General features: G+C 40.4%; 4 protein-coding genes and 1 pseudogene across 8 annotated transcripts; 3 read left to right on the forward strand and 2 right to left on the reverse strand.

Moving 5' to 3' along the window:
• Positions 1 to 45,658: 45,658 nt before the first annotated feature.
• On the forward strand, positions 45,659 to 47,209 carry LOC118705532 (annotated as a pseudogene).
• A 9,500-nt stretch (positions 47,210 to 56,709) lies between these two features.
• Positions 56,710 to 179,537, forward strand: LAMA4 (laminin subunit alpha 4). 3 transcript variants are annotated; one of them, XM_036414187.2, is made up of 39 exons: positions 56,710 to 56,873; positions 57,087 to 57,428; positions 91,849 to 91,950; positions 100,181 to 100,305; positions 106,491 to 106,571; positions 109,709 to 109,923; positions 112,026 to 112,121; positions 114,034 to 114,185; positions 115,979 to 116,089; positions 119,535 to 119,646; positions 122,608 to 122,775; positions 124,902 to 125,095; positions 125,610 to 125,726; positions 129,216 to 129,364; positions 132,940 to 133,081; positions 133,930 to 134,026; positions 138,780 to 138,896; positions 140,430 to 140,609; positions 141,821 to 141,960; positions 144,763 to 144,936; positions 145,849 to 145,994; positions 146,495 to 146,657; positions 147,495 to 147,628; positions 148,124 to 148,295; positions 150,508 to 150,639; positions 151,738 to 151,880; positions 153,994 to 154,132; positions 154,555 to 154,692; positions 156,966 to 157,099; positions 158,329 to 158,493; positions 159,254 to 159,407; positions 165,726 to 165,913; positions 167,598 to 167,787; positions 168,558 to 168,713; positions 170,158 to 170,317; positions 172,568 to 172,698; positions 173,780 to 173,873; positions 174,365 to 174,484; positions 179,112 to 179,537. In XM_036414187.2, exons 2-39 carry the CDS (start codon positions 57,234 to 57,236, stop codon positions 179,255 to 179,257), a joined length of 5,472 nt encoding a protein of 1,823 aa, XP_036270080.1. In that variant the 5' UTR covers positions 56,710 to 56,873; positions 57,087 to 57,233; the 3' UTR covers positions 179,258 to 179,537. The 3 variants fall into 3 exon arrangements, with proteins under 3 accessions (XP_036270080.1, XP_036270082.1, XP_045428575.1); XM_036414189.2 differs by having other exon boundaries at positions 112,026 to 112,100; XM_045572619.1 differs by having other exon boundaries at positions 56,711 to 56,852.
• A 2,596-nt stretch (positions 179,538 to 182,133) lies between these two features.
• Positions 182,134 to 191,574, reverse strand: FAM229B (family with sequence similarity 229 member B). Of its 2 annotated transcripts, none has more exons than XM_036414968.2 (4): positions 191,430 to 191,574; positions 186,787 to 186,886; positions 184,498 to 184,636; positions 182,134 to 183,754 (listed from the first exon to the last, which is right to left on the reverse strand). In XM_036414968.2, exons 3-4 carry the CDS (start codon positions 184,620 to 184,622, stop codon positions 183,637 to 183,639), a joined length of 243 nt encoding a protein of 80 aa, XP_036270861.1. In that variant the 5' UTR covers positions 184,623 to 184,636; positions 186,787 to 186,886; positions 191,430 to 191,574; the 3' UTR covers positions 182,134 to 183,636. The 2 variants fall into 2 exon arrangements, with proteins under 2 accessions (XP_036270861.1, XP_036270860.1); XM_036414967.2 differs by having other exon boundaries at positions 186,730 to 186,886; positions 191,430 to 191,570.
• An 18-nt stretch (positions 191,575 to 191,592) lies between these two features.
• On the forward strand, positions 191,593 to 205,492 carry TUBE1 (tubulin epsilon 1). 2 transcript variants are annotated; one of them, XM_036414966.2, is made up of 12 exons: positions 191,593 to 191,741; positions 191,975 to 192,048; positions 193,524 to 193,576; positions 194,832 to 194,889; positions 196,402 to 196,517; positions 198,932 to 199,053; positions 200,594 to 200,781; positions 200,987 to 201,162; positions 201,962 to 202,102; positions 203,539 to 203,679; positions 204,318 to 204,492; positions 204,797 to 205,492. In XM_036414966.2, exons 1-12 carry the CDS (start codon positions 191,717 to 191,719, stop codon positions 204,953 to 204,955), a joined length of 1,428 nt encoding a protein of 475 aa, XP_036270859.1. In that variant the 5' UTR covers positions 191,593 to 191,716; the 3' UTR covers positions 204,956 to 205,492. The 2 variants fall into 2 exon arrangements, with proteins under 2 accessions (XP_036270859.1, XP_045428936.1); XM_045572980.1 differs by lacking the exon at positions 191,975 to 192,048 and having other exon boundaries at positions 191,674 to 191,741.
• A 1,140-nt stretch (positions 205,493 to 206,632) lies between these two features.
• CCN6 (cellular communication network factor 6) lies at positions 206,633 to 217,569 on the reverse strand. The gene is made up of 5 exons (XM_036414385.2): positions 217,113 to 217,569; positions 214,248 to 214,539; positions 210,413 to 210,655; positions 207,574 to 207,767; positions 206,633 to 206,977 (listed from the first exon to the last, which is right to left on the reverse strand). Exons 1-5 carry the CDS (start codon positions 217,158 to 217,160, stop codon positions 206,696 to 206,698), a joined length of 1,059 nt encoding a protein of 352 aa, XP_036270278.2. The 5' UTR covers positions 217,161 to 217,569; the 3' UTR covers positions 206,633 to 206,695.
• Between the last annotated feature and the right edge of the window lie 70,789 nt (positions 217,570 to 288,358).

The following is a 288,358-nucleotide window of genomic DNA, read 5'->3' on the forward strand; positions in this document are numbered from 1 at the left end:
TCAAAGGATCAGGGTAAAACTTTAATGTTATTTCTCTTGCCAAGAAACTGCTGAAATCAATCTTTATGAACCCATAAAGATACTCAAAAATGATGACCCAACAAAAGAGTAGATGGTCAAATTTATGACTGAGCATCCTTTTTAAAAAAAGTAAATTTATATCCAACTGCTTTTGATATTTTTAAAGAAAGAAGCCTCAGAGGCTTACTTTATAACCATGTTCAAAACTGCCACATGTGAACAGACCTAGTACCCTGGGCTATTTGACCAATTAAAACACAAAGGTTCTCCACTAACTCAGAGACAGTCATGGAATTTTTCTTTCAATTTTATGAATCAAGGCCTTACTGTGAAAAGACAGAAAGGGGATTTCTTTATGAGTCATTTCCCTATCATCATGGTTCATGACTTTTTACAATGCAATTATGGTGGCACATATCATATCATAATTGTGATTCTAGAAATGGAAATGAGAGGTAACTGAAAGGACAAAGGTACTCAAGAAAATGCAAATGCCATTTTATTTGCAAATTAAATTCAAACTAAAATAAAGTGGGTGTAGAAACTGATTGCAAAATTAATTGAGAGAAACAAATTTGGAATACTTCTGTGAGGGGCATCTGTAAAAAGATGTTATGCTCTGAGTTACTTTTCAGACAATAAAGTTCTTCTTCCTGTAAGCTAAAACTTGAGCAGAAGCCAGACTAAAGACAGATCTTTAGAATATGTCAGCATAGCCAGATTTATACTTTGAGTCCAAACTGGGAACTTGTTGGCTTGCCTGGCCTTGAACCACAAGCAATAGGGAATTTGTCTAATGTGAGTGCCTCAATATTTAGGCTAGAGTGTGTTTGTTTTGTTTTATTTTGTTATTTTTAATATAATTTTATTGATTTCAGAGAGAAAGAGAGAGGGAAAGAGAGAAATAAAAACATCAACAATGAGAAAGAATTGATTGGCTGCCTCCTGCATGAACCTTAGTGGAGATCAAGCCCACAACCAGGGCATGTGTCCTGATCAGGAATCAAACCATGACCTCCTGATTCTTAGGTAAACACCCAATCACTGAGACACACCAGGTAGGCATGAGAGTGTTTGTTTAACATTTGCCTTCTCTCTCTCTCTCTCTGTCTCTCTCTCCCTTCCTCTCTCTAAAAAATCAATAAACATATCCTCAGGTGAGAATTTTTAAAATAGTCAAGCTGTAAGGCTCTACATTTGCTTGGCATGTCTCTTAAACCTCTTTTTTTTTTTTTTTTTTTTTTTTTTTTTTTTTTTTTTTTTTTTTTTTTACAATAGCCCACTACCACCACCACCTGATTTCCAGGACACTGACATTCTGAGAAGTCCATGCCAGTTGACTTGTAGAATGTTCCTCCTTCTGGGTTGTGTCTTCATCATTAGGTTCAGGTCAAACAGTGTCATCGATTTTAAAAGTAGACCACAACAGTGTTTACTGCTCACTGTAACTTTGAAGGATAGACAATTCTTAAAAATAAATTTTTAAAAAAATATGAGTTGATCTTTTTCAAATATTTAAAGTATCAAAGAGAAGTATTGTTGATTTGTTTTAGTACCAGATTCTTTAGGTTGGGTTAAAACAGTATAGTCATGCGATGTGTGTGAATGTTGAAATTTCTGAGCATGTTTTCAAATGATTCACCCACATTTACCCCAAAACCCTCTTTTCTTCCTTTACTGGGAGATTTTTGAACTTGAGAATTTAGAAAGGGATTGTTCATTATCCAAATTCTTTTTAAAAGAGAAAAAGGAGTAGGCGGCACTGTAAAGGAAGGATCTTCATTGCTGGGATAAGGGACAAAATTTATGACTTTCCCACCGAATCCTCGGCCAATTTTGCCCGTCTCCAGTCCCCACTTCTCCAGAGATTAATACATGTTTGAATTGGAGTGGTCATTTCCTTCCTTCTGCTCAGTGCCAGCTCTCAGAGGAAAACATCCATTTTGCTCTTTGATTCTGGTAGCCCAGAGACGGCAATGAAAGAACCTGCTGCTCTCTTGACAGTAAGGATTTTATTTGGGGGGCTGCAGGGCAGGAAAGAGAGTTGTAGGATGTGTGTGCAGCAAGCGTGGGTGTGAGAATGATTTTCCCCAGGACCACTTACTTGGCCTGGAGCCCAGAGTGAGCCATTCATCCACCTTCAGTTGCACCATGCAGCAGTGATGGCCAGAGAAGTCACTAAATGGCCCTGCCACTTGCTGCCAGTTTTTATTGTGTTTGTCTCCTTGATGTGGGATGTCCTAGAAATGGATGTAGTTTCCAGCCTCCTCCTGCAGTAGGAGGAAAAAATACATCTCTCAGTGAGTCAGTAATCCATAGGAGAAATAAACCAAAACGTGAGTATTCTACCTAAAAAGCCAGAGATGGATCTCCTCTCAAATTCCTATGGTCCTCTATTAACAGAGGCAAAGATGCTCTCAGTTGCTGATCATCAGTCCAATTTCCAAGTCCTGAGTGAATAGCAAAGATGAAAGTGCACTTGGTATAGACCTGGAACCTATCCAGGCACCTGATGGTCAAGACTAGACCCTAACTTACTCCATTTTGGTCTGAAAATGTTTACCTTTAACATTCAGCATCAGGTTGCAGGGAAAAGAAACATGATATAAATCACATAAATAAACCTGGCTGAGCTTCTTAAAACATGAAGCCAATGGACTGGAACCGTTTCTAATTAAGGACACATGAGTTGAAAGCCTAGGGTTTTGTTTTTGTTTTTTGTTTCTTAGTTTTGGTTTTGTTTTACATTTTAAACAAGGAAAAAATTTTGATCAGGCTACATGGTGGATTTACCCAAGCCTCAGGTGGCCAATTGTCCTGGGCCTAAGGTTTTTCTCAGGACAAGGGGTTTATGGGGCTAAAACCAGGATAGTCCTGGTCACCTGGCAAGCCTGTGCACAGCACCTAAAACATGGGCTACTTTGTCTTGTCCTATGGATCTGATATTCTGACCAAAGAATTTAGAGAAACAAAGTACTCACTCTTCAGTGTATAACAAGTCTTTAAACAATATCTTAATATTCCAAAAGATTAATGCACATTTAGGGGAGTCTATAAACTTCTGATTAAAACTAGTTAAGTTGGGATTTGGGGTGAAAACATTCATCAGGTATCTGAAATATTGAGACACAGGTTTTAAATTTTCTAGAATAGCCTAATAAAAATAAAAGAAATATCCAATTACAACTGTACAATTTTACCCATGTATCTAAAATTTATGAGCATATGAGCAGTGATTTGCACTAATTTATGATGAGCTCCACACATAAATATGAAATCAACCTAAATTAGTTAAAATATATATTGTTATATTTGTATATAGGAGCCAATAAATTCCTGGTAACTGTATTAACTTATCAGAAATGAAGTTTGAATTTACCTATTTTTAATCTAATAAAGGCTTGCTTTAATTATAAGGATGAGTTTTTAAAAATGTTGTGATTCCAAAAATTCAAGTGTTTTTGCAATTTTGCACATTTTTTAATCTTTTTATTTTTGCTTGGAGGTTGTGACTTAGGTCAGTGGCCTAGAGGACTTGAACTTGAGAAAGAGGCAAGCTTCCTCTGAGACAGGCGGGCAGATTCTGGGAATCAGTGAGGGTGTGGACAGATGAAAGCGTGTAGATACAGCTAGTGGTGGATGAGGGGCTGCCCTGGGACCTTACTGTCCTTGGTGTAGGAACAGCAAGGTCACCGCTGAGACAGAGGAAGAGGGCACTCAGAGGGGTTCTGAAGAGAAAAAGGAGTGTGTGTGGGAACAAATGAAAGCATTGGCTGGAACGCCTTAGGATGCACCTGAGACTGGGGACCAATGACTGGCAGTGCCCTTGATCTGCTAGGGGGCATGGCTTTCCATCCTGAGTGTTCACTCTTCTGAGCTCCAGAGCAGAGAAGGGAGATAGACTCAGGATTCCATTTTGTGCAGAAGCAGTGAAACAATTTAGTGATGAAGCAGTAACACCACTGGCAAAAATCATTAAGATTCTCCACTATGCTATTTAGGCCAGAAATGAAATGAGGCCCTTGTACCAGCTCTTGGTGCGGTCCTGTCTCCCTATCTCATACTTTCTAATGCCCCCATTTAAGACCTAGTCAGCCAGAAGTTAGACCCTATGCCTATATTTCCTAGAGAGTGCAAGTATTTCACAGATTGGAAGCTTGATCTACAAACACTGCTCCTGATGTATAAGGATGGACTTTTAAATCAGACCCTTATAGCAAAACATCAGAAACCAGGAAATACATGCTAACCTCTACCCATCCTGCAAAGAAAACCAATGGGGATGCCTCTGAATCCTAACCAACACATGTAGTGTGGTCCTCAGAGGGAATTTATCCCCTGACTGTCACAGTCTAGAACGTGTCCAGTTTTGACAGTCACTCTAATGTAACAATGCCCTCTCTTGGTTCATATCATTGACAGAAATGTCACATTTCCTTACCTGAGATAAAAGAATCTTCAAAGTGAAAGACAGCTTTGAGATTATTTAAGTGACCTCTTTTCATTTTCAGAGAAAGAAACTGCAGTCCAAGGGGGTTAAAGCATTTTGTAGCAAGAATCATGATAAGAATCGCATCCTGCTCTTATACCCTTCCATCCCTGAAGTTAGAACTCAACTCCTTTTTTTGGTGGTGGTATTTTCTTTCTTTAAAATTGTTTAATGACTCTTCATCTGAAAAACTTGAAAATAAGCATTTTAGTAGCCACCTAGAGACATCACTCTGGAAGCATTTGCTGACAAATCAGACAAAGAGATTGTAGCTTGCAGGTTTAATATAGCTGAAAGCAAGGATGTATAAAGAGGCAGAATATCAGACTAACACCCTTATTCCAAAACTTGCTGAGTGACTAAATTATTAAGTTAACCTCTTTATGTGTCTATTTTTTTGTTGAATAGGTAGAATAATACCATTTTACAAGGGTTTTCTAAAAATGTATATGCAAAATCCCTAACAGAGAATCTGAAATAATGCAGGGAATCTTTAAAAGAACAGCTATTACACAGTTGTTATGAAAAGACTTTGCTTCAATTCTCTGTGATTACAGAGAAAACAAACAGAGCTAGCTCACTTCCCTGAGCAAAAGCTGTCAGGGGGCTCAGAGCTGGCTTCCTGTGAATCAGCAGGGAGAACTTCATCTCTGAGATCATGTTCTTTACATTTGAGATGCAAAGACATCAAGTCTGCAATATCTCCAAATGCTAAGGTTTGAGTTAAAAAAGTTTTATTTGCCTTTAAACCACCAGGTGGTGGGGGGTGCTCCCTGCACTGGCCTGCCTCTCCTCTCTCCGCATCTGGCGTGAGGTACTCCCAGCCCACCTCATGCCCTAGGAATGCTCACCTCTTTCACACACCTGGCACCATTGTTGATTTTTATCTGTCTTCCTCTATGCATCATGAGTGCCTCAAGGGCAAAAAATTCATTTCACTCCTATTAGTATTCCCAGTCTTTAGATAACAAATAAGTGTTCGTGATTAAAAAAAAAAAAAAATTAATAAGAGCAGTTCCTGCTCAGCCTTGCCTGGTGCTTTGGCTCTTTGGAACATTCAGCTTCAGTTCTCCATTAGCTAATGGGCACTTTGGCTGATTGAACTGAGGCATCTGCACAGAGAGGGTTGAAGAAGGCGGGCAGACCAGATGGTTGCACCCCCTGCTTGTCTTCCATCCAACATGTCCTGATCTCCAGCCAGTTCCTTGAACGTCCTGGTCCAGTGAGAAGCAATGTTGAATAAGAAAGGAATGATGAATGAGAAGGGCTGCTTAGGCCATATCCCAGTACAATTTGGGTATGTATAATAGTGTTGAAGAAACTCCAACCCCTGACTATGTCAAAAGCTCATTAAGTTACGAGGCCAGCGTGTGCAAGCTAACTCAGGATAAGTTAGCCAGAAATTAAAAATAAAGACAAATCCAGTTTCCCCTGTGAGCGGGTATGTACACTTAGAAAATCTTCACATGCCTCAGCCGGTCAGTGACTGCTCTGAAAATGTAGAAAGGGGGATTCTGCTCTCAACTATACACAGGGAGCCAGATAATAAAGGGAGAGATGCAGAGTTTTGGTCTTTCTTGAGGAGGTAAACTGAAGAGAAAGAAATTCTCACACATCATGCTGTTGTCCAAGGTGGATTGGACGACTGTGAACTGTTCTGGTTCACAATCTACCCAGAGGCCCTTCTGCTGCCACACGTGTGCACCTTTGGGATTTAGCCCTTTTAGATCCTCTTTTTGGACCAAGTTTCACCCACACCCTTTCAGGCAGCGGGGGAGGACTGGGGTTGGTGCAGTGGACTATAGCCTCAGGGCATGTGATACAGCTGAACAAACCCAAATAAAGTGTCAGGGGCTTCTGATGAGGCCACAACACACACTGTAGGTTGCTCAGGTGGACGGGGTCTGCTCACTCTCTTTCAGCAACTTGTCTAGGTATTTGTCTCCTAATCTACCTAATCCCATCACGATCCAATTTTATATTTACCTTATAGTAATTTTTAAGCACTTTGGCGGTATTGCTCAAGGGATACTTTCAGAAGCCTTCTAAATTTTCTAAAATCTATAATACAGTTAATTCTAAGTAATTATTTCCTTTCTCTTTCCTCAGTGAGAGGCTAGGAGATGCTTCCACACCAACTTTCAAATGAAATTGGCAGGTGGCCAATTAGGCTCACTCTCACTAAGAGGTTTGTTCCCACAATCCTGCCTTTGTCACAGCCAGTGACATTCAAATTGATTACAAAGTTCGACATGCCATGAGTCCTCAAAGGTAACTAGTGAATACCAAAAACTTCAATGTCCCAGCCTGCCATGGTCTTGAGCAATTTTCACCCAAGGCAAAATGTCTGTCCCTGTGTCTCGTGTATCAGGTACTTCTGCTCATCTTGCCTTCTGGATTCACTTATTGATTCATTATTCAATAAAACACTCGCTTGGCCCTGACCATGCGTGTAGTCCACAAGATACAAATTCAATAAAACCACAATTTATCCTTAACAACTTCACAAAGCACTAAAAGAAGATACATAAAAATGTATTACAATAAGGTGAACAAATTGCTATGGATCAGATTGTTTTGTTTTTGAAGGATAACCTTTTTCTTAGTTATGAGCCCACAAATAAAAGAGGTTTTAAGAGCAAATCCTGGACTTAGAGCAGATTTCTTCCTGGAACTATAGTATTTTAGAGAAATTGAGAATTGGGAAACGTTCACCTTTATGGCATTTACTATCATTGAACAAACCCTGTTGAAACATCCTTTATTATAATGTAGTCAAATCTGTCTTTTCCGTTGCAATCTCTTTCAGTGAAACATCAAATCTTACTTCATAACTTTACTTAATGGCATCTCATGCTTCAAAGAGGTCTAGAAGGATGAGGACTGAAGAAGAACTATTTGGTTAAACAATTAGAATGTCTTTGATTGCATTTAGAAAGCAATTTCTATAAACTTGTCAATTTGGATCCCAGATTGTTAGAGTACAAGCAACAAATACAGTCTGATATTTCAGGAGACTCTGTGAGAATGGAGTAAACACTAGCAAAGTGTATGGATGGGAGGAATACTGACCTCAGGTGGGGATACTGACCTCAGTCTTTTACTCTGGCAGATGGCATGCCTTCAGAGAGATGGTGTCCTTTTCTCATGGTGGCTGTGACCTTCTTGGGTGGTGAGTTCTATCCTCCATGAGAAATCTCATGACCCCTATTAGGATATATCTCAGGAAGAAAGGAAGTTATGCATCATCAGTAGTGGTAACAAATGAGTTTGGACCATTTATCCACATCATTTCATTTTAGCTTTAAGTGTCAAAACAAGATAAGTAGAAAATTTCACAAAAGAAGAAATGAATTTCAGAGCATTTAAGTAACTGACTAGGCCCAGTGTGGTTCCTCAGTATGAAATACCAGACTACATTCTTATCTTCAGATACATATAGTCTTGTGAGTGACACAGGTATATTAAAGAAACAACTAAGAGTTCCCCACAGAATACATACTAGGATCAAATTAAATACAATAAAATACTATAATGCCTGGAACTATTAATAAATACCAAGCAGGTAGCTGAGAAAGGGTCATATCAATATTGGCTGAGTATTATATATTTTCCTTATAGTACATTTTAAATCACTTTTGTAGTATAAATCATTGGTATTGCTCAAGGGATACTTCTGGAAGCCTTTATAAGATACTAGAGGCCTGGTCCATGAAATTCATGCACAGGCAGGTTCCCTAGGCCTGGCCAGTGATCAGGGTCAATCTGTGCGGCGATCAGCAGAACGATAGGGGGCTTCCACTGGCACCAGCCTTGGCCAGCCTGGGGCCTGCAGGCTGGGGACAGGTCCTATGTTGAGTGTCTGCCCCCTGGTGATCAGTGCCAATCATAGCGACCAGTTGTTCCCCAGTCGTTCCTCCATTAAGTCAATTTACATGTTAGACTTTGATTATATAGGATAATGGAAATATTAGTATTTCAAATGAGAGTTGTATTTTGGCAAGTAGAGAGAAAGAAAACATTTCAGACAGGAACATAATGAGAAAGAATGAAGGTAGAAATGTAAGGCCTGGTATGGGGGGGAAAAAAAGGGGAGGTAATGAAGAGGCTGGCCTGTAGAAATAGCCTCGTTAGGAGCAGGATATTAGGCTGAATAGGTAAAGCCCAAATGTTAAGGACCTAGAATAGCAGTGTGAAATGTTTAAAACTGAATATCAGGTGATGTAGAATCTTGCAGGTATTTTCAAAGAGAAAGGAAATGATTGAAGAAGTGCTTTTTAGGAAGAGTAGGTAACAAGATCATGCAGAGCAGAGAGAAGGAAAAGATGCTGGAGGTGAGAAAGAAGTTAAAATGCTAAAACCACCATCTACATGTCTTTATATAGATTGGTCTTTATGATGATTGTGGGATAGAAGGCACAGGAATAAATTCAGAATCACCGATGCTAAAAATTTACTTCTCAAGAACAGTCCCAGGGAGTGAAGATAGTCTGATGCCAGTGAACAAAGAGAGGCAAAGGGAATCATTTTACATATAGTATTACATTTTATATAATACTAGAGGCCGATGCATTAAATTCATGCAAGGGGCTCAGCCCCTGCCACTGTGGCTTTATCTGGATTATCATCTGGAACGTCATCCTGAAAGTCGTCCAGTCTAATTATCATATTACTCTTTTATTATTATAGATGTACTTTTCATATAGTATAGTAGTATAGTTTTTCCTATATTAGATATATTAATTATATTATATTATATCATACCCTGTTTCCCCGAAAATAAGACAGTGTCTTATATTAATTTTTGCTCCCAAAGATGCACTAGGTCTTATTTTTCATGGGATGTCTTATTTTTCCATGAAGAAGAAAATGGTACACATTTATTGTTAAATGAAAATAAAGGACATTTATTACCTGTATACGGTACGGTAGTACGATAGTTGTCAACACAAACCAGACAAACTGTGAGTCCTACAGTATCAAGAATTTACTCATTTATTCAATGACAATCATGTCATCATCTTCTGGAACATCATCATAACAATCCAATTCCTGAATTTCCCGGTGAATTTCTTGTGACTCCATTTCTTTCAGAATCAGTGGGCCAAATCTCTCATGTTTAGCCTAGGAGGGCCTTATTTTCAGGGGGATGCCTTTTTTCACTCAGAAGGAAACCTGTAAGTAGGTCTTATTTTTGGAGGATGTCTTATTTTCGGGGAAACACGGTATTATATTATATTTATTATATTAATATATGCCTACATACCACTGTGCTTAGGTTGCAGGCACCCAATAAAGTGCTGTTCTCTGTTCCCCCTCCAGGGCTCAGGAGATGACACAGCTTAAGAGTGTAGAACCCTAGCCAGTTTGGCTCAGTGGATAGAGGGTCAACTTGCGGACTGAAGGGTCCCGGGTTCCATTCTGGTCAAGGGCACATACCTGGGTTGCCAGTGTGGGGAGCATGCAGGAGGCAGTCGATCAATGATTCTCTCTCATCATTGATGTTTCTATCTCTCTCTCCCTTTCCTTTCCTCCCTGAAATTAATTAAAAAAAAAACCACACACATATTTTTTTTAAAGAATCTAGACATGATAATTAGATTGTGAGAATAAATGAGCCTTCAGATACAATAAATGTATTGATAGTTGTTGTTTTTTTTAAATTAAAGGCCTGAGAAGTAGGATTCAAGGAGCATTCACAGTTAATGAATAGAGGAAAATAACAAAGGTGATTAGAGGGGCAGGGGAGAGTGTAGTTTCCTCTGATAACGGCACAATTAACTCCTAAAGCATTAGCTTTAAAGCCTCAAATGCACTGTAAAGGGTGTCAGCGGTGTAGTTAATCAAGAAAGCTGAGTTATTCTGCCAAAGAGACCCATTTGAAAGTGAAATAGAGGTCAAAATCCCACTCTGACATGGAAATTGGAAACTGCCAGATGTTCCAATTGCTGTGGTATAGTTCAAAAAGGACAGACTTGACAGATTATGAACCATACCAGCTGGCATTGTAGAATTTATGTTTTCTATGTTATGTGACATGCACAATCATAACAGAAACATTAACAACCTGAGTAGGTTCAAGGCAGGGTACAACACAATATAAACCAAATTTTACTGTAATAAATATAATCAACAGCAGAGGGCACTCTTCAACGGCTGGCAAACTCAAGGTAGACCAGCTCCAAAAGGAGTTTTTTATTTTCTGGGAACCTCTGCTAGAATAGAACATTTTCATACACAAGAAGAAGGGAGAAAAACACCAAAAAAACAAAAACAAAAAAACCATGCCTTTGTAAATAAATCATAAACACAATAGTTATACCCCCAGGTCCTAAAGCTCCATTATTTACATTTTCTTCCGTGCTTTTTGTTAATGAGAAACTTTATCTGAAGTTATTAATACAGTAAATCAGGGTGGTCTGGTTAAAAAATGCCTCAAGACAGTAGAGTAATTTCTAAGACCTTTCTAATGTACTTCAGACTATTCACCTGATGACACCGACAGCATTCCCATCAAATTGCAATTTCTTGGCTTATAATATCTGTATCCAAACACACAAAACAGAAAAACAAGAGAGCTGTGCTCTGCAACCAGGGCTCTAACAAATTGGTGCTGGGAGAGAACCAACAGCTGGTTAAACACCAAGATGTTTTACAATGAAATCAAAAGCCTATTTATAGTCTTTAATTTTTAAATTAAAGTATTTTGAATAATTTACAAACCACACTGGCAGATCTACTACTCAAGGCAATAGACTATGTAGTTTGTCCATATTTTCAGCCAGCTAGTTTCAAATTATTATGAAAATAATGTGTAAAAGTAGGCTTTGTCCCAAAATGTTGCCATTTGATTTGTATCTTGTCTTTAGAAAGCACAATGATTTTTAAAAATATATATTTTATTGATTTTTTACAGAGAGGAAGGGAAAGGGATAGAGAGCTAGAAACATCTATGAGAGAGAAACATTGATCAGCTGCCTCCTGCACATCCCCCACTGGGGATGTGCACGCAACCAAGGTACATGCCTTGACCGGAATCAAACCCGGGACCTTTCAGTCCACAGGCTGACACTCTAGCCACTGAGCCAAACTGGTTTTGGGAAGCACAATGATTTTTCAAAGAACAGTTTCAGCCAGTCAAGTAGAGCACTCTTTTGAATACCAATGTATTTTTATTTAAATGCACTTTTTTTTTTTTATGACTTCATTAGCTTCCACAAGGTATATCATTAGTCACCCCAGGAGTCAGAAAATTTTACTCCTTCAACTCTGGGGCCAAATCCAGCTCACTGTCTACTAGTATTTTTGTATGACCAAGCTAAGAATAATTTTTACATTTTTAAATGGTTAAAAAAAACACAACCATATATATATATATATATATATATATATATATATATATAAAATTTTGCAACATAGAAATCATATTAAATTCAAAGTTCAGGATCTATAAAGATTTACATTTCATTAATAGAAATATTGTACATATTTATTTTCTTTTTTGTTATATAAGTACCTAATGACATCCTCAATTTTGTTTCTTAACCTACATAGCTTAAAATATTTTATTTATTACCTGCCTACATAGCTTAAAATATTTTATTTACTACCTGGCTCTATACAAAAATATTTGCCGAACCCTGACTATTCCAAACCCCAAGACCATTATTTAATGATTTTAGACTCTTTATAAATAATTAAAGACTTTGACCTTTTAGTATTAGAAGCAAATAGTCTATAGTAGTGGTTGGCAAAATTATCTGTACTTTAGAATCATCTGGGTAGCTTTAAAATATATTGACACCTATATCCCAACCCCACAGGTTGCGACTTAATTGGTTTTGCTTATTTCCTCAGCATTAAAAGTTGTAAAAGATGCACAGGTGGAGTTTGGAGCCACATTAGAATCTACCCAACTTGACCTGGGTCCTCCCTTCTGCAGACAGCCCTGTTGTTCCTCTTGCTGATTCCTTAGCATGTGGCCCACCGTAGCTGCTCCAAACCCTCCAAATTCTCCAGAAGCTTTTTATTTTCACTCCCCCTGCTCCATTTGTACTAACAAGTGACCTTCTCATCAACTTGACTGAGAAGATCAAAGCCAATTCATCACCGAGTCTGAATGTATTACTTTCTGAATGAAATTCCTTCCTTAAGTCCATTCTCATCTGTCCACCCCTTCTATAAGTAATACTCTGTAGTGGTTAAAAAGAGCTCTTGAATCAGGCAGACCTGAGTTTGAGTCCCTGTCCTTCTACTTACAAGATTTGTGACCTTGAACAAATTATTTAATTAATTCAACCAATAATTTCTTCATGCATACGTAGTATTAAAAATAAGGACTACCACTACTTAAAGTGTGGTCCTCAGACTAGCATTGTCAGCATCTCCTAAGCACTTGTTAGAAATGCAGAATCTCCTGTCCCACCCAGAACTTCTGAATCAGAATGAGATTTGCTATTGATTGGTGTACACATTAAAGTTTGAGAATGATGGTGGTAGGCTGAGTCACTGCACAACTAGGCTGAGTCTCTTCTTGGCCCTTTGACTACAATATCTGAAGTATATAATGCCGGCGGTGGCCTGGATGGTGACTTCTATGCATAAAATATAGGTTTTCTAGAGTTTTGTTTTTTGTTTTTTTAAAGCTGATCTGTTGGCCATGAACAGGATAATTTTAAATTAGAAAAACTAGGTTGGGGAGAGGAATGGTTGCAAAATGCAGGGTCATTTTGATGTAACTGAGAAAATGATACTCCCTCTGAGTATTCATGACCTCATGGAAGCACACCTGGTGAGCTAACAGAGTTTTGTGCAATTTAGAAAAACATATTCCTCTAGGCTCCTGCTGCCCTGTTTCAGAGTGCAAGGCCAAATGCAACAGGTCCTCAGCCAGGTCTCCTTAGGCAGTATGTGGCAACTTCAGAGATAAGATATGAGGAGGTCCTGAGTTAGGGAGTTGTCAATTGGAATGAAAAACAAGACTGGATTCCAGAAAATGCCAAAATGATGGAGGGAAATTGGGAAGAGGATAAGATAGAAAGTAGGCCTGAGGTTATTAAGTAAGACTTCTGAGAAGAGGTAGGATCTGACTCAAATCTCAAAGGTTTGTATAGCTGAGATATGAGAGAGGTAAGATCAAATATTCAATGTCCTGAACAGTATTGGGTTATGAGCGAGACAATATTTACTCAAGGACATCAGACAATGAGGGGAAAAAAAAACAAACGGTGGACTATTTGAGGAGAATACTGAAGGGTCTGAACTCATCAGGCTATGAATATGAAACCATTTTATTTTCTTCCAATAACTGTACCCAACTTTTCTAGAACAAGACTCCCACCCCAACAACAACATCTTAGCCCTACTCCACTTCAGTCACTTTATTTGATTAAGATTTAATGTTATATCCAAGTCATCACTTTCTTCTCCTTTTTCCCAGCCAGGGGCATGGTCTTTAGCAGATGCTTTGCCCCTTCCTCCTCTCCACTGTAATATGTCATCTAGAGTTGGGGTAGGACAGAGTGAGGTTGCATATCCTGCCCCCTTAATCACCATGCCCTGAATGGCTGTGGTTCCACATGCTTTCCCCTCACCAACACAATCCCTCTAAGTCACAACTCAACACTAGCAGTGCCTTGCAAAATGGAGCCTCATCTCTCGCTGGCCCTGGATGGCATTGTGTATCACATTCTTTTGTCCCTCACTGTGGTATTCCTCTAGGTCAGGAGGCAGTAAGATTGCATAAAAACCAAACTCTAACTTCCTTGGCCAGTTCCTAGCCCTGAAACACATACATATGGGAGCCACCTCAGTATCTCTTGAAAAAGGGTACATGTCCAACCAATGTACTCTTCCCCATCATGCAAGTGCATATGCATGCACATCTGTGAGCATGTGTTCACAAACACACACACACACACACACACACACACACACACACACACACAAAATTAGAAGCAGAAATGAGCACTTCATTCCCTCAAAAGCTTTTCTTGTCAGTTTTCTTATATTATCAGGGGTGAGGAATAGTGGGGTGGTATTGCCACGTCTGCTGGAATAGTTCTTCTCAGTGAGCTCTGTAAGGAGATAGCAGCTCCCAGTATGTGCATTTCTTAGAGTTTAAAATCTGGGGTATATTCTCAGCTTGGGGTTTTACTGATGATTCTGGACAATAGGGAAAATCCCACTTCGACTTAATGTTGCACTGTTATAAAATCAAGAAATGAATTCTCAAAACAGGGAAGATGTTTGCCCATCATCAAAAAAGATATGAATTTAAATACCAACACCACGCTCCTTCCATTGGTTCTTGATAAATCAATATACCTATCCATAACTTGAAACCTTTGAACTACCTGACTGCAGAAAAATTAGAGGAAACAGCCATATTTTGTAAGCACAGCCATCGGTTTTTCCCAGTGAATACTACAAACTGATACAACTAGCCATAGTACTGAATGATAAGCTAACTTACTCAACAGTTACAAGCGAATCAATGCGTTGTGTTGGTTTAAGAGAAAAAGTAAAATCCTCTCCCCATTATACCCTGTTGACAATGAAATGGGACCAGGTGTTAGACCAGTGGAGTCAGACCAGACCTTGATTCAGTAACCTCGGTACTTGAGTTCTGGCTAAGAAAGAATTCCACGTCAAAACTCAAAGTATAAGAGAAAGTTTATTTAGAAAGTCATAGAGGTAGAAGTGAGCTTTAGAAGAAATAGGATCATGGAACAAGTTACAGAGGCAAAGATGGGCTCTTGGAGCTTAGGACAAAAAGAGAAACAAGGAAAGTACAACTGGGGGCAGTGTGTGTGGAAAGGCATAGGTGTGCTCCCTGTAGAGAGCTATGCTGTGTCCTCCATCTGAGGGCTTTTAAAGGGAGGGATTTTAGGGGATGTCCTAGGGGAGAATCTCAATAAAATAATAATCAGCTTTCCAAGTGTGTCCTTCCAGGCTCATGATCTCCACTAATTGGTGGTGCCAGGGCAGGGGGTCATTAGTCAATATATCTGGTCCTGATGTCAGCCTATCATCCTGTGTCTGGTTTTGCTGCTTTTCTGGGCCTAGAGCTGAAACATAACTGAGACCTAGATGTATTAAATGCAGATCAGAACCTCATTGTCCTGGTGGCTTAATGCTTAAGGGCTATTCTCCCGTCCGTGTCCCCCCCCCACCCCCCCATTCATTCTTCCTCTAAGGAGGTCTAACTCGACATGACTGACAACATGCCAGGGGAGGAAAGGTCAGGAGGCAATAAGAATTGCATAAACAGCAATATGCTAGGGGAGGAAAGGTTACCCTGGGAGCAAGGTCCTTTTTCCCCATTTTTGCCCATTGCTAAGCACCCAGGGCTTTCTGCCTTGGTGACCTGCTTGTACCTGGCCCATCATCCTTGCTCTGCTCATGTGTTACTGCCTACCTCAGTGTTAACTTGTTGGACACTGAGCAAGCATTTAAAGGGCATTGATACTTTGAGCAGCTAATCAATAAGGAAGAACTTCCCTTGGGAACACTGTTCCACTGACATCAAGACATTCCAACCTATAGCCATGGACATTTCCAGAAAGGCCAAGTTGGAGATCATCTTAACTAAACATTTATTTTGCAATTAGGCCAGGTCTATACAAGCAAAGGGAGAGAGAATGTTCTACCACTAACTGCAGCATTTGGTTCATCTCCAAGAAGCAAACCAAAATCACTTGCAGACATGTTTAGAGGTAGGGAGGACACTGAGCATTTACATCCTTAAATCAAGTTACTGAATATTTATGCAATTTTTTATTTTACTGGGGATTAGAAGGTCTGCCTGTGTAGAGACACTACTCTGAGAAAGCCAGTGGAGGGTGGTGTCCAGAATCTGGTTCATAAATACTCCTGGGTCAGATTAAGGTAATTCTGAGGCAATGTAAGTCAAATATCACTTCAGCAGGCAAGGATTTGTAACCACTTGCTCTGTACAGAGCTCTGTGCAGGGATTGTACTTTATTGCTCAATATAATTTCTCTGTGAGCCAGAAATATTTTCTATCCATGTTTTCAAAAAGCACAGTGGACAGATATGGTGGTTTGGCCAAGTTCTTGATGCCTTGTCCATCCCTGTCATTGCACTGGTCCATGTTGTGCAGGGCCAACCATCGGTGCTTTCCAGAGAGGAAATCTGCTTTCTCCTTCTTGATGTAATTTATTTCTAGTTAGCACCAGCTAGGAAATTCTTGCTTGCTTCACTTAATTGAGCTGTCCAGTCCAGTCTAGATTTTTTTTAAAAAGAAGAAGGGAGGGAAAAAGGGGGGGGGAGGAAACAGGGCTAAGGTTAATTCAACCCCTATGTTTATAGCTTAACCCATGGCCTTTTGAAGTGGAATTAATATGCCATTTTACAGATCTCCAATTTTGCAGAGGAAGGCGCTCCAGAGGACTATTCAAGCATTACCGTTAAAGAGCCATCATTAAGGATCTCACTGTGGTTAAATGATGCATTTTCCTCATTTTTATATGTATCCTCTTCCCCTTGACAAGTAGTGATCAGTAAATATTTAATAGATCAATGAAAAATAAATGTCCTAGGGCAACCTGAGTCTTATGCTCCTGCCTGCAGGAACTAAGACTCTTTGGCAACTGGAGAAAGGAGACAAAGGGCTGGTCTACCCAGGTGAGATATTTTTGGCCAAAGGATAACTCATGGATTTAAAACATTTTAAATTAATGCAGAAACAGTAAAAGTTGCTATTGCTAGATCTTTCTTATACCCTAGCAACAAAAATTCAACTTTCTTTGTATAAATAACTTAGTCCTGTTTAATATAAACCAAGTAATCAATGATTTTATTGAAAGATATTTTTTTAATGCGGGAAATAGGAAAGAGACAGATTTCTTCCTTTAGAGCTAACCTGAGAGTACAAAGCCATGGAAAAGAATATGCCTCTTACATGAGAGGTGGCATTATGTTTGAACTAAGCCACATATAAGACATCAATTTTCTGCTAATGCCACTGAGAAAAGATTAAGAGCTTCCAATGGTTTGGGGGCAGCTCAGTGATGACCAGGAGCCTACAGTCCATTTGCCAAATTTATCTCAGAAATGGAAAAAGAATGAAGTGAAACAACAAAATTTATGTGCCCCCCCTCTCCTCTCCCTCCTCGCTCACAGCTGAAACACCAAACCCCAGGGTGAGAGATTAATGCAATATTATTCTTCAGGTGTTTTGTTTTCAAATATGTGCTTGCCTGCTCCAGGGGCACTGATATTTAGGAGAAAATGCAACCATATATAATCCAACTAACAGGCATTGCTATGGTGTCTTTGCTTTTCTTTAAAATAATTCAGCATAAGCAGGGTGTGCTGAGTAAAGCCTTAAGTATCCTCTGTTGTGCCAAGCAGAAATTCACACCCCAGGGATGGTTAGTAAGCTAGTTAGTTAGTAGTTAGTTGTGAGGCCCATACTCCAGAGGCCAGCACAAGTTTTCAGGTTTCTTTCACTCTGTCCACCCCAGAGGCTGGGAAGTTAGTATAAAGCATATTAGAAATGGGCTGTCTGTTATTAAATTAATGACACTAGATATATGGAAGAGATCAAATGAAATAGTTTTAAGAAACTTCCTACTCTAGAATAAGAATTTAACATGACTTCTCTTGTCCTATATGCAGCTGAAAGGTCAAAAGACTTCTGGTTACTTAATGTCAATCCTCAGGATAACGAAATCCTGCATCTGGGAAATCATTGTCTGCTTCCACTAAACCTCCCATGTCACATGTAGTTGATTCACCTAAAGACACAGAGCTAAGACTGATAGGGGGTCTTATAACCTGATAGATAGAGCACCTGCATTAATCTGAAAAATAATCATATTATTTTAAATCCTAGAACACATATACTTATGTGACTAGGAAGGGGTAAGTTTCTTATATGTGAATAGAGGATTAAGTTTTTCTTGAATTTCTTTTCCAAGGCCTCTGCGAAGCAATTAGGGAGGTGACTCAGCTGTGACTCCAGCAAGCAGAACTGATAAGCACATTCAGACTGAGCTACCAGGAGTCAAAACATCGCATCAATATCATCTCATCACCTGATGACTGAAGGACAATAGCTGACATCTGTGGCTGCACCTAGCCTCTTCTCCTTTATAATCCTTGCTGTAAGACAGGATTTGCATGCTTGTAAGCACCCTGTCTTCTCGGTTGGCTAGCCTTCTCAATAAACGCCTTATATGATTCAACCCTGACTTCGTTATTGGCCACAGCAACAGACAAACCAAGCCCAACCATTGGTTTCCAGGTAACAGGACTTCTTCAGCTTTAAGAGTAAGCTGGCTTGGCCCCACTGAGTATCAAATGGTAGTAAATGTCTGTATGTGACTCAGAATTTTCTTTGAGAATTTCTTTATCATCAACTTTCATCAGAGTGGTGAGATAGGAGCCATCATCAAACTTCTGGAATGTCCTATTATCCACCAAAGGTGACTTCAGAGTTGTGCATTTCCAAAATGATCTGGGTCAGTTTATAAGAGATAAATAATCAAGTTTAATAGGAAGAGCAGCCTCTGCTTTCTAATTTGCTTTTCAAATGTTGAAAAGTACAGCTCAGAAGAGAGTTCCTTGAGCTCCAGGCCTCTCAAGCCTGAACACTGACAATCCTCGCTGCTGATTACAGGGACCATCCCTGCTGTGACTTCAGTCTAGTCCTCAGAATCACTGACACAGGTTGCTTCATGCTACATTCACCAGTTGCTTCCAGCTATGAATGCTGCTTTTAGCACTTTGGCATTTGCTTTGATTTTCTATTTGCACAGTTTATATGTTCCCAGGTGTCCATATATTAATATGCCTAGAATATTAATGCAGAAGATTAGTCTAATGAGGAAGATTAGTGAACATTTCATACAGACTGTATTCCACTAACGTGAGCACTGGCTTCCAGGAATGCCAAACATGCAATCAACAATTCAACCTTAAGCCATATTAAATACAAGGTATCAACGTAGTTTGTGTTCAGCAAATACATTATCAGCCGAGACCAAATCATCTCAAATGGACCAAAACTTTGGGATAGAAATGGCTTAGACAAAGAGTATTTGATTCAACATTTTGAAGCTATGAGGATAGCAAATTGGCTCATCACAACTAACCTTTTCTAAGCATATTTCTCGAGAGAGTCTCCAAACATTTTACCAGAGTTTTTATTGCTTAATTTTTAAAACATTGTTTTGCTCACTTATCAGATGAGCAAACTAAAGAGTAAAAATTCCTATGTTCAGTCCTCCACAAGTATACACAAGGACAAAGACCATATAAAAGTAGTGTCTCTGAGCTTATTTTGTTTAAAATCCAAAACATATAGGTAGATAGTCTTTAAAAACTAAGAGCTACAAAGATTATAAAGAAAAATAGCAGCAGATTGCCTCACTCTCGCCTATACCTACATACTTTTCAATGTTCACCTACGTCTCATTCTTTTAACTATTTCTTCTAATATTCATACACACTTAAAAATAATATATACATGCTGCCATTCTTTGTTTATACCATAATCTATTGGTTTCCTATTATGGAAGTTGAAGTTTCTACCAGACTCCTGATCCTTCAATAAGATTAAATTTATGCAAAGAAGTCAGAATATGAAGAGAAAAGAAGGTTTGAGGAGAATTCTTTGGAGACATTTATGCTAGACCACCATTTTTTGTTGTTGTTTTTTTTCACCCAAAGGGTAGGGATGCAATGTCAGTTTCAACTTCCTTTGCTTGAAGTCAAAAGACAATGGGCTTCAAAATGATCATCAGAGGGACTCACACATGGTCCCTGCAGTGGGACACAAAAAACATGTCTCTAACTTCTGTCCAGGAAATCCTGAGGGGAAGAGCAGCCAGCAGGCTGCTTTGGCAGTGAGACATAGAAAAAGCTGAGTCTATATTGGGAAAAAATTGTGCTCCTCTCTGACAATGGGTCAAATGTCTGTAAAACTCAGGATCAGGTGTAGAACCTTTGGTGGTGTGGTTAATACAATCTAAGGTGACCGCTAATGAGTCACAACCCTGTACAAACCCTCCCATAGAATGTGGAGAGAACCCGTGTCTTGCTTCTATCTAATAGCATATAGCGAAGTACATCATTACCTCGATTATGTAAAGATGGTGGGATAGTGACTCCTGTCATTTTATGACTCCCTCTTTGTAAACTGGAGAGGTTCTCCTTCTCTCTTTGAAAGAGTCATTGCATGCTGCTAAGGGCCTATGGTAGGGACACATGGCAAAGAACTGCAAGTGGCTTCTTGGAGCTAAGAACAACCCCTGGCTGATGGCCAACAAGAAAACAGGGATTGCCATTTTATAACCACTCAGAACTGAATCTGCCAACATTCACGTTAGCTTGGAAGAGTACCCCGAGCCCACCTTGGCCACTGCTTTGTGAGACCCTGAACAGAGGACCCCACTGAGGTAATAAAGGTGTGTTATTTTAAGCCACTAAGTTTCTGGTAATCTTTTAAAGCATCAATAGAAAGCTAATATAATCAGAATGCTGTTCTGAGGTGATACCAGAACAGATCCTGTCCAAAGCACAGGAGGGCTGTGGGGTAATCATCTAAAACCAGAAGTTTAATGAAGATTCTTAGTGTCCCGCCATAGGACAACATGCTCTGCCCATCATGGCCAAGGTACCTGATGACAGGATCTCCAGGTCAGGGCAAGAGAGGTGAACTGCCTGACAAAGTCTAGAGAGCACAAAGCTACCAAAGGCCATGCATTTCCTAAGCCAGAAGTGTGTTAGTAAAACAGCTGTCCAGAGGGGGAGAATTCTGATTAATATAGTATTTGTCTATTTCTGTCCTCTAGATACGCCTACCCTACTGATCTTAAGCTACCAACAGTTTAACAACCAGCTGATTATTTTCGGGATATTTAACAGTTGGCTCTTCGGAGATAGCACTGTAGCCCTCACTGCTGCCCCTACTTCTTCCACCCCCTCCCTTCTACCCTGGATGGCTCAGCCAGCCAAAGGAGAAGGGGAGTGAGGGGAGAAAGCAGAAGCCTGACAGCAACAACAGGTCTCCAGTGGGGAGGGGGTGAGAAGAGACTTAACCCTGAAGGGAGATTGAAGTATTGATTAGTACCTCTTACTGAACTGTTATAGAGAATTGAGATGCCTTGTTTGTGACTTTAGAAAATGAAGAATTGCCTATTATACAAGGGTGGGTTAAAGGTCATGGATCAACCCAGATTTTCATGCACAGACTCATATGCACCTGCTAACCTCTCCCCCACCACACACACACATGAATACACTCATAATGTGCTAACAAAAATAGATTTTCTCTGTAGGTTAACTATTCACAATAGTGATAAAAAAAACAACAACAACACTGCTATCATTTTGTGCTTCCTTACTATTTCTTAATAGTCTCCTCTTTTCTCAAAACGAATGGGGTTTCTCATAAATTCCAAAGCTCTAAATATACAAATGAATTATTAAATGAAAAGCCAATTTCCTGAGGATCCAAGATGGCTACTCGGGTAGACACCTAACCGCAGCAGCACACAACAATTTCAATGGAATACAACTAAAATGTAGAGTGGACATCGCCCAGAGCTACAGGTAGTCGACTGACTGAAAATTCTACAAAAGGAAGGAAAGAGAAAATCAGAAGGAAAATCAGAGGAGCTGAAAAAAAGCCTAAGGTACGGAGACATGCTGCGCACTTGCATGCACGCACACGCGCCGGAGAGGAGGAGAGGGCTGGGTGCTGCCTGGCGTTCCCTAGCAGGAAGGAAATAAAACCCCCAGCCTGGGCTAAACCCCCGAACCGGCAGCACTGACCCCCAGACCCTGGGGACCCAGGCCCCGGTGGGGGAGACGGGGCTGTGAGGCGGAATCCCAAGCGAGCAGCGAAAAGCAGGGCCCCCGGAGTCGCGCGCACATTGTGCGCAGAGGACTGAATGTTGACTCTGATGCTGGATTACCCTAGTGTGAAGAAACAAAGCCTCCGGGGCGCTGAGCCTCAGTCCGGACTGCTCTGAACCCCAGTCCTGGACCAGACCCTGGGGACCCAGGCTCGGGCAGGGGGAGACGGGGCTGTGAGGCGGAATCCCAGGGGAGTGGTGAAAAGCAGAGCCCCCAGAGTCGCGCGCACTGCGCGCAGAGGACAGTCTGTTGACTCTGATCCTAGACTCCCCTAGAGGGAAGGAGAAAAAAAAAAAAAAGCTCCAGACTGGGGGAATGCGACAGGGAGCAGGAGCCCCTGCCGGACACCAGCCAGCCTGGCGCCGGCAGAGAGCCGGGTGACGGGGTCCCCCGGGGGGGGGGGGGGGGGGGGGTGCCCCCGAGCCATCGACCTCTGAGCGCGGGCAATGGAGCCAAGGCCGGGGGCTGCTTCCTGGGCGGCGCCAACCCCAGCAACAGGCTGGAGCAGCGCGGGAGCCCGCGGAGAACAAAGGGGTGCCACAGGCCAACCTGCTGAGCTCCCAGGACAAGGAGGAAGAAACCAAAGTTCTCAATGTGAAGAAATCAAGTGAGAGCAAAAGATAGTAAAATTACTTAAGAAAGAATACAAAGAAGATCTTGAAAAATCAAAGACTAAGTCAGAACTCAACTCACCAGCCAACATTGCAACATAAATGCGTTTAAAAAAACAAAAAAAGGACAGAATGTTGGAACAGCAGCGGCCAGGCCTAGAGTGCCCAGGCACAAAGCAATGGCAACCGGGCTCAGAGCAGCAACGGCCAGGCCCCAGAGCAGCAGCAGCCAGAACCAGAGCAACAACAGCCAGCACTGGAGCAGCCAGACCTTGGGCAGTGGCAGCCAGGCCTGAGGCGGAGGCAGCCAAGCCCAGGGTGGCCAGTCCAGGAATACCCAGACCCGGAGTGGCCGGACCCGAAGAAGCTGGGCTCAGAGCAGCTGGGTTAGGAGCAGCCAGGTCCAGAACAGCAGTAGCCAAGCCCGGAGCATCCAGGCTGGGAGCGGCCAGACTCGGAGCAGCCAGGCCCGGGGCAGCTGGGCCCAGAGCAGCCGGATCTGGTGCGGCCTGGCCCGGAGCAGCAGCTGCCAGGCTGGGAGTGGCTAGGCCCGGAGCAGCCGGGTCTAGTGCGGCCAGGCCCGGAGTAGCAGCTGCCAGGCTGGGAGCGGCCAGACCAGGAGCAGCCAGGTCGGGTGCGGCCAGGCCCAGAGCAGCAGCTGCCAGGCTGGGAGCGGCCAGGCCCGGAGCAGCAGCTGCCAGGCTGGGAGCGGCCATGCCCGGAGTAGCCGGGCCCAGAGCAGCCGGGTCGGGTGCGGCCAGGCCTGGAGCAGCACCAGCCAGGTCCAGAGTAACTAGGTCGGGAGCGGCAGTGACCAGACCCGGAGCAGCTGGTTGTGGAACGAACCAGAGCAACAGAGGCCAGGCCTGGAGCAGCCAGGCCCGGAACAGCTCGCTCCTCGCCTGCCCCTGCCCCATGGCTGCCTCTCAGACATGGCTGGAAACTTTTGCAGGAACTTGAGGGTCTGCTGAATCAAGTAATGAAGGCTTAGATCTGGATGTGTTGAGTTAGTATAGGGCTGGGGTGTTGACTGTGAGTGCCTTGGGTGGGGCCTGGATGAGGCTGGTTGACCTATTTGGAAATGTCTTTTGTGTGAAATGTATCATTGGGCATGTGGTGGTATTATTGATATGAGAAAATGCTAAGTAACTGATTTACTATCTGAAAAGGGATTTACTATCAGGGAAAGGGAGGGAGGAAGACTGAACATAAACTGCACCTATAAATGAGGACAATGGGGGACGGGGAGGGGGCGGAGGGTGGGGTGGGAACCTGGTGGAGGGGGGAAGAAATGAGGAACCTTTGTAACAATATGAACAATAAAGATTGATTTAAAAAATAAAATAAAATAAATAATAATAAAAAAAAAAAGAAGAAGAAGAAAAAGAAAAGCCAATTTCCTAACATGCTTCTCTGTTTGAAAGTGCTGCCACTGTGTCAGGAAGCCCCCTACCTAGCACTGCTTCCCTGGTTAAGGCTCTCAGGAAGGCAAGCTGCTATAAGGCATCTCAGGAGACACCAGGGGGGGAAACCACCAGATTTCAAAGGCAGTGAGGTCCGAGTGGCTTTGCACACTTAAAAAGACCTGACAGCTAAATGGGAAGAAACATGGGATAGAGCAAGAATAGTTGCTTCAGGAAACTCACAGGATGCAGAAGGGGAAAGACATTTAAACTTTGGGTGAAGCTGGACCTCTCGGGTCAAGATGAGTCTATTCTATGTCCCCTGGATTTCCACTCCCAAATTCTCTGGTGAGTTCCCTGGGAGCAGTTTGTGCAGTTGCCATGGATTACCCACCTTTTGAAACATTCGCCAAGGGATTGGAGCCCTGAAATTTCCTTCCACGTATGCCGAGTTCTGGAAGAATATCAATGTGAATTAAACATCAAACAGCTGGACATGAGCTGTATATGGTAGCTGTTCTTTTTTATTTTTTTATTTTAATAAATCTTTATTGTTCAGATTATTACAATTGTTTCTCCTCCCCCTTCACTCCATAGCTCCCCTCCACCTGGTCCCCACCCCACCCTTTGCCCGCACCTCCTTCCCCCACCTCCTTCCCCCACCTCCACCCCTCCACTGTCCTCATCCATAGGTGTATGATTTTGTCCAATCTCTTCCTATACCCCCCACACAGGCACACCTTTCCCCCTGAGAATTATCAATCTCCTCCCATTCTATGCCCCTGATTCTATTATATTCACCAGTTTATTCTGTTCCTCAGGTAGCTGCTCTTTGTACACATTATTATGGCACTTCTCAAGCAGAACCCCTGCCTCCATTGATTCCATTCGAGTGCAACTCTGGCAAATAAACAATGCTCGAAAGTAATAAGTTTCATTGATATAGGTTTATCTTCATAGAATTTGGGGCTGTCCTTACTTTTAGCTGCAGACCTTAATGCTCACTTCACTAAGAAAACAGAAGCAATTAGAAGAACATCTCCACAGGCTTCTACCAAAATTTCTACCTATATTCTTTGTGTTCTCCCCTCCTCCACAGATGGAATTTCCATTCTCCTAAGCATCAGCCCTTCTCTCTGTGTTTGCTGGATCCCAACCTTCCTGCCTAACCAATGTTAGGATGTCAGTCCACCAATTCTTTTCTCAATCACCTCAACCATTAATGTTTCACTAACTGTTGAATAATTTCTATCAGGATTCAAACATGCTATAATTTGTCCCATCTTAAAAAGAAAAAATTGCTTGTTCTGAACCCACTTTTACCAACTCCCTTCCTATGCAGCACATTTTCTGTCTGTCTCTACTTCCTTTCCTCGTTGTATCTCGGATCCACTCAATCAAAGCTTTTGCCCTCATCCCTCCACTGAGAATGTTTTTGAAAAAGTCATCAGTAGATTCCAAGCTATGAAACCCAATGGTCAGTCCTTATCTGTCAGCGCAGCATATGACATGGTTAATTGCTCTCTCTTCTTTATGTGGTTTCCAGGATTCGACACATTGAGTTGTCTTTCTCCCTCACTGGTCACTCCTTCTCAGTTTCCATGATTGGCTTTTCTACTTTTCCCTAAAGACTTAGAATTGGAGAGTCCCAAGCTTAGTCCTTGAACTCTTCCCTTCTCCATCTACCCCCAATCCCTTAGATGCCCTCATTTATATATATGTTGATGACTCCCAAATGTAGATCTCCAATGCAAACCTCTCACCAATGCTAGGCTTCTATAGCCAACTGCCTCCTCTGTATCTTCACTAGGATGTCTAATCTCTCAAATTTAACATCCAAAATTGAACTGACCTTCAACCAGCTCCACTTTAAGTCTCCTCAATTTCATTTGGTGGTGGGGGCAACTCAATCCTATTTGCTAAACCCAAAAACAGTGATATCATCCTTGGCTCTTCTCTTTCCCCACATGCCCCATACAACCAGTCATCAGATTGTGCTGGCTTTACCTTCAAAATATATCAAGACTCTGACCACTACTCATCAACCCCATTGCTCCTAAATAGACCTGACAGCTAAGTCACTGTTCTCTCACATCTGAATTACTGTAATAGCCTCCTAAATAGTCTCTTGATATCCACTTGCTGTCTAGTGTATTTTGCAATATAGCAGACAGAGCAATTAATTTGAAACATAAGCTGTGTAAAACCCTACAGTCCTCAGCATTCTCCTGCAGGACAACTACCTCAAGGGAGGCCACTGCAGGCTTTCCAAGCTGAGACCAGTTTCCCAAGTCACAGAGGAAAAGCTGCTTCTTCAGGTAAAATAAGCAGAATTTAAATGTCCAGTTTCTTTATATATACAAATACACTTAGAATTTAATTTACACGATCTCTCTGTTTTCTATCTTTTTTTCAATACTTTTTTTTAGCAGTACATTTTTCTTTTAATTTTCTGTCACATGTGACCAATTTGGTTGGGGTTTAGTCTGTTTATTGAAATAACTTTAGAGTGCTGCAGTTTCACAAGAAGCTTGCAAGTACAAGGCGACCGTATGAAAATCCTGCTTGAACTGTAACATGTATAAATTTTCACTTCAAAGCAAATGGAATGTAAGATGAAGATGTGGAAATAATTCTCTCATCTATAAATATTTAATAAGCTTTGGGGCTCATGGTTGTCAAGTGGCAAACTTATAATATTCTGTATTTATAAATAAAAATCACAAGTTTCATGCAATTTGTGCAAAAAGCTACTCAGCCTAACAATTAGGCTATGGTCCCTGGGCAACTGTTTAGTATAAAGACTTAGAAGTCGGTATGGGGAAATGTCATAGGCATTTTGTTTGTCCTATAGACAAATGATTTTGTAACACTTGGAGTGCATGAGACACTCCTGCGCCACAATTATGCAGCCTCCTTGTCTCAACAATAGAGCCATTGCATCAGAATCTCCCAGGTGGGGCCCAGGCATGTAGACTGATAAAGCTCCAGATGAGTTTTTCAAGATAAATTGATAAGCATTGCACAGACAGTGGGAAGCCATGCTTTTCCCCCTCTATTTTAGCTTTTATTCTAGAATAATATTTTACTTATAGGAAAGTTGCTAAAATAGTACAGATTCCCATATGCCTTGCTCCCAGCTTCCCCTAATCTTAACACTTTGCACATCCTTGAATGCTTGTCAAAACTAGGAAATTAACATTGGCACATTGCTATTAGTTAAACTACAGACTTCATTCCGATTTCACCAGTCTTTCCAGAAATGTCTTTTTTCTGCTCCAGGATCCAATCCTGGGGACCACTTTGTGTTTACTCGGGATGTCTCCTTAGTCTCCTCTAATCTGTGAAACTTTCTTAGTCTCTCAAATTTTTATGACCTTGACACTTTTGAAGAATACATTCAGATATGTTGCAGAACATCCCTCAATTTCAGTTTGTCTGATGTCTTCGCATAATTCAGAGAAAGTATCCCAGAAGTGACATGCCCCACTCATTGCACCATATGAGGACATAATGTCAAAAATCACTTATCTCGCTGGTGATGTCAACCTTGTTAATGTAGTTAAAGTGCCATCTGCTAGGTTTCTCCACTCTGAGAGACAACCTATCTTCTAATGACAATTTGATTAAGTCTAGCCCACACTGAAGGTGAGGACAAGTAAGCTGATTTCATGGAGAGGGAAGTAGTTATCTACATCTATTCTATTATTAGGAATTCTTCTCCAAGAAAGATTTGTTCTTTCTTTTTTTTTATTTTTATTCAGTCAGTTATTTATACTAGTATGAAATTAGGAATTTATTTTTAATTTTTAGAATTATAATACAACTTTTTTCCCCCCCTTAAATTCGACCAACTGAGCCAGTTGAATCAGCAAAGACCAACGGGGGAAAAGCAGTCCAAGAGCTAAAAAAAATAAAAAATAAAAAAAAGCCAAATGGGAGTGGTATCTAGAAAGTAAAAAGTGTAGAGAGCTCAGGGAAGGAGTGGTCAACTCTGTCAGTGCCATAGCCACAAATGAGGGGGAGGTGTCTAAGGACAGAAAGAGGCAAGAATGTTGAAGTAACATGTCAACACATCTTCCAACAATGATAGGTGGTGGGGGAGGGGGAGAAGAGAGAGAAAACATAGTGTGGTATTTTGAAGATAAATTACATTGCACAAGAGGTATTGTCTCTTTCTTTCTCTCCTTATTAAGAACACAAGACTGAAGGCCCAAAGGCAAGACTGAAGGTTACTGAAATATGACTGGGCCAGTTACCTTTATAGCCCACAGGCCTAGTGAGGAATTATTGTGAAATGTGAAGAAAATGGGAGTTTTCAGTGTGGGTCAAGTGTGGGCAGAGCTGACAAAAAATACTGTGAGCCTTCCCAATTTATAGGTGGAGAATGCAAGAAGAAATAATAAAGAAGGTCATTTCTTTAAAATGGTGTTTTTGGGTAACTATTATATATAATTAGAGCAAGAGTTAAAAATTCTGGCATTACTTAAAAAATACACACACACAATTACACAACTTTTTACCCATGCTATGGTTTCTCAACTCATTCAATCTATAAAGCCCAAATGATTCAAGAACAATAAATAATATATTGTGTTTCCTGTAGGTTTCAGATATGTAAGAACCTTGAGTATGGACAGAACTCCAGTTAGCCATTATAATGCTGTGAGAAAAATCTAAACCTCAAAAGAAAAATCTACATTTCATTCTTCGGGTGGGAGTAAATGTTTTAAATTCATCAAAACAACTTCAACGTTGTTTATGCTACATTTCATGGAGGAATGTATTAAAAACATAAATAACACTGCACTGAAATATAATGGTTTATTTATTGAACCACTCTTTAAAAAATAATGTTAGTCACAGAAGTTAACTATTTCCTTTTAGATTACAACCTGGTATTTCCTTTCATGTGAACAGCTGCATTTATTTACAATTAAACATATTAAATTTTTTTAATTAAAATAAAAACACTGGTTTAAATCCAATTTTGAATGCATACATAAATTCTACTCTGTACTCTGTATTTAGTATACTACTATACTATACCATACATATTACACTCTACTCTGCACCTATTACAATGTAAGTATATTCTGCAGAAGAGCCTTCATGGTGAGGAGTGACAGAGTCTTGAGTCACAACCCAAGTTTTGTTGCCAAGTGACAAAACACTTGCTTTCCTGGATTTTGTCAGAGGACATTTTTGCACATTTTTTGATTACTCTCCTACTAAAAACATGTGTAAATCCAGTTTCATCTTTGGAAAGCAGAGAGATAGAATCTGTTGATGAGTAGACGAAGGAAAAAGAAATGTATGGACTTACTGAAGATAACGAACAAAAGAACCAACATTAAGATAGAAACTCTCACTTCACACCAACCAGCATAGAACAGCGGCCAACAGCACAGGCTCAGGATTCAGAGCCCTGGGCTCCGATCCAATCTTTGTCACTTACTAGCTGGACCCCAAAGGCATTATATAACATCGTATCCCCATCCTAAAAATGGGCTGACAATGAAGCTCACTTGCCTAGTAAGGATTGAAGGAGTTAATATAAGTAAGAAAGATGCTTAAAACAGTGCCCAATAGATGTAAAGTCTCAAGAAGCGGTAACTGCTCATATCATCTGCACTTTTTCATATTTAGCCTTCAAGCGTTTGAATTTCTTAAGTCAAACCTGGTGTGGAACTAGTGATCAAAAAGGCACATAACCTGGGCAAGATCCAGATTTTAAGCAGCCTGAAGATTATACAATTCGGGAGACCTCTGTAAGAAACTAGAACATGGAACACAATTATAAATTATGAATGCAGCAGAGCCCCTGTTGGGAGCTAGGCATGTGAGGAGCCTGAAGTTCAAATTTCATTAGCATCTTCATATATCCCTCTGCTGCCCTCCAAGGTCACGTTATAGAATACGGCACGTTGCTATGACTTGGAAACTCTCCGTACTCTTGTAAAACAGAACAACTGTAAGAATTCTGAAAATCAGCCACAACGTAGCCCTGACTCCACTGCGAGGTTCTTAGAGGCCCTGCAGCTCAAGGCTGAGAGACTCACAGGATGCTTGGCGTTGGGAGAGACCTGCTGGATGTTTGTATGGTGAGAGTTGGCTTTCCCTGCAGGCCAGAGGCTAGCTCTGAATAACTGGGGCCTGAGAACCAGGCAGAGCTGTGAGGCTGCCAGGGAGCAGGCCCTGAGCAGCTGCGTGCGGTGCGTGTGTTTAGAGCCAGCATTCTCAGACAGTTTTCTGGGAGGGCTCAAGTTACCCGAGCCTGAGTGAAGTTAGCTGTTACTTATTTCACAAGAATAGAGCTGAGTTGAGGGGAAAGGGAGAAGGATACAAGAGAGAGAAAGCAAAAGGTATTTCCTGTCTTTCTTCTTGAAAGGCAGTGAGGCATGTTCCCTCATGGCTTTCCTGTGACAGGATAAAACTCCCTTGAGGCTGTCACCAGCTAGCCGTGAATGGCGAGCCAGGCCATTGGAGGACAGGCCCATATGGAAGCAAACAACCTGGGAGAAGCTTCTTTTTTGTCCCCCCCACCCCCTTAGTTTTCCTTGCAAACCATCCATAACCCTTGCAGTTGTCATTATTTATCTACACTAAGCAAGCTTAATCATGAATACTATACTAACTGAGTTTCCTTTCCTTTGGAGGAAGGGGGGCAGTCAAGAACGAGGTGGTCTTGTGGAAGAAGAAAAGAAGAATATTGCAATGATCTTTAGAGCTCATCTGGAAACTGTTTCTCCGTTGAAGAGGCAGTATGGGTCAGCAATTAACATGGCCTGGCTCTAGCTGCATCCTGAACAATGGGTAAACCTTTCTCAACCTTAGTTTCCTTGTAAGTAAAATGAGGAGGAACATGACGCCTTCTCAGGGGAGTGCCGGAAGATTGAATGAGTCAAGACAAACCAAGCACCCAGCAAGGCACCTCGCGTCTACTCAGGGCTCTAAAAGTGTAGCTATTATTATTATGACTATCATGCATGCATGATGATATTTTCTTAACCCACTACATCAATTCCTTCATGGGCCAGAGGAAATATGGTCTAAAGTTTTCTTGAAGGATACAAATACTAAACTATTTTTTTTTCTTTATTGTGGACTTTCATCCCTCAAATTGTAGACTTGTTCTTTTATATATTTTTTAATGTGAAAGGTCACCAACTCAAAGTCCCCAAGTTGACATTTCTATAGAAAGCTGGCGATTGCTGACTTTTTAAAAGAAATATGCTTTAGATAAGAACATAATGTTTGGAAACTTGTCATTGACATCTTATTAAAACAGTACTATATGTTGAAATTTCAGTCTGCCCGAAAGCTAGTCTTGGAAAGACATCCAGACCAGTTGCAGAAGAAAGCATGGCCCATCGCTCTGGGGAGTTTATAATTTAATAGTACAACTGGCTGTACACAGAGCCACATAAATAAATGTAACAGAAGCACGTGGACGGATATTTATACACAACTGAGCACAGCTGCATAGGTTTACACAGGTGCTAAATAATATATTGAGAAGGAAGAATTAAGAAAGTGGTGGTTGTTACAGTGCTTGGCAACTAGAATACAGAGCAATGTAATAAGTTTGAAATTGCACAGAACTACACACACACCTGGTCTTCAGAGTTGCCAAATAGTATATAATATGTTTGAGCTTAAGGAAGTTTAGAGAGTAGTGAAGAAAAACGGAATTCCAAATTATGGGAAGCGCAGGTATAAAGGATTAGAAATGAGTGGAGTTGGAGTGTTCTGTTGAAGATTATCTGCTGCTAACATTTGAGCACTTTCACTTGCTGGGACTAGAGTTTTATAGGAACCATCTCCTTTAGCTCTCACAATAACCCGAAAGGCTGTGTCGTTGTTACTCACAGATGAGGAAACTGATGCTTAGAGACATTTATTTGACCAAATGTAGATCTAAGAGTTAGCAAGTGCCTCCACTGGGACTTGAAGCCAGGTCTGTCTGATTCCAAAGGCCCCTCTTAACCTATTTTTCTACTTCTTGCAGAAAAGATAAGATAGGCAAAAGGGACTGTTTTAAAAAACAGACAATGGGATGAAAAACTGGGGAAGAGGAGCCTTGGATAAGAAGAAGCCAGCAAGAGGGGCACCAAAGTCACATCCATCTTCCATCTACAGCCTCACTAACACAGTCTTCCTTTATTATTAAGCAAGTTGCTTTTACCTGAAAATGTCGTCTCCCTAGCAAACACCGTAGCATTACACCACACAGTAAAAAGCAGGCCACCTCAAATATGCATGTAGATAACAAGAGAGAGTACTGGTTTCCATTTGGTCACCTGGCCAATTGGTAACTAAACTAGAAAAACAACTGCTGCCTACTAACTACTCTACCAGGCAACCGCCTCTCAGTGCGTTCCCTATACAGCATTCTCTGAAAACCTACCAGTTAGGATGAGTGGAGTCTCTGGGGAAGGATGGGTCTGGATTCAATGGAGTCCAGGTTTGAATACCTATTGGCTTTGTGACCCTTAGTCAAGCTTTGTAAGTGCTCTAGGCAATATCTCTAGCGGAGGAATAACAATCCTATCCTATTGTTATGGAATGGATTAACTGAGATGATACGTGTGCAACATTTAGTACAATGCTTAGTGTAATGCCCCTAATAAGTGTTTGAGCATATTAGCTGTTGTTATTAAAGAGATGGTATGACATGTAAAGCTCTTTATAAGCTCTTCAAAGCATTTTTTCTCTTTGCTACTGAAATCAGCAATGTTATTCTGATGCTCGGGATATAAAATTCTGCCATGTAGTGTCTTTGTATTAGGCAAGCACAGTTTTGCCATGGGTGGCACCACTTATGGTGGTGGGATAAAGATCCAGTTAAGTACATACAGTTTATTGGAACTCCAGTAATCAAATCCTGCAGCTACAATTGTTGTGGGGAAGAGGGGAAACCACTGCCAATTTGGGCATTCCTCTCAGGCTTTTTGTCTCCCTCTGGCTTCCTATGATGCTCACCCAGAAATAACTGCTACCAGGGACTGCAGAGCAGTTCAATGTTGGGGTGCTATTGGGTCAAAATGATGTGGGACGTATAATCTATGCAGCTGCTCATCATTACCCAGATAAGCTACAGAAGCCTCTCAATTAACCTTCTTGTGTCATACAGCCAATCAGGACATGAAAACAAGAATTTCTCATTTACTGAAATGATATTTAGCTTGTAATTGCTGTCTGGGAATGTTGAACCAAGTAGAAAGCATTAAGAAAATTGCCCTCCTCCCCACAAATTTAAGCTTGGTGATTATTTCACACACACACACACACACACACACACACACACACATACACACACACACACACACTATGAATTTCATTTGATAGCCTTCAGAGAAAGAAAGCATAGTAAATAAAATGCAGCATTTAAATAAATAAGGAACCTATTTACACATCACCATAATAACTTTATAAGACCAGTCAAATGATAGCATTTTTTGAGATCTTACTACATATATGTCACTGTGCTAGGCTGGATAGACAATATAATATTAAGGGTGAGAAGATTAAACTTCTATTAATGTTGCATCTAGAAGGCCCTGAAATATTTATTTGGATGAATTAGTTTCACTACATATTGACAATTATGAGATACTGTGATTATACTTAAACTAGTGGCCTAGTGCATAAAATTTTTGCAGGTGGGGGGGGGGGGTGTCCCTTAGCCCATCCTATACCCTCTCTAATCTGGGACCACTCGGGGGATGTCCGACTGCCAGTTTAAAACAGCAGTCAGACATCTCTCTCACAATCTGGGACCGCTGGCTCCTAACCACTCATCTACCTGCTTGCCTTCCTGATTGCCCTAACCACTCTGCATGCTGGCCTAATATATAATCCCCAACAGCCCCCATTCTGGTCTGATCACCCTTAACTGCCCCCCACTGCCGACCTGCTGCACCCAACTGCCCTTCCCACTGGCCTGCTCACCCCCAACTGCTCCCTTCCCTGCTGGCCTGTTCTCACCTAACTGCCTCTGCCTCGGCCCCACCACCATGGCTTTGTCTGGAAGGTCTTCTGGTCTAGTTAGCATATTACCCTTTTGTTAATATAGATCTCTAATCTAGCTAAGGAATCAAAATATAAATGCATGAAATTTTAAATAATACCACTAATGAATAACAATATATACTATAATTTTTAAAAATTTAAAATAATAGTAGACCCGCAGGAAGTTGCAAAAATAGTACATGGAATTCCATCAGCCCATTACACAGCTTTCACAGTGCATTTGATATGGTTGTAGTACAATATATTCAGTTTTCACCACTTTTTACCTGACACTCATTTGAGTGTGTGTGTGTGTGTGTGTGTGTGTGTGTGTGTGTGTGTGCGCATGTAGTTCTATACAAGTTAATACCATGTACAAATTTGTGTAACCATCACAAAGAAAATCTTTCAGGCTACCTCTTTGTAATAATACCCATTCATGTCCTCTGGTAACTACTAATCTGTCCTCCATTTCTATTGTTTCTTAATTTCAATATTACGTAAATGGAAACAGATAGTATTTGACCTGTTAAGATTGGCTTTTTTTTTTTTTCTAAGCATAATGCCCTTGAGATCCATCTAAATTGTTGCAGTGTCAACAGTTTATTCTTTTTTATTGCTCAGTAACATTCCATAGAATGCACATATCAATATCTGTTTAACCATTTTCCCATTAAAGGACCTTTGGTTTGTTTTCAATGTGGGGCTATTAAAACTGAAGCTGCTGCCGAAACCGGTTTGGCTCAGTGGTGGAGCGTCGGTCTGCGGACTGAAAGGTTCCAGGTTCGATTCCTGTCAGGGGCATGTACATTGGTTGCTGGCATATCCCCGGTGGGGGGTGTGCAGGAGGCGAGTGGTCGATGTTTCTCTCTCATCGACGTTTCTGGCTCTCTATCTCTCTCCCTTTCTCTCTGTAAAAAATCAATAAAATATATTAAAAAAACAAAACAAAAAAAACCTGAAGCTGCTATGAGCCCTCATGTATACGGAACTTTGTCAGTTTCCATTCCCATTTCTCTGCGTTAAGTGCCCAGGAGCATAAATACTAGGTTGCATGGTGTGTGCATGATTGATAAGAAACTGCCATACAATCCTGCCAGTTACGCAGGAGAGAGCCAGTTGCTCTGTGTGCCCTCCAGTGTTTAGGTTTACTACTAGTTTTTTTTTTTTTTAATTTTTATTTTAGCTATTCTGGCAGATGTGTGGTGATATTTCAGGTTCTTAATTTGCTCTCCCTCAATACACAATTCCAATTTAAGAGATGTTGCAAAAGAGTCCATTGATTTCCAAATTATATGGACACGTTTTCTCTTGCATTTTGGTAGCTCTCAGTATTGACTTTATGTAGAATCACCTTGGAGGCTTTAAAATCATCTGAAAACCCAGACCATACCTCAGACCAATTAAATCCAATTCTCTCAGGGTAGACCCAGGTATCGTTACTTACTTGTTAATATGCACCCAATGTTGAGAACCAGTATGGAATCTAATTACTACATAGACAGCAGAAATCTAATCATACTTTGCTGACTCCACACAATCTGTACTGCAGAGAAAGCCCCATCTCATCGTCAGGCTCCTCCAGATCTTACTCCCTGCCTGTCCCTCAAGCCTCATCAACCTCCACTTTCTGTCTCCCATTTTAAGTTCTGGTAGTAATGAAGTATTTGTAGCTTGTCAAGTGTATCATTTCATTTTATGCAGAATTTCTGCAGTTAGAACCTGAGATATGCATTTTTAGCAAGTACTCCAAGTGATCCTGATACATAATATCTGAAGATATTATTGCCACAAATTACAAAGTGAGTTAGTTATTTGTTGATTCCTCTATTTTTCACTTATTTACTCATCAAACAAATATTGAGTACTTCATATGAACCAGACACTGGAGAGAATAGCTTCTGGCCAGTGGTGGAAGGTCCTGGCAGATGTGACAAGTGGTGAATTAGGACAGGAGTTCAGGGAGCTCACAGGACTGGCACTCCACCCAGTTACAGAGTCAGTAGACGTAGCTTGAGGGTGGAAGGGTAGGTAGGAATTAGCTGGGAAAGAGAAGCAGAGGAAAGGATAGAGTTTTTCTAAACAAAAAGAGCATGCTTAAAGGCTAGTAATAAAATGACATGTCTTGTTCATAACATTTTTAAGACCTTTGGTATGGCTGGAGCAGGAAGGGAAATGAATAAAGGTTAACACTGAATGTTCCAATGCCATAATTTTATTACTTCTCTAATAAGGAAAGACCAATACATAAGAATCAATGGCTGTGAAAGGGTTAAGTCACTGTTCTAAAACAAACAGGAAGCACTAATTGCAGCTTGAAGGGTTTTTGAAGATTCCATTGGAAATAGTCCTCACTTCATTAAACTCTAATTAACAGTATTTTTTTAAGCTTCTGACCCTGCCCTGGGATGGTTGGCCTCAATGTCAGGGTCAAGAGATTTGCTTCAGGCACTTACTTCAGACCCTAACTTTTATGGGAACTAAGTATTCTCTCTTTATCCAAGTGTTCATCTCTGCCCCCTATATGACACTAACACTTCACTTTTCAAATACATGTTGGCTGTGCGGCTGAACATCCCTAGCAGATGTCATTCTGCTGCCTGCAGACTCAGAGAAGCTGCCCTCCCAGCAGTGAGGGCATAGTGGGGATTAAAACATAAGATTTAAATCAAATCACTTCCAATGGCTAAAATTACCACAATACTTGATGGGAACCAAAGGAGACAAATTCTTCCAATGAATTGCTTTAAAATGTACCAAGAAAACTAAAGAGGAAAATAAAATAAAATTTCATTCTCAAAGTATAATTTTTATATTTTTGCAGGCAAGTCCCATCTCACTGGGGAGCTTCATTGTTCCAATATGAATTTAAGTTCACTTGAGGATATTTTAACTTTATTCATGTTTTGGCAAAGTTTATGAGCTACAGATCATTTCCTGAGAATAAGATATTTGGACAGTCGCTGCCAACACTGAGGTAAATTTCACTTTGTCAAGCAAAATTGACCAGGCTTACAATTTAAAATAAAATTATTTCATTTGCTCTGAAGGGACTTTTCTCCTTCCTCTGGATTTCTGGAAAGAAGAATCAAACCATGATGTCCACTTATGGGAACAATTCTGCATCTGGAGACACTGATGGGGATGTCACCACTGACCAGCTACAGATTAGGACTTGCCACTACCATCCCCATGTGAACATAAGAAACGTCCAAACCTATAAGATTTTTTCTCGGTTTATTTGAGCCGAACTGATGGCAATTGCTGGAAAACAAAATCTCAGGTTATTGAAAAACCTTGAGAATGAATGAGAGTTTTGACCATTTATTTTATATACTAGTAACTAGAGGCCCATTGCAGGAAGATTCCTGCAAGAATAGGGCTTCCTATGGCCTGAGCGAAGCAGAGAAGGGAGTGAAGCCCATCGCCTCCACTGCCCTGCCCTGCTTTCTGCTTTCCCTTCCTCTTCCTTATACACTTCCTTGTTAAGTCTTTGCTCCAAGCCTGCATATGCAAATTAACTGCCATCTTTGTTGGGTTAATTTGCGTACTCCCTCTGATTGGCTGGTGGAATCGCAGAGTGATGGTAAATTAGCATGTTTCTCTTTTATTAGTGTAGATTATAATCAAAGGAGGAGGTGTAAGGAGGGTTACATGAAAGCCATTGTTGATAGATTAGAGAGACAGGAGAAAACAAAGGATGGGGGAGAAGGGTTGAATCTCTGAGATTGGATAAGAAGGAGAATGAAGAGACAAATGCTTTTCTTACATTGGTGGGTACAGGACAGTTAACAATTAACACAAAAACCAATAACAATAAAGGGTTTTGTGGTCTCTGCTCCTGTGCAGTGATTGTGCCTTGAGGGGTCTGGAAAAAGGAAACTACCTGACATTCCAAAGGGATGTTATCATAGATGCAAAAATACAGTAGAAAGGTTCAGTTACAGCAAAGATTGGCCTTTGTCAAGACACATTCTGGCTGAAACCGGTTTGGCTCAATGGATAGAGTGTCGGCTTGGGGACTGAAGGGTCCCGGGTTCGATTCCGGACAAGGGCATGTACCTTGGTTGCGAGCATATCCCCAGTAGGGGGTGTGCAAGAGGCAGCTGATCGATGACTCTCTCTCATTGATGTTTCTAACTCTCTATCTCTCTCCCTTCCTCTCTGTACAAAATCAATAAAATATATTAAAAAAAAAAAAAAAAAAGAAGACACGTTCTGGCCTAGGATGACCTAGGACATCACTACTTGCCTTGACTCACTTTCAGCTAGAAAGTTTTAATTTCAAACCATCCTGTGGTTACTTTAGGTCTCTGTAAGGCCCACCATGCAGGTCTCCCCTGAAATTACCAAGTGCTGTATGTGGCCCCTTTTGGTCCACACCACAAAGTTTTAATGACGCACCTTTCTGGACATGAGGCCATGTAGACAACATAGCAATGGTTCAGATATTGTAATGAACTTGAGGGTATTTCAGAGGATCACAGAGCAAAACATCTGGAAGTCAGGGCTATCTTAGAAAATCTAGGGCATCTGATCACTGCTGCTGCCCTGGATTGATTTACAATCTAAACCATGTTGACATGAGTAAAGATGAGGTGAAATGAATATTAATCCTTGAACATGAAGTAAGAATGGTTAAGAATTTATATTCTCAACCAATTATCTTTTTTCCAATTATCTTTGCAAATCTTTTGAGGGCTCAGAACTCTGATGGAAGGGGAAATCAAAAAGGCCTTACTAACGAGCATCTCAAGCTACTCATCTTTGCCACATTATGTAACAAAATGAAAAACAAAACTCTCTTAACCAGAATTGAACCTTGGAAGGGTGTGTGTGTATGTGTGTGTGTGTGTGTGTGTGTGTGTGTGTGTATTGGGAGAGGCCAGAGCTTGAATATAATACTAAAGAGATTCTACCATGTCCTTATCACATATTTTAAGCCAATATTCATTCCATTCTTGACTGCCCTTTTTGAAAGAGAACTCTCTGAGAGGCCAGCTCTAGTACTTCCCCGGGGACAGTCTGAGAATAGTAGGGTCTTTCTCTCCTGATATTAGTCCATGTTCACCCAATTTTGGCCCTTTGGTTAATGGAGTATTCAATATGAAAAATAAATAAGAATATCACTGCCAACCTTGTGCATTGGTCTTCCCCAAACTACTACATTTTCTCTCTTCCACCCATCTCAAAAATTAAATTAGACAGGCAGAGGAGCAGCAAATATCAAGCTACCTTTTTCTTCTCTTCCTACCCCACTGCCCTCACCCTCAACAGTTCTTGAATCTTCTTCCTCTGCCCCAAATGTGTCTTGTTTCCCTGCCCCCTCCTTGTTGTCCTCTGGCAGCCAAAAATATTTAATATGATTTGAAGAAATAACACTATATTATGAAAACATCCTTCTCTTAAGACAGCTGACAACATATGCTACTGCATATACTCATTTTTTAGATTGCTATGCCATTTTTAGGGCAGAGAGAGGGTTTGGATGCAGTCTTCATGTTATTTTTCAAATTACGTGTGCTGTGGGGAAAAGGCAAAACTTAACATTTTCCATTTTTGCAAGTTTATGAGGATTAGGGAGTATTTTCTCCACCCCATGATTTAATATGACTTTGAAAATTGTTTATTAGCTTCTAACAAGATTTTAATATTATAAAGCCCTAATAATCTCTGAAAAGCAAAAGCAAAATATAGCTTATTAATAGGATTCCTTCCAGGGAATGGCATAGGTACCTTGTCAGGGTCTGGCTCAGCAAAGATGGGAAAGTTTACCCATCAATGTGGCCAGTTCAAGTGTTTAAGTGCCATGTCTTTCTGCAAGTGTGAGCTTTCTTTGCAGCTCTGGTATGAATTCCTGGCATGTGTATAAGCTGGCTGTTTTCCCTGCCCTTCCCTCCCTTTCTCTTTTATAACCCTAACTCCTCTCTTCCACAAGATCTAAGCTGCAGGATGATGAAAGGAAATGATTTCATCTGGGTGGAGAGGGAAAAGATATAACTTTAGTCCCAAATCATGGAAGTCAAATGTGCTACCCAAGAAGAGCAGCTGCTGGGCTGAGGCTGTCCCTGTAAGTGGCAGGGCCCTGCTGTTGCAGCCTCTTCAAGGGATGGAGCAGCACAGTGCAGGGAGAGACATGGCCAAGACTTCGCAATTCTCTCTCTCCTATTGCCCCTTCCTTTTTTATTTTAGCAGGAACATTTCTCTCCAGAGGTCTAGAGTCCTGCTCTGGCTGCCATATCGCTCATAAACTGTAGAGAGGGGTAAAAAGACATGGAATACTCTCCGCCTTGGACTATGCAAAATATCTGTTGCTTAGATCTTTGCATAATGTGCTGACGCTGAAAATGAATCTAGAAATAGATTCAGAAAATAAGCTGCTTTTAAAAACTTGGATTTGATTTGATCCCAAATGAGAAAAGCACAGTCAATCCTTGGCACGGAGTAGAGGAGAGGGATATTATAAGGCATGTGCTAATTAGACTTATTCTTTTTTTTCTTTTTTTTCCTTAAGATATTATATGTGTACATATCTTACCAATTCCCTCCCACTCCCATACTTGCCTTCCCTCCCCAGAGTTTTGGATCCATTGGTTATGCTTATATGCATGGATACAATTCCTTCGATTGATCTCTTATCTCCCTCATATTTTCCTACCCTTCCCACTGTAATTTGACAGTCTGTTTGTTGCTTTACTGTCTCTGTATCTATCTTTTTGTTCATCGGTTTATTCTTGCTCATGTCATTCTTTATCTCCAGCATGCTTCACAGAGGAGTGGGACACACTGAAGTGGTCTGGGTGTCAGGGTCGCAGGCACACCCAGAATGGATGTTGCTAGGCTTCCGATATGCAATAGACGACATGGAGTCATCCTCTGGGCTCATCAAACCAACCTTGTGGAGAGTGCAGATTTGGGAATAGCTGTGAACTTACTACCTAAATATCAATTTTGTTCGTGTGTGTCAGGAGATCTTTTAGTATCTGCATGTATCTCTGTCCTCATAAAAAAAAAATTCAAGTGTTTTTAATAGTTGGATGACCAGGGTTTTCATTATAAAAATTCACCATCTGACCTACTACCTCTTTTTCTCTGTCTTCTCACTTACCTCCTGTGCTTTTTAATGTTCCTTTGGAGCCAGAAGAGGAGACAGTCTTCACAAGGAAATGAAAGAGCTGGCCAGAGATTTATGCCTGAGATGAGCTCATTGAATGTAGTGATTTGAGGTGACTAGGGGCCTTTCAGAAAGCATTATGACACTAAGGTGAAAACCTAAAACTCATGCAAAGGTGTAAGAGTTGAAAGAGTGTAGAATAAGTGATGAACATGAGCAGTGATTTTGTCAGCTATGAAGGGAATGGACAAGATAGATTGATAACTTAATAGCAGAATAGAAGAAATATTTACATTTTTAAGATGTAAAATGGCTTTACCATTTTATAGACAAAGGAAGTGCTTACAAATGCAATAAAATGGGAGATAGTTGATAAAGAGTGAAAGAGGCTGGAGGACTGAGATCAGGAGTCTGGCTGCTATTGGTAGCAGATAAATTGATATACCTAGTGTTTTTAGAGAGCAATGTAGCACTATCTATCAAACTTTTAAATGTATATACCCTTCAATGCAGCAATTTCACTAATACAATTCTGCCCCACAGAAAAACTAGTGCAAGTATACAAGAATATTCATTATAATATTAGTTATAATGGAAAAATATGGAGAACCTAAGTGTCCTTCAACAAAGGAACACTAAATGAATTATGGACGGCCTCTTCCATAGAATTCCATACAGCTATTAGAAATAATAAGCTATATATATATATTCATATATATATATATATATATATATATATATATATACTGAAATAGATTAAAACTTAAAATATTTTTCCACTGCACTGTAAGCTCTACTGGGGCAAGAACCATGTCCGTTTTCTCACCTTTGTATACCGATATCCAACCACAGAGCTTTACCCACAGTGGGTAGGTGCTCAATAAATAGCTGTTGAATAGAATAGTTGTTGAGTTTTAAAAACATGTTGCAGGATAACATTTATAATGTGAAAAATTCATGTTTGTTTTATGTATTTATATATTTGTTATATGTATATGTATATGTATATGAATATGTATATGTATATGTATATGTATATGTATATGTATATGTATGTACAGAAAAATTCTGGAAGAATACTCAACAAATTAAAGTAGTTATCTTTGGGGAGTAAGATTGGATTGGAAATGGAGGAAAAGAAGTACATCTGCTTTTATTCTAATTACTCCTCTATTCTTAAATTTTTATGTGCATTCATTTATTGCTCATTTAATTCTGTCAATAAAATATATAAAATCACTAAAGAAAATGGTGAGTTAGTGAGTTAGCCTAGGCAAGGTTCAAGAGCTGATTTTTCCTGAAAGACAATAGAGAATGATGGTAAAGTTACATAAAGGAAGAAAAACTAGGAAACCCAATTCTTTGTCTCAATAAAGTAGGAGCCTGTGTCAGCCTTGAGAGTGAGAGCAGGGGTGACAGACGGGCATTTGAGAAAGGTGGAGAAAGTTCAGAACATCTATTCAGTTTTAGAGTCAGGGAATCTAGCCACTCACTTTGCCAAATAACACATGGTTTGTGAGTGACAGTGTCAGTTCAGTCCAGTACAACAGCTTCTAAAAATATGCAAAAAGGATTCAAAACAGATGAACTCATGGATTGCTGTGCATTTCTGAGGACCCTGATAAGAAAGGACTTATGACATAAAGTCTCCCCTATACTATGGCATTCCATGTTAATGCCAGGTACTCTGTGAGCTGGAGTAGAGGAAAGGAGAAATAGGTGCCAAAATGGCAAACTGATGAGGGAAAATGATGATGAGTCCTGAGGGGCAAAAAATGTTTCACAGCAATAAGTAAATAAGCAGAACAAGGGGCTGGAACTTTTCAGCTAATGAGAAAAATTCTGAACTTAAGAAAATGGCAGTAAAATGGGAGACTAACTGTTGCTCTAATGATTGATAGTTTGGCCTTTAGGCTGATTGACTCAAATGAGTGACAGGCCACTTGGTTGCCCCATTTCTTTTTTTAACTTATATTTATTTTGAAAGTATTACAGATGTCCCCCTTTTTTCCCCACTGACTCCCTCCACCCCACACTCACACACACACCCCAGACCTTTACCACACTATTGTCTGTCCACTTTCGTTCAAAGAATCATAGCTATGCTTCTTTACCTAATGTTACGCTTAGGTAAGTAGAGTGAGGTGTTGCTCCAATTGTAAAGGCAGTACATACTAGCTTAATAAAGCATGAAATAACATCAGTGAATCAGAATGTCTGCTGGTTCCCAGAATTGTTGGGATGAATCCTGACCTGCTACTTTGAGCAGGTTTAGCTACAGTATCAGAACTTCATTAAAGCAATGGTTAATCAAGCCTAAATCTGCTGTATAACCTGCTGATATTGTGCCTTCTGCCCAACTCAAAATGACTTCTCCCAGACTGATGTCCTACCATGATGCGGCAAGGGAATTGCCAGGATAGTGATGGGGGTGGAGGGGACCAGAGCATATGTTATTGTCCAAGAAAGGATCTGGAACAGCTGTTTAAGTTATTAAAAGGAGATGGAACTAGGAAGATGGAAGGCACAGACAATGCTCTTCTGATCTCTCTGAGTTTGCTTTGTGTTTTAATTCTTCTGGTCTTTTGCTTTTTATATTTAAATTTCTCTTTATTTTTTAGTTTACCCACATGTCTGCATCACATGTAGATCAGAACGGCTGAGTTTGCCTGTGTCTTGCTTTGGCTATATGTGCTACTTAAAGTTACCAAATGGTCTCAAATTCATTACTATTTTATCGGGATAAATAATATTTTTCATGAAGACTGAGTTCCATTTAGTCTATGTAATAGATTACATAAAATCTGAGTAAATAAGTAATCCACAGCCCAAATTTCATAATATTGTTCCCCTATATTCCTCAACACCCTGCACACAAACAGATGTTCCTTGTTCTACTCAATTCAGTCGGGCTTATGTCTATACTTGGCCTTGGACTTATGATCATCATATGTATTTTGTCATAGTTTGCCCTTTTGCTTTTTACCAATTGTATTTATACATGTATCATCTTCCTCAAAGAGCAAGGATAAAAATGATTCACAGCTAATAAAAAATAGGGGCTAAAAGAAATGAATGAAATTCAACTTTTGACCATTATAACTCAATAAAATGTTTATTGAGTGGCCCTTCAGGTGACCTAAGGGTTGGGAGCAACTACCCTTTTCTGCCAGTAGAGTCACAACTCCCTGTTGCACTGTCCTGTGACGTTTGCCTGGTCTTTTTCCATCTTCGGCACTACATGTTTTGATGGCCTATTGTTCTAGGGAGGCCAGTGAAGGGCTGTATAATAAGAGGTTGAATCAAGGGCAGAAGACATATTTCCAAATTCTTTTCCTTTTGTGGTCTCTAGCAGCATTATTTTTTCCTGGGTCACAGTTCTGCATCTGGCAGGGTTTAAAATAATAACTCAATTTCTCTTTCCTTTGTTGCATTTGATTTGTTACATGACAATTCACAGATTTTCCTAAGGCACCTAAAATATAGCTTCAGGCACAAATTACCAGGCCCTGTGCTTAATTACTCCAGCAGGGAAGGCCATGGAATTCCTCTGAGTGTTGCTTTCTGAGCCATCCATCTGTTCTTGGCCATAGCCTTCACAGTTGGAGAGTCTGGGGATGCTTCTTTTCCTAGAACATGAGAGCCTTGAAGCTGAATGGGACCCTAGGCTCATCTTGTCTCACATTTCATTTTATTAAAGCTTGACTAGTGAGGGTCAGCCCTGGGATAAGAATACCAGGCATCATTTTCTCTTTCTTGTGTTCTTTCCCAGGCCCTCCAAGGAGTTGATGCTCATCACTCATCATAATAGTTGGTTAAAAATCACACTAAACCTTTCCCTAAAGCTCTACCTCTGTATTAAGCACAGAAATGTCATAGGGTCTATCTTCAGTAGCCAGCTGGAAGAAATGCTTATTTCAAGGTCTTCGGTACAGAATCAGTTTCACCCTGAAGATTTCTTCTCTTAGAATACCAGCCTGAGCCATGGTAAGCCCAGTTCTTAAATTGTCTATGCTCAGGTATCCTAGTTAATAAAGAAAGAGAGAAAAGAAGCCTTTGTTTTTATTCAGTTGTTTAATTAATTAAATGTCTCCTTCCAGAGCAGCAGGCAGCGAGGATGGCTGGGTTCGGTGAGCTCGGTCTGTCCTTGTGGCTCATGGAACAGTGTCAGCAGCTAGGTTTGAAGCAGCTCACACTCGTGCAGCTTGGCTGCATCCCTGCCATCCTGGAAGAAGCTCTCTGAGGATCCCAATGGCATCTTCTGCCTTGTCCTGACACCCACCAGGCATGGTGGCCCAGGCACTGGAGCTCTCCCGAAAGCCCCACGCCAGGCCGTCTGGCTGACCACCTCCAAAGCTCCAACACATTCAACATCAAGAAAATCAACTTCCTGGTGATGGACGAGGCAGCCCGGCTGTTGGAGCAGGGCTGCACTGACTTTACTATAGACCTGGAAGCCCTTCATCAGCTGTGTCTGCCCACAGTCAGACGCTGCTCTCCAAACCACCCTGACTGACACATTAAGGGAGTTGCAGGGCCTGGCCACCAACCAGCCCTTCTTTTGTGAGGCTCAAGCCCCAGTGCACACAGTAGAACAGCTAGACCATCGCTACCTGCTAGTGCCTGAGAAGGTCAACGACACCTACGTGGTCCGCCTAATCCAGAAGTTCCAGGATGAGCATGAAGACTGTCCATCATCATCTTCACCAACACATGCAAGACCTGCCAGGTCCTGTGCATTATGCTACACACGTTCAACTTCCCCACTGTGGCTCTGCATTCTATGATGAAACAGAAAGAATGCTTTGCTGCCCTGGCCAAGTTTAAGTCCAGCATCTATCGGACTCTGATCGCAACAGAGGTGGCTTCCCGGGGCCTGGACATTCCCACAGTGCAGATGGTCATTAACCACAATACCCTTGGCCTCCCAAAGATCTATATCCACCAAGTTGGCCGGACAGTCCGTGCAGGGCGGCAGGGACAGGGACATACACTAATGATACAGTATGACCTCCACCTGGTTCATGCCATCGAGGAGCAAATTTAGAAGCTGGAGTAGTTCTTGGTGGAGAAGGTTGAGGCTGCAGATTCTCACACAGGTCAAACCTGGTGTGGAGGGAATGTGTGATTAAACTTGAGGCAGCCAACTTTGATGGAAAGAAGGAAATTAACAAGCGGAAGCAGCTGATCCTGGAGGGAAGGGATGCTGACCTGGAGGCCGAGCATAAGGCTGAGCTGGCCAAGATCAAGCAGAAGAATTGGCACTTCAAGGAGCAGGTGGAGCACATGTTGCAACGGCAGAAGGACAGTGGGACTGGCCACAGGGGCCGTCTACCTAGGGCCCAACTTGAGGCCAGCTCAGCTCCAGGGCCTGGCCTAAGGCCCATTCTGCCCTTACCTGCCCAGTCTAAGACTTCTTCATCAAACTGAAGGTTGGAGAGTTGGAGGGCAGTTTCCCCCTCCCAAGCTGCCCAGTCCTCCTCAGTGGAGCAATGGATACCCACATTGTGCAGTACATGGGTGCTCTATCCTGTGGCCCCAGCTGGCCACTTCTTGAAACCTTGGCCAAAAGCCAAGCTATAAAGGAAAGAACACTGGTCACGTGGTAGGGCCACCTCCATAGTGACTCTAGCCCAGGGTCACTGAAGGGGGTGCTATGGGCCCAAAAGTGAAGGTGTGTCATTTGCAGAAGATAACAAATGGGTCTTTTGACTTAAAAAAAATAATAATAATAAAATTAAAATAAATGGCTTCTTCCAAACATGCTCCTCTTTCCTCCTATCCCATAATCCATTTTTTGCCATCATTATTTTTATTTTCTAATAAATACTAAATAAGAATAAGAATAAGTGAATTATTTCTCAAAATCTAATAGCAATCTTGAATGCTGCTCTTTTGATATCCTGTGGCTCAGCTATGTCTTAATTCAGGTTGTACAAGTAAAAATGTTATAGATCGATGACTTCACAAGCCAGATGTAATGGAAATAAATCATGCCTGGCAGAGAACTTAAAGATCAGCCTTCGGGCCATGGTCTACTACTTATTAATGCTTCCCTCTCTCTTAGCTCCAACTGGGATGATGCCACTCATTTCACAGAGTTGTCAGGAGAATTACTTGGGAAAGTGTAGGTGACAGTATCTATATATTCAAAAGGTTGAAAAAATGAAGACCAATGTAAAATGCCAGGGTACTAAAAAACTTTAGTAACTATAGAGTATGAATTTGAGTCCCTAAGAATACTAGATAGGATATTGTCCCTTAAATTATGGTCTAGTTGCCTAGACTCACTTCTAGATACTAATCCTACCAAGTTTTACTATGTCGGAGTCTACAAATAAAATTGAAATTGAGAATTGAGTCAGTTAAGGACATAATTCATACTAAAATCACTTAAGACTGAAAGAGCCAAGTAATTAAGGATAGAGTAGTTGGGGCCATGGATGGTGCTAATGGTTAATATGGAACCTTTAATAAAGGATTCAATGTTATCTTACATTGACAATGAGACCATATCCATGTGATAGCCTGAATAGCAGCCTCCATGGGAAATGTTAACAGCTATTAAATACTACATTGATAATAAAGCATCTGCAATTTTTTCATAGCTCTGAATATTAAAATGACTGAAATAAAAGTGAAAATACAGGATTACGCTATAGATAACAGAATTCTATTAACTTTCTATAATTATTAACTTATCTCTATGTCTTATTCTTCAGAATATATTAGTCATATAACAACAGCAATAACATGAAAATTACTAGTAATAACAATTGCAGCAAAGAGACCCTAGCACAGGTGCTGTGTGGAGGAGATATGAATGCGCATGGAAAATAGGAGTAGTTACCCAGAGCTCTCTTTAAATCCAATAGTTTTCATCAGCATCTCTAGGTCTCAGTGATGTCAGGATGAAAATTCGTCTAGAAATTCCCACAGAGAAATCTGACTTTATTTAAAGGCGAGAACCTACGTTTATAGGTTAATTTATTAGTAAGAAACTACATGGATTACAATCCCAAATACCGTAATTGTTTCTTTATATATATATATATATATATATATATATATATATATATATACACACACACACACACACACACACACATATTCCTATTTAATAATTAGAAATAAAGGAGGCCTGTCCAGCCAGTGTTGCTCAGTGGTTGCACATCAACCTATGGACTAATCAGGAGTCTTCAAACTACGGCCCGCGGGCCAAATGCGGCCCCCAGAGGAGTCTGATCTGGCCCGCCAGGTTTTTTGGGCAGTGAGCGCAGCCGAGGTGTTACAGTAGGAATTAGTAGTTCATATAGTCCGGCTCTCCAGCTCTCTGAGCGACCATGATCTGGCCCCCACTTTAAAAAGTTTGAGGACGCCTGAATTGGTCACGGTCGATTCTCGATCAGGGCACATGCCTGAGTCGTATTGTCAGTTCCCAGAGTGGGTGTGCAGGAGGCAGCCTGTCAATTATTTTCTCTCATTGTTGATGTTTCTATCTCTCTTCCTCTCCCTTCCTCTCTGAAATAAATAAAAATACTTTTAAAATGTAATAACATAAAAAGAAAAGAGGCCTTAGGAGCTGGTTTAATAGAAAAAAAAATATTTTTATTAAAGAAAGAAAATACGTATGCACTTACCTTGAGATAAATATAATTAAGGTTAGTGTGAGACTTTTGAGAAAACAAATGAGGACTAAATAAAGAAGAAAAGAAAGCAAGACTGAGAGACAGAGAAAAAGAGATTGACTAGGGGTTTATTTAGAAGTAGTCAGAGTAGACCCTGGGGCCAGCAATGCATGAACTTTACTACGGGATAAAATGTGTAATGGATAGAAGTTGTCTCACAGGACGTACTGTTAGGCAACACCTGCCGCTGGCAGAGGACCCCAGCGTGCTGTGGTTTGGTAAATGTGGAACAGTGTGTGTTGGCTGAGAAAACACAAGGAACAAACGTTGCTTTCTTTCCAGGCCTGTCCTTCTCCTGGAACAGGAGGGGATGACCCTACCGAAGCTAAAATTCACTTCAGCGTCAAATTAAATATTAGTTTTACGAATTGAGGTGTCTGTGTTGCATCTGTATTGTTTCAGGGATGGGGAGTCATGTTCAGGGGACATAGTGACAGTTCATAGTCTGTGTTTGTCACCTGAGGCCTAGACTGTTATTGTACCCATCCCCAGCTGGTCCCCCAGGCTCCAGTCTCTCCACTCCAGTGCGCCCTCCACGTGGTTATCCAATTAATCCTTCCTAGTGCCTGTGCTCCTCGCTCTCTTCTAGTAGTAACCTATAGCGTAATCAGCACCTTACCTACCTGTTCCATGCTACCTCCCACTATTTACCCTTGTCCTTGCCTGACTATACATGTGTTTCCTCACTCAGATGCCTATGTCTATGTTGTTCCATTTGCCTGAAATTCCCTCCCCTAAAGCTCCCCACTTGTCTTCCTATACCTAGTTTCTATACCTGTTCGGAGAGCCAGCTCCAGTCTAAATGTAAAACCTTCTCTTCACACTGAACTCACTCAAAGGAATCTTTTCTTGCTTCTATCCCCAAGTACGATGGATATGTGCTTATCTTGAGTACTAAGCTGAATTGTACATGTTGCTGTTAACCGCTTATTATAAATCTTCCTTATTAGATTATAAGGCTGTCCCTAGTATAATCCACAGTACCTGGTACATAATAGACCCTAGTAAAATGACAGTTTGTGCATTGTGCATTATGTACAATAGTATGGATATATAATGTCTTTTTTAAAAATATATTTTAAAAAAGAAACTGACCTAAGAGGAATCTCAAAAAACAAAACAAAACAAAACAAAAAAAACGTCCAAAACAAAACTCTTGATTGTCTCCATTCTCCACCAACCTGTTCTTCCCATAGTACTTCCTATTATAGTAACGGCAAATCCATCACTCAAGTTTGCTCAAACCAAAAACATGGATATTAGCCTTGAGTATTTTCCTTTCTCATTTCCCATATTCAGCAAATCTTAATTTCCTGACTCCCCCTAACTGATTCCTACATTCAAAATAAATCCAGAATTTGATGGCTCTGTACACCTAATGCTAATATCCTGGAGCAAGCCACCATCATCTCTTACTTATAATATTGCAGTAGCCTCTAACTGGTCTCCCTGCTTCCTCTCTCATCTCCTTCCCTACAATCTATTCTTCACATTACAGACAAATTAAGTTGGATCATGTCACTCCTCTGCACAGAGCACTTCAAATACATCTAATCTTACTCAGGGCACAAGCCCACATCTGTATCATTATCTCCATGGTCCTACATAATTTAACCACATGGCCCCCTGCCTTTCACAGGGATGGTTCCTGAGCGTGGGGCATACAGAGCCAGTGTGAGAAGAAAGGGCTTGCCAGCCTCCTGTTGGTCTCACAGGAGGGCCCTCCAGTCCAGGTCCCTCCACACAGATGGTCTCTCAAAATGCAGACCTGTATGCTGGGAGCTATTCACTGTATCATAACGGAGTTACATTGACCTAGAGGGAAAGTTTAAAATGTTATGTATATTTGATTAATTTTTCTAAGAAAATAATGGATGAAAAATATATAAAAATGGGTGGAACACATGTATATTGATGCAACAGAAGTCTGAAGGTATTTACACCCAAACATTTTTAGTGTTGAAAGTTAATACCCCACAGTGGGGTAACCATTATTCCCTCTTTTTTAATATCCAGAATTTCTGACTTTCCTATCATTATAATACCAAGTACATTTAATATTTTTTAAATACAAATATGATCATGTCATTTCTGGGCTTAAATTTCTTCGCTTAAAAAAAAGGAACAACAATTTTATGATGAGATTAATCAGAGAAGCCAGATTAATCAGAGACCCCCCTCCCCCCGCCCCAGCCCCTACTCCCAACCCCCCATATGGTCTCTAACTGACAATCAAGTGGCAGGAAAGTGAGGTGGACGAGAGTGTCTCCTTTTCCGCTCACTTGCTCCCCTCCGGCCAAGCTTCTCCTCTATGAAAGCTCTGGCTGAAGGTCAGACTATGGATGAGCAACAGCAAGGGTGCTAGGTGAGGAGGTGACCACTTAACAGTTGTTCTTTGCTGTACACATGGTGCTTGTAGTAATAATGCCATACACTTCCAAACTAATTAAGAAGGTACATCTCGTGTTAACTGTTCTTACCACAATAAAATTTAAAATTTATTTGTTAAGTTTAAACAAATTGTTTTTCCTCCCATTCGGTTTGTCAGGCTTGTGTCCAGGCTGTAAATGTGACTGTGAAGAGCTCCCCAGTATTCAGATTTGCATCTTGGGAGGATCTCTTGGTTGCACAGAGGCCTGGACTACAGAGCAGCCCTGAGACCTGGAGGAGGCTGGGAAGCCCTTTCTTCTCACACAGGCTCATCACCGGGCCCCGAAGGCATTGACTGTGCCCTGTGAACAGAGGGGGTTCAGAGAACATTTGGGAACCACATGGCTTCCTCAATCCTCCTGTGGTACCAGGTCCCTCTGTATAAGCAGTTCCTCCTGGAGCACCCTCCCTTGTCCCCCTTTCCTGGAACTTTTCCTGACTCACCCTGAGTCCAAGTAAAGAGCTTGTTCTGTACATTTTATTAGCAGCATGTCTGGACTTCCCCTTTGAACTCCTGTTAATCACTTTGCATTCTTTGCAGGGTCTATTTATGATCTGTCCCACCAGACTCTTAGCTCCTTGAGAGTTACCACTGTGATTTTCATCATTGTACCCTCATCATCCAACCTGCAATACTGAGTTCAATAGGAACCGATTAAACAAATGAATAAATGGATGGAAGGATGGATGGGAAAGATGCAAGAAGAACATGCTAAAAACCAAAGGAGGCTGTGACAGTGTCACAGTCAGGAGAGGAAGCATGGAGAGCTACATACTATCCACATCCTGAACAAAAGCCTGAGGAAATAATGGGCAGAAGAGCAACTGTTAGGCGGTTCCCATCCTCACCCTGCACCCTTGCTGTTGCTCCCCCTCAGAAAGCCTGAACTTCTACCGAAGTCCTTCCCAGAGAAGCTCAACCAGAGAGGAGAGGAGGATGAGCAAAAAAGAAGATGCTCTCTTCCACCTCACTTTCCTGCCAATTGATTATCAGCGAGAGATCTCATGGCTGGGAATCGCTCCTGCTTGCTCCTCTGGCCCATCTATTGTTGTCACTAATACACAACAATCCTCCGTCTTAATTGTGTCCAAGATTAGCACCTAACCCTCCAAAATAGCATCTGACATGACTTTTATTTATAGAAGGGCACCCGGGATGCATTACCAACACCCTTGCTAAATTCTTGGAGGCTGTGGACAGGCCCAACAGTCAAGTGCTGAAGGAAATGGGCCAACGTGATATTTATCTGCTGATAGCTGTATCGGAAAACTCAGAAGGGAATTCCAGAACCTTCTTTTGATAAAGCCTTCAAGCCACCAGATCTGCTGCTGCCAAAACTAAAAATAGCTTGGTCTAGCAGGAAAAGCATTGGTCGAGGCGTCAGAAGATGTGAAGCCCTCGTTTTGCATAAACTGCCTTCCTGTCCTTGTCATTTCACCTCTTAGCCTCTCTGAACATAGGTGTTCTCTATGATGCATTGGGGAGGATGGAGCAGACTTCCTGGGTCCCGGGGTAGGTAGGAGTCCCAAAGGAGATAATGGACAAGAAAGTACTTGGTGACCGCCTAGCCTCAATCTCAGGGAAGAGAGAGGGTTGTGATAAGAAAGCAGCCACCCTGGAGACACTCCCCAGTTGTAGTGTTAGCAAGAATGAAATCCTCCCCCACTCAGGCCTTTGATGGTCTGGGGGCAGCTCTTTGCTGTAAAATAGTCAGCCGTGCTCTCTCCTGCCCTGCCCCGCCCTATTACTCTATGGTCTGTGACTGCCTCATTCATGGTTAACACAGGGAAGGCCCACGTAGCAGCCACAAATGCGAAAGGCTATTTTCAGCAAATGGGAGGTTACCCAAGTCACAGAATAAATAAACATGGCTATTTTTTCTTTTTTAAAAATGGTTATTCTGTTCTTTTTTAAGACTTTAAAAATACAGTAGAGTGAAAGAGTATATGTTGAGCACGGACTATATGCCAACTTGTGTTAACACTTTATATTATTTCATTTACTACTCATAATTAACTCAGTGGAAGAGGCATCAGTTTCCCCATTTTACAGATGAGGAAAGTGACATTCAGGGAAACTAAGTTAAGTGTCAAGGTCTCAGGACTTCTTTAAGCCAATCTAAAATTTATCATTTCATACAAAATCTATGCTCCTGTGTATTATGCTGTTTTGCCTCAAAAATAATGATAGAATCCAAGAAGGAAGAGTGAGAAGCATATATTTAATAAAAAATAAAAAGTTCATAGGACCAAGCCTCTCACTTAATCCAAGCACCACTTGGTGAGCAGGGAGAGGAGGCCTTGTGTCAAATAAAAAATAAAAAAAGTGTATGATTAATTGATGGTTAATGAAGAACAGGACCTAGTCCTTCAGAAAACAAATGGAAGCAGTTTGTGCAGTGAAGAGGTCTATCTCTGATGTCAGAATATGCTGTATACATTTATCATCATCATTATTACTTACATTACATTATTTATTTTATTTTATTTATTTTTAATAACTTTTTTATTTTATTGATATTTTACAGAGAGGAAGAGAGAGGGACAGAGAGCTAGAAACATCAATGTGAGAGAAACATCGACCAGCTGCCTCCCGCACAACCCCGACCGGAGATGTGCCCGCAATCAAGGTACATGCCCTTGAGCAGAATCGAATCTGGGACTCCTCAGTCCGAAGACCAAAGCTCTATCCACTAAGCCAAACTGGTTTTGGCAACTTACAGTTCTTTTAAAGGGACAGTGGGGCAGAATAATTGAGAATTACTTTCCCTTTCAGACTCTAATCATCGTGTCTCCCAATAAGCTTTGCAAAGGCCCAACTGTGGATGTAAAAGAAGTGACATACAAAAGCTGACAAGCATGGTGAGCCCTACTAACTGAGAAATTGAAAGCAGCCACATAGGATGGTCTGAAATGAAAATTCCTCACTGAAAGCAGGTCAAGGCAGGTAGCCACATCCTAGGCCTGCAGCTTCCTTGACAAAGGTCAGCTTACCTGGGTGAGCCTGTGTATTGTCTTTTTGCATCTAAGACAAACATACCTTTGAAATGTCAGAGTAATCTTTCCCAAATACTCTCAGGGAACACCCTGTGCCAGAGCAGAGACCACTGAATCCCTCATTGTTATCTTATCCCCAAATGCCAATCCTATGTGATGTAAATTTTATTAACTATCCTGTATGCACCACTGTAAAAGTCGTATGTGTCTCTCCATTTTACCTTTCATCCAATCCCAGAGATTTCCCTGCCTTGCTTTCTCTGGGCCCCTTAATCAACCACCAATGGATTTCATGTAACCCTCAAGTCTCTTCCTTTGATTATAAAGTACAAAATAAGCTGCAAAACTGCCATTCTTCAGAGTATTTTCTCAACTCATTGAGATTTTTGCTTCCCAGAAATTGTCATCAATTTAGCTCAAATAAATTCACCAAAAAAAGTTCTACAGGTTTGGATGTTTCTTATAACCAAACCATGTTTTTAAGTTCTTTCACTTAATCAAGTGGGTTAATCAGCTTATATGGAAGAAAATGATCATACTTTGGCTTACTAGTTCATTGCAATACTATTTTTATATCTTAAAATGAAAACATTACAACAGTTTTGGAATATTTGAAAACTTTTGGCTCGTTCCAGCTTTGGCTCTTTTGTATCGCACCATTTTATTCTTTAAAACCAGTGGTTTTAGCATCCGATTTACTGGATTCTGGTAGTACTTTTACCACTTAGCAAACGTGTATAACAATACCTATCTCATGCGATTATAATGAAGATGAAATGAAATAAGATACTTTATGCAAATTTAGGGCCACATAGAAGGGATTCAACAATGGAAGTGCCATCTCTACTTCCTCCAAATCCATGGCCTTTATTTTGTGAGTTTCAAGCAGTATAGATGTGAAAGATAGTTTAGAATCAGTGAAGCCTGAGTTCAAACCTCAACTCAGCTTTTGCCCAACTCTGTGACCTTGGGCAAGTGTCCTAGTCTCTCAGAACTTTCTTATTTTTCAGGAATGCTGTGAGGTTCACAAGTAAGCTGTGCAAAGTATCTGATGTCTAGTTAGTACAAAATTGTTGCCTTTATCCTTAAAGAAAATGACTGTTGTTCTATAAAACAAAGCTAATGATTAGGTTTTGTGAAAATGCTCTATTGCATAATTGTGGGTGATTTCAAACACCTAGAAACTTACCTGGGCATCGTTTCCTGGTTGTTTCATCCAATCCTTTTAAAGTCTTATTTCTGTCTTGTGGGAATGTTTAAAGCTCTATCATGAGGACCATGTGAGTAGAGATACCTATCAGCTATAGTGGCCATTAACCCAGCCACGGGGGACACCCCAGCATAACTAGAGCCCAATTTCTCCCCCACAGTCTTGGAAAGGTTACAGACAGATGTGGTAGGCATGAGATTACAGGCCGAGAGGAAGAGGTCGGGGCTGTGGGCCGTATATTTGACAGCCTCAGACACTGCAAGCCTTGTTCTGGGGCCCTTACAAAGCACCTCTTTAGGATGAAAACAAGATGTTCTTTGTAAATAAAAGTTCATGCATTTGAGTAATGAAGTCATTTTCCAGGGCTGCAGTGAAAAGATATTCTTCTCCAAAGCCTCTGGGTGAGCACTGTCCGGAGGAAGCTGGGTAGCCAGTCAGCCCCCAGGGATGATATCAGCACAGAGTGCAGCGGCCCAGCTCTGACCACTGAGAAACCTTGCCCGGTGGGTGCCCATCCCCTCTGCCATCTGAAATCATCTCCCTCAGCTCCTGCCCCCAGAATCCCTTTGCACCCACTTTCCTGCAAACGAGGGGCCAAGAGGGGTACATCCAAGATCTATCTACATATAGAGAAAACATCCAGTCACCTTTGGCTAAATAACTAAGAGATGTGAGCAAGCAATGGCAGAAGCTGAATCTTCACCTGGGTTCCCTGGACGGGCTCGGGACTGAGAGGGAGGACAGCCGAAACAGGGTGTGTGCAAGGCCGGCTGGGAGGGGGAGGGCTGGGAGGGAGAGGTAGAGAGGGAGTGGTGAGGCGGGCGTGGGAAGGCAGCCAGGACCTCAGCCCTCAGTCCAGCTCCGCGGGGGACAGGAGGTGGTAGGGCCTGCGGGCTCGCCCGGTTCAGTCTGCCTTTTGATGCTCAGCTTTGAGTTCCATCTCCTCTGCATGTTCTTCAGCCAGAACCTCTGGGAGAAGAGAAAAAGTGAGAGAGGCAAACCGTGGGGTAAGAGAGGAGAGAGAAGGAGGAAGGGAGGTAGGGGGAAAGGAGGAACGAAGGGAGGAGAGAGAGAGAGAGAGAGAGAGAGAGAGAGAGAGAGAGAGAGAGAGAGAGAGAGAGAGAGAGAGAGAGAGAGAGAGAGAGAGAGAGAGAGAGCGCTCTCCCTTACTCCCTCACTCTCTCTCCTTTTTTCTTTTTTTTCTTTCTTTTTTTACTAAGTTGCTGCTTGGCTGCCTGGGGTTCCCACATCTGACTTCTGCAGACGAGGCGGAGAAGGTGAAGGGAGCAGGCATCTCTGCACCGCGGGGATCCCGGCCAGGAGGAAGGTTCGCGGCGCCCAAAGCCCCGCTGGATGCCAGCGGCCAGATGGCGCGGAGCTCGGCCTGGCGCTCGGTCCTGCGTCTGTGGCTCCTCTGGGGCGCTGCCTGCTCCCGCGCGGCGGCCAGCGACGACAACGCCTTTCCCGCCGACTTCGAAGGGGGCTCCGCGCTCGGCAGACAGGACCCGCCGGACACCAGCCCGCCCCGAGCGGCTCCCGGGAGGCCGCCGCCGGCTGCAGAGGTACGGTGTCCCTGCCCCGGCCCCGGGCACCTGCCCGCGGCTGTCCCTCCCCACTTCCCTCCCCTCCTCTCCCCCGCCCGCCTTCAGCTTCACCTGGATGAGGTCAGTTCAGACACTCCTGATAAAGAGTTTGCTTTGTCAGTTGCATTAGGACGTGGTGAGCTGCGAGTTGGGGCTTTGGGGCGTGCCACGGTTCAAAGTGGCAGAAGTGCCTCCTCTGAGCCAGTCTGCTCACACTGCTGCCACTTTGTGCCCTGGGTGCCCGGGAGGGAGAGTGGTGATAGCCAGGCCACAGCGCTTGGTGCCCGGTCCCTGCACGGGCTTCCTGCTGCTCTGTCGCGCTAGGACAGTGGGAACAATCAGCAGGACCCGTCCTTTTGTCACAAACTGAACGGAAGATCCTCCCTGGAGAGGGAAAGGGTGGGTGAGGGTGATGGTCACCAAAGCGGTGGTAAAGAGACTGCTGGCAGATAAAGACAAGCTATGGATGATATGTTTACCCAGAGTTGCTGTTTATTGTGCTAAAGTACAATAGTTTTTATGTTGCAGACGTAAGCAAAGGGTAGAAATTGGGTAAAGGAAAGTGAACCCAGAGTAAGTGATTGAGGAGCGCCCCTGAGGCGAGACAGACAGAAGGACGACAGCATGTCCAGGGTGTGGGAGATGCTCAGGAGGAGGGAAATGAAGTCATTGAAGTTCATGGGAAAGGAAGGAGCAATGGACCTAACAGCACACAGACACACACACACACACACACACACACACACACATACCCTATAGCTATAGCTACAGCAACTATAGAACCAACGCTGTTATGTGGATTGACACCATTCCTAACGGAGTGGAAGTCTGGATTATTGCTATTAAGTCTACTAATTGTCAGGGTAACTTGTTATGAATTATTCCTGATGAAATAAGGTGCCTAAAGATGCCCCTTCTCCAGGAGTGAGCCCTACCTACACCCAAGAAAGGGGGGAGGGTGGGGAGGAGTGGAGCATAGCAATGCTTTATTGTGGTGCGAATAGCAACCTCAGGGAGAAAGGGGCTGAGCTTCTGGTCACCTTAGCACTCAGACCAGGGCCCAGCAGAGACTCCTGGGAAGTCAGTCCTAGGAAGCATCCCTTCTCTGTAGGCTTGGATTTCAATGCCGAGAGGCATTGTCTCCACCTGTTGCTTTGAGCATGGAAAGTCCCCGAAATGCTTAACTCAAGAATAGGGTTACCAGAAAAAAAATGCAAGCTGCTCAATTACATTTAAATTTCAGATAAGCAACAGATAGACTTTTGGTTATGTCTCCAGTATTGCATGAGAAGTATTTAAACTAAAAAATTATTCATTGGGTATCTGAAATTCAAAAGTATATGGACATCCTGTATTTTTGTCTGCTAATTCTAAAGAGAAAGGCATGCTTTTTGTAGCTTTCTTCCCACAAAGAAACACACAAAATAATTATTGGATTTTTAGGGAATCTTACGTTTATTGTTAAGACCATGAACAATTTTTTATATACCCGTTTGTCCAGTAAAATATAGGAAGGCGGCACACCAAAATGTTTACTTGCAGGCTTTGTGGTCTAATGATCTCAAGTTCAAATTTCAATCTGCTCCTTACCTCGGGCAAATATAGATGCACAAGTTGCAGATAAAGAAACTGAGGCTTAGAGGAATTACTGATTTCTACTTCACATTCAGTTATTGTGCTGAAACCAGATAAAACATATAGAGTGCTTAACACAATGCCTGATATAGTATAAATGCTTTATATACTGTAAGGGTTGTTGTTATTATAAAATACATGTATGATTGGATAAAAAAAAAACACACACACTTATCAGGGAATAGTTCTGAGAAATTTTTTTTTTTTTTTTTTTTTTTTTTTTTTTTTTTTTTTTTACGGTGCTGTTTTAGTTAATGTTGCTGTAGCTCTGTCTATATTCTTCCAGCCAGAAAGAACACCCTATAGTGAGTTAAATTTGTAATGCTGTTAGTCTCATACGTTCAGGGTACCAGAGCCTTTGGTTTAGGGAAACAGACAGAAAAGATTAGTCATTCCAGAAGGGTCAAAATATATGAGGTAGAAAGGGAGAGATTGGAATAATTACGTTTCCACTGCACAGTTCCGCATAATGCCTCCAGTTAGCCTGCAGTCCCGCAGAATCCCAGCGCCCCCACCGACGAGTTTCCCATGCTCTTTATAGCCAGGATGGAGACTTCAAACCAAATACATTCCCGAGATCTAACAACACGGTACAACCACCCTTCTCAGTTGGTTGAGGAGATTGTATTTATATCTACAGAGAGAGAAGGAGAGCATGGACACATCTGCTATGTTGCTCCTGAGAGGTTGGATATGTGACTGGAAGGATATTCTAAAAATAAATTCGCTTAATTTCAATTGGATTTGTATGAATGGTTATTCCTCAATTGTCCTTCAAAGGGAAGGAAGAAACGTATGAAGGCCAACATGCGGCAGTGGGAGGCACTTGGCTGAAGGCCTTCCTAAAGCTCCCAAGCTCCTCAGTAGCAGGCCTTGTGTCCTCTCCGGCCCTGGTCCTCAGCCTGGGACACGGACTCCAGCACACCGTGGTGCACAGTGAGCGTTAGGGGAACAAATGCATGAAATGAGCATTGAATAAAATGTTGGAGAGCACTGACTGTCCGAGGAGAAAGGTCCTTCCTTTCCTTCCAAAACAAGCCCCAGCTCTACCTGGGAGGCAAATAATTTTTTTTTAAAAGAGCACCCAAGGGCAGCTATGTGCTCACTGGGAGGATGTTCTCGCCTTCTGCTTTTTTACAAGCAATTCACTGAGTCCGTTATTGGTGAGTGTATGGTGAGAGCAGTGATTCTTAGGAGGTGGGCATGGGCAAAGGGGAAACTAGGCAATTTAAAAAAGTTTATTCAGAATTCTGATATTTCACATTTAAGGAAGTCTTTATTTTGTCATAGCAAGGCTTGGGGATAGCCAGTAAAACTAAGTCTTGGCAACTGGAGGAGTGGAGATGGGAACAGTTCCCAAGGATAGAATGTCAGCGTGTCCTTGGATGAAATGACATTCTGATTTATCAAGAAGAAGCAGGAGTTAAACAAGGTCAGGAATATTAGGCTAGAGGTCCAGACTGCATAGCTGGAAAGAAGCCACGCAGAGACCCAGAAAAAAAGGGTGGAGACTTTGCTGGAAGAGCAAGGTGGGAGGCGGCGGGAGGCCATGGTGCTGTTACTGCCTTTGGTAGATAATTGAGAAAATAAGGGACATAACTGACGGTATGAGCAAACTTTCCTGAGAGGGGAAAACCGGAATTCATTTCCTGGCAACTGACTGGGTGTTGCTGTTGTTGTTGGCTTCCCTCCAAGAAAATCTGTTGGCCCCTGATTTTCCCCACACTAGACAAACGTACCTACTGAAAACAAGCACATGAGCCAGACTGGTTCTGAGGGACTTTTCCTCTGGACTCTTTCCACCATTGATATGCAATTCCCGTTCTCCAGCACGTAAGTGGGCGCCAGGCCACTAAAGGATTGTAGAATGTTTATTGAAAGACATTTTAGATCTCTCTCACTATCTGCTTTCCTTTTCCTTTTCTCTTGGCCCCTTACTTTGAAAAAGGACATGCAGAATCATACTAAGACCTCCAATCACTGGCCTGGGCCATCACTCTATACTGCTGTTCAGCATAGTGATTAGGTCATTTGAACCCTCTACATTCAGTCATTATTTCACTCACTTAATACTCATCCAATGAGCAGGTTTGAACCCTTACTGGATAGAGAACAAAAAATTAGGTTCCTGGAGGGACAGAAAGAAGGCAGTCACATCCCTACTCTCAAGGAGTAAGCATTCTAAGGAGAAGAAAAAAAAATAGATAGTCACTGTATAAAGATGAATGAATGAATCAACGTTCTGTAAAAGTGGCTACAACCTAGTGCCATGATAGCAATATGGAAAAAGTATTGCTCTTAAGATAGACCAGTAGGATACAATCACTTACTCACCAAACACTGAAGAAGATTCCTAAAAACTGAAGAATTACTAGAATATAGTGATGGCAGTAGTAATAATAATAGCATGGCTTATAGCTAACACCCATTGAATATTTACCATGTGCCAGGCACTGGTCTAAGCACTTTTCAGGAGTTATTTCCTTTAACCCTATGACACTTAATGGGACTAGTAAAGTTATTTTCTCATTTTGCAAACCTGGAAACTGAGGCATAAGACACTTGCCCTGGCAATCCTACCTAGTAAGTAACACAGCTACAAAGGAGTTTATAAGGGTAATTTTGATTATGCAGCAGTATCTATAAAAAGGTATTTAGGTAAGTAGAACTGTCTGCAGGCATAATTTTAGCCAATGTTTTGGGAATTTCTTAAAATGAAGATATATAAAAAGCTATTTACGTAGTGCTTGCTAGATGAGTAGCATAGGGAGCATAAAATTTTAGGATTACCAAAGAATTGCAATAACTTCCCTTCCCTGTCTATTAACTATTTTTTAAACTACTACTCGAATAAACAAAACAAAAAAATTAATACTTGTAGACTTCTACAATGTCCCATGAACCTACATGCATTATCTTATTTAGTACTCAATAGTGCAAATTATACCCATTTTACAGATGAGCAAATTGATGGAGATGGTCTACAACATAGATTACTGGACTAGCCTGCAAAAGACTTGTGCTAATGCAGATGTTAATTTTATGGGGTTTCCAAATTCTATTCTCTTTCCCCAGCATATCACTAAGTTTTCCTGATAGATTTCTTTCTTTTTTAAAAACTGTAGAATTTTCTTGTACCTTGTTTTGCTTTTATAAGCATGTTCTAGTATGTTTCCTCTACATGATGCTACAGTCTACGTTAGAAGCTTGTGATTTAGATTAATAGGTAGAGAATTAAAAACAAAAAAAAACATCTTCAGCAATATACATACATGATCTATCTTACAGAACTTTTATAAAATTCCTGGAATATAAATGCAAGCTTTTGCTGTAGTACCAGAGTTTTCTGCTTTAACCAAAAGAAGGTTTTTAGTTGTCATAAAGTTTATATAGCATAAAATTTATTTAGCATTTTAACCATTTTAAGTGACATTAGGTCCATTCACATTGTTATGCAACCATCACCACCATCCATCTTCAAAACTTTTTTCATCTTCCCAGACTGAAACTCAGTACTTACTAACAACAACTTTTCATTAACCCCTTTCCACAGGTTCTGGCAACCACTATTTTATTTTCTGTGTCATGAATTTGACTAATCTAGGTATCTCATATAAGTGGAATCTATAATATTTGTCCTTTTGTGCCAATATTTGTCCTTTGTAAGCTTTATTTCAATAGCTAATATAGTGTATTCAAGGCTCATCCATGTTTTAGCATGTGTCCAAATTTCACTCTGGGTTGTTCTTACCTTTTGGCTACTGTGAATAGTGCTGCTCTGAACATTAGTGTACACATATATGTTCTTTTGGTATATACCCAGAAGTGGAATTGCTGATCACATGGTACAGAGAAAGTTATAAAACTCAAGTTCTTGTAGAGGCCAAGCAAAAAATAAATGGACAGCCCTAGCCAGTTTTGCTCAATGGATAGAGCATCAGCCTGCAGACCAAAGGGTCCTGGGTTCAATTCCAACTAAGGGCGTATTCCTTGGTTTCAGGCTCCTCTCAGCCCAGGCCCTGGTCAGGGCATGTGTAAGAGGCAGCCGGTCAATTTGTTTCTCTCACATCAATGTTTCTCTCTGTGTTCCATTCTCCCACTCTCCCTAAAAATCAATGGAAAAATATCCTCAAGTGAAGATTAGCAAAAAAGTTAAACATTAAAAAGTGAGCATTGAAAGGAACACATCCTGTGAGTGATGGAGCCAAAGCAACAGGAGGGGAAGGGGTCCTCTGCCAGAGGGGCAGCCCCTCGCCCTGTTGCCAGGTCTTCTGTTTTCTCAAGAGAAGACAGAATCTGGATTCTTAAGTGAAACTGTTGATTCAATTTTTAAAAATGCTCTGTGGAAAGTACATCTGATGGCCCAATGCAGCCTGAGGGCAGTTTATTTGCAGCCTCTGAATTAAAACATTTTAAATTCACCTTTCATCAAAGGCACAATGTGGGCATCTAGCCAGACAAATGTACTATGAACCCAGCTCCACTACTTTTTAGCTGTTTGACTTCGGGCAAATTTGTTCATCTTTCAAAGACTCTGTTTGTTTGATTGTAAACCGAGCAGAAGTGCATTTGCCTTGCAAGACTGTTGTGAAATAAAATATACATAAACTGCCTAACTCAGTGGTCGGCAAAATGCAGCTCTCAAGCCACGTGCGGCTCTTTGGCTCCTTGAGTTTTTAGCAAAGGCCAGCTTAGGAGTGCCCTAATTAAGTTAATAACAATGTACCTACCTATATAGTTTAAGCTTAAAAAATTTGACTCTCAAAAGAAATTTCAATCGTTGTACTGTTGATATTTGGCTCTGTTGACTAATGAGTTTGCCGACCATTGACCTACCTCAAAGTCTGCCCTTAGTTCTCTCTCCTGTTCCTCTCGCCTCACCCCTGTCTTCCTTCTAACTTTGTTTTTATCTATCTGCAAGTTAAGATTTGTAGTATCAGTCTATTTTTATCTAAATATTTTATTCTGTAAATTTGATTACTTTCCATTTTTGCTGATTATCCAATATTTGAGAAGAAAGAGACTCTTGGTTTCATTTTTATAATTAGTGTACCCCTAATGGTTCCTTGACCATAGCCTTAGGATTATCTGAGCAGTTAAGATAAATGAATGAGTTTTTCTAAATCTCCAAAAACCTAAGAAAAAACAAGCAAAAAAAAAAATATATATATATATATAGTAGTTTTGATATGACAAGGACTATAGCCTTTTTTCCTTTTTCTCAATTGAGTTCTCAAACCTGACTTGTTCCAATTTCTTGACGTATATAATGCCAAAAATAGTCCTTTCCTTTAGGGATTTTATTTGTTCAAAGTAATTATATAAATATAATGATAATGATGGCCAGACCTGATTTTGAAACATTTGAATAATTAGAAACCATTAAAATCAGATCAATACATGATGTAAGTTCCAAAACTTAGCATTTGCAGACAATTACTTATTTGTTTTCTAAAACTAGTAAATCTGCTAGTTCATCAAGATGCAGTGACCACATACAAGAAAATTTATATATCTACTCCAGCATTTGCCAAAGAGCAGTATTTTTTTTTTCAACTGTTTCTCTTTTTGCTCCTAGTGTGGTAAAGTTAAATTCTGGGAAATGCTTTACTAAAGGGAAGTTTAACCACAGATGTTTGTAATTCCAACTTAAGTTTCCCATCAAAGTCTTAATGAAATTCAGCTGCCAGCAGTTCGGCTCTGAATCAAGTCGTTTTCATGAGAAACTTGAGGGAAACAACATTCCAAGGCTGAATGGTAGTGGGAAAATGTTCACCTACAAACCCAAACCTTCTGCATAAAGAAAAAAGACATAAAGAAACAAAAGGAGAGGGGAGTGGTCAGATGTACTCTGAGTAATGTGCAACATGACCCTCTTTTCATTTCCAGGACTTTCTTAGTTTGTGTGACATATTCTGGTGGAAGCTAGAGAGCTGGTGTTTACTTAAATGGAGTGAAACATCTCCATTTATGACTGCATGGGAACTGATGAGTTAGAGAAACCCCATAACAATAACAGTTGCATTAGCACAGTTCTCTTGCAGCCTAGGCCAGTAATCCGTGCTGTACATACACCGCAGTTATAATAAAAGGACCCTGAGTGCAGTGCCTATTTTTGTGTATTACTGTTTACTTTGAAATGATACCGCCCTTTAGATGGAGTGGCATGATTACTTTAATGGAAATCAGGGAGTTCAGAGATCAAAGATGTTCTTACTAAAACTCACCTCAAGCTTGTCTGTTACATGCAATACTGTTGTCTAGTTACAAAGTGAATTCCAGCACAACATCCTGAATTAAGCAGCTCTGTAAAGCCAAATACCAGCCCAAGGGATCGCATACTATAGACACCAGCAGAAGGCAAGAGAAATGTCTAGCGAGCCCCGAATTGTCGGGTGCTAGGGCTGTAGAACCATCTAGAATGACAATAAGAGCCAGAGCACATATTCAGAGCCTTGAGCTTAAAATCATGCCTGGGCTCTTCTTGCACAGCAGAGTGGCTGCACAGTGCTCTTCAAGCTTCACAGGCACCAGGTGTGTGATTCCCCTTGCCAACAGAGATACAGTTTGACAAGCTGGGTGCCCTAAGCGCAGCCTCCCTTCCTGCTGATATGACTTGAGTCCTGGGAGCATCAGAGTGGTTCTGTCATCGGTGATTCTGTCAATTCTTAGGTCACAGGTGAGGTGCTAAATGCCTGTTATTTGAAGATTGAATGCGTCCGAATGCCTGGAGATGGACCAGTGTCTCTCTGTGGTGCATGATTATTGTCTCATTCCTTTTTGGTCTCTTGGGATTATTGTTTGTCATGATCAATGTCATCAGTAGACACCCTGAAATCCCGTTCATAAGAGGCACCCTGAAGCCTCTGCTGCAGCACAGAATCAGAATTAAAGGGGACCTGTTTGCCCGCAGAGCCAGTGGGTGGCTATCACTGGCTAAATAACCCTATGGCACCTGTGGAGGGAACCATGAAATCAAAGGAATCATAGGATACTATCTCTAGAAAGGGTGTTCTGAGATTCAACCCCCTCATTCTGTAGGTGAGGCAACTGAGTAGTAGGTGGGGCTTGGGGTTCTTCACTCAAGGACACAAAGGTCATTAGTAGCAGTGCAAGGAATAGTGTCTTTTGACTTCTAGGCTTACGTTCTCATCCTTAGCTTTAGAACTGGAGATAATTAAGTGAATATGTACTGTGTGTGTGTGTGTGTGTGTGTGTGTGTGTGTGTGTGTATATATATATATATTCCCCCAAAATGTGAAATGTGTACACACACTTTGAATAATTATAAAGATTATAAAGATAGTGTTTATGAAATACATTTCATTTTCAAAATTGAGCTGTCAGCTGTTAAAGTGTGTATATATATTTATATGTGTGTGTGTGTGTGTGTATACTCTATATGAGAACAATTGTTTATTCTAATATACTATCATTCACTTTACCTTTTATTGTTTCTATTTACCCTTGAGTTGATTCATCAGTAGGAGAGCCTCACAGGATGAGCCGCAGTGGGACAGGCACTGTCCTGTGAGTCTGAAACTAACTACATGTATGCTGGTTCTTGGCCAAGCCACTAACAACCAGATCATCCTCACCTGTTAAAGGCACTCAGCAAGTCCCTTCACCTCTCAGGGCCTCAGTTTCTACTAAAAAGAACACAATAAAAGGTTACTACTCCTAGCAACAGAGTATTAGAATTGTCTAGTAACTAGATCAAAACTTATACTACTTAAAGGGAGGCTGGCTTAAGGGACAGAATCACTCAGGAGTCACAGCTATTGTCTTAGTTAGAACCTTTAGTTCGGAGTCCAGAGCCTGAGGGAAACAGGCTGATCTAGAGGTGCGGGTGGGGTGGGGTTGTTTTAATGGAATCCTTTTTCTGGCTTCCTCACAACCCCAGGTGCAGGGCTGAGGATGGTTTTCAGGCCAGAGCACTGCCCTAGCCACAGACATGAGCCTTTCCAAGGTGCCATACCAAGAGGCTACCCAGCCGGCACCTAAGTGTGCCCAGTGACGTTTGTCAGTCATCTCCCACACCTGGGTTCCTCAGTGCTGTCACCTGCCCTATCCAGACCATTCAGGTTGACTCTAACAATAAAGCTCCCCACAGAGAAACAGGAAGCAGCGTGGCAATGGAAGACGTAAGGCGCATGGAGAACTAACTCCTGAGAGGAGACTCAAGTCCATGTGTCTCCTACCAGTTAAGCGGCACATGACAGAAGGCCCAGAGAGGCAGACGTATTTCAGGCAGCGCTGAAGGAAGGGAAGGCTGGGGGCAGATTATTGACTCGTTATACACATCCATTAAAATCACTGCATTATAGCATTTAGGGGATAGTGTCAATGATAAGGAAAAGAGGAAGTCTAACTCGATAATCTGCTCTACCTTGGTCAGAATGCAACATTTAGAAGCAGACATTTTCAAGGACCTTTCTGGATGTCAGAATTGTCAGTAGGCGAGGGAACCCGCCCTGGAGTGTGAATGCCCTGATGCTTCCTGGCTGTGGGGAAGAGGACTCTTAATCATAGTGACCGGAAGTGTGGCCCCAGGACAGCAGCATCAGCACCACAGGGCATGTGTGAGAGAGGCAGACTCGGCCTCCGAGGCTGAGTCAGAATCTGCTCTTTCACCAGATTCCCCAGGTTGTTCACATGCACGTTACAGTGTGAGAAGTGTCAGCCTCTAAAAGGCAGCGGGGCTTGAATTTTAATGGACTCAGGAGAAACTGGTAACCAAGAAAAGGAAAGCTTTTTGGATACACTGCAATTAGAGGGAGGCTTAGAATATAAAACCAAATCAAGTTTCTGAGGGGCTCACAGATACTGGCCTCTGGCCTGAAAAGTTACACTTTAGAATGAAAATTTAAAAAGCCTCCAAAGCACACTGCTGCTTTAAGGCATCTGAAGAAGCTGAAAAGGTGCTGTCACTCACTGGCCTGCACATAGTAGGTGTTCAGAAGGGGTTTTAAGGAAAACATGAAATGAAATGGGAGGTTTCCTATGCCTGCCTACTTCCCAGCACCCGTAGCCTAGAAATACAACCTCTGGAGATCCTGTGTCCTTGAGGGGAGAGGAGGCAGGAAAGAATATATTTGTGGAATTTGATTGGAAATAGGGTGTTGCTCAGACTCTTCAGAAAATAGTGAGCTTGTGATGTTTTTCTTACTCACAAGGGAGGCTTTCTAATTCAGTTTAATGTATCGTTAGGGAGTGAGGAGTATGGTCTATGGTCCTAGGCTAGAAAAATAACGTTAACAACTATGGCAGAGCTAGTTCCTCACAATGAAAATTGTCCAGGCTAAATCGCAAGCTGGAACTTTTCTGGGCAGATTAAGATCTGCAAGAAATTGCTCTGAAGTCGAGGTCTGTGCCTCCTCCTGCATCAGAGGAGGCCTTGACATTCTCCTGGCAGATTCCAGGTCTCCTTGATGCTGCCGCAGCCCCGGAAGGGCCCCTTGCTGTATTACAGCCTTGAAAAGGACAGCAGCTATCCCTGAACCCATTCAGGGCGGTTAACTGGCTGATTTCGAAGATCCTTGTAGCTTTCATTCCTAAGCCCTTGATTAACACTTACTAGGCATTGTTATAACTATTTTAAATGTATTATTAATAAATGTATTATTAGTTCATCTATTTCTGATAATATAATAAGGAAGACAGTTCTATTAGCACCATTTTACAGATGAGGAAATGGAGTCATGTATAAGTTGAGTAACTTACCCTAGGTCACAGTTTAAGAAATCTGGCTCTAAGCTCTTAAACTTTGTCCTGTAATGACCCTCTAACATCTTTTTTTTTCTTTTTCCTTTTAAATCTCCGAGTGCCTAAGAGTCTCTCGTATCATCCTGGAATGCCAGAATGCTCTCAGTAGTTGAGGAATCTGTAAAGAACATGTAAATCAGTGCTAAACATTAGTCATTTCAGAGGAATCCTGAGTTTACTATAGGGACTTACTACTAAAAAGAACTTGATAGAAGGATAAGGAAAGAATTTGAAATGCAATAAAAGCAGAACCTCAGAGGACATGATTAGACAGAGAATGTCAATCATTGGGAAACTGAGTGAAGGTTTAGAAACAGTTAATTTTTAAATTTTTTTTCTATAAAAGACAATATAAAAAGAAAGGGTCTTATGAGATCTAAATGAGACACAGGCTGTTAGCTCCTTTCTTAGAAATTTTCAAGCACTGATTAAAACAATAGGTCTGAAATAAGTGAGCTATTGATTCCACACCTGATGATTACGAGCTGAGAGGCATGTGCGAGGCACGGATGAGTCCATGTTATGGGACACAGGTAGACTCTGCCCTCTGGGCTATGAGACTAGCTGTGGTAGCAGTGGTCACCCATGAAGGCCATTGTTAATCTGAGAGGGGGACTGTATTTATTATCAAAGTGGTTCCCCCAGAATTTCATGCCTAAGAATCTCTATTTCTTCTATTCTTCTAGCCTTATGTTTTAAAACACATGTGTCAAACACAAGGCCCGCGGGCCAAATCCGTCCCACCAGGCCTTGCAATGTGGCCCGCACCGCGCTGTCATCACTGCACTCCGCTGCGTTTCCATCACAATGACAGTTTATGACTGTTCAGTAAACCATTTGGCCCGCGATTTAGGCTGGATTTTAGATTTTGGCCCCTTCTCTGATTGAGTTCGACACCCCTAGTCTAGAAGGTTGCAGATGGGAAGGTCACAGGTGACTTCAGGGGAGAGGTATCATTTGAGTTGAATATTTAGATTGAAGAATATTTAAGCTGAGCAGACTGGATTAGTAAAGACAAAGGATTTCTTCTAGAAAGGCATATACTCCCAGTTACTGGGACTGAACAAGAGGGAGCCATTGAAGATTCCAGAGCAGAAAAGGAAATTCAATGAGAAATGTGCTTCATCAACATTAATCTGGAAACAGGCTGTTGTATGGCTTGAGCAATAGACAGCAGAGAGCCTTGCATCAGGATAACCTATGCTGTGTGTTGGTAGTCGTCCAGCAGAAAGAGAAGGGCCTCCATTTGGATAGTGGCCATGGTCTGGAAAGAAAAAAACTAGAGTCATTACAGAGATTCTAACAAGATGACTTGCCATATATTTGGAGAGCAAAGATGATGAAGTCAAGGTGTTTGTAGAAGTATATCACATCATGGCGAATCTCTTCAGAGAAATTTTAACATAAGACTTACTAAATCAGTGGCTTCTGAGTTATACCTGATGCATTTTTATTGAAATGAGGGAGGCTAAGCACCAGGAAGTTGGGGCTCGAGCATCTTTCAAAATTTGTTTTAGAGGTGACTTCCACCTGAGATTTCACTAGGGGCTGGGGGAGGGGTAGAAGATTTCTCTGTTCTAAAATTTTTGAAAACCATTATGCTGGGAGCTCCCAAGTTGATATTCTAAATCATGAAATACCCAAAATGTTACTCAAATCGGTGCCTCCAAGGCACTTTCCCAAAGGTACAGACACTGCCTGCGGGCCAGGATGCGGTGCTGATAACCAGAGCTGCTGCTGCTCCAAGTTCCTCTGCAGCAGCTCCAAACAGGAGCTCACCATCTCTAAACAATTGGCGCTCTCCTGAGAGATATTTTTATGCTTCCTGTTCCTTGTCTGAGGATATTTTTGGCCCTTTCATAGGAAATTAGGAAATTCCATTTTTGTCTCAGTTATTACCTGGGAGTACTGATCAAAACAACCAAGGAATTTTAGAAAAAGGGTAGGGTGGTAGCAAGGAGACAAGACAACTGGTATATGTTGGAACTCATAAGGAGTGGTCAGATATTTGCTTGGTTCTTATTTTTCTAAACCAATTAGTTCATCACCATGAACATCATCTTATCCTAGAACAGAAACCACAGTTTATTCCCCACATCCTGAGCTTAAAAAGATTGTTCCTAGTCTTTCTCTCCTCTTCTCTCAATACAGGATTACACCTCTCCATGCTTCTTTACCTCCAAAAGCCAAAATGCTCCCACTATGAGTGCTTTCACTATGTCTATTAAGAGAAAATGAATATTAAAAACTTTATTTTATCTTTACTTCTTTATTTGAATAAAAAAGTAACACCCTAAGCGTTTCAGTGTCATGAGTCAAGCTGCAGCTTGTTTTATTTGCTTTATGACATATGTGCAGATCACCAAGGGAGAACTGATCTTTCGATTGATTAGGAAAGCTTCCTTTATGTCTCAACCTATAGCTTGAAGCATTTAACATTTAAAAATTAGCTACTGATGTTGCACCAATGTTATTCTAAACTGCCAAGTATTGGAATTTGCAATAATTATTAACTCGGTTGAAAAATAATGTTAACCTGGCCAGTAGGGCTCAATGGCTGAGCATAAATCTAGGAACCAGGAGATTACAGTTCAATTCCTAGTAAGGACACATTTCTGGACTGCTGACTTGATCCTCAGTGGAGGACTTGCAGGAGGCAGCCAATCAATGATTCTCTCTGATCATTGATGTTCCTATCTCTCTTTCCCTCTCTGAAATCAATAAAAATATATATTTTTTAAAAATGCAAATCCTGCTGAAACCGGTTTGGCTCAATGGATAGAGCATCGGCCTGCGTGCGGACCGAAAGGTCCCGGGTTCAATTCCGGTCAAGGGCATGTACCTTAGTTGCGGGCACATCCTCAGTAGAGGGTGTGCAAGAGGCAGCTGATCAATGATTCTCTCTCATCGATGTTTCTAACTCTTGATCCCTCTCTCTTCCTCTCTGTAAAAAATCGATAAAATATATATATATTTTTTAAAATGCAAATCCCTTAAAATAAAAGAAAAAGAATGTTACTACTTATAAAGCTTCCATTACAAGTTACATGTCTACTTTGATTTCAACCATCTTACAAACCAGGTGGTTGTTCATCTAATTTATGGAAACCTGGAGCTATTAAATCATTTTCCTGGAGTCTCATAGCATGTAACCTTATTGAGGCAGAAGGAAGTTTTATAGATTTCTTGAGTGGTCATCTGGGAAGAGCTCAGAAATCACTATGCCACTGATGCTGTTAAAAGAGGAGAAAACCAGAGCCAGAAGTTTAGTCACTAACTCCAGGTTTTTAGAACTGGAAACAGAGCCACATTTTCTGGTTCTTTGAGCAGCCCTCTTGCCTTTCTGCATCAGAGCAGAACACCTGATAGAGGAACACCTGGATCAGACAAGAACACATCTATGTTCACCTTTTTTGTTACGTAGTATGTTACCGTCTATGCCTGAGTCCTAAGTAATTTTACTACTAAGATATTCTAAGTTTTCTTGGCCTTTTAGTCATTATGTTTATCCTGATTTTGAAATTAAATTATAATCATTCATGCCTTTTATTTCAAGGATTTTTGTTTTGGCTCCAAATGGCTATTGACCCCTTAAACTATGCTTTCGGCACATATACTTAGAAAGCTGTCAAGTGCAATAAGACTTTAGAATTTCTGGCTAGAGTTTTCTGTTGGTCATGTAAAGATAAACAACACATCCTGGATCTTACAAGGAAGAAAGAAAAAAATGCACTATTTCAAGAATGAACAATGATGCTTTTGTTTTAAAACAATAGAAAGAATAATTTTAAAAATTTCCCAATCACATCATGTCTGTTATTCCCTCTACACACATTCACCTTTCAGGTTTCCCCATGACTTTAAGAAACTTTCCTTTCAAGCAGCAAAGAAATTGCAACCTGAAAAATTAAGGAGGAATATTCAATATGTGATAGCACAAAGTGGCCTGCTCTGGCAGTCAAATCCCAATGAAACCTTCCCAACCAACTTGATAACAATCCTGAGTTTCAATATCTCTAGTTTATTTGTGGAGCTTTTTCACTGCTGATTTTGTAGCCCAAGTCCCCTGACTCTTCCAACACAATGAACTACATATTATATAATAATACCTTGTTCTCAAAGAAAATCTCCCAATTCCCAGGAAAACTATAGTAGGTGAAATCCAGGGACTGAACCATGAATAACATCTGCTTAGATGTATCCTGAGTCTAATGGAGGATAGGAAATAAGGATTTTAGCGGGTTAGGGCAGCCCCCAAATAGCAAAATAGGAAGGTCTTTGAAAGGCAAGACACCTTTAACCTGCTGCCCCTAAATGGTTTATCTTCAAAATAGCAGGCACCCTCATCCCTCGATCTCTCCCCTAGTCTCTGATGTGAAAAGGATCCTCAGTATGGTAGGAGTAATCTATAATAATAAAAGCATAATATGCTAATTAGACCAAACAGCTGATGTCATTCTGGACATCCTTCTGGATGAAACCACAGTGGCAGAGGTTGGGGCAGAGGCAGTTTTAGGGGCAATCAGGCAGCAGGTAAGCAGGGGCGATGAAGCAGGCAGAGTGGTTAGGGGCAATCAGGCAGGGAGGCAGACAAGTGGTTAGGAGCCAGTGATCCCAGATTGTGAGAGGGTGCAGGCCAGGCTGAGGGACCTACCTCCTTCCCCTGTGCATGAATTTCATGCACCAGGCCTCTAGTACTGTATATAAGATGATATAAATAGCTTAATAAAATCAGAGTAATAATCTCTATCAGGGAAGGAGAATACTTTTTGAAAGGTGCTTAAAAAATCTCTGGGTTTTATTAAAGGCCTGGGCTCTTTCTACTCTCAAAAAGTATTTATGATTATTTTGGCAGATGAAGTACATTGTTCCCATGACCCATGTTTTTGGACCTGCAATATACCAAAATGTTCATTGGAAATAAGTATTGTTGATTTTTTAGGGCATATTTTTTGCCTGCTCTTCCATTCAGTTATTTTGAAAACTAAAAAGTGTTGCATCCTTTTTTAAGTTTTAAGACATATCTTCATCTCAGATTATCTAAACTGTTTTGACTTTATTATAATCTCTCCTTTTTTTTAAATCTTCTAACATAAGGTCTTGTTCCTCTAGAAAATGTGCTTTCTCTTCGAAGTTATGAGTCAGTGTGAATTTCTTATGAGCTTAGTTCAAATCACTTAAAAAATCTACAAACTGCCAAAAAAGGAAAAGAAAACAAAATAGTAGTGAAAGCTTTAAATAAGGACAGTTTTTTGCTCTATTTCAGCTGTTCACTAACTGGGCTATTGACAGTAGAATATTGAAAACCAAGCACCAGGTTCTTACTTTAATTCTTGGTAGGTGCTAAGTCAATTAAATCAATCTAGTAGCTACTCAGAGAGCCACAAAACTAAATATTTCCACCACCATTCTTTTGCTCGTCTCACTTTGGACAACGCATATTAGATTGCAGAATATAAGAGGATAAAACAAAAATATTGTCCTTTTATAGTTGGATGGCAGTCTCCCTATGCATCAATTATAACTTGGAAGTTATTGTTGATTCCAAAATTCCTAACTTGTAAGCTATGTGACAGTCACTCATAAATCCTGGTGGCCACAAAGAACTAATGAGGCTTCTAGGCATACCTAGCAGTTATGTCAGGGGTTGGGGCCTGCCTTCAGTGTTTTCTATAAAGCACAGAAAGAGAGCGGTATCTCCCTGTGCGCTTACAGTAAGCCAGAAGGTTGCACACAAGTTTAATTGCTGATATTACACTAATCCTCCCAGAGAAGATCCCCAAAAGGAAGGCCATCTGGTGCCTTTCTTGAAAGAGATTACCAAGACTGAAGGATGCTATTCAACCACAAAAGAACATACTTTAGGAGTGACTAAAAAATTCCCTACACGTTTCAGACTTTCAGCTTAAGCTTTCCTCCTTCCAGAAAATCCTGCACATATGCTACCTCCTTCAAACCATTCTTCACCACTACCCCTCATGTTAAAAGTGACTTGTCCTTGCTCACTCGCAGCATTTCTCTGTGCCTCTCGCCTTATGATCCTTAGAACTTTCTATCTCGTATGATATATACATCTTAAGTGTCCCCACTAAGCTCCTGGAGGCTAGCAGTGTCCATTATTCACATTCTGATTGCCCAAATAGCCTGGCCAAGTGCCTTCAGTATCATAGGGGCTCTAACAACTAATTTATGCATTCCTCCGTTATTTGTTGAACGCCTTCTTTGTGCCATACCCTAAACCAAGCCTCGGGTCAACAGTGGTACATGAAACAGAGAGAGGGAATGAATGTGTGACCAAACCAAATATAGTGCCAAGAATTCTGTTTGTACCATGTAAACACTCAGACATAATTCTGTCATATAATCTTGATGAACGAGTCAGTCAGTATTCGGCTTGACATGGACAGAGAACCATGGTGTCCTAAGCTATCCAGTCCAGGAGCTCTGCTCTGCAGGCGAGAATGCCTTTTAAGCTAAAAGTGTTGTCTTTCCCACTGTATATGGAAAAATTGACTATGTACTTTCATGGAGAAGGTCTAACTGAGAAATGTTTATATTGGAACAAGCCCCATCTCTAAATCTGGGCTTGTTGCTGAATGGTATTTTGTTTCCTTGGATCAGGGAAGGGGTCTGGAAACATCTGTAACGAGAGTATTGTTTTAAAATCAGCACAATTTCCCCCCCTCAAAGGACAGATAACAGAATGACTTTAAATCAAACAGTCTCAGCCTTCTCCATCCATTTCCTTTCATAAATGTGTAGTATTTTATTGTCATTAAAAAGGCAGTGCATAGAATAGACTTGTAGCACTTGAGGCATTGCCATCTCCTTTGCAGTAATTTTCTTTTCATGTTAGTGTGTGTATTTTAGCTTCACTTATATAAACACTCGATAGCAGAATAACTATCTGGATCACAACAGTATTTGGAGGGAAAATTTGAAGCTACAAACAGATAATAACAGATTTTGAAGTGATTCTGAAACTGTCCTCCAGAATTTTTACTAAAAAGAAATGTGCAGATTACTTATGCCATTCATAAATGTAAAACTGAATGAAATAAAGATGTAAATTAGGTAGTATTTTATCAGAACCACAAAATGAAATCTTAGGATAAAGAAATTAGCAAGAAGAATCGCAGGTAATAATTCCAAATAACAAGGAAAGAATTATTCTGTGCCAATCTTGAATATCATTCATTTTCTAAAAAGAATAAAGTAGCTTATGAATAGTTCATGATATTTTAGTTAAAATTTTGTTAGTATAGATTTACCACTTGTTGGAGTAGCTTGTTTTTAAATTAGTTCCCCAAATTAAGGAGCTAAATGTTCAGGATAGTAACTCATTTACTTTGCTTTCTGTAAGCAGTGCTGTTTGATATATTTATGAACTATTTGGAAATGGCCCTGTCAACAGAGCCCCTGAACAGTCTACCATTCAAGAATGCTGATCTTAGCCTGAAGATTCATTCTTCTGAGGCTTTTAGATGTTTAACACATAGTAAGGATGCAAAATATTGTTTAATGCATTCTACTGCCTGTGTTTACAGATAAGAACACTTGGAGTAGAATCTCATTGTTATTTGCCTCATAAAATTTGTCTCATAAAATACATCCATGGTAGCATGGAGGGTCAACATACAATCCTGTTTTGGACACATCACCAACCCACTGTGGGATCTAGCCTTCTTCAGTGTTGAAGGGTGAAAGTGTTAGTTTCATGGCTTAGCCAAAATTGTAGTGATGGTATTTTATTAGTACAATTTATGGGTCATAGTTTTCCCATTTAGGTGGATTCAGACATATATCAAGCTGTCATACCTTCTGCCTAACCAGACATCTGCTTGTGATTCATAAGGGAAACACCTGCACACATGCTGATGAATGTTACACAAAGGGGCATCCTTTCCCAAGACTCTGTCAGATCCCTCGCGGAACAAAGGAGGTGTCAGGAACCCAGCTGCATGTCATACAACCAGCTCCTAACAGGGGTCACCTTCTCTAATGAGCAATCTACAGGCCTTGCTTTGCAGTCCATTTCTGTCTGCCCTACATAGAAACTGTTAAAAATTGAAGCACCAGCTATAAATTGTTATTTTTAAATTAAAAATAATGGCTATATGCCAAACCAATTACTGGGGGCTGATGGGCAATGTTGCCTATCTTAAATGAGACTCACAGAGCAAACCTGAGCAAGGCCTAAAAGTGTTCCCTCTCCCATAATCCACCTCCACTCTTCATCCCACCCCATTACCATTTCTGTACCCCCATGCCTGGGGGATAAGGCAGTGCATAGGGTAGATTTGCACACCACCAATGGTAGTAAGACCTTTTGATGATGGTGATGGCACTCAAGAAAGTTTTAATTAGTTTCTTGATAAATCTGATAATTATGAGTAGAGATTATCTTTATCCCAGATGTGCTGGGAAAGACAGAAGTAGACAGTGTGCCTGTTCGCAGCCCAGAACATGTATGAGCTACAGCACAACCCTATAATTCTCAATATTATGTGCTTCACCGTCATCAAAAAGTGTGGTTTAGTGGAAAGACCACTAAGGGTGGCAATTACCTGCTATATGCAGATGACTTTTGGTAAGTCTCTTATTTCGCTAGGTCTCACTTTTCCAATATTTAAAATGAGGGGTTAGATGAGGTAACCACTCAGATCCGGGCCAGCTCTAGAATCCTGTGATTCTGTGATGACAAGATACATTCAATACATATTCATTAAGCACCTGCTAAGCAAGGCACTGAGAATATAGTGACAAATCACACAAATTTCATTTCTGTTCTTTTGATGTGAGTCTTCTGAGGAAGAATGACAATTAGCCAGTAATTTCAGGGGTCATGGTGAAGCTGTTATCTATTTAGATTCCCTAAAAATATGTTCTGTCAACTGAACAGAGGAAGTATGTCACCTTTTTAAAAATTATTATAAATTATGATAAAAAGAATTCAAATATGTGAAAAGCAATCCATCTTTAGATCCTGCAATTTCAATTCTAAGATGGATAGAATTCTATTTGTCAGCTCTTTTTAGTCCCTTACAAGCTATTCCAAAAATAATCTGTCTTGTAAAATGCACATATATATATTCATGTTTTGTCTTGACAATGGCCCCTAATGAAACACCAAATTAATGTTTGGACTAAATACAACTAAAAATACATTTTCATTTCAACGAAGAATAATTATTGCCCAAGAGTTGATTGAATTTAAATGAAATGTAAAGGTCAGATCAGGATGTTGGAGGAGCTAATGGATGTGGTTATGGTTTGGCCTGTGTCAGAGTCTTTTGCCTGAGGAAGGCTGAAGAACAGGGCTCTCTAAGGAGGCAAAACCCAGGAAGGAGCCACACTCCTCTCCACCAACAAAGACAGCGAGAAGTGGAGCCACAGGGAAGGTGTGATTAGAAAGCAGCAGGATGTGAATAGTCTTAAACTTTTGGCCCAGTTCTAGCTCAATCCACAAAGCCACAGGAATGTCTGGTATCACCTTTAACAAGTTTCTAGCAAACACTGATTTTGCTTCTGTTTCAAGGTTTAAAACCACCCTAATTGGTAAATTAACATTTTTAGTGAACCATCAGAGATTTGGTGAAAACAACTTGATTATGTGAAAGAGCCCTTAGCCTAAGACTGTCTGAGAAAAATCCATCAGATGTCATTTCTCACATCTACTGGGCCATTTGAATAGTTCCAAGTAAAAAGCTGGCAGCTCAGTTATCTCCTACTGTTATTTGAGTACTCCTGCCACACCCCCAGGAATGAGGGTGTGTGTTGGTTACTCTGCACCTACCCCAGTTTATTCCCCATAGATTCTAGAATCTATGGGGAATAAACTGGTATTACTCTGCCTGCTTGCCTGCCTGCCTTGCTCTGTCTCCAGAAGCCAACCTCTATGGACTGCAGCACTCAGGCTCCTGTGTTGAGCCATGTTGAGCCAGAACAGAGGAGAAGAGAGAGGTGGATAGTTCTTCCCTATTCCCTCTCTGCCTCAGCTTTGGCTCTTGGCAAAAGCTATAACCTCAGGACTGCAGCTCCCTAGCGGCCTCTCCTCCCCAGCTCTAGCCTCTTCCTGGATCAGTGTAACAGATGCCTTTGCTTCTTGGGCCTCAGGAGCCTCTCCATTCCTTGATGCTTTAACCTGTCCACAGTTCTGCAAACCATCCATATGTTCTCCATCTTCATTTTCTTCATTGGGGCTCTCTGTGGTGAATTCTCTTCCTGCAGGCCCCTGACTAACTGATTGACTAGGTCAGTGGTCAGCAAACTGCAGCTCGCAAGCCACATGCAGCTTTTTGACCCCTTGAGTTTTTAGCAAAGGCCAGCGTAGGAGTAGCCTAATTAAGTTAATAATAATAATGTACCTACCTATATAGTTTAAGTTTAAAAAATTGGGCTCTCAAAAGAAATTTCAGTCGTGCTATTGATATTTGGCTCTGTTGACTAATGAGGTTGCTGACCACATGGACTAGGTCAGTGACAAATCCATGGCTTTTTTTCATTTCCTTTCTGGTGAGGGAACCTTTTCCAAAAGCATCTGTTGCAACCAGCTGTTTCAGTTCACGAATTATTTCAAGTAAGGGAATAATGGCGAAATATTTAGCAAATTATGAGAACAAAAATCTTAAATTCCACAATTCAGCCTCATTGGGTTTGAATCATTGCAACAATCTTGCCCTGTTCCCCCTTCTCAGCTGCAGATGGGCTGGAGAAGGCAACCTTTAACCAGAGCTGGTGAGTCATTCTGCCATGCTCTGCCCATACTAACCAGGGATGCTGGGAACTCCCATTATCACCTGTCTCAATCCCTGAGGAGACAGGGCTCTCTGAGATTGGACCCCCACTCCCCCTCTTAGAACAGAAATCCAGTCTGTAAACCTTCTTACTTAGATTCTAACATTTTTGTTTCTCAGACCCTGGAAAACGAGAGTCGTGTACATTACTCTGAGAATCTTTTACCCCTGCTTTCAGTGAGTAAACCTGAACCAGAATAAGTGCCTCAAGTCCTCTGGCTGCACAGTGGAACAGATGCAGACATGTGGGGGTAAGGGGGTGGGGGGGTAGTCACTGCTTGCTGTAAGATGAAAAACAAAGGAAGAGCAAATTAAGAAAGGAATGTTCACTTGCTTATTTTTTTTTAACAGTGTGTAATGGTAATAATACATAAGTGAATAACAAGGAAGTTAGGGAAATTATGCACAAGCATCTGAATCTATTGTCAAGACCACATTAGTCATTTCCTAGAGATGGTTTAGAGAGACCTCACCAGGTCTAGACATGGGAAACCAATATCCAGCCAACCTAAGTGGGATCTTTTGTTTTCCTTTTCTCTTTTCTCCCTTTATTTTTTTCTTTCCTTCTTTCACAAGCATTTTATCCCCTCCATGTAACTTAAGGAACAAAATATTGCCAATATAGTGGAAGCCCATATATCCTTCTTTTAATTTCATTCCCCTCCTTTTCCCTTAAATGGCCTGATTTCTTAGATCCCCATTTATTTATTTTTTAAAATATATATTTTATTGATTTTTTTACAGAGAGGAAGAGAGAGGGATAGAAAGCTAGAAACATCGATGAGAGAGAAACATCAATCAGCTGCCTCTTGCACACCTCCTACTGAGGATGTGCCCACAATCAAGGTACATGCCCTTGACTGGAATTGAACCTGGGACCTTTCAGTCTGCAGGCCAAAGCTCTATCCACTGAGCCAAACCGGTTTTGGCCCCATTTATTTCTTTATAATTTTTCTTTTCATCTGTGTATCCCTGCACAATGTATTGAATAATATTATTTTACATGTTTTTGAATGCAATGTAAATATTGTATTGTTTCTATTTTGCAGCTGGCTTTTATCCTCAATATTATATTTAAAGTATTCATCCATTATTGGAGATCTTCACTTGTGATATTTGCAAAATTGCTTTTTTTTGTGATATTTTCCAAATTGCCAAAGTTTTTACATGGTTTGAATATTTTCAGTATCTACTTGCTATTTGCTAATCACTCTGGTAAGTGACGAGGATAGAAAGATGAATCAAACACTATCCCTGTTTCCAAGTTGTTCACAGTGATTTCGGAGACATAGGAGTGTGAATTAAAAATGGTAATAGCATGTTCCATGTGCTCTAATAAAGTATGGGCAAAGTGCCACGTGTATGCAGAGGATGTGCAAATGAGTCTGAGGCCAAGGAAAGGATTCATAAGTGTTGGAGGGGAGAAAAACACTGTAACTGTAAGTCTCTATGCAAAGTGAACATGGGTGAGATAATGGTATATTTGGATAGGGGCAGGGTGGAGCAGGGGGGAGAAGATCGATGGTTTAATTAGAGCAGAGGCAATAGAGGTTGACCCTAAAAAGACAGGTTGGAGTTGCATTATTAAGAGGAAACTTGTATGTCATGCAAAGGAATTCTATGTACTCAATTAATGAATGAAGAATCAATGGGAGGTTTGAAGCAGAAAAGTAATATGACAGATGTGTATTTTTTAAATTAATTTTGGTAGTAAAGATTAAACTGGAGGGAAGAAAGTCTGGTAATCAAGAGAGTAGAGTGGAAGCAATTATATTTATCAGAAGTGATACATCATCACCCTGAACTAAACCATGGTATTGGGATAAGGAAAATTGGGAAAATAGCTCAGAGGTAGAGTGCAAACTGACAACAGTCTAACCTAGGTGCAGACAATAAGGAACACATTGTATATAGAAAATTTAAAAACAATAATAAAACTTACTAAACCTCAGCCTGCTTTTTATTACCACCACATGCCAGCAATTCTAAACAATGTCAGTGACAAAATTCTCCTCCAAGAAAAACCTTTTGTTGTCTAAGTTCTGAGCAGTTGCTGTGGTTACCATTGAGTATTAGTAATATAACAAATATGGAAGTTTCACATTAGCACATTCTGATTACATAACCTTTAATAAACATTGTATTCCAGACAGAAATTAACTCAGTGAACTTCCCATCCTACAGTCCACCCCAACACAGGTAGAGGTATGAATTTGGAGAGTTAATTTATAACAGAATTGTGTAAGTTTATTTCTAACTAAATACCCTACCATTTGAAAACCGCAGATTTGAAATAAATAATGATAGCACCATGATTATGAAAAGAAGGACAGAGAATTGAGTGCTTAAATTTTGTCATTCTGTGTGCAAACTATTCTCTGATCCTTGCAGGGTTCACTCTATTGGAAGCTTTTCCCAAAACTACATTAGTACAAAATACATTAATGTAATTTAAAAGTATTAACTGATTACTTTTTCCTTTTACATTCTATAATCTTTATCAGATATAACATACAGAGAAAAGAACGGGGAGAGAATACAATAAGGTCAGTGTGGGAAGCATGCAATTCCAGTTGCCTAAAGACCTGGAGATGTACTGTCTAACAGGCACTGGAAACAAGAGTGTGGCATAAAAGACCAGAGATTCGTAGAGAGATTTAGGAGCCCCCAGAGTACAGATGGAGGATGAAACTGTGGGAGAGATTGAGGTTACAAAGTGTGTACACAAAATGTGTAGAGAGAGAAAAAAAGACAAGGAGGTTATCTTGGAGAACATCAAAAGGGACAGCTAAGGAAAAGGAACAAGCCTCCCTTCCTTCCCCCATTAAATGGTCAGGATCGAATTGGAATGTCTATAAAAAGCACTGAACTGCAGTGCCTGGTGTCTGTCAATAAATATTTGCTGTGATTATTCATAGAAACCCAGATGAAGATGACAGAGGTGCCTGTCATTTCCCAACATTGATTCCTGCTCTAAGTGGTTAAGGAGTCACATCATAATCCATTAAACGTCTGTGGCTCTGAACTCATTTCTCTCTACCCATTATGACCGCTAGCCCTTGTGGTCTGCATCTCTTCCTTTCTTGGAAATGTGTCCAGGGCATTTGAACTAGTAAATTAAATAAAACTGAGTCAGTTTTCAGATATAAAAAAGTCTGGCAGAGGCTATGTTGTGTAACCACAGTTTGGAAGGCGAGGGCTGAAAAGAACAAGCCGGTGGCATGAGGCAGTGTGAGGAGGACTCAGAGCAGAAAGCCAGACGTTAGCAGATTTTATTCCGGGGAGGGGAGAGGAAAGGGCACCACCAAAGCCCCATTATGTTATATAAGTGGCAATCGCCACTATAAACACGCAACTTAAGTGTTTTAAGTAACTCTTCAAGGAGAACATTTTAAATATTTTCATCAGAATTCCTGAACATAATCATCCCAAACCCAACATTTTACAACAAAAGTCTTTAGGTTTTGGGGGGGGCTCTAAAGTTCTAAACTTTCTTGTTCGACCCTTTTAGTTATACAACTAAAGAGAGCTATTTATTGGCAAGCCTGCTAAGTACTTCAGCACAGGCTGCCTTTGTTGGTAGCTATCGTCCAAAGAAGCATGTGATCAAATGCAGGGTTTGAGAACAGTGTTTGGGATCTTTGAGAGGAGCACTGGTTTTCATGCCTGAGAGGTTATGCACAAGGCCCATGAAAAGGGCTGAGGAGCGTTCACATAAATGCAACATAAATGCCACCATAAATACCTCTCCGCTTTTCAAAGTTCAGGGGCCTGGCTTAACAGCTCTGCATGCCTCAGAATTCCTCAGGACCTGAATCACTGCCTCTATTTCATTTGGTGATTAAATGGAGAGCTGGAGTGTTCTGCAAGCTGGCCAAACGCATGGCAGACACGAATCCCAAGCAATATGTACAAAGGAAGCTCGGAGAACCAGCTAGGAGAAACAGGTCGTGTTTAGCTGATGCCCTAGTTTACCATGTCAGTCTTAAGAAGAAAAACCTTTGAACTGGATAAACCTCTGAGGAATGCTGAAACCACTTTCCTAATCAAGCTATGGTGAAATCACTGTCAAAACCTAAAATTTAACTTCGCCTATTGAAATGTGGGGAATTTCAATTGCGCAAACAAGAGCTCAAAGACACCCAAGGGAGGATACATGGGTAATTCTCTCCATATTCAAGTAAATTCAATCAAGAAGCCAACTTTTTGCTAACCGGAGCATGTTGCATAATACATTTAACTTATGTTGGCACTTTGAGAACAGCTTTGTGTATGAACAATCAGGGCTTGTTAAGCCCTACATAAAAACATTTAGAACCTAAGTTATCAATAGCTTAATTCAGAACTGTTTTCCCTCCCAGACACTTTATCTTTTATTTTTATAGGCACAGAAAAAAATGGCCTGTGAGATGCCTACCCATGTAATAAATGCATATGTTCTTAGAAGTAACTCCTCTCCAGCAAAGGATAAATTTCTATTTGTAATAAATTAAATTGGACTATTGGACCTTACTGGAAGATTCCATAATACTATCTGATTCTTAAATCTGCCTAATATTTAAGCATATAAACATCAGCAATGTGCAGAACCCATGGACTCGGAATCAAGGCATAAAGTTTTAGCTCCCAACTGCACATAATATTTAACAATAAGGTGGCTACATTTTATTTTTATTTTTAAAATATATTTTATTGATTTTTTACAGAAAGGATGGGGGAGGGATAAAGAGCTAAAAACATCTATGAGAGAAACATCGACCAGCTGCCTCCTGCACACCCCCCACTGGGGATGTGCCCGCAACCAAGGTACATGCCCTTGACTGGTATCGAACCTGGGACCTTTGAGTCCCAGGCCAACCCTCTATCCACTGAGCCAGACCGGTTTCGGCAAGGTGACTACATTTTAAGCTGACAACTAGAACTAAAATCATTGTTTCCTGGAAACAAAAGAAATGGATTCATCATATACAGGGCAAAAAACCTAAGCTCAAAAATGAAAGATAGCCGAAGCCGGTTTGGCTCAGTGGTAGAGCGTCGATCTGGGACTGAAAGGTCCCAGGTTCGATTCCGATCAAGGGCATGTACATTGGTTGCGGGCATATCCCCAGTAGGGGGTGTGCAGGAGGCAGCTGGTCGATATTTCTCTCTCATGGATGTTTCTAGCTCTCTATCTCTCTCCCTTCCTCTCTGTGAAAAATCAATAAAATATATTAAGAAGAAAAAAAAAAAGAAAGATAATTGAATGTGTGCTGTTACATTTGAAAAATGCTAATTTGAAAGTAGTAATAACTTTCACACAATTGCATGAATTTGGGGAGGCTTTGTTTTGTTTTTTAATGCTTTCCCATTGAGCCTCAGTAAATTAAGCAAAATATTATGAATAAAAATTCTAGAAGTCTAATTCTGAAAGTGAGATGAGTCAACATTTGTAAAATGTTTGTAGATCCTAGGTTGAAGACACAATGCAAATATCTGTTTCAATTATAGGTCAGATCCTATTAGAATAGGCACTAGGATTATAAATATGCTCTTTATAATGGAATTTATTTTAATCAATCCATTGTTGTTTGTTGAAGCTGAAGATTACGGTGTGATTCTCTGGGACATAAGTACCTATTGGAGATCTCAAAATGTGTCTCGCACCCTCAGATCACCACTTGAGACCTAAATCCCATCAGTTTTTACCATTGTCAGCTATTAGCTAGTCTGTTTTAATGAATGATTGGGGCCTTAGCGTTCTAGCAAATTTACTAGAGCATTTTATTTAGTCAATCAGGCTTTTTAATAGACATTCTGAAGCTCTCAGAAATTTAGTGTCTATGCAAAAGAAGTGGCTTGTGGCCAGTTAATTAGCTCCTCTGTGACAATATTTGGAAAACACAAAGAGATTTTTGTGAAAGTTTTCCATCTAAATTGGTATTACTTAGTTTGGCACTCACTTTATTTAGTTACTATAACTTACTTTATCAGTTTGCTGCACCTAAGGGATACATACTGAACTAAACCTCAAAAGAGAACAATTTAAGAATTTTAAGAAAAATACAAAAATGTTTAATATAATGACAGTATTACTGATTTAAGTTTAGTGTTCCCAAGGGGACTTCTTCTAATGAGGAAAAAAATGATCAATCAGCTATATAAATGTTATTCTCTTTGTTAAAGATAAATAATCTTACATCATCATAATCACATCTTATGAAATAACTAATATGATGATTGCATGTTGGACCTCTGGAAATAATGCCCTCTCCAATGATATCAACATATATTATCATTCCCAGGTTCTTTAAATATAAGTGGCACATAGACATATCACACTAATTTACTCCTAAAATTCCATCTAGTTCTAATTTCTATTAATGTAAACCTAGTCAAGTGCACAGCCATTGATTTTTACTCCATGCCAGGCATTACACTAATCATAACCAAGTAAGTAAATGGCAATTTTCACTCTTATTCTTTAAAAGCAGAAGTAAATGTTATGGATTAATCCAATCTTAGTGTCAGAGCAGAAGAAAAGATATAATAACAAAGTGGTCCAATAATGGAAAACTGTAAAAGGTCTATGAAATGATTTAGTGGAAAGCAATTCATTGGTCAAATGACATTTGGCTGAAATGCTTTTTTTAAAAGTAAACATCCCTATTCAATGGTTTTTGTATATTAATAACTTTATATGTTTCAAGTATGTATCTATTTTGTAATATTTTTTCTGGAGCTTACATTTTTTCCATTTCAGCCTGCTTTAGACTGTGGAATCTAAAAACTGATTATAAGACTTTTTCTCTTGCTCAGATACATAAATATTTATAAGCATTGTCTTTGTTTAGTAAATTCTGGAGACTATTCCAAAATAAAGCAGATAGACACTAAAACTATTCATTGTTTGCAGGCCTCTAAAAAAATACAGGTCTTGAAATTACTTAGCAAATAGACTGTTAACCAGGAGCAAAACTAAAACAAAAACAAAAAAGTGTTTTTATTTTATTCTTGAAAAGATCTACCTTTTAAATAATATGACAAAGGCCAATTTTATCAGTTCCTATAGAATTTCAATAAGAGATTCAATAAAAATTAACAACTTTCTGGGGGTGGGGGGAATGATAACTTTTCTATAGAAAATGAAAAGCTCTTCCTTGAGAATACTCAAACTTTCTTGAACCTTGGTAGGTGAGCAGAGCAAAGATGATGGTCAGGTACAGAAAGTCACCAGTCCTGAATGCCTAGTGAAGGACAATTGAAGGGGGGAACCTTGCCCCCAGGGGTGACCTTACTTCTCTGGCATATTGGTCATGTGGTTTGGATCCCCTGACATTTCCTTCCTAGAGATAACATCTAGGCCTCAGCTGTATTTCAGCTCCAGACCCAGAAAAGCAATAAAACCAGCCACCCCAAGGCTGATGTTAGGATCAGCTGTATTGAATATAATGACACCTGCCCTGGAACTGACCAATCAATCAGTGGACACCTAGAGCCTGAAAGGACACACCTGGAAAGCTGCTGAATATTATAATGAGATCTTCCCTTGGGGCCTCCCCTAAAATCTCCACCCTTAAAACCCTTAAGGGGAAGGACACTTTCCAAAAACAAGCTTGCAACTTTTCCCTTCCTCTCCCCTTCTCCCCGCTCCTCCCCACACCAGACATTACCTTTACCTTCCTCACTCCTAAGCTCCTAGGGCCCTTCCTTTGCCTCTATAACTTGTTGCTGAAGTCCATTTCTTCTACAAATTACTTCCACCTCTGCAATTTTCCAAATAAATGGAAATGTCCTCTTATAGTTTTGAGTCTTGACTCTGAATTCTTTCCTAGCGAGAACTCAAGCACTGAGGTTGCTGAATCCAGGTCCAGTCTGACCCTATGGGTCTAGTACCTGGTACCTTTCCTGCCACTGCTAACAGAACCACTTAATAATTTAAGTTCTCTAAATACTCTAAAGTTCTACAGCACAAGGTTAGAGGAGTTCAGAACAGGCCTTCCCAAAAGGTGATACTTTGACATGTAAATTCTTTTGAACTGAAGACAATCAAGATACTGCAATCTCATAACAAAATTTTACTCTTCTCTTAAAGAATTTAAATTAAGAACTTCAGCCCTAAAAAGAGTTATCACCAGAAAGAACCTTCTATGGCCTATCTATAGGGCAGGGCAAACGTCCAATTATTGAACATCCTGAACATGACCACCCTTCCCTTTTAAGCCCCAAGGCTCTCACTGTGTCCCTTAGCTGAGCATATCATTATCACTCCATTTTCCCTTTCTGTCTCTGAGGCTCTCATGTGAGGTCTCTGACTCTCTTGTATATGTGGGGCTCCCATATGTAAGAGTGCAATTAAGTTTTGGTTATTTTCTCTTGTTAATCTGTCTCATACCTGTTTGATTATCAGACCAACCAAAAGAAGCTAGATGTGGAGAGAAAATTTTCTTTCTCCCTCACAAGGACCAAGGCATCCAAGTATGTGGGCTCTAGTAATGGCATCAGAAGCTCCCTATGACCAGGGTTTCCCATTAGCCTATGTAGTGCCTTTATGTGAATTTAAAAACAGTGCCTCCCCTCTAAATAGATGAATTAGAAAATATAATCCTTTCAGATGTACAAAACCCAGCAGGAAAGGAGTTGGCCAGGTTTCCACCCCTCAATCTCACCCTCTCGGCAGGAGGCCAAATGACTGCTTCACACAAACTTATTCCTGCCTCCCCTTTTCTTCCCATCTCCTTCAGTAGAAGATACTGGAGCCAAGTCATCCTTCACATAAGGTCTGGGCCTGGGGAGTGAATAATGGATAACCACAGATTCTCAGAGTGAAGTTTCCTCCTAAAATTGGCATAATATAAGACTTCTTCTTGCACACATCCAGTCCACACATGGCTATCTGGACTGTGCTGAGAAAGATTGGAGACCAAATCCAGCACAAACAGCAAGCAGTGGGTGGATTAGCAGTAAAAACCATTGGTTTCCAACAACACATCTGTCTCAGATTTCCTATCCTGATATAAATCATTCAAATCACAAGCATTCGTTGAGTAATTAGCATGTACAAGGCACTGTGAGTGATACTTGGAAGCAGTCCTTCCAAATCTGGTCACACATTGGAATCCTTGAGGGACATTTGTTTTATTCAGAATGTCATCAAGTTAGTTTCCATGTTGGGAAACGTCCATCACTCACACTAAAAATGCTGGTGTATTGGAATCACTGCTTCAACACACCTGTGTTTGCATGCAGTTGTAGCTGTTGTATTCCTGACAATTCGCTGGGCTCTGCCTTCTGTAGTCATGCTCTAGCACTTACGTATTGAGATATGATGCAGAACCAAACAATTTTTCCTTGATTTATATGGTAGTTGTGTACTTGAAAAATGCATTGCATATTAAAAGCTTGCAAAAACATTTTGCGTTTAACATGAAAAATGAAGTTAGCTTGTGCGTTCAGAGGAATAGACTTTTAACCTAAAGGAGTATTGTGTTGGACTCTTTATTGTGTGAGACTCTCATTCACTGTACCATGCCCATCAAGCCCTCCCTATGGCAAGCCAGAAGTGTCCCATATTCTTCCAGAATGCCCCTGGGGGACAATAAAAACAAACAAACAAACAAACAAACAAACACCCTGAACAGATCTGTTGTAATTTTCTGTGAACTAAAGCTCTTCTAAAATACAAAATTTACCACTTTTGGGGGTTTCTTTTGTTTGTTTTTTCTATGTTGTGACAACTTTATTTTTAGAAAATTAGTCTTGATTTAGTCAGAGCCTTGGGGATATAAGGGATTAGCCACTGTCATATTCAAAATGATGCATGTATCCAGGGCAAGCTTTAATTTTCTTTGTCTTCTTTAGAAGAAAGTGCTATAGGAATGCCTAGAAGACTGAAAGTAATATCAATTTAAAACAACTTTACTGAAACTTGAGTTGATGGTTCTTACCGTAGTTGATGGCACAAGTAGATCTCATGTACTGTTTCCAGGCATCACTCCCAGACTCCTTGCCATCATCAGTGTGCTTTTTTGCTGCAAATACACTTCCAGTTTCTGCCGTACTCATTGGAACTCATAGAACAGAGAGCAGAACGGTGCTTACAAAGGCTGGGGTCAGGGATGAAAGAAATGGAAAGAGGCTGGTCAAAGTGTACAAGTGATTATAGTTAATAATCCTTGAAAGTTGCTAAGAGAATAAATCTTAAATGTTCTCAAAAGAAAAAGAAATGGTGATGACGTGACATGACAGAGATGGTAGCTAATGCTGTGTTGGTAACCACTTTGCAGTATGTACATGTATCAAATCAACACATTGTATACCTTAAATTTATAGAATGTTACATGTCAATCATGTCACAATAAAGCTGGGGGAGAAGAATTAATTAAAGTAATATTTTAATGCAAAATGTATCTTATTAAAAAATACAGATTCATTGGCTTTACCATCAGAACTACTGACTCAGAAGCTCCCCAGATGTCTGTAACATGGTCAGGGAGCTCAAAAGCCACTCTTTTGGCAGCTACTAAGATGATTAATACTAATCTCCTCACTACTTTTACCCATTTATCTTTTATAATTAAAATGTTCTTCATGTCAAACTGCAAGTAGAAACAGTTCACATCATAAAATCAACTTTATGTCTCACAACCAAGATATATTTTTTAAATACAATGAAGAAGTGTAAGACACATCTACATATAGAAAACTCAGAAAAAATATATATGTGTAAGTATATAGCATATATATGTCCCCAAAAATGTACTCACATACATTTTTGATAGCTTAATTAATGTTTCTTTTTTTTTTTTCCAGATTTAACCCATTGGAATTAATAATTATTCAAAGTGTGTGTATTTTGAGGGGGACACCCTGTATATACTACGTAACAATGAAAAGCAGTGTTTTTATATTTTGAAACAAAAGTAAAAAACATGAAATTAGATGGTCTAAAATCAAATGTTTCCAGTGCAATTTTAGCACCTTTTCCTCTCTTTCATTCTCTAGTGGAAACTGAGATAAAAGCTTACTATCATCCACAAACTCTGAATTATACATTATAAATTTGTTCTCTCTCAGCCTTCCTGTCTCCCACTTAGTAAAATGGTATTTCTTTGCCTTTTCTTCATGGGCTAATATCATTATCCTCTATTAAAATTTATCCAAATGGAATATATTATAATTTAATTTTAGGATCCAAACTGGTGGTGTTTTTATACTGTGAATGGTGTCTACTGATTTTTTTCCTTCTTTATAGAGAGAAAAAAAAAAGTAGGAGGAAATGGGTTTGCATAGCCATCGGAGGAATTTCCGCCAAATATAATGAAAAATTTCCTGGTAGCCTAGACAGCACAAACTCCAATGGGTCAGTTGGGGGCTAGAGGTGGGGGTGAGGTGGTGATGTGAAATCTACTTTGTAAGTTTGTGATAACCTAGATTCTTATCTGTCTGAAATTCTTGAGATGTAAATCTGTCTGGTGGGCAGGGAGTAGACTTCCTGGTCTATAAGGCCATTTCTACCATACATCATTGAGACAGAAACACAAAATACATATCTATGAACCAATTGCATGAACCAGGAACAATCTCACCAAGTTTCTCAGCTGGAACACTGGTGAAAATTCATCTTTGTGCATTGGAAGTTGGTTTACAGGAACATCGCCACAAACCACCTCTGGGTCTAATTATCTTATCACTAAAATGAAGGAAAAGAATGTGTTCCTCACAGAGTTGTGAGGATAAATAATATTTTGCAACACTGCCCACGTAGGTTCTGAAAAGATAAAAATTTTCAAATAGCCCAAGCAAATAAAAGACACAGCTCTAAATTGTTATACCATAGCCGATAATCTCTGAATTCCCACATTTTTATAGGGAACATGATGCATTCCCCATCCGAATAGCCATGGCTTTGTTTCCTGTTTTGTTTTGTTTTGTTTTGGAAAAAAACATTTCTTCTCGTTTACTGTTACCTAAAGTTTTCTTATTCTTCTTTACAATGATGGGACACTATTAAAGTTATTCCTAATTTCCAGCAAAGTGAAAGAAGAGAGGAAAAGTGTGTAACAGAAAATTGAATATACATCTCCTATCCCTGAATAGTAGTATAAATCTTTTGCATGTTTTGTAAAGAAATAGTTTCATAATCATATCCTCTTATTGTTCTCAGAAAATATTGACCAAAGTTGATCGTTTCCATAATGGAAATACTTTTGCCTTATCTGTTTCAGACATGTGGCGCTGGGTTCTTTCTTGCCCAGTCGGGAGAATGCTTGCCCTGTGACTGTAACGGGAATTCCAACGAATGCCTGGACGGCTCTGGACTCTGTGTGGTAGGTCGGGGGCACGTCTTACAGATTTCACCGGCCCTTTGCATCTTGGGTGGGAATAAAATATTTTTCCTGGACATCGGAGCTCCCTAGGAACAAACTGCTAGCAAGCTCTTTTTCTTTCCCTTCACCTTTTCCTGTGAAACAGCCCATAGAAAGTGCTTATGATTGTAAGTGGCCACCAAGGCGTGTGTCTGAATGTGCACGTGCCCCTCGGGGTCAGTGCCACACCACCCTCTGCAGCTGGCTTCCTGCTGCGGGCCAGCAAGAGACTGAAAAGAACACACATAGGAGGAAACCACCCCTCCAAATTCCTCTGTAATCATATAGTTTGCCATATGTTTGGCTTCACTCCACATAAACTGGGGGAGTAAAACAGTTGTTACATAGACTATTTTACAACTTATAAGTTAGTCGGGTCTACAGATCAAAATTTTTTAAAAAAAATTAAATTCAAACCAAATTGCTAATAAAAATGAAAGCTTTGGCCTTGTGGTCTTTGTAATCTGTGATCAAACCCCCAGAAGACTTTTTTTTTTTTCTTAACTGAAATGAATTCTCCAATCGACTGTTCTTCAGTGAAATATGATTGAGACTTATGAAGAAGGCTTAGAAGACTTCTAGCAAAAAAAAAACAAAACAAAAAAAAAACTACTTTCCATTTCCACTCAATAGATTGGCAACCCAGTGAAAATGGGAATTGAAAAATTTACCAGAAATAGTTTATGTAAGGAGTCATGGGAGGCATTTTTAAACACTTGTGCCCCGAGATCATATTTTTCTTTCATAAGCTATATTGCTTATGAAGGAAAATTAGGTTCTTCAGATTCCTATGAGGCAAAAGAGGCTTCCCACAACTGCAGGAGTATTTTTGCATAAAACATAAGAATACTTAATTAAGTATACCTATTTACCTTAAAATTAACATAATTGTTCTTTTGAGCTGGTCATTTTGATTATAAGTGGGCTCCAAGGTGTGTACATGAAGGTGTTATTTTACTCATGATTTGCATTAAAATGCAAGTTAGAATGTTTTCATTTATTTTAAACCTAGCAGTTGCCATTGTTCTAGAGACAAGAGAATCAAGTGGCAAACAATAACAGTTGCTGTCTTTGTATTTTTGCTTAGTCCTGACATTTCTGTATTCCCCCGTCTTCTTAAATAACATTACATCCAGGATGTCCTCTGTAGCAGTGTAGGCACATGCAGCTGCCAAAATCTACCCCTTTCTAATGCTTCCATGTCCGGTTTCCTGTTATTTTAATCCCAGTGACAGTTGAAAAGAAAATCCCATGGATGCACTTGAACTAATAATGTACAGCTCTGATAGTTTGACTAAATAAAGGCTCTTTGTTATCTGGTTTGTTAAAATATAAGTCAATAGGGACTTGAAAGTCCATCAGCTATCGTTAGTCAGGCGGTCAATAAGAGGGAAGACAAATACATTAGAGGGAAATAAGTTCCTTATGCCAGTGCCTATGGAGAGCTATGACAGAGCCGCTCTTGCTGACAGTGACACTTGTGGGAAGAGGAGCTATCATGGTTTTCCCCTGACTAGCCATGAGCTTCTGAAGGGACGGTCATCCTGTGATTCCTTCACAGCACCTGGGGCATAAGAGGTTCTAATAAAATTGGGGATGGGCTATGGTGTAAAGCACTTTTATGCACACTCGGGGAGTTACTGATCGTCCTACAATTACTTTTCTCAAGACAGAACAATGGAAAAAGATACGAAGAATAGCCATCTTATTCATCCTAACGGTGATTCCTCCACTCCACCCTACCTGGAGGGAAATATTTTTCTCCCTGGTTAAAGTAATATATGTAAAAAAACACAAATAAATAATAACTACACAGATATATACTGTACATGAGGCCCAAAGGAAAAATCAAGCACGATCTCATCCCCCAGAGCTAAAACATAAACATATTCTTATAAATTTAATTTTGAAAGACAAAAAATGTAATTTGTGTTTAATTAAGCACAAGTGGAGGAACAGAAGAGGCTTGTAATAAAGAAAGAATATGTTGGCATTTAGTTGGCAAATATATTGTCTACTAGAGGCCCAGTGCACAACATTCATGCACTGGGCAGAGTGGAGGGGATCCCTCAGTCCTGCCTGCTCCCTCTCGAAGTCTGGGACCCCTCAGAGGCGGGAGAGGCTCCCTCCACTGCCGCTGTGCTCCCCAACTATAAGCCCGGCTTCTTGCTGAGCAGTGCTCCCTCTGTGGGAGCGCACTGACCACCAGAGGGCAGCTCCTGCATTGAGCATCTGCCCCCTGGTTGTCAGTGCATGTCATAACCATCAATCATCCCACCTTTTGGCCAATTTACATATTAGCCTTTTTTTTTTATAGGATGGTATTACACAAGAATCAAACTCATATTTATTTGTTTTTTTTGTATCCCAATTCTGGCCATCTGGGCAACCATAGCCAGTGTCTCAGCTCCTGCTTTGTAGCCCCAGCTCCTTCTTAGCTCTCAGGGAGCCAGCAAAGCAACAGCTCCACAGGAACACTTCCTTGCAGCTCACTGCAGGCACCAGAGTTTCAATCAGTTGCTGCAGTTCACCTGGCCTAACTCATGCCTTTCATCTTCCATAAGAAACTAAAAATAAAAGGCCTTATTTTATTTTATTTTATTTAAGGTTTATAATGCCTTGTCTTCTCTCAACTGCTTCTAGTTCTTTCAATGTGAGCTTATATTTTACAGGCTGCTTTTAAGGAACTACTAGTATGACCTTTGACAATAAAATAGAGTAGATAAAGTTATATTACCATTTTTGGACATATCAGAAAAGCTTAGAACTTCTTTCACAAGAGGAATGTTAAGTTATCAAATGCAGAAAAGTGGCTTAACTAATGCTGTCCAACATACATTGGTGTCTTTCGAAAAGGCCACCTTGCATCTTATCAGAACGGGAACACATTGGAAAGAGTTCTCAGCTGAGTCTTGCAGCCAGGCAACTCTAGTGCAGATGGCAGGTTCCCCAGGAAAACTCCAGAAGGAGGCTCAGGAAGGAATTATGGAACAGAGAGATGGCGGGTGGCAGGAATGCCTGCTCCAAACTCTTCTTTCCCTGATGTGTAGGTATTCCTCAATAGCAATGGCGACGCCTTTCAAAAACACAACCCAATCAAGGCATTAGCCTTTTTAAAATTCTTCAAGGTTTTCTATTCCAGCCCCACTGACCTCGCTGCCATCCAAACTCACTCGGTGCTCTTGTACTTGGAGTCCCCATTTGTACTTCCCTGTTTTCTGCCTCTCCCTGTTCTTGCTCAGCCCTCACGGCCTAATTCAAATGTCACAATCTAAATTTCTCTAAGTTCCTCAGGAAAAGCTAGAATCTTTCCCTCCTCTTTGTCCCACAACAGGAATGTATTGAATGCATACCTCAGAGCACAAACACTATTTTATTCCTTGTTTATCTTTGTTTCCTTCACAAGTCTGTGAGCTGATGAAAGGAAGGACCAACTTTTTTTTTTTCATTTTAGTAACAGTCAGCTCATTATCTATCAGGATATCAGCTTAATCTAGGTTTGTTAAGTGAATGAACGAATTGATAGATAAAATAACTAAATTGCACAAACCTTTGATTTTATAATTTATGAGACCCTTGAGTCACTATTTCAGGAAAAGGTAATGTCTGTTATGCTAGGGACTCAGGCTCAGGCTCAATGCTAAGGAACTAGCCAGACACTTGCTTCTCAAAGTACAGTCTAGGCTAGGGGTGTCGAACTCAATCAGAGAAGGGGCCAAAATCTAAAATCCAGCCTAAATCGCTGGCCGAATGGTTTACTGAACAGTCATAAACTGTCATTGTGATGGAAACGCAGCGGAGTGCAGTGATGACAGCGCGGTGCAGGCCACATTGCAAGGCCTGGCGGGACGGATTTGGCCCGCGGGCCTTGTGTTTGACACATGTGGTCTAGGCCAAAAGCATTGACGATACTTGGAAGCTTGTTAAAAACGCAGACACCCAGGCCATAGTCCAGACTTCCTTAATCAGAACCTGCATTTTCACAAGATGCCTGGGGCATTCATGTGCACACTAAACTTTGAGAATCACTAATCCAGAAAGAGCAGCATATCTCCAACTTCTCTGTTTCATGAGCCCTTTACACTTGTAAGAATTATTCAGCTTTCCAAGCGACTTTTCTTTATGTGGATTATATCTATATTTTCAGCATCTGAAATTTAAAATGGAAAGTTTTAAATAATATTTTCTATTAATGTATTTGAAAAACAACAATAATAAATCCATTGCATGAAAATGTACATATTGAGAGTATATTTAATGTCTGGTTTAATGGGAGGCAGCTAGATCTCATATCTGCTTCTGCATCAATCTGTGGTGATATCTCCTGTCTTGTAGCCTCAAAAGGACTCTATCTTACACACATGAGAAGACTAGAGTGTCAAAATAAAATCTAGGTATTATTATGAAAATAGTCTTTACCTCTCTGGGCATACTTTAAAAAACACAGATTTGATAGACTATAGTCTTGCACAAAGAAAGTGACAAACCACACCAAGGCTAATCTGATCCTTCAGGCTTTCTTCCTACATTAAGCTGGCACTGTGGCCAAATCAGTAAGAGATATCACTTCTAATGAGAAGGAGACACAGCTGGTATCCAAATAGCCTTCCTACTATCAATGTGCAATTAGTTGTTTATATAGTAGCTTTCTTAACCACTGACCAAAGATTCAGAATGCTTTTTACATTTTTGAGTGAGGTCAGGTTTATTTGAAAATAACTCTTCCCTTCTAACAACATACTCATTGATTGTTGTCATTTTTGTTTTCTGGGTGTTTTTTTGTTTGTTTTGTTTCTTTTTTAAGTGGCAGAGCATTGAAAGTAAAGGGATATTTGCAATATCAGATTAAACAATTTTCATAGCTAGAGGAACCCTTATACGCCTTCTAGTCTAGATTCTGAGAATAGAGACCCAGAAAGGCCAAGTGACTTGTTCAAAATCAACCAGCTGAAAAATGGAAGAGCCAGTACTTGCTTCTAGCATTCTCTCTGCCAACCTCCCAAACTGTGCATCAATGCCTTTTAGGAAATTTAATTATAAACCCTTTAAAAGGAGACAGATGAGGAAAGTCAGTGTTTGCACTCTGAGCATTTAGAGGCTGGAGAGATTTGGTTATTGCTCCTGTGGCTGCTATGGCAGAATTAGAGCCCTGACAAGGAATCCAAAGCATCTGTTGAGCCATAAGGGGACAGAATTGGGAATTAGCTCATTTCTGCAGCTTAATAGGCGTTCCAGGCACAAAGAATGGCCTGCACAGATGGGCTTCATCTGTCCAACAAGGACTGAGACAAATTTGACCCCAGTCTACAAGTAGCCCTGCCAGATTGCTTATGGCTTAGATTCCTGGTAGTTGGACAAGGCTTATTGGTTTTCCATGGGATGAGAGATTGCCATTAGTTTTTAGCTGGCTTTGGGCGAGTGTTAATTTCCTTTATTTGCTCCAGACATCAGTTGACTAATCCTTCCTTTGGCAATTTTTCTTTCATTTTTTCTTCTTCTGATAACTGACTTAGCATAAGACACAGTGTTAAGAACTATGAGTGAACTATGCTAACATCCTGTTTCTGCACATCAGACTTTATTTTTCATTCATCTATCAGGCAATCTGAACTATCCCCTAAATTCCATTCTAACATATTAATAATTCTTATCAGAAGCCAACGATGACTAATTAAATATGCAAAGGGTGTTCAACTAGGATAGCTTGTTGCACAATAGCAGTGGTCAGCAAACTGCGGCTCACAAGCCACATGCGGCTCTTTGGCCCCTTGAATGTGGCTCTTCCACAAAATACCATGTGCAGGTGCACAAGTATAGTGCGATTGAAACTTCGTGGCCCATGTGCAGAAGTCAGTTTTTGTCTCTCAAAAGAAATTGCAATTGTTGTACTGTTGATATTTGGCTTTGTTGACTAATGAGTTTGCCGACAATCGTATCCCTCTTTTTTTTTTTTTTCTTACTAGGGAGCTGTACTTTCTTTGAAACTTAAACTATTCATAACATAGTCTGACAACTTCTGATGCAATGATTTTGTGACTCTTCTAAAGAAGCCTTTTCTCCAACATACTAAAGAAGCCGTATGATGTGGGAATGAATAGCCTAGCCATCTGCCTGACCTTGGGCAATGTCCTTCACTTCTCTGTGCTGTCATCTCTTCATATGTAAAATGGAGGAGGAAATGTAACTTTCCTTAAAATTATTGTGAAAATTAATTAATCTATGTAAAATGTCCACAGCAGGGCCTCACCATTATTTTATTTTGAGCTTCAACATAGCATGTAAAGATTAAATATCTCAGAGTTCCGCCTACTATTGCTCCATTTTGCCTTCCTCAGGCTTCCTCACAGAGCACTGTTTGGAAAAAAAAAATAATTCTGTTGAAGCTCCATGCATCGGTCTTACTAAGGGAATTGCTCAAACAGGAGGGTGTCTCTTCAATGGCATTCTGATTCTAACCCTATTGAACCTTTAAACACTTTGGTGAATGCAAAGATAAACATATCATAATGTTAATGGCATTGCCTTGTGCAATCCAGGCTAGTCCAGTTGGAGAAAACTACCAGTGAACTAGCATCACTTACAGTAGGGGTGTCGAACTCAATCAGAGAAGGGGCCAAAATCTAAAATCCAGCCTAAATCGCGGGCCGAATGGTTTACTGAACAGTCATAAACTGTCATTGTGATGGAAACACAGCGGAGTGCAGTGATGACAGCGCAGTGCGGGCCACATTGCAAGGCCTGGCGGGACGGATTTGGCCCGCGGGCCTTGTGTTTGACACATGTGACTTACAGAGTACTAGTCAGAAATCAACTCATCCTCTGGACAAAGAGCTATGAGTACCTACTCCATTCAAGTTGAAGTGCACTGGTTAAAGACACAAGCTGGGAGCAGATGAGAACAGCATAATGTGTGCAGTGGCAGGAGAGGAGCAGCAGGGAGGAAGTTTTGAGACCAGATAAAGATCTCAAGTGATGAACAGGCATCTAGGCAGAAAAATCATCCTGTTTTGTGCTTTTTTCTAATTACCCTCACAACAAATGGATAAATCACACAAATAAACCAGCTTACTATTTCTTGTATGTCCTATACAAGATACCCGTCCATTAGCAGAATATTCTTTATCTACTTTCCATTACATTTATACTTCAGAGTGACACATTTTGTTCTTGCAAGCCCATAAATAAAGCTTGTCAAACTCAAAGGCTAACACGGGCCAAATAAACAAGGTTTAAGTTTATGTGGGCCACAACTAAACAAAAGCTTCAATTTTCTTAGAAAGGTGTGTTTATTTTGATAGAGACATACTGAATACAAAGGGCTGAAAGAAGTAATTGTTAACATAAAATAATAGAACATTTTAATAAAAGTTAATGTTTTTTATTGAACATTAACTAACCAGACACTGAATAACTGCACAAATTAATAAGCATAACGCAAATAAACCTATTTTTCTTGTTCTCCAAAAGCGAAATATTTCCTGTTGCACACACCAAACAAGTCAGTCCAAGACTAATGACTTGGCAACCAGCTGCTAAAATATTCGCTGCAAATATTAGTGGAAAGAAATGGTGCACCTGCGTTTAAGGCGAGTAAGGGAAATGAATGCAACATGGTCATAATAATCAGTCATTAGCGAATGTTGTAGTTCGTTATTAATAATTAATGTGTAACAGGATATTGTAAAAATTAAGTTATGAAATTTTTATTAAAATGTTCTTACATATCGTTACATTGGCTGGGCCACAAAAATATTCATTGTGGGCCACATGTGGCCCGCAGGCCTCGAGTTTGACATGCTTATCATAACTCCTTAAATTGTTCCCAGTGTCATGGGTGAGCACAAGGAAGATTTTTTCCCCCCATTTCATATTCATTCCAAGTCAGCAAGCTGATGCTTCCACAATATCCAGAATCTGATCATTCTGATTAGCATTCTGCACTGAAACAAGCACACAAACTCTAAAGAGAGTCCCAGGCTCCTAGTGCTCACACAAAAATCCAGGACTAAGTCATGCATCATTGTGCGCACTTTCTAGCATGAGTATTCTTCATGATGATTAGTACCAATACACATCCTCTATTTAGTCGAGCCTGACATCCTCTTTACTGGAAGTATCACTTGTTTCCCAGATTTGCTATCTGTAAATCTCTTTTGTGTCTTTGTCAATTTTCCTATCTTTTGTCTTACAGCACTGCCAACGGAACACGACAGGAGAGAACTGTGAGAAATGCCTAGATGGTTATATTGGAGATTCCATCAGGGGACCTCCCCGGTTCTGTCAGCCATGCCCCTGTCCCCTACCATACTTGGCCAAGTAAGTCCTAAAGATGATCTCTTCTACTGCTTATCTCTCCTCACTCCATCTCCATTTTTTTTTTTTTTAAATCCAGAGTTCTAAGGTTTTCCCATTGTCAAAACTGAGTACCTCATGCTGAGATAAGATTGAAAAAGATACAAGAAAGATATCTAGCCTAAATATACTTTCAGAGAATCTTAAGTGCTTGCAGTATATGTGATAACTCCATTCCCAAAATATTGGGGTGCACCAAAAAGTTAATGAAGTCTCCCAAGTTTTATAAGCAAGGGTAAACTCACCTATTCTTGGCTAACCTTTGACCTAGGGAGATCACAACTGATAATGCCAATAGATTCATTATAATCCAAAATTTTCTTTAGACTCTGAAAGAATGGATATTTCCCTATAAGTTGCAGCCAAACAGGCTTTTCAATCAGAATTAGAACACAAACAGAATACATGCTTTCGGCTAATCACTTCATAGAAGATAATCAAGAAAACTAATTTTCACCTCTGGCTATGTTTTGGCCTGAGTGAGATATACATTTAAAAAGCATAGATATACATTTTAATGGAAATGGTGAATTTTTTTCCAGGTAGCTAATATGTATAAATTCAGTAATCAGCCAAGACCAGTTTGGCTCAGTGGATAGAGCGTCGGCCTGCGGACTGAAAGGTCCCGGGTTCGATTCTGGTCAAGGGCATGTACCTTGGTTGCGGGCACATCCCCAGTAGGGGGTGTGCAAGAGGCAGCTGATCGATGTTTCTCTTTCATCGACGTTTCTAACTCTCTGTCCCTCTCAATTCCTCTCTGTGTAAAATCAATAAAATATGTTTTTTTAAAAAATTCAGTAATGAACTCATGATTAGCAATTTTATTGGCTTAAAAATGATAGACTGTAGAATTAAAATGGTGTACTGGTATTTGGTTTTTCAAATATCAACCAATTCTTCAATTCTCTGATACCAACTCAGTGTTCTACAATCAATCAATTCTCACACTAATTGCCCAGATTTAGTGCAGACCCCAGAGCTTAAGGGTTCATTCCCACTTCAGAAGCAGCTGAAATGGGGTCCCCAGGCTTTTCACGTTTTTTTTCTATCTAAGTACAAAAGTAGGGATCTTTCAATCCCACTTAGGTTTGGTAATTCTCTAGAACGACTCATAGGACTCAGAAAAGTAAGTTTTATTATAAAAGATACAACTCAGGGACAGCCCAATGGAAGATATGCATAGGGCAGGGTATGGCTGAGGAAACAGGAAGGAACAGAGCTTCTGTGTGCTTACTCTCCTGGGGCAGCATCTTTTCAGCAAATCAATGTGTTCACCAGCCCAGAAGCTCCCCAATCCTTGCTGTTGAAGAGCTTTATTGAAGTTCCATTACATAGTCATGATTGATTAAATGACTGGTGATTAAACTCAATCTTCAGCACCACTCCCCTCCCCTGAGGTTGGGGGAGGAATGAGATTGAAAGTTCCAATCCTCTAATTGTGTAGTTGGTTCCTCTGGCAGACCAGCCTCCATCCAGAAGCTATAAAGGAAATAATCAAGAATCATTTCATCATCATAAACTCTGGTATGGTTGAAAGGAACTCATTATGAAGGACAAAAGACAGTCTTGAAATTCCAAAAGTTTTAGGAACACTGTCCTAGGAACCCTGTACAAAACCCAATTATATGTATGTATTTTGTACCGGGTTCCTACCACAGTGTTTCAAGTAGATAGTAATAAAACTTGGTCAATCAATATCTGTGCTCTGGCACATAATAGCTGTATTATCTCAGACAAGGTCTCATTTTCCATGGGATTGGGGTCAAAGAGACTAGATTCAGATCTTAGTTCCATTTATTGATTCCTTTAGTCACTTTGGATCTCAGGATTTCCTTAGTAAATCAAAGTTGTTTTCAAAATCTGCCTCAGAGAGTTAGACTATGATAATATGTGTGAATCATTTGGGTTGGTGCCTTACACATGGAAAGGAATATGTTTGATGTTGGCTTTAGTAAACACATACTTTATATTTTTTTCCCTAACACTTATATTCTCCATGTCAGAAACTGTTCTAAAGATTTGGATGTAATATTTAGTTGACAACTGTTATAAAAATTAAGTTAAACAGTACATATAAAATAACCTAAAAGGCCTCAATACCACACACACACACACACACATACTCACACACGCACACACGCTATCTTAAAAAGAGAAGAAAAGAGGAGATAATAACCAAATGTCTCTCTAATGTTTTGTCCTTAATTGAATACCAATACTGATTAACATTTTACCTAATAGCTTGTGATTTGTTCAAATCCTTTGAGGCTCTGACAGTCTGGGAAGAAGTCAGATGATTTTATAGCCCCATCTTTCTTTAGAAATCATTAAACTGCCTCAGCCCTTGCTTTGTAATTTTTCATGTCCAATGGTATTAATAACCTGCACAAAATGAATGGTACTCAGAGTGAAAGTAGAAAACTCCAACATTAAATGTTCTGTTATTTCCATTCAAGTGTATCCTGATTTATGTTGCCTCATCTAGGTATATTGTTTTATTATTCATTAATATTCTGCTCTTAAACATTAGTCTCAACCATATCTGATGATATGTTAAGCATGTCACTCTCTTATGTGATATAGTTATTTTGACAAATATATGTACCTCCAGCTTCCTAATATTATAGCAGGTATCACTCATTTACCCATGTAAACAAAGATTTTATAAAGCATTAACTGCTCCAAACAGGTTTATAAGCTTTCAGCTGAAGTTTCTTTAGAAACTAACAGAAGAATTAAAAAGCTAATTGTATTGTCTGGCTTATGTATTTTTTATTCTATTCCTATGATAAGACTTTTTAATTTAAATTACCTGACATTAATGTCTTGAAATAAGAGACTTTTGGAACTCATTTATATGGACTGAGAAATTTTGTCTACATGCAATCAAGAAATATTTATTGAGTGCTTATGTGCCAATCATTTACCAGTTGTTGGTCAAAGTAGTGAATAAAACACTCAAAAAGTCATGCCTTTTCTAAAATAAGTCAAAATACAGCAGTATTATGAAGTTTCTAAAGCATCTGACTTTTTCCAGTATATCAGTTGATCAAGAAGCTATTGTGAAGGCCCTTCTTTTATTAATCATTTATTTTTTAAATATATTTTTTATTGATTTCAGAGAGGAAGGGAGAGGGAAAGAGAGATAGAAACATCAATGATGAGAGAGAATCATTGATCGATTGCTTCCTGCATGCCCCCTACTGGGGACTGAGTCCGCAACCCAGCATGTGCCCCAACCAGGAATCAAACTATGACCTCCTGGTTCATAGGTCAACGCTCAACCACTGAGCCACTCCAGACAAGCTGTTAACTCTTAAATGATTGAAGCAGAAACTTGCCAATTGGGTAATAACCTTCTTGCCTTGAAAGAGAAAAAGTTCCCATAGGTATCAAGGACAACCATTTCATCCATGTTTTTTCTCTTGTGTGTGTGAGCAGATCCCAGGGAAGGTCTTAGGGGATGTGCTCTGCAGTTAGGAGCATATTCACAGACATGAAAACTGAAGTCTCCATAATACAGATTTGAGGCTGAAAACCTGCTGAACATGAATACAAAAGCAAAAATACACCACCAATAAGAAAAGAACATACGTGGGAATGTTGAGGAATTAGGAAGGGTGTGAGAGACCTGCTTTCTTTTAGTGGAAATAGTTCTACTTCCCACATCCCTGAGGGGAGGGAGAGGGGAGTCTGGGACAGAAATGGGAGTGGGGAGGTAGTCAGTGATCATAAAACAGGACAAATTTGCTTGGACCCTATGACGTTCTAGCCTTTGATCTGACCTTATTATTGACTCAGTTAATTGATCTCCAACACTAATCAAATAAATTATCAAAAACCAACTGCACCATTGCCTCTTTCAGTTGTTTTAAAATTCATATTTCTATTTTCTATAAAAATGAAACTGCCAGGACTTTGATTTAAGTTCAGAAAGGCACAAGTATGGAATCTAAATCACAGTCTCAGAGATCTGCTATTTGACCCAGGATTTGGATTTCTAGTTACAATAGCCACATCAGAAAGCAAGGAAATAAAGTCTGAGGGAGTTCAGCAACAAACAGGGCTCAGTCTATTTTTCTTTAAGTTCCCTTGAGGGTTTTCCAAGAGCAAAAGTCTCCTTTCCTCTTAGAAAGGGCGCCATGGCTTGCTAGTGTGGGCTGAGAAAGGCACAATGTTTTCATTTCCCCAGCCAAGACAGACTTTCCTCTGCATAAAACACAAACATTTAATGCTGATGAAAAACAAGAAAGGAACCCTCAGCAGCTGGCATTGCCTCTGAGTCTCCCACCACAGAGACCAATGGTCATACAGCTATTCCCAAGGACCATTTGCACAGAATTCATTTATTTATTTTGGGCTTGGGCAGACATCCACCATGTCTACTATTAGCTATGGTAATGGCTCCAATTAAGGAAAATGCCATCTGTTTGAAGTAGCAGGACATTAGCTCAAGGCAGATGACTCCAGACACTGGCAGATGTTTCAGCTCTTCAAGCAGGCTGGTGGGAGAAACATCTTCAAGGAAACATGAGTGTCCTGGACTCTTCACTGACAATGTTTCTTTAAGTCAGCGAAGGAATAAGAACAAGCAAAATGAGAAATAAAGGCCAAAGAAATGTAATCTCATGGAATGTTTTTAATCAAACTGTTAAAGCAAGTAAATTGTGGGGATTACCTTTCCCTGAGAAGCACAGATTGTTTTCAGACTTTATTTTTTAAATATTTTTAAACAAAGCAAACACATCCATATTCTTTCCTCTGAAGTTCATTAGGGTAAAATTGCTCACACATGCAGTAATGTGAGAACAGCAGATCATGCTCCATCAATTGTACAGTACCTAGGCCAAAACTAATTTAAGAGTCTTTAAAACTCATATGGGTGGATTCATGGGTCAGTGTAGAATTATCCAAACATGCACAGTGTAATATTTCACTCCCTCTGCCTTGATAATTAATTTGCTTATTTATTCTGCTGAACTAATATTCTTATTATTAATACTTTTCAGACCTACACTTTATTAACTTAAAAAAATATGAAGATGAAGAATTAAGAGAGGGGTTCCACGGACTAGAATCCTTTTACTGTGGGTCCTATTGCTCGAGTACTTGCTTTGTGACTTTGACCAACTCGGCCAGTCCTTCCACCCTTTATTTCCATTCTTTAAGGTGCACATAAAAGAAATTAAGGTTCTGCAAAGATTATACTTAGAGTAATAGAGGCCCAGAACACAAAATTCAGGTGAGGTCCCTAGGCCTGGCCAGTGATCAGGGCCGATCAGGGCCAATCAGGGACTTCCTTCCCCCGGCCGCTGGCAACCAATGGGGCCTTTTTTGTTCTGCGCCACCCCCTGGAAGTCAGAGCCCATCATAGTGAGTGGTCGAACTCCCAGTAGGTTGAACTCCTGAGGGAACAATTTGCCTATTAGCCTTTTATTATATAGGGTAGTTTAGAATTGGCTCGTAACTGTAAAGAGTGGAAGAGATCTAGGGAATAAAAAAGGGGGAATTTTCAAACTTATACACAGAAAGTGATGGAAATAAGAGAAAATTGTCACATAAGTCTAAAAGAGAAAATTCTCAGATAAATTTAAAATTGCAGGCAAAATTTGCTTATTTTATCTGCCTTTGGAATATGTGTTTTAGACTTTACATATAATCAATGGTTTTCTGAAATGCCCACTGCTTCTAGTAAAAATAACAAAATGCCTCTATGGCCAAAACCGGTTTGGCTCAGTGGTAGAGCATCGGTCTGCGGAATGAAAGGTCCCAGGTTCGATTCCGGTCAGGGACACGTACATTGGTTGCGGGCACATCCCCGGTAGGGGGTGTGTAGGAGGCAGCTGGTCGATGTTTCTCTCTCATCGACATTTCTAGCTCTCTATCTCTCTCCCTTCCTCTCTGTAAAAAATCAATAAAATATATTTAAAAAAATAATAATAATAAAATGCCTCTATGGAAAAATAAGTAAGGTGAACCTGGAAAATGGTTTCACAGATGGATTGGCATTTTCTGTCTGAGCCTGCTGGTTTAAATTTTTCCAAAAGGACGAGGATTTACTTTAAATAAAGCAAATGACCACACCCATTTGAAGAAGGTCTCTTCAATGATTTATGGAATTGACTTCTAATATCCCCTTACAATTCTAGTTTTGCAGAATCCTGCTATAGAAAAAATGGAGCTGTTCGGTGTATTTGTAAAGAAAACTACGCTGGACCTAACTGTGAAAGGTAAGCTAATAAAATGTACCATTTTCTGTGTGGGTCAAATTCTCCAAACAATAACTATTGGTAAACATTTAGTCTGATTTCCTCAAAACAACCTTTGCCCAAATAATACAATCACTAACTGAAATGACAAAGTTCATATGCTGATCTTTCCTTTTCCCTGAGTGAATCGAGTCACTAATAAAGCTAGAAATGAGATTATGGACCAACCCGCTAGATACCAGAGCTCCAATACTGACTCTGAATCGAACTACTGATCCTTTTATATCCTTCCTATTGTCCCTTTGAAGGTAGGAATTGGGTGCACTAATATCATTTGATTATTCAATTATTATAATCATTAATTGGTTAATGATTTGTGGAGTAGAAAGAACATTAAATTTGGAGTCCCCTAATATTTTGGAGCCCTGTAGCAATGAACACATTGTTTAGCTTTTCCATGCTCTATTTTCCCTATCTAAAAGAGTAGGGGCTTTTATGGGGCCAAGAGTAAGAAACCCAGCTATGTGAGCCTATAAAAATCTGTAGTGTTGAAATTTGGACAATGACTTCAGAGTTGCCACCAAATCTATCACCAAAAGATGTTCTTGAAACTCAAAGTAACCTAAAATAAGTTTCCAGCCCTAACCAGTTTGGCTCAGTGGATAGAGCATTGGCCTGCGGACTGAAGGCTTTCTGGTTTGATTCTGGTCAAGGGCATATACCTCAGTTGCAGGTACATCCCAGTAGGAGGTGTGCAGGAGACAGCTGATCAATGTTTTTCTCTCCTCAATGTTTCTATCTCTCTATCTCTCTCCCTTTCTCTCTGTAAAAAATAATCAATAAAATATATTTGTTTAAAATAGGTTTCCACTATGATTGAGATTCTGACTGACAGAATAGAGAACTTTTTTTTCCTCTCTTATGGAAGACCAGGGGGCAACTTATGGAGATCAAATACAGTGAAATTAAACAGAGAAATGGACATAACTGGCATCTGACTCATACGAGCTTGGGCCAGTCTATTCACTCCTGGACCTCAGAATTCCCAGCTGCACATTAAGAGAGTAGATCTGAGTTCCATTTCACTGAGTCTAAGAGTCTAATATTCTGTTTGGTGAACTGCAGCAAAGGTTAGAAATTCAATCCAGCCATGTGTTCTAAAGAGGAATGATTTATGCTGGCTTGGAGACCAGCGGGCCAATAAATTAGAGGTGCAAAGACATGAATGAATGAATATGAGCAACAAAACTCATTACACATTTTCTCTTGGGGATATCTCTTTGTAGATTGTGTGACACTTTAATTCATTCTTAACTTTATATAGACCTCGATTTCTAGAATTTAGATATTATATAAGATTGTGCTTCATTTGTTCCCTGTTCTTTCAGAATGGGCTGTGTATTTTTCCTCTTCCTGTCTTTCTGTGCCTTGCATAAAATAGACATGAATTGTCCCTCTGTTGGATGAATTCACTCATTCATTTATAGTAGCAGCAGTGTGGTCCAGAGTGGAGTGAAGGAAAGAACATGAGGGTCAGAAGGTCCGGTCTTGCACTGTGACTTCCTAGCTGTGTGAGGCTGGAAAACCAAATAGTCTCTCAACCTCAGAATGCCAGGCCTGTGTGGCCTACCTCCCAGTTGTCTGTGGTAACTAGGTGAAGCTATGAGATACAAGGCAAGTCAAGGGTGTAAATACTGACCATACACCATCATTACAACTACACAAAACAAAACAAAAAACAAACAAACAAACAAAAAAACCACAAAAAACGAAGATGTAGGAATAAAGGCTGGAAGATTATATGCAAAATGTTGAACAATTATTTCATTAGGGCCTTGGGATTACAGGTGTGATTTTTATTTTTCATTTCTCTATTTTTCAAATGTTCTGAGTCATAATTTTAGTTCTTTAAATGGAAGCTTTTAAACTGTAGTATCTTGTTACTACAGACCAAGCCTTAGTTATTTTCTTGGAAAGTCCTCCCTTCCTTTCCATTCCCAAGGCCAATGCCCTAGCCCAGGCTCTCCACTCCCACCCTGGTCTCCCCATTCCAGCCTGCAGTCTGCAGCCAATATTTAACTTCTTTGTCTAAAAATAGGAAAATTTAGCAATACAGGTCCTCCATTCCCTCACAGCTACAACTTGGCAACAGTTGACAGGAACCAAGCAGCAGCTGGCCCTTATATGGGGCCTGCAGTCCCACCACTCACAGCAGGGCCTTGGCTGGCCCACAGGGCACATTTGGGAAAAATAGAGAAAAGCACGTGTTCCTCTGAGAGAGGCAGCCCCACTTCGAGTGCACAGTTTGGCCAGGCCAGCAAAGGTTGGATGGGTTTCAGTCACCAGTCTCCTGCAAGGCTAGGCTGTCTCATGAGGGGCCCAGCCAGCATGCTGCCCCCACAACAAATGCCATAGTTAGGTGTCTTGGCCTCTGTAGACGCAGAGATCTAAAATGTCCATAATAATGGCTCTTTGGCTCCAACTCTGTTTTTCTGTGGTACCCTCAGCTCTGCCCTCTGCCTTGTCTCCATATTGCCTTTCCTCAGTCACAAGATGGCTTCAGAACTAAGAGCACCACCTGACTCATCATTCATCCAAAGATGAAAAGATGCCTCCCCATAACTCTCAAACAATATCCCTGGGCTACACCCCAATTGAATCACCTCTGAGCCAATTCATTTTGGACAAGATAGTGCCAGGCATTGATTGGCTTAGATTTAGGCTACCTGAACAGTTCACGTCAGCAAGGTGGACAGTGATTTATATCAGTGTTTCTCAACAAAGGCATTATTAACATTTTGACCAACATAATTCCTAGCTGTGCACTAGTAGTGTGTCTCATTTAGTGTATCTAGCACCACCCATCACATGCCAGCTGTGCATGCCAGTTGTTGGAATGACCAAAAACGCCCACACATTGGTCATACCCAGACACTCCTACATCTGGAAAGCTGGCCAGGCTAAATGGGCTGTAACACATGGGGGAGGAGTGGTTCCTTAAAAACAAAGTCTAGTTCTATTAGGAAGATGGGAGATGTGAATGAATTCTGGAAAAGCAAGCCACAAATATTAACTACATTTTTGTTCTAGATGGCAAAGTAGATTAAAAGAAAGAAAAACTACGGCTGTTAAGTTGTTAACATGTGATTCTCCTTCAGATGTGCTCCTGGTTATTATGGAAACCCCTTGCTTGTTGGAAACACCTGTAAGAAATGTGACTGCAGTGGAAATTCCGATCCTAACCTGATTTTTGAAGACTGTGATGAGATCACTGGCCAGTGTCGGAATTGCTTACGTAATACCACTGGATTCAAGTGTGAGCGCTGTGCCCCAGGCTACTATGGGGATGCCAGGATTGCCAAGAACTGTGCAGGTACGGTACTGTAAGTCCTGGCCAGTGCACGTCCTGGATTTAGATGTATTTATCTTGGGAAAATATCTCAAGTGCCCCCTTGTCACTTTTCCAGGGCAATGCACATTCTCAAGAATGTGCATTCCAAACTCACCTTTGGTGGATATTATCAAGGCTACTAATGTAACTTAGCTCATGAGCCAAGACACACTGACACAAATGAGCGCTTGCCTGGCCATCTTATATCCTTCCCATTTTGATCAAAGAAGAAAAGCAGATTTCCATGGACAACCTATGATTGGCCAGAATTCTGAATGAAAATCTCCATGGTTCACATCACTTTTCTTATTCTGGAAGCTAAGTCCCATTTTTTTAGTCATGTTTGGTAAAGCTGACATTTCAGTGCAATAGGTGAGCAAGTCAATGATAGAGCTTACTCACACCCTAATTTCCTCAAATTGTCAGAGCACCTATCTCAGGTAAAGTATAAGAATTGACTTCAGTTAGAGTGAAATGTATACATTTCATTGATAATTTCTATAACCCATTTGCCACACAGAATAAAGCTCTTCATAGGTAAAGTTTAATTGCCTTCCTCTAGGAATAAGGCTGTGACTTCGAGGGGAAGAAGGGTGAGGAAGAGGTATTGTACTCTTGTGGCATGCTCCTATAGGAAATCTCACTAAAACAAAGTCCCGCTTAAAAAGATGCTAAGTGCAAAGGTTAATATTGAGAGGAAAACGCATGTAGTTTTCAGAAATCATAATAAAAGTAAACATGTCTGCAAGAAAGCAAAGTGCATAAAGGCATAATACCAAAAAGGACACAGGGAAGAGCTTTCTGTGTCCAGACGACTAAAGAAGAAAAGCAGGCATCAGAAAGAGCGCTGGCAGCTCAGGCTGGGAGGCTTACTTGATTAGAGCATTGTCCCTCACACCAGAAGATTTTTGTTTTCAATTGTTTGCATTCAATTCCTTGTCAGGTCACCTACCAATGTTGTGGGTTCATTCAATGTTGGGGCATGTACATGTAGCAATTGATGTTTCTCTTTCACATACATCTTTCTCTTCCTCTTTCGTGTGTGTGTGTGTGTGTGTGTGTGTGTGTGTGTGTGTACACACCCTGGGGCAAGAATTTTAAAAAACTGCTGGCAAAATCAAAGCCTTAGACAATGATGAATATTCTGATTCTCAAAATATTTAGTACTAAACTTATGTTTAAATTACATAGAAGCAGATCAATCTTAGAAAAGATCTAAAGCTAAAAGTAATAAAGCATGATCTTGCTGAATGGTTTAATAAATCTACATTTTGTGGAACATTAAACAACTGAAATGTAATAAATGCATTTCCCCTTACAGCTAAATTTTTTATAATTTTTCTCTAAAGACAGTTAAGAGATGGGGAAAATTCACAATTCTATTTCAGCTTATTGTTGACATGGGTAGCTTATGAGTTTCTTTTAAAATATCACAAATTAATTTCTACTCTGAAATGGGGTTTTTGTTTTTGTTTTTTTCCAAATGACTATATTGAAAATCTTCAGTAGATGAATAATGGGTTCTCAGGATTTCTAAATTTATGTAAATATGTTCCTAATTTTTTCCACGACATTATCCCTAGCCCTCACTGAGAGCTATCACTTGGAGGTTTGGAGTCAGCTTTGCTAAGGGTCAAGCACTGTGGAAGCCAAGATTTGCTCTTGGGCCTCCTCACTCTCTCCCAATGGACTACTTCTCCTTCACACCTGGCAATGACAACTCCGCAGTTGGATTAAACTGGAGAATCAAGCTGCAATGAAAGGCTGGCTTTCAGAGTTCAGTTGAATAATGAGTTCCATAATTATCTTGTATCTTGTGAAATTTACCAGGATTTTTCTGGACTGAAGCAGCTGTATAGTCATGTCAGGATCCTCCCAAAAAGTTGGGAGAGAAGTCCTAGAAATTTAAATTTGTTTTCACCCAAGGGTCTCCTTTGAAAATCTCATTGGGCTGAGGCGAATATAATTAATGCCCATTGAGTAATTATATACTGATAGCCACTGTTTCTAGAAACCATGAGAACATTGTCATGTTTTAAGCACTAAGAAATGAATCCCTAATCTCTTGTTTTTGTTTTCCACAGTGTGTAATTGTGGAGGAGGCCCATGTGACAGTGTAACCGGAAGATGCTTGGAAAGAAGTTTTGAACCCCCTACAGGCACGGACTGCCCAACCATAAGTAAAAATAACAGTACATGATTGACTAACCCCACTTTCTCTAATGTGCTGCAGGTGGAAGACTAAGGAGAGCTATGCAATACTCCTCTCTAGAACCTGCCTGAGTTTCACCCCTGGCTTTACCCTGTCTGTGCCTCAAACAAATGTACCCTAGACCAGTGTTTTTCAACCTTTTTTGGGCAAAGGCACACTTGTTTCATGAAAAAAATCACGAGGCACACCACCATTAGAAAATGTTAAAAAATTTAACTCTGTGCCTATATTGACTATATATAAAGTAATTCTCTTGAATAGGAATCAAATAAACACAAAGAAAGTATTTTATAATTACTTTATTATGAAATATTAAGTAAACAAAATGGTGAAAAATTATAAAATTCTTGTCTTGTCTGCACCTACGGCACACCAGGCAACATCTCGCGGCACACTAGTGTGCTGCGGAACAGCGGTTGAAAAACGCTGCCCTAGACAAAAAATATTCAGTTGACCACTTGATTCTAATTTGCAAAAAAGATGATTTACATTTATACACCTCTACAAACCTTATCAAGTCTTTAAGTTTAGAATCTTACCTAGTGGATAAAGGCAAACTCAGAAACATAATTCCCAAAGACTGGGTTTATTTTAGCTCCTTTTCTCCATTTTCTCTTCAGGTCACTAGATAATATGATATGCAGACAATGCTTTACAACTCTGAGAAAAATGAGATACCAAGAGATGTCAGTGGTTTGTCCCAGATCACTCCAGATCTGAAGTAGCACCAGAAATAAAATATTCAGGCCTTATGAGAAGGAGCTGCTCTCTTTCTTTCCTGGATTTCTTTGTCACTCCTATCAATCAAATAGTGATTATTCCTGATGGTGCAAGGACCTGCTGAAACATTTCAAAACTAATTTCCAGAACATTTCATTTTAAAGAGTAACTAATATTTATCTTTAAGTAGAGTTATTTAAAGACTATATATTTTTTTAACATTAGGTATCTTGACGTCAGAGTCCTCTGGACACAAGAGATTAATATTACCAATGAATCACATTTTAGAGGATGGCACAGAATGTGAGGCACAAGCAGGGTAAAGTTTACACACTGATAGCATAAGTGGTCTCCTAAGCAAGGTCACTTTAAGGACATCATGATACCTGCCTGGACCTAAGCACTTCCCCTCCAGCCTGATGTTCCTCTGAGAGTCAATATGAGTAAGACCATGTTAAACTTAATTAACATACTAACAACTATTAACACTTCAGTCTCCACTTACTAGTTCTCCGGAAGGAAGTACAATCTGAAAGAGAAAGAGAGAACAGGAAAGTTTCAAAGGGTGTACTTGTGAGTGTGCCCCAGGAGGGCACTGGGATCCTGGTGGGAAATGACAGCGGTCAGAATAACTCAAAAGTGAAACATGGAAAGCAATGAGAAATTGTAACTACTGCACCAGACAGGAGGTCAGGCCAAGGGAGGTGCTGAGGGAGTCACCTTTTGGGGTGAGACCAGGGAGTAAGAAGTGCTAGAACCTTAATTGAGATGAAAAAAAAGATGACAGGAAAGGAGGAGTGCCTATCAAATGGCATCTTCACTAGTGGATATCAAGCAACAGGCCTGACATAAAGAGAGGCACCTCAGAGTGCTGTCCCTTTCATGCTTGCTTTTTCTCTCAGTTCACAGTCAGTATTCATGTTAACCTACTTTCCCTTTGTTAGGTGTTAAGTGGAGATAATGTTGATGTAGTCTGGCTCATCTTGGACTCTACTCCACTTTGGATATAAGGACTAGTTCTGTGGCCCAGAACAGCACCTCATGAAACTAAAATGGAAATAGAATTAACTAAGGAAGTCCATATAGTGATCTAATGAAAGCAGCATGCTTCCCAGCTGACTTTTGATTTTGAAGAAATGACATGCACTTTCTATTTCTAGGCTGTGATAAGTGCATCTGGGATCTGACTGATGACCTTCGCTTAGCCGCGCTCTCCATTGAAGAAAGCAAATCCGGTGTGTTGAGTGTGTCCTCCGGTGCCGCTGCCCATAGACACGTGAATGAAATGAACTCCACCATCTACCTCCTCAAAGTATGCACAAATGTTTACCTTCTGCATGTTTTCATTCTGGTTTCACTGATTCACCCCTAGAAACACCTATCGGTTTTGGTATCTGAGTCCCATGCCAATATTACACATTGTTAGCTCTAGGAAATTATGACAAGTTAATTGTAAGCATGAGCTTCAGCCTAATAAAAGAGGTTAATACTGAAAGCGAAATGACTAAAAAACTGGTATCTATGTACAAAACTATTGAGGGATGCGAAACACTTATTTCCTTGGTGAAGCTGTACATTGGTCATTCAAATGATTACCACAGACTTACCATTACCTTACCTTCAATGTGCAATGTTTCTGAGAAGTTTCTCTATAAAGTTTTCTCTCTATTGTCTCTGTTTCTCTATCTCAATTTTTACCTCTATCTCCTACCCTTACCTTGCCTTCTCACTGTTAGAGTCCCCCTCATTTTTCCATATCCCCCTCATTTACTCATATTCACACACACACACTCAAACACACAACATACTCACATGCTCTGTTTATCCTCATAGATCCTGTGGTTAATCTCTAATAAATGAGTTAAAGGCAGGAAACAGATAAACTGTGCTTGTATATCTAAGCTTTAAGAAGTGGTTTCATTTCCCCCCTCTAAATCATGGGCTTCTATCACAACCAACAGATTTAAACAATAATTAACTGAAAGGACAATAGAATTAATACCAGTATACTTTTTTAAACTTCGTTAGTCAATTTAGAAGAGCATAAACTTTGAATTTAGATTGTTTGCATTCAAATGCTGGTTCTAACACTTACTAGCTATGTAACCTCAGGTAAGTTTTTTTTTTTAACATCTTTATTCTTCAGTTTCCTCATTTGGAATTGAGGGAAATTATTGAACCAGCTTATGGATTGTTGAGAGAATTCAGTGAGTTGATTTGGCTGGGGTATTAAAACAGTACCTAGCATAGTAAGTGCTCATTACTTTGTGGAGGTGCAGATGACATGCACAGCAACTGTCCATATTATGCAACATGCAAAACAAAACAAAACAAAAAAATGACAAAATTGTAGAGCGGGATGGAATCTTCGTGAGCATTCTGTTCCAAACCTGGAAATCCTTCTTGTCCAAACTCGTCTGTTTGGATGCATGAAGGCACTAATTCTCAGGGGAGTCACTCAGATTCAGGTCTCTTGATACCATTTGAATTCTCTTTCCCCAACAACACAACTTCAAGATAAATAGAGGTATAGCAGTGCCAAGTTCAAGGAGCCCACTCCAAAGTAATCCGAGTAAAGCCACATTTGGAATAAACTCCTCAAAAATAAAAAATAAAGTGGGGGGGAGCAAATGATCTGACATAAAGAGAATTGCTCTCCTTATTAAAAAAAAAAAAAAAAAAAAAAAAAAGGAAAGGAAAGGAAATTCCTAAACTCCATCAACATTAATTTGCGTGGGTTGATCATTCCTTCCACAGTATTCCAAAATTGACATTTTAAAGCTCAGACACCCAAGGCACCACCAGTCTATATTGTGCATTTGTACAAATTAGAAAAAGGCACCCTTTCCCCACAGCCAACACAGCACAGCCCAGGGTCTGCCTGGTGAGCAAAGTTGAATGAATTTCAGCCCTTGGGTCTCTGAGAACCCTCTTGCAGTCCCCAACCTCTATACCGTCCTGCAACAGCCTGCAGACCCACCACCATTTGGGGAACAGACTCACATTCTACTCCAAGTCCTCTAACATGGGAAGAGTTTTGTGTTTATTTTTACAAACCTGGTGCGCACATCTACTGATTATTTTCAAAACATTTCTTTTCCACAGACAAAATTGTCAGAAAGAGAAAACCAGTATATCCTAAGAAAGATACAAATCAACAATGCTGAGAGCACAATGAAAAGCCTTCTGTCTGACCTGGACGAATTAGCTGAAAGGGTACGTATTCAGTTTCTGGAACCACCTTCGGAGAAAGGACTTAGCTGGGGTGAGCCTGGCAAGACACAAAAACTGAGGCTTAATATAGCTCAGAAAGTACGTAGTGACTCAAATATGTTACAATAAACCAAGAGCAGACTTGGTCTCTACTGTTTCTCCCCATTTTGACTGGTTTCCTTGAGAAGCTGTGCTTTCTGAGGAACTATTTTAACATTTGCTATTGGTTAATATGGTTGATATATTTCAATTAGAAAAGTTGTTCAGCTGTTTGCCTTAGCCTTTTATGACTCAGAGCTATAGAGCATCCAGAAATAAGCTTTACTATGTAGAATATAAAATTTAAATGTCTGCTAAAGGATGCATTAAATAATAAACAGAAAGAAGAGGAATGATGCTGAGAAAGCAATTTTGCACTTTGGCAGGGAAAAAAAAATCACTTTCAAACCTCACCTTACACCATATCTATAATAATAAAAGCATACAACCTTCCTGATGAAGCCAGGGCTGCAAGGGAAGCCCAGGTCCTGGTGCCAGAGGGAAACTGGTGCTGGCATCTGGGGGAAGGAAGGCCTACTCTTGCACAAATTTCGTGCATCGGGCCTCTAGTACTAAAATAAAGTCCCAGACAGATTAAAGGCTTGAGTTTAAATCTCAAATTCAGAAGAAAACAGAACTAAATATTTATTTGAAATTAAAAGAAAATGACAATACATTTAAATGCAGCATGAGGAATTACAATAAAAAGATATAATAGATATGACAAGATAAATTTTCAAATACCCAGTAAGACAACTATCTAAATGAAAAAGTCAATGAAACTAAGAAAAATATTAAGGGAAATATGACTTGTGAAAGCTCTCGGAAATTAACCACAAAAGCATTGAAATTTGAGCAGAGTCAGTGTGAAATTCTATTAAATACACTCCCAGCAGTCTAATGGAAAATTTTTTTGTTTGTTTTATTAATTCTCATCCTCTACAGCAACGGTTCTCAACCACAGGTAGAGCTGTAGAGCCCAAGACCATTGGAAAACACATATATTTACATTATAATTCATTAACAGTAGCAAAATTACAGTGATGAAGTAGCAACAAAAAATAATTTTATGGTTGGGGGTCACCACAAATGAGGAATTGTATTAAAGGGTCGCGGCATTAGAAGGTTGAGAACCACTGACCTAGATAGATTTGATTACCATCCTCCATCTTATTGACTTGTTTTTAATTAGTATTCTAGGTACATTACTCTTTATACACTTACTCATCATTAACTGATTTATGGTTGTGAGATAATTTTTTATTCTCAGGTTAGAGCAAGGTGCACCTGTTTTATCATGTGTCTATATAATTAGTTTCCTTCCACAAGCAGAGTTACAGAAAAAAAATTTCACATTTACCTAGGCACTGCTATATATTATAGCCAGTAATTTTGCAATTTAAAGTAATGGCATTTCCTCTTTGGCACGGAGTCTTTTGCTAAGCATAAATGAGCGCCCTCTGGTGTTTGTCAGGAGAAGAGGTTTTCTTAGAGGAGATCCTCTGTCTTCCATTGCTTCAATTCAAAGTTTCCATAATAACCGAAATGAATACATTAATAACAATAGCATTTCTCCCTTGAAGGTTGAAACCAAAGCCAAAAATACGATGTTGTGCTGTTCAAATATAATTCAATTTAAACTAGATCAAAATTCAACTTGTTAAATGTTTCAATGTTCTAAACTATTGTATTCATATATTTAAAAAGTAGAGAGAGGTGACATCAAGAATAATACTAATTTTATGCCTTGCATCATTTAATTTTGAAATGACCACCAATTTTGTGTCATTGGAAAGCCTTGGAATACGCCAAGAGGAAGATAGGCATTGGATGAAAGAGCGCATTGGCTCAGAATACAGTGTGCATTCAGAGAGCTGGCTATTTAGGGGAGGACTGATGGCTGCATTACTGCTGCTCAGGGAGCTTTGTGCGGAGGGAATTTCAGACTTGCTGGAAAAAAAGCCTCTAGAGCTTATGTTTGCTATGATATGCTTACTTTCTTTTTTGTTTTTGCTTTTTGTTTTTGTTTTTGTTTGTTTTATTAATCCTCACCTGAGGATTTGAGAGAGTGGAATGGAGGGAGGGAGGGAGGGAGAGACATTGATATGAGAGACACATCCATTGGTTGCCTCTTGCACACGCACCAAACCTGCAACCCAGGTACTAGTCAGTGCATAGGCCAACATTCTAACCACTGAGCAACCGGCCATAGCTATGTTATGATTTTTACATTCTCTCCCCTGACCAAGGGCCGCTTGCATGGGTTACACCTGGGAAGTATAAAAACATTCCAGGTATAATCATGGCATAATTCACTGGCTAAAACCGATGAAATGAGAGAATTTGGAAACAGCCACTTGTCTGTCCTGGGCAACTGTGCAATGGTCACCAGTGGTCTGTGTGGAGGATCACCCTGTAGTCCATTCAGGTGCCGTAGCCCCTTCTGACACAACTGAGCCAAAACAAAGCCACACCACACCAGGTGCAGCAAGTGGGCATCCACCAAGTGGCAGGCGGAAGTTCTCCTTCTCTTAAATAGGACCCACAAGTCAGTCTCTCTAATGCCAAAAGGAAGTGCCCGGCCCCCATGCCTTGCATGCAGACAAGTGTCCTGGCCTTGAACCCTTTCTTAGATCAGCTTCTGCCCTTCCACACACAGAGAGACATGCACATACACATGCGCCCCCACACATCCTTTCTTCAGAAGCCACATTGGGGTTGGGATTTCATTTTAACAAAGGCTTTGTGGGAACTCCAAAACAGAAGCTCCCGAGCTGAGAAACGGAGTCAGCTTCCCGGAGAAGGCGCCATTCACTCTGAGCCAGTCTGCCTGAACGGTTATTTGTACTCAAGTGCCACTGCTGTTGATGGAATCTGGAGCGCAGCACTGAAAACAGCATTTAGCCCAGCGCGCCTAAGCCTTTGAATCTCTGCGGCAATTTGTTTCACCAGCGACCGGACCACCCAGAAGCCACGGGATTCGTGGAGCATTTCAAGATCGGCCTGCTTTCTTGACAATTTTCCCTTTGAAGCTTTAAGCTCTTTAGTGTACGATGTCAAACTGCTCGGCACACGTGGGAAATTTCCTAGTCTGGCATTTGAGATATAGTAAAAATTCAAAGAGTAAATTACCTATGAAAGCCAGCTGGCTCGGGTTGAGCTGTGACTGACAGCAGAGGAATGGCATCTGATTTTACAGCATTCTGTAGCGTTCTGTAATGCTAAAGCTGGTCATCAAAGCAGCCTTCATGCATGGTTTCTGGGATAATTTTATTGTATGTTATAGAACTTTCCTATGTCAAGGAAATCCCTGTTTTTGAAATACATTATTTCCACCCCCCGCATATATATACATATACAACATCCCTTCTCCTAAATTTAATCTGCTGTTTACACGGTTTACTTATAGGAAAGTCAAGCTTCAAGAAAGAGCCAATTGGCTGAGAAGGAAAGCATGGATACCATTAACCACGCAACTCAGCTCGTAGAGCAAGCCCACGACATGAGGGATACGATCCAAGGTAAATATATCCTCTTCTGGTTCGCTCCTGTGGTTCCTGTGATTAACAACAATAAACACTAATAGCTGCCATTAGTGCTCATGGTCATGCCAGGGACTGTTGTTAGAGTGCTATAGGTTTGAACTTACATGAAGTCTGAGTTTCAAGTTAGTTACCTGGGATTTCTGAGCACTCATCCTTCCTTGCAATTCTGTAAGTTTTCAAGAATGAATGTACAGAATCACCTACTTTGCAGGCCTTTTCCAGAAGTGGAATGCCAAAATGTCTTTTCGGTAGAGGAAATCGCATGCCATGGTGTTTCTAAAATGCAGCAGTAGAACAGGATTCACGTTTTTCTTGATGACTGGCAGCAAACACACTGCTTTTAGAGAGGCAGTAAACTGTCTACTAACCCACATCGCCCCGAGCTGTCTCTGACGCTCTTTCCCATGAATCAGGCAGGCAACATGCTCTAGTCCCCAATCCAGACGAACAACAGGGAGGGGTGTATGTGAGATTTCTTGGCCCAGAAGCTTCCTGGTAATTTGGCCTTTCCCCTTGAAGGTTCACTTACGTGTGCTCTAGCCTCTGGAAAATACAGGTTGCATTTTAAAGCCTACCTTGATGGTGCATTGAAAACCAGCCTTCATTTACCAACAGAAAACAGGCAACTTGGTTTGTTCTAGGATAAAGAGAAATGCCTTGGGTTACAGTCTGCCAGGAAGCAGTGTATGTGTGTGTTCCCATGGTTTTTATTATTCTATACATTCAGAGCTGGATGATAAGACCAACTACACCCCAGGGCACAATGGCAGTAAAGGGGCCCACAGTGGGAGATTCATCTCTTCATACTGAGGTATAGAGGGCATATTCCAAGAAAATGGATATACTGAGCCAAAATTAATCAATTGCTATATTTCCTTTGGTGCCTATAATGCACAATAAAACAAATGGCATACATTTGAAGCACTTCCCACTCGCATCCTCATTATTGCATGCTTTTGCATCTCCCAATAAAATACTCTTTTTCTCTAACATTTTAGAGTTAGTATTGATTTGTTCTAAAAGTGAGATTAAACCTAGATTAGCTGACCTCATCTAATTAAGGAATAATGTCCCTTTACATAGCAAACAAAGCCAACGTTCATTTTAATAGGCCATCCGGAGAAAATAATTTACTTTTGCTTTTGTAACTCAAAGTTTTAGTCTAAAGCATTTCATTAGGAAAGTTCCTAAGCCCTCTTATTTAGGAAGTTTCTAAACCCTTTCACCCAGCGATTTTTCACCTTTTTCATCTAATGGTACACATAAACTGACTACTAAAATTCCGTGGTACATCAAAGAATATATGACATATTTTTACCAATTTGACCAAAAAAAAAGTATAATTTTGATTCATTCTGACCAGACAGCTATTGCCATCTTTTTATTTGACAGTCTAAAGGGAAAGAGGTCCGTGTCCCTGACTAAATGGGTATTGCATGTTTTAAAAATTCTTGTGCACACCCATGTACTGTAACTCAGGTTGAAAATCACTGCTTTGAGCATAAGAAAATATGGTAGGAAAAATTACAAAAGAAAGTAAATGGGAAACTAATTTCTAGAAATACTGCTCAGAAAGTTATAATAATGTATGAACAGTCTCCGAAGACCAGTGGTAAAAATGCTGTTGTCTACATTTCCTTTTTCTAATCTCTACCAGAAGTGGCTAAAATACAACAGATCAGAATTATAAATATAATATTTTTATCAAAACACTAAAGAATTAGCCTTGGAGATGCTAGTTCTAAGGGGAGGGTAACTTATGCTTATTTATTTCAGGAGTTGGTATTTTAGACTTTCTTGAAAAGTGAATGTTTAATCCCTTCATAAGTTTTTTTTAGCATATGTTGGTATCCCTATAACTTTCTGAGCAGTATTTCTAGTATTAAAACTTCTTTCCTCTTTTTTCTCCCTTCACAATTCAGGAATGCTGCACCACACCACTACTGTGTCATTGCCATCCCCAGCCATCTCTAAAATAACTACTGGCAACCTTCAAGCTCTGAGCCATAGAAAATACAAGCCCTTATTTGGTATAATTTATGTGACAACAGTGGTTGTCTGCCAAACCGCATATCACACTCAACCACAGACACACAGCTTCATTTATGCCAGGAAGATAGAATGCTTCCTCCTGGAGCTCCTCTAGCACAAGTTGGCAATTATATAATTTTCATCTGATCATCTGTAGTAGAAACAGGGAGTCAAAGAACTATTCAGCTCTGCTAATATTTTGACAACTTATTTAATCCCTCTGACTCTCACCAGTCCCTCCAGTTCTAATACTCTCCATCCTACTTCTGGTCCTGGGGTGAAAATGACCCAGAGTCAAAATACCAACAGTCATATACAGAAGGCTAATAGCAATTGCAAAAAAAAAAAAAATGCATATGAAAAGAAATCTACAAACCTTTATATTATAGTATATCTACTCTGCAGAACCATCTGAAAGACTCACTTGAACAACTACAGTATACTCTAATTTTGGTTTAAAGCCTTGATAAATCCTTGGCTAATGTCTGGTTAATATCTCCAATGTATCCTACATATGACAGGAGATACCTCAGAACATTTTGTCTAAGTTATATATTTTATATAAAAGGTTGATCAAAGACCCCAGTTTTGTGTGACTTAAATAATTAATGTTTTTGAGCCACTATGTAAATGTGATTCAAAAACCAGACACAGGTTTCCATGAAATCAGGGCAGGCATTGTGTTAATCACATTCCCATTCTGAAGACCCCAAATGGGAAGCAAAGAGGAGTGATTTTCTCAGGTTTTACTTCTCCCTGGAATAAATGTGGAACACAGATGCCAGCATCCGTATTTGCAGTATGAACATCAGTATGCCCACCGTCCCCTGTGTTTTCAATGGCATGTCTATAAAAGGCTCAGCCATCTCTCCCTGCTGCCTTCTTTCATCATGTCCTTCCTTTCAGAGATCAACAACAAGATGCTCTACTATGGGGAGCAGCAAGAGCTTAGCTCTGAGGAAATCTCTGAGAAGCTGGTGTTGGCCCAGAAGATGCTGGAAGAGATTAGAAGCCGCCAACCATTCTTCACTCAACGGGAGCTCGTGGATGAAGAGGCAGACGAAGCCCATGAATGTAGGTCCCCTCAGCCCCTGGAGCCCAGCACATGTCTTCTTTCTTTGTGGGTCCAGGAGAAGACACAGAGACACAGGGCAACATTTGGTCAAAACAGCCAGTTCCCAATATGTACAGCTACTTGGAACTTATACGTGTTCTCAGAGTTATTCAGCACAAATTGACTATCTGACCATGACTTTTAGATCCAGGCCCAACCTTAAGCTTTTGAGAAACAGCTGAGGTTCCATAAGGGATCTATAGAAATTTTATCCCTGAGGAGAAAAACACAGGATGGAAACATGAGAAACAGGGAAGGAGGGCTAATGGAAACCAGTTCCCAGCACTACAGATGAGAAGCCAGTAAAACTATAAGCTCAGCAGCATTCATGTTCTGAGGCCCATGAATGACTTTTAGTGACTTTTAACCTCAATGGGAATTTAACATTTTTTTTAATAATACATGTAGACATCAAATCACAGTAGTACTAGTGAACCTCTGAGTTAGTCCCTATATCAGTTATCAGTTACTGTCTAACAATCCACCCAAACATATTCACTTAAAACAATAATCATTCATTTACCCATGATTTCATGGGTTGGCAACCTGGGCTAGATTCAACCTGGACAGCTCTTCTCTGCTCCAGGAGGCATGGTTGAGATGACTCACGTGTATGGGGCCTTAGCTGAGATGACTGGGCTTCTCACTCTGTGTCTTAGGAAGCTGCCGATGATTGTTCATATGATGACTGCCTTCCTAGAGGGCAAGAATGGAAAGTGTAAGGCTTCTCGAGGCCTATCCTTAGAACCCAACAATGCCATATCCATTCTGTTGGTCAAGATTAACCCAGGTTCAAGGAGTGAGGAAATAGACTCCACTCTTGCAGAGCATTTGTGTCCATTTTAATCTACATAATCAAAAAAAGAAGCAACAGGTTTGCACATCATATTATGATTATTGCTGGTATCTCAAAACATTAAGTTCATCAATAATTCAAAATTATAATGGTTACTAGTTCCACCTCCACATCTTGTTACTTAATGCATTACTAAAGAAGCACATATCTTACCAATTTTTAAAAATATATTGATCTCCTTTGTAATTCTATGTATTTTACTTTATGCATTTTAATAAACATTTTCAGAAGGATTCTGAAGATTTTACTAGACTACAAAGGGCTCTGCAGCACAAAAAGGATTAGGAACACCTGCCCTAGATCATTTTCTTACAATTGTCACTAATAATTTCTGCTAACAATTAATGTGAACACTCTAGAAGAGGAATGTTCTCACTATATAGTACCAGGCATATAAAGTCATAGAAACAGTAAAACCAAGGTAGAATCTCAGGCCCCATTTCTGAGTCAGGATGAAGTCAGTTGTCAGGAAGGCTGAAGTCTAATGTCACAGCCAGATACTTCAATGTTCCTTGCCTTTTTTGGATTTTAACAAGACTTCCCTGGAGAAATGGGACTAGTGAAGGCATTTTCAACCACTTTCTTTACTCAGCCATGAACTTTTGTCTTCTGTTCATGGTGATGAAAGAAAATATTTTTTTTTTAAAAATTGAACAAGTCAGATTGATATTCCCTGAAGGAAAAGTGGAATGAAGACACATAGTCAATGCATGCAACTTTGATTAGAAAGCTAAGATACATATACCATTACCATTTAATCTTCTTCCCACCCAAAATAATGATTTAGGTTTGACCTAAAGGAGCTAACTGGAGAGAGCAGAGAAAAATGAATGGTTGTGAACATCATTTGGCAGTAACACACAAGATAATTTTGGTTATTTTAATAATAAGACTATAATATATCCAAATCTATTTTATATGGTAAAATTAGAAATAATCTGGATAATAACCAAGATAGTATAATTGCATGGTTTCTACATAAAATGTAATCTCAATAGGAAAGCTAATCAAACTTCCTTTTGGCTGACTGCCATCCAGGGGCTCTCAACTCCTACAAAATACTACTTTTTTACTTCAAGTATGAAACCTGGACTTATTTCGTGAACAACACCACCCATCTTTATTGCTAATGAGGGCATAGTCTGACAAGTTTTTATCTCTGCTAAATGCTGGATGGAATGGGAGGAGACAAGAGAAGCCTGGACTGAATTTCCATGTATTTTTTTCCAGTGTTGAGCCAGGCTGAGAGTTGGCAGCGGCTGTTCAATGACACCCGCTCTCTGTTTCCTGTGGTCCTGGAACAGCTGGAAGACTACAATGCTAAGTTGTCAGACCTCCAGGAATCACTTGACCAGGCCCTTGACCGTATCAGGGATGCCGAAGACATGAACAGAGCCACGGCAGCCAAGCAGCGGGACCACGAGGTACAGTGGGCACTCTAACTGGAAATACACTTCAGGCATGAACAACACAAATGTGTGCCAAAAGGGTACAGTTTGATATACAATTTTTAAAAATACTGAAACATTTAAATATTCATGTTTTTAAAATACTTTCACATTTTTGGCACTGTAATTTGCTGATGTAAATGTGTACGTCCAAAACCAAGTAGTGACCGTTAGAATTGTTTGCCTTTTGGATTGATAAGAATGCAGTCATTGGTGCTTGGGCCCGCTTGTATGAATGTGTTGCTCTTGAAAGCGAGAAATATGGCACTATTCCTATGCCTAACTTTTTCTTATGCCGAAAGCACTAGAACAATAAAGCAGCCCAGAATGATGTTCATGTAAGGATGTATGTAATTTTTATAGGTGGTGGGGCTGAGATTGGAACCCAGATCTGCCTGGGGCTAGGACAACGAGTGGACACTGACCACTCTCTGATGCTTTCTCTAAAGCCACCTTCTCTTCTTCTGTCCTTTACTTTTCCTTCCTACAGAAACAACACGACAAAGTGAGAGGACACATGGATGGGGTGAATGCCTCCCTGAGGACATCTTCAGACTCTCTGGTAACGCCTCGTCTGACCCTTATAGAGCTTGATGAAATAATAAAGGTAAGGACACAGGTGGCCTGTGCAGGTTTGTACTGACAGCAGATTAGAACAGCAGCTCAGTGTCACAGAATAATTGAATTCAATTCAAATCTATCAATTTATCTAGCATTATAAAACTAAGATCAGGTGACTAAATTTTTCCATTTCTTTTATTGAATGGAAGCCACTAGCCATTTTTGGCTACCTAAATTTAAATGATTTAAAATAAAATGTTAAAACTTTAATTTTTTAATTATGTTAGCCACAGTTCAAGTGCTCAATAGTGCCACGTGTGATCACCATCTCAGTCTTTCAGCACCAAACTCCCTGTCTTCCTCTCCATTCCTACCCCTATCACTATCTTTAGAGAGATCAGAATTCAGATGGATGAGCTCACCAGCTCTCAGACCTCCAGTTCCTTGAACACATGTCCAACAAGCTTTTCCTCCAGTCCACTTCTCTTATCCCTCTTGTGGCCATACTCTGGTTTTCAATAACAGTACCTCCTCCCGAATCCCAATTTCAAGCATCTCCTTACCCTAAGCACCATCTCTATCTTAGAATGCCCACCCCAACAATTGTCTAGCCACAAGGAGACCTCTTCATTTATCCTCTTCTCATATCCTCTCTTCCCTCTTTAAGCAGCTAATTATCAATATACTTATTCTTTACAAACAACCTTAACTTCCATACTATGCCCCTACTGTACTCACCTGAGAATTCTAACCCTATATCCCCAATTAACCCAAGTACGCCCAGCATCCAGTACAGCCAACATGACTGGGGGAAAACCCACCTCTTCTATCAGTCTGGCTGGTGAGTTTGCTTCATGCTTCACTAAAAAATTAAGAACAAAGAGAACCCTCTTTGTATTTCCTCCCTAAATCTACCACTCACCTGTATCTGTATCCAGATGTCTACCTTCCTTCCTGTAATAAATAATAAAGCGTCCCTTCTCCTGATACAGTCTCATTCCTCCACCTGTTTTCTTTATTCTATCTTTCCTCACCTTGAATACAGGGCAGTAGGGTATCGCTCCCAAAAGCATGCTATCTCTCTTCCAGTTCACTGGGCCATTACTGCCAACATACAGACATGCTTTAATAACCCCCATCTTTCAAGAAGTTAAAGAGAAAAAAATACCTGGCTTACATCTCAATACTATTCTCAGCATCACAGCAAAATATCTTGAGCCATTTAAAGTTACTGTTTCCACCCCAACCCCCGGCTCCATGCTGTCTACTGTACTCATCCCCCTCCAAATGGGAGTCCTTGCCCCTCACCGAGGCTATGCTTGTCCAAGTCACCAGCAACTTCAACATAGCCAAACCATGGTTGCCTCTCTCTCCTCAGCATTCTCAGTCTTGCACTGCTAACCTTCCTTCCTTCATTAAAGACCCTGTCCTGGCTCCTCCAATACCCCTCTCACCTGGCTTTTCTCCCCCTCATCGGCCATTTCTTGCCAGCCTCCTTTGCTGACTTCACTGCTGCACATCCTCTCAGGGACAAATATACAACTGCCCTCCCTTATTCTTTTCTTGTTACTTTTTATAACCCCTTAAAAATGTAAACAAACATACTCTTAGCCGGGAGCTATACAAAAAAACAGCCTCAGGCCATACCTGGCCTTGGGCTGGATTGACTCAGTACTCAGTCGTGGGCCCTTCTTTCTATTTATACTCACTCTTCATATACTCCCATTGAATTCTATGACTTTAAAAATTAATTATATGTATTATTCCACAATTTATACTGCTGACTCTGATGCCTTCCCTGAGGTCCAAATTCTTACATCTGAATGCTTGCTTGACATTTTCAAGTAAGAACTAGCATGGTTTGTAGTGAAATCACAATTTCATCTACCACTTTGATATGTAATAGGCATATGAAATATAAATATTCTGAATAAAATCTGCCTTTTCCTAGTCTCCCAATACATGGCACAACCCAAAAGCTCAGATTAAAATTCTAGACTCATTCTTGATTTCTCCTTTCTTCTCACTCTCATTTCAGCAAGACCTGTAGGCCCTGTCTCCAGATTGAATGCTTGCCCTCTTCTCTGCTACTCCCCCTAGTCTAAGTCTCCTCATCTCCAGTGTGATCTCCCAAAGAGCCTCCTACTGATCCATTTGCCTCTACTCTTGACCCTTAAGATTTATTCTCTATGCACTTGCAGAACAATCCTTTAAAAACATAATCAGATCCCATTATTTCTCCCACATAAAACCTCCTGTGACATTTAAAGAAAGAAACAAGCTTATTTTACCATGACCCATGAGACCCTAAGTGACCTGGTGCTGGCCCACCCTCTCACCTCATGCCCCACAATATCCCTCTCTCACAACACTCTAACTCTTCTCTCGTTTTCTTACACACTACCATATTTTTCTCTACCTCAGGACCTTTTCGCCTGCTGTCCTGGAGTTTTCAAATGGCTAGTGTCCTTGTAACCATTCAATCTAAGTGGGCTTCTTACTTTCAATCACTCTCTTATTTTCAATCACCCATATGACCTGTTGTATTTTATTCAAAGTTCTTTTACTCCCTGAAATTAACTTGATCAGTTATTTGATCCCTTTTTTTAATCATCTGTATCTTCCCACCAGATTTTAAATTCCTTGAGAGCAGAGAATGTGTCCATAGATATCTATTTTATCTTCGGTCCACACTTGAGTAACTAATTTGGTCCACACTTGAGTAACTTGCGTAAAAGAGTGTCTGACACATAGTAGCACACAAGGAATGGTTGTTGAATGAAATAATAAGGTGGAATGTCCATGGCATTTTTTCTGCTTATACAATTAAAAATATTTTCTTTAATATATTGTTCCCCATATGAGCAACCAAATGGCTAGAGGTCTAATACTGTCTTCATAAAAATAAACCCTATGTGCCAGGAAGTGTACTAAACTCTGGGAATACAAAATTAAACATAGTTTCTGCCTCCCAGGATTTTGTAAACTGGTGAGTGTAATATTCAAGTGAAAAGATTGCAGTAATAAAATACATGATTTAAAAAATATATATGTGGCCATACTGAACTCACCCTGCAGAAGTCAGGGATGACTTCATCAGGGAAATGATCATTTGAGCTGAATTTGGAAGGATGAGTAGAATTTTTCCAGGTGGATGAGATAGAAAAGAAGAGAACTGTATCCCCCAAACAGATAAAATAGTATGCACAAGGACACAGTGGTCAGAAAAATTATGGAGCATTGAAACAACAATCAGTTACTCAAGTGTGGACCATTGATGTTGATTTAGTTCTGTTTGCTTTCAGACCAGAGATGGCAGAGCATGTCTGAATGCTAGGGAAGCAATCAGTAGAGAGAAGGAGTTGACTATGCAAGAGAAACAGATAAATATTGATTTATGTTTATCATGTAGACCTGGCCTGGAATTTATTGAACTTTATAATGATGAAGAATAGAGATTATCTTTTGATACTCCCTGGAGAAAGTTTTTAAGTTTTTCTAAATTTAACTCATTTTTAAAAAATATTTTCTTTAGAATGCATCAGGGATTTATGCTGAAATAGATGGAGCCAAAAATGAACTACAGGGAAAGCTATCCAACCTAAGTAACCTCAGTTATAGTTTAGTCCAAGAAGCTGTTGACCATGCACACAATCTTCAACAAGAGGCCGATGAACTAAGCAGGTAATATCCTGGCTTGAGAAATGCAAATATCTACATGGGCTGATTAACTTATTTTTATTTGATTTCATATGCCAGTGTTACTGGGATTTGGTGTTAGCAGGTTGATTTGAGGGTTGGGTTTGCTTTTTTATTTGTTTATTGATGGGCAGTCTGAGAACCAATCACTGTTTATTGTAATCACTTCAGGGAAACAATTTTTTAATTTTAAAAAAATCTGTCAGATTACAGACCTGTGTTTGGAGTGAGGGTATTTCTGTTTCATAATTATTAATGCATTTTTAAATATATTTTTATTGGTATCAGAGAGGGAGAGAGAAAAACATCAATGATGAGAGAGAATCATTGATTGGTTGCCTCCTGCACAGTCCCTACTGAGGATCAAGCCACAACCTAGGCATGTGCCCTTGACCAGAAGAATCGAGTCTTGGACCCTTCAGTCCGCAGGCTGATGCTCTATCCACTGAGCCAAACCGGCTAGGGCTATTAATGCATTTTGCCTAGAGGCATAACTTTTAAAATATCAAATAAATCAGATCCCTTTATAAGGTCTAAATCTATCATAATTGCCTATTTACTGCATTGGCAGTTTTAGCTTTCCATACGCCAGTTTCTTCAGTAAAGCTGGTTGGAAGTTAGTAATACAACTGACTTCTGATAAATATTCTCAACACTCTACACTGCCCAACAGGATCTATTTGATTCCAACACCTGTTAAGAGAAAAATCAATGGACATTTTTTTCTCATAGCATTTACAAGAGAGTATTGCACCCTTTGGGCACTCAATTTATGTTCATTGAAGTATACTGAAAGATTGGAATTGAATTCATGGCCTTGAAATAATAGATAAATGAGATAATTACAGAGAAAGGACTGCAAATCCGGCCATTAGAAATAAGAGTCAGTTAAGGTCATGAACAGCATAAGAACCAATAGTAACCTCTGTTTAAAACTTAAATCACCTTTTTATTCCTGATTGCCAAAATGTTAATGTCCTTACAAATCTTCTGAGAATTGAGAGAGAGGGAGAGAGAGAAATAGGGAAGAAAGGGAAGGGGATTGTGGGGGGAAGGGAGACAGGTCTTATCAAGCCTTGATGTGTTGTATCCAGCTCTGTGTCATGTTCCCAGGAAATATGTTTTTGATTAAAGCCAATAAAGTGGAACTTGGCTAAAAGACTGTTTTGGGTAATGTGCTGCCTTGTTAGAATGTTATTTTGAGACCTATCCCTGTGCACTCTTCAGATTCTTTGCTCATTGTAATGGCCATCCTCCTGACTGGGACCCCAACACACACCTTCCCTAAATGCTGCTCTGCGGCAAGCAGTGTCCCAGCACAGTTCTAAGTTATCACATGCTTTGCATGAAACATGATGGGGAACATCCATCACCCTGCAGCCCTTTTGTGTTCAGGATATTTCTGATTAAATATATGCAGGGAACCATCCAAATGTATAGATACATTTCCTTCAAAATGTGACTATACCTCAACATCTATCTGGGTACCCAATGATTTGCATGATGTGCCTCAAAAAAGAGATACACATAATTCATCAAGAAGCTCCCATTTCAAAAACACATTTTATTTTCTATATTGATGGAGCACCTGTTTTGTGCTTGTAATGAAAACAAGTAACAAAGGCTTTGTGTCAAGCTCTTGGGTACATCTTCGTACCACTCTAGCCAACAACATTTCAAAATATTAATAAATATTTATAAAACGATATTCCTTTTATCATTTGAAAAATTTTCCTCAGGTTTTACTTTCTGAACGATTTCTGAGAACAAGGGCTTCTGGGGAGGAAGAAATGCAAGATCAAAACACTTCTGCGGAGCAGGGCTGTATTAGGACTTTGATGGGCCCTGGGTCCTTTTGCCCCCGGGGGGCCCCTTCCTCTATAAAAGGTTAAAAATTATATGGCTGCCTTAATACAGAAAGGAATGTTATCATTGTCCTCCCTACTGAGTCAGCTCTGGTGTGAAGGAGCCAGGGAAATGACTGGAACAAAAGAGAAGGATGTAGCCAAAGAAATGCAGAGGAAGTCACTCTGAGTTTTGAAAGCATGCAAGACCTGACACAGAATGCAGAGGCTGAGAAACAATTGACCAAGCTCAACAGATCAGGGCATTTGAAGAGATGAGCCACACGAGATCTGCAATCTCATATACTGGGTCACAGAGAATCTTCTGGAAGTTACTGGTGAATTAAGGAGTCCTACTCACCAGTGTTTGAACTGAGAGAAAAAGGTGGAACTGGTGGATTTAAAATGGAGACAAATGACTGAGCATAAGCTGCAGAAAGGGGGTGGCATTTATGTTCTAGAGGAAGAAGTACGTGTCAATAACATGAATTATTGACTAGTTTGGAATTCCAATTCAGGATATACCTCAGGTATAAAAATAAGTCCTGATGTTTACTGGGCGCCAGGCATGGTGCCAATCATTTCACATAGTTTGTCCCTGTGGACCTCATATCAATCCTCTGAGGCATACACTGTTATCAGCACCTATGTGATTGTTCAGTGCATGATGGGTATTCAATAAATGTTAGATGACCCTTACAGGGGCCAGAAAGGGCAAAGGCAGAGAACATAGAATATAGGGCGGAGGGGTGGGGAGATGTGTGCTTAAGGGAGGCAGCCAGGCCTCAGGAGTGAGACAAACCCTCTCTCAGAGCCTCACTTGCTTCTATGAAAAGGGAGTAACAATATGTAGTTCATGGATGGGCTAAGTATTAAAAACATAATATATATTGCTGAAACCGGTTTGGCTCATTGGATAGAGCGTCAGCCTGTGGACTGAAAGGTCCCAGGTTCGATTCCAGTCAAGGGCATGTACCTTGGTTGCGGGCACATCCCCAGTAGGAGGCAACTGATCGATGTTTCTCTCTCATCGATGTTTCTAACTCTCTCCCCCTTCCTCTCTGTAAGAAATAAAAATTTAAAAAAATCAAAATATATATATATTTAAAAAAATAAAAACATAATATATAGAGCAGGGCTAGCCCAGTATCTGTCCATAAATACTCCATGCATGTTATTCCCCTTTTTAAGGAAAAATATGGTCTGTTATGTAAGGGAAATAGGGCCATGCAAGAAAAAAGGAAAGTAAGGTTGAATGAATAGCGAACCCAGCTAACGCCTAACACCATGCTGAGGCTGTGCACCGCCCTGAGAGCCATGGTTTCTTTTACGGAAAGGGAATAGCAATGTTGACCTGGGTCAGGAGTAGATGGGGATGACTGGGTTCATTCCTCTGCCTGCCTGCCAAGCATAAACTATTGCTTGAAGAGGTGTTGAGGGCTGTTTTTAACTCCTCATTTCCTTTTCCTGTGGCTGCTGCCAGGCAGGCAGCTGCCGTGGAGCCACAATAGGATGGTTTTGTGGTCACCAAAGGCAGAGGAATGCAAAGGAGGTGAGCCTCTAGGAAATGAGCTTAGGAAAACCTTGTCAAGCACAGGTGACTTTGAATAACAGGAAGTGCCTGTGGTCCTGGAAGCATTCCAAGCAAGCCCTACACATGGCCCTATTTCCCAAAGGGTGAGATGGGAAAATAATGACAAGTTTGTTCATTGACAGGAATCTACACAGTTCGGATGCCAACGGGCTGGTTCAGAAGGCTTTGGACGCTTCCAATGTCTATGAGAACATTGCCAATTACGTTAGTGAAGCCAACGATACGGCAGAATTGGCTTTGAACATCACTGACCAAATTTACGATGCGAGTATTCTCTTATTTTAAAGTTCACTTATATGTTGCCTTTTGCCAGATAGGACTTTTCTGTTTTCTAATGTCATCTCTTGATCTTCCAAAATGTAATACAAATGGCAGAAAAGGTAGAACTAAGAAAATACCATTTTATTTATGTTATTAATGTTTCAATAATCAATTTCTTCAAGATGTGCCCTACTCCAGACAGTAAATGCCAGTTTTTTTGACAGTTGCTTGAGGCCACAGTTCCTGAATGAAACGTATTTAAGATTAGTTCCTGGTAAGAGAGAATATGCTTTATGCAGAGATTCATATTTTTTTTCTTTTTTTCACCAATTTATTTCTCAATTGCAGTTGACATACAATATTATATTAGTTTTGGTGTACAACTTAATGATTAGACACATATATATGGACCGTATGAAGTGATCAACCCTATATATCTAGTACCCAACTGGCCCCATACATGGTTATTGCAATATTATTAACTATGTTCCCTTTGCTTTTTTCATCTCCGTGACTATTTTTATACCTGTCAATTTTTACTTTTTAATCTCTTTCATCTTTTGATTTTTTTTCAACTCAAAAATTATTTGTTGATAGTTTCTACACAGCAAGCACTTTGATGGGGCTTTGGCCAGGCACTATTCTTAGTTTACTGAATTTTCCTCAAAAATCATTTATCTTGAAAATGCGAGGACATTGTTGTCTCATGTTCACCTTTGACCTTGAAAGATGATCTATGAAAATGAAGCTGCATGAGTTTTGCGTGGTGTTTAGCAGGAAAACTGCATCATTTAAATCACAAATAGCTCTTCTGCCATCATTCTTACTTTCTCCACTCAATTCCTTTATAGGCTGTGAGTGGGATTGACACTCAAATCATTTACCATAAAGATGAAAGCGAGAACCTCCTCAATCAAGCCAGACAGCTGCAAACAAGGGCAGATCCCAGTAAGTATCTTCACTTTCCCACCTCCTTCAGGTTTATACTGGTAGCTGCTTCACTCCTTTCATATAATATTTCTGCAGGTAGACAGATTTTAAAGTTCTAGGATTAAAGAATAAGTGATATTTCAACTGAATAATAAGTTAATAGTTCCTGCTCAGTGTCAAGGTATAACAAAGCAAAGATTAGATATTTTGAAATAAATTGTGGGTTAAAACACACACACATTTTGCCCTACCCACCATGGTTCAGTGGTTAGAGCATCAGCATGTGCACTGAAGACTACCAGAGTCTCAGGTTCCATTGCTGGCCCCAGCCAGGGAGCATGTGGGAGACAACTGGTAGATGTATCTCTCACATCAGTGTTTCTCTCTATCTCTTTCTTTCCTTTCCCCATTCCTTCCACTCTCTGTACAAAATCAATGGGAGAATATCTTTGGGTGAGGATTAAAAAAGCAAAACAGACACACACACACACACACACACACACACACACCCCTTTTATATAGTAAAACGTGGTCGGAATTCTTGCTAATTAAATGGACTAATTATTAGATGAACCTTTATCATAAATACCAATAAGTTTTTACAAACCTATCATAAATACCAATTTTTATAGAGATTAGGCCATAAAGCACACTTACCATTAAAACTATATTGCACATCATTTATTCTTTCTTGGACAATTCAAAAGTTTTCTTAAAACCTTACCCACGATGACCCATTTAGGTCATCATTGTGAGGGTCAGGAGGATAGGGTACCACAAAGCCATTGGGGTATTTCTGCTTTCTTGTAGTTTGTGTTTTTCAAAGTTACTGTATTTAGGACAAGCCTAATGGCTGTAGGGAAAGAAGCATTTTCAAAGGCTGGTGTTTGCATCTGCTGAAGCAATACCTCCCAAGAGTGGGAGAGGGAGGGAAAAATTAAAGTGGATCATTTTAATCAATTCTGAATCTTAAAAACAATTGAATTTGATAAGAATTTCGCTGAACATTATTCATCATGGATATTATGAACTCATTTCTAAGGATAGTCGAGCATTGACTAATGAGATTGGAAATTCATTATCTAGCTAACTTCTAGTTACCACCTAAAAACAAAAGGCTAAGCTTGAAACTGAACACTTTATGTAATTTTATCAAAGCAATTAATCTTGAGTACTACTGTGCTGCTTTTTTTTTTTTTTTAACAAAGAAGTACATGGAAAATAAATGCATTTGTTTTTCATATGCAGAATATTTAACTATTCAATTCCCACAAAACAACTATTATTTTATGCCAGTCTTGATCATACTCCTTAAAAAAGAATTATATTAGTAACAGTAAAGAATTAGATGAATAGTAAAATATTTTAAGTAAATGTTGCCATATCAATGTATTGATTTTGTTTCATGTGATGTGAAGATCAGAATATGCCAATCTTCATGATTCAATTACTTAAATATTTTATTTTCCTCGATAATTTGCAAAGTATTGTCACAATCCTGTCATTATTGAGTTACTGAACCTCATGAAAGCATTTTTTTCTACTTTAGGAATGCTATCTCTTCAAAATTCAGTGTTTTATATGCAAATAAGTCTCTCGGCATTAGTCTTTTTGACTATATTATAGATATTATCACCTATTTCATGATCTTGTTGGTTAAACCCCTTCATTTATTTATTTGTAAAAGAGACACTGAAGGAAAGTTAGGACTGTGTGGTTAAGAATTTGCCTCCCTTTCAACAATACATGTTTGTGATATACATTTAAATTTCCAAGTTGAACCATATTCATCTACTGAGTTACATTGTTATTTCAGATTACTGTTAATTTATATCCAAATAGCTTTCAGTAATCAATCATTTCCTTCCTTTTCTTCATTGTCAAATAGTTAATGAACTCAGGTAGCAGCTATTTATAGAAATCTTCTATTGAATTCATTTGTAAAATAAAAAATGCTTATGTAAGACAGTAAGTTCCAAATAGGACATACTCTTCACGAAACATTTCTTCTTATAAACATCCAACCCAAAATAAATTTTCTTCCTTCTATTTTTATCGAGTTCCAAATACAGAACTAAAGCTATTATTTCTCACTATATCAGCTAGTGTTTTCTTTGCAGTCAAAGGACCCAAAAGAAAAAGATAAGGTTTTTTATACCACAATATTCAAAAAGTGAAGTTAAAAGAGAGAAAGAGAGAGAGTTGAATACAACTACAAAATGTTTAAGTCCCTCCTTGAATTCTGGGAAGTTCTTGGACACTACCCCAGAGGAAATAAGAAAGAAATGCTTGTACTTGGTTTTATTGTACCTGGTGACAGAGTCAACGAAGCACCACCCATTGTATACCCATTATACACATGTGGGGGGAAAGATAACTGAACAATAAACCAATCATACCAGACTATACAATAAAAAGCAGTAAATACACCATGAGAGAGAATATATTTACAAGCCCCTTAAAAATAAAGAGAAGTGTATAATGGGAAGTAAAAACAGTATTTTTCTGTTAATCAAGAAGCATTATTTCCTTGGTGGTTTATAAAGTAAGCAAGACGTGAACACATTTTGGGGAAATTAATTCTTCAGTTTAGATGACAAGTTATTATATCCTGACCTTTTTGGATTTGTTCTCAGATAACACAGTTTAGGACTATCTACAAGCACACTTTCAATAATAGTTTTGTAAGAAAAAGACTATTAAAGCTACAATAAGAACAAATAGAAAATCCAACAGACTGTATAATAAATTTAATCAGTGATTAAACCCTCCCCACAAAAAAAAATCTCAAGGAATCAATGGGTTCTTCCAAACTTTTAAAGAAAAAATGACACCACTTATATATAAATTCTTCTAGAATATAGAAGTGGAAATACTCTCTAAATTCCCCTATGAAGCAAACAAAATACCAAAATCTGACAAGAACATTATCAAAAAAGAAAATTTATGAGCCAAATTCTCTCATAACAAGACCAAGTTAAGTTTATTCCTGATTTCAAGGATAGTTTAACATTTGAAGAATCAATAGTAACTTACCACACTTAACAGAATGTAGAAGGAGATTTCTATGATCATCTCACTATATTCAGGAAAATTATTTAACAAAATTCAATACCCATGCATATTTTTTATTTTTTATTTTTTTAATATATTTTATTGATTTTATACAGAGAGGAAGGGAGAGAGATAGAGAGTTAGAAACATCGATGAGAGAGAGTCATCAATCAGCTGCCTCTTGCACACCCCTTACTGGGGATATGCCCGCAACCAAGGTACATGCCCTTGACCAGAATCGAACCCGGGAGGGACCTTTCAGTCCCCAAGCCAACGCTCTATCCATTGAGCCAAACCGGTTTCGGCCCCATGAATATTTTTTAAAAAGCCATAGCAAACTAGGCATAGAGTTAGGCTTCCTTAATTCAATAAAGAACAATAAGATAACATTCAGCAACTTAAAACTGAAATATTGAAAGCTTTCCCACCAACACTGAAAACAAGACAAGAAAGCCCATGTTATCAATTCAATGAATAAAACCCAGTTTAGTTCTGTGTATACCAATGAGAAATTAGTTTTTAAAAATAACACCAATTGCAATGCAATACCCAGCAATAAAGCTGATGAAAAATGCTAAGATTTCTACACGTAAAACTGCAATATGCTCCTGAAAGAAATTAAAGAATTTCTAAATGGAGATCAAATGAGAGTTTAGATCTAAAGAAGAATAATTGAAAGTGTGTAAATTAAGAGGAAGATTCAAATTTGTAAAAATGTTAATCCTGCAATATTTATTTATAGATTCAATACCAACACTGTATGCAGAATAATTTTAAAATTTATATGGAAATGGGATAGGGAGACAAGAATAGCCAGCACAATTTTGAAGAATAAAAACAAAGATGGGCCAAAACCAGTTTGGCTCAGTGGATAGAGCGTCAGCCTGCGGACTGAAAGGTCCCAGGTTCGATTCTGATCAAGGGCATGTACCTTGGTTGCGGGCACATCCCCAAGAGGGTTATGCAGGAGGCAGCTGATCGATGTCTCTCTCTCTCTCTCTCTCTCTCTCTCTCTCTCTCTCTCTCTCTCTCTCTCTCACACACACACACATCAATGTTTCTAGTTCTCTATCCCTCTACCTTCCTCTCTGTAAAAAAATCAATAAAAATATATTTAAAAAAAAAGATGGAAGACAAACTGTAGGTATTAAGATTTACAACTCTACAGAAATTAAACAGAGATACAAAAAATATTTTTAAAATATAGTACTGTATTACTTCCTTTTAATTAAATATAGAAACAGACACAACTAACAGAAAGAGAGAAAATTAGAATAATGGTCATCTTTGGGTAACCGCAGAATTCCCAGGAAATTGTAAGGGTATTAAAATAATACTCTGTTTTCTTGACCTGGACTCTGTTTTTATTTTATGTTTGGTTTAAGAAAATTCATCAAGATGTGCATTTATAATGTGTGCCCTTTTCAAGATGCACGAAGTGTATCAATTAAAATTTTATTAAAACAATTCAAAAAAAGAATTACTCTTACATAACCAGCCATCACCATAAATCATGCTCACGCAGCTTACACGTTTCTGCAAACCTGTACCTCTTAATGAAAAGGCCACTTTCCAGAGCTGGTGTTCTATGGTCATGCCATATTCACAGTGCTGCAGATTGTACTTCCTGTACAATCGGAATTTCTCTTGTTGACATGGAGTTTTTCCTCCTGGCATTCTGGCCCCATTGGTACTTTCTTTGGCTTCTTCTCCACAGGCAATGAGGAGGCTGTGACTGACACCAGCAGGCGCGTGGGGGGAGCCGTAGCAAGAAAGAGTGCCCTTAAAAGCAGATTAAATGATGCCATTAAGCAACTACAAACCACAGAAAGAGGTAAGGATCGGTCAGAACTTAAGCCTCATCTGTTTGTTCACTGGTATTAGATAAACCTTTGAGGAAGAAGGAGGTGATTCCTTGCTCATCAATCTTTTAATAAATAAATATTATATTCTGATGACAAAAGAAACTATATTCATTATACACACACAAAAAGAGAATTTTAGAAAACTAAGGGTGACCATTAAATTTGAGAGAATTTCCCTCCAAATGTGTGTGTGTGTGTGTGTGTGTGTGTGTGTGTGTGTGTGTGTATTCATGGAATCATACTGCTTTTACGCACTGTTCAGTAACCTACTCTGTTATGAACATCCATGGCTATTGGGTTTCTCTGGCCCCAACTGTACACAGCTGCCCTCTGTTACACGCCACATCAGTTTTATAGTGAAGCAGGGAGGCCAGTGAGCAGAATAGAGAAAAAAGGGCGTTCATTTCGCCTAATCTGAGACTACAGTGGTGTTTTAGACGTGATTGGAAGCAGATGTGCCTTCCCAGCAGTGAGAGCTAAACAGGACCCCATGGCGTGGATGCTTTACTTTAGGAACAAATCCAGCTACGGTGCGCTGGCTCACCGCAGCCCTGCCGGAGGGAGGCACCCATGGGCAGTCCCTGTGGTCAGTACCATCAGGCTCTCACATGCTAGGTTCTAGGCTGCTTCACCCACATTATCTCGTGTGGGAAAGTATCACCCTAACTAACCTCTAGGCTGCTGTGAACCCGAGGCTTGTCAAGGTTACACAATTTGCTCCAAAAGGCAAACCCGGGATTCAACGCTGCTTCCACCAGTGTTCAGAGCATGTACAGTTGAATTAAACGTTTCTCCACTTTTTAAAAACTGAAGCTACAACCTGTCCTGAGTGATTTTTAATTGTTTTTGTTACAGAAATAAGACGTGAGCATTTTAGAAACATTAGAAAATAGAGATAAGAAGAAAAAACAAAGGAAGAAAAATATTTTATAATCTCATTCCTAGGAAAAAGAGCATTTTGTTATAAACATATTACTTTAATTAGGTAGATTTTTAATAAAGTTGAATTTCACTATATATTTTAAACTTGCTTTTCTTATTCAAAAATACCTTTCTTATCCATTTACTGCTGTATTAGAGTATCATTTTTATGGCCAAAAAAAATGTTCCAGATAAAAGAAAGTGATATTTACAATCAATTTAAGACACAAACATGTTATGAGTTATCTCTCAGATGAATTTTCTGCGCCTTTCTCACCAGGTCTCTAACCCGAACAAATACTAATTACTTTTTCATTGAACTCTCACTAGAAAGTGTTTTCAATGCACTACATGATTTTAACGAGACTTTAGAGTCTTTCAAGCTCACTTAGTAATACTGCTTACCGTAATCTTGTGCACCTAACTTGCATCATAATTAACATATGTTTAAATATCTTCGTTTGGCTTAAAAGCTCAACATGTAGTAAGGTCTGTGTCACCCAGTGAATAAATGGATGTTAATGTTCCCAACAAGTGCCCTGCTTCTCTGCAAAGTGAGTGTCCTTGTGCTCTGTGTGAAGGTGACGCTCAGCAGCGCCTGGGTCAGTCCAAGCTGGCCACCGAGGAAGCCAACAGGACGACGATGGGAGTTCAGCAGGCCACCGCCCCGATGGCCGACCACCTCACCAACTGGTCCCAGAACCTCCAAAAGTTTGACTCTTATGCTTACAACACGGCAGTGGACTCCGCCAGAGATGCAGGTATCCCTTGGGAATGTCTCAGTGTGCATCCAGTTGAGGAACTGGCCATTGACCTCCGCACATGTTTTAAGGAGCAGTTTCCTTTTTTTGGGTTTCAGATTGGAATACTGTAGAAGTTAGCTTACAAAAGGAGAAAAACTTTTGCTTAGTTCATTTATCCATGTGTATGTACATATGAAACCTATATATTTCACAGAAACACTAAATAGATTGATTAAAAGTCATGACTATTTTCTATGTAAAATAGGTAGCATCTGTTTTTATCAATGTAAGCTTGATTTTTTTTCAGGAAGAAGGTCAATCACATGTTGGAGTAAATAATCTTCACGATCTTTTAGGGAAAACATTTACTAAACAGCATGGATTTTACTAAGAGCATTACTTTATCCTTATCCAAAAAAAAATCAGGCTATTACCAACAGGTACTAAATATGGCCAAATATAACTGAAGCTTCTCACCAAGAAGACAGCTTGTTGGCTAACTTGAACACAAATTTATAGCAATGAAAAGGAAATATTTAAATGCATACCTCATTTACTTGTTAAAACCACATATTATTTGAGAAATTCTTTTTTCAGTCTCATATTTCTTAAAAGTGTTTTTTATTGAGTTTTAGAGAGATAGGAAAGGAGAGAGATATAAAAATATCTATGAGAGAGAAACATCTATCGGCTGCCTCCTATATGACCCCCAATGATAACTGAGCCCACAACCTAGGCAAGTCCTGACAAGGAATCGAAATAGCAACCTCTCAGTGCTCAACCAATTCTCTGAGTGCTCCCTTGTCTCCTGCATCTGCTGGGACTGCTGCAGCAGCAGTGTGGCCTGTGGATGAGCATTATGGGAAGCAACCTCTCCACCTGCTTTTGCCCCGAATTTTTAAAGCTGTTATATCAGTAATATGAGAAATTTGAACACTCTGTGGTGTGGTTTGTGGTGAAAAGAACACCTGCATATTTATTGTGGATCCTGCCCTTCAGACATATGCTTCATAAGTCAGCTTGTTCTGCATCCGTTTATAAATCAGTATATGCTGTAAATGTCACAAAGGAGAAATTATGCCTTGGGCTTACCTATTCATTTTGCAGGATTAAAAATAATTTCTTATAGTTCTACCAGAAGTAATCATATGTTTTTTTCTTCATCTCATTCCTGAAGTGTAATCAATGATGAGATATTTACGCAAGTGATTAATTTTTATTAACTGCAGTAAGAAATCTGACAGAGGTTGTCCCTCAGCTCCTGGATCAGCTTCGCACAGTTGAGCAGAAGCGGCCTGCAAGCAACGTTTCCGCCAGCATCCAGAGGATCCGAGAGCTCATTGCTCAGACCAGAAGTGTTGCCAGCAAGGTAAGCCATGAACAGACTCAGCATTATTGATCACTGGGAGACAATGAGAACAGGAAGAGCATCTCCCAGGTTCACAGTTCTCAGCTCCCTCTGTTCATCACAATCACATGAAGAGCTTTGAAAACTAAACCCTTTCCTGGTCCCAAGTTCAGAGCAATAGATCAGGCTCTCATGAGAAAGGGTTCAGCACTTGTATTTTCTCTACTCCATATGAATGAAACTACCAGAAAGCACTCAAAGAAAACTTAGCATTAAAGATTCTAAAGCATAGCCATGACTTAAGACCACAAATTTAATCTAGTCAACATGGTTTATACAACAAAAGAAATCAAATGAAGCCAACCACAAGAAAAGACGCAATTATTATTATTATTATTCATTTTAACAGTTGTTTTAGTGCAATTGCTATATGGAATAATCTTGCCCATCTATCTCTTCATAGAATTTTCTGATACAACACAAAAGATTGTGTTGTACACAAAGCTTTTACTAACCCCTCCGTAGGTTTAACTGAGGAATTACAAACCAGCTAAACAGAATAATCTCAAAAAAGGCCCTATTCTGAGATGCTTATACAGAAGCAACACAGCAACTGGTATAACCAGCACTAGCGTTGGTAGGAACATAGCCTGGCACAACAATTAACATTTGCAGTGTGGTGAAACAGGGCTTGTACTTAGCCTTTTTTTTTTTTAATCTTTATTATTGAAAGTATTACATATGTCCCCTTTATCCCCGCACTGACCTCTTCTAGCCGGCCCCTTCCCCCATTCTCCAACCCGCCACCCCTGCAGAACAACTGGCGGGAAAAACAGTCGCTATGATGTGCACTGTCCACCAGGGGGTGAATGCTCAATGCAGGAGCTGCCCCAAGCCCACAGGCCCTGACCCAGCAACGGTGGTGGGGTGTGGGGAGTGGTGAGCGGGTAGCACCAGGCCAACTAGGGCAGGAACCAGTGGAGGTCCCCCCCAATTACCCCACCAGTCACCCTGCAGATCAACTCTGATTGCCAGGCCTAGGGATCCTACCATGCACGAATTTCATGCACCAGGCTTCTAGTATGCATATAAGTTCTTTGGTTGATCTTTTCCCACCCATGTACTCTCCCCTCTGAGATTCTTTTTAATTTGTTCTTTATTGATTTTTAGACCAGCAACATTTTTTTACAACAAATTATATTATGTTATTTTCTCAATTGAGAATTGGCCTGAACAGACTATTGGCCCAAATTACTTACAGAAAAAAAAACGAGTTAGAATTCAATTATTTTGTAGTAGAAGGAAATAATGATTGTTAAATATACCCAACTTTTAAATGATATATGGTAATTGATTTCACACCACAAATTACCTTTTTAATACCTTGGAGAACATTTCAAAAAAGGTTTATCATCAAGAAATGGCATTTCCAAAGCTAAGTTTTCTTTGAGTGCTTTCTGGTAGTTTTATTCACACGGAGTAGAATTTGTGGGCTTTAAAAACCTAAAGCCATTTTCTAAAGAGAGTCTTGGCAATGACTCCGGACGCACGAGGCTCCTCAAAGTGGGATCTTTCTGTGGAGATAAAAGACATCCTTCTCTCTCAGTTTTTATGTTAATCCCACACACTGTTCGATGGTTTATTAACACGCATTGATGTTTAACCAGCTGACAACATAGAATAGCTGTACTGTTGGCACCTGGTAATATAATCTTGAGCTCACTCACCATCAGTATTTACCAAATCAATATTGATTAATTGATGTAAATACATCTAATCATTCAGAAATATTTGCATAAATGACATGGATATACACAGTCTGTCTTCTTCTGAATTCTTGAAAATCATCTCAAATCCATTTAGCATATCATACTGGGCCTCTTACAAATGCATTTACTGACTTGTGCTTTGTTGTGATGCCTATCTAAGAATCATTATAAGACACATATTAATGAATTCATTCTTAGAATTATTGTAACAAAATAGAGCCAGGCACTGGAGTGCATTTTATAGTTATTGTCTTATTTCATTCTCACAGCAAACTTATTGTGCTCATTTTACAGATGAGAAAACTGAAGGTTAAGTGATTGTTTGAGTTACATGGCTAGCAAGCAGCAGAGCCAGCTGTCAAGACTATGGTTCAGACTTCAAAGCTGGGTCTATGCCCCTCCCAAGGTGTTGCTTACAGCCTACCCCCATGAGCCTCTTTTGAAGACCCTGGGGAGCAGTTCTTAACTGTACTATTACCCAGAGTTAGTTATACTTCTGACAAATCCATTATTTTTTTTTAAAAAAATTTTTTATTGATTTCAGAGAGGAAGGGAAAGGGAGAGAGAAATAAAAACATCAATGGTGACAGAATCATTGATTGGCTACTTCCTGCATGCCTCCTATGGGGATTGAACCTGCAACCCGGACATGTGCCCTTGACCGGAATCAAACCCAAGACCCTTCAGTCCACAGGCTGACGCTCTGTCCACTGAGCCAAACCAGCTAGGGCGATTTGTTGTTAATCTTATAGGTCTTGTGAATTGTATAACTAAGTATCCCTTCGAGAAGCTTAGTTCACCTCAATCAAGTATGTAGTTCATTGTGGAATCCCTGTATATCCTCATTCTTAGACTTCCTTCATCACCATGTTTTAAACTTCAACTATTATATTACAGTATGCCTTAAATCCTTCATTCAAGGAGGCGAGGACATAAGCAAACAAAGCATGGAGGAGAGGAGACCTCAGTGACCCCATCAGGAGTGAGGGAGACCCACTGAGAACCAGGCCCATTTCTGCAACGTGCTTTTAATGGGATGTTTTTGTAACTCCAGATCCAAGTCTCCATGATGTTTGATGGGCAGTCTGCTGTCGAAGTGCACCCTAAAGCCAGGATAGATGACTTAAGAACCTTCACGTCCCTGAGCCTGTACGTGAAACCTCCTGTGAAGCAGCCAGAACTGCCCGGGATTGCAGATCAGTTTATCCTATATCTCGGAAGCAAAAACGTAAGAGCATGAGGTTTTATTTATATTTTTCATTTGTTGTAGGGTTTTTTGTTTTTTTTTCTAATTTTTCAATGACAGTTTGAATTCAATATTGTTTTGTATTAATTTCAGGTGTACAGCACACTGGTTAGATAATCATATACTTTACAAAGTGTATGTACCACTTTGCCAGTACCCACCTGGCACCATACATAGTTAGCACAATATTATTGACTAAACTAGTATTCTCAATGCTTGATTTTACACCCTTGTGACTAGTTTGTAACTACCAATTCTCTCTTAAAAGGAGAGAATACTATTAAAAGGAAAAATTGGTGCTTTTCCTTCGCTTTACAACAAAGTTACCCTATCCCAACAACAAAATTCCCATTCTGATATCTCAAAAAGTATAGAGCATTTTAGTGCCAAGACTAAAGTAGTGATTTAAAGGCAAGTAATTCCTTTTCTGTGGGATACCCCTGGGTTTGCTTTCTATGTCTCACAGTGCTATTTTTGAGGATTCTGAATATAGCATTTCAAAGACTTTCAGAATACAGAGGCCTATTATGTTTGAAGATGAGTAGCAATTGGTATTGGCAGGCTGCATCATATCCCTGCTTAACTAAACAAGGTTAGCACACTGCCAGCAGCCATCAAATGTCTTTAAGCCTGCAGCTGCTTGCCTCCCTGTCCAGATGCACTTGGACAAGGCTGGGATGATGGTAGTGGGGAGGACAGCAGACTGATGCAGCCACAGGGAGGATGGAGGGAAGAGATGTTGCATAATCTATCAGGAACTTTGGTTATAAGTCAGAACAGACATGTCTGGATACAACCAATTATTGGAATTGTTTATTGTCCTTTAAAGAAATAAAAACAAAAGATGATATTCACTCACTTGTATTTTATTTAAGTGACTTATTGACATTTCAGGCCAAAAAAGAGTATATGGGCCTTGCGATCAAAAATGATAACCTGGTGTATGTCTACAATTTGGGAACTAAGGATGTAGAGATTCCCCTGGACTCCAAGCCTGTCAGTTCATGGCCTGCTTACTTCAGCATTGTCAAGATTGAAAGGTATAAAGATTTATTTAAAAAAAATAAAAAAATAAAAAAATAAAAAAAAGATTGAAAGGTAAAGTGAATGCATGATACAGGATTGTGTGCACATGTTATAAGGCACACACACACACACACACACACACACACACACACACGTCACTCACAGTCTTCCTGCGAAGTTAAGTAGCGCTTTCTTTCCTCTATTCTTCCTCCTCTTTCTTCCATTATTCCTATACTCCTTTCCAAATACCTTATTGAAAAACCATCATTTTTAAAAAGCAATCTGATTATTGATTTTTTTTAATCTGTTCTATCTATGAATTAATTCTGAGATGGAATGTCTTTTTTTTTCCCCCTCTTCCCATTGATTGCTGACATATAACTGCTTATGAGTGTGACAAAATCAGATCATCAGTTCTGGGACAAGGAAACATTAACATTTTTACATTTAAAAAAATATGCATTCTCTATAAATTCTCAGGCTAATAAAGAGTAAAAATTATTTACCTCAACAGGGTAGGAAAACATGGAAAGGTGTTTTTAACAGTCCCAAGTCTCAGTAGCACCGCAGAGGAGAAATTTATTAAAAAGGGGGAGTTTGCCGGGGATGACTCATTATTGGATCTGGACCCTGAGGACACTGTGTTTTATGTTGGTGGTGTGCCTGCAAACTTCAAGGTAAGCTCTCCAGCTATATTTGGCTTATTGCGAACCTACAGTGATTGTTTTCAAACGTCCATAAGACCTACAATGATTTGGGCATGGGATAGAAATCTTGATATTTTAGGAAAGAGCTTAGCTCAGTGGATAGTAGATTTCTGAACCAGAATCTATAAATATGGTCTGTGCTACCCACATTTTCATAGTGTCAGATGCATTCAAGCTTTAGCTAATGCTGGACTATCAATTCATTTCATTCTGATACATGAATAAGTAAATAATAGCATCCCCTCCTACTTCAGAAGTATCTGTACTTTCTGAGTTTGTATCTAGCCTTCGGGTTCACAGATGATAGTTTCAAAAATTTTAGTTATCTCAACTAAGTATAAAATAAAATATAAAGGAGGGGTGAGGTCCAGGGGGGAGTGTGAGACCCAATGAAAGGCAAATAAAGGAAAGGACCAAGAAGATAGTTGAACTAGAATTCGATTTCAACACATTATTGAGCCTCAGAATTACTTCCTCTCTCTATGTCATAGAGTCTATGAGAACAGAAATAATTACTTCATAGACTGGTGTAAGGATTGACTAGCATCATAAATTCACTGTCCAGTGGGTAACTGGCACATAGTATATGCTCAATAAATCCCACCCTCTCTGCTAAGATATGTACAACGGAAGAATCATGATGGATCTAAATGATCTGGCATGGAGCAGATGCAAACTCAGGGCTGGAAAGATACCTAAACCAATGGACAGATCTCTTGGACTTGTTGTTCGTTTCATTGCCTGTCCTGTATGGCCCAGGTGAAATGTGATCGTGGGACAATAGACTTTGCTTTGTCTGTTGCACAGCTTCCTGCCAGCTTGAACCTGCCTGGCTTCCTTGGCTGCCTGGAATTGGCCACTTTGAATAATGATGTGATCAGCTTGTACAACTTTAAGCATATATACAATATGGATACCTCCAAATCAGTGCCCTGTGCCAGGTAAGCAAGTGTTAAGAGTGCAAAGACTTTGCTAGCCATGAAAGAGCAGCAGGGAGACTCATGTGGGTCAATATTTAGGTTCCCAATCTTTTCTTGGGGGAAACCAGTTTAGAAACTGATAATAGTCATGCCTGCAAAACACTTTTTAGGTTTTCTCTGCCATAGATGGACATGCACAATTATAAAACGTGATACACAACTTGTTTGCACCTTTGATTTCGGATTCCAGAGACTGAGATTTCACTAGAGACTTCTGTTGTCTTAGCACAAAGGTTAGAGGAAAAAATCCATTAAAAACAATTCATTTAACTTACCAACAAATGTCTGTACATCACGCATGCAGACATCATGACTTGATTTAAGTGCTGGAAGGTCCAAGGAAGATGTCATGAGATGGGTCAAAAGGGCCTCACCTGAGAAGCATGAATTCACTGTCCAGTGAGTAATGGACATATGATCCTTGTAATGTTATATGATCCTTGTGCTTTATTTCAGAGATAAGCTGGCCTTTACTCAGAGTCGGGCTGCCAGCTATTACTTTGATGGCTCTAGTTATGCCGTGGTGAGGGATATCACCAGGAGAGGGAAATTTGGTCAGGTGACTCGTTTTGACATAGAAGTTCGAACACCAGCTGACAATGGACTTGTGCTCCTGATGGTCAATGGAGTGAGTATAAACAAAAGTCTTACATTTTCTTTATTTCCTTTATTCTCTGCTATGCATATTTCTAGGAACCTTCCAAGGTTGTGTCATGGCATCAAACTGAATTATATAGAAACCAAACCTGGATTATTTCCTTCAGTGAAGTGATGTCAGCTATATGTAAAGCAGCCCTAAAACACGTTTCTCTGCACTACACTTTGGGATGTATTATATATTAAATCTATCCTCTTTAATATACTGAAGGAATTTTGAAGAAAATCAGTGCCAAGAATTGGGAAAACTGTGTATCTATGGAATTTTACACTGACGTTTTAAATCATATGCCCTAATCAGTAAAAAAAACAAACAAAACAAAAAAACTTAGCATGTATATCCTATCTAATAAAGAGGAGAATATGCAAATTGACCATCATACCATCACAAAGGTGACAGCACCCATAGCCATAAGATGGTGGTGCCCAGACCCCTCAGCCCCGCCGCCAGAGTCTCCCAGTCCTTTCAGCCCTGCCCGGGAGGAGGGGCAGCAGGCACACGGTGCGGCTAGACCCACCCTCACCCTCCCAGCCGCCCAGGGCTGGCCCGAGGTGCAGGCAAGCCTCAGATGGTGGCTGGCCAGCCTCCCAGGGCTGCCTGAGGCTCAGGTAACCCAGGCCGGCCAAGGCTTGCACTGCCAGCAATGGCAGCAGCAGAGGTATGATGGGGGCATCATCTTCCCTTGATCGCCAGATTACCTTCCATTCCTGAGGGCTCCCAGACTGTGAGAGGGGGAATGCCAGGCTGAGGGACTGCCCCTCCCGTGCATGAATTTTCATGCACCAGGCCTCTAGTATTCATATAAACATTTCTTTATTTTATTATTGATTTGCATATGCCATATATGGATATAATACTTAAAACTGGGAATAAAAGACAATTTATATAAAAATAATATTGATTAAAAATAAACGTTATTTTAAAATAAAGATAAAATTAGCCAAAACCAGTTTGGCTCAGTGGATAGAGCAAACTGAAGGGTCCCAGGTTTGATTCTGGTCAAGGACATGTACTTTGGTTGTGGATACATCCCCAGTGAGGGGTGTGCAGGAGGCAGCTGATCAATGTTTCTCTCTCATCGATGTTTCTAACTCTCTATCCCTTTCTCTTCCTCTTTGCAAAAAATCAATAAAATATATATATTTTTAAAAATATAAAATTAGTCTTATTTGTTAATGATACAAAATTATTGTTAATATCAGTGTTAAAACAATGTAATTAAATATGCTTAACTATTGTTGAAAGTCTCATTAAACTCTTTGTGATAGAATGATCCAAAAGTCTTGTCCTAAGCCCAGTTTATTTCAATATTAAGTTTTATTGGACAAGATGCCTCATAAAAATAAAACTGTAAGAAGTGTATCATTGGCTTAGTTTACTATATCATGATACCATTTTATAATTTCATATACCAGTTGGTAAAAGTTGTCTTTGAAATTTGTCTGTACATTTCCAGCTTTCTTGATGTCAGTCTTACAAATAATGTCATTTGGTACACTTCATGTTTAAGATCATTTGAAAGATTTTAAAAGAGATTAGAAATTTCTTTCCAGAAGTATTTTAATAATGCAGATATGAGAGTTTTTATAGGAAGTATATTCATTCTGCTCAACAAGTTCACTTAACAATATAAAAATTTCCAAACCCTTTTATTAAAAACCGTAAATCTAGTGCTTCAAAATAATAAAGAAATTGACTTCTTTTTTAATATCTATATTTGTTGATAATTATTTAAGGTCTTTTTTACATACTTTGGAATTAATTTTCAGTATCACCAAGGTTCCTCTAAAATGAAATGCAATCATATGTATTTGCTTCTTATCGTTTTCAAATTTGCCTATAGAAAAGGCAGTTGAATACACATGGCTATAAATATTCTGTTTTTTTTAATTTTTAAAGGTCAATAAGCTGAACATAAAATTTCATTAATTCATAGGGTAAATTAAAAAACAACAGAAGATAGTTGATTTAAATTGTATATAAATATTAACATTTTGCAATACTAATATAAAACATGACTGATGATGGGATATACTTGTAATTTTTAAGAACTTCATGAGACATCCTTACTCTTTAAACAATTTCAGTAATAAAGAATACAGTGTTATATTTCTCAAATTCAGCTAAATCTGTGCTTTTATAAGAGCAGATGCTCACATCTTATGCATCCTTCTCTCTACAGAGTATGTTTTTCAGCCTGGAGATGCGCAATGGTTACTTGCATGTGTTCTATGACTTTGGATTTAGCAATGGCCCTGTGCATCTTGAAGACACTTTGAAGAAAGCTCAAATTAATGATGCAAAATACCACGAGGTACAAATCTTTGCAATTTGGGTAGTTTTTCCTGTTTGATTTGGTTTTGTTTGAACTTATAACTATTGGTCTGATCCAACTGTCAACCTAGATAGGTAGAAAAGTAATTAAACTAAAAACCTTCACATCTAAAGACTGGCTGACGGGTTCTCATCTAGTTAACTCCAGGATAGCATGTGCTTTAAAAAAATGGCTTTTTGGTCAGATTGACCTTACTAAGAAAGAGTCCCTGGAAAATTCATTTTAGTTGCTTCATTAATCCAAAGGCACCAATTATACTCAAATCGTGATCATAGTAACACTCCTATAGAATCTTCTCGAGAAAATGCCTGGTGCAATAACAGCCATTTGTTTACTTTCCTTTTAGCTCCATTAATTATAAAAAGAATAGATATAAGTTAATAGAGGATCTCCTTTTAAATCACTTACCCAGAACTTAGAAATTACTAACACAGATTCTACATAAAGAGAACCCACAAAGAATGCTCTTCAGTCTTGAAATAGATGTTCAGCAGACTGATAGCATGCTTCATCTATTTTTATTAAAAGTCGACTTTAAGTCTACAATTCAATAGAATGTAAAAAAGGCACAATAACTTTGAAGCTGAAGCGAAATACAGAGAGTAAGAGGCTATATTTATCGTTTCAGTTAAAATTGCATAGCCTTCGTGAGGATGTTATTTTTTAAAAAAAGATTATTTTAACTATTTCTTTGTATAGCATTTTGACAGATTTATTAAGGCTTCTCACTATGTTACCAAAAAATAACACCTGGTAACATGCAGTCTAGGGCCCAGAAAGTACCTGTTTCCTAAATCTCCTCAAAGGAGCCACATAAACAAATTGGTTTCATGACAGATTTTTCCTGGGCTAGCTCCTTCTCCAGAAGGAAATCCTCCAGGAAATGTGAACTTTTGCATTTATCAGTAAGAGCTTCCATGTCTGTGAGTAAGAAAGGAACATATATTCCCCATTTTGTGAACAACCAAGAACATGGAAGTTCAATTGTTTTAGCCAGAATAACTCAAATATGCTGTCATCTTCCAAAAGTTGATTGTTAAACAGTGACCAAGATTTACTACGTATTATTTCTCCCAGATTTCAATCATTTACCACAATGATAAGAAAATGATTTTGGTAGTTAACAGACGACATGTCAAGAGCATGGACAATGAGAAGATGAAAATACCTTTTACAGACATATACATTGGGGGGGCTCCCCCAGAAATATTACAATCCAGGTAAGCTTTCTTTGTTAAGGGGTATTTGTTCCTAACAATGTATTAGACTGAGTATGCAACACCCAGGAATAGATCTAGTAAAGGTTTAAGTTTCCCCTGCTTGCTACTTCTACACAGGCACAGGCACACGCACACACACGTTTATGTACCTTTGAACCCCCTGCAGCCAGTTCTCATGACCCCCTTAAATTAGTATCTATGAGATGTGATCTACAGGTTTCTTTAATTATGTCCTGATGCTCTTACTTTAGACTTAATTTAAATTTATTTGAATTCTTAAATAGTATCTGAGAGTAAACATTTTAAGCTTGCCTTAGCTGGTTTGGCTCAGTGGATAGAGCTGTGGCCTTCAGACTAAAAGGACTGGGGTTCAATTCCAGTCAAGGACACTTGCCTGGGTTGCAGGTTCCACTCCCAGTAAGGGGTGTGCAGGAGACAGCCGATCAATGATTCTCTCTCATCATTGATGTTTCTATCTCTCTCTTCCACTCCCTTCCTCTCTGAAATCAATTTTTAAAAAGTTTAAGCTTATCTAAGGGTTTGTGAATTATGTATAAGGAAGTTATTCTAATATATTAAAAAATTTACTGTCTCTTATTATGATCAACTCATAGCATCAGAGACCTTTAAGATTGAGAGACATATTTTAGTCCAGTGGTTCTCAACCCTGGTTCTCATTCAAATAACCTAGGTAGATTTTTATAAACACCATTGTCCATGACTGTTCTCTAAAAATTCTGAGTGCTCTGAGATAAGGCCACAATATGATATTAAAAACAAAATAAAACCATTCCTTCAAACCTCTCTATGAATAAATCTATGATTACCTCTAACTCAGTGGTTCTCAACCTTTCTAATGCCGTGACCCTTTACTACAGTTCCTCTTGTTGTGGTGACCACCAACCATAAAGTTATTTTCGTTGCTACTTCATAGCTATAATTTTGCTACTGTTAATGAATCATAATGTAAATATATGTGTTTTCCGATGGTCTTGGGCTCTATGGCAGCAGTTCTCAACCTGTGGGTCGCAACATGAGGAACTGTATTAAAGGGTCGTGGCATTAGAACAGTTGAGAACCACTGCTCTAAATTTTTTTTAAAAATCAATGACTTCAAATTTTATAAAACTTTTCCTTATTTTGAATGATGACTAACGCCATTCCCCTTTCACATCACAATGCTTCATATTTTCCAAAGGCTCCCCAAGCTTTCTTTTCTAAATAAATAGCCTCTTCAGTCCTCCAAACATGCCACATTGGACCTTTAACCATAATGGTTACCACTATGTGCACCTCAATCTATCCATCAGTACGGTCTTCCCTGTGTGGTCTTGTCGGAGCACAGTATAGAGAACTTTACCCCTTAATTCAGCTAGTGTTCATCTAAAGTACACTGAAGGCATTGTAACTTTATCAAAACTAACTTCATATCCATTCAATATCCGATAACATGTTCTTGGGCACTCCTATATACTGGGCATGGTATAGGTAGTAGGACTACAGCACTGAGAAAAATGCCAGCCCTGATCTTAACGGTAAAGTATTTATTTCTTACTCTCTAGTGATCCCAAGACCTAACATTCACACTAGCCTTAGTTGATTATAGTGTATTGCAAATAAAGCAAGAAGATAAGTTTATGACCCATGTGGATTAGTGGAAGGCTGAAGACTGGGTTTTCTTTCTAACTTAACCAGTTATGACATAAGAAATTAATGTTTCTTAGTTTACTTTTATAACTTACATGTGAAATTGCCAAGAACTGATCTTTTTTTCAAGTATATTTTTATTGATTTCAGAGTAGGAAGCGGGAGAGAGAGATAGAAACATCAATGATGAGAGAGAATCATTGATCGGCTGCCTCTGGCATGCCCCCTCCTGAGGATTGAGCCCACAACCCAGGCATGTGCCCTGAAGGAGAATCAAACTGTGACCTCCTGGTTCATAGGTCAACGCTCAACCACAAAGCCACACTGGTTGGGCAAGAATTGACCATTTTTTACCTTTAAATGTTAGTTATAAATGATTTTAAATACTATTAAATTGCATCACCTATATATGTACGGAGGCATCATCACCAGGGCTGTATTAGTGATGACTAATTTTCTTTCTCAGGACTCTGAGAACACACCTCCCCCTGGATATCAACTTCAGGGGATGCATGAAGGGTTTCCAGTTCCAAAAGAAAGACTTCAATTTACTAGAGCAGACAGAAACCCTGGGAGTGGGTTACGGGTGCCCAGAAGACTCTCTTGTAAGTACCAATCAATCAAAAGCTTTTTAATAATAATAAATAAAAACAACAGTTACCACTCTCAAAAGCTATACAGCTCTTTTCAGCTTCCTTGTAATTCTAGGAATCATTAAGCCAGGAAGGCTCGTGGCGTGCCTCTGGGATTTTTCCATTCGTCTCAGTTTTCTGTCAATGTAGCTTCCAAAGCCCAGAGAGGCTGTGAGAGCATAGTTACTACTCAGAGCGGAGGAAGGGAAAATGCTGAAACCCCACCTGTTAGAGGCCCACAGAGGGAAGGTTAATATGCCTGAATTCCAGTACAAACCAGAAGGTTTAAAAAAAACAAAACCTATTAATATAGAAACTAGAACTTTGGTGTGTGAGAAATTCATTTAAGCTTTGGTAATTATTACAAACACTAAATTTACTGTTTGGGCACACAGATATCTCGCCGTGCATATTTCAATGGACAGAGTTTCATTGCTTCAACCCAGAAAATATCTTTTTTTGATGGCTTTGAAGGAGGCTTTAATTTCCAAACGTTACAGCCGAATGGAGTACTATTCTATTATGCTGCAGGGGTATGTATTTGGTTTTTGTCTGAGGAAATGTCTTTATGATAATTGTTTTGTCTATTAAAAATATTGTTAAGCATATTAGTAGTGATTTTCAATTTTGACGTACATGTACTCCCACAGAATTCCCCATTTCAGACACTTTATAAAATACTAGAGGCCTGGCACATGAAATAGCACATGTGTAGGTACGGTCCCTAGGCCTGGCCTTCCATCAGGGCCATCTTCCCCAGTTCCCTGTTCGCCATTGGGCGATTGGAGCCTAATGGCCAGGGAAAGGGACTGAGAGGTGGTCAGTGAGCCTCATAGCAAATGGTCAAGTCACCATTCTGGTCATTCTGCCATTCAGTCAATTTGCATATTACACTTTTATATATAGATTATGTATATTGTACATCAAGGATTCTTAATCTGAGATTCATAGACCCACTCCTCAAAGGTTAATGAGAAGAATTCAGGAAGTCTGTAGACTTGGGTAGGGAAAATTACATCTTTATTTATCTAACTAAAATTTAGCATTTTCTCCCATTATAAACGTGGGCAACAAATCACAAGAGTATTACTAGTACCTGCAACTTTTTCATTAATAGAAATGACAAGTATTTTTCACAGATATCTCAAAATATTAATTTTTCTCATTGCTACTTCTAAATTATAGTAGTTATTAGATCTGCTACTAGATTTTATTATTTAGTGCTTTAATAAAGAAATACATATATTACTATGTCACAGATTTATTGTTTTAATATTTTGAAATTGTGTTTCAATGTAATTAGTTTCCTTTGTGTTCCTATACATTTTGTTAGTATGTATATTAAAACATTATTTTATGAATGGGTCCATATGTGTCACCAAATTGCCAAAGGAGTCCACAGCACAAAAAAATGTTAAGAACCACTATATGTTAAGAATAAACATATGTGTGATTTAACTTATAAAATAGTAAATAGAACATACTTTTTTCTTCATGCATTTGCTGCAGAATACTTGAGCTCAGCTTAAAGACATCTTGTTTGAGGAATAAAATAAGCCCAGCTGGAGTGGCTCAGTGGTTGAGCACTGACCCATGAACCAGAAAGTCATGATTAGATTCCTGGTCAGGGTACATGCCTGAGTTTTGGGCTCGATCCCCAGTAGGGGGCATGCAGGAGGCAGAGGATAGATGTTGATGTTTCTCTCTCTTCAATGTTTCTATCTCTCTTCCTTCCTCTCTCTAAAATCAATAAGAATATATATATATATTTTTTAAAAAATCAAATAAGAACTGTACAGGTTTAATGACCCTAAGATTCAACCTATTTATCTCTGAAAAGTACCAAGAGATACACTGATAAGACCAGGTCATAACAGCAGCTTTCACTTTTCATACTTATTACTTTGTATCTATCACATTTATATTGAATTGAATTTAAACCAGTAGCATCTGTGAGAATTTACCCAAAGCACTTTGTAGATCCCCTGCTACACAACCTGCCTCAGGTTAGCATGGTTAATTAAATAGCACTTTGGTCCAAAAAAGTAGTATGTGCTGGGCTAACTGTAGAGTTTGGTGCCTATGCAAGGGAAGAGAAGCGAGATTATCATTTTACCAATATTTTAAGATAAATGATAAGCAAATTCAGAAAAAGAGACGTTAACCTGCTTTTATTTAAAATTTCTCTTCTGAATTTATAGATGAAAAGTGAAATATTTAAGAGGCCAAACTAGCAACTTAACTTTTGCCTGATAATCTATCCACATTCCCAAAGAAATTCAAATATAGCCCTTTCAAAAGGGATTAAAGGGAGACATGATGGAGTAAGCAACTCTCAACATGACAAAATCACAAGAAGGTTTTAGTTCTAAATGTATATAGGAGATTTATTTTTTCCATTGTAACATGTCTAATTTTACAGGCAACACCAATACAAGCAATCAAGTACTTTTTTTATTGTTATTCATAGAAGGTATTTTACAAGCAAACTTCCTTCATATTGGATGTTCCTTTAAGCCACATGTGTCAAACACAAGGCCCGCGGGCCAAATCCGTCCCGCCAGGCCTTGCAATGTGGCCCGCACCGCGCTGTCATCACTGCACTCCACTGCGTTTCCATCACAATGACAGTTTATGACTGTTCAGTAAACCATTCAGCCCGCAATTTAGGCTGGATTTTAGATTTTGGCCCCTTCTCTGATTGAGTTCGACACCCCTACTTTAAGCAATAACATTAAGTAAATGTTAAAAACATGTTCTTTGGGATACCTGGCTCCCTACTTAAAAACTTGTGCTTGCATTTCAGTCAGACGTGTTCTCCATTTCGTTGGATAATGGCACTGTGATCATGGACGTAAAGGGAATCAAGGTGCAATCAGCAGATAAGCAGTACAATGATGGGCTGTCTCACTTCATCATCACCTCTGTCTCCCCTGCAAGGTATAGGTCCTCACCACATATCCTTCCCATGTGGTGGCCTTATTTGTTGGGCATGATTCTGCCAATTGACCACTATGAATAATTGGCTATTCTATTGCTTTTCTGGTGTTTAAAAAAATGATGGAAGGAGCTACTTGTCTCCTTTTAAAAATAAATTGCTCTTAATTTTCAAGACATGCAAAATAAGTCACTATGAAATTACTTAACAAAAATATAGACCCCCACCACCCCACCCCCAAATAGGCCAGGACATGGAAGCATGGAGCAGACTGACAGATTTCAGAAGGAAGATAGGGTGGGTGGGAAGAGATTAATCAAAGAATTTATATACATACATTCATAGCCCCTGGACCCAGACAATAGTGTAGTGAATGCCTGGGGTAAGGTGGGAGCTGCATGGAGGCAGGAAAGGAGGAAAATGGGAGACATCTGTAATGCTCTCATCAATAAAAATAAAACAAACAAAAGAACAAAACCATAGAATATAATCTCCTTGAGGAAAGTGTCTCATCAATAAAAATAAAACAAACAAAAGAACAAAACCATAGACTATAATCTCCTTGAGGAAAGTGTCTGACTCAGTGGAGGGCAGGAGTTCAGCAAATGTTGGTTTTATTTCGTTTGACATTTGGTGGTTGAGAATGGAATACTTATGGCCCCATTTTAAAATCTCTAACTTTATCTTTAAAATATGTGATACTGAACTTCTTTTCCATAGTAAGAAGCTTTCTGGGATAAGACAGGAACCTGTGTTGTAGACTGCTCCCATTCTGTGTCCACTTCCGTGGAGCCCTCCATCAAAGGAAAACGCTAATAGGTCTTTTCTGGACTCCATGTCCAATCAGGACCAAAACCATTCACTGGGCTTTACAGTGAAAATAGTCTCACACAAGCATGTGTAAATGATCACCATGAGGAAGGTAGATCCCTAATTTTTTTTCCCCACCAAAAAGAAAAACAAGCAAACAACAACAAAACAGTGATGATGACTAGTCATGTTAACTCCTTGCTTTTATGAGTTTAAATTCTAATCCTGGTTGGGAGGGCCTTTTCTGTGTATGGAAACATTCAGTCATTTTATCCTAGGCCTCATAAAAAGTCTGGGAAGCTATTGTCTTTTTATTGACCAGATGTCCCATTTCAACTCCCTGAGAAAGCCTGCGACCTAGAATGGCACTCGAGGTAGAACGTTAGCTGTGTGCTCTGTAATGATGATTTTTCTCTTGCAGATATGAATTGGTAGTAGATAAAAGCAGGCTTGGGAGTAAGAATCCTACCAAAGGGAAAGCAGAACATACACAAGTAGATGAAAAAAAGTTTTACTTCGGCGGCTCACCCATCAGTCCTCAGTATGCTAATTTTACCGGCTGTATAAGCAATGCCTACTTTACCAGGTATAGTGTTTTTGTTTTTTATAAACCCACATGGTTAATCAAGTCAATGATGAAAATATTTGCATTATTCAAACAGAACTATGAAATTTATCAGAGGCATTAGGGTAGTCATTAGAAGATTGTATATGCTTGAGCAACTGATATACTTGGGTTTGTAGTTAGCTTTTCTAGCCCTTTAATTTCTGTATGACTTTGGCAAAGTAAGCCTTTTTTATTCACCTGCAAATTCAGATAATAATAGTGCCTGCCTGGTATGCTTGTTATGAGGATTAAATGAGATAATGGGCATAAAGCAGCTGGCATACAGGAAGCTATAAATATTAGATGTGATTATCTCTGTACATCTTATTCACAATAGAGTACAGAGCAACATAACCAAATCCTTGTTATAAGTTTAAGAACCTGTTCTTAATTTAATGCCTGACTTTAAACAAAGCCATTAATCTAGGTCCTTAACAAAGACAACGAGGGCTCCCTGAGTACAAGAACTAGCAAGGGAGGAATTTGACACAGATTGAATAATTCAGAGGCGGCCCAGTCACCCAGAGTGTGGTGAGGGAAATGATGTTCATCTGTCAGAATGTGCTGGTACCTGGCAGGACGTTATTAATTAATTGGTTAAATGATCGTTTTAAATATTCTGATTAAAGTAGTGGTTGATGGATAAAGATCCATCACACACACAAAAATTGTTTTAATTGCTCATTTCTCTGACCAACATTTTTAAGGTTGTTTTTTTCCCCCTTCGTTACTAACACAGGTTGGACAGAGATGTGGAGGTGGAAGATTTCCAGCGGTATTCTGAAAAGGTCCACACTTCTCTTTATGAGTGCCCCATTGAAAACTCGCCACTGTTGCTCCTTCACAAAAAAGGAAAAAATTCCTCAAAGCCTAAAACAAGTCAGACTAGAAAGGTAACAGATAACGCTGTGCCAAGTTCCCGAATGCCCTAGCATTCCACACATGCAACTTTAGACCCTGATGCTTTGTAGAATTTACTCTAATCTGCAACTGTACAAAGATAAGGTTCTTGTAGTAGCAGGTATTCCAACTCACTGGCTTCGTAGCATCCATTCTTGTTCCTAAAGAAACAGTTTGAATCAGCTTCTATGCATACTTCCAACTACTTGTCACTGGTGTGGTTAAAATGGCTCCATGCTTGACAATTGATATGTATCTATCATATCATCAGTACTACTGTTCTCTAGTATCCTTTGTTTCTGTGTAACAATGGCAGGCTTTTGTCACAATCCCGGAAATCGTTAAAGTTTCTGACCTTACCCTTGTTTCCCCCTCATTCCTTGACCTTCACTTCAACCACTCACGTGGCATCAACCAGAGCTGCTCCATCATCGAACCTTGAGTTCTTGCATGGCGTTCCCTGGCTACTTTTCTTTCTCATCCTTTTAGTCCAACCTTTCCCTCCCACTGCCCACACCTTCCTGGTCCGATTTTCACAATAAGCTCAGGTTCCAATGTTCCCACCTGGTCGAGGCCACTGTCATCTCACATCTGAATTATGGCAATAGCCTCGTAACAGGCCTCCCTGCTTCTGTATGGTTTCCCAACAGTTTCTTCTCAACACAAGGGCCAGATCCTTATAAACACAGCATATCCCAAAAACATGTGTACACACTTTCACAGCTGATAGCTCAATTGATGTTTCTTTCTCTTCCCCCAGATTAAGTTTTGAACAAATGAAATTCGTCCTAACATGCTTCTGGGAATTTGAAACCACAGTTGTAGTACAAGCACTGCCTTTATAATTATTTAAAGTGTGTATACACTTTTTGGGATATCCTGTATTTATAAGATGATAACTCACTTAATTTTCACTCCTTTTCAGGTTTAACTGATTTGAAATAATGGGTGAAGCCAGACTAAGCTTTGAACAAAGAAAATTAATCCACTAGACTTTTTTATGGGGATACATAAACGATAAAATTTACGGCACAAAACCGGCAACAGTTGATGGATTGAGGGTGCACAAATACCAAACAAAATGATTCTTAATGTTTGCGCTTCCGTTGCTTTGAGTTACCAGCAGTGCCTGGACCAGAACAGTCAACAGTTTGAAAATAGGCGTTGAAAAAAGTATTCATTTCTGCGGATTCTTTTAAAGTCTGAAAATGAACTGTATGTTAATAAACACTGACTTTTATAATCATTCAAAGCGTGTATACATTTTTTGGAACACCTTATGTAAGTCATATTATGTCACTCCTCTGCTCAAAGTGGACCCCAGCTGTACTCAGAACAAAAGCCCACGTCCCCACAATGTCATAAGAGGCCTCATATTACCCAGGCAGAGGTGGTTAGAGATGATCAAGCAGGCAGGTGAGTGGTTAGGAGCCTGTGGTCCCAGATTGAAGAGGGATGTCCCAGATTGGATAAGGTGCCGGCCCAACTGAGGGATACAGCCTTCACCCCTGCACAAATTTCATGCACCAGGCCTCTAGTATTTCTATAAAGTCTCAGGAGTGTTTCTGGAGATCAATTCCTAAAAGTGGAATTGTTTAGATTAAGGGAATGTGCCTTTGCAATACTGACTTAGAGTCTCACAAATGACATTTGAAAAAACCTATTGTTCCTCACAATTGCTAACACTGGATATGGTCACATTTTTATAATTTAATGGACAAAGTTGGCATCTGACTGTGGTTTACATGTTCTTGAATGCCAGTGAGGTTGAACATCTTTGCTGGTGAAGAAGTGATTTGACCTATCAGCAGAGGGAAGCACCCCCACCTCCAGCTTCTCACTTCGGATGGTTTTTCACTGCCCATTGTTTCTTGGTTTTTCACTGACCATATAGTTCAGCTTACAATAGAACACTTTTTAGAATTCCCATGAAACTTCCCTTTGTTCACACATGATTTCTTTCTCAATGTTAATAATTTTGTTTAGGTACTAGTACCATGGTCAGCAAACTGAGGCTCTCGAGCCATATGCGACTCTTTGGCCCCTTGAGTGTGGCTCTTCCACAAAATACCACTGCCTGGGCGAGTCTATTTTGAAGAAGTGGTGTTAGAAGAAGTTTAAGTTCAAACAAATTTGGCTCTCAAAAGAAATTTCAATCATTGTACTGTTGATATTTGGCTCTGTTGACTAATGAGTTTGCCAACCATTGTCCTAGTATAATCAAATCTTAGAAGTTTTTCATGATCCCTTCCTGAATTTCACATGGAAGACTTAAAAGTGATTCAGGCAGAGAAATAATTTCATTTCTTTTTATGAAAGATTTTGCTAGGGGATACTTCGAAGAATTTTTTCAGAAGAGATTATTAAATTCTGATGAAATCTTACTGTCACCTTTATATACTGACTAGACACCCAGTGCACGAGATTCATGCACTAGGGGTGGTGGAGAGGGTCCTCTCAGCCTGGACTGTGCCCTCTCGTACTCTGGGACCACTCATTCCTTATCGCCCGCCTCTAGTGAAGGTGGGAGAGGCTCCTGCGCTCATCAGCCATGTTCACCAGCCATGAGCCAGGCTTCTGGCTGAGAAGCACTCCCCCTGTGGGAGCACATTGACCACCAAGGGGCAGCTCCTGTGTTGAGCATCTGCCCCCTAGTGGTCAGTGCACATCAGAGTGACCAGTTGTTCCACATAGGGTTTTATTACATAGGATACTAAAAGGTTTATCCTGAGAATTTTTTAGCTGGGACTTGAATACTGTCAGGTGATCTTACACAGCAGGTTAATGTCATGGGCTGATGAGGAAGATCAATCTTCTAAGCAAACACAATTTATCCCTTTAAATGAATACAGTGTTTTGGATGACGCTATCTATCAAATATAATTTCCTAAACAAACATTCATAGTCTCAAGGTTACAATCAACAGTTGCTATTGGAACTGTTAACACAGACTTTTCAATATTATAATAACCTCTTAGTCTTTATGGTAAAAAGTCTTAGAAACTCAATTTTGTAATAAGACACAAAATCGCTAGAGATTTCACTTATATTTTTTAATAATTGGAATGTCCGTCTTTGCTAATCTTCTCTTGTATTTGCCCTTTTATCAAAAGCTCCTTAAACAGCTACCAAGAAAAACTTGTGGCCTCAGGTTTAAGTTTTCATCAAGACTGAATCATAGCAACTAGAGCTCATAATAATTTATTTTCACAATACCTTACTAATATTTCATTTTATGCATTTATTATGATTAATTTAACCATGAATAGATTCTCAGTAGTTTTTAGTTTCTTCTCTTTTATAGATGAAGATCATAGTACATCAATCTTTAATCATATTCCTGAAGAACTTTTTAGGGTATATTCCTAGAGGCAGAATTATTAGATCAAAACAAATTACTTTCCAAAAAGGTGAAAGTTATTTTATATTTCCTCATGAGTATATAAGAGTACCTATCTTACCACTATGTTCCAGCCTGAAAATTTTTTGTGATATTTATGTTTCCAAATTTAATTGGGAAAGCATCTCCTCATTTGGTGTTTAATGTGATAATAAACATTCTCTACATTGTAATAGACATTCCAGATATCTGGCCCTTCTCTGAGAACTGATTCCCTCCCTCCTGTGGGTCCCAGTATTTTAGGTTTGTGACTTCATCTACCTTGATATAGATGATTGGACCAGGGTAGATCAGGTCAAGTCAGCTGAGCCATCGTGTTCTCTTCTTGGAAATTCAGAACCCAACCAGACTCCTCTGGGCTGGTCATTGATAGAAAACACGTCAACCTAAGAGCTCTGTGTTAATCATGCACAGATAAAGAAGAGAAAAGGCAGAAAGCTGCCCTGCAGAGAAAGAAAAAATGGTAACAGACACTCTGAGAAAAACAAAGCTGAAATACCTGAAACGTCCAGCAAAAGAGTGCCTTGATTCTTCCTAGCTTTCTAATTCCTGATTCTTGCCCCCAGTAGGACCCACTCTATTATCTTCTCTGGATTGTGTTTTCTAGATACTACCATAGCTTTGTAACATATTGCCCTCTTTTTCTTAAGTGCCTTAACTAGTTTGGCTGTTGTCTGAAACAAAATAATCTTGCTAAATTGAAACTGGTACCACCAATTGGATTGCCACTAATAGACTCTCAGAAAAATAAATTAAATTGATCAAGTCAGAGTCTAATAGGGTTCAGGGAGAATCCCCACATGCATAGCCATTTTAAATAATAAGCTAAGTCTCTATTATGTGGTAATGAAGTAATTGATTAAATTTTAACTTCCCTTTTTACAAGAGAATGATCCTAGTCCATATATTTCCACATTGAAGCAGAGAAAGGCAGGGCTGATGAATTGAGACTGTCACTGTCCAGTAACCTCCGGCTTTGCTGAGCCTCTGTGATCTCACTCACTGTCGCTCCTCCCATAGTTAAGTGGATGCACTGACTGAGAAAGAGTGAGCTCATCTCGATAGAATTGGAGAGAATGAGGAAGAGCCAGGATTGGAGAAAACTCCCATTCTCCCACTCACCTCCGATGAGACATTTCCTATGCCCTTTTTTTCATGAAAAAAGTGATCATATCTCCCATTATATGGCATGCTGTTCCGCTGAGGTTGGAATACAGCATGGAGTTTGGGGAAGTTTCCCAAGATATGTTAGAGGGAGAGTTTCCAGGAAGCCCCACTCCATCCCATTCTGCCACTCATGACTGGGATGATGAGGGCCTGGGTCACAAGAACATTGGTAACTGCACATATTTCCTCCACCAAGAGAAAGACCTAGCTTTGGTAGCCCTGAAGCAGGTTCTGAGTCCTGGCTACTATGAGGAAGGGAAGAGGGGATGGTGGGACCAGGTGGGCTTTTCTTTAGGAGGGGAGTCTCCATGCACCACCCCACTTTCCCTAATCTAACTACTACCCTTAGATTCTCCAGGGCCAGACTGAGATATCAAACCATTAATCTTATGATATCTCCTGGAAATAGCTCCTGGAAATTTTTACACTGCTTTGTTCTTCTAGTAGAAAACCTAGAATTCAGAACTATGATGGATATATTTTAATGTGTATAATTCTTTTGATATTTCAATGGGAATTAGGGAGGGGTGAAAACTAAAGGTGTAAGTTCATTTAATAATCTGGATCCAGGATTTTTCCTCCCTGGATCTCATCCTGACTTGCTGTGTTCTCCAGTTCTCCCCACTACAAACATTTCCTCTCCTCTCTGCCCTTCCTTTGTTGCAAGCTTTCTTCCTAAGTGGGTCAAATCACACCACTGACCACTTTTAAAACCTATAGGGCTCCTCACCACCTAAAAAATAAAACCCCAAACTCCAGCAAGTCATCTAAGGTTCTTTCTAGCTGGTAACAACCTGTCTTCAAAATTGCTATTTATATACCCATTCTTCAAATAGATTTTGAGTTTCTTAAAATACAGGAACCATTTCTCACTCACCTTTCTATTCCCTACTTTCTATTTTCTACTGCCCATGAAAGGCTTACAGAAACATTGATTTCTTCTCCTTCACTTATAACATTTAGGTAATCAATAAATACTTGCTTAAATAAATGAATCAATGCCTGAATAAACAGATTTATTTGCATTTACTTTTGCTTCAAAAGGTAAGACTAAATAACCATAGTTTCACAACTCTAAATTTTAAAATCAGCAGTGCAATTTTAAAGCACAGGTAATTTTTTAAATTGTTCTATCTCCTGTCCCATAAACATTTACTACATAGCTTATTACTGAAAAATATTCTTAAATATTTTGAAGATGTTGCTAGGTATTTTAATATTTTGCACAGCATGTGTAAATAATAATGTGTGAGCTAAAGTGATATTGTTGCTTATAATATGTGGATTTTTTTACTGATATGCTAGGGTTATTCTATTGCCAACGTTTTTTAGGGATCATGCAGGAGGTAGTCGATTGATAATTCTCTCTCATCGTTGATGTTTCTATCTCTCCATCTCCCTTCCTCTCTGAAATCAACAAAAACATATTTTAAAAAATAATTTAAAAAATAAATGATAAAACATTATCCTTACAACTTCAGTTTAACTCTGCTTTACTATCATAGACAAGAATTTTAAATTTGTTAACATACAGTATTGTTGTTTGTTGCTATTACTGCTTCATCTCCTGCTGTCATTTGCTTATAATGGTAAGTATAATTAACCATACCATTAATGGGAAATGCACAAATAGTATATTCTTTGTTTTATTATTGTTGCTGTTGGGTAAGGAAATAACAAATGAATTTTTGCTATTAGTATGTCACATTAATCCCTTATTATCATTTATTCCCTATTCCTATAGGGAGAGAAAAATAAAGATGCACCTTCAAGGGATCCTATTGGCCTGAAATTCCCAGAGAAGAGTGCTCCGAGAGACTCGCACTGCCACCTCTCCAACAGCCCTAGAGCAATAGAGCACGCCTATCAGTACGGAGGAACCGCCAACAGCCGCCAAGAGTTTGAACACTTAAAAGGAGATTTTGGTGAAAAGTAAAGTAACATACTATTCCTTTAGAAATATCATATCCTGACCAGCCTTCATCTTTATGTGCATATGTGTATTTCCAGTGTCTTTCCTTCTCAGCCTTCCAGCAGTTCAGAAACATTCCAACAAATCTGAAAGCAATTTGTTGGGGGGAGTGAGGAAGAGAAGGTGACATCAAGGTTAGATGAGTCCTTGAAATTTGCCCCATCTTCCTCTCTTTTAAAAAAATATACTTTATTGATTTTTTATAGAGAGGAAGGAAGAAGGACAGAAAGTCAGAAACATCAATTAGAGAGAAACATCGATCAGCTGCCTCCTGCACGTCCCCTACTGAGGATGTGCCTGCAACCAAGGTACATGCCCTTGACCAGAACTGAACCTGGGACCTTTGAGTCCTCAGGCTGATGCTCTATCCACTGAGCCAAACCAGTTAGGGCCCATCTTTCTCTCTTTGATTGTCTTTTCTTTTTGATAAGACACAGCAAATTCATAGAATAATGCTGCTTTATGCACCTTAATTTTGGGGGGGGGGGAAAGTCACAAAGTATGTAATTTATTGGAAAGTATAAATCATGCACTATTTAGTATTCATTTTGATGATAAAAAAAAAAATAGGATTCACATGGTACCAAAAGAGAAGATAATAAGAAAAAGATGATAATCTCTATTGGTCCTCAAGCTATCATTGAAGCTCCTCATTTCTTCCTGGTATTTCACAAATCTTCAGGCTATTTAATATTATTAAAGATTTCTTTTTAAATGTTAGCATCCAAGCCAGGCCAGTGTCACTCAGTGGTTAAGTCAACCAGCAGGTCACGATTCCATTCCCGGTCAGGGCAAATGCCCAGGTTTCAGGCTCAATCCCCAGTAGGGAACATGTAGGAGGCAGCCAATCAATGATTCTCTCTCATCATTGAAGTTTCTCTCTCTCTCTACCTCTTCTTTCCTCTCTGAAATCAATAAATATATTTTTTAAAATAAAATGTTAGCACCCAAATATTCTTATATAGGTCTCATATAGCTCTTTTTCTTAGGCACTGCATTCAATAAGAAACTTCTAATACCTTCTACTTTGCTATTTGCCTAGTAGGCAAAAATCATTATTTTGTATACTTCAGGATGAATGTGGAAGTTAGGCTAGTAAATGTATTTTATCTATAGCCTGTAGCTAAAGTTTTTAATTTCTACACATTTTGGTGGCTATGCTTAGTATGTGATATTCATTGATTAATTTTTACTTTGGAAAAATTGCATCTGTATTTTAGATAGTACACAAATCATATTTTTATATGCAAGTTTTCATATGCATATTAATCACTCACTAGTATTTTGTCCACATGAATAAGCTTCCTCAACATATAGATTTTTGCTAAATTGCAACCACATTTTTAAAGCAAATTATAACGTGCTCTTTAATTGAAACAATACTTTCTAAATGTGGAAGTGTTGTTTCAATTAAATACAATATTCCTGTTGTATAAGGAAATGGAGACGGATTCACATTTTTGCACTACCAGTGCTGATCCACACTTCATTACTAATGCTAAAGGATCATTAGAAGCAACACTGCTTGGGTGTACAGAGAATGGCTACTTATTTATTCTCCCTTACTCTGCATTGCTTTGGGAAGTCAGAGATCACCCTCAGTCTCGTTTTACAGGTGGCAACCTTTTTCTTTTCATTTGCCAGATCTCAGTTTTCCATTCGTCTGAAAACTCGCTCCTCCCATGGGATGATTTTCTATGTCTCAGATCAGGAAGAAAATGACTTCATGACTCTATTCTTAGCCCACGGCCGCTTGGTTTTCATGTTTAATGTTGGCCACAAGAAACTGAAGATTAGGAGCCAAGAGAAATACAATGATGGATTGTGGCATGATGTAAGTTGAAGGCAGAGAATATTATTCTCAGCAAATATTCACCACTGGCAAGTGGTCTGGCACTAATACCCCATTATTGGTTTCTCTAGAAGCTTCTATTTTAAACTTGTTTCTATATGCTCAGAGTTCCATTTCAAAAGCTTTTATTAATTTCTTATAAAAATTCTGAAGCACACTCTTTTAAAAGAGATACAGTCTGAGTATAATTTTTTACCAATTTTTAATGCAACTATTTTAACCAAAGAGTCAATGGCTAACATAAACTGTAGTGTCTAAGTATTTTTCACTTGTGTTTTTCCTACTGCCTTCATATTCTAGATTTTCAACAATTGCTGAATGTCTTTCCTGAACTAAGATGTGAAAGATACAAAGCAAAGAGTGTAGGAAAATAGGACATAACAGGGGGAACTACCTGAGTTATTGAAGCAAGTCCATGTGTGTATAATGAAAAGAGTAATGTCAGCAATGTCAGCTGCCCTAAAATAAATTACAATAGGTTTAGGAGACAGCACGTAGGCTGGCCAGCTGGAAGAGTTTCACAGAGAACTCTGCTAAATATATGCTACATTCAGAAGTTAAGCCTGTAACTTTAAATCAAGCCTTAAGGCAAGAGACAAACTCCTGACCTCCAGAGAAGGACCCTTTTTCTAAAGGATTTCCGCACATTTCCCACAGTATTGAAATAGGAAAGTTGGGAGGGGAGGCAACATGATCTTTCCGCTCATCTAGGGATGTGCTTGAGATGTGCTATTTACCTTCTCTCCATCCAGGTGATATTTATCCGGGAAAAGAGCAGTGGCCGACTGGTAATTGATGGTCTTCGAGTCTTAGAAGAGAGTCTGCCTCCTACTAGAGCTGCCTGGAAAATCAAAGGTCCCATTTATTTGGGAGGAGTAGCTCCTGGGAGAGCTGTGAAAAATGTCCAGGTAAGCCAGGCTGTGACTAGGTAGAGTCGTTGACCTTTAGAGCTGGAAGACCACTTACTCCAGCCCTCATTCTGTGATTAGGAAACTGGCCAGAATGGAACGGTAGTTTGGCTGGAGATGAGTGTTGGCCACCCTCTGGCATTACAACAAACTCAGAAGCGATCTTTTTATTCTATTCTAGGCAGAGGTGAGATGAAAAAAATTTCAGAGGTATAAATTGGAATGAATATTTATGTTTAAAGAAGATTTTTATTTATCCAGCAAGTACCCATACCTTTATGGAAAAAAAAAAAGTCATTTGATTATGTATTATTGAGTGAAAAAAAACTTTTTGGGCAATTATGTAAACCATGATCTCATTTTTTTAAATTATTATTATTTTTATATTTTATTGATTTTTTACAGAGAGGAGGAGAGAGGGATAGAGAGCTAGAAACGTCGATGAGAGAGAAACATCGACCAGCTGCCTCTTGCACATCCCCTACTGGGGGTGTGCCCGCAACCAAGGTACATGCCCTTGACCGGAATTGAACCTGGAACCTTTCAGTCCACAGACCGACGCTCTACCACTGAGCCAAACCGGTTTCGGCCATGATCTTATTTTTGTTTCTTAATACACACACACACACACACACACACACACACACACACACACAATTTGTAAATGTGCAAGGAAATATGGTTATCCCGAGAGAAGTGAGGACATAGTAAGAAACATGTTATTTTTATAATTTAAAAGTTTAAAATATTATACTTTAAAAAAACAATTTAATAATAAAGTGACTGCTTTAAAGGACCAAATTTTCATATATAAATACAGATTTGATTTTAACACAGCTAATACATTTCTAAGAATCATTAACATATGGGATAACACCAAAGAAAAAAAGAGAAGGGGGGTTTGTGTTGAATTAAATATTAGGTAAGTAGTCCCATTTTATGAGCACCTCTTTAAAAGATTTCAAAAGCAGTTATCATGTCTTGTGGTATGATAGATATTCAACCTCAAAAACAGCCAATGAAGCCAGAAATTTGAGCTTTCTGATGTTTATTTAGCCATAGTAAATTTAACAAGAACTTTGCTAGCTCTTATCAGTGCTAGGTGATCTTGGACACAGCTATTATTCTTGAAGAAAAACAAACTAGGATATTTCTAATATTCAGTTTGAAAACCACAATTATACCGTCAATAATTTATTTGGTCATGGTATACATAAACATTTTCATACTTAACTACAACAGACTGGCATTATCAAGGAAAATTTCAGCTTGAAAGAACTAGTTAAAAAGCAACTACCTGGAAAGCTATTTATCATTCAGATAGCTAAGATAAAACAGGAATTACTTGGTTTCTCTTGATATTCAAATTCCTACATTTTTATTCCCTTCGGCGCATCTGTGAGTGTTGAGAAAGTGGATTTTAAGAAATGTCTTCTTCTCTCAGATAAACTCAGTCTACAGTTTCAGTGGCTGTCTCAGCAACCTCCAGCTCAATGGGGCCTCCATCACCTCTGCTTCTCAGACATTCAGCGTGACCCCTTGTTTTGAAGGGCCAATGGAAACAGGAACATACTTTTCGACAGAAGGAGGATACGCAGTTCTAGGTAACGATGACTTACGCTGAAAACGTGTATCATGAAATACTTCTTTCTTAGGAGTGGATAACAGGAATATTGGGGCCCATTAGTTAGAACTTCAGAATGCCAAACTCACTCAGCCCTAGAAAATAGCCTCTTTCGAAACACCACATGACCTCACTCATTTGTGGATAATAAAGATCATTATAAACTGATGAACCAAAAGATAGATACAGAGACAGTAAAGCAACAAGCAGATTGTCAAATTCCAGCGGGGAGGGGAGGAGGATCTGGGGGAGATAATAGATCAACTGAAGGACTTGTATACATGCATATAAGTACAACCAATGGACATAAAGCTCTGGGGAGGGAGGGGGAAAAATCAATAAAATATGTTAAAAAAATTAAAAAAATAAAAATAAAAAAATAAAAATAAATAATAATAAAAAAAGAAAGAAAAGAAAATAGCCTCTTTCCACAAGGACCACTTTTTCCCTTCCTACTTCTCCAAACCAGAAACCCATGCCCATCCCTGTTTGCTTTCCCTGACCAGAGCGCCTCCACACTTTCTAAACCTCTGGATGTAGACCATCCTGGCTCCTTTAGAATTGTCCATGCTGCTCTGTGGTCTGATCCATGTCAGCTCTCTACCATCTTGCTCTCTAGGTCTTCCTCTCCTCCCTCATACCATGACCCATTGTCCCTACTAAAGCAACTTCCACTTCCTCCCCTTGCACTACAACAGCAGCAGACAGTGCTAACCTTCGGAAATTTTATTTCTGAACTAGAGCCCCAGTGCACGAAATTCTTTCACAGGTAGAATCCCTAGGCCTGGCCAGTGATCAAGGCTGATCTGTGGGATGACCAGAGGGGGTGGGGCAGGCACTGGCACCCACCTTGGATGGTCTGGGGCCTGCAGCCTGGAGGCAGCTCTTGCATCGAGCATCTGCCCCCGGGTGGTCAGTGCGCATCATAGTGACCAGTTGTTCCACCAGTCATTCTGCCAGTCGATTTGCATATTAGGCCTTTATTATATAGGATTTGTATTCTCCTTGGCTATTACCTTCTCTCTCATTCAGTAGTTTTATTGTATGTTTCTAATCTGACAGTCCCTCTGCCAGGTGAAGGAACATAAAAGTCCTAAAAATAAATAGAAGCTTAACCGACTACACATAATCATTATCCAGTACATTCCAACAAATATTCCTTAGCACAACCATTAGGTGTAAGCACCAGGGTAGGTGTTGGATAGGAAAAAGGTATAAAATGTTCCAGTATTCCCTGTTCTCAGGCACGTAGGTACTTTGTGCACCTCCTGAATAAAGACATTCCAATGCAGCCAAGTAGACCTTCTAAAACCACCACCATGTCCAACAGAGTAACTAGAGGGAATATTTCCTCTCTTTGTCTAACTCATATTACTTTCCTTTCCTTTTCCCCACTAAATCACCTACACTCACATTTCTCAGCCCTTCATTAAATTTCAGTGATAAGATCTCAGAAACATGGACAGCTTAAAATGCATAGCAACTAGCACAATTTATGTTCTCCATAGACATTAACTATTAATAGCAGGGAAAATTAAAAAGTGATTTATTAGGAGACACATTGAGCGAACATTACTAAGATGCCCCAGTTTGCAAAGGGTCTCTTGGAGTGAACATGGCCATTCTCAAGAAGAATTAATTTTCTCTCATCACTGCAATAGCAGCTCCTAACTGCATTTGCTGATCTCACTTTTTTCCTATAAAATGCTCTGCAGCACTGGTGGAAGCTATCTTTATTTGTTTAAAATTTGTTTTATAATACAGATCTCATCAAGTCAGCTTTATCATCCAATTAATTCAAAATAAAGTCTGACTTCCATATTTGCACACTAGAGCCTTCCCACCGTGCCTCCTCCTCCCCTAAAGAGGACAATCCAGCCACATGAGCTTCTCAGTACTCTCCAAACACTCCAGCCTCTGGACCTATGGTAACCTTTCCTCCTTTCTCACTTTGGACATATTAAATGGTCCTCCGCCCCTGAGCTCCCAGAGCCATAGGGTATTTTCAGAATGCTGTCCCCACCCAACAAGAGTGATGTACTACTATCTCAGTTCTCTACAGAGCTTTCCACAGTGTGTTTGACATAAAAAATGCCACTTTCTACTTTTCTGCTAAAAAAAGGCATCATACTTTCAAATATACATACAAAAATATATTATTACAAAGTGACACTATAGTTACAAAATGTAGGTTGCTGTTCTTGAGACCTACAAGTATTTCTCTCCATAGATGAGTCTTTCAACATTGGATTGAAGTTTGAGATTGCCTTTGAAGTCCGTCCCAGAAGCAGTTCCGGAATCCTTGTTCATGGTCACAGTGTCAACGGGGAGTACCTAAACGTTCACATGAAAAATGGGCAGGTAGTGTGTTAAAAATCGTCTTAACGGGCTATCTCCTGTGACCTTGGATTCTAGATCTAAAGCAGATTTATTTTACAGAAGGATTTCACCAATCTTTCCTAACTGGGAGGGGGGGAAAACAGGGGAGCTATAATGTGAAAATTAGATGCAGGCAATATTTAGATTCAAATTTAGGTATATGCTAGGAATTGATTTGATTAGAACAAAGAGCCATGGAAATGTGATATAGTTTTTTTTTTTTAAAAAAAAAAAAGATCAACAATAACCACATAATTAAAGGGTTTTAACAAAAAAATTGCATCTTTCTTTTTACAACAAATGGAAGCAGCAAACATACCCAACTATCAAAACCTACAAACATTAAAACATCTAGAATCTATGTATACTAGCTGTATATACATACATATATTATGTTCAAAGCTAGAAATTTTAAAAATTGTTATAAATACAACTTTCATTCTAAAACATTACTAAAGAACTTCCATGAGATCATTCAATTATAAGAAAAAGCAACATATTTTATTGGTGTCTCTAACTTGATATAACTGATTTTGAGTTCTGATACCTTCTATTAAACCATTTATTAATAAAATGAGTTCTTATATGGTGTTTTCTATGTGCAAAGCACTCTTCTAAATGCTCCATATGGACTAACTCATTTAATCCCCCAATACTCTGTGAGGTATTATCATCCTTGTTTTACAAATGAGAAAGCTGGCACAGAGTAAGTGGGAGCACTGGGCTATCAACCCAGGCAGTTTGGCTCCAAAGCCCATGCTCTTCACCAACGCCATAAGTGCTTTGTCTAACACCTTTAAAACGTAAAGGACTTCATTCTCTTATCTTACTATTTCTCTTCCTCGTCTCTCCTGTCATTATTTTGTTCTTTCTTATCAGAGCATTCAGTTTAAACTATTTCATAGCCTATTGCAGAGTGACCCCTGGTGTTCAAATTACAAAGCATGCATAAATGTTTGTTAAACTATTGCTTCCCTGTGAGTTATTTAAGAAATTCCGTTCTATCACGGTGAAGAGAAATTAAATTAAGATATATAATGTACTGGTACCTGGTCTTTTGCAGGTCATAGTGAAAGTCAACAATGGTATTAGAGACTTTTCCACCTCAGTAACTCCCAAGCAGAGTCTCTGTGATGGCAGATGGCACAGAATTACAGGTGAGGAGAGCTGTGTGTCCTGGGTTTCCTTATAAAGTGAGTCCACACACCCACCTGTGAGATGATGCTGGGAAGAACTTTGACTATAACTTATATGATGGGATAGATGATAAATGAGAGTCTAGAAGTAGCTGAGAAGAGAATCAAATGTTATTGTACTAAAATGTATATTAAATCCACATGTTATTTGAAAATATGAATGCTGCCAAAATAGTCTTGGGGAGTTATTTAAATAATGCATAACTTATGGGGCAAAAATGTGGCAGTATCTTAAGTATTCTTAAATGTCTATATGAAAAGAGTATCTTAAATATCCTCCTTTTCAAAGGAAAATGTCACAATGATTGCTTGGTTAGACATTGATGTTGTCAATGATATAAAAGAACATGTGGGATTTATTCTGAATAAAACCTATTGCTGTGATAAATAAGTTTATGTGGAAATGAATCATTCCAGTGCTGTCTTTGACCAGCCTTTGCCTTGTATTTTAGTTATTAGAGATTCAAATGTGGTTCAATTGGATGTAGACTCTGAAGTGAACCATGTGGTTGGACCCCTGAATCCAGCACCAGTTGATCACAGGGAGCCTGTGTTCGTTGGAGGTGTTCCAGGTAAGAATTGTTTAAAAAGGACAAGTTCTAGCCGAGACAGGTTTGGCTCAGGGGATAGAGCGTAGGCCTGCAGACTGAAAGGTCCCAGGTTCGATTTCAGTCAAGGGCATGTACCTTGGTTGCGGGCACATCCCCAGTACGGGGTGTGCAAGAGGCAGCTGGTCGATGATACTCTCTCATCGATGTTTCTAACTCTCTATCCCTCTTTCTTCCTCTCTGTAAAAAAAAATCAATAAAATATATTTAAAAATAAAAAATAAAAAGGACAAGTTCCAAATACGAAAAACAGTAAGATCTCATCATTACTGTTATAGTATTGAGAACTGAGCCAAGTGTTTTCACAATTCACCCAATCACTCTAAGGATTTTATACACAATGTCCTTTCATGGGGAAAAAGTATACTGACACCTGTGACTCCTCACACAAGGATTACAGTGAAGTAACACAGAACAACTATACTCCCACACTTTAACCAGTAGATATTACTCTCCCTCTGCAATGTTTATTTTTTTCTTTTCCCTTTACAGAGCCTCCTCGCATGCACACAGTGAAATACTATCTCTAGCACAAAGAAAACTCATTTTCTAATACTGCTCTAGGATCTGAGAATCTTGGAGGACTAAAAGTGTGCTGATAATTGCTTTCCTTACTTAGTAGGAAAGAAGAGAATACACAGTTCTCCCTGTCCATGATTAGGCTGAATTTCCCAAAAAGCTGGAGACCAGAAGTTCTGTTGTTCCTATTATATGTACTGGCATTTCCTAAGGGAGGTTCCCAGTTGCAATTCTGTAAACTTCATCAGTAACATCGCTGCTGTCATCTTCCAGAATGGTGTGTAATTCAGGATGATGAGAGGACACATATGAACAGCCCCCATTTGTTCTGAACCTCAGAAGCAGGCACCATGACCTAGCTATTTTAGTGTTGTTGTTTTTTAATTTTATTGGTTTTAATACTCTGTTTAAAGTATTATAGATTTTCCTTTTTCCCTCCATTGACTCCCTACCTCAAACCTGCCCCCACACCTCAACACACTACAGTCTGTGTCCACGGGTTACGCATATATGCATATAAATTCTTTGGTTAATCTCTCCCCACTCCTCAATTCCCCCACCATCAACCCCCTTTTCCTTTGAGATTAATCAGTCTGTTCCATGCTTCTATGTCTCTGGATCCAGTTTGTTCATCAGTTTATTTTGTTCATTATGAGTGAGATCAAATGATACCTTTCTTTCTCTGACTGGTACCCCATGGAGGATGGAGGAACCATGACCTTTCATTAAATGTGTTTGTTTTCACACATTTCACTAACTTGGAAAAACCAAATGCTAGGTCGCTGGAGAAAAGGGTATAAGAAAATAAAAATTTTCAAACACCAGTATTGACAATGGCAGTAACTTACTGATGAAATACTTGGGACAGCCATAAAGCAACACTTCCTCTCCTTTATTGTCCCTATCCCTCCCCATCGCCATTCCCGAGTCCTCTCCTCCTGCTCTTGCTTTCCATTCTGAAAGGGAATTTTGGCAAAGGCCATCACAGCACGTCATGCATTACCATGTAGATGTGTTACATCAGTACTTGTATTTCTTCACATTGCTTTCTTTCTAGACATCACAATATTGTTTAAAATACTTCAAATTTTTCCAGAGCCTACAGGATCAAAATGAGTATAGCATACATAGTCCTTGATCATCCGGCCCTTCCTTAACCCTGCCTCTGGGATCTTCTCACGCCTTCTGGGACTTGCAGCTTCCTGAGTGTGCAATGATGCTCTGTTTGCTCCAGGCCTTTGCCCAGGTGCCCAGGGCCTCAGTTTCTGGAAAATGTTCTTCTTCTTTTCCTCCCCTAGTACCTTTTTCAAGAAGTCACTTCTTCCATTCTTCCCCCAAGGTAACTCCTTACTGACCTTTAAGACTCATCTCAGACTCTGCTTGCATAGGCATGCCCCCTCTCTCCCTAGAAAGTGCTGTGCATACCACTGTTACAGTGCTTATCACAGAATGCTGTTGAAATAAGGAGTACATCCCTTGCTGCCAGGGAACACGACTTCATTCAACACACAGCGGACATTTATTAAAAGTCCATAAAGGCCATGCTAAGTTCTGGGAGACAGACAAAACAAGCGTGGCCCTCCCTCATAGGAGTCATATTTGTTCTTTACTTTGCCCCCGAAGTACTTACTGCATCATACAAACAAATATTTGTCTCTTTGATTTTTGCTAGTTTTAGATTCTGACCTCATCATCACATACCACCATCATCACTCACTACAACAGTTGCTAAGCTTCACAGACTGGGTGGGCAAGATGCCCTGGAAGATAAATCCAGCCTGCCTGAGACATCATAAATAGTGAATTGTGTTTAATTCTTATTGGTTTTGAGAGTAGGGAGGAAGCCATCAATTTGTTGTTCCACTTGTTTACGTATTCATTGGTTGATTCTTATATGTTCCCTGCCTGGGGATCGAACCTGCAATCTTGGCATATCAGGACGATGCTCCTACCAACTGAGCTACTTGGCCAGGGAGAACAGCAGATTTTAGATAATGAGCCAGCACACAAGAGCTAGAACGTGCGGGGGGTGCCTAACCACCATCCCAGAGCTTTTAATTCCTTCTAGAGATCATGCCAGCAAAAGCAATTATAATTTAAGCTGGATGTCATTCATTACATCATTTTAAGCTGTTCAAGATTAATTCCACCATGATCACATCAGAAAGTGGAGCGTGAAACAGAATAAGTAGAGGAAATTAGGCATAAATAAAACCCCCATATGAAATGAATTCTCTTAGAATCCTAACCAGTTCTTCTATACCAGGTAGAACCCTGATGACACTATTTCTATTAATAAAAAGTTAACTCATTAAAATTCAATGATGTATACACCAAAATAAGTCAACTTTACTGTAGGATAATTTAAAAGTCAACATTAGAAGTAAAACTTTTTTGTTACTATAGTCCACATGTGCACACACACACACACACACACACACACCTGACCATTCATTTCTTTCCTGAAAATCCTGAATTATCCTGTATACAGCCAAGCTTTCAAACTGAGGAATGTGCACTCTTAAAATCAGGTGTTGATTTTATTAGGGTTCTGGAGTACTTTATTATTGTCATTACCTATGGTATGTCGTGTCCTGAATTATGCACACCATAAATTTCTGTATGAATTATTTTCTCTAGATGACATCCCCCCTTGAACTAAAAAGTGGTAAGTTTGGGCAGAATCAAAATCCATGTTCTTAAACTAGACTCTGAAATGGGCAGAAGACAAAGATATTTCTATCCTAATAGTCTTTCATGTTTGCTCATTTTTATTCTGATAATGTATACTGAGCAAGCGTAAAGAATATATATATAGTCATACTAATCTAGAGAAAAGGGGAATTAATCTCTCATGCCCTCTCCAAATCTAAAACTTTATAATTATCATTCTAGCTATGAAATGCTATTTCCATTAGTTATTTTAAGTACAAAGCTTCTGTATATTCTTTTTTTAAAAAATATATTTTATTGATTTTTTACAGAGAGGAAGGGGGAGAGAAAGAGAGCTAGAAACGTCGATGAGAGAGAAACATCGACCAGCTGCCTCTTGCACACCCCCTCCCGGGGATGTGCCTGCAACCAATGTACATGCCCCTCACCGGAATCGAACCCGGGAGCTTTCAGTCCGCAGACCGATGCTCTACCACTGAGCCAAACCGGTTTCGGCGCTTCTGTATATTCTTAATCTACATTACTTAGAACACTTATTCCAGCAGCTTGATGCTTAATTTGCTGTGTTGTTTTATGTTCCTTCTTGACTTATTTCTAAGTACTTTCTATCTTTTATCTGCTCTTGCTCACATAGCTATTTTTACATAATAATAAGCTATGGCTTAATGGATTTTAATTTCATAATATTTCTAAGCTCTCTAAATTGCTTTAAATTATATTGCTTCTATCATCCCAACACATTTAATTGTGTCTGTGCAATTAATAAGCATGAGGCTTCTTCTAGATCTCTAATTAAGATAAGAAAGTTCTCCTGGAATACCGCAGGGCACCTTTGCCCACACAAAGACTAGGCTGGTTATCACTATCCTATTTATAGTTCTTAAACCCTGAGCCCAGAAAAATTAAAACTTGGTTTCTTCCAATTCATTATTTTCTCATTATGTTTTATGAGCTTGGCAAAAGTGTGGAGGCTTAAGGGTGAACAATAATGATACCAATTAAATAGAAACATTAACCAAGTCCAAAAATAGTGTGGAAACTAAAAATTCTTTCCCCTTCTCAGCAAAACACACAAAATAAGTGAGGCTTGGGTAAAAATAACTCTAAAAAGTACAGGTAGATCCTGAAAATTCACTGCTGATGCTTTGCATGTAACTGGCAAATTCTGTCTTGGAAAATGGCTGAAACATACTTAGATATTTGATTGTGAAAAACATGGCAAAACTTTATAATTACCGTATGTTCATATTACTTCAAAATCAGACTATGTTCCTGAGAATACTGGAAAATAACTGCATCTTATTTTTGACATGTAAATCATCCTGATGTGAGCAATTTTTACCGTAATATCTGTCTTGGAATGCTTCAATTGCCATCTCTGATTGCTTTCTTTCTTCAGAGTCTCTACTGACACCACACTTGGCGCCTGGCAGACCCTTCACAGGCTGCATCCGTCACTTTATGATTGACGGGCGCCCCGTAAGCTTCAGTAAAGCAGCCCTGGTCAGCGGCGCTGTGAGCATCAACTCCTGTCCAGCAGCCTGACACAGCAGAGCAAAGATGCCCGAGTACAAAGTTCTTCAGAGCACTGAGAGGAGCACCAAGCCAGCCGGGGGACCAGCAACCCTTCCTCCTGCTGAAGCTGTCAGCCACGACCTAAAGGAATCATCAGGGACTGGGTGTTTATTATTTCTCATTTGGATTCTTGCTTTGGATCTAAAATGTCTACAATCAAAGAAGTGTTAAACTTACTTGTACTGTATTACTTCCTGCTCCTGAAATTACTGTTCCTGTTTCTAATAAAATGGAAGGAATTCTAAATAAACACTGGCACACATTTCTTAAGTGTGGCTAGATTCTCAGATTCATCTTTCTTTCAAGGAAGATAATGTTCAATCTACACTGAAATATCTTTGTTATGTTTTTCATTATCCAGGAAAGATTTATTGATTTACATAACATCTAGAAACAGATGACAGATTTGCTTTTAGCACTTCTGTTTGGTCTATCAGTATAACAAGAATATTTTAGGTTTATAGCAGTTATCAAGCTTTAATAAATTTCTAAAAAATTACTAGAAACATTAAATTATTCTTTAATTTTTCTAGATAAGAAAAAATGAATTAAACAAACTATGTTTCTCCCTTATTTAAAATTAAAATTAAAATTAAATTGTACACAAGGGGAGGCTCCTGTGGGATATTATTATGGTGTTCTATAGGAATCCTGGAGGGTGTGACAGCAGAGAGACTAGGAAAAAATAATGAATTCAATTTAAAATTATAGAAGTCACTTTATTAAAAGCTTTTTACCCTCACATATATTTAGCACAACTAGTCTTCTCTAAAATTTTATAACATTATATATATATATATATATATATATATATATATATATATTAATAAAGTCTAGAAAAATAGGCTTGAATAATGGGTGGAATATTAAAATACAGAAAATGAAATAAAAGAATTGTACATGAAAAGGTAATCAAACTTGAAAACAAAAATAGGCACTCATATCAACAGGATTAAATATATGGGGCATAGAATAATTGGGGAAAGGGGGAATAAAATATTTTGAAGAATTACTAAGGGAATAAAATAAACTTTTATCTTTAAATGTTATATATGTATACTTAAAATTCCCTCCTACCCTTTTGTCTTAGGTACATATCAATACAATCAGCAATGTAACATAATGATTACATTGATTACATGACTACACACACACACTATAAAGAGACTAGAAATGCACCAGAAGGAGGAACTGTCCAGAATGTAAGCTACAAAAATGTTTAGGTTATGCATTAATGTGTTATAAGAGCCTAGAATGGTGAAGTATATGCTCAATAAATATTTGTTGAGTGAATTTCAGTAAAGCAGAGTTTTCATTAAAATTAGCCCTTCACCTCACCTCCCAAGGCAATCACTTGTAAAGTGCCTCAGAGTCTGAAGAAAAGAAAAACTAAATTGACTTCTCCAGTTGGATTTCCCCAAGCCCCCGAGATTTCAGAGCGGGGGAATGGTGCAGCCCATCATCAATACAGAAGCATTCCCTCAAGTCTTTGGTAACCTGTGAAATCCTAAGAAGTCCCAAAAAGTAAGAAAGAAGTTTGGCTACCAAGGATAAAGCCACTTAAGTTCATAAACTTCATTCCCAGATGACTCTATCAGGGGACAGGGATTGGTGGGCAGAGGCTATCTGAGGTTTAGAGATAAAAGCCAGCTATGATCTGCCAAAGCATGGGTCAGAGAGGCACATGCACTGGAGGAATGTAGCATGATACTACCAGTCAGAAGCAACAGTTGATTCCCTCAAGAAATAACTAAAGTTTAGTGATGGTCACTGCTTAGCATTGAGTCCCTCACCAGCCCCACCAGAAATTGTGAGTTTACAGTAAGCTAAATCAGCCACCTCAACAGAACGTTTTCAAATGATCATGTCATAAGACAGTCGATGACAATCTGAAGAACTAAAGGCCCAGTCCATGGATTCGTGCACTTGCTGGGGGTGTGGCCTATGGGGATCAGCCCAATGTGGGAGCACCTCTCATCCTGGTCAGCCAAGTGATTGTGGACCCGCCCTTTGAGGAGTTGCTCCCACTGTGGGTATGCACTGAGTGTCTGCCCCCTGGTGGTCAGTACATAGCACAGCAACTGGTCAACTGGTCATTCTGGTAGGTTTCACTGTTGAGTCACTAGGTTTTTTTATATATATATATATATATAAGCTAGAGGCTCGGTGCACAAAATTCGTGCATGGGGAGGGGGTAGTCTTTCAGCCTGGCCTACACCCTCTCGCAATCTGAGACCCCTTTGTTCATCATAATTATGCTTTTATCTACTACTGAAATATTTGTGGTAGATTGTCAATTAATGCTATCATCTGTCAATCTGAATCTGCTTCTATTGACAAATTCTCTAGACTTAAGATTGTCTAGTCCTTTTTTCCATACATGGTAATTTTTTATTGGATGCTGATCATTGTGAATTTTCTTTTTCTGGAGCTGGATTTTATTGTAGTTCTTTATATTTTGAGGGTATGTTTTTCCCTTCCTTGAATACAATTCAGTTACTTGGAAATAGTTTGATTCTTTCAAGTTTTGTTCTTATTGCTTGTTAGCACAGGTCCAGAGCTGCCTTCAATCTCAAGCTATTCCTATCCCCCAAACTCACAGCCACCCCCACTAAAATAATATATTGCTGAGAACTCCATACAATGTTCCTGTATTAAAAGATTTTAATACAGTTAAACCAGTTTGGCTCAGTGGATAGAGCATCGGCCTGCTGACTGAAAGGTCCCAGGTTCGATTCCAGTCAATGGCATGTACCTTGGTTGTGGGCACATCCCCAGTAGGGGCTGTGCAAGAGGCAGCTGATCGATGATTCTCTCTCATTGATGTTTGTAACTCTATCCTATTCTCTTCCTCTCTGTAAAAAAAAAATCAATAAAATATATATTTAAAAAAAAAGTTTTCCACTATAGATTAAATATAAATTATTCCCAGCCTTAATAATGAGAAAATTTTCCCACTCTGAGAAATTTTTCATCACTCCTTTCTCCTGTCCTGTTATTCTTTCCCTAGCCTTGGCAACTTCTTTTCTGGATTTTGTTCTCTTCCTTTAAGGAGTAATAAATTTTTACTTGGCAGGTAATTAAGTAACTTAGGGATCACCTTGAGTCTCAAATTTAGTTTTTAATCTTTGTTAAAGTGTATATGCATTTAGACCTCCATCTAAGGCATGACTCTTCTGAGGTTTCTCTATTCAAAACCCAACGTATTTAGCAAGGTTTTTCCACTCTGGCTGATTGGAATTCAAATACCTCCCAGCATTGTGTGAGCTTTTCTAGTTTATACATGCCCTGGCAGTTTTTTTTTGTTTGTTTGTTTGTTTTTTTTATGTACCTCATGTAGTACACATGCATCTACATCTGTGCAATTATGAACTAGCAAGCCTTTTCATTTTGAAAGGCTTATATGTGTATCTTCAGGAGCAGCATGGTAGGCAAGAAACTAGAGAAATTACCTGATGCTAAAGTCAGTCTCTTATAGAAGATAATTTTATGGGATGGATGGAGGCAAACATCAAGAGGAAAGGAAATCAGGCTGGGTTTCTTGGGATTATTGCAAGAAGAAAAAGAAAACATGGAGAGCTGGCCTAGACCTCAAAACTGATCCTTACGTCGAATCACATAAAAACATTCATCTTAAGTTTCTCAGTACCAATTGTAGACAATTTCAAGATGACTGGCTGGGACTTGAGGTACAGTGTGATGACAGCCTATTATTTTTCTTGAAAAAAATATTGAGTTAGAACCATAGCCTTCACATTATTATAGTAAACTTAATCAATAACCTGAGCTCCTATATGCAAACATTTTATATGCTTTGCAGATTAACCATGACTAAGAACTTTCTTTGATTTTGGATATTCTTACAAAATACACAATCCGCTGAGTTCCATTTATCACCTCATATAATTATTCCTGGGCAGAGTGTTACCAAAATATATCAAGTCAGAAACTGGCTTAGGGTATGCAAGTGAAAAGGTTCAGCTAAATTGCAACTTAAGTATAAACAAAGGAAACGGGCCTATAACACAGAAAGCATTTAGACTGGGTCCTTCCTGACTGAATAAACATCCTGAATTATTATTAAGGATCCACTCTGAGCAAGATAATCTCTAAGGTACTTTCTAATTGTGAAATATTATTTTGTCTTATCTATCATAAATAACTGATGGCTTATTACTACACATGCTTTATAGACTACATTTCTATCTCTTCCTACTAAAAAGAAATATTTCAACTTTTGTCATCATCCAAAGGTGCCACAACTTTTATTTGTTTACCAGATTATAAGACCCCCACTGCTACATGACCCTGGACCTAGTTAGTCAGCCTCTACAAAAGACTCAGTGATGTTATTTGGGATGCATGTCCTTGCTGCTTTGTGCAGGTAGCTTTCGCATTGTTGCATAGACATTGATGGGGACATCGGTTATTGTCAGGCAATGACTTCCATGGCATCTTCGAAGTTGCCTGAGTAAAAGAGCAAATGACATGCAGTTAGATACCACAAAGGAAACTTTTCAGAGCACCAGGGTGAGTGCATCTTCAACTGCTTTAAATATTGTACTTCTGACGTATTTGAATGTCACAAAGTAATTATAACAAATGTTACAAAGGAGTTATAGATATTGCCATACATTTAATCATAAGAAATTCATAAATACAAACATGATCCTCAAAGTGTTCAATTGGAAAGATATTCCATGACTGCTAAAAGATAAAAAAGGCAGGGGTGCATAGTTGTTAAACCCAAGTGATAATATTAAGACAATTCATATGTATATGCACCTTAAAGTCACTTCAGTTGAGTCTACTTAAAAACTAGAATATTTGTGGAAAAATACAAAACTGAACATATTATTCCATATACCATTTAAATGTTAATAGGATCTCGAGCCGAAACTGGTTTGGCTCGGTGGATAGAGCATCAGCCTGCAGACTGAAAAGTCCCAGATTCGATTCCAGTCAAGGGCATGTACCTTGGTTGCGGGCACAACCCAGGTAGGGGGTGTGCAGGAGGCAGCTGATGGATGTTTCTAACTATCTCTCTCCCTTCCTCTCAGATTTAAAAGAACCCTTATAGGACATCCTATATTATATTTTTAAAATATATTTTGTAGGACTTTTTTCTTCTAATATTGAACATCAGCTGAAGCTTGTACTGATGACAGCCATCACACCTTTTCTCGGTTGTCAGGATAAGAAGACTTTACCTGGCTGGTGATATCTCTTTCCCGTTATAGGCAGCACTGGAGCTCAGTCCAGGCTCCAGCCCAATAGTAGAATCTCCTCCTTCCACTGGAAACCTCCGTGGCTGGGTCCCAATCCGAAAAGGCATAATTCACTGAAAACCTAGATTAGAAAGTTATAATAATGGATGGGGGGTGAATTGTGCTCAAATAGTTGTTTGGGATTTTTAATGTTACTAATTTGCTATAGGCATATTCCAGTATTCTAAAAATGACTTTTTAAAATATCTATAAAGGTGTATAAAAAACTATATTATATAACAATTCCTTACTAAAACAGTAAGTCTTGCAACAAATACAGAAGAGACATCGGACAATAAAAGTAAACTGTGTCCTATGATTAACATAACTGAAGTCCATTTTGGCTGTGTGAAAAACTATTTCGTTTGCATTTATGGTATTGTGATCAATAAGCTTGAACCTCTACCTACTCATATCTCCCACTATCTCTCTGCCAGTGTAAGCTCTTATCTTCCTTTGAAGGACATCTGAGTTTCATATCACCATAGTATTTTCAGCTAACCCTTCTGTTCCTAGTTATCATTCATTACCAAGTACCCTGCCTCTACATTTATAGTGCATTAGTTAAGAAAGTGTCTTTGGGAGAGTTGGATTGACTATGTGATCTTAGGCAGAGTACTAGTACTTAATCAAGTATATAAAAAATAATCAATTTATCTTTGGAAAATTTATTTCCAATTTATTTCCAAAGATAAATTGAGAATAATAATAGAATCTACTTCCAGGATAGTAGTAAGGATTAAATAAGATAATGCATGCAAAGTTCAGAACCTAACACATACTGAGTGCTCGATAAATGTTTATTAAGCACTTGCTCTGAGCATTATTAAATTATTTAAATATATTTATAAATATATAAATTAATTAAATATATTTAATAATATATAATCTATATTAATAAAAGGGTAGTATGCAAATGGTGGGGACGCCCTCATGTGTAACAACCAATCAGCAGCAGGCTGCGAGCACAGCAGGCGTGGGTGGGCGGGGACTTTCAGCATCAGGGACTTGTATCATACCATCACAATCCATCACCAGGAAGCCTGAGGCCTCCACGTGGCGAGGCCTGGGAATCCCTCTGCTCCACTCAGCAAGGCCCGGGGTTCCCACAGCTCCTCGCAGGACCCCTGGCTCCAGCCTACTTCTTTGGGGCAATCCATCCAGAAGCCCTGGAGGGTGGGTGGGGCCTACCTCTTTGGGGCGATGGATCTCAGGGCTCCCACACTGGGAGGGGACAGGGCACAGGCCAGGCTGGGGGATCCGCATCTCCTCCCACCCTCCTGCACCTGACCACTAGTATAATATACATGTAAAACACACAAACATACACATATACACAGAGAGCTATCTAAAATAAGCTCCTTATTGCCTACTGTTGCCTCTGCTTAGCACTTTTTCTCACGCCACTACTCCCATCCTTTACTTGTTAAGAGTCAACTCATTCATTGTCTGAATGTATTTCACTTCCTCAGAGGAGCCTTCCATAACAGCCTTCCATAATATAAGTTTCCATAGCACTCTTTATCTCTGCTTTGGAACAGTTATCATCACTCTAATTCAGGATATCTCAACTGTGACACTATTGATTTTGAGGCCAGATAATCTTTGTCGGAAAGGGATGAGGCTGTCCTGGGCACTGTAGGATATTTTGCAGCATCCACGGCTTCCACCCACTGCATGCCAACAGCACCCCTCCCCAAAACTCGTGACATCCAGCCACTGCCAAGTGTCCTCCAGTGGAGAATGAAGAGGTGAGGGGATATTGCCTTCTGTTGAGAACCAGTACCCTATTTTGTAAGTGTTTTTGTTTAATCATGGTAACCTTATCCCATTTCATGTCTGTCTTTGTCACCACTGCCTGGCACTCAGTGGGTAATTAACAACTCTATCTTGTACAAATGTGCATGTCTTCAGCAAAAGACAGGAAAAATGAAAAATGTCTTACAACTGTTTCTTATACCTAATAAGTAAATGTTTATTGTGGTAATAAAAAAACTAAATTGATAAAGCTTAGAAATTTGGTTATTATATTATGGTTTTTATATACTGGGTGTCAAATACTATAAAGAAAAAGTTTATACTCAATGACAAATTAGTAAAACACTATGGTTTAGTATAACTATCTTATGTAGACATTAAGTTTTAGCTAACTTGGTCAAGGATACATAAACTTACCAAAATAGGCCGAGCCTGATTCCTGTAGAGGTGAATAAATCAACTGCTTCTACTGACCTTCCATAGAAGCCTGGAATTGCCGAAGGAATGATGATCAAATGTTCCAGTGACACCCAGAAATTATGACATCAGAAGATTCTTTTACATAGTTTCCTACCTGTTCAGTAATAAAATATAACATTTCATAGCTCCACCACCAACGTGGACCTTAGTTAAAAATTTAGTGTCTCTAAAGTTTGTTTGGAGGTTTATTCTTAATATTACTGCCTTATTTTCTAAAAATATACAATATTTTAATCTGTTAATATATCTATACCTATTTTAGTTCATCTAATCAATCTGCACAACATCTCATGTTATTCTTGTCACTTTTTATCTCATTTTCTTCCCTACCTTTATCTTCCAGACTTTCCCTAAACTAATAACACAAATTATAAATCCTATCTACCTATATCCTCATCCCACTCCAATGGCCTCAAACTACACCTTTACAAATGTCTCTCTAGCTCTTACCTTGGATGATTCTTTATAGCTCTCTCTAATGCCTGGACTACCTCTTCTTTTCTGTATCATCAAAAGAGCTTGAAATTCCCAAATAATTGCAATAACAGAAGTTGAAAAAGGAAGAATACATCTTGTACTGTCCTCTCTATTCTGTTCCCTGGACCCTGAAGTTTTCTCCTCTGTTCATGACATTTTTTCAGAGGAATGATAATCAACTGTCCCAGTGACACCCACAAATTATCACATCAGAGATTCTTTTACATAGCTTTCTACCTGCTAAAGAATAAAATGTCTCAATTCATAGCTCCAGCAACAAGCTGAACTTTACCTTCTGGACTTCCCTCCTCTCCCAATTTCTATATCAACAGTAATCTTGCTGAATGTAATAATTACGTTTAAACCTTAAGACAGAACTTTGCTCATCAGTTAACCTTTTTTTTTTTCAATTTTCATAGGCTGATGACTGAACTATTAAATGTTTACAAGCAATTTTGCATTTAATGAAAATATTTTTCAATACCTACATTTTATGTTAAGTTCCTACTGTTCTGTTTTCAGATGATTATGTTATAGGAAATTGACATTTTACATAATTAAGTTGATGTTAGACAAAAATCTTACCTCTACCTTTTTTTTCTTACTAGGGTGCTATCAGTGAGTAAATGATCATAATTTTAGCTTAGAGAAACTATTTAACTGAATGTGTCACAGACAAATTGAAATAATTGCTGGCCATTGTTAGGTCATTAGGACCTAAACATCAGATCCTTAAGATGGAAAAATTTTGTAATAATTTACATTTTTTAGTGAAGACAACAGTGGAAAAATAATGGATTTGGTATCAGAATTAGGTTTGAATTTTAAGACCATGTTAACTCTGAGACTGAGCAAATCACTAAAAGTTTGTCCGTAAAATAGTATTAATTCCTTATATAGAATTAGTTTTGAGGAATAAAAAAGTCTAACATAGTAAAGACAATGTCTGGGATACAAAAATTAAATCAGCATGTTCTCTCATCTCTTTGCATAGTTCTTGAAATTGGATTGTTGAGGCATGATTTCACTTTTTGGGGACCAATATTTCTTTAACCTACAAAGTAAAGTCTCTATGTAGAATATTCTACTGTGGAGTAGTCTTTAATTCCTCTAATTTATCTTTTTTTTTTTTTACTAGTTTATTAGTAAAATAAACTAGTTGTACCAAGTTTCTTCTTTTAGCATGGTGATACCATGAAACAAACCAAACAGTAGCCTTAATCATAAAACTTTCCAGAAGACAAAGAGAAGTTGACTCTCCAGCAGATCTTCACAAAGAAATGAGTAAGTGAAGTCTAAATGATTGGGGGGAGGAACTGGGGGAGAGAAGATGGTGAAATCTCTAAATACTCTCCTCATAAACCCAACAATAACTATCTTTTGAGCCTCAGAATACTGATTCATGATATTCAAAAAAGGAATGGTATTTGAACTAGTCATATTCTAAGAAAATAGATCCATTATTGGCATTTACTCATATAACAGATAATTGTTGAGAATTCACCAGCCAGGCATGTGTTTAATGCTGAAAATAAAATATTGATAAAAGCAAACACAGTGGAGTTTACAGGTTAGGGCAGAGTATGTGCTGGACTAGGATTTCAAACCTAAATCTAAAAGACAAATAGGCACCAACTACATGGAAATTAGTGAGAAGAAAAGACATTGAGACCCTTGGGTAGAGGGAAAACAAAGAAAATAGCTTATGTAAAAGCCATCTGCAGTAGAGAGGATAAAAGAAGATCTGAAAAAGACAATAGAGAAAGTTAAGAAATATATCAGAGAGATATGTAGAAGTTAAACCATGCTGAGATATAAATCCAAGTTAAAGATTTTAGACTTTATGAGCAAGGAAGCCCACAAAAGAACTTTAATCTCTCAAGAAACATATTTAGGTTTCACTGATTTTTCTCTATTAATTTTCTGTTTTCTATTTGATTTTCATTCCAATCTTTAGTATTTACTTTTGTTGTTTAATTTGGGCTTGTTTTTCTTTTCCTAATGTCTTAAAATGAAAGCGTACATCATTGATTTGAGACCTACCTTCTTAACATCAGCATTGAATTTTATAAATTTTCATCAAAGCACTAGTTTACCTTCATTCCATAAGTCTTGAAATTTTGTACTGTCATTTCCTTCAGTTAAAATGTTTCTTCTTGGTTCCTTCTTTGACTTATGGGTTATTTAGAATTACATTATTTTGTTTTCAAATATTTAGGAATATCCTAGCTATTTCTCTGTTAATGATTTCTGAAATTTCATTGTTGTCAGAGAGCATTTTTGTATGGTTTTAATTATTTTAAAATTTATTGATACTTGTTTATGGTCAGAAAACACTCTATTATTTTTGTTATATATTTCACTGCTACCTGGTAAATGTTCCATGTACACTTGAAAAGAATGTATATTCTGCTGCTGTTGAGTAGAATGTTCTAAATAGGTAATTAGTTGGTTCATATAGTTGTTCAAGTCTGTGTTCTTACTGATTTCTTATATACCTGTTTATGAACTACTGAAATAATGAAATCTCCAACCATAATAATAATTTTATCTGTTTCTCCTTTCTATTCTGCCAGTTTTTGGTTTATATATTTTGAAGCTCTGCCATTAGGTTTTTAAATATTTAGTAGTGTTATGTCCTATTGATGAATTAAAACTTTTTAAATAAAATATCCTTCTTTATAGCAATATTCTTTACTCTGAAATATGTTTTGTCTGAAATATATAAAGGTACTTTTTTACTTATTAGCATTAGTATTATGTATCTTTTCCAATCTTACTTTTAACCTATTCAGTCTTTCTATCAAACTGTCTTTTTAAATAAAGAACATATAGTTCAGCTTTGCTGTTTTTATCTATTTTGACTTTTGATTAATCAGTTTTGATTATTCACATTTAAGGTGATAAATATGAATTTAAAATTGTTCTCTTGCCATTTGTATTCTATTTATGTCATCAGTTCTTTGGTTTTTCTTGTCATTCTGTTCTTATAAAACAACTGAGTATATTCTATGAATCTATTTTATCTTCATTACTAGTTTATTGCTATGCACTCTTTGCGTTTTGCTTTGCTTTGGTTTAGTTTTGATTACTTTAGGGTTTACAGTGTATATTTTAACTTTTTAGTCTGCCTTAAAAAACATTATACCATTTCATACATACTAACAGAACCTTGCAAGAGTATATTCCGTTTCCTCTCTCCCACCCTATTATTTTTAAAATATATATTTTATTGATTTCAGAGAAGGAAGAGACAGATTAAAACATCAATGATGAGCGAGGATCATTGTTCCGCTGCCTCCTACACTGCTGGGGATTGAACCTGCACCCCTGGCACGTGCCCCCTAATCGGGATCCAACAGTTGAAGCTCAACCACTTGAAGCACATCGGCTGGGCCACCCTATTATTGTTGTCATATATTTAGATCATAAACTCTACACTGCATATAAATCCGATGTTTTCATTTCATCTCTTTCATCAGACTTCTATCTACTCATTTCCACCGTCATCCACTGAACGCGCTTATAGTCAGCACTTCACAGTATTTTAAGTCACAATAACTTGAGCCTTCGGTGTGTATCTTCCATTAGGGTGTACGTTTCTCAGAGTTGGGGATGTCTAAATTCTCGGTGATCATTTTAAAAGCCGACTGGTTAAATCAAGGAATAATTAATGGCACACGTTATCTCTTATACATTCTCTCTCTCTCTCTCTCTCTCTCTCTCTCTCTCCCCGCCCCCCTCCCACCCTCCAGGGCCCGAACCACCCACCCTCTTTGGTTTTTCTTGTTATTAGAGGGGCGTGTATATATCTTAATTCCTTTGGAACCCTCCAAAGAGCCTAGACTTTAACGTTGGCAGCCTCGAGCTCCGAACAGCCCACGTTGGGTCTCCAGAGCGCCACTGTATCAGAGAAGAACTCCTGCTCCATCTTGCCACGCCAATGGGTCTGAGGTGTCTTTGTGCTCATCGACATTCTTCATTTTCTATTAGAACAAAGGACTGTGGGACGGAGACGCGAACGCGGCGCCGAGGAATCCGAAAAACGGAAATTGACCCGCCCCCTCGCACGGAACGACTCCCCTCTAAGCAGGGCCCGCCAACAGGTGCGGGGCCCCGGGTTTAAAACCCCCGCTCCCAGCCCAACACCCGCCCGTTACCCTGGTCTCCGGCGCTGCCAACGCTAACGGATGTTGACAAGGCAGCGAGGATCAGCGGGCCGGGTGGTAACAGTCGCTATGGTAACAGGGAGACGCAGGCGTCCTTGGCGGCCTCTGACGGAAATGCTTAGGGACCAAACCTAGAGAAGTGCGTCGTCGCGACGGCAGCCACGGCAACGACGTGCGGAGGCGGCGTGACTTACGGCCGCCCCGCCCCTCGGTGGGCGGGGAATTTGAAAGCCGGAGCGGGCGCCGGAGGGCGCGGGGCCGGCCGGAGGCTTCGCGGGATGACCCAGTCGGTGGTCGTTCAGGGTGAGCTGCGCCGGGCGGGTGAGGGCCCGGGCGGCGCGGAGCCCAGCGGCCTTGGGAGCCGCCTGATGTCTGTCCTCTTTCCTTCCTCTCGCCTCCCGATGTCTGTCCTCTTTCCTCCCTCTCGCCGCCCGATGTCTGTCCTCTTTCCTTCCTCTCGCCGCCCGATGTCTGTCCTCTTTCCTCCCTCTCGCCGCCTAATGTCGGTCCTCTTTCCTCCCTCTCGCCGATCGCAGTGGGGCAGTGCGGAAACCAGATCGGCTGCTGCTTTTGGGATCTGGCGCTCAGGGAGCACGCAGCGGTTAACCAGGTACCGGCCGCACCCCTCTTCACATCCCCCCCAACCCCCCACCTCCTCTCCTGTCAACGAGGCTCCTCCAACAGAGAAGCAGGGTTTGCTCTATTGGGCTTTTATCTGACCGATATGCGTTATATGGGTTCTTATCCGGAAACAGCCAACTACAGAACTAATTGATATGTAAACATATATTGGCCTTAGATACATAACAGACTACAAAACCGAACACTGTGCCCTAATAATCAGGGTCTCATCTTTTATCAGGATTCTTGTGAAGACCAGTTAGGTTGTATGTAGGTCTGATGCCCAGATGTAGGTCTGCCTCCAGGGAGAGAGGTCTGGGCACTGGAGGGCTGTCTGGGCCCCTGGTGGAGGTCTGGGGTCAGGGGCTGGACCTCTGGGTCATGGAATGGTGGTCTGGACTACTGTGGATGTCTGGACTACGATAAAGGACTGGATACTGAATTCGAGGTCCAGCACCGGGATGACTTCCGGACCCTGACATGAAGGTCTAGGACTTGATGTAGGTCTGAGCCCAGGATATAGGTCTGGGTCCTGGGAGGATGGTTTGGGCCCTCAGGGGAGGTGTGGCTCCTGGGCTGGACCTGTGAGTTATGGACTGGTGGTCTGGACTGGGGATGAAGATCTAGCCCACTGATACAAGACTGGATTCTCCGTTTGGGTTCTGGACCCTGACGAGAAGGTATAGGACCCGGATGTAGGTCTGGGTCCTGGAGAGAGGTTGGGCACTGGAGGGCTCTCGGGGCCCCAGGTGAAGGTGTGGGTCAGGGACTGGACCCTGGGTCATGGAATGGTGGTCTGTACTACTGTGGATGTCTGGACTAGGATAAAGAACTAGATTCTGGGTTCGAGGTCTGGGCTCCTAATAGAGTAGGCCCTGGCATGAAGCTCTGGATCCTCGGAAGAGTGGTCGGGGTGCAAAAGGAGGTCTGGGCCCTGGAACCTCTAGGTTGTGGACTGGTGATGTGGGCTACAGATGGACATCTGGCCCCCTGGATCCTGGGTTCGAGGTCCGGGGCCGGGGATGACTTCCCAGCCCTGGTGTGAAGATCTAGGACTCAGATATAGGTGTGAGTCCTGGGAGGGTGGTCCGGACCCTGGAAGGAGATCTGAGCCGAAAGAGAGAGAGAGAGAGAGAATATAAAAGTGGTAACATGTTAAATTAATTATTCCTTGATTTAACCAGTCAGCTTTTAAAATGATCACCAAGAATTCAGAGAACACTCACTTGATCCTAGGGTCCTAGGGAACTTCACCATCCTTCCCCGGACTTAACTTCTAGATCTCAGGACATTTTGTCTTCTATGGATTGGAAGACGATCTAAGCATCCTGTGATAACTTGCTTTTTCTTTTCAGAGTCACCTACCAGCTATTACGGTATTGTGGGGTTATTAAATGGCAAGGACTTGCTTTGGGAAAGAGGCAAAACTTAAAGAAATGCTGTCAATATGTTCTTTCTTTTTAGAAAGGAATTTATGATGAGGCAATAAGCAGCTTCTTTAGAAACGTGGATACCAGGTAAGATGAGACGATGCATATCACAGGGTAATGATTACTCTTCCTGTTCTTCAAGGGACAGTGCAAACAGCTGATAACTGTAAATAACTTGTCTGGCTTTTTTTGTTTGTTTTCCTCATTAAAAGCTTGTTTCTCATAACATTACTATTCTCGTGTCACTCTTCCGAGCAGAACAATGGGTTTTCTCTTAAGCAACAAAAAGGACCATTAGTATACCTTTTCTAAACTTGACCTGTAAATATAGTTTCACTTAAAGGACTGCTAAAATTGTTCTTAGTGTATCATGTTAATGCGTCCAGTAATGGCTTATCTTTTGAAAGAGAAGTATATTGTGTACATTTCTGATATGTTATCTGTGGTCAGGAATATGCTCCACTAGTAGAATGTGCTGAGAGGGAAAGAGCAATTGTCAAATTACTTTGGTTTAGTCAGATCACCTTTTATCTGAAAGAGTAATTTGACATTCAAGGTTTATTCATAGCTTTTAATGTTAAATTATTAAGTTCATGCATTTTCAAAACACTTAAAGCCAAACTGGTGGGGTTGAGCTGAAAAAATATGTACATCATATCGGGTTTTAATCTAGTTCCGTGAAAATTCCAGTTTTAACTTGAATTAATTGGTTGGGTTTTGAGGCAGTTACCTCCTTCGTGATGAATTCCAGAGCATGACCCTCAGGCGAGCAAACCTGGAAACCTTGAGGACACGTTTAGAATGAGTCCAGTGCTGAACACTACAGACAGATACACCAAACTAAAAGTGGAAAGTCAGTGTGTTAATTGGCAGTAGAAACTATAACTTAAGACTAGTTAAGTAATGGAAGTTTTTTTAGTGGCCATGGCAACCAGGAGTAGTTCACTGTATTGCCCTCATAACTGGTGTCATTTACCTTCATTACATGGAAATATCTATCATGGACTAGATTCCCTCTTATCTGTAAACTAAACATCCTCTCCCCTAAATCCTATTAAAAGACTCAAATTTGCTGTTGTAATACTTCCTTTCAGATGCTTCTACTAAATTCCAACTCCCACCCCCTCTGTTCTTGGTGGCCAGTCCCTTCATTGAATGTCACATAGTTGAGACTCAGCCTGGGAGCTAGTCCCTCTGAATAAGGTGACTTCACATAGCTATACTGTCATCTCCTCTGGCCTATGAGTAGCTTTATTATATAAATGGAAGTTAACTTTATTACCTGATAGCACTAATAGCCATGAAAGATTTTTTTTTTTTTTTTTTTTTTTCCATCTTTCAGAGTGGCTGGTGATGGTGGCAGCATTCCCAAGGGGAAAATCTGTTCTTTAAAAGCACGGGTAAGTTATATACATTTGGATTTTTCTTTTTTTATAATTTTTTTAAAATATATTTTATTGATTTTACACAGAGAGGAACTGAGAGGGACAGAGAGTGAGAAACGTCGATGAGAGAGAAACATCGACCAGCTGCCTGCCTCCTGCACACCCCGCAATGGGGATGTGCCCGCAACCAAGGTACGTGCCCTTGACCGGAATCGAACCTGGGACCCTCCAGTCCGCAGGCCGACGCTCTGTCTACTGAGCCAAACTGGTTTTGGCTACATTTGGATTCTTAATACTATTTTAATTGCCAGTTTACAATAGCATAGTTAATTAACTACATAAATAATTGAATTCACAAATTGCAATTCCACTGGAGTCAGTACTCTATAAATATCAAACGTGACTTCTCCCTCAGTAAAATGGTAGAGCATATAATTTGGTGATTAAGAGTCAGTATTCTACACCCAGGCTATCCAGATTTGAATCTCAGCTCTACCACTTACTAGCTCAGTGATCATAGCCAAGTTAGGCAACTTTCCCAGGCCTCAGTTTCTTGGTGTATTGTGATGATTTAATGAGGTGTTATATATAAGCTCTTAGAACAGTGGCATATGTAGTACGTGCTTAACATGACATGATCACAAGCACTTAAAAACCCTTCTATGACACTGAATCAAAAAGTTAATAGCTTTATAGTGTACCCTAAGGTTATTTCACAATATTTTTTTCAGCTTTGCTCTATTTATTTAACTTTTTTCCTCTTTTTCCTCACTGTGGGAAATATGGGAACTAAAGCACGAGACAGCAGGAGTAGGGGATATATAATCCTACTGCCAACCTATCCCTGCTATATTTCCTTTGGCTATAAATTTTGCTACATTTCCTTCTAGTCTTCTCTGTTTCTCTTCATAACTAATTTTATGAGTTTTTTATTCTGGTTTTCTTAGTAATAGAGGTTATCTCCCCTGTCAGAAAAGTTTGTGGTAATGAATTAGATTGTGAGTTACTTAGGGAGAGAGCGTTGTCATCTTTGACATCTACCTAGTGCTTGGCTTTGCACATTATAGTAAATTTATACCTTGAATTGACAATTTCTGGCTGCGATTCACAAAGAGCAGTTTCGTTGTTCCTAGCACACAAATGCATTAATGCACCTTACATTGAAAATTTTTTTCTAGTAAGGTTACCTTCTAGACTTCTGAGATCTTGTTCTCAAGAAATTTACAGTCACATAAGCACACGAATAAAAAAATAGTTAAAACATCAGTTGAGAGGATTATTCAAAATTTTTTTCCTCCACTTGGTAATTTGGAATAGGGTAAGAGTTTAGAATCCATCTTTTATTGGATTTCACCTTTCAAGCAGAGTGAAATTATTTTTTAATTCTTATATCAGAGTCTACATAAAGATTCAAATAGAGATCTGATTAAGCTTAAATTACAAGAACAGGCAACTTTTAGCTCATAAGTTATTTTTCACTTACAGAGTGACAATAAAGAAAAATATGTTAATTCAATTTCTCCTCAGGCTGTCTTGATTGACATGGAGGAAGGGGTCGTCAATGAAATTCTGCAGGGACCTTTGAGAGATGTATTTGATAGCAAGCAGCTCATCACTGATATTTCTGGCTCAGGAAATAATTGGTGAGAATATGCCAACCATTAAAATGGAAATGTCTTCAGAAAAAAAAAGAGCAATCTTTTCTTCGTTCTAATAGGTCTTGCCTACATGAAATCAAAATAGAACATGCTCTAGGCCTAACTCTAGGCCTTTCCCTCATCATCTTTTCCTTGATAAATAATGGTGTTTCATACTTTTTGGAAATTATTCTTTCTCATCTTTTTAAAGAAAGACATGATTCATGAAAAATTGATTTACTAAATTCCTCATTGTAAATTGATTCTTGAATACTAAATAGTGACAAAAATTTTAAGTATTGTTATAAACTGCTCTCTTACATATGGTATTTGGTTCTATCAAGTTCTGCAATAGAATTGATACAGAGATTCAAGCCAGGCCACTGTTCCAGTATTCAAGTTCAGCCTAAGGCTCTGTTTGGCCCTTAAAGTACAATGGTTGCTTCTCCTTAATGGGAAAACAGCAGCTCTAACAACGATCATTTAATTATTTGCAAGTCTATTGTTTATTTTAAATATTTGCAGTCAGTCCCTCAGGTTCACGAAGTGTAGTGATGTATACTTTCACTAAAGCATGAATTTGAATCTTGTGTTTTGGGAGAGTCATTTTGAGAGAATCAGTCACTAAGTAAATACACCTGACTACCGGTTGCTGGGAAATCCTGTTCATAGTGAACTTGCAAATTTGGACAGGTAAAAAGGCTTACAGATCCTCATGAATATCAGTTTTTACTGTGTGTATTTCTTCTAGTAATAACGTGACCAATGTTTTTCTCATATTTTAAACAAAATAGCTTTAAACTTTTTGTCTTTCCAGTTGACTACATTCTGCTTTTTAAATATGTAAAATTCTCTGCAATTGGAGTTTACTTAAAATCTTGTTTTGTTGTAATTATACCTTAAGCAAAAATAAGAGAGGAACACCATAGTTTAACCTGTTAACCGAGTGGGACCTATAAATACATCAAACGTAAACAATATCAGGAACTGGTCCTTGAAATATATGTTGCGTCCCAAGAGGGACTGTATATATTTTTTGTAATCTTTTTTTTTTTTAAATATTTTATTGATTTTTTACAGAGAGGAAGGAAAGGGGAGGGATAGAGAGTTAGAAATATCGATGAGATGAGAGAGAAACATCGATCAGCTGCCTCTTGCACACCCCCCACTGGGGATGTGCCGGCAACCAAGGTACATGCCCTTGACCGGAATCAAACCCGAGACCTTTAGGTCCGAAGGCCAAGGCTCTATCCACTGAGCCAAACCGGTTTCGGCTATTTTTTGTAATCTTTATCATTGTTTGTAAAATTTATAATTTTTTAATTCGACGTGTCCATTTTCTTTTGTCGGTATTTTCTATTTTTTTTGTAACTTTGTATTTTCCTTTGTGCTTTATATATATAAATAAACGAAAATATATATATATTTCATTTATTTTCATTAAGTATAAATAAAAAAAATAATATGAAATTACGTCCTCCGGGCGTGACGTACTGACACGTCCTAGTGAAAGAGTACACGCCCGTTACAGGTTGATTAAAAAGGGAACTCCCCGGTTGACAGGTTAATTTCCATTGATAATGAGCTTTCTTATCAGGATATCTGAGGATTATAAATATATATTTACTAAATTTTCTACCTACTCTCATTGAGATACCATATTTATTGACTAGAGGCCCAGTGCACGGAATTTGTGCACAGGGGAGAGAGATGTGATCTTCAGCCCAGCCTTCACCCTCTCCAATCTGGAAACTGCTCACCTGTCTACATTCCTGATTGCCCCTAACCACTTATGCCTGCCAGCCTGATCACCCTCTAACCACTCCCCTGCTAACCTGATTGATACCTAACTGCTCCCCTGCCTACCCGATTGCTCCTAACTGCATTCCCTTGCTGGTCTGATTGTTCCCAACTGTCCTCACTGCTGTCTTGATCGCCACAACTGCCCTCCCCTGCAGGCCTTGTCATCCCTAACTGCCCTCCCCTGAACACCTGGTCCCCCCAACTACTCTCCCCTGCAGGTCCGGGTTCCCCCAACTGCCCTTCCCTGCAGGCCCGGTCGCCCCCAACTTCCCTCCTCTGCTGGCCTGGTCACTCCTAACTGCCCTCCCCTGCAGGCTTGATTGCCCCCAAATGCCCTCATTTGCAGGCCTGGTCCCTCCCAATTGCCCTCCCCTGCTGGCCATCTTGTGGTGGCCATCTGTGTCCACATGGGGACAGCCATCTTGTGTGTTGGAGTGATGGTCAATTTGCATATTACTCTTCTATTAGATAGGATATGAAACAGGAATAGGATTTCTTAATCTGGTAAAAATACTTCTTCAAGTTTTCTATAATTTCATTTAGATCAGAAATAAAAATCTTGTAATATCGATAATAAATGTAAGAAATGTTTTTTAATCTTTTTTTTTTTTTTCCAGGGCTGTAGGGCACAAAGTTTTTGGCAGTCTTTATCAAGAACAGATTTTAGAGAAACTCAGGAAGTCAGCAGAGCACTGTGATTGTTTGCAGTGTTTTTTTATAATACATTCCATGGGAGGAGGTAAAGTTATTCATTCATTTACCTGTAATAATGTGAAAATGCAACTGGGAATTTATTTGCAAACATGAGTTTTATTTTCAGTCCTATGCTTGATAAAGAGAGAACAATTAAGAGAGTGTGTGTTTATGAATGTATATACATAACAAGTTTTTATCTTAATGTTTATCAAAGTATTGCCATTAAAAAATTATTTTTTTTAAGAGTCATTAGGACAAAAAGAGTCTATAGAATGGAATCTGAAATTTTTTTCTTCTACCTTGAGTTTCTTCTACTACATTTCCAGTTACATTTTATTATATATGAGCTTTGGGGGAATGCTGACTTCTCCTAAGAGTTTACTTGTGCATTCCCTTATCCTAACTAAAGCTAAGTATTTCTGGCATGTTCACAGGTATGCTTGTAAAAGAATATCAGAATCCATTCTAGCCAGGTGGCTCGATTCCTGGTCAGGGCATATACCTAAGTTTCAGGTTCAATCCCTGTCTGGAAACATATGGGAGGCAACCAATCAATGATGTGTGCCTCTGTCTATCTGTCTTTCTCTTTCTCCCTCCTTGTCTTCCTCCACTCTTTCCACTCTATCCAAAATCAAACATATCCTTGGGTGAGGATAAAAATACCCATACACACACACACACACACACTATCAGAATCAATCCTTTCTCTAACCACCTTAACACCTTCATTTTGTTCAATAAGAAGTAAAAGAAATAATTTTAGTCAACTCCTCTAATACATTTCTCAAGTGGTAATCAATTACCTTGACCTACAATAAGTGGTTTGCATTGCTCTCCTTCCCCAGGAGAGTCTATCTTGCAAGTGAATTATTTTGCTTCCCTATTTATGAAATAGAAACAGATCATAATCTGCTAATTTCATTCTAGGATTATCCAAATTTTAAAAGAAAAATTTGCAGCGTTTTTTTTTTCTCCAATCTAAAATTAAGATTTTCTATTCAGTTTAAACATATCTATTCAGTAGGTTAAACATACCTATGATTTTTAAATTAAAGTCATAATTACTATGTAAACATGTCTATAGCACATCATTAAATTAAGAAACAAATTTTCTTTGTGATAGTATAATTAACATGTAAGTTAAAAAAACACAGTTTGATTTATAGTTCATTATGATACCTTCAAAATCTCAGAAGATTATAATTCACTGAAAATGACAAAAATAATTTAAATAATACTGAAGGTTAAAAATGAAGGTCTCCTTTTCCACATTCAATCACTAGTATCTCTCTTTATAGGTAATTAATTTGCCAATGTCATCCTTCCAGATATTTTATATGCCTCTTAAAAGTATGTTTGTGTAAAGGCCAGACATTGAATTCAGAACTTGAAGCCTCAATACCCATGTAGTATTATTCTCCTTATCTGAAATTAGATGAGTTAATATATAATCATAGGAATAAGTTTAAAAGTTCTTAAATATATTTCCACCAAAAAAGAAACACCATAGAATTCCAAGTTCCTCACATTTATATTCTTAATCATTTGTGTTATTTGTTTACTTTTTGAAATTTCATCCTCAGGAACAGGATCTGGACTTGGCACATTTCTTTTAAAAGTACTTGAAGATGAATTCCCAGAAGTATACAGATTTGTGACTTCAATTTATCCTTCTGGTGAGGATGATGTCATAACTTCACCTTACAATAGCATCTTAGCAATGAAGGAACTTAATGAGCACGCAGACTGTGTGTTGCCCATTGACAACCAAGTAAGAAACGACATTGTAATTTATGTACATATTGCATATGCAGTCATTCCTCTGTTATGCTTAGATGAAACATTCTTTACTTTTCAGCCTTTCCAACTAAGAGAAAAGTTTAATTTGCTTTCTTTCTCTTCTTTTTTTCCTGATAGAATGCTATGCATGTCCACTCTTCCTAGTAACTTCTCTCTCAATATTTTTCTCTTCAAAGTCCTTATTTGACATCATTAGCAAAATTGACCTTGTGGTGAATTCTGGAAAGTTGGGTACAGCTGTAAAGCCAAAGAGTCTGGTTACTTCAAGTGTGGGGGCTTTTAAACAGCGGCAGGAAAAGCCCTTTGATGCGATGAACAACATTGTGGCAAATTTGCTGCTCAACCTAACAAGGTAATCCTGTGGTGCTGTACCGAAGGACAGTTTCAAAACTTCAAAACTCGGCTGTACTTGGAAAAGCATTTTTTAGCTTTCTAAGTTGTCGAAGCTTCTTATGTTTTTACTTTATTTTGTCTAGTGATTTCAAGTCTTTGAGTGAAGAACCAGAATTTTAATTTCTATGGCTCCAAAGGAGCATTTCCCTAGGTATATTACATGGAATATTAATAGATGCTAAAATAATAAAAGTTTTTGTGGTAAATACATTTGAGAAACTCTTGTTCAGACAAAAGCAAACTTTTTTTTTGCTATATATAGAATGTTTTAATCTTTAAAACCAGCTGATCTATATATTCTCATTAGCTGATCTAAAATATTTCCTTGACTTTAATCTAAAAGATTGCTTTGTCCTTATTATATTCTAAAGCATAAAGCTTAAGCAAACACCTGAGTAATTTAGTAAAGATTACAGATAAATAAATATTAACTAACGTGTTTAACTCAATCTAAAGACTGTTTTAAGTAAGGTATTTTTATATACATATGTAATGAGCAACTGTAATAATAAGGTGTTGGTTATAGCTCAGATAAGCCAGAAATAAGAATTGCTATAGAGGTTGAGTTATATTTTAGTTATCTTTATACATCATATTCATGATACTGAACTTTGCTAATACAGGGGGAAAAGAGTATATATTCTCTACTGAAGAACAGGGTATTGAGAGAATTTAAGAAAATGCTTGTTAAGTAAATCAAGATACACTTAAAGTATATAAAATTAAACTTTTTTCTCATGCTTTAATATAATTTTTAGCTCTGCAAGATTTGAAGGATCCCTTAATATGGACCTTAATGAAATCAGCATGAATTTAGTACCTTTTCCTCAACTGCATTATCTTGTGTCAAGCCTAACACCTCTGTATACATTGGCAGATGTTAACATTCCTTCTCGAAGGTAAGCTGTAGTAACTTTATTCCACTGACTTGAGAATTTTAGTTACCTTTAAAAATATATTTTTAAGAGAAACATTTATATTAACTATTTCTTCCTGAGAAATATATAAAATATAGTTGATGGTGGCCATTTTTTGAATGCTTCTTTATTTAGAAATTATTGCTTTTTAAAATGTCAGTATTGCTCTAACCAGTAGATAGAGCAGTGTTTCCCAACCTTCTCTCATGATGAGAATCACCTGGTGGAGTTGTTAAAACACAGATTCCTGAATCCCAACTAAGAAGTGCTAAACTAGAATTTTTGAGAACATATAGGTAAAATTGCATACCTAACTTAGTGCTCTGTATATAAAATCTGTCTTAGAGCACTAGTTAAGTATACAATTTTACCTATATGTTCTCAAAAATTCTAGTTTAGCACTTCTTAGTTGGGATTCAGGAATCTGTGTTTTAACAACTCCACCAGGTGATTCTCATCATGAGAGAAGGTTGGGAAACACTGAGACAGAGCATCGGCCAGCGGACTCAAGGGTCCCAGGTTTGGTTCTTGTCAAGGTCATGTACTTTGGTTGCAGGCACATCCCCAGTAGAGGGTGTGCAGGAGGCAGCTGATCAATGATTATCTCACCATTGATGTTTCTATCTTTTTTCCTCTCCCTTTCTCTCTGAAATAATATATATATATATCGTATATATATATATATTTTTTTTCCATTCACTTAAAATTCTCCCTCTTCAGGAACACTACTACGGAGTTTCATGTTTTATAGGGGAGCCTAACATTGTCTTCGATAGTTTTCTCATGATTATTCCTGATTTATGTTAATTTTAAAGAGACAAAGTCATTTTCTCTTACTGTTGTAAGCTTTTAATTAGTTTTGATAGTTCTGGTACTATGCGAGTAGTACCTATATATATAAAAGCCAAGCGACTGGAATGACCAGAACAACTGGTTGCTATGATGCACACTGCAGCAGCCAACCGGCCTAATAGAGGCCTGGGTTGGCCCCTGACCCCAATCAGAGGTGGTGCCGGCCTGCCAACCTCCTGAAGCTGATTAGCCCCCATCTGGGTGGGCCGGCCAGACCCAACCTATGCATGAATTTGTGCACCGGGCCTCTAGTACTGAAATAAGTAATAATGACACAAGTTCCCAAAATCAGCATTTCATAGAGCTCACTAATGATATAGTTAACATTTGTAGAAACCTAAAACCACCAATATATTGTAGAAGCTTTTTATTTAAAAAAACAAACAAACAACATTTTATGTTATTTCCTCTGTGCTCATATTCTGTAAAAGACTGCTTTGAGAAAATTATAGCAGAGACTTATTTGCATGTAAAGTTTTACCTACAGATGACTGTCTTTTCATTTTATAGTTATACATAGAAGAAAGATGTAATATTTTGTGTAACAGTGACTCTTATTGTTCTAGATTGGATCAAATGTTTTCAGATGCTTTTAGCAAAGATCACCAGCTAATTCAGGCCGACCCCAAACACAGTCTCTACCTTGCCTGTGCCCTCATGGTTAGAGGAAATGTCCAGATTTCAGATCTTCGCAGAAATATTGAAAGGTTGGTTTTGTATTTTTTCAGAATACGTTGTTATGTGTACTGCTGTGACAGTGTAGCATAATAATTAGGATAGTCTCTCCAAGCTCTAGCCATTTAAGTAAAGCATGACCTTGAGCAAACTGCTTAGCCTCTCTGAGCCTTATTTTCCTCAAATGAAGAATAAGAATAACAATTGTACAAAATTATTTTTAAGTACCAAGTGATATATTTCCTGAGTGTTCAAAAAATTTAACTATTGTTACTGTGTTTATTACTACCACTACTACCACTACACTGCTTCTAAGTTTGTTTTGCTATTTATTCTCAGTCTATCTTTCAGAAAATTGCTCTGTTGAATTACAAAGTAAAGAAATTTATAATACTTCTATTTATCTTCATCCCCAGATTTCTACTGTTCTTCATTCCTAGATTTCTAAGGAATGTTTTTCTAGCTTTATGAATCGCCACACAACTTATGTCCTCCTACTAAATGTTTCTTAGTTCACGGTCAGACTGTACCACAATACTGCTAATAGTAAAAAATAGATAACTTACATTATAAACTAATGATACCATCAGTAATGCAGTAATGTTTACCTAATGTGAGCTGCTGTAATACAACAAACATTTAATTCTTACCTTGAGTCTTTGTATCTCAGATTAAAACCTTCTCTACAGTTTGTCTCCTGGAATCAAGAAGGCTGGAAGACCAGCCTGTGCTCAGTTCCTCCTGTGGGCCATTCCCATTCATTATTAGCTTTAGCAAATAACACATGTGTGAAGCCTACCTTCATGGAACTGAGAGAGAGATTCATGAGGCTCTACAAGAAAAAGGTAATTATTGGCACATTTTTATAATTATGTGTGTTTATTTTGGGTATTTGTGATGTATTCTCAAGAATTGTACTATTACAAATCAGGGTGATTCTGTCTCCTATATTTATTGCACTGATTATAACTGAAGATAGAGGCTAACTAAGACCATCTAAATGAGAAATCTCATGAATTTATAGTTCTCATTTCTCTTGTAAATCTGAGTGAACTATCATTTTCATATAGAATGTTTACATTATAGGATAGTTATATTATCACATTTCCTGAAAATAGTCAACATTATTCGTTTTTTTTTAATTTATAGGCTCATCTTCACCACTACCTGCAAATTGAAGGGATGGAGGAAAGCTGTTTCTCAGAAGCGGTGTCGTCTTTATCAGCTCTCATCCAGGAATACAGCCAACTGGATGCCACAAAAAGCATGCCCATGGAAGACTTACCCAGACTGAGAGTCGCTGTGTAAAACAGACCCAAAAATGCTTTTTCTTTTCCTTTAATCTTACCTTGCTTTTTCAGAACTTTTGTAATTCAGAAAGCCCAGTTTTTGTTTTTCCTATTAGGGAGTATTTTTGTCTGCAAGAGTAGTTCTGTTTAATCACCATTGATAATGCCAGTGTGTGAAATTAGTAAGTGCTAGTACCTTAACTTCAGACATTGTCCTCAGAAAAATATTTTTCTCTTTCCCAAAATATTTTCTTTTTTATAGTTTTCCTATTAGGGAGTATTTTTGTCTGCAAGAGTAGTTCTGTTTAATCACCATTGATAAGGCCAGTGTGTGAAATTAGTAAGTGCTAGTACCTTAACTTCAGACATTGTCCTCAGAAAATTCCCTTTTTCTAAAATTGAGAGAATGCAGTCCTTTAGTATTTTACTTTATTTATACTCATAATTAGGTATTTATACAATAAGAATCATGTCTTAGTTACAAATCTTATACAGATATATTTTTATATTTATTTATAATTTATGTTTTCTATTCTGTTCAAATTCTAATAATTTTTTAAAAATAAGTACAGGCAGTTGAAACCACAATATAAATATTTCTGTGTAACATCCACTAACCTCAGGGAAAGATTTTATGACATCTGTTGAGTTTTGGTTTCTTCTTTGGATAACCTTGTTTGCACTCAAAAGAGTCAGAGTTTACATTTATTTTAACATCTATTTGTATTAAATTCTTTTTAAATATAATGCTTTTTTATCAAACTAGCTGATTTTGAAATAATAAATGTCCATCTTTTTTAACAGTGCCACTTGTTATCATTGTTTTGCTTGTCAATGTACAAACATTACAAAGCTTGTCTTCTTTCAAACTTTATAGTAAATGGCCATCATAGTCTAGAGAAAGTATTCCAGTTACTATCATTTCCAGTTGAAATATTTAACATTTATTTATCTTTAATCACAATTCATATTTCAAAGCCATATGGGGATTTATCATTTCAGAAAGTAATGTTGAGGAATAAATTATTTTCAAGCCAAAATAATTTTTTGTGTGCTTTCTTTAGTGTTACATTTTTAAAATTCCTTTCATTTTCAAAGTAAGGATACTGTTTTTGGTCTTTATCTTGGAAATTTTGTTTTTTATAGTATTTGGTATAAAAACTTTATTACATTTGTCAACAGTAGGCAATGAAATTCCATTTTTCTCTTTCCCAAAGAAATCTTAATAAACTGATATTCAGAATAGTGCAGTGGAAATTATAAATTTTTTTATAGTTTAACTTTACTCCTATTTAAGAAAATCTAGAATCTTGCTTACCATCTGAGTGGAACCTAGGCTACACTGTTGAAGTGCAGGTAAAGTTTTAAATTTTTAATAAGTATTTTACACATCTTCAACAAAGTATTCCAGGTTATTTTATAGAATGAAATATTTTCTTTTAAACTGTAGTTTTTCCATTATATATGGAAAGTGTAGGTGGAACAAAGTATCTGTGTATTCTATAATTATGAGATACATTTTAAAGTAAGTTCAATTTTAAGACTTTCAAATTCTACATATCTTTGTAGCAGAACCTTTTTAAAAGCTCCTAATGCTTAAATACAGTCTTCTGAGAATAGGCATTTTTTAAAAAAAAATAGGCATTCTTACTATTTTAAACCAATAAGGTCATTTTGCCACCTTTTTAAAACCATTCTAATGTTTTGATGTAATGACATGATTGACTAACCTTGAGTTTTTCCCCCATGTGCTTGGCCGTTAGAGAATCTTGAGCTCAGAAAATACATCTCCCGAATCTCTGCAGTTTCTCTGACATACACAAGATGTGATCCACAGCATCTTCCATTTAAATGACCCTTCATTTGGGCAATCAAATTGAATGGTAATCATCTTAGACTTATTAGGAACACAGCATCTCTTATCCATGCATATTCCACAGAAAGTGGGTTTATAACTCTGGGTGCTTGAACATCCAGAGAGGATGAATTTTTCAGCTTTGAAGAGTTGGAAAGTAGGTTGGCATGTTTTTCCTTTGGGGATCTAAAAATATACATAACATTAAGAAGTCATTTTTAAAATTTGATAGTATACTCAAAAAATACCACATATGCCGAAATCGGGTTGGCTCAATGGATAGAGCGTCGGCTTGGGGACTGAAGGGACCTGGGTTCAATTCCGGTCAAGGGCATGTACCTTAGTTGCAGGCATATCCCCAGTAGGGGGTGTGCAAGAGGCAGCTGATCGATGACTCTCTCATCGATGTTTCTAACTCTCTATCTCTCTCCCTTCCTCTCTGTACAAAATCAATAAAATATATATATATTTTTTTAAAAAAATACCACATATTGGTGGGGTACCACAGCAGTTCAGGCTGACCATGATCCACACTATAAGCTGAAAGAGTTTCTAATAGATTAATATTGCCTTTGCTTGATATAAAATTCCCCCCACAAAGTGCAGTTAGAGTGATATCTGCTTTCCACTGAGACAGCTTGACTTTTAATAGTCATACTAAAGTGATTTTATTTTTAGGAGAACCAAACACCATCCATCCCTTCAAAACACACATATTTGCACACACTTTTCAGGAATCTTAATATTAAATTATAATGAAGTTAAGTCTAATTAAACTTTACCTTTACTGTCTTTAATATATTACTGTCACAAGGCTGAATATAGCACAGTCTTCTCTCTGTTCTGAGTTGGCACTTGTTATTTTCATTGGTTACCCTGTTAGAAATTCCCATCCCGCATGTTCTGGAGCAAGGCGTCCACTTTGTAGCTTGAATAAGACATTTTCTTTTCCAAATAAGTGGGAGATTCCTATAAGCTAAAATAAAGGAGAAAGTACATGTGTATACATGTATATGTACTAATGTAGATATATAATTTTGTAATCATTTTAAGCTAGTAATAGTTAATAGATCTGACCTTTATTTTTATATAAAATAACAATAAAATAAACTTATGGTCTAATTATCATTCCTTATTCCCCAAATCAAGTCTTTTAGTCCACACTTCCCATTACTTGCTCTGTAACTGGGCCTCTGGGGTTGGTGAAGGATTTCAAGATGGCTGGGCAAAAACTTGCTCTAAAAACCATTGACTGGGTAGCTTTGGGGGAAATCAGACCCCAAAACCAGAAAACCATTGCCAACACCCTGAAATCCTGGAATGAGACCCTCACTCCAGGATGGCTACTCTCCCTGAGAAACTGCCTGCAATCAACTGGGCTTACTGCAAGGCCAATGTAGCCAAGGCCGGCTTAGTAGATGACAGTGAGAAGTTTATTTTTTATTTTTATTTTTTTATTTACACTATTTGTTTTAATATATTTTATTGATTTTTTTACAGAGAGGAAGAGAGGGATAGAGAGCTAGAAACAACAATGAGCAAGAGTCACCTATCAGCTGCCTCTTGCACACCTCCTCCTGGGGATGTGTCCGCAACCAAGGTACATGCCCTTTGACCAGAATCAAACCTGGGACTTTTCATCCGCAGGCTGACACTCTATCCTCTGAGCCAAACCGGTCTTGGCGCAGTGAGAAGTTTAATGCCCTGAACGTTCCTGTGCCAGAGGATAAGTACAGTGCCCTGGTGGATACTGAAGAAAAATAAGATGTGAAAAGTTGTGCTGAGTTTATGTAGGAGGCAGCTGATCGATGTCTCTCTCACATAGATGTCTCTAACTATCTCCCTTCCTCTGTGTAAAAAATCAATAAATTTTTTTAAAGAATAATAAAAAAAAAGCCTGGCACGCATCTGCAATACATAAAGGTAGGTTAGATTATTGTATTTCTAATATAAACTCCACTTAAAGTTAAGCCAAGAGCTGCAGTTCAGGAATTTTCTTGACATTCCTTAAAAAGCAAGAAGAGATTTTTAAAGTCAAAGTTTAGAGTTGGAGAGCAGTAAGAAAAGCAGGGGGGCATTATGTCATTGCATGCTTTGTACTGACCAAGCAAAAGCTAGATTCTAACCATTTGGCATTAACTATGTATGTAAATTACTATCACAAATATATCTTAAAGTAAACATTTATCACTGTGCTTAATTTTAAAAGCCAAACTCTTGTTTGGGCCCATAAGTATAGTTTCACAGTTAAGCAAAGGAGAGATATTAGATTAAATATATACTTCCTTTGAAACATGTAGGTCCAACCCTGAGTTACCAGAGAGATTTTTTTCAGGGTCTGGTTTGGTTTTGCTGTTGCATCAAAGCATCAATCACCATCTGATACCTCCAACCAGGTACCAAGTAAATCTACTGAAACTGCTCTCACGCTACAAATGAGACCAACTTGAACTATATCCAAATGTCTCCACTTGTGGCAAACTACTTCTCTAAAGTTCTCTTTCACCGAAGAGATTCTACGGACTTATATTGACTCACTCAGATTCAATGCAGTAAACCAACTGTTCTTGTACTTCTTGAAAAAAATAATAATTTGGCTTACATTTTTAGAGTATTAAAAATAGTAGTGGCATGCTGTTAGCTGAATAACTATGCATGGTAAACGCAAATTCACTAGAGCCTGTTAAATTTTTTTCAAGTTTAATTGCATAATTGGAATCCCTGAGGATGGCCTTTTCATAGGGCTTTTCAATTTCTAAAACTCATTTCACATGATATAAGTGAACTTGGGAGTTTTCAGCGTAAGTATTCTGCAATTCCTTGGCTCCGTTCGTTCCCTAAGCTCTATATTTCAAGAAAAAGGCATTGATTTCTGGATGAAAACACAGATGTGAATAATAAGGCATCAGCTTTGCACTTTTTACAGTAAGGCCCTCCTTATCTGTGCTTCATATGCTGACGTTCTTTAAACTCCTGTCCCCAAAACACCCTGGCTTTGACATAAAACGCTAACTCAGAGCAGTCCAGAATACAAAGTTTATGAGCAAACTGACTAAATGGCCAGGTGTTCAAGAGAAACAAAGAATCTCATTACATGTTCCTGACTATCAATACATACGTACCTGGGCAGCCTACTTAAGAATGCCTAGGATAAGTTTATATCAGCAGTTTTCTATTTCTAGAAATAATACTTATAAATTCAAAGCATATCCTCAAATATTTTTAAGCAGTAGCTTTCCATTTCTGCTTTTATTCTGGATGGTTCACACTTCTTGCCCATGGTATAACAATTCAGATAAAAGTTTTTCCAGGGAATACATGAATTACATTTGGTCAATCCTCCTGAGAAGAGATTGAGTGGAAATAAGCAGAAGAAGAGTTTCTTGACCTACTAGGGTTTCTAAAAACAAATATTTTACTGGGGGGAAAATGAAAACATTACCAAGTTTCCTTTTCAGAAACTTAGACTATACCTTCCTGAAACAGAGTAAGATGGAACTCAGACTAAATCTCACACTGACCACCAGTCAGGAAGAGCCTAGGGAGCACCTATGGTGCATAAAAGGAACATGAAATAAACCACAAGAAGTCAGACATGAAAACCAGTTCACTTATGAGCACCTGGCATTGTTTTGTAGGCTGTTGAGAGCTGCTGCTGTAATGGTCCCAGGCCACAGTTTGGTTGATCAGACTTCTTTCCACCTTTCGCCCCAGAGCAGTGACTGTTAGCCAGCTTTGGGATGAACAAAGGGGTGCATCCAATGGCCCCACTCACACAGAGGCAGCTAAACAGGGGGCTGGGCTGAAACACTTGGCCATTAGGATAATGTACCCTGTTGAACTCGCATCCCACAGCCACAAGGTCTGAAAAGAGAAAAAAGCAGAATCGCCAAAGAAGCCATCACTGATAGCCTAGCCCTCCCAGTCTATGCCACAGAGGAAACATATCTCCTTAACAAAGTGCCATTCTCAATTTCTTAGGCCCCATCTGGAACCTCCTGCACAGAACATCTGGAGAAGGAGAAAATGAGACATTAGCATTACATAGGCTAGCAACCTCAATGGTCACTTCCGGAACCCAGACCCAGGCACAGGCCCTTGATCTAGGGCAGTGGTAGGCAAACTCATTAGTCAACAGAGCCAAATATCAGCAGTACAATGATTGAAATTTCTTTTGAGAGCCAAATTGTTTAAACTTAAACTTCTTCTAACGCCACTTCTTCAAAACAGACTTGACCAGGACGTGGTATTTTGTGGAAGAGCCATACTCAAGGGGCCAAAGAGCTGCATGTGGCTCGCGAGCCGCAATTTGCCGACCATGGGTGTAGGGTATGGTAAATAAAGAGTCTCTTGGAGTACAGCAGTGAGATAAAGATTGTAAATTTGAGAGATGGGCTGAAGGCTGGTGAGACTGAGGTTTCCCCAGATGGCCAACAATAGGTAGGATATATTCTTAGTAAGTTAAGATGTGAATGGCTAAAAAAAATACAATATAATCTGTTCAACTACAGTACTGCATGGTAACTGATGTTCGTCTTAAGAGAACTAGAGGAAACTTTCACTTCCTCTGAGCAGAATTCCTGACCTGGGTCAGCAGTTTGGGAGTGTGGCCACGGACTCCTTGGCAGGGCCTGAGGCCCTATCAGGGAATCTGCAGGTCAGAAACTGCTGTCACTGTGTTGGTATTTGTACTGATGATACAAAAGCAATGGTGGGTGGCTAACACTGCTGTTGGCATCTTAGCATGAATCAAACTGTACAGGTTAACCACTGTATTTTCCTTGCTGTGTACTTGTATATAAATGTACTTTAACAGAAAAGCTAGTTTTACTTAAGAATGTCCTTAATGACACAGTAAAAAAATAAACATTTTATTAAACCTTAACCATCAAATAAATATTTTTAGCACTCCTTGTGACAGAGTGGGAAGAATATCAGAACATCTCTGTAGGTATCACCGAAGTACAACAGTTCTCTTAAGGGAAGTACCTGTGCTGCTGTTTGAGTTGTGGGCCAAACTACCCATGTTTTTTTGTGGGAATTTCATCTGAGTGACTGACAGGTAAGCCATGCTTATTCAGACTGGGCATTTGGCTGACATTTTCTTGAAAATCAACCAAGTGAGATTATACAATAACTTCAAGCAAAACAACTGACAGTACTTATTGCCAATGACAGAATTCAAGCTTTCAAGCAAAAATTAGAATTTTGGAAAACTCATACCCACCTCTAAGATCCTTATAGCTACTCAATATATAGACTTTCTGACAGAATTAGGATTAATTAATGTGATTTTAAAAAATATTATATAATTATGTGTATCATTTGGAACTTCTACATAACCCATTGTTCCAAACTATTTCCCAAATAACCAAAGCACAGTATAAATTATGCATGAGAAAAAGATCCATTCCAAGTAGGTTTTGGATGGAACAATGTATTTTAATGTCACAGAGTTTGACGTTGATGTGATTCAATGGTATTGTTTTAGACTTCATGATGCAGCTAATTTTTAAGAAACTACCACTTCTCAAGTGTTAATATAATATAAAAAATAATAGTCACAATTATCTGAAAAGTCTGTTAAAATATTCCTTCCCTTTCCAATAATACATCTGTGTGAAGCTGGATTCCCTTCATATATTTCAATCAAAACATCACATAGCAATAGATTGAAAGTAGAAACAGATGGGAGAATCTAGCTATCTTCTGTTAAACTATCCACTAAATTTGCAAAAATGTAAAACAATCCCATTCTTCTCACTCTATTTTTCTGTTTTAGAAAATAAAATTTTCATAGCTTATATATTATTCCTATGAGTTTATATTTTGTTATTTTAAAACAAATTAGCAAATATTTTTAAATTTCTAATCTATTAAATGCCAACAGAGATAACTCAAACAAAAGCTCTTTCAGTCCTCATAAATCAAGGGGCCCTTGGACCAAAAAGTTTTAAAGATATTTATCCATATCATCGACCAGCAAATTTTCTGTAAAGGTCCAAATCATAACTATCTTAGTCTTTATAGACTATGCAGCCTCTGTCACCATGACTGCTCCTGCCATTGGAAAGCAGCCATAAACTCCATGTAACTGAGTAGGTGTGGCTGAGCTCCAGCAAAACATTCTGTATAAAATCAGGGGAGGGCCATGAGTTGGTCACGGAGCCATAGTTTGTAAGCCCAGTTATAGATGACACCGCCATCAACTTTGTGTCTAAGCTGTGTTAAAAGATCCGTCTGACACAATATACTTTGACTCTGTGAGGGAATGGCTTGTATCTTTTCTAACCGCCTGTTATGTCCCCAGTTGCTGGTCACTGTTTGTTCCCCAGCACTGTTTGGAAGGAAGGCATGTCTTGAATGCCAGAGTCTGATAGGTCATGGTTTCTCTGTCAAGTTTCCATGAATAATAACTAATGCTTTTTAGAGTCTATTGCATACCAGATATTGGGCTAGGTATTTGGGGTTTTATGTCCTTTGTTTTCATTAGATCTTCCTAGCAAGTCTATGAGATAGGAGGTAATATAATGTATTGTATTAATAACTGAAGCACAGAGAGGTTAAACAACATGATCAAGGTCACCCAGCAGATAGAGCCTAGAATTTAAACCCAGAGCCTACACCTTAACCAATATAATATAGTAGTGCCGACAGGAGAATCAGGCTATCAGACCAGCATGGGTCTACACATTCATTCCACCTCCAAAGATGTGCTCTTATTACATGCTCATGACCAAACTTCTAGGAGTAATTTGCTTCCCACTTGAGCTTTTCTATAGAGTGACTAAATTGCCCAGATAACATAGATATTTCTCTTCCCTTACAAATCTGATTCCTTAATCCTAAGTATCTAAATCACCATCCTGAATTACTGTCAAGATGTAGGTTTAGATGGTCTCATCAGACTCCAGAGCTAAGACCCAGAAAGCTGAGGGTCAAGTTGTGCTTTGGGGTAAAAGTCAGTCTCTCTCTCTCTATCTCTCTCTCTCTCCAGTAAAAAGTACAATAACTTGATGGTTAGTTGTAAAGGCTGAGATTAAAGCAGTATGTCTGAATACTAGGTATACATCCTCACGTTTTAAGCAAGATTACTTTCCATTTATAGAAGAGGCTGAATTCAGATTGCTTTTGACAATATTAACAAATGTTGCTGTTTTTGTGGCACTTTAAGAAATCAGACTCAATTTCTTATATTTTAATCATTAAAAGCAATTATTTTGAGAAGAACTGTGAGATCACTTTAAATGCAATTAAAATAACAGGTTTCTGAACGTGTGTAAACATTTGTTAATTTCACACGGTGTCTAATACGACAAAGCCAGTCCCCTTAGTGTGTGAAAATTAAAGCCGCCTTATAGTTAGCCAAACTAAGCTGATTATTCCAAATTAGCCGTTGCAGGAAACATATCCTGTTTAGACTCTACTTCTCCCAGCAGGTCCAGAAGACACTTACATGCGCACACTCCGGTCTCGTACCTCGGCCTGTCTGCTGAGTAGTCACAGTACAATCCTTTGTGCGGATCGCAGAGCTCGGCTTCATTGCAGACGTCCCCTGGTTGCTTGGCACAGATCTTACAGCATCCACAGCCATCCCTCACTAGGCTCACTCCAGGGGGGCAGCTGGCCTTCTGAGGACATCTGCAGGGCCAGTGACAGACCTGTTTCCGATGCTGCACTTCTGTTTCGCCAGGCCTTCCTTCACGAGTCACCTCTAATGGCCCGGGGCCCTGTGCCCTGCAGCAGAACTTCATATGATAATAAAGGTGATGTTAGAAGTGATTTCTCAAACTGATGTCAGAGGTTTCATAGAAATAGATTTCCCCCAAATTGATAGAAGACAGGGTGCTGAGTGACAATAATATCTACCAGTATTTGACACAGTCACGCTCAGCTTAAACTGTTCTTCACTCAGCTCCCAACACATCACTTTCTTGCTCCTCCTTGCTCACTGATGGCTTCTTCTCAGTCTCCTTTGCTTGTTTCTTCTCATCCTCTTCATTTCTAAACGTTGCCACCCCTGTGGGTAAGACCTATCTTCTCCCTCTGTATCTCTTACCTCCCACCTAGACTTCTCTTCTGACCTCAGACTCAAACTACCTACTAACCAGATCTCCACTTAGATATTTGGTGGATATAGCAAATTTAACACGACCAAAACTAGCTCCCAATTTCCCCTTCCAATCTACTCTACCCACACATCCCTGTTTGAGCAAATGCTAATTTCATTTTTCCAAAATCCCTTGGAGTCAGGTCATTCTTGACTTTTCTCTCACATTTTAGTTCCAATCCCATTAGTATAACATGTTGGTTATATCTTCAAAATACACCCACTCTATTTCTTAATAACCCTATTGCTACCTTAGTAATCCAAACCATCATTATTTTTCACTCTTAGATGACTATAATAGTCTTGTAATCTGCTTGCTTCTCCTTTTGTCCTCTATCTTCTCCACCCAGAAGAATTGTTCTTTTATTATTTTTTTTTTTTTAAGAAAAGGCAAAAATAAAGTGGGGTTGCTGAAACCGGTTTGGCTCAGTGGATAGAGCGTCGGACTGCGGACTGCAAGGTCCCAGGTTCAATTCTGGTCAAAGGCATGTACCTTGGTTGCAGGCAAGGTACATGATTCTCTCTCATCGATGTTTCTAACTCTCTATCCCTCTCTCTTCCTCTCTGTAAAAAATCAATAAAATATATTAAATAAATAAATAAATAAATAAATAAATAAGTGGGATTGCATAAAACTAAAAAGTTCTATACAGCAAAGGAAATAATCAACAAATGAAAGAAATGGAAAAAATATTTGCAAACTATATATCTAATAAGGGGTTAATATCCAAAATATCATAGATCAAGAGCTCATACAACTCAATGGCAAAAATAATAAAACAATTAAAAAATTGGCAAAGGACCTGAATAGACATTTCTACACAGAAGACGTACAAAGGGCCATCAATACATGAAAATGTACTCAACATTGCTAATTATCAGAGAAATGCAAATAAAAATCACACCAAGATATCATCTCACACCTGTTAGGATGACTACTACATAAATAAGTAAGTAAATAAATAAATAAATAAATAAAAAGATACGTGTTGGTAAGTATATGGAGAAAAGAAAACCCTGGTATACTGTTGGTGGGAATGTAAATTGGTACAGCCATTATGGAAAACAATATGAAGAATCTTCAAACAATTAAAAATTGGACTTCTGTGTGCTCTAGCAATTTCACTCTGGGTATTTATCCAAAAATATTGAAATCAGGATCTCAAAGAGATAGCTGTACTCTGTGCTTCCATGTTCATTGTAGCATTATTCACAATAGCCAATCTATGGAAACAACCTAAATGTCCATTCATGCATGAGTAGATACAGAAGATGTCGATATACATAAAATGCAATGTAACTCAGCCTTTAAAGAAAAAAGAAATCCTGCCATTTGCAGCATCATGGATGGACACGAAGGACATCCTCTTTGTGAAATAAGGTACACACAGAAAGACAAATACTGTATAACCTCACTTATATTTAGACTGAAAGATGGTCAAATCTAAGATATTTTGCTAAATCCCCAGATTTCCAAAACCCTGTTCTTTCGTGCAAGCAAAAAAACATTCACCATGTAAACAAATCCACAAGTAATTCACCCTGTTTTAATATTCTTATTAAAAAATGCCAAGGCAATGAGTCGGTCATGTTAAATTAAACTTCCCTTTGGTCTGTTGCTTGAAAAGTTCCAGAGTCTCCATGGACGGCTTCCCTTTCGTGACAAGTGAGAGACACATGGGTCGGGAAAAGACAAAGCCGTGTTTTCAAAATATACATGTTTCTTCCAAAAGCGCTCCTTTCAAACCAGAACAGGCTTCACCGAAAGTGGTCAAACATCATATTTTCCAGTGGCTCTTTGTTCGTGTTGCACGCAACTGCGGATAGCTGAGCTCCAGCCTGGCGCCCACATGAAGAAGCGCCTTCATTCCCCCGCCAGGTAGGGCTGCGGCTTCCCCAGGGCACGCCGTGTGCTGGGCTCCAATAAAAACATATACGTTACCAAAGTCGTGAAGCTGTTCAAACATATCGAACGTTGGGTGAAATGCCATCACCTGAGAGGGGGAAAAAATGCTTTCCCCTTCTTTCCCCTCATAAACTGAAACAGCACTTTATTTGGGGAGGAAAATGGCTCCCTATTTCTCAAGAGGTAGTTCCACAAGGAATCCATCCTCTCTTCCTCCCCCATCGTCTTCCTCCCAGATTTTTAAACGGAAAAAATTATAAGCTGCTCCAGACTCCCGAGGGAAGGAGGGAGGAGAGAGGACTCACCTGTGCCGGGGCTGACAGGAGGAAGGTGGCCAGGAGGAGTCCCTGCATGTTCCCAGGACGCACAGCACAGATAGGAGGCCGGGCGCCTGGCCGGCCGGGGCACAAAGCTCCCCCTGTCTCCTCTGCAGAGCTCGCTCGCCTCCACCTCCCAGGCCACAGACTCCGAGCTCGTGCTCCCAGGCTCTGCTTTCGCTTTCAGGGATCTGTTTTAATGCTGTTTCCTTTCACGAGACTCCTCTCATATTTACCTCTGTTGGGGGTGTCATGAGGGTGAGAGCACTTTCCTCCCGGTGCCAAAAGGTGACTTTTCTCTGAGTAAAGGTTCTACCTGTCCCTAAAGAGCAGAGTCCGCCTGTGGCCAAACGGTGAGGTTAGATGATGTACTCACCTTCCTTACCCTCGGCCTCTGGAGTCTGCGTTCGCCCTGCCCCAGGCCCTCCCCAGGCTGCCTTATTGTCCAAGGCCCGGAAGCACGGGTGCACTCCACCCGCAGCCTGCTCAGGGTTCTCTCTCACATCAGCAACAGGTCTCCCTAGCAGGCCTTCCCTGGCTCCTCCAGCTTCTGATCCCCCTCCTCCCTACCTCTATTGCCCCCTTCCAATGTGCCCTGAACTACCTCTCTCCCAGCACGTTTCTCACAGCAGGTGGAGTCTGACTGGGAAAAATGGAGCTGGAACAGGAAGTCCGTGGGGCATGGGGGCACCTACAGTCCCTGGCCCCAGAGAAGCCCCGTCTGTGGAGTCCCGTGACAGAGAGTGAAGTTAACCCCACTCTTTTGGGGCTAAGATCAAAGAACTATGCTCGTGGCAATCATTATTTCCCCAAAGAGGGTTTAAAAAAAAAAAAAAAAAAAGCTTACTACAGATTTGTATCCTTCCTCCTCCTATTCTCACCCCCTTGGGATGTGTGGCCACCCCATCTCCTCCTGTGTCTGGCCTTGGGTGGCCTTTGTTTATCCCATGTAGGCGACCTTGGTCGTTGTTCCTATATCTTGGTGCGCATCTGTGACGAGGCCTTGTCTGCTTGTAGATGGAGTAGTTCAGTCCACCTTTCCACCCGCTCCCGGGACCTACTTCTAGTCCCTTTGACCTTTACCTAGCCTAAGGTGACCAGACGCCCCGCTTTTGGCGGGACAGTCCCGATTCGGGACTTTTAAAAAAGGACGCGGGACAAATTGTTAAAAATCTGGACTGTCCCGCCAAAAGTGGGACGTCTGGTCACCTTAACCTAGCCTATCTTTTCCTGTTACCTGACCTCTCCCGGACTCACTGCTCACCTTTGTTTCTACCCAAGGCAGCCACAGTTGTATAGAGACAGTGAGTAACCCTCAGGAGGGCCTGTGCTGAGGGTCTAGGACCGTGGTCGGCAAACTGTGGCTCAAGAGCCACATGCGGCTCTTTGGCCCCTTGAGCGTGGCTCTTCCACAAAATACCACAGCCTAGGTGAGTCTGTTTTGAAGAAGTGACCTTAGAAGAAGCTTAAGTTTTAAAAATTTGGCTCTCAAAAGAAATTCCAATTGTTGTACTGTTGTTATTTGGTTCTGTTGACCAATGAGTTTGCCGACCACTGGTAGGGGAAAACTGGGCTTTCTGCCAACCACAGGGAATCTGGGGTCCTTGGAGAGCCAAAAACGCCACAAAACATGCACACAAACTCCGGGCATCTTACTAAGTAGTTAATTAAACCATAATTATGCACACCAACCAACAAGGAATATGCAGTGTGGTTTTAGGGTGCCAACTCCTTATTCTGCCTCTCCAATAAATAGGGCAAAGCCGAAGAATGGCCTCATGCAGCAAAATGTGTCTGTTCTGGTCCAAACTGGTCAATTTCTTTCTAATTTAACACCATTTGGTCTTTAGGTTCCTGGCCTCTGGGATTCGGGCACCACACTGCCCATGGGGATGGATCATTTCTCACTTCCTGGCTGGTCCATCAAAAGCAGAAGAGCCTCAGCCCAAGACTATGTGTTCATCAACAACATCCCTCCTGCCCAGCTCCCGCTGTTCCGAAGGTGATGCTGCACACGTCTGTGCGCCGTTCGAACTGAGGAGATTCATGCTCGGCCCAGTTGCTCTCTGTGGATTTCTAGCAGCAGCTGCCTTTGTTCTGGAAACAGCTCCCCTCTCTCTGCAGTATCTCTGCCATGGGGAGAGGAAGGGGCCCTACTCACCATCTTTGCTTCATGGTAGAAAAGGACCATCTTAGCCGAAACTGGTTTGGCTCAGTGGTAGAGCGTCAGTCTGCGGACTGAAAGGTCCCAGGTTTGATTCTGGTCAAGGGCATGTACATTGGTTGTGGGCACGTCCCCGGTAGGGGGTGTGCAAGAGGCAGCTGGTAGATGTTTCTCTCTCATCGACGTTTCTAGCTCTCTATCTCTCTCCCTTCCTCTGTAAAAAAATCAATTAAAAAATATGTAAAAAAAAAAAAGGACCATCTTAGTTGAGAACTAACTTGTAAAACCTCAACACCCCCCCCCACCCCCCTGCTTAGTGCACAAAATTTATGGACACTGGGTTACTTGCTGTCATGTGTGTTTAGCCACAGGCGTGCTCTTATTAAACCATTTCAAATCTACTATGGGTGGAATAAGCGAATGTGATGTTTTCAGAGGTTGGGACTGCCATCTTTGACTTCCAACAGTAAGAGCTATCACGGTGTACATTCCCTTCTAAGTACTTTCCTCTGTTACCTCATTTAACATCATGTTAATCTGTCCAGGAGCACATTTCACAGGTATTCAGCTTGCGATGTACCCTCACAGACATGGTACTGAGCATAGCAATATTTACATCATGTTTTATGATTAATAAGGAAGCTTCATATGTATTAACTTTTTTTTTTTTTAATTTCACAGCTCAGTGAGGCAAAAGCAGCCTTACCTCCCTCATTTAACAGATTCAAAGCTTAATCAATAAAACATGTAATCCCTGCCCTCTGGAGCCATGTCATCTACTGGGCCAGAAGACACTAAACAAAGACACCCAGGATCCATAACTAAATGGAACAGAGACAAATCATAGACAGCAAGAAACTGTAAGAGAGGATGGCAGGTAGGAGGTAATTCAGAGGCCATCTGTGAGGAAAGGTCCCTTAGAGAGTTGAGGGATGAAACCAGCCGAAGCGCTGGGGAAGACGGCTGGTCCAGTCCTCTTCCCACTGGAAAAGCACACACCTCTGAGGATGACGAGCGCCATCTGCAAACAAGATGTCCCACTGCCCTTCCCGTAGATTCCTGCAATCACTGTGCGAGGGACATCATCACAGCTGGAACAGCTTCTTCTCCTCGTTGGAGCAGCCATTTGGAGCAGGCAGAGACCGGAACCCACGCCTTCTATCAGCGCACTTAGCACACAAGGAGTTTTCCAACCTGTCCCCTCTCCCTTCCTTTCTTCTTATTGGCTGTGGAAGCGAAGTTATTGTTAGTCCTGAGGAGAGACGGACATGGTTGGCGCTGTAAATGCTCAGAGGATGAGCGATGAGGTGAGGTCCATCAGGGAGGCTAGAGCTGTTGTAGTAACAGCAGCTAACAAGGAGTGAGTGCTCAAGGCACCCAATCACTGCTCTGAGTGCTGAGTGTGCATTGACTCATTGCACCCTCCTCGCCGCCAGACAGGTAGTGTTCCTGCCGTCGTTTTATTTATGAGGGAACTGAGGCCGGGCCACATGGACAGCAAGGAGAACCAAGATCCCAAGCCTTTACTCCCCAGGCTCCGCTGCCTCTCCGCACGCCCTGTCATTGGCATCACAGTCTGCAGCAGGATGATTTATTTTCCTAATTTGCATTGCATTCTCAACGTTTTTCTGCCTCCTGCTCCCTTCTCCAATTTTAAGGTGTTAGAAAGGCCTTTCACATTTCCCTCCATCCAGCCTCCACGCAGAAAAAGGGAGCTGCTGGCGTGCCTTCTCTTGTCTTTTAGGGAAGCTGGATCTCACTGGAGAGGCAATGCTGAAAAAGGAATTTGAGGTAGTGGGAGGAGGAGGAGGAGGAAGAGAGTGAAGGTGTGGCTGGGTGAAGACTGGGCACTCAGCTATCCCCATGGCAATTGCAAAACCTAGAGGGACCCTGCATGCCATAGTTCTCCCAAGGGACCGACCCAGGGCCACGGTTCCACAGCGTCACGTGTCCAAGGAACACTGTGTTTGCAAAGCCTTCAGTGCCTGCACACACATGGTCTGTCGGCTGTGGGCAGAAATCTCAGAAGGAGAAGACCAGGGAGGCCTGGCCCTTTTCTAGGCACCAGAGCGGCCTCCCGGGTTGGTGTGCAGCCTCTGGTGGCGGTGGTGGTAGTGTTGAGGGAAATGCACCAGTGAGAGCTTAGAATAAACTTATCTGCAGACGGAGATGGGGGAGCCAGCTTTCATCTTCACATTTACTAAAAAATTAATTAAAACTTTCACTTTAACTAGAAGAAATGGATATTTCCAACGCTCGTGGATTTGTGGAGCCACAGTCCACAAATTGCTACCGCACACCCTAAGTGTTACAACATCACCATTCTCCATGAGTGTCTACTCTCCCCTGAAAACCCACAAGCCTCAGAGCCAAAAGCAGTACTGGGGCCCTCTGTCCCATCAACACTGGCTCTGACAGCTCCCAGCAGGGGCTGTGGCTAGAATCCCTGATAACTCAGGGATTCTTGCAGCCTTGGTGGCTTCTGCAGGCCCAATGCAGCTGAAGGACCGCCTGGCAGCTGCACAATAAAAATTTGATGATTTCAAAGGACTCCTGTAACCACCAAAGCTAAGCATGTCTATACTTTTGCATACATGTGTTTAGCTACTGCAGCCTTTCACACCCATTTTCTTTTCTTTTTTTTAAATATATTTTATTGATTTTTCACAGAGAGGAAGAGAGAGAGATAGAGAGTTAGAAACATTGATGAGAGAGAGCCATCAATCAGCTGCCTCTTGCACATCCCCTTCTGGGGATGTGCCCGCAACCAATGTACATGCCCTTGACCGGAATCGAACCCGGGACCTTTCAGTCCGCAGACAGATGCTCTACCACTGAGCCAAACCCAGCTTTGGCTTCGCACCCATTTTCTACTACTAATCATTGCACTCTCACCTTTTTCCTAGACGTAGATCTTCTGTTAAATGCATCTCCAATTTTTTTTTTTCAAAGCTCTAGCCTCAAGATGTCAGCATGATTTTCATGATACAGGCACGAGAGTGTAGGCGTATCCTCTCTTTTTCCTCCCCAAGCCTGGTGTACCCGCACCTGTGCGTTCTCCGAAGGGCGGCACTGTTCGCTGTGCGTGCGAAGGCGCTGCCAATCCCCAGCTTCACGGGGAGGCTGGGAGCGTTGCCAGGCCTGCACTTGGCCTCTCACCCAGCTCTCAGTGAACCGGGTCCAAGAACCAGCAGCCCCTGACAACCGCGAACGCCAGGCCCTGCCATCTGCGTGGGCCTCACCAGAGAGCCTCCTTGAAAAGAAGCAGGTGCCCTCGTTCCCAGGGCATCCAAAAGTCAGGCTGGGGGCCAAGGAAAACAAGGCCAAACACCTCAGCGGGGTCTAATTCACTTTGTCACTTGGCCCTGTTGGCCTGGTTTCCAGGGGGGGGAGGGCTGTGTGGGAAAGAGGGCCGAGTTAATGGGATGCAGGCGTTGAGAGCAGCCACAGGAGAGAAGCAGGCAGGGAGAGCAGAGGAGGACAGGGTGTTTGCTGTATTTTCCAAGGTGGGCGGGGCTCGTCTCTCAGGGGAGGAAGAGCGTGCACCAAGGGCTGTGCAGCTCCTGATCTTAGAAAGGATTGCCCGGGCGGATTCTAATCCCATCAGGTGGACAGGCCCTTGGCAGGGTGACGAGCATGCTGGCCTCGGAGCCAGAAGAGCCGGGTTCAGATCCAAGCTCTGCTGCTTATGAGCACGGCTGACCTTGGACAGTCTCCTCCCGGCCTCCCCACCTCCAGGCTTCTTAGCCTCTCTAATCCATCTTTGACACCGCTGCCAGATTTGTCTTCCTTAGACACAAATCTGACCACGTCCCTCTCCTACTCAAACCTTTCTTTCACACACACACACACACACACACACCCTTGCATCTGGAATAAAACCCAGCTCCTGGGAGCATGGTAGAAGGCCCTCTGGGAGGCAGCGACCTCCCCTTGGGCCTCTCCCCTCCTCACCCCTGTGCTTAGCAGTGCAGAGCTGCTGTGCTGAGTCTCCCTCCCTGCCCCCCCCCCACCCCCGCCCCGCCCCAGCCTCTGGCCTTGGCTCTGCTGTTCTACCAGCAGAAACCTGCCCAGCGGTCAGTGGTCCTGTGAACCTCCCTAAGCAGAACCCCAGCAAAGCTCCTCAAGCCCTTTGTGCCCCACTGCTGGGCCCTGCAAGGCCTGGACTGCAATCACGCCTCTCCACGGAGGACTGCCTGCCCGGGTTAGTCAAAACAACGGTCATGGTCATGGTGAGATGCCCACTTAAAATGTTTAGCATATAGCAGACACACATCAGTCATTTGTTTGTTAACCTGATGCTCACGTTTAACTGGGCATGTGTGTATCCGGATTTTCATCGCTGGACTGAATTGCATGAAAGGGGAGATGGATGAGACCTGCAGGTATATCCTTGGTGCCCACAAAATGACTGGCAGGAGCTTGATCATCTGTATTCACTTTACAGGATCGGCACTTGGGAGTCTCTAGCCTTAAAATTATTCATTTTAGCCAAAGCCGGTTTTGCTCAGTGGAAAGAGCGTTGGCCTGTGGACTGAAGGGTCCTGGGTTCCATTCCGGTCAAGGGCATGTACCTTGGTTGCGGGCACATCCCCAGTGGGGGGGGGGGGGGGTGCAGGAGGCAGCTGACCGATGATTCTCTCTCACGGATGTTTCTAACTATCTATCCCTTTCTCTTTCTCTCGGTAAAAAAATCAATAAAATATATTTCTAAAAAATTATTTGTTTTACAGGAAAATGAATGAACATTTCACTCACATCTTTCCTTTGTCTTTTAACGTTCTATCTATTTTGCCCCATGCACAGTCTATATAGATTGCAGTTTCTGCCTTTCCAGATCCAACCTACAATGAACTCGGACGGGCGCTAGGTGGTGCGATGGACTAACGCACCAGCCTCCGCGCCGCCAGTGCGGGCGCTGCGGGGAAGGACGCCCGCTCTGCCGCAGAGTCTGCGTGATTGACGGCCACGCTGCCTGCCGCAGGGGCGGGAGCAGCCGCCGCCATCTCGCCGGGGCTCCCGCAGCAGCGGGCGAGTCCTTTGATGCGTGAGGAGAGAGCTCTCCGTTGCACACATTTGCACAGATCCGACCTGCCAGGAGTCAGAATCATATTTATTTCACATTGTCTTTGTGACTAACGACACCAAAGAACCGCAGTTGTACTTTTTTTTTGAAAGCCTTTTGAGTGAACATCTATTTTAAAAAGATTACCGAGTGTAATGATAAAAAACAAGAACAATAAAATCGTGGGGAGTGGGAGAAGGGTGTTCATCAGCCAATCATAAAACATTCTTATCTTTTAGAAATAGATGAAAGTACTCTGGATGTGAAATAATCTCAGTATATCGCTTTACTACAGTTTTCAGGCTGCATTGCAACCGGAAATCTGCACATTCTAACAAAAATACATACGGTAAATGCTCTGAAACTAAACCGTGGGTGGGGCTGCCATGTGATTCGTGTGTGTGTGGCATCCCTCCTTCCTGGCCACTAGAGGGCGATAATCCAATTCAGACAAAAAGAATCACACAAAAGATACAGACACACATCAAACCTTGCAACAGGGAACTTCAAATGTATGTTCACTCACCAGTCCTTTTATGGGGCCAGTATCTTTTCTTTGAACATGGATTTTCTTATTAGAGTGCTGCATTGTTCTCTTTCTTTGCAAAGCACACACAGAATGCATCCTCTACGTTGTCTCGTTGGGTTTCCTTAGTGGAATGACACTTGAAAGACAGTGTAAAGCCGAGTCTAGACTCAAGAATCCTCCTGCATGCTGTGCTGGTTGATAACCACCAGAGGCTTGACCAGATGACAAGGATAGGCGTCCCTCCTTGGTCTGGCATCCCCACTCACCTGTTCCACCATATCACCACGGCCCCTGGTGATCAGCGCACGTCATAGCAACCCATTGTTCCGTTGCTTGGTTGTTCTGTTGTCCGATTTATTTGCATATTAGGGTTTTATACATATGGACTGGGTACTGTACCATCTTGGTTTGTGTCCAGGGTTCCAGGTTCCTGCGGCCCACAGGCCACATGTCCCAGACCCCATGGTTCCTTTAGGTTGGAGCCTCTGCAGTTTCTTGGGGCACAGGTATCCGTGGTGAATTGGGTGGTCCTGCTTGTGGAGCTTGATCTCTCTGGCGAGGGTCACCCCTAGGGACATCCTGCCATCTCCAGCACACAGGCAAGGAGGACGTGGTGAGAAGCTCTCACCATCACAAGACCTCTGACCAGACAGTTGTGGGGGAATCTCAGCACCTCCCTGCATCCAAAGACGTGCCTCTTCCCCCTCCCACTCTAAGGGAGGATTCACTGTCAACCGTGACCACTGTAACCCTTCCAGACAGACTCACCAACCGCTGAGAACCAAAGGTGGTAGAAACAGTTTGGGGTTGGCACTGCATGGAAATAAGTTTTGTTCTAATGGGGACAAGGTAATGTTAAAGATTCAAAGCAGCTTTGATCAAGAATATCCTGTCTTTTTCTGGGCAGTTATGAAAAGAGAAAAGACAAAAAGGGCCCCGCCATGGAGAACATGGGGTTCCTGCAGTTGCACTGTTGACGTGTGTCTGCATCTAAACATTTTATTTTATTAACCAGCATTTCCAGTTCTGGTCCCACCTCTAGTTAAGCAAGTGCGTTACATTTTCAGTATCAGCAGCAAATGTCCCTCCAGCCCCCAAAAGTGCCTGTTATATTATACATTTTTGTGGATTTTTTTTCTATAGAAAACAAGTATCTCAAGTTTATGTGATGCCAATGTTGGCTTTGAGAAAACAAATATAGAAGCAAGTCAAAAAGTAATCAGCAGGAAGCAGAGTGGTGGGAAAAAAGCTGGAACTCACGGTTCCTGGGAGTGTGAGAGCATTCGAGGTCAGCTGGCCACTTCCTGCAGGGAGCTCATCGTTGCAGAAGACAGCCCCGCACTGTGGAAGCCTCTGCAGTGCGCTGTCCAGGAGAAGGCTCTGCAGTGATGGACATGGTCCATGATATTGTGTTCGCTATTGGACACTTAAAATACCGCTAGCACAAGTAATCTATGAATTTTAAATCGTTTAATTTTAACTAATTTAATTTAAATAGTCATACGGGGTTGGGGGCTAGCATGTTGGACAGCACAAGTCATTTTCTCTATTAATCTATGATTTATACCTCACTCCCTTCCATAAAGGCTCCAAAATATCAAGTGCAACATGAAATAGGAAACTGAAAGATGAAACAGAGTGGGGGCTGGAGATCAGGGTGCCAGGACACAAGTTTTATTGAAGAGAAGAGTACCACTGCTGGCTGCTTCCAGAAAGAGAGGAAGAGAGGGAGGGCTGGGGTACAAGCACCTTTAAGGGGAGGGAAGAGAGGGGATGGGGCTTAGGGCACTCAGCACATGCTGATTGGTGGTTTCATGTAAGGCCTATGATTAGAGACCTAGGGACTTAGGAATGGGGGGGGGAGGTTTAGGGTATATGGCAGGTACTGATTGGTGGTTCAGTGCTCAGGAATGTCTGGCTGTAGGTGGAGTTTATTTCTGTCCATCAACTGGAGGAAGGGAGGATCTATCAGAAACTTGGAAAAAAAAATTAACAATAAAAGAAGAAGAAAGCAGTTGTGTAAAAGAGAGCAGAGAAATAGATATTCCCTGACATATGGAATGAGTTAGTCATTGCCTTTAAAAATTAAATTTGTTTCTAAATTTCGGGAAGTGAGACAGCATGAAGTCACACAGGAGACAAGGTTGGGTTTGTGGTTAACAATTGTTTGGCTGTGAGCAGCCCTTATTTTCTGGAAACGGTTGACCTGCCCTTGAAGCCCCAACCCTCACAAATCTCACCTACCTGGTTCTGGCAGATCCACTCTGGGTGACCCTACCTCTAGCACCTACCCTAACAGCAGTGACTGGCCAATCACACTCATTTCTTTGAGAGATTGGACTAGGGACCCAGGAAGGTCTAACTTGTTCTAAACTGATCATTGCCCTCACTAGCAGAGAGGCGTGGACAAGGAACCCGGAAGTCTGGTCAACCTTAAAGGTTCTAAAAGGTCAGAGCCAACCACCCACGGTTTAGCTGAGACAATGGTAAACCTCTAGTTGTATCCCATAACTGCTCAATTTGGCATGACCAACAACTAATATTTACTGCACCCTTTAGTTTTATGTAAATCCTTGCTGATTGGTGATTATTGTAATTGCCTGCCTAAGGGCTATGTGTGTATCCCTAAGGGACAGCAAGGCCAGAGCGGGATGGAACCCTTCCCTTGAGTTGGGCTGCAGCCTGGCACCCAATATTTCCAAATTGGTGTTTTCTAGTCTCTTTCATTTGTGTGCAGCCTCCTCCAGAGCCCAAACCCTGAACCTGAAGCCTGAACCATGGGGGTTCAGGGTTCAGAACGTGGGTGGGGGGGAGGGGGGGAACTCGCACTAACTCACCCTGGGCTGATGGACAGCAGATGTGAAATTCAGGGTCCGTGGAAGCTGAGGGGGTAGAGGACTGTGGTCTGCACCAAGGCAGGAGAAAGCTTGGAGTCTACACCGACTTTCTTACTCATTAGCTGTGTGTCAGTGGTCACACACTCTTAAGAACTTCTCCAGACATTCTCCTCCCTAGATTGGGAGTGATTTTAGTTCAGATTTCATAGAGTTGTTGTAAAATATAAATGTAAGGACATAATAAGTGCCCCAGAAATAGTACTATTAGTTTTAATAATATTAGGGACAGAATTCCAGCAGCATTCAAGTCACTGGATTTGTGTCATGGCCAAAGTCTTTGCAATTATCAGCCCTTGGGGTATCTGACACATATGCCGCCCCTATAATCTTAAAGTAATATTCCTGTTTTCCTTAAGCTAATTAGGTTGGGTTTCTGGTAAGTGTATCCAGCAGAGTTCTAATTTGTCCAGCATTCTGTTTGGACGTCCATGTCCTCTTTCCTCTGTAGAAGGCCAGGAGAACATCACCTTCTGCAGTCTCTCACCACAGGAAAGGGGCACGAACAGGGAGGGGACTCAGATGGACACAAGCTTGAAGTTACTAGCTTTCGTGAACATTTGCCAGTGTGTTTGCCTGCCCAGCACTCACACCCCTTTCTTATTTGGGAATAAGCCTTCCAGAATATGCCTCTTGGTGGGAGACAGGGCCTGCCTAGGACCTACTTCGGGAGTTGAAGATTGCCGAATGGCACTTTTCTCTGCCCCTGGGCAGCTACGTGTCAATACGTGACCTGGGATGGGCTGATGGAATGCTCTTGTGGAAGGAGACCGCCAACATGACTTGTGCTGGCCATCCTCACTGTGATGTTTATGTCCAGAGCCCAGCTCGAAAGAAGGCAGCGCCAGTGTTGATCAGATGGCTCCTTCAACGTGACTCTCCCTGGCTCCCCCTGCCCAGTCTCCCATTTTTCAAGCCTGAGCCTGCAGCCTCCCTGCCAATTCTGTCAGCTACTCACTATGTTTCCAATGAATTCCTCTTCTGCATGAGCTAGCCAAGAGGAGGTCTTCAAGTTGTATCCCATAACTTTGTTTTTCCCTTTCACCTCCTGAGTCATTCAGTGACCAAAAGCAGCAAACGTGGCTTGCTCCTTGGGGTCTTGCTGCATCACCATCAACTAATATGACTGCTCCATTCCCCAAAGTGGGCACGTTTCTATCAGTCCCTGCTCAGTCTCATGGTGCTTGGACTGCCACTTGGCCACATTGGCCTGATGATCATGCATGGCACAGCCTGTGATGGAAGAGTACAGAAGGACCAGATGTTGCTCCCAACGTTACAGGTATCAGATTTGGGGCTGATAATGTACTCTGGAGAGAGGAATGTAAGTTGTTTTCAGAATGCCTGAAAGTCGAATTTTTGTCTTCTATATAAGATAGACGTGCGAGACCATCTTACAATGATTTTATCATTTGGATTAATAAATTAGTTTTCTCTATTGATAAAGGATTATGTTATGGTTTTGCATAAAGTTTTTCCTGGAAACTTTTAGTTCAATAGTTTATCCACTATGGGTTCTTCTCTGAATTTTAGGTGGACAAGGGCATGTATACCCAGTGCCGAGGATGGTTTCCAGGGGACAGTTGTTAGTGTTGGTTGAACAGATGAATAAGGGAGCTAATTAGTGAGTCAGCATATAAGCACTCTACCCAGAGTGGAATGAGGAGTCAGCCATTTTCCTCCCGTCCTCCAGTCCCTCCCCCATCCCCACTCCTGGCCCCAATGACAGACCTTCCTTGAGCTCCATAATGGAAAAAAAAAGAGCAAGGCTGATCCGGAACATCTGCTCATTACAAAAGTATGAGACTGTTTTGGTCTGTTTTTCATTGTGAAGAAAATTCACAATTAAATCCTTCTGGTAAGGTAACAAGCACACCCAGCGGGAGAGATAGACTCAAGCTGTAAGACAGCCATTGATGAGGCAGGTGCAATCATGTAGGAGGTGGATCATGTGATGTGTTAACACAATCCTTTACAGTGAAGAGTTTGTCTCTGGCATTTGGGTGGTTCTACTTAACTCCCCTCTCTTCGTTCTTCCTGCTCAGCTCTCCAAGAACACCTGGATAAGCAAGCTATTCTGTACCTGGCTCAGATTCCTTTCAATGGCCTGACTAATCTCTTAGAGTCTGATTTATGTTTTTCCTCAAAAGAATCATTTATGGCATCTTTGTCACCTATAAAAATACACTTTTGTGTTGTTGTTCTTCTGTTTTGACAACATCGGAGAATGCAGCTAGACATATGTTCACCAATTCAGGATTTCCTCACTTAAAATAGTGACTAGCTGGTCTGTGAAACATTTAAGTTAAGGACCCTGGAGGCTCCTTCCAGAGGTGGGCAGTCATCCTGCAGGCGGCAGAACTGAAATATTGGAGGCCAGGGTGATTGTTGAGGGGGAGGGATGTGCCTTTGAGTTTGAGATGAGTTAAGAGGTGGCCACACAGGTAGACTTGCCAGGTCACAGGTTTTAAGTGACGTGGGCTACTTTTCAGGGCAATTCTAACTAGATGAGAGCTTCTTAAAAACAAATTGCCCAGGGATCACAATTCAGGATATGGATGGGACATTTCTTACCCAGGTCTGAGGTAGTGTCAGTCTGTGATCCTCAGACACCACCAGACGTAGAAGGCTCGGGCTCCAAGGCGAGCAACACAGACAGTTACATGCTTAGCAGCAGCTGACGATTTCCCAGAGCAGTTTCTGGTACAGCAGATGGACTCCGTGAAGGAAACCTAGAGTATAAAAGAAAACATCCTTCTAAATATTCCCAATTCCCCGAAACAGTGGCTCTCAACCTTGGCTGCAATTAGAATCTCTGGGGAGTTTTAAATATCCCAGTGCCTAGGACCCACTCACACCAACAGCATCAGCATCTCCAAGGGCCAGACCCAGGCGTCAGCATGTGTTAAAGCTCCCGCAGTGATTCCAGGGTGTGGCCTCAATTGAGACTGGCTGTCCAAAGGGAGCCTTTCCTGAGTCATTGGTATTAATGGCCAGCTCGACCTCGCATGGCTCCTTCTCCTGGCCTCCTGGGCTTGGACTGGTGCTTCACCTGCCTGTAGAGCCACGTTCCCCACCTGAGGTTTGGGAAGAGCAGCCATCCGCCCACGGGCCATGCAAAGTTCATCTCTCTGACATCTAGGCCTATCCACGCTCTCAGCGCTGACACAGGCCTTGCTATCTGCCAGGCTATGGCTCCCAGAATCTGTTCTGCACAATACCAATCCCACAAGGATGCCAAAGGATGCTATTTTAAAAGAAAAATAAATGTATTTTCATTAAAGTAGTTTAGGCTAAATAAAGTCAACCAGGTTTAATTACTCTTAGGACTTCTCAGATCTTTAGATATTTAATAGGCCAGTGTGCTCATCCCCAATAGAAAGATATGGCAGGCAACATTTTCCACATAAATTTGACCATAAAACCTTTAAATAAATAAATAAATAAATAAATAAATAAATAACCCAGGAAACAGGCTTTGAAATATACTGCTGCAGGGTATTTTTTAAACTTTCCTGGATAAGGTTCCTAATATTTTCAATGTTGAGGTTATCATGCATGTGCTTTACTCAATTGACTAGTGTTTTATGGGTAACTACCTTACGCTGTGTGTTATGTCAGGTACTAGGAAGTAGGAATTTGGTATCTAGTGTACATGAAACAATTAGAGAATAGCTGTATTAACTGAGTTGTATTAATAAAATAAATTAAAATTTAATTTAATTTTTAAAATAAAGGAATTGTAACAGAGGACTACTTAGGGCAAGGAGTGGAGGAAGTGGTTCCTTTCTTGAAGAGCTTGAAGAATGAGTAAGATTTAGATAGGTATGCAAGACAGCAGCAAAAAAAAAACAGCGTGAAGCAGAACCTGAAGCAGGAAAGAGTAGGGTGGGATGTGAGAGGGGGTAGAGCTTGGGGTGAGGGACCAGGAGAGGACCAGCCTGACTACAACAGTGATGGGTACAGAGTGTGTACTCATCAATAAAAAATAAAAAATTCTGCTCATAAGGGGATATCCAATTTACCCAATGAGATCATTATTTAAAATCATTTTTTTTTCATGGCCAACCTGAATGTATTCACATGTAAGAATGTAGATGAACTGGTCAATGCATTTTTCTAATATTTATTAATGTGGCATCCTTGCTGTCACAGGGTGGGTTCTCCAGAAGCAGATGCTGAGAAGCAGTTTGGTTGCAAAATGTTTAGTAGAAACGAACATTTGTGAAAGGAAAGGGGAGGAAGCCAAACTGGGCAGAGAAGGATGCTAGATTGTGACGCAGGCCTGACAAAGCATCTGCCAATCCTGCAGGGAGCTGGAGAGGCCAAGGCCTCCCAGAGTGACTGCAACTGGAGCCAAAGGGGCCAGGCCCTTGTGTCTGTATGCTGCCCCATCACTGGGTGGGGCTCCCCCAAGACTGAGCCCCTGGGCTGCAGTCCAAAAGGCCCCGATGGCACTGACATCTAGGCAGCAATTTCTTCCTTAAAGATGGTCTGGGTATCACGTCTCTGTGGCTAATGCATGTGCCTTTTCAGAATTATATACAACAAACAAGCCCAGCTTTCCTCCATTTTCACTTCTTATAACCCAATTTTTGAAACACTTCTTACATATCTTCATATGGCATCAGCAGCAGCATTACTATTTGCAGCTGTATTTTGAGTCATCCATCACAATTTTACAGAGCATGTCATCTTTATAATCATCTTAGGTGCAAAGGTGTTACTAAATGTTCTAACCAAGCTGCTGTTTGCCAGTTCTATCCCACCAGGACAGATGGATGTTTTGCCTTCTTCCTGTAGTTTCATACTCATTATCCCCACAAAGTAACCCCTTACTGTATTTTTCTAAGTGATCTTTTCTAAAAATCACTTTAAAACTCTTAGATGTGAGGTCATATTCCAGAAATAATTACTAGACCATGTTACATTTTTTTGCTTAAATTTTTAAAAATAATTCTAGTAAGCATCCTAAACTACCATTAGTTCTGATATGTGTTCTCTAAGCAGTGATTTTTGTTCCAAACAAAGTAGTTGAGAAACTGGGTATATTACAGGTGTTCTTTACAAAAGGCACCTGGCTTTGTAAAGACAATTAATGTGACTTTTCTTTTTTCAGGGAAATGATATTGGGGGGAGAAATCTTGATTACTATTTGGGATTTAAATGGTAAGTTTGTTCAGGTGACATGAGGCCAGCTCCCAGAAGCTTTGAAGTCCGAGTTTAGGTGGAATATTGTCGTGTTTATGGAGCAGGAAAATGACCTGATAAGCATCATCTTAAGGAACTCTGTTCAGCTGGAGGAATTTTCAAGACGTGCTTGGGGAAGTATTTTGGAAAGAAGAAAATCATCTCATAGCTGTTCATAACCAGAACTGCACTTTTTTCTTCTCTGATTCTCCCATTGGCAATCATGCATACTAGTTATCATGGTAAACATGGTAGAGGTTCCATAGAAATGTAGGTATGGACTGCCTGGTTAGTTGGTTAGTTGGCTGAGACTCTGTACAGAAATCTAGACTGCCTTCTGAACTCTTCTTAACTGCTCCCACCTGTCCACCTCAGTGCTTCTAAGCTTCAATGTAACATGAATCACCTGTGGGGGAGGTGAGAGTGTCTTGTTAAAATGCAGATTCTGATCCAGCAGGACTGTAGCATGGCCTGTGAATCTGCATTTTAACAACCTCCCATGATGACCATGTTTGTGCAAAAGCTCTTCCCTAACAAGGGAACAGCAAGCTTCTGGGTAATAACCATGCCTGGGAGTGTGTACACATATAGTAGATTGACTGAGGCATACAGGGTGAACACAGAAAAGCCAGGAAACTAAGGGTGACAGGCATACAGGGTGAACACAGAAAAGCCAGGAAACTAAGGGTGACAGGACTGCTGAGCAGGTAGACACATCTGTAACCCTCCCCTGAGAAGCCCTAATGGCCAGGGTGTGGATACTATGTTGACAGCAAAATTCTAGGACCTGCAGAGCAACTGTCAGCCAGCTGCCTGCCAGAGGAGGCCACGGAGGAGGGGGCACCAATTTTGGCAAGAATGAGGACTATTTTATTATGGAGAACTCCCTAATTATGCCATCAGAGAGCCGAGTGTGGCACATTCCAGAGCCTACACTGCTCTCATAAGGATTCCACTGTTAGTTTTAAAAAAAGAGAAATAGCAATGCAACTCTCTCAACTCCCACACCGTTCACACATTGAGTTTGTGTGCCAACTCAAAGCATACCCACTGGAAATGAAAACAGAGTCAAAGCCAACCCTTCAACTGAAGCTTGTCCAGCTACGGAGATAAACAGGGGAAGGACTTCGTTTCCTTCCTCCCACTTCAAAACACATTCTCCTCTCTGCTGGTTTTAAATTTACATCAGATATATGTTTATTAAACCAAAATTGCCAGAGCCCTAAGCAGCCTAACAGGACCCTCCACACAGTAGGCGCTTGGTCCACGTTTGTGTGTTGCCTGAGCGGTCCCTGGTGCCCTGGGTGATCCTCTTAAGTGAGAGCCCCTCATGAACTTACCCACTCTCTGGCTGCTCCCAAGCTAGTCAGTCAGGTATGGTCCCTCCCTTTGGAACGATGAGCAGACAACAGAAATGGAGCTATTAGGTAACAAGAGACTGAGGGACAATGAGACAGCAACCCCAACCCTAATTGCTGGTCCGCCCCAGCCAGCTCTGTTCCGGTGGAACACCGGACTCTACACAGTAAGGGTTTGCAGAGTCTCTGGACTGCAACTCTCAGGAAGAAAAATATTTGACATCACATTCCAACACACACACACACACACACACACACACACACACACACACACACTCACACACAGGCACACACTCCTCAAACAAGAGCATTGAGGAGTCACCCCACAGTACAGGATGTGTCCTGTTTTTGAATGATAGACTCCTCAAATGCACCATTCAGACAATTCCCTAAACCACACATTTTCCATGAAATGTTCTTTAACAAAGAGAAATAAAGGGCAGCTTTTTTTCTGATCTCACAATATTTTTAAGGTACCATTTTAATAATTCATTTTTCCTTCATTATCCCCTCTCAATGCTTTGCTCCTGTTGCTCTTCTCCAGATAAATGGATTCATTCTCCTCTTTAAAAACCTTGGGAGCAAGTAGCACAAGGATGAGAAGCAGAGAGTCTGGAGCCAGACTCGTCTCTTTTCGCTGTTGTGTGGCTTTGGCCAGGGGACTTTACCTCTCTGTGTCCCAGTTCCCTCAACTGTAAAAGGATGATACCCAGCAAGGCTACCTCATAGACTTGTGAGGGTTTAATGCGTTACTACGATAAAGCGCTTGGAATATCACCAAGCACAGAGTGAGGCACCTGCTGCCACAACTGCTGTTCCTGCCCAAATCCTCTCCTCTGGGAGGGGGTGGCCACTGAAATAGCTTCTGCGTGATCTTCTCAGCACAATGCTCCGAACCAGGCAGCATCCTTTACCTTCTGGAGACGGCCATGCTGCACCTATCGTGCATTTTCCTGGCCACTGGGGTTAACATTTTAAATATACAAATTTCTTTTCTTTTACCATTTCTAAAATGTAGTATCTACAATAATAAAAGCATAATATGCAAATCGACTGAACCGCCAAACAGCGAAACGACCATCCGGACGACCTTCCTTCAACCTTCCAGACAAAGCGGGGGCTGCGAGGGCTCCCACTTGCACAAATCTCATGCACTGGGCCTCCAGTTTAACATAAATGATTTCAGAAGATACTGAATGTACTTTAGATTTTACTGGCTCATTATTAATGACAAATGGTCATTATTAAAAACATCACTTGTGACATGAGGCAGGATTGCAGTGATATCTCTAGAGCCCATGACAAATTCCACCTTCAATTTACTCCAAAATGTTGCTGGGAGGCTGGGGGCCCCAGGGAAGTGTGTTTGTTATAAAAATGAAAAAAAAAAATCATAAGAATAAATAGGTTACATTTGAAGACCTTCTTAATAAATAAGGTACACGCACTTTGGTACATGTTTCTAGGGAATTTTTTTTTTTTTTTTTTTTTGGCTAATCTGAGGACACTGGATTTTAACAATGTTCCAGATAATGGCTGTTAACCCAAAAGGTCATCTCGATTAGGGAGGCACTGTTATACATTGTTCTCATGGTGTTTCATGACTGTGTGTTACTTCTTCCCAGCCTGATGCTAAGCAGAGTGTGGAGTCTTTTTCCACGGGAGAGGCAATTTTTTCAATTAATTTTGTTAAATTAAAAAACTTTTCAAATTGAAATTTACATTAAGTACAGCATAGTGGTTAGATAATCATATACTTTACAAAGTGTTCCCCACTTGGCACCATACATAGTTATTACAATATTATTGACTATATTTTCTATATACTACTAATTTTTTATTTCATTCATTCATTCACTGAATATTTTCACAAAAAATTACCAAGAACCCAAGGTATCAGGCATTAAGCCAGGGGATGGAAATAAGAACAAACATGTACATGGGGCTTTGCAGTTCTTAAAGCACTTTTGGATGAAGTACTTCATTTATTCCTCTAAACAGCTCTTTGAGGTAAGTCATCTTACCCCCATTTTACAGAAAAAAATAATAGTGCAAAAGAAAGAAGTATTCATTAACTAACCCAAAGTCCTAACCATCCCATCCCTGTTGATATTTATGGAAGGACAATACAACTGAGGGGCATGGACCTTGTCCATGAACTTACTTGGTGCTTCGTCCAGCCCAGCACTGCATGCAGAGAGTCACTTAATAAAACTTTGGAAGAGGATAATTTTGATGGTGGTGAGATTTCAGATCATCTCTGGAGAAGGGAAAAGGATGGTAAATGAATTTCAGGAGCCAGAAGAAAGACAAAGATTAAAGATGCTGGTCTAAATACGGGGGTGAGTGGATGGGCAAAACTTAAAGGAAAGTAATGAGGTTGATTTTAGTCTTGGGGAGAGAACAGCCCAGCAAAAGGACATGGGGCCCAAGAAGGCATCTGAGCACAGAAAGCAGAGACTGTTTCCAGGATGTTATAAACTGGCCTCAAGAAAAAGGAAACACTCTTCTTCATGCTTTCATCAATGACTTCAAGCCAACAAAGCAGTTCCAGATTTCTGGCAACCTTTTAAATTACACTTGGGCCCAAATTCAAAGCAGAAACTGCCCTAGATTCCTGTTTCTCAAAATATCCCTTTTCTGCTTTACCAGGCAGCCCAAGACACTCCTTGTGGATGATCTTGTAAATGCTCAAAAATTATGGCTTCACAGATGAATCAATGAGCCAACTATGAAGATCTTGGTGTTCTCATGGTAAAGTGTAGTGTGATGAGGACAAACAGTAAGTATCACAGATACAGGCTTAGCGGAGAAACCAGCACTGCTTGCTGATTTGCTGCAAAACATTGTGATATACCCTTGTGTATAGATAGTGAAATAGGTATATCCGAATAAAAAGTAGGGTCAGGTAAATAGGGTGGGGGCATATCACAAAACACCTAAAGAGGGAGGAGATTAGGTCAGAAGCTTTCATTGAAATCTGGTTGTGTGATGTCAAAATCTGTTGAGTGGTTGCATGCATGAATGATTTTAAATCATTCCCCAAACCCAGGACACAGTCATCTTTTCTAAATCAATGGTCCTGAGTGTCAAGGTGTCAAAACATAAGTATGATATTCAGAGCTTTGTAAAATTATTTTGAGATTGTGGGTGGATAGAAGTCTACTCTTTTCCTAAAGACAGTGGCTTCTGACTCATTAAATCTCTCTGATCACTTGGAAACAGTGGAGAGGAGATGAAAAAGGACAGTGCTTGGTAGATAATGGGCATACCCCACTAGTTGCTGAATAACAGAAAAATGATGTGTGATATCGGGGAGCACACAAGACTGGGCTGGAAAGTTTATAAGGAGGACATTCTGAGAAAAAGGGAAGTGTGTGGAAGGCCACCTGCCCTGTTTATCAGAATTCTGACTTAGGAGAGTGCTGAGGATGGTGCCTCTAATTATTCCTTGACCTTTTCAAACAAGTCTGTGCACGTGCAGACCTTGGGTTCTTATTGCAATATGCTTAATATGTTGGGTGTCCTTGCTTAAAGGATATTACAAACACATGTGTCCTCCCAATATTACTTACCCTTTTGATTGTATCTAAAAGATAATTTTATCTCAAATTGCTGTTACAATAAAAGCCTAATGAGACAGGCAATCAAGGCTGTCTGGTTAATTTAGCCAGGCAGTCCCTTAGCTCTCTCTTTCACAGCAAACATTGTGTCGGAGTAATCTTTTCATCTGTTGCTCAGAGTCTGCTGGTCAGCCCTGGCAGTGTGAAAGGAGAAAGAAGCCACTGTGATTGCCAAATTCTCCTCCGGCCCAAAAATGGCCCCAGGGACAGCAGCCTCAGTGAACATGGAGACTTGGGAAGTAGATTCACCAGCACATCTGCTGCATCCCTGCCAAAACGGCCACTTTTCTAAAGGACAGTCCATGCTGACCACTCTGTCCTAGATGCCATGATTCCTTGACCCTTCCTAAGCCTAAAATCCTTTCTAGTATAGCTTTCCCATCTTGACATAGTCAAGGACATAGACTGTCTGTGTAGTAAGGGGTAAGTGAAATGGTTTCTGAATCTTAAACAGGAAGGTCTTTCAGATGAAAGGTAGTACTAATCCACGAAGGATGCTTCCAAACAACCTTCAGCAGATTCAGAAAATCTCCTCTGAATCCCTCAGGAGTAGAATTGTAGGCATCTGGGAGTTTTCTCTTGTCACTCCACCTTCCTTCTTTCTGGACACAAACCGTGGCACATTTATCTGACCCTTAGACCAGTCTCAGGGCAACTTCCACTTTGCTTACTAACCCGATCTTAAAAATTCAAAATAACAAGAGAAAATCTACTTAACAAACAAGTTGTCTGCAATGAGTACCAGCAGGGGGAGTCATTCAAGAGGGCCGTGGTGAGGTGAGCCTGCTACACACAATGGGCAGCATGATTCTTGCCATAGTCCCCTTAAATGTCTTTCTCTTAAATTTTTCTGAACTGCTCTTAATCTCAGAGCAGTAGAGAACAGCAAGGCATTCCTACAACAGTCCTTCCCTATCCCACAATATGAGACTTGAGCAGTGGGAAGCTGGGCCTTTCCATGAAGGCTCTATGCTTTTTCATGTTTTCTTTGTAACTAAACCATTGTTTAATACTGATGTAAGCCCGTGACTTCTCTTTAACCTATACTTCTTAGCTGCACCAGTTGGTTTGCACTTCATTTGGCCAATATAAAGGAAGTGGTTACCATATATATATATATATATATATATATATATATATATATATATATATATATATATATATCTATCTCAGTTGGAACTGCTCAAACCGAATGCTAGGATCCAATACAGATAGGATGGATGCCAGACACTTTATTTACTGGTTCATTGGAAGTGTATCTTCTGAGTCCGCCTTACTACTGCTAAGGCTCACTTTGTTCTGAAAACTCCACACAGAAGGCTTGTCACTGGAGTTCAAACCCTATGGTCAGGCAGGCCCTCCCCCAAGCCCTGAGTACAGGTGAAAGTACCTTGACCCTTCAAGACATGCTGCTATGTGGCCACCTCCCAGGCACTGAAAGGTCCCTAAATAACAAGGTTTCTAAGTTGGTGAGTGCTGTGCACCATTATGCACACACTCGGAGGATAATAGAGCCAATTAACCTTGAACTAGGCAAGTTTCCAAGTCTGTCAGAGAAGTTCACTTATGCCTCGTATAACTGAGGGCAATGAATGCAGCCTCTGATTTTAATTCTAGGTTTGAGAAAGTGTGAGACATTACTGTAGTGCTAATGAAAAGAGGCATACGTAAATTAGCACCAGTTTGCAAGGAGTTATTTCAAAAAAATTATAAAGTTCTCTCATGAGTTTCTACAATAGAAGATATGGGAGTGGCATATTTACCTTTTTAACTGTGGCACTTAAGAGGACACAAGACCCAGCTCCAACAAAACTGGAGGGGTAATACTCGCCATTATTGATGGAATGCTTATGATGTGACAAGCACTGCAACACATGCTTTGTGTGTGTGTGTGTGATTATTTGAACCTCACAGGAGTCCTGTAAAGTGGTGACCCCTGTTAGACCCATTTGGCAGTTGGGAAAAATGAGGCCTAGTGAGGTCACACAGCTTCATGCCATTCTCACAGGATCCCAGGTGAATGCAGAAGCAAGGCAGCTAGAGCATCTGATGAGGTGCCTGCAGTTCACTAAGAAGGATAGAGCCAGGGCCTTGGGGAGATGTCCGGTGCCCAGAGACCAACCTGCTTCATTGCCCTGCATCTGAAAATGCTTTGGCAGTAGCCAACACCCTTTAAAATTCTCTATTAGAAAAAGGAAAGGAAATGTTTCCTTTGTGACTCAAGACAGAGCCACAAATGGCACAGAAGGTGTGGGGCTGGGGGTTGCTCCTTATATAAAAGACACCTTGTAAGAGACACTCCTGTCTGGACACAGTAGTCCACTGAGCTATGGAAGGAGGCTGGGCTTTGGCTGCCAGCTCAGGTGGAATGTGCGTATTAAAAACAAAAGGCAGCTTCAGTTTTCTCACAGCCCTTACCTTCAGGAGGATTTTTAAAAATGATGGCAGGCATCTTAGCAAGGCGAAAATAAACACAGTGCCCATACTAACTACTCCCAAAGAATCAATGATGCTTGTGGAGCTGATATTTGGCTTTAGAGGACAATACTGTTGGTTTCCAGAACATTAACAGGCTACTTGGACCAGATGAAGGCAAAGTTGTAAAAGAAACGCTACCTTCCAGAGGTAAAAATTAAATTAAATTAAATTAACAATAAAGTAAGTAATAAAATAATTTTTAAAAAGAGGTGACACCTCTTCATTCAGGAACCCTCAGACAACCTCAGGTGCCTGAAACCTTCAAGTAACCCCAGAGGCCCCGACCTTTCCCCACAGAGGGTCCCCTCACTGCCCCCGCTTGCTTTCTTCAGAATTTGTGTCCTGGTCTTAGTTGTGTGTTTTTTAACTCCTCCAAGCTGACAACCAAACTAAGTATATTAGGTTAATAAATATGTTTATTGTTTTAGTAAATAATAGTTGTGTCAGTTTACTGTTTATTTATTCGCTTAGATGTTTTCAGGGAGAAAAAGTCCTCTCCTGTGCAACTCAAGCCACTTTATCCAGCGTCGGATCCATCTCTGAAATGGGCCAAGCTATTCCCAGGCCATGGATCATCTCCTGAGAACCTGAAAGGTGTGTGCTGACCAGGATGCTCATGAGGGGGATCCAATTAGAACCTTATTAGTTCAAAATTAGATCTAATAATTATTGAATAGGAATTAGTTACTCGAAATCCAAGTGAGACACTAATAAAACAACAACAACAAACAAACAAAAACCCAAAACTCGTATACACAGCCCAGCATGTTACTTGTGTGCTTCAGTACCACACAGAACCAGGTCAGGGAGCCATTTCTGTTTTTAACTGGTGTTTGGCCACAACTTGCCTCATCTATAAGACCAAGGTAATAGTAGTATATACCCACAGGGTTTTGTACACATTAGATGTGATAATGCATATGTATAATACTTTGCTCCTAGTAAACATTTGAAAGAAGTAATGTGTAATTTACCCAGTGCTAAGTGCTAAGGGCTTTACATAGATTAACTCATTAATTCTTTTTAAATTTATTTTTTAAATATGGCCCAGTGCATGAATTTGTGCATGGGTGTGGTCTCTTGGCCTGCCCGATGATCAGAGCCAATTGGGGCCTGCTGGCTGCGGGGGAGAGACCACAGGAGGTTGCCCACCTGCAGGAGGTTGGCTGTAGGAGCGCACTGACCACCAGGGGGCAGCTCCTGCATTGATCATCTGCCCCCTGGTGGTAAGTGCGCATCATAGCTACTGGCGGGTTGACTGGTCTTTCAGTCATAACAGTCACTTAGGCTTTTATATATGGACTAGAGGCCCAGTGCATGAAATTCATGCATGGGGTAGGGGGGGTCCCCTCAGCCCAGCCTGCACCCTCTCCAATCCAGTACCCTCAGGGGATGTCTGACTGCCGGTTTAGGCCTGATCACTAGGATTGGGCCTAAAACCAGCAGTCAGACATCCCTCTCACAGTCTGGGACTGACGGTTCCTTAATGCTCACCTGCATGCCAGCTTGGTTGCCCCCTCTGCAGGCCTGGTTGCTCCTAACTTAAGGTGACCAGATCATCCCGCTTTTGGCAGGACAGTCCCGATTTTCAACAATTTTTCCCGCGTCCCGTGGCGTTTTTAAAAAGTTCCGATTTTTGGAAAGAATCTTTCCAATCTTTCTAATCTTTCCAAAAATCAGGACTTTTTTAAAACGCCATGGGACGTGGGAAGAATTGTTGAAAATCGGGACTGTCTTGCCAAAAGCAGGACTATCTGGTCACCTTACCCTAACTGCATCCCCCTCTCCCCTGCCCCCCAGCCTGGTTGCCCCCAAGTTCCTCCGCACCAGCCTGGTCGTCCAACACAGCCTGCTGTTCAGTCATTTGGTCATCCCTCACTAATCCCCCTACCATCCTGGTAGCCCCCAATTGCTCCCCCTCCCCCACCAGCCTGGTCACCCCAAACAGCCTGCTGTTCAGTCATTACTGTGAGGTGTCCTGACATATTACCCTTTTATTAGTATAGACGGCTGAATACAACATTATATTAGCGTCAGGTGTATAATTAACTCATTTAATTTTCACAACATGATGTGAGTGTTGCTGGCCCCATTTGAAAAAAGAGCAAATGAAGGCACAGAGAGAGTCAGTGATTTGCCAGAGTAACACAGGGTGTGAATGGCAGAGCAACAACAAGACATGAACCCTAGAAATCTGGCTTTGGGGTCTGCAGTCTTCACCACAGACACCCAGTCCTATTGCATCTGAGGGGGGCTCTGAAAGGACCACGTTGGGCCCCATCTTATGTCAAAGAAAAGTTGTGTTTGTGGAGCAAAGAGGAGGTTGTATGTGAACATTATCCTCCAAAGGGAAAAAAAGATAATAAGCCACTCAAGTGCCCAGAGAGGACTTCTATAAGGAGAATATAAATGCCACACCCAGCTGGAAGGAAGGTTCTGAAACGTGCAAGTTAAGGTTCACATTTCTACAATGTTGTGGAATCCAAGAGGAGGGTATTCCCCGTCAGGGATGAACCTACGTCCCCGTGAAGTTAGGAAATAAAGAGCTGTCCTATGAAAAGTGCTAATGAAAGAGGGGAGGGACAGAAGAAAAACAAAACAAAAGGAAGAAGGCAAGGGAGTCATATCCCAGCATTATAATTCGCATGCAGCCCAGGCTCTGGCTGAGTTTTCAGGGACAGCTTGTCTAATAACACACACACACACACACACACACACACACACACACACGCACACTGCTCAAAGGATTTGTTTGATGTGGAAATCTTTTCTTGCATGAGATTCACAAAGGGAATTATTGTTGTTTGACATTCCTTCGAGTTTATGAGGCCGAAATGACCTGTGTGAATCGCCATGTGTGCCACAGGGCAGCAGCGTTTAGTATGTATGACACATGTTGTATCTATTCACGTTCGGGCCACGTCTCTCCAGTTTGGCTGTTGCTGTGCCTTGTATTTAAATCACTTGTTTAATATACTTGGGGAAGGAAAGGACAAGGGGAGAGAAAGAAAAAGCACTTGGTGGTGATTTGCCTAAAAATGTTTATTTTTATTTTTAACTCTGAAGGAAATTTCCCAACTTGTGATTCTTTTAAAAAGCACCTGGTCTTTTAATAAAATCTCTCCCAAAGTGCGTCGGAAAACTCCACTCGCAGGGGTTTACCAAGGTCAAATCTGGTCGGCTCCACATTTAACCTGCGGCTCCGGGGGCCTAGCGCTGACCCTGCCGACATTTCCCAGGGGAACAAAACCAAGCCCAGAGTCCACAGAGCGAGCAAAAAGTCTGCAAGGTGTTTGCCACTCTGACATACCTGAGGTTTACCTGTTGCCATGGGGACAGCAGCTCTTCCATGGGGGAAGACCGATTATTTTCAGCTGCTGGCGACATATAGGGAAGAATTCTTTTTTTTTTTTTTTGCAAGTAACACCTGTAATTTCTACCAACAAACTCTGAAAATCTATGAACACTTGAGAGTTAAAGAGAATGAACAAACTGTGTTTCAGCTCGCTCTCTCTCTCTCTCTCTCTCTCTCTCTCTCTCTCTCTCTCTGCAGTTGTCCCTTGTGAGGGAAATGATAAGTGATAAAGCAGAATGGGCAGAGAGTTCTCATCACTTGTGAGATGCAAGGTACCTATGGGCATCGCTGCCATCATGTAATCTGGAAACTCTTCACGGGCTGCCTGGAGGCTGCATTAGATCTGTGATGCCCTCTGTGGTTCTGGATCCACCTGCCTGGAGGTCTTCGAGCTGAGGGGGGCTCTGTGCCTCCCGGAGACTCAGCTGCTCCAAAGCAGGCTCTCAGCTTCCCACCCAGCACCAGGCCAAGCCACTGCCTCCTTCCACGGCATCTTTCCGGGAGGGAGTTGATTTCCTAAAGGACGTCTCTGACCACACAGATAAATTCTCATTTAAATTCAGGCACATACACCCACAGGCTGCTCAGCAGAGACACCCTAGGAATCGAATGATAAATAATACATGTGGACAAAGACAATACCAGTGCTTATTTGCAGATGAAAGAACACTAGAAATTATTTCTGATGGAAATGTAAAAGATTAAATTCAAGCAGGGAGTGGATGAGGAAGTATTCTTTTGAAAGTTCCTTAAGAAACAGCCTCTTTGTTTCACTTTCAAAAGAGGTGCTTTCTGCTTCGAGCTGGGAATGCAGTGGGCACAGCTAATTCAGGCCCCGGTAGGACATGCTTGTCCACTGAGGATAGAGCTCCAGGGAGCAGGAAGGAAATTTAAATGTAAGATAGGGCACCTGCTGGCGAGGTGGTCCCATAGCCAGTTACCCTTTCCTGGTACTTTTCTACCGGAGAACTATTCCTTACCCACTCCCACTCCATAGAGCCAAGGGGCACAGGCGCCACTGTGTTGGGAGCGGTGCTGAAATAGGAACCCGTCATCCCAGAGAGACCCAGGCGCTGGGCTTGGCTCTCCTTCCACGGAAGGTCCCAGCCAATGGATGTAAGCCTGTGGCTGCAGGGGCAGCTCAGGAGTTTGGAGAGCTTGCCCGAGGACAGAGAGGAAAGCAGGCCAAGAAACGGAGAGCTGCGGATCCCTAATCATGTAGTGTGGTGGTGCCCGAGCTCAGCCATTGCTGAAGCTTGGCTGCCCTTGACCCCGGTTACATGAGCCAACGAATTCACTTGAGTGCTTAAATCAGTTTCAGCTGGGTTTGTGTCACTTTCAGTTAAGCACTTAGCAAGTTAGACTGGTGGTTCCCGCTCAAATAGCTCAGGAGGCTTCTCTGTGCAGTAAAAATAAACCCAAGTCTGGATTTAAGAAGGAAGGAGATGAGATTATCACCCTATGCCAGGTTAGGCAACTCCTCATCTCTCTGGTTTGAGTCCCACCTCGCCTTGTGACAATCGAACACTCAACAAAACTTGAATGGGGACTGGTATTAAAATTGAGGGAGAGGACTCCGGCCAGGTAGTTCAGTTGGTTAGCGTGCAGTCCCTATATGCCAAGGTTGCTGGGTTCAATCTCAGGTCAGAGCACATAAAAGAATCAACCAATCAATGCATACATCAGTGAAACAAAAATTTGATATTTTTCTCTCTCTCTCTCAAATAAATTTAAAAAAACAAAACCCTGAGGATCTAGCGTTTTGAGAATTATTTGTGATTCAGCTACCTTAAAATTTGACAGTGTAAACAAGTAAGTGTGCATAATTAGGTGCATTATTGGTAAACATGTGTATGTTATATCCGATATACATAAGTCATATGTGAACATACAGTATATTATACGTACATATGTACGTATTTACTAATATGAAGGCAATGTTCTTGTGGTTATTAGTAAGAAGTTCTATCCCACTGACAGGCAAAACCTACTTTAGAAAATACAGGCTTATCAATTGTAAAGTTAAGGAGCAGTTACTTCTTTGTTAAGGATTACATAGGATGTATAGAAAGAATTACATGGCTGGCAAGGCCCTCACCTGAGACCAAGGGACCACTTCTCCGGAAGAGGAAATCATGGCCTGGAAAGATACCTCAAAAGATTTCCAATAACATGCACAATGTGGAATACACCACATATACTACATAATGTAAAATAAAAAAGCAAGCTATAGAGGTGAATTAAAACAAAAATGATAATCAAATTCAAACCATGACATTAGAAGAATATTCAATACAGCCCAGTGTGGGTCAGTGGTTGAGCATCAACCCATCAACCCAAAATTTGAGGTCACGTACTCAAATTCCGGACTTGATCCCCCACGGGGAGCATTCAGGAGTACTTGGAAGATGTGAATCTTTCTTTGGAGCCTTAGAATACATCTGCATATTTATTTCATGAAGTTCATGCTTCATTTCATAAAATAAACATGGCCAGGGGGTTGATTATAAGACAATTGGTGCATTTGTTTTGTAGTTTGGAATTCTGTTTGGTGAATTTCAAAAGCCGTGATTCTTGTCAGACCAAAACATTTTGATGAAGTATCAGGGCACTGAAAATGATGGCCCAGTTAGTGTGAGAGAGGATAATAAAACATGTACATTCTCAGAATTAGAGATTAGGCTCAGATCGATAAAAATGAGGCTCAATAAAGAAAAACCAAGTGTTTCCCCTATGAGCAAACATGAAACAAGCTGAGCACTGGGACTGCTGGTCTGGCTGACGTGAGTGACAAATGGTTTGGAAGTCCACAGGGGCCCCCCTGCAACAACAGACCATGCCACGCCGGGCTGGGAGGCAGGGACTTCACGCCAAGGTTGCACAGGTTCGTGTTTATTACTCTCGGTTTGGCCTTCACTGGAAATGAACCCAGTGGGGATATTAAGCATATTCTTCTTCAAGTTCTAAATTCCAAAATCAATATAGAATGATCAGAGAAGTTTCAAAGGAAAATGAGGATAATATTATTTTTGAAAAACATGTCTTAAAATACAAATAAGATGGAGATTATGTGGAGCCAGGAGTCTTTCAGTGTATAAAGTTATGTTGCAGAGAGGACAAAAATGATTTATTTTCCCCCACACACAGCGGACAGTTACAATAACAAAGGCATGGTGTTGACATTGCTTAATGAGCACTGATAAACATATGAAAAGGGCAACAAGGACAATCATTGGCCTGGCCTGCTCCACCTTCATGGACGGCAGGGTCCTGGGACTTCTGAATAAAGACTGGCCTTTATTCAACGTATTGTTCAAAAACCCTGCTTTTTTTTTTTTTTTTTTTTTCCATTAGCAAAACTACCCCTGAAGAAACCTCGGAAGGAGGAAGTTCTCTATTCTTTCACACAGAAGGTATAAAAATAAAATATTGTATTCTAGAAAAAAGCAATATGCTATATTACCCCTAATGCGGTTCTCTATTATTCCTGTGTGTGTGTGTGTGTGTGTGTGTGTGTGTGTGTGCACGTGCACGCATTGGTGAGGTCTTAGGATACTGGGTAAGTGAGGATGTCTGCCTCTGAGAACTTTGTATACTTGAATTGGCTTATGCCTCCCAAGTGTAGGCCTGGAAGCCTGACCATTTAAGAAGCCAAGAAGAGCTCTAGCCAGTTTGATTCAATGGATAGAGAGTTAGCTCATGGACCGAAGGGTCAAGGGTATGTACCTCGGTTGCTAGCCTCAGTCGCCAGCCCTGGTCAGGTGCATGCAGGAGTCAACCAACCGATGTGTCTCTCTCACATCAATGTTTCTTTCTCTCTGTCTCTCCCCCTCACTTTCACTCTCTCTAAAAATCAATGCCTTGGGGGTGGGGTGGGGAGGAGGGAAGAAGCAAAGAAGAGACGAATGCAAGGCAGTATGGCTCTCTTCTGTCCATCCTAGGGACAAAGCCACAGGCACTCTGCAGAAGACCTGATGGTTTCTCTCCAGTTCAGCCAGCTCTCCAGACCTCGCCCCCTCCCTCCTACTGAGCGTATCCACCCTGTCCTTTATCTTCATTCTCTGTCCTGTTGCCTCAGACCTGGTTAGGGAGCACACTTCCTGGCCTCTTCAGATTAATGCTTCCTGTGGAGTCTCTGTTTGGCCCTCAGTTTAGATTTTGTCTCAGTGCTTTTCTGATCTCCCGTGAATCCATGCTCTGTCTCCAAAGAATCACCCTCCGTGCCCTCCATGCCAGTTCAGGTTCCTAAGACCCAGACCTGGTCAGAAGTCCAGAGTCTACATAACCTTTGGTGATGGGCACAAGACCACACAGAAGAGTTGGACTATCTATAGAACCTCATCAGGAAGCCCAAGTCTGAATGATCCTCAGGAAAACACTTAGCCAGTGTAACCTGGCTTTGTCCCAAAGATAATCCTATAAAAAAGCCCAGAACAGAAACCAGTATATTTCAGAAAAGATTTGTGATCCTCTGAGATTACAGAAAAAAACCCTCTCTTCTCTTTTAAGGGTTAACATTCCTAAGACAAAACTAATGTGTACCCAGCAAGGATATTACTCAATCTGAAATGAAAAGAATCCAAGGACAAATAATCAGGAAGCTGAGGGTTGTCACCCTATTAAAATAACATGATCCCTTGCCTAGTTTCCAGTTTTGAGCAAGTTTTGTGAATTTGAGACCTAGTAATTGAATGAGAGATTGGTTCTGCGAGAGGAAGGACCCTGTAATATCATGTCAGGTGTATCAGGTAATGATTGCTCCAGCTCTTCCCCAAAGACATGTGAGACCATTTGGCATGGGTATACCTAGGGAATGGGAATACCCAAACATTGTGAAGTCCATTAAACACAGGTGTGGCTTGACATTGGCAACTGGAGACTCAGAGCCTCTACAGTGAGAACATAAGGGTTTCAGGTATTAAATGAAGGTAGCCTGGCCCAGGTCTGGCTCACAGTGGGCCCTCTCAACCCATGGATACATCCAATGGTCATTTCCACAGTCCCCAAATGTACAATTGAAGGCACATGTATACACGTTAATTCCTTGGTCTGTGGGGAAAGCCAAGTGCAAACTTCTGAACCTGCACTCCTCTCATAACCAGTTCAAAATAATAAACCAAAATCAATACAGCTTCCCGGGAGAATGGCAGACCAAAAACCCTAATGCAAGGTTGATGAAACTTGCTTCCGTTTAATTCTGGCCCTCGCTAAAACCAGACAGATCCTAAAGGATGATGGTAAATGATTGCCACTGATCCAAGACCAAATGCAGCTGCTGGACCAGATGTGGTATCTTTATTAGAGCAGATGCACATGGCCTTGGGTACATGGAATACAGCCACTGCTCTAGCAAATGCATTATTTTCCATCCCTATTAAAAAAGAGGATTAGAAATAGATAACAATGTACATTTATACTCTGATCTGGGGACTATATAAATTCTCCCACGTTCTGTCAGATATTATCATAATATAGTCAAGAAAAAAACCCTGGACTGATTAGATATCACACTAGTCCATCACACTGATGATATTATACTAATTGTATTAGATGAGCAAGAAGAAGATTGTAGGCCTAGCTAAAATGACACATTCTGGGGTTGAGGGTAGGGGGGAGATAAATGATATGAATATTCAGAAACCTACCACATTAGTAGAAATTTTAGGTATCCAGTGATCTAATGAATGCCAGGGAATCCCCTGCAAAAATTAGGATAAATTATAGCATCTTGCACATCTCTTCATAAAAAAAAAAAAAAAAAAAAAAAGGCAAGTCCCAGTAATGGGTACCTGAAACACATTTCTACCTCTCCCCATGCATGGGATCAGGGAAAGTGGGCAATAAAAATATTGCTGGAAGCCACTGCTACTTAGAAATGGCTAGCAATAATTTTATTGTACACAGAAGTGGCTATAAACCACTTCATCCAAACGCATCCCTAACACACTTCCTCTTACCAGGATCCCAAAAGGTTCCTCCAACACCACCCCACACAAGAAGAAATTAGAGTGTAGACTTTTTTTTTTTTAAGCCCATCCAAGTGAACACATTGCTATGACCCCTCTCAGAGTCTTGGAAGAGATCTGTGCCTGGGAGGGACCCTGAGCTTTAAGCACCATTAACTTCCAAGTCAATTCGCTGATGGCTGGGAGCCAAGAGAATGAGCATCTAGGTAGGACTAGTGGACAGGATGTCAAGACCTGGCTAGAGCTGAGTACGAGTGCTTACATTTTAAGGCCCAGTCCGGGACCTCTTTTCTCTTCTCATGTATATAAATGTTTTCACCACTGTAATAATTGCCAAGGGCTTTTTGTTTACTGTCTCAAAACTAAGTTCCACTGCATACTCCTATAATTAGGAACAGTTGGTGAAGTACAGGCGCTGGGAAAGGAGCCCACTCACCCTCCTCATCCAAAGAGAGAGGGATGGAGACCAAGCGTTTGGCTCCTTAGTCGCTGCTCTGGGTGGGAATTAGCACTCTCGGGGCATTCTTGCCGCAGTCTAACATTCAAGGGCGTCAGACCGAGCCGAGCCGGGAGCATGTACGGCTTCAGTCTCCCCATCTGCAGGTCAGTGATCCTTACTAGTCAGTGACTACTGGATGCATGGCACTACCCAGCCGCAGGATGTTAGTGTTATTGCTTTTCCTCTTTGATCTCCTGGGGCGAGATAAATGTATGATATCGTAATTGTTTCCATGGCAGCAAATCATATTGTCCCAAACAGGGGATTTTATGACTTCATGGCTGGATTAAGAAAAAGGGGAAATCAGATTGAGAGTGAGAAATCTGCTCAAGCATAAATATTTTCAACGATAGCAAGGGGAATCGAGCTAATTAGAGACAGGCGAGATTGCCTTTGGTTTCAATGCTCTTTTTTACAAGTTCATCCCCATGCAGAAGCCCCTTCTCTAGGCATGTAATTTGTATAATGATGCCTCTTTGCTTGAATTCACAGAAGGCTAATGGTGAAGCTCATCTATTTCGGGACTGCTTCGGCAACGCTAATGCTAATTGTTTTCCAGAAAATATCTGAATCTCTGCTGTGAGCGGCTTTGTTTGGCCTCTCTATTTGTTTGAGTGCGGATTTTGTTTTGTTTTTACACCACCCCCCCCCACAAGTTTTCATCTACACTAATTTATTAGAAATAAGCTAATTTCCAGATAAAAATTTGCCTTTTGTCATTTGAAAATCTGTCATGAAATCTCTCTCCTCACTAGAAGTGCTTGCTTTGCCTTCCTTGGGTTTCTACTGACGTTAGTCTCTTATTTCCAGCGTCCATCATTAGTCTCTGTCTATTGTCTCAGAAGAAAGCAACATTTCTTTCTAATTTTTAAGCCACTTAAATTCACCTCAGTTCCATTTAACCATATGCAACGAACAATGGCTTGGGATTTTAAAACTCTGGTTCTCCCTCTCTCTCCTCTCTCTCATTTGTTTCCCCCCCTCTCTCCTCTTTCTGTCTAAATCCCCATCTCTCCCCCAACCCCACTCCTTTTCTTGCATAGAGATATGCAGCACCTCATAAGAGTGATCTCCTCCTCTCTTCCTTTGAACCTTCAAATACCCAGGATCTGTACATTTCTGCTGATCCGTAAACACCTTGCCAACCAGCTCCTCTAGGAGAACGTGGCTTCCACTCTCTGCATACCCTGGAGGTTCACTGCTTCTCATCAAGGTCTCTTGGTGACCCTTCGCCATTCTCATTCTGAACACTCCACCTTATTGAATCCTGTACAATAAATTACTCTTCAAAATGACTCCATCAGTAAGCGGTCTGTGATGGCTAGTATTATGTGTCAGTTTGGGTAGACTATCATGTCCAGTTATTTAATTAAATACTAAACTGGGTGCTTCAGTGTAGGCATTGGCAGGTCTTCAATGGTTGACTTTAAGCAAAGGCGATGACCCTCAGTGATGTGGGTGGGCCTTATCTAACCAGTTGAAGGCCTTAAGAGCAAAAAACTGAGGTTGCTCAAAGAAGAAATTCTGCCTGAGTTGCCAGCCACATGCCTCCCTTACAGATTTCAGACTTCCCAGAACCCCAAGTTCACATGATCCAATCCTTAAAATAAATCTCTTTGTGTGTGTTGAATGTGTGTGTGCATGTGCATTCCGTTTCGTGGAAGAACCCTGACACATGCACGTAAAGGACACACTAAATATTCAGTGTCATGCTGAGCAATATACTGTGAGAAACACAAAGAACACGTAAGATGTGGTCCATTTGCTTCCACAGCACCTGCCTTGCCGGGCTCACCATCCACCTCTAGAGAAAAACAGCGCCCCCTGAGCACCCAGTTCGTCCATGCCACCATGTTGCCAACTCCATGACAGAGAACTTCTGAGAAATCTTCAATTCACGCTTAGTCTTTGACTCATGTATCCAGTTCCTGAGCAAATCCTGCTGCTCCTTTTCCTTCTTGATAGTTGGCCTCTCCCGCCTGTCTTTCTCCTTGTGTGATCACAGCGTGGGAATAGGCCCCAGTCACTTCCCATGGGAACCTCCTTCCTCCTTAGACTGTTTCCCTCTAAATCCACGGCCCTCCTCTACTGACTCTCCCCTCCTCAGTCAGAAGCAGCTTCCCTATCACTACTGTTTTATTGAACCATCATTTTTATTTCGCTTTCCTTAGCCTCCTGGGGCTGGGATTCTAACAGCTTCCTACATCACCAAAGAGAGAGCCCAGGTGTCGAGTCCTGACGCCACAGCCTCTCCACTATGTCCCTCCCCTGGGCCTGCTGCCCTCGCCCCTGCCCTTGTTGCAAACCTCTTCCCAGGCTGAGCCGCACACGCAGCCTCGCCATCTGGAAAGCTGGCTGCATCGATCCCACACAGACCACAGACTCCCTGGCTCTAGCTGGCCGGGCCATTGCGGCCACTCCGTCGTCTCCCTGCCACCACCTCTGTGTGCTCACCCTCCCTGGTCCCTCCCCACTCCTGGAACATACGTGTGATGTAAGGGAAACACACGGCTGCATAAAGGGTGAGCCTAGAGTTCGTCAACTCTAAGGATGGCTCCTGCTTAGGACCTTGATCTAATAACACAAGAACGAGGGAGCACTGAGGAGCCTGGGAGACCCCAAGCATGATGATGTGCTCATAGCTTAAAACCCAACAGCAGTCCTGGCCGGATGGCTCAGTTAGTTAGAACATTCTCTGTACACCGAATCCCCGGTCAGGGTGAGTACGCTTATGGATGTTTCTCTCTCTCTCTCTCTCTCTCTCTCTCTCTCTCTCTCTCTCTCTCTCTCTCTCCCTCTCTCTCTCTTTTTCTCCTCACTCTTTCTCCCTATCTAAAGTCAGTAGGAAACATATCCTTGGATGATGATTTAAAAAAAAAACACAAAAAAGCCCACAGCAAAGAGATACAGTATTTCCACTCTGAAGCTTCATTGAAAGGCAGCAGCAGGGCAAATCCAGTGACTGCAGCAAATGTGCTATGAGACTCTCCGCCTTCAGTAGGCTAAAGTTACAGGAAAATGCATTCCCGTTCCAACTCCCAGTCCCCTATTCCCATCACAAAACAGCAAGGTCATGGGCCAGGAGCTGTGATTGTAGCCTCTCACTGAAGCATGTCCTCCTGGCTCCTACAGAGCCCAGAGGTCATCCGCTGGCCCGTCCTTCAGGGGCGTGAACACCACCGGCACCCAAACGGCACCCTGGAGGCTCAGAACCTGGCTCCCGAGCAGCGGGGAGGGCGGAGGGCGGCCAGGGATGGAGACAGGGCAGAACCCTCTCAGGGAAGGACGTCTTCAACAGCCTCAAGTAGAAGTGAAGAGTTGGCAACCTTCTGAGAGTCGCTGTCCCTGAAGAAGGGTGAGCTGGGCCCTGGCCTTTCCCCCAGCTCCCGGGAGGCACAGCCTGTTGAGCTCCCCTCCCCCGCCTCTGGTCTGCAACCCCCTCTCCTGGCTCTCCCTTCCTCCCCACTCCCCCCCCCCCCCCCCCCCCCCCCCCCCCCAGTCAAAGGAGTTGATGCTGTCCTAGGTGGATGCTCTGGTCTGGCCTAAGCCCTAAGGTAGCCGAGGCTTTAGCAAATACAATAAATGCCCCTGATGTTTTTGGAGAAAATGGGCAGAAGGGGGAAGGGGGGGGGGGGGGGGAGCAACGTTTTGAATGGCATCCCCAGCACTTATGGTGATGAGCAATGCAAATGAAGCGACATTCTCAGCCTTCAGTCCTGAGCTCCTCCGCCCTGGAAAACAAGGAGGAGGTGTGTATCCCGCCTTTGTTTGAGGGGAAATTTAATGAAAATTCCCATCTCCACTGCTTTCTCTGTGTTCCTCTTAGCCAAATGCAATTCCTGAAGTACTCGCTAGAGGTCGCTGTTGATTACAATCCGCCTTGGCCCGCCCTCCTCTCTCCTGAGGGCGTCGTAACCTGCGCGCTTGGGCTTCAGCATAAAGAAAATCAGCTTGACCATACCCAGGCCAGGACGTGTAGGTCTGCAGCTATGTCTTACCTCATTACACAGACAGAAGTGTAAAGGCGGGGGGAAAGCAAATCATCAGTGGTGCTCCAGATGAATTCGAATTATTTTAAAAGGCTGGGTAACTTGTGACCTTTAAGCACGTCCCTATTGCTATCCCCTCCCCTCCTGCATCACCCAACTGTACCACTGCTTTCCAGGTAACTAGCTCATTGATCCGAGGAATGCACAATGAAGAGGACTTGAATGAAGGCCCGGGTTTAAATACAAACCATACTTGCAGTTTAGCCACTACCACGACGCTCCAGGGTTGGTATCCTTCCCAGCTGGTCCTGTGCCCAGAATATAAAACAGCTGAGAAATAAAAGGACAAGACAACAGAGCCGATAAGCCTGTGTAAGCAATTACAGCCTCTCTTGATGCTGAGATTTCTAGAGATGCTGCTCTAAGAGCCGTTTTCTAAGCAAAGCCATTGTTAATGAACCAGAGCTTGACCTGGCTGAGTCTTACTATTTCTTTCCTAATTCTCCTAATTGCACCCATCTGTTCCTCCTTTAGTCCTAACTTTGGAACTTGTAATTCTTTCAACACTGACCAATCCCAAAGGCGACGTAGAGGCCGGAGTTGACAGAGAAGTCAGCGGTATTATGGTTTCAAGGCAAGTCACGAACCATTTATTTATAGTTTGCCGCATTTGCACTTCTGTCCTTTACTCTAGATCTAAAGTAGAATCTGGATGGTGGCACACGGTCCTCACACATGCAGACAATGTATAATTCAGCTTTCAGGTCACTGCTAGGACTCCAAGCCATAGGGAAATTCCTAAAAGACAGAGCCCAAAGCACTGGTATAGACAGCCAGGGATTCTTGGAGACCCTTCTGCATTCAGGCAGCGAGCAGAGGCTAGGAGCATGTAGGGCGTAGCAGGGACAGAGAAGGAGCCCCAAGCATAGCTTTTGTGAAGAGAGGGGCCCACCTGCAGCCACGGTGGTGCTCTTGTCCCCGGCTGAGATGGAGAGAAGGAGGGAAACCAAGGATGAACGGTGCTACAGCAGGAGGGATGTGATGTGTGTGCTATTGGGGAGGAGTCCGCTATATACTTTTAAACATTGTGTTAAAATATACAGAACATAAAATTTACCGATTTTATCATTTTAATTAGAGGCCCGGTGCACAAAATTTGGGTAAGGGTTCCTAGGCCTGGCTGGTGATCGGGGCCAATTGGGGCCTTCCAGCTGCCAGCTGGGGCCTGCCTTCCCTGGCAGCCGGCTGCTGGCCAGGGCCTTCCTTCATTCTGCACCCCCCCCCCCCGGTGGTCAGCATACGTCATAGCAAGCGATCAAACTTTTGATCTCCCAGTCGAACTCCCAAGGGGACACTTTGCATATATATATATATATATATATATATATATATATATATATATATATACATACACACACACACACACACACACAATTCAATGACATTGATATATCCACATTATTGTGCAACCATCATCACTTCCCATCTCCAGAACTCTCTCATCATCTGAAACAGAAACTCTGCACCCATTAAACAATGACTCCCCATTTCCTCCTCCTCCAGCCCCTGGTGGTAACCTCTAACCTAATTTCTGTCTCTGAACTTGCCTATTCTAGGCAGGGCATATATGTGGAATCATACAATATGTGTTCAACCTTTCTGCTCTGGCTTATTTCACTGAGCATGAGCTCTTTAAGACTCATCCATGCTGTAGCATGTGTCAAGACAATAACATCCCATTGTATAATACTCCGTTTTGCTTACCCATTCCTCTATCCCTGAACAATGGGGTTGCTTCCACCTTTTGACTACTGTGAATAATGTTATTATAAACAATGGTGTACAAGTATCTGTTGTGAGTCCCGCTTTCAATTCGTTTGGGTATATACCTGGAAAGGGAATTGCTGGATCAGCTTGGTGGTTCTTTAACTTTTTGAGGAGCTGCAAACTGTTTTCTGCAGGCTGCACCATTTTCCATCCCCACCAGCAAAGCACGAGGATTCCAATTTCTCCACACCTCCGTCGACACTTGTTTTGTTTTATTTTGAAAGTAGCCATTCTAAGAGCCAGTGGCGAGAGAGGCCCTTGAAGCCACATCTCCAGAGTCCAAGTCCAGGACTCTCTACCACACTTTCTTCCGTTTCAACCTGCGGCATTGTGCTCATGGGGTATGACCTGAATGTCTTCAAACCCACCTTCATGTCCTCTTCTGGGCCTCACAAGCGGGTACCCATGGGCCTGTCAACGTTGTCAGCTCTGAGGATCGAGCAGGAGCTGGTGGGAGCAAGAGGCAGCATTGCCTCCAAAATTCCTTTTGTTGAAAAGGAGCCACAGCATCTCCTTAGTGCTCCAGCCACTCCAGCTCTGTCAGCATTACAGCTCTTAGTGACCGGCTCCCACTTTGCCCTCTTACCTCTGTGTTTGTGGGAGAGACCAGTTAGAGAAGAAGAAGTGGGACAATAGGACCCTCCTAGAGAAGACTCTTGGGACCCCCATGAAAGGGGCCAAAAGTGCAGGCAGCCCCGCTGACTTCAGATGATGGGCTGGCTGAATGGGACCCTGTTTATCTTTGAGCATCTCTGACTATTCTGTGCCTGCCAGCAGATACAAAAATGCTCCCTCCCTCCCATCCCCACAGTGGCAGATGACATGGAAATAAGTGGATAAACGAACAGAAAATGAGCCGAGGCGGCATGGCCTGCTGAAGGTTTTCTGTTGCTGCTGTTGAATATATCTTTATTGATTTCAGAGATAGGAAGGTAGAGGGAGAGATAGAAACATCAATGATTAAGAGAGACTCATTGACCGGCTGCCTCCTGCACGCCCCCCACTGGTGACAGAGCTGCAACCCAGGCAAGTGCCCTGATGAGGAATCGCATGCGGATTCACAGGTCAACACTCAATCACTAAGCCACACCTGCCAGGCCTTGCTGAAGGTTTTTATAGAACCTCAGAAACAGATCACTAGTAAATCAATATGGCCTCTTCTCATTGTGCCTGACGCTGAAGTTCACTTCCAGTCTCCTAAATTGTTCTGCCTCCAGCAGCAGAATCTATTAATATCAGTTTTATATAAACCCAGATGCTCTACATCTCTATCTCAGCCTCAATTAATATGATTTCTCCTGTCCACCACCCCTTAACAATGCGGCATGCACTGCCTCTCTGACTAAACCCCATGGCCCCTCTCTATGTGGTGGTCTGCCTTCTGATGAGTCACATCAAGTTTCCTGTTTGGTTTCCTCTATAGATGTATGGCTCCTGATGTCTTCACCCATCTTCTCACAATGCATCCGGCACAAGAACACTTATCGCACTTGTCAGTTCAGCAGCTGTGCCTACGTCTCCACCAACGCTAACCCGGGTAGAAGATAGTTTCACATTTTAGAAATGTTTTATTTTTTTCTCCCTTCTCCCTTTCTTCTCATTCCAATGATAGTGGATTTTTATGACCCCGGGGTCCTAGATACATCATCTGTAAGAGCATCTGACAAGCAAGAAGCATGAACAAGCCCATCACCAAGGCCAGAGCTTTTGGCTTTGCCCATTAGATCAAGGATGATTAACAACCTACAAAGAAGGCAGCTGTGGTATGGATGAGTGGTTTTCAAACAAAACTTTACAGAAGTGGGGAGAGAGAGAGAAAGAGAAAGAGGGAGAGAGAGAGAGAAAGAGAGAGAGAGAGTAAGGGAGAACCAGGCGTGGGGCCTCCTCCCTTGATTCAAGCACAGTAGCTCTGAGTTTGTAAATTTGTAGAAGCTTTTCCTTGGAAGAAACATTTCTGTGGCCCCAAATATACAAATCTGCTAGTGTGTTTGAAGGTCACTGTCCTAGGCATTGGGTCCCAACCTATCTCCACGGCCTTTGACAAGACACAGATTCTGGAGGTCTCCATGCCACATCCAAAATTAGAAGACTTGGACCAGGAGATGGCCAAGGCCTTTGTAGTTGGATGATCTCCTCCTAAATGTTCTTGTAAACTTCAGATGGCTGTGTCAGTTCCAAGTCAGACTTGAGACTGAAGTCCAGCTCTGACCTTAGAGTTCTGTTTCCTAGGCAGGAGTTTCCTCCTGACTGACCTTCAGTTCAGCCTCCCTGGTAATAACTGATCATGTTAATGACCTTGCAAGGCTGTTGTGAGAATTAAAATTAATACATAAAACTTTCCTCAATCCAAAGGAGTTGTTCAAAAGGTAGCTATGACCTACCATGATTTTTATGCACGTACCTATAACTCACCATGCTAGTCGTGGGAATTAAATTTATGGGTATCTGAGTGAAATTTCACCAAGACGTTCATACAAGGATAGCCATAGCTACAAACATTGTAATATTAAAAATGAGCGAGTGGGGAAGCAATATCAATCAGGAGTTGAGTGAATAGATCATGGATTATGCCTCTTTGTATATTTGCATTTGTGACCATGGATAGGCTCACAGATATATTTTATCCAAAGCAAGATTATAACCTCTCCTATTGTTTTTCTATCTCTTCATTATTATCTATGTTAAAGCTCAGTTCAATGTTATTTTAAATGCAAACATTCTGTATCTGTTAAATACATAAATTTTGCTGTGATGAGGCTGGTGCTACAGGTGACGATGGGCCACTTTCAGAGGGTCCTGGGATCCCAGGATGTATCTCAGGCCTGCTAGCAACAAGGATCAGGCTCTTCAAATGGATTTTCTCTGGACAGTCTTTTTTTTTTTTTTTTTTCTGACCACATCTGCTTCACTTGATGAATTGCTTGGTCCTCCCTGGGATCTTCTCCAAATGAAATAACTCACTGACCCTTGTTTTTACTTTTCTCTTTACAAAGAAACAAACAAACAAACAAATAAAACTAGGAGAAAGGAGAGTTTACAATTCTAATCATGTCTCAAAACATTTAGCCAAATGCTTGGCTGAACATCACCAGGGTTCTCTAAGGACATGAACCCAACTTCTCAGTCTCAGTGTAGGTTTCTTAGCAGTTGGGTTTGAGAGTATAGAGGCTCTACTTCCAAAGCAGACGATCTGCTCCACTCATAGAAAAAGCAGCTGCTACCTTTATGTATAGAGCATAAAACTTTGAGATTTCACTGTTTTATTCTTAATATTTCTTTTCCTAAAACCTTGAAGCCCAGCCGGCATGGCTTAGTGGTTGAGTGTCCACCGATGAACCAGGAGATCATGGTTTGATTTCCAGTTGGGGTGTGGAACATGCTGGAGGCAGCAGATCAGTGATTCTCTCTCATCATTGATATTTCTCTCTCTCTCTCCCTCTCCTTTCCTCTCTGAAGTCAATAAAAAATATTTTTTAAACAGTCATTTTTTCAAGCATGCAAGCACTGCTAATCAAATGTTTCCATTATACAGATCAAACCCTCTCAGGCGTCTTCAAACTACGGCCCGTGGGCCACATGCGGCCCGCAGAGGAGTCTGATCCGGCCCGCCAGGTTTTTTGGGCAGTGAGCGCAGCCGAGGTGTTACAGTAGGAATTAGTAGTTCATATAGTCCGGCCCTCCAGCTCTCTGAGGGACCGTGATCTGGCCCCCACTTTAAAAAGTTTGAGGACCCCTGCGAGTCTAGCCAATACTAGCCAAAGATGCAGAGTTTCTGGTCTAGGAAATAAATTTGTTAAGTAGTAAGTAGAATTGTTTGGCCCCTTTCTCACCGTGAACATCCCACACATATTCACATTGAATGTCATACTACTTCCTCTGTCTTCAGAGCCCTTTTACAACATCCTTCCACACCTGATTTCTTCTGAAGTGTGCCACACTCTACACAACGTTCCCTCTCCTTTCCTCAACACCCCTACCCCATCACACTCTCCTAACCTCACCAAACTCAAATTTTCTTCCACCCCACATAAATAACAAGAGGAAAGTAAGCTGATCCACTAATTGAGTTTATAGTGTGAATGGCTGATGGCCTGATCATTTTCTCAGGGAAAGTAAAGGTTTTATCAGAGGCACTTAATGCAAATCTTTACCCTGCTGAGATTATAAATCCTCCACATTTTTCCCCCATCCCTAACCCAATCTAAAATTAGATGTTGGCCCACAATTCTATTAAGGGAAAGATCCTCGGGGCTGGTACAATCTCAGTTCATCATGAAGGTGGCTTCATTTTTGGTAGAAGCTTCTCCTGTGATCACGGTGAGAAAGGGGCCAAACAATTCTACTTACTACTTACAAATTTATTTCCTAGACCAGAAACCCTTCCTACTTTAGATATCACATATTCTCTACTTTCTCTCCTCCTTTTCTTCCCCTATAGCACAGAGCCAGAAGGCCTTTACTCTTTCTCTCTCTGTTCACTTTTGGGGAAGCTCACAAACATTCTTCCGCTCAGTGTTATTCACCTCCCATACCTTCTCTTGCTGGTGGCTACTCAGATATCTGGGGACAGATCACAGAGGAACTCTTAGGACTACAGTCTCCCAGATGCCAATCTTCCATACATAATCATGCATTTCCAGACTTGGGGAGCACAGTATAGAGAAAAGTGACTAGGATGTGGGCTGGCCCCAGCCCTATCCATGAAATAATGATTGCTGCTTGGTCAAGGCCTCCCAAAGGGTCTTTAGTGTGCTCCTGAGCAACAGTGACCTTCTGCCACTCTCTATCCTAATGATCCCCCCTAGGACCTCTGCCTCCCAGCTATCCTGCAACAACTCTAGCGTCTTTGTTGTGTTTATCTGAATCACAATTTCTCTCCAAATCATGGTCTACAGGTGGGGTCTTTCCCTCACCATTGTTAAAAAGACCTTTAGTCCCAAAGTATGAGATGGGCCTAGCCCGTGCTGGGTGCTGCCAATGAGACCACCTTTTCATTGAATACAACTTTTACTTCATTACAGCTTCTCTTCCCTTCAAAAGCTGATGCAGCCCAGTGGTGTGGCTCAGTGATTGAGCATTGACCCATGAACCAGGAGATCATGGTTCCATTCCATTCTGGGGACATGCCTGGGTTGTGGGCTCGATCCTCAGTGTAGAGTATGCAAGAAACAGTCAATCAATGATTCTCTCTCATCATTGATGTTTCTATCTCTTTGTCACTCTCCCTTCCTCTCTGAAATCCGTAAAGATACATATTTTTAAAAAGTTGGTGCAGATCCTTCAGACCAGGAGATATTGTGGAATGCTAGTTGTGCAAAATATCACCTAAATAAAGTGTTGAAAATCAAAGCTGAGTTTATTGCTTACAGTAGTAAAGGAGAAAGCACCTCCTCAGAGTCTTAGAAGCATCTCAAAGCAGAATGGGTTCAGGAGATATATTTAGTGAGATTTTGAAGTCTGGTGTAAGGCAGGTGTTTCGATGTGGGGGCATAGGCAGGACTAAGGGGAGATCCTGATGTTAGAATTTAGGATTCATGGATAAAACAAGACAAGGATTTTGAGGCAAGAGATTAAAAGAGTCTTAGGGTATATACTGTCATTTAATGTTTTTTATTAAAAAGTTGATGGGTCTTTCAGGGAGTTCTTATAACGATCAATAAAGTTATCTGCAACTTTATCAACCTGGGCAAGTGTTTCCTAAAATAATAGTTATGTGATGAAGACAAAATAGTAGTCATGTGTAAACAGTAAGCTGCGTAGAAGGTTTGATTCTCAATAGAAATAAGACCCAATAATGCCAATAATGCTGCCCTTAATGATCTGTCTACTCCAATCTCTTACAGCTGGCCCCATCCTTTCCATGCAGAATCTGCAGACCTGGAAGGTTCAGCCCATCTTCTCTCGTAGTGGTGACTTCCTCACCCAGTTCACTCTCAGAAGAACCCCTATTTCCATAGCCAGCTCAGCCATATACTGTTTCTCCTGGAAGTTCACCCAGATCTCCTGCAAACAGAATTCCTTCCCGCCTTCTGGACAGGCCCAGGCAGGCCTGGGCACACACCCGATAGGTGTGCAACATCGGCCCTGCTCCACCATTTTCACCAACACTTGAAGATTTTGTAAAAAAGGAAGCCAAAGTATGTTCTAAAATGATATGCAGTTTAAAACAGAAAACAATCCACATTCACTAATTTCATTGCTGAAGAACACGGGGCAGAAGATGGCTAGATATTCACCAACATTTTTGCCTCCCCTTTTATGGTACTGAGTTGTCTTTGAAAATTGGCTACCAGCCAGGGACCACAGTGTCCTGCTGTGCTTGCCTCTAAGTGTGGCCATGTAGCTTGTTCTTACTAAGGGGATGTAAGCAGAAATTATATCTGTCCTTCTAGAGCAAGGTTTTTAAGAAGTGAGTGTACCTTCTTCATATTCCCCTTACCCTCTGCAGCTTGAGGCAGATATGATAAGGCCTAGAGCAAGCATGTCAAACTCGCAGCTGACTGGCCGCATGCCTCATTTATAGGCATGCAGCCTACCGGCCGCAAGTTTAACATGCTTGGCCTAGAGGATACCAGGTAAGATAAGAGAAGCCTGAGTCTCAGGATCATCAAATGGGGGAGAGCCAGCTGCCATACAGGAACTGAGGGAGAAATAAAATCCTATTATGTTAACCGTGAAAAAATGTTCGGTCTACTTGTTACAACAGCTAATACAGGAAATAAAATGACAATAATACTTCCACAGGGAGTCAGATGAAAATGATATCCATCATTGTTTTGAAGTGAAAACCACACCCAAGTAAAGAACACCAGGTTCAAACTTGAGGTGACCGTGATGAAAAACCAGAACAAATTAATTTGGCTTTTGACATATTCATAAAGTAGCAGGTATTTATAGAAGCTGTCATTAGCTGATTATCCTTGGAGAACCAGTTTGCTTCTTGGGAAAGGTATTGGCACCTGTTCATAGTTCTCATTGTTTCTCTGCTCATAGTAACATTTGATTCATGTTCTTCAGATGGAAAGAAAGATAAAGGCAAAGTCACATTTGAGACCTAATCTCCAGATTGTTCTTTGCTGAGCTTAGTTTGCTGCAGAATCAGGAGAAGAACCTCTCCCAGTGCCCTCCTCAGTACTCTGGTGGCCTGGAAGAGCGAATGCCTTTGCGACAAAGGAGCCTTCACTTTCAGAAACAGTCCTGTAATTTGTCTCCCTGAGTGTAGGTGTTCAAGCTGAATCTAAGGAAAAAATATAGAACATGTGCACAAGAATAGGCAAGAGTCTTCTTCTCGCCATGTTCTTGTCATGTTATAGAGAAGGACTTTGGACCCAGTGCATGCTCTCTTGATTAAGGCACAAAATCCATGCTGGGGAAACACTCTGTTACCTATTGGGGTTACCAGCTGGAAACTTGGTTCTTGTCTTCTTGAGGGAAAGATTTCAATCAAGAGACAAAGTTTAGAAAATCAAGAAATATTTTATTGGCCACAGCAAAAACATACTTAAGAGAATGAAACAAGGAAGAGCATAGAAGAAGCAACAGGAGAGCCTAGGTTGGGTGGCTTTGGCTCATTGGAAGCCAGAGAAAATGGGGTCTTGGAGACAGGCTCAATAGGTCAGTCCGGAATGAGCTACCACTGCCCATTGCTCCCCTGGTTGCAAGTCTCTGGAATCCCTTACTCTAAGGCTTAGAGGTTGGGAGATACATGCCTGTGGGGGAATGGCAGGGGCATGGTCCTTGGAGGGAGAGCATGTACTGGGTCCTTTGTCCCGGGTGTATTTATCTCTTTTTTGCAGTGGGAATCTTAGGGGAGGTCTCAGGGGAGGGTCTCAACAGAATAATCGTCAGCTTTCTAGATGTGCTTTTTCATGGTCGTGGTCTGCACTGATTGGTCAGTGCCAGGGCAGGGGGGGCGGGGGGGGGGGGAGTCATTGGCCAATTTAGCTGGTCCTGAGGCAGCCACAGCATCACTTGTCTAATTTTGCTTCTTTTCTGGGCCTGGAGTTGAAATACAACAGAGGCCTAGATGTTATCTTAAGACGGAAAAGGTGAAGGAGGTGAGGGAAAACTCACACTGCTCAGATATGGTGCACAGAATGCTCCTGAGCTGGTTCCCACTCCAAAGCAACATGGTTATGCCCTCATAGAGTTATTAGACATGAACAGAGCAAGGACAATGGGCCAGAAACTCACCAGGGTGGAAAGCTCTGGATGCCTAGCAATGGCCAAAATGGGGAAAACAAGAACCTATCCTCCCTTAGCATATCACTAACTGGTCTTGCAGTTTGGACCCCTGATCTTTCATATCACCTGACTAGAGATATGATATGATATTTTGCTATCTTAGTAAAACTTATTCAATGGAAAAGGAATGTGGCATTTGACTCATCCATCCTGAGTACAAAAGGATTCCACAGGCAAATAATGTTATTAGAGGAAGCTGCCCAGCTCATATTTGTTCATTCATCAGCAAAAGCTTGAGAGCTCATCACAAACTGGTTTGGTGACATTCTCCTTTGAGGAAGTCACATGGGCACCTTCAGCACATTTACATGTGTGAGTCCTGGATTTGGTGGAGTCATTTGTGGGCAAGAACCACATGAAAGCAATAGAAGGGTTGAGTTTTGGGATTTAGATGGGAATGAGGAAAGAATTTGGCTTTGGGGACAGGAGAGCTTGGAGACCTGACAGACTCAGCATGAGGTGCTGTTTAGATAGTAGTTCTTCAACCTTATTGATAAGATACATGCCAAATAATTAAGCCCTAAAGGAAAGCACCTGATTTAACCATCAAATGCCACAGAGAATAATAATTAAAATCTCTTACTAATGGCCATCTTTTTCAATTAGTTATACCTCTTGACTTCTGGGTAGTGGTTCACATTTCGAACTTGAGGAACATAGGGAATATCTTTGGATTTTATTATTTTTCATAACATGAGATTTAAAAATAAATAGATATATCTAAATTTGGCTTTAGTTAAAGCGTAATTTTTGTCTTAAGCTTTCCAGGTAAAATTACCATACTGAAATCAATACAAAATAATTTTGAAAATAAACTGTAATTGAAAGAAGAAGAAGAAAAAAGAAATCCCATGAGCCACCAAATATCTCCAATCAAATATCATAGAAAGAAAAAACAAACAAACAAAAAAAAACAAGCACACACACACACACACACACACAGAAATTTAGACCACCTGAAACATAAAGTCAGAGGGGAGTGTCACCTTGAATAGACTTCTCACCTCCTGAGCTGTGGTGTTCTTCTCTTACTAGTAACTCCTGAGTTGTGATATTGTCTCCTCACCTACTCAGCTGTGGAATTCTCTCCTTGCCTCCTGAGCTGTGGCGTGTCCTCTCACCTCCTGAGCTGAGGTGAAGAACAGGCCAGGTTCTCCTGCTGCACACCTTGCCTGCTCTCCAAGAGCAGCAGCCATATAATGAGAAAAAAATGGCTGTCCCTGTGGTTTGTTTCAACTTGGAAAATAGGGTCCCACCGAAGTTAGGTCAAATAAAGGAGAATCATTGTGAGGAATAAATAAGAAATGACATTCCAACGACATCCAAGAACAGGAGCTATAATACAGCTTGGTCTTGAAAGCCCGCCTAGAGGATGGTGCTGGCTTCAAGGATGCTCAGTGGACCCCAGAGGTAAAAGTTAATGGAGCTTCATTCCAAAAGCTCCAAGATCTGCTAAAAGTCATATCAGATCATGTCACTCATCTGCTCAGAATGCTCCGTGCCTCCCCATTTCAGTCTGAATAAAGACAAAATCTTTACTATGACCTACAGATTCTCAAACCACCTCCCCTTACATAGTACCTCCCCTCAGTCACTTTGCTTTGCCATGCTACCCATCTTGTTGTCTTTTATCACTCAAGGGATGCTCCTGCCTCAGGGTTTTGCACTGTCTGTTCCCTCTGCCTGGAATGCTCTTCTTCAGATATCTGCTTATCACTTCTTTTAGGCCTTTGCACAAATGTCATCTTCTCAATGAGGCTTTCCCCTGTCTAAACTTATAAGCCCACCCCACAAACACTTCCTAGCCAACTTACCTGCATTATTCTAACATTTTTTTGTTATAAAAATTTTTAAACATTTTCAAAAATACCATAATGGACTCATTTTTATCCATCACTGATCAGATGTCCAAAGTTTACCAATCTTGTTCCATCAGTTCCCCCTCCATTTTTTCCCCCTGCATTATTTCTAAACCTCCCCAGTACTTATCACTACCTAATATATATTCCTTATTTTTCTTGGTTATTTTATGTCTCCCCCGGCAGAATGCCAGCTTCATGAGAGCTGGGATTTGTGTCTGCCTTGTTCATTTCTGTCTCCTCAATACCACAAGAGTGCCTGATGCATAGTAGATCCTCATTAATAATGGCTGGATGAAGCAAGGAAGTAGTTACACCACAACATTCCCTGTTTTCTTCTCTGTATCCTTCCCCCACCAACTGACCTGCACAGCCATGAATGCCCCAAGCACTCCTTCTCTTACTCCACCCAATGATTGACAGCCACAGCACCCGCTTCCCCCTCCCAGACTCTCAGTAATTCCTGGGTCATATTACCAAGAGGCTAAACCAGATTGGCCTGGCTTTCTGTGTGCCATGTTACAGTACCCTGGCAAGTCCATGAATTAGCTTTGCTGGGGCTCTCTGGTCACCACGGGTCATGTGGTACAAAAGCAGTCACTCAACTAGGCATTTCCCTTAGAGAGAGGTGATTACTATCTCTCTTTCACCATACAATTTGTTAGCAAATTTGATGAGAATAGGCTATGTTTCTTTTTAAGTGGGTGGGTAACTCTCTCTGACAGCCTCTAAACAAACAGCCATCCTTGGAGTCATTGTGTAACCTATATAGAGAGAATATATATAGATATAGATATAGGAATATGTATATGTTATATACTCCACCTGTGAGGGAGGAAAGAGTGCATAGGGACATAGCTTGTCTTGGTTCAATTTCTTTCTTCCACCACTTTCAAGGTTGTCAACTAGCAAAGCCCTTCAGGCATCACACACTCTCCAATTAGGCCTTCAATAAAAGCCAGGGGATATTGCCAGCCATGATGACAAGTTAGAAACCTGAAGGACCAGTAATACGCTAGCACCTTGGCAACCACAGCTGCAATTGCTTGCCAAATGCTCTTTGCCAACAGTATTCCTAGTCTACCTGCCAAAGGGGTATGGCTTCCTCCTTGGCCAACTCCTGTGTAAACCAAGAAGTGGCCAGACAAGAGCAGATCCAGAGGAAAACATCACCACATCAGAGCATTTCTGGGGGTTGTTGCATTCTTTTCAGTAAAGACTGTTTATTGTCATGGGGGCTTGGTGCCCCTGACAGCTCTGCTCCACCTACCTATCACTTATGACAAGTCCACCTTGTTTTCAAAATCATCTTATATGGCTGTGGAGACTCAGTAGCTGTAGGTCCTAATTCAAATTCAAATTTTTAAATTAACAATAGGTCTAGTGTTGGCTAGTGAACATTTTAGCAATGAATATTGACCAAGATCTTAGATGGGCAGGCCCTTTTTCTAGATTCTTTCCAGAGTCGGGTTAATATTCATCTGGTACTGTCTGGTACAGCCATCCAGCAATTAAAGTATTGAAATACTTCCATACCACTTGATAAATAGCCAATGCCCCAATCAACTCCGCTGTGAATTTCCCACCTCTCAGCTATCTCAGCCCCACCTCTGATATCTCTGGGTATTGACATGACCCAAAAACTCAAGGGTTAGTGTTGGCTCAGCAGGGACCATGGTCCCCATTGTGATGGGTCAGTACCTGTGCTATACCAGTTGTTAAATATTGTGAATACTCCCCACTCCTGCTTCTAAGTTAAAAACAACTACTCCCATCCTCCTCATTTTAGACATTTCATACTTGCTAATTTATAAAGAAGGATGCAGTGGGATTGGGATTGGACCAAGTTCTTAATCCCATATAAAGGCAGGACAGCCAAAGTCAGAATTAATTATTCAAGTGGTGATGCTATAAACATTTCCCTCCACTTTGGGCATCTCTCCACGAGAGTGATATCCAATGATTTCCACAAGGAGAGAAAGGTTTGTGTGGTTTGTGCGCTGCTGTATTCCAGCATCCAGAGCAGCGCTGGGCACACGGAAAGTGCTCAGTGAATCCGTATAACTCTTGAATAAGGACATGAGCTCCTTGATCTGGTGGCTCAATTGTTGCCTAACTAGACAAGCTGGGCGCGAAGGTAACGATTTTCGGGATTTCACAGTTATGACATTTTTTCCCTTAATTATTCATTCTCTTTAGACATCAAGGCACAGGGGCCAGCATATCCACCATGCACACCACAGCTGAGTTCCCCATATATACCATGGTGTGGTGTTTGTAGCATTCTTCTGAGATCTGTAAGCCATTCGAGTTTCCCCCAAGAGATTTTGATTTTCATTTCCAGAAAATTAGCCTCACCTATGACATCATTCTGACCGATTCAGCAGAAGGCGGTCCAGGATCTCAGCCAGCTCAGGTGAAAACAAAGAGAGGACAGAGCACTCTGCAACCACAGCGCTGTCACAGCGCATCCCTGGGGCTTCCTGTCCCACAGTGCCCCGGGCAGCGGAATGGGGTCAGGAATGGAGGAGGTGGCACTGGCGGCAAGCCTCTGAGAAAGGCTGTGTGCAGAGTGCGAAAGGGCTGGGTTTCCTTTCGTGGAGCATGCCTTATCCCTACCCCGAGCCCAGCTGTGCGCAGCTGGCCGTATTTTCTGTCGGCCAGATGCTTGCTGGGTCTGACTATTAAAGGAGCAAAGTCTCTGTAGGAAAACTTGAAATAGGTGACAGTTGAGAATCAGCTGTCTTCACTGATGGCAAAACTGCAGGGAAAAGTGTCAGCGATGAACACACATCCCACGTGCACATCCACATTTTCCTCTGGACTTTAGTTTGGGGACTGGTGTGGCTCCTGATGCACATTTTAAAATGGGACCCGTGCTCCGCAGAGCCTGTGCGCTAAGATAAATGCTGTCTCCTTCCATTCTAATCATGACTCAGACCGCACGATCCCCTGCACACGACACCACCCACCACGCAGCACGATGGCGCTTTAGTTTTAACCCCTTTCATCCCTGCATTGCCACGCGGTTTGCAAACGTTAATTAACACCCCCTTCCTAAGTGGCGCGTATCATTATCCCTGTGTGGAGGCTTGAGAAACCCACAGGCTGTGACCCATAGGCCACAGGCCACAGGCTGAGTAGGTGTGAGAGGGACAGTCCAAATTCCTGACTACCAGCTGCTTGTGCCACTGGGGGGTCGCACACCCACGGCCTTGCATTTCTTATTTAAGGCTGCTCCCTTTCCCCAGAGCCAGCCAGACAACCCCTCTCCCCTCTGAGATCTCATTCTCATCTCCCAGCTAACAAGGACAGTACGTCTCTGCCCAGGAGAGACAAATGGTTGAACACACATCAGAGAGCAACTGAGGACCTCAGACAGGATCAAGAATCTAGGCCTGCCCTGGGAGTTTTCTATCAGGAATGTTTGGCCACAAAGCCCCCTGTTGTTCTTGAACCCTTCAGATGCCTCTTGCCATTCTCAGATCACACTAAGGCAATGCCTTTCTAGAGCCCCAGTTTGCACTTCATTACCTCAGTTCTGTATCATCCTTCTGGAAACTCCCTCCCAGCACACTCTCTCCTGCTGCTGTCTTTGCTCGGAACAGAACTTGGAGCCTGGTCCCTCCCTGAATCTAGAAAAAGTTCTCCCTCTCCACCCACCTACGTACCTTGGAGGCAGGTAACCCATTAATACGACAAGGCTGTTGATTTATTTCTCCTACTCCCACCAGTCACCCACAGTGCTGTTTTCCTTCTAGCCCTGCCCAGCCAACCTCCTTCAGCCCTCTCCAAGATGACCTTCTTATACTGATGTTCTAAGTGACTAAATGAATGTCTTCAACCTTCACCCATTTCTTGCTATCACCTGCTTGCAATCGGTCCCCTCCCTTTCCTTTCTGCTTTATGTAGTACACGCCTTGCTTCCTCCTTTAAACCCACAGATCCACACACCTTTGCCCAGAAGGCCTGGCCCCCCACTTACCTTCTGTATGTGGACTCGTTCTGGCACTCTCTAGAGAGGAGCCAGGAATACTCCATAGTCACCAGCTCTCAGGGCATGGGAGATTTCTGCATACCTGGGAAAGTGTCCTGATTAGAAGTAGGGTTCCCAGATGTTGCAAATAAGGACATATTTTTTTTCCCCCCCTGAAGAAGGAGAAACACAAGGAAGTAGAGTCCTGACAAGTTTTCATGTGTCAAGAAACAGTGTGATGTAGTGACTAAAGGATGGGCTACGGTTTGGCCAGTGTGGTTCAGTAGTTGAGCATTGGCCTATGAACCAGGAGGTTGTGGTTCAATTCCCAGTCAGAACACTTGCCTGGGTTGCAGGCTCAATCCTCAGTGTGGGGTGTGCAAGAAGCTGATCAATTATTCTCTCTCATTATTGATGTTTCTCTCTGTCCCTCTCCCTTCTTCTCTGAAAGCAACAAAACATATTTAAAAAAAAGAAAAAGAAAAAGAAAAAGAATGGGCTATGAAGCCTAACATCCCTAAAGCAAATTCTGGATCCTCTTTGACCAACTGTGTGACTTACCCAACTCTCTTTATTACCTGGTGCTTCGGTTCAATCTTCTGTAAATTGGCTAAAATCATACTTTCTCATCAGCATTGTTGTGATAAACAAATGACTTACACATCTTAAATTCCTAGTATACTATCTATTTCTCAATAATTGTTAGAATCCAGCATTTTTTTCAACAAAAATTTACTCAATGCTGAACACTGTACTAAATACTAGGAGCTGCTCCCTACCTCAGGGGCTTAGTAGGAGAAGCAGGTAAACAGATATTCACAGTACACTGTGGTCATGAGTGAGGGGAATATGCACAGGGCATTATGAGGCTGCCTTTATAGGAATTAGGAAAAATTCATGCTAGACAGTGGAATTCAGGACTCTATTTCATCAGCTGGTGACGTTGTGCAGTGAAAAGCCAGCACAACTATACATGGTGGTACTGGAAACAACATCTAACCACCTGGAAGAAAAAGGCATGGGTCAGAGGTAGGTTTGGAGAAGTGATGGCTGAATTTCTCCTGATTAGGGATTTATTCATTAAAATGGATTGGGCAATCAGTGGCATTCTAGGCAGAGAGAACAAGATAAGCACAAGCAAAGAGGTAGGAAAGAGCACATTATATGCAGGAAAATATAAGTAATTTGGTACTGCCTTAAGCAAGAGGCAAGAAATGGCAGTCTGTGTGTTAGATAGAGGCTAAGCAATATAAGGGCATGTCCACTGTGTTAATAGCAGTCCACCATATCTAAAAAAAAGACAGCGCAGATTCACTTCTTTGTACTGTATTGACTCTGAGTTACTGACTTGAATATGGTTTTCTCTCCCTTCACTCTTCTGCCCTGGGGTTTCAGTGAGTGTTGCTAACAGCTGGCATTCTGAGGATCAGTGATCTAACACCTTTGGGCTCACATTTTTTCTGGTTATTAGGATTAGAACGGACCCTGTGTCAAGAGGGAGTCTCTCTAATTTGTCAAAGAACACCAAACGAAAGCTTGAATTATTTGTATCTTCTCTCATCTATAATTGCCTCTAAAATCCCAGAGGCAGCCTCACTGAAATCACTTCAACAAAATGAAATGGATACCTCCGAATATAGAAATAATACTGCCATAACAGTGTACATTTCTCACAGGGTGCAATTCTTCTGAAAATGAAACATATCATTTGATGCCAACGTGGGTATTCTTATTACAGCCTTGTTTTGGAGACCTAGGTCATATTTAGTATTCTATTAATCTAATGCCACAGACTTAGTGAATATTTATTTTCTTATTCTGTGATAAGGGAAAGCAGAGTGGATATGTTTCCAGGGCAGCAATATACAGTTTATATGCAATACACAACCCTAGATATGAGAACTCCTAATTCATCTCAACCTAGAATTTGGGTTTTGGCCCAAGTGTCTTTCAATCACCTTATTCAATTACTTAGTGATTGTTTATTAAGTACCTCATGTGGGTCATAAGAAAGAAATGAACTCAGTTCCTAATCTATTAGAGAAGACCAACATGTAAAGGAATAAGTTAAACTTCCAGATGACCCATAAAGAGCTAGAAAAGAAATATGGGCAAAACCTGTGAAAATCAGAGGACACCTTGGCTGGGAGCTTTGGGGAAGGCTTGATATAAGAGAAGTCTTTTGAGCTGACTCTTAGAGGTTGAGGAGTTTCTTAGAGAATGTGGAAAACATTTCAGACAGAAGAAACAAAGATTGAGAAAGAGTCTGGTGTTTCAGGAAACAACAATCTATTCCATCAGAATGATGGTGATGAAGGGTCAAAGGTCAGTGAGAGGAAATGAGCAATAGCTAGGTTAGAACTGGATTATGATGAGTCTTGGAGTCTCAGGGTCAGGTTTGCTTTTTAGAAAGACACTTCTGGTGGCATTTCACATGGGTGAACTGGAATTCAGTGCAAATACAAGCAGAGATTCCATAGATGGAGCCATTTCAATCCCCTAGGTCAGCAATGGTGATGGTTGATCTAAAGTAGTACAGTGGGGATATTTTTGAGGTGAAATCCCTTTATTTTGTGACTGACTGGCTATGGCCCTGAAAGAGAAAAGGAGTTCAAGAATGACTCCAAATTTTCTAAGCTGGGAAACGGAGGAAGTGGTGACATCATGAACTAAGTTGAGAATACTCCAGGTAGACACCAAGATTTGATGTCTGGATTTTAACACCTACATTGGTTTATAGACCTAGGGTAACATCCCACTAAAGCCCATCATACAACCTTATTTTCTGTCTTGGGGTTCCAGCCTAGTGCTTGGATTTAGTTCCCGATTAACACTACATAGATAAGTGGGACATCTGCCATCCTAACTCTGGGAGGACCAACTAACATAAAACAATTGAAGTCCATCTTGATGGTCTGGACACTAATTTTTGTGACACAAATTTATAAACTGATTTTTGTAAAGAACTGGGTTTTAAAAAATGTATTTAACTTGATGTTTTCTATCAGCATAAATGAAGTAGGACGATCAGTTAACAGTCATTAAAGACAATTGCCAGAGATAATCTGCATAAAGGGGAAAAACTTGCAAATGGCTATTAAGTTGGAAGTATTATTTTTAATAGGCGAGAGAAGTTCAGAATGCTCACAATGAAAAAAATTGCCTCAACTTTTCTTAAGTATAAGAAACCACCTTGAGTGGCATCTAGATTTCTAATGGAGAATGGAGATACAATTTGGGTCAAGTATCCTGGATTGGTTTTACACCGTGTTTTGTATTGGATCTGCTGAAACATCTGTCCAGCTTTGTATCCTGTGAAAAAGTTTGTTATTTTCTGGGTAGAAATTCTTATAGAGTATTGTCTTTAAAATCAGATGGTCTCTTCTATATTGAAAGCATTTTTATGTTTTCTAATTTAAAAATTAATATTTTCTTATAGATACTGTGCAATACAGCTGAAGTAGGATGTGTGGTTTTTGCAAATGCTTTAATAGCTGATAAAAATTTTACATTTGTAAAATTAATATATTGTACTGGTACAAAATAGTTTTAAATTATATTTTAAAAAGCTCAAAAAACAAAATACTCCAGGTAGAGAGGTTAGGGCTATAAGGGCCCAACTTGAGATGTATCAATTTGGGGGTAACTGAAGACAGTCCAGTTGGAAATACCTGGTTGATCTTTGGAAATGTTTGTCTAAGCTTGGGGGAAAGATCAGGACTTTATAATAATTCTCCATACCTTAAAATAGAGATATGGGGAATTATTATGGATTGCACCATATGAAATGGCCAACATTTTACCACATTTTACCTACAAAAATGACAACTTGGTTTGTAGAATCTTTCATATTGGAAAATATATGGAGTGAGAGAGAAAAGATGAGTACTGAGGCCAGAATGTTATCTGGAAAATATTGACTTCATAGGGCAGGTGAAAAAGGAGAAATTTGAAGAAAATTGTGCGGTCGGGGGGGAACTGGAACAATAGAAAGTAAGATATACTGAGGAAATTCAAGAGGGTATAGTGGTGTAGAAACCAGAGTAGGCACACTTATCAACAAGGAGTGGGTGTTCAAGAGCCTCAGATGCTGCAGAGGATACAAGTAGGAGGACAAAAGACAAGAATCTGGCTGTTGGGAGGCAACTGTAACCTCAGCAGGAACTTCAGCTAAAGGATGAGGCAAAAGCTCAGCCACAAGAGGTGGAAAAGAGAGGGCTGACCACAGGGTTTCACTTGTTTGTGTATTTTTTTTTTTTTTACACACATCTTTGTGATACAAGGAAGAGGCCAGAGAAAAGATGCAGACCAAAGGGAATATTGAGAGAACAGGATTCTGGAGGAGACAAAGGGAAAGGCTTAAGTACATAGGAGAGGCTCCAGACAGGAGATGGAGGTGGCTCACGAAAGGCAGTTTTATGTCCCTGACCATTATGTACATTTCCACCCAAACACTCATAGTAGATCACACTTGTTAGGGCCATCATGTTGTCATGACACAAAATCCCTTCTCAAAGGAAAAGATGGCAAAGATTTTAATGACCAGAACTTCTTCCCAGAGGTCAGCTCTAATGCCTTTGATGAATTCTCAGGCACACCTATCTCACAGGCTGCAGCAGCACAATTAAGGCTTCCCTGGGGCCATCGCAGGCCCGCCCTCACAAGAAGAGCCATCTCTTTAGAAAGACCTCAAAAGTAGTCAGGCTGTTATGTGAGACCAGAAGGAGGGGATCAGAATTCACTTTGCTTGTCAGTCTCTGGAGAGATGTTTGGACATTTCTAATGGTCCCAGCTCCTATCTCTGAGGAGATTTGGGGAAAGGGCTTCCCTTCCAGTTTCTTACACAACCAAAAGGAGAAATTCATCACCCAGGAAAGCTGGGATTTGCTTAATGATGCATCACAAACATAGACGCTGTCTTAAAACTCCCAACTAATCCTGTCATACCATTCATCACTTTGAAGCCAAAGCTCAAGGATTATGTTGTGTTCCTCTAATCATCACAGTAAGAGAAACAGGGTGAACACAAGTTTCCTCAACCACAGGAGTTAAGTGAAAGATCCAACAACCCAACTCTCTAACAAAAAGGCTTGCAACCCCCGAGGAAAGGGACCCACACTGCGGGCTGAGCTGCCCACTGCGTGGGGGATGTGGGCTGTGTTCACAGAGGGGTCCAGGTGAGAAACCAGGAAAATTTCCTCTAAGCTACTTAGACATAGCACTTCCAGCTATCAAAATTATCACCTTAAGGCTTCGTCTCTGGTGTGAGCATCCTATGTTATGAGATACTCCACAAATATGTCTCTAAGAAATGAGCAAGTGGATGAATGGACAATGTTGCTAAGTAGCATACTATTTATCCAAATAGAAGTTCAGCTTGTCTTAGTGCTTGTGTGTGGGTAAGAGAGAAAATGAGGTAAGTCATTTGAAATGTTATTTTGCTACCAGTTCCTGATCAAAGAAGATACTAGTTTGTTTTTTTTTTTTTTGTTTTTTGTTTTTGTGTTTTTTTTTTTGTTTGTTTTTTTTAAAGAGCACAGATGTTCAGAGTATCTAAAACTATAGCTTGGAATAAGATGGATCTTGATAGATTATGAGAACACAAACACAATTTACATATAGAATCATAAAGAGGACTAGTACTAGTCTTTTGAGATGAATAAATTAGTAATAAAAATTTCCCAGCATCCCAAGAAATTCTGACTTTAGCTCCTGTCTTTTGTTCCATTCAGATTTCCTCTTTTTCCCCCATAATTGTCCACATGTTTCTTATACTATGAACTGATTTTGTTACTATGAAAACCAGAGGGTCTACATAAAGCTCAAATATGATGTCAATTTATAAAGTGATTTGGGATTTGTCCCATGGCTTGATAGAACAAATTGATTTGGAGAAAGTAACACACCCAAATACAGTAATGTGTCTATATCAAACACATATCTTTGTATATGTCTTTATATATATATATATATATATATATATATATATATATATATATGGGTGGGCAAACATGATTAATGAAGAAATATCTCACAGATTCTGCTCTGAGTGAAAATAAAGCTTGATTAGGAAATTCCAGATTTATAAAATCACTGTAATTAGGAGTTATAGCATGTGAAGTTTATCCCTCATACCCAAAGCTTTGCCTTGTTTGTGAAACACTTAAGTCCCAATCTTCTAAAAGAGCATTCCTAAAAATATTTGAGAACAGCACATCAGCCATGTGAGGGAGATTTTTAAGTGGCTTTCTGCCTGGAGATAAGGAAGCTCACTTCTTGGAGTCCTTTCTCAGCCAATGAAAGCCTAATACTCACTCCTGAATATCTGCTCTCAGTTTCCTAAGCCAAGTTCTGCCTTCAGATTCACACATATGTTTCTGATGTCATCATCTGGCCTTGAGTCTGTATGTGATTCAGTGGTAGTGGAATCTGCTCTAATACTCTGAAATCACTTATTACCCTGATAACCGGACAGAGCCTGGGAACCCACAACCAAAAATCTACCTAGTTTATTTGAGGAAAAGCCACAGATCTGTGAGAGCTGTAAGACCACAGAAACAGAATCAGTAGACTAGAAAGCAAGAAGGCAAGCAGCTCTGCTCCCCGCTTCCCACTCTTCCCCTCAGCCACCCTTCCCTCCGCCAAGTCACTTGCAAGCATATCATCACAACAACTCCTCAGAAAACATTCCTGTTGGGTAATAAGAAAGCCTAATTACATGCTTCAGAGCTGTGGAGGTTTTCTCCTATTTTCAAAACAATGACTATCCTGTGGAAAGATAGCGCCACTTGTAAAAATGCTGAGATGCCTTCCCTTGCACACACAGACAGTGGTTTGGAGAGTCCACAGGATGGTCCTATGAATGTTTTTCCTTGGATAACCAAACTAGATTGTTCTGTGGTGCCCCAGGAACAAACCTCTCTCCCTCTCTCTCTCTCTCTCTCTCCCTCGCTCTCTCCCGAATAGGCTAGCCACTGCTGAGTTTATAAGTCATACTTCGCAAAATTCAAGACCAACATCTGCAAACCACTGCCTTTGTTCACCTAAGGATTCAGGATTCTCCCCTCCAATGTGATCAGTGAAGAGACGGGAACTGTTTGGATGTCCTCTTGGGTTACAGTGTAGTCTTTCTGGGTGTGAAACCCCACAAATGTGCAGTAACAAGTGGTTTCCAGAAGCAGAGGTTCTTTCCTGCAATTACCATACCAACATTCTTCAAAGTCCAGGAGGAAGTCACTGAGCACAGTTGTTGCTGGGGCTAAAGAAAACATCATGTAGCATTTCAAAAATTCGAATCCTTTCAATAGTTCTGCTTACAAAGGATCCACATTTGATTTCACAGGTAAGAAACTGAGACCTAAAGAGAGTCATAGAAATGCATATATCAGAGTCCTTGCTCAGGCTGGACTTCCCAGAGTCCACACTATTATACTACCACTAAATCAACCCGTCCTTCAGAGGACACACTGCTTCTAAGATACCATGTAAGTGTATTTGTACCCCAGCCCACTAAACTCTGGTTCCACTCAGGTTGCCCTAAAGAGACACGCTTTCAATAAAAACATCACACTGTTGCTTTTATAGGGCTTGGGTCAAGTTCTTTTGGCCATATAAACTCTGTCTGTCACATGGAAATGAAAATTGTTGTTAACTGTCAGAAAATGTTGTTCCACAAGAGGAAGCAAAGCATTCTGGGCCTCACACAGCCACTAGCCACTGCCCCTCACAGACATGGAGATTCTGAGGCAGACACAGGACTGGATTCCTTCTAAAACTTTAGTGATGGTTTGGGAAGTACGATTTTTCTTCCTGAAAATCTGTTCTTTGGCAGTAAATACCAACCTTCTGGGGCTGAATCACCTTTCCTCATCTGACTTCATGTTTTTCTTCTTAAACCAGGGGAAATTTTAGAAAATCCAATTTTTGTAAGTGTGGAAGTGTGTGTGTGTGTGTGTGTGTGTGTGTGTGTGTGTGTGTGTGTATGTTTTTGGGAAGAAGTAGGGGAAGGAGATTATATATATATATATATATATATATATATATATATATATATATATATCCTAGAGCCAATTTCTAGCAGATAATTCATATTCTTAGTCTGTGGCCTTGACGAAGACTGTCATTCTACTGGCACAAATAACTTGCTATGCAGTTTGCTGGGCAAATGTTTAAAAATAACGCAGAGGGGAAAAACCCCACCCAGCCATATGTGAAAAATGCCTTCGCAGATAAAATACATCTCCTCTGGACCTTATGTCCTTCACTACCGAGTCTCTTTCTTGGTGTTAGAGCCCATCACTGGTGGGAAAAGAAGTGCCAAGACGTTCCCAGTCACACCACTGAGGATCTCTGAGATGAAAAGGAATCTGGAAACTGCCTCAATGAGCAGTAACTGAGGCTGAGCCCTAAACAAAATAATGCTGTGTCTCCTTTGATCTGTGCTTGCTCTGAGCCTTGAGAGGCAGGAATTCAGGGAAGATGTTTGTAACTAAACTTAATTTTTTAAATCTGAACAGAGACCACTACACTTACAGGTAATAAGCATTTTCATTTTGTCCCAAGAGCATGAGTTTATTTGGGAAAAGTTTTTATTGCATCTGTTGATGGGAACATGGTAAGAAATCTGCCAGTTCTCTTTAGCATCCAAGTCTCAATTTCCACAAATACATGCACACATACACAATTTCTGTTCAATGTGTTGAATCATGTACACACGATGGTGAGACAAAAACATGTAAGACTCCTCATGCTGGTAAATTGGCAGAAATTAGAGTTGATACACTTGTGAATAGCTGAAAATACAAAAATAACCAGAATGAGGTGTCATAGCTCATCAGGGTCTAACTAAATACTATTTCCCCTTTTAATGCCCTCAGTCATTCAACAATATTAAATTGGCACCCATTATGGGTTAGGCACTGCTCAACCATGGATCAAAGAAGCTCAGGGTAGCTCTTTTTCTCTGAAAAGAACTTTCATTGCTTTCTTTTATTCTTATAACCAAAGAAATATTTGCTCATTGTAGAATAATACACAGAAAAGAAGAACATCTCCTAAAATGCCACCCCCCAGAGATCTCTTTCATCACATTCTGGTGCATTTTCTTTTTGTTCATATGTTTGTGTTCTTTGTCCCAAAATAGTATCCAACATTTCTTGTCATTTAATAATGACCCATAAAGAACTAACCAGTGTCAGAATTAGGGACTATTTGACCCTGCCTGTAGATAATTCCTCAGCCCTTCCAGAAATGGGATAGTTCTGCCCAGACAGGTATGTTTGTTTGGCTCTTAATTTTCATTTTTTTTTAAAAAAGGGGGAAGGCTTTGTTCTTATTCTCCATTTGACAGATTATCCAATCACATTTCTCTGCTTTTCATCAACAACAGAAATATCCATACTCAGGGGCTTGCCTTGAACTCTACTTTCATATACTTTTCAAAAGACTGGTTGCCAGAAACAATATCTATAGAGGATTGCCTGAAGGACGTGGGTCTATTTATTCCTCGCTGGATTCTAAATTTTATCCTTGCGGCATGCCAGGCCTTGGAGAATTGCATTCATAGAGCACACTATTTTAGCTCCTTGGAAAAATGCTTTTACTGGACTGAACTCCAGCTGTATGCCATCAGCCTTTATTAAAGGGCATCATAAGAAACAGTTCTCTAAAGTTTCTTACCGTGTCTTTATAAAAGCAGACTAGAGAGCATTTACTTATTGCACTCAACAATCCACAAAAGTGTTCAAGAAATAAACCACAATTTTTATAAATTTCCTTAGTCTCTCAGACCTCACTACCCTTACTTCTTTCCATCTTTCCTCTGGCTGCTAGGAAGCTCAATAAAATGGTTGAGCCAACTAGCATCTATGCCTAACCACTGTAGTCATTTATGCATTTTCTCTTAACTCTGGCTTTATCATATCTCCATCTCATATTCCTTCACTTTCTTTCTCTTCAGCTATTAATTTTAACTTTTTCTGCTGGCTATATTTTTCAAGTTTCTGTGGGATAATGGAAAGGGCAAAAGAAAACAAGAAAGGTAAGAAAATATGAAAGGAGAAAGAGAGTGGTAGGAGGGAAAGAAGAAAGCAGGCAGAAAGACAATGCAGGGAAGCCTGATGCATGGTGTAACAGCTGTGCCATAGAGACTTTGAGGAGGAAGAGATCACCATCTGCCTCAGCGGACTGGTCGGCAAAGGCCTGCAGAGGTTAACGAGAATGGCAATCTCCCATAGAGAGCCTGTTCTCTGTGGGCCCTCTGCCAGGTACTTCGCTTTTATTCATTTATTTATTTTTATTTTTTATTGAGGTAACATTGGTTAATAACATATAAATTTCAAGTGTACAACATTATAATTCGATATCTGTATACTCTGTTACATGCTCACAAAAGTCTAACTTCCATTCTTTAGCATATATTTAAACCCTTTTATCCATTTTGCCCTACCTCACTCCTCCCCTCTGGTAACTTCTATTCTGTTTTCTGCATTTGAGTTTGTTCTGCCAGGTAATTTAAATGTATTATCTCATTTAATATTTATTGCAACCCTCTGAGGAAGGTACTAGCACCATACTCATTTCTCAGATTAAAACACACACACACACACACACACACACACACACACACAAATATGCAGAGAGGTGAAGTAACTAGCCCAGGTTTAAACAGTGAGTGATGAAACCAGATCTGTTTGCTATATTCCACATCCAATAGTTTAAGTTTAAGATGATGCTTTAAAAATGGACCATTAAAATATTTTAAAGAAATTAAAATTCCAGCAGAGAGACGTTTTCTTCTATTAATAATCCCTTGCTTTACCATCATTGTGTGTGTGTGTGTGTGTGTGTGTGTGTGTGTGTGTGTGTGTTTTGAAGGATAACTGTCCCCTCCATCCATCTATTTCCAACTCCCAAAGAAATGTAATTACATTGACAATGAGATCAGGAATGGAGGGAAATAGTACAGACTTGCTGGCAGGAAAAGCAAGCAGGGAAGCCAAAAGAACAAAGAGAAAGCTGACAAGACAGAAGGCAAAGAGTGGACGCTCGAGAGCAGATGGGAAGAGATGCTCGCAAAGAATCAAAAACCGACTGAAGGCCAGGAAAAAACACACAAGGTTAATCTTGGCAGGAATCTTGGCATGAAAAGTGGCAAACTAGAGCTCAGATAACACTGCCAGGCTCTGGAAAAGATGCAGCTCTAAGGAGAGAAAGAAGAAAGGCCTTTGTACCCCTTCTCCCACCTCTGGGTCCTGGACACTGGGCAGGAGGTGGCCAAAGTCCAATGTCTGCCCAAAGCCCTCAACACTCCAATTATAACTCGACTCTTACATTTTAGAAATTGGAAATCTCACTATTCGTTTCTATTTTTAGGAATGAGATTACTCCCCACCACACACACACCCTTATCTCTAATGATGAAGTTGTTCTGCAGAATCTTAACTTTCCAATTGCTCTAAAATCCAAGTAAAACTCAATATTTTTAAAAATCTCTAAATCCCTGAGGGAGCTTTCCACTAATGCACAGATCAAGATGGATTTGTGGACTCTCAGGTGCTGATGGACAGCTGTGCTGTGCAAAGCAAGGCCAGTCACAGAGGCACCGATGCTGAGCACCTCCATCCGCGGTTCCATTCGCAGGAAAGGGAAAATCTATCCTTTTCCTGTGGGTAGGGGACAATCTCTATTGCACCTGGGCCTTTTGTAAATGATCCTAGTTACTACAAAGCAGTCATAGAGTCAAAAGATTCCATTCAGGAAAGCACCCAGAAGCCCAGCATTCACAACCAGAAAGAAAATGATGACAACTCTTTTTTCTCCCCTCCACTGTTTTATTTTGCAAAATTTCAAACTTACAGCTTGTCTCTTATTTCTTTCAACATAGCATGATGAGTTTATAGTCCTTAAACAATAATCCATTATATGAAACCTTTGTAGATCTTTTCCTCCCATATGCTTTCCTGTTGGGTTTACTTCCTGGTGCCAATTTCCTTGTGTGCTTAATTATTTCTCACTGTTAAATACTCATTTTGCATGGAAACTATGGGACTTTTTGTCGCCTGTTAGGAAGATGCTTTCATCCAGACAGAATTTGTTTTTGCTTCTACCCAGTTGCCCGAAGCTTCTGCTAGCCCACTTTAATCTAAAATTAGGCTTGAAATTTTTTAACTATCCAAATGATATAAAATGTATTCTTTTAAAAAAAAGATTCACAAAGGTAGACTTTTTTTAATATATTTTATTGATTTTACACAGAGAGGAATTGAGAGAGATAGTTAGAAACGTCGATGAGAGAGAAACATCGACCAGCTGCCTCCTGCACACCCCCCACTAGGGATGTGCCCGCAACCAGGGTACATGCCCTTGACCGGAATCGAACCCGGGACCCCTCAGTCCGCAGGCCGATGCTCTACCACTGAGCCAAACCAGTTTCGGCCACAAAGGTAGATTTTTGTGGCTAAGATGTGTCAGGGCCAGTTTCCCGCACACTGGTGCTGCTCAGAACCAAGGTTACTTTCCTCACAGTTCATTGAAAGTAGGGGTGGTTCAGAATTATATGTATGTTTCTGGTTGACACTAATCCTGAGGGTCTAGTTCTTATCCTGAGTCTAACCTCAGTTTTACAAGTAGGGTTTTCCATTAGATCCCTACCTTGTTCAGGCCCTAGACCACATGTGTCAAACACAAGGCCCGCGGGCCAAATCCGTCCCACCAGGCCTTGCAATGTGGCCTGCACCGTGCTGTCATCACTGCACTTCGCTGCGTTTCCATCACAATGACAGTTTATGACTGTTCAGTAAACCATTCGGCCCGCGATTTAGGCTGGATTTTAGATTTTGGCCCCTTCTCTGATTGAGTTCTACACCCCTACCCTAGACTGTATTTTCTGTCACTTCAGCCCCTTGGGCCATTAAAACAAATCTAATTTGCTGGGTTCAGCAGTTTGGGACAAATAATTTACCCATTTTTCCCTTTCCTACAAGTAGTCTAAAAACTTTTTACAAAATGTTTACCCTTTAAAAATCCTATATAATAAAGAGGCAATATGCAAATTGACCATCACTCTAACACACAAGTTGGCCACTCCCATGTGGACAAAAAATAGTCACCACAAGATGGCTGGTAGGGGAAGGCAATTGGGAGGGACCAGGTAAGCAGAGGACAATTAGGGTTGACCAGGCCTGCAGGGAGGGCAGTTAGGGGCAATTGGGCTGGTGGGGGAGCAGTTAGGCATCTATCAGACTGGCAGGGGAGTGGTTAGGAGTGATCAGGCTGGCAGACAGAAGCAGTTAGGGGTTAGAGGCAATCAGGCAGGCAGGCAGGTGAGCAGTCGGGAGCCAGCAGTCCTGGATTGTGAGAGGAATCCCAGATTGGAGAGGGTGCAAGCTGGGCTGAAGAACACCCTTTCCCCCCACCCCCACCCCCGCATGAAACTCATGCACCAAGCCTCTAGTATTTTTATATCCATATTATCAGTATTTTCTAATTGCTTTTAATAAGAGTATGCCAATACCTAACCCACTGTACTGTAAGAGATATAACTCTAAATCTATAGTAACTGTAGTAACTTCTCAGATACCATAATATGATCATTCTATTTTTAAAAAAACAACAAAAAAATTACTTTGCTTAAATTTTTCAAACCATAAATATCCCAAGTTGTTTATTATCAATTATAAAACTTTTTATTTAAAATACATTCAATAATAGGTGTGTGTTCTGGCAAATTCTATGAGATAATGGTTTATATGCTTTTATTTTTTATAATAAAATCTAAACTTCCTGGACTAAGCAGAGAATAAAATATTCTGAGTAGTTACATGTTGGGGGTAATAACTGTCAATGAAAAAATTGTCATTTGTTTTATTTTTACAATTAAAGTCTTAACCATGCAAGTATACATTAGTTAAATGTGCAAAATATTGTTTCATGATTCAGATTCTTATAATATTTATGTTATTAAAAACTATCGGAGGTATTTAAAAATCTTTATTTACTCCAGAGTATCCTCTAGAAGTTGTTAAATTTAAATAGTATTTATTTAATACACAAAGACATCTAATGTTCATGTGCTGTTTGACTGTCATCTAATTCAAAAGGTGAGAGAGAGAAAATAGTGTTTGATTAATTCAGGGTAATAAACTAGGTGTGCTTCAATTGATTCTGGTTTTTATTTCCAAACAATTCTTAGTTTTCCCACAGTATTGTGAAAATTGCCAGTACTATTCCTCTTCCACAGAGCGGCTAACAGTGTTACTGATTGATTCAAGTAGCAAATGACCAGTTCAATGTTTAGGTGATTTGCTTTTATTTCCCCTGACACAGTTTTGGGGCAAAATCCAATCGTTTTAAAAAGAAGGGTTGGCAAGAAAAGCCAACATATAAGCAGTGTAGAAGGAATTGCAAAACCCTCCGACTCAATGGATCCTTCAATAATTATTTCCCACGCACCTATCTGGAGGGCTTCAAAGTTAATGAAATCTCATTGCTATCCACAGTTAGTGAGAACTGGGACATTTAGAACATATGTTATCTTCCTGCATCCAAAATGTAAATCAAAAAGAGAAAAGGGATTGGAAAACCTTCAGAGAGCCTTTTACTTTCTAATTCTCTTTTTTAAAAACCACATGACTGCGTTAGGTAAGGTGTGTGACAAGACTGGGTAGGCTCCATTCCACTGTGGGTCTTAGAGGAAAGAACTTGGTTAGAAGAGACAGACAGCCTGGTTCTGGATAAAGTCAGAAGAAAGCAGCCATTGACTAGCACCATGAAACACGCCCACTTATCTATCTGCGCCAGTGGAAGCCTGGATTCCCACCCTCACCTCCCACCTTCAACCGTACCTTGTCCCACCACCACCCCTACCCGCCCATTCTCTCCCCTGAATCCTCCCACCAACTCCTCCTGCTTCATTTTAAACCAACAACCAATTTACAAATTTTAGTATCATGGCTCTCAACCTTGGCAGCATATTAGAATCACCTGGGGAGCTTTTAAAAACCCCAATGCTCAGGCCAATTAAATCAGAAGTGAAACACAGGCATCAGTAGGTTTTAAAACTCTCCCGGTGATTCCAATATGCAGCCAAAGTTGAGAAACTCTACTTTAGAAACACAGCTGATTAATAATAAATTGAATACTGCCTAGCTTTTCATCAAAAGCAGAATGTCCAAAGGAAAACAGACTGGGATAGGGCAAGATGGACTGCAGAGCATAGAATTTTTTTATCAGAAGCGTAAGACAATGTGTGTATGGGGGGGGGGGGAGAGGAATAAGGGAGGGAAGAAGGGACAGGGTTTCGCATATGTGTGTATATTCACATTCTATGAGTAGTTCATTTAAACTTAGAACAAAGATATTGAGAACTTACAAAGGAAATGCACAAAGGTCATAATTCAGATAGAGAAATGCAAGGAGTAGACAAACATGGAAAAATCCGTTTTGCTGATAATCAAAAAAACTAAATTAAAAGCAATCTTGAGATTGCATTTTCTATCCACTAGTGTTTGAGGGAAAAGCTTAAATGACGCTTAATTTTGATGAGATTGCAGAGACACCAATATGCTCACAAGTTCTGATGGTATTGTCAATTGGTTTTTAAAAACTCCTTCTGAATAGCAAACGGTCATAATGAAGAAAAAAGAAATTTAGATTCATGGACTAGTAGAGGTTTGGCTTCAGTAGGTATTAAAACTGCACCACAGATATATGCATTATAAACAACCTCTGCAACAAATTCTAAATAGCAAAAAATTGGAAACAGCCTAAATTTCCAACATCAGGGCAGTGCTTTAATAATTCATGGTATGCCGGCCCCACCGAACATTATGCAGTCATTATGCTGACAACGGTGAAGGCTGTGAGGAAGCATGGGGAGGGGGGGGGGGGGGGAAACACTCCCTTGAGGGGACCATGCCCGGGCTCAGCACAGCCTTGCCTCTGCACAGCAAACTGCCTTCAGGGCCATCCAAGGAGGAAGCTGTCATTTGACCTGATTTCCCAGCTTCCCTTGAGAGACCACCAGGAGAAGCTCCTGTCAGGTCTCACATCTCTGTTCCTGCCCATCACCACAGGGGGCCCAGCTTCTGCCACCTGGTCTGTTATCCCCAGAAGCTCTGAACGTGCCCTCCTATCATAGAGCCTTCCACCTTTCCATCCTCCAAAGCCCAGCTGTGTGCCCTCTGGAACCCGTGAGGTGTCATCAGCAAAGCCCCTGTCTCTCCAACTTTACCTTGGAGTCTTACTTTATCACTCTTAACTCAGTGATGAGGAAGATTTTGGAAATGTGAAATGTTAGTCGCCAAAATGATTGGGTGCTGCTTTTCTGCCAGAGTGATGAGATTTGCTGCAATGAGCCTACCAGCCCCTCGCAATGAATAATTGTTCTGTATCCTGACAGATAGTCACAGGATTTAGGGAACTATTTATAATGATCTGAAGCTAGAATTTAACTCTATGCAACAGATAAGCCCAAAGTGTATTTCTCACGGTTTTAAAATTCACTGAATTTTCCAGAAATAAAACTTCTGTGTAAATAAGCAGAACATCGTGCTTTGTTTTATGCACTTTCTCCGAGTTGTACAGCATTTGGGAAAACCACATCGGGGGAGGCAACACACCTCTCACGGTCTGCCTGTGTCACTTAATGGGTCCAAATAACAAGTAACTTTTTTAGGCCTTTTATTCTTTTTTAAATATATTTTTATTGATTTCCAAGAGGAAGGGAGAGGAAGATAGAAATATCAATGATGAGAGAGTATCACTGATCAGCTGCCCTCTGCATGCTCCACACTGGAGATCACTGGCAACCTAGTCATGTGCCCTCACTGGGAATTGAACCATGACCTCCTTTGGTTCATAGGTCTACGTTCAACCACTGAACCACATCAACCTGGTATTAGGCTTTTTATAGAAATGATAACCAAATATTTTACATGTTAAGATGAAATTATCTTAGTATACATTACTTTCCTTTTGTCTTTGCATTGTATTCCAGCTAGAGAGTTACAGGAGATTTGCTATAAAAGGGGAACATTGGGTCTAATTGGAATGAGCACCAAGCCCCCATGTAGCTCTTCCAAGTGGAGACTGATTTTCTTCTCATCCTCTGGCAGAGGGCCCCAGGCTGGTCCTCCATGGTTGCTTCCAGACCATGTCTGATATCTCCTCTATTTAAAACCTCAGCTCTTTCTGAAGAACAAGCCATCAGATGATAACACCATAATACACCTCTCTTCAGTGCTCTTACCACTGACTCCCAGGTCACTCCCTTTATTTACTGTCTTTCAGCATCTGACTCAACCATCTTCCCTTATTCTGATACCTCTATCATCATTAATGGAAACTTCAACCTCTCTGAAAACAATCTACCATCACCCTGGCTTTGCAGTTTCTTGATCTCCTCACTTCCAAAGACCTCTTTTTACAGCCCACCAGAGGCACCCACTAACATGGTTATACCCCCAGTCTTCATTATCACCAATAATGCTAACACCTCTGACATCTCAGTTTAAAGTCTCCACTCTCTGACCATCATATTACTTCCTTCCAAGTCACTTACTCCAGTATCTTCCCTCCAGCAATGATGAGATCCCAATTCCAATTCATTGGTCCCAATGTCTTTCTACTCTCAATTCCCCTGCCTGCACTTCATATATTTTATCTTTGCTCTTAATTTTGACTACATTCTGATCCCATGTTACACAAGTTTATACACACACACACACACACATACACACACACACACACACACACACATCTGCATTTATATTTATAGCTATATCTACATCCGTAATTCCTTAGTTGCTTGCTTCCTTCATTTTATTGTCTGATAAAGCTCTCATACCAGTTAATCACTTCACTTTTTGCTGATGTAGCTGAAATAAACACACCATCTGGCAAAAACTTTCAGGTATATGTTCAGCTTATAAAATTAATCATACAATCCTAAAATATATTTCAAAGAAATTGACTTTCTCACTTTCTAAGACAACTCTTTCACTTTGTCTCCTTTCCTCAAATCACCAACACAATCTTCTTTTTCTCACTCTCTGGTTTGTTTATTTGTTCACTGGTTGACAGTTTGGGTACCTCTGGTGGGAATGGCTCATCTCGATCCACAGGCAACTGCTGGGGAGCTGGCCTGGGGCTCGCGGATCTATCTGCAACCTGGCTTCCCTCACAAGCTTGGCCAGCTGATGGTAATCAGCCGAGATATT

The sequence above is a fragment of the Pipistrellus kuhlii genome, unplaced genomic scaffold, assembly GCF_014108245.1.
Source record: "Pipistrellus kuhlii isolate mPipKuh1 unplaced genomic scaffold, mPipKuh1.p scaffold_m20_p_5, whole genome shotgun sequence".
NCBI lineage: Eukaryota > Metazoa > Chordata > Mammalia > Chiroptera > Vespertilionidae > Pipistrellus > Pipistrellus kuhlii.

Coding starts and splice junctions, on each gene's coding strand:
- FAM229B (XM_036414968.2), bottom strand. CDS start 184,622: ATGCCTTTTCGGATTGGGACCCAGCCACGGAGGTTTCCAGTGGAAGGA. Junction 183,755..184,497: donor AAAGAGATATCACCAGCCAG/GTAAAGTCTTCT, acceptor TCTTTTACTCAG/GCAACTTCGAAGATGCCATG.
- TUBE1 (XM_036414966.2), top strand. CDS start 191,717: ATGACCCAGTCGGTGGTCGTTCAGG. Junction 192,049..193,523: donor AGCACGCAGCGGTTAACCAG/GTACCGGCCGCA, acceptor CTTTCTTTTTAG/AAAGGAATTTATGATGAGGC. Junction 196,518..198,931: donor TCTGGCTCAGGAAATAATTG/GTGAGAATATGC, acceptor TTTTTTTTCCAG/GGCTGTAGGGCACAAAGTTT.
- CCN6 (XM_036414385.2), bottom strand. CDS start 217,160: ATGCAGGGACTCCTCCTGGCCACCTTCCTCCTGTCAGCCCCGGCACAG. Junction 210,656..214,247: donor CGAGACCGGAGTGTGCGCAT/GTAAGTGTCTTC, acceptor TTCTCTTTTCAG/ACCTTGTGGCTGTGGGATGC. Junction 207,768..210,412: donor AGCCTACAAAACAATGCCAG/GTGCTCATAAGT, acceptor CCTTTATTTTAG/CTTATAGGAATCTCCCACTT.
- LAMA4 (XM_036414187.2), top strand. CDS start 57,234: ATGGCGCGGAGCTCGGCCTGGCGCTCGGTCCTGCGTCTGTGGCTCCTC. Junction 112,122..114,033: donor CACGGACTGCCCAACCATAA/GTAAAAATAACA, acceptor TTCTATTTCTAG/GCTGTGATAAGTGCATCTGG. Junction 154,693..156,965: donor TATTCTATTATGCTGCAGGG/GTATGTATTTGG, acceptor CTTGCATTTCAG/TCAGACGTGTTCTCCATTTC.